The sequence below is a fragment of the Bicyclus anynana genome, chromosome 12 (genome assembly GCF_947172395.1).
Source record: "Bicyclus anynana chromosome 12, ilBicAnyn1.1, whole genome shotgun sequence".
Lineage (NCBI taxonomy): Eukaryota > Metazoa > Arthropoda > Insecta > Lepidoptera > Nymphalidae > Bicyclus > Bicyclus anynana.
The window spans coordinates 17,006,391-17,276,280 of record NC_069094.1 but is presented as its reverse complement, the minus strand read 5'-3'; the positions used below and the strand labels follow the sequence as shown (position 1 = coordinate 17,276,280).

General features: G+C 37.3%; 2 protein-coding genes across 3 annotated transcripts; one reads left to right on the top strand and one right to left on the bottom strand.

Annotated features, from left to right (window-relative positions):
- Positions 1-49,337: 49,337 nt before the first annotated feature.
- On the bottom strand, positions 49,338-264,030 carry LOC112047706 (terminal nucleotidyltransferase 5C). 2 transcript variants are annotated; one of them, XM_024084911.2, is made up of 4 exons: positions 263,833-264,030; positions 225,585-226,021; positions 59,401-60,347; positions 49,338-57,739 (listed from the first exon to the last, which is right to left on the bottom strand). In XM_024084911.2, exons 2-4 carry the CDS (start codon positions 225,936-225,938, stop codon positions 57,466-57,468), a joined length of 1,575 nt encoding a protein of 524 aa, XP_023940679.2. In that variant the 5' UTR covers positions 225,939-226,021; positions 263,833-264,030; the 3' UTR covers positions 49,338-57,465. The 2 variants fall into 2 exon arrangements, with proteins under 2 accessions (XP_023940679.2, XP_023940680.2); XM_024084912.2 differs by lacking the exons at positions 225,585-226,021; positions 263,833-264,030 and adding an exon at positions 102,515-102,862.
- Positions 67,979-72,972, top strand: LOC128198556 (uncharacterized). The gene is made up of 2 exons (XM_052884622.1): positions 67,979-68,641; positions 70,745-72,972. Exons 1-2 carry the CDS (start codon positions 67,979-67,981, stop codon positions 70,751-70,753), a joined length of 672 nt encoding a protein of 223 aa, XP_052740582.1. The 3' UTR covers positions 70,754-72,972.
- Positions 264,031-269,890: the final 5,860 nt, after the last annotated feature.

The window sequence follows — 269,890 nt, the reverse complement described above, 5'->3', positions numbered from 1 at the left end:
GACTTTTATGGTACTAAAATTTTTGAATACCCTCTAAAACCATAAAAAGATGAAAGTTCGTATGAAACTCTTTCATAGCGAGCATCCGCTAGTAATGAATATAGACGTAGACTTAACACTAAAGCTGCGAGCGACCTTACGATACCTTAATTTGTGGAAGCAGACAGTAGACAATGAAACGTTTCAAGACGATCGGATTTTTACATTTTACAAGAAAGCTATTAACGATAATGAAACATGCTAGGAATTAAATAAAAGAGGCGCGCTCAGAGCGGACAGCGCCGGAGTGCAGTCGGTACTCGTTATCTGTAGCTCGGAGCAAAGCCTCACTTGCGCGGAGATGAGCACGGAGCACTTCAAGTTTTTAAAACGAGCTCTTTTAAAGACACTTTTGAAAGTCTTAACCTATTTTCATAAACCGGCATTGTCTCCAAAACGCCGCTTTGACTGTGTGCTGACGATGGCTCCGTCCTTTGTTAAAGGTCACCCTGAATAACGACACTTACGTTATCAGACTATTCAATGTTGCCTTTGTTATTTGGAACTTTTTAATTCAAAGTAACCGGCTCCGTGGGCTCCATTTGTGGGGTAAAAGTAGACTATATATTAATAAGACTATATATAGACTATATAATCTATTTCTATTTCAAATTTCAGTGAAATCGCTTTAGTATTTGGGGCGACAAACTTTCGCCATTATAAGTCTGATCACCATTTTTTTGGTCACGCCATAACTTGAGACTGACTTAACTGATTACGAGTAGGTACATTAATGATTTCTTAGGAAACGAAAAATTAAGAAAATCGCACGGAACATTTTAGTAACTATTTTAGGGTCTTTTGTTATGTAATTACGGCTTAGCGGCTTATCTCGATATTCCCAAATGCTGAACGCGGGCGAAACCGCGGGACACAGCTATATAGAGTAAATTTCACAATATGCATTATTAAATCGATCTGCACGGTGAGAATTCATAGTAACAATCATGTTTAAGGATCTAATATCACAAAGATCACGAACTAAAGGATTTTTGATAGGTAATTTGCTTCCCTAAACGGTTGGCGTAGGCTTTGGTAATAGAAACGGTGCTTTGCTCTCAGTATAAAAGCATTAGGTACAAAGGTCGGAGGTGAATGCTCTAAGATAGCCTGCCGAAAGAGTCCTTCACTTGTAAAGGTTACGTGCTGCAATATCAAACAAGCTGATATTAACATTTTGATCAATGTGGTATACCAGTACATGTGAGTATGCATAAACATCACATCAGCGGAGTTACATCTCTGATCGCGCAAATAACACCAGCTAGATGTCACATACGCTTTCCAAGGACCTAAGCAGTTAATATATTTTGAATACTTTGCGAATTTCAAAACGCGGTATGATCTGTGTGCAGACTTAGGATTACATATTGAGCACATAATATTAATTTAAATATTGGATAATATGTCCTCCTCGCGTACCTGCGATAAAATATCTTGACGTACACAACGACCCTGATCCATTTGAGGTACGAATCCATAAAAAAGCACTTAGTATTTAGAAACGCTAAAGGAAAACTTGTACTCGTACCTATCCCTGAGCGGGAGTGTACAATGTAATTATTTCCGAATCCCCAGTGCGCCGTATCGAGAAGTAATTAATTGCGCGTCATTTGGCGTAGCACAGGCGTCTTCCGGTAGTTGGATCACGTCCACGACTCCTCGCTGCGCCTGCATAGACCCGCCTGTGTCACCTTAATGCGACTTTGAGGAGATACTAAGAAATAACAACTCTAACTAAACAGTGGTTCAGCTTTGTGACAGAACGCATACAGGGTACTACTACATGTACTACATGTACTCCCGCTTGCATTTGTCTGCCTCCAAACACCATTGCTGTGTTCAGGTCTGATTATAAGATGAGATTGACGGTGTAATCAATAAGGCACTACGACTATCTATGCCTCAAGTTGACGTAATCGCAGCATGTGCTAAAATTATTGCTTTGGTAAAAGCGATGGTTTTCCATAAGTGTCAGGTGGCCTGCTTGTTTCACCCACTATTACTAAAACACTTATGCGCTATGAACAAAGAATAATTGATATATTTTGATTTCCGTAATAAAGTATCGAATCTAAGAGGTAACCCCACTTACAACAGACAATAATCCCAATTGCAATTTGAATGAATGTAAATCGGTTGAATTTGATTCGTTTCGGACTCCACATGTATGGAATAGAATAATGTTAAGATTAGGTATTCGAATGACACAGATTGTAAGGACACGATCCTATGAGCAACAGTAGGTTTGCATAACATTACAATATAGCGGCAAAACAGGTAAAACGAGATCAAGAAATCTTTATACTGTAGTCACCGGTGATGCAAGACGACCATTAGGATATCTCTAAAGCATAGCACACAATTTACCAACCCTTGTTAACGATATAATGACTATGCATTCAATTGAATCGACTGAAATATATATTATGAACTTTAAGCTATATGTTAGAAATAATGAAGATTCTCTGGGAGGTAATTGGATGCCTCTTCGCACGACAAACAAAAACGGTTATAATTTTTTTTTTAAATAGAACATTTATGAGTTGTATGTATTATATGGAAGTATGAAATCCAAAAACGGAATAATCCTTATCAATAACAGGCAACAATTTCGATCTGTTTAAATAACAAATATTAAAACAATTTTCTTATCGGTCAATTAGACTACACAGTTACAACGAAACACAATAAATCCTTTAATACCACAAGCGCATATTAAGGACAAATAAACAAGTTAAGATAGAGCTGGCTTAGTTGTTACAATGGATACTAAGCAAATATACGAGTAGTTACACAGCCTTGATGGATTTAGTAATAGTGATGTCATCTCACTTGTAGACATGTCGAAAATAAACATAATAATTTTATTTACATAATGTTTTGGACTGTAAAAAGCTTGAGTCTGTTCGAGTCAGTATTCAGGCAGAAAAAAAAACCGAGCTACATCGAAAAACAAATCTTAATGAATAAGAAGATGTCTATTGTTTTGAAACGAGCTCTAAAAAGGAAGAGCTTTTAAAACGACAACAAAGTTTATTGTGTGTGTATAACGAATTCTAAGAAATTACCAAACAGATTTGCATTTTAATGGGCACCCGTTTTAATTAAAAATAAAATAATCAAAAACCGACATCCAACGCCACGGCAAAGTATAAAAATATTTTTTTGTCGGGCGGATATACAAAATATTAAGAAAACGATGCGATGCCACAAAAACGTATACATAGAGTCCGAAACTTCTTTTTTGAAATTCGGTTAGTAAATTAGTCGTTATAAATAACGTAATAAAGGCCTCTTGATGAACTTTGTAAATACATCGCCATAAAGAAAGTTTTCTCAAAGTCATTAAACAAGGACACAACTATGGCATGCAGATTTATTGGCATCAAATTATCAAAGGGTAAGATAGAATCGGATAAATGTGGCATCATTCGGTCACGAATATTTATGCCATTTATTGATAATCGTCTCTAAAGCTTTTATCGTTTAATATAATCCTATTGAATGTAAATAACAGAACCATGTTTATTTCAGCCATAGATTTATATTTCAGCAGTATTGTCGTGTTTCGATGAGAAAAGTATGGTTGCTGGTGGAAAGAACGCCATACGTCTGTAGCTTAACACTATGGCACCCAGCGAAACTCCAGCTAGGTGATGTTTTGCTGTTGGCGGTGGTTGCAAGGGTTCTGATTGTTCGGTCAACTATTACATCAAAAAAGTAGTATGCAATGATGGAATTACATTACACATACGTCATCTTTAGATCTAAATATTGTTTTATAAGAATCATGATAATTTTAAATTTGTTAGGGGATTACATCCAAACCGGCATGGAGGAGAGCAATGATTTTGAAACTTGTATTTGAACAATCTCTGTAATCTAATTTCGCATATCCGTAACATTATGAAACCCTATATAGGTTTAACCTAGGTTTGTTGAGTAGTCGATTAAACATTTCAAAGTCGTGACTGTGTTATTTATTTCAGTAATAAAAGTAATTAGTTCCACCTCTACTCGTATGTGTATACAAGTCATACTAGTCTTTAATGCTACAATGCTAATGCCTAATCCATTTCAAGGTTTCTGTGTGCTGTTATAGGTATCGATTGTAATGGCTTTTACTCGTATGTTAACAATTCCGAGAAAATGAAATACAGCATTTATGCGAAAAGAATTTTTCTCAATTGCTACACAACAATAAAGTTCGAAGATCTGTTTATAATATAGATATTAACTCACAATAAAGAATAAAGTCAAAGTTAAAGTTTTGTTGCTTTTCAAGAAAACATCTTAAGATGCTCTGATAGTATCGGCGTGAAACGAGTGTTGAGTAGTTGATCTCTGTACCGTGTTTGCAATAATTTTTCAGAATTTCGCGGAAAATAGCTAAATCGGATAATTGAGGACCCGAACCTTGAAACCTGCTGATACCTTCCAAAACCACCACGGCTCAAACACAATAATTGTCTACCGCACTTACTTTTGGTTTGGTTATTTTTTTTTGCATAAGCACTAATAAATAATCTATACCATTTTCTAGTAAATTAGTAAATTTTGATATACATATTTATTCATTGCGCATCATAAATGTTCGGTAGGTAAGTATTTATCCGTCGAGATGAAAATACTATGTAACCGGATCTAGGTCACAAAGTATCCATTTTTACATGGCGTGTGGAAGTGTTCAATCAATTACACAATTTGCGTCACCAGTAAGCCGTATTAATTTGATATGCGTGAGGGACTGATCGTCCGTCCACTTGTGGTGCTTCAGTCTACTGGCCGAAGCCAAGAGGATTTGCAACTATCCTATTTCCAGCTATTTCTTTTGTTGCTAACTTATCGGATGAGTGTTAGTCAAGGCTAAGTCTGTGTACAGCGGAATGTGCACCGTACCTTTGTATTGACGTTCTATGTTAATGAAAATGTGAGTACTTAAGCGATGGATTGTTTGAGAGTATAATCGATGTCGCGTGACAGTTTTTTATCAGCTTCTCTAGGTCTTACAATGTTTTATACATATTCATGTGCTTCATGAAATCCGCAGTAAATCGATTTATAGCATGAACCTTTAACAGATTAATTATACTTCTCAATACTAGCTCAAACACTTCGTTCGTGTTAATTTAATATTATGTAGGTAGGTACCTAAACTTTGTTTTATTTGAAATTAAGTCAAACAAATAATTTTGTTAGATAACAATACATGCAAAATAAATTTAATAAATTATTATTCAGTTTTGTTATTTACATTTCTATATCTGACACATTTTTGTTCGACCTATTGACCTTTTATCAATGCATGCTGTGAGGCGGAACTTGGATATCGAATTGTTTTATATACGAGGTATACATAATCTACTCGTATACAACCTTGTTCGCAATAACGAAACTTGAATTTGGATTTTCATGTAGATATCATTTTTAAACGGAAAACTTATTCGGTAGCACAAATCGTACGGTCGTAATATTGACCTTAAAAGGAAGCAACAGCAGGCCCGGCAGAATAGAAAAAACAGTTGCTCAAAACCAGGAGATTAATTCATTAGAAAATACCGGTAACCGAGCCTTACCAATAACACAAACTCTAGTATTTATAAAAAAAAAATTAACCGACTTCAAAATAAAAATAAGCTAAAAAGCAAAAAATAACATCGTAGGTGTTACCTTGTGATCACTTTGAAGGCGGTGCCAACACAGTGATGCATTAACTCAAGTCGTTTAAATCATAAAGTTGTAGGATTTTCTGACGGTTCTTTCCTGTGGTTCTTTCAGAAAAGGCTGTAATTCGTCACTGGCTCTTGCAAACAAAAAAAGAATTTTTAAATTGGTAAAAAAGTAAATGACGAAGTTATGAGGTAACAAACATTGAAAAAGAAAACATACGCGTCGAATTGAGAATCTCCTCCTTATTTTGAAGTCGGTTAAAGACGACATCACTGTTTTCCTAACTCTTTATACTAAAATATCTTAATTTGAATACGTATATTCTTACCAAATGTAACGAATTAGCTCCAAGAGACACGAGCGCGTGTCCCGTGTCCCGGTCAGATTTGGGTCACAGGATGTCGGTGCCAACAATCCTTATGGAACGTTTTAGCGCAATTGTCTCAGCGGGCGACAGTGAGGCTGGCTGTGCTTATGCGAAACGAACGTCTGGGACGTCAGGAATTAGGATACGATTATAAACATCATTATAGACTTAGCCTAGTTTTGCGAATACAAATAGACCCTATTCTTTAATTGTGGTAATCCAATTGGAATTAACTTCTATAAATTCGTAAAATGTAGCGATTTTTAATATTATTCTATAATAAATTCGCTCTCTATACAGGCGGCGAGTTTTATTATCATCACACCAGGTGGATTATTTACTTGGTTTGTCAATTATAGGTATAAAAGAGATGAGGTTCAAGAGCCACCTCTTTACGCATGACAGTAGTGCACATGCAGGTAACATCCAAAATATTTATTCACTAATACGATAATATGATCCAGTCTACCGAATATTCTTTTTTAGAGTGAATATGTGAAGTAGAGAACTATAAATCATTATCATTAGCCGGTGCACCTGAATGCGCCCGCGGGCGGCCCCAATGCAATGATCACACAACGACACAAAGGGCAGCCGCTCACGCCTCGCTGCTCGGCCAACGCTTATGCTTATAGTGGTGTAACCGTATACCTGCTGCTTTAGTGCAGCGATAGCTTCAGCCCAGTGGTTCGCTTGTGCAGCTCTAGATCGAGAGTTCTTGGATTCGAGCCCAATGTCGGGCTGTTAAAAATTAGGCTTATGTTTCATCTGAGAAACTCTCAGTACTGCCTAGCTCGAAATTGCGAAATTGGTGGTAAATTGGGTTCCTGGTTATTATTATTAATGACATATTATAGCGATCGTTATAGAGTAAGACCATATCCCCACAGGTCCGACAAACCGCATTGGAGCAGCGTAGCAACTTCGCTTTCCATTACTGCTAAAACCAAACAAAAAGTACATATTCTAAGCCTATACCAGAATAATGCAGTGTGTCACTATGCTAGTATAGGCTTAGAAAATCTACTTTTTTGTAAAAATGTTTATTTTTATTTTTTATAAAAAAAATTATAACAAAGCATGAGATGTGAATATCATAGATTTTTTATTAATGCAGCTTTTGTGTCACTAATCTTGCAAAAACGGAAAAGGTTCATACAAACTTTCATACAATTTAATACTCCCATTTTAAACTGTAAACCCATACAACCATTTTGATTTGTAACTACGCATTACAATAATTTCAACATTTTATAATTAACTCATTTTATAATGAAATATAAGTAGGTATGCGTAATACAATAATTAATATTTATTAACAATTTTAAATTATTATATTAATATGAAAATCACTAACACTTCAACTTATCTGTTGGTACATTTGAACGGTACAATTACCACAACACTTTATACAACTTAATATCATAAAAGTAAATTAACATCTTGAAAATAATATTATACAGGGAAAAAGAACTGACAATAATAATAATGCATGAAAAAAGAGTTATATCCGAACAATACGTTTGCCTCGGTACACAGTTGACTGCAATAGATTGGCACATAAATTGATCATTAAGAACATTAAATAATTATGTATTTTCCATGCTCACGGAGCACGAGCAAAACATCCACGTGCAGAGTAGACTTTAGAAATTAAGAAAAGTTTAAGCTTGCAACTTTTACATCAGGAGGTTTTGAATATTTTTCCCTTTATCTTAGATTGCATCGTCATTTGCCATCAGGTGAGATCGTAGTCAAGAGCTAACAAAGGTACCCGACGTCCTTTATTTGTCGACCTACGACGACACGTGAGCTGATTTGCACGTAGGCGTTTAATTTACTAATTTGTAATCCCACGCACCGACTGCTCGTACGTATTTATTGATTGTCTTACATAGTACGAGATCCGGCATAAAAAATCTGGTATTTAATTGGGATAACAAATAAATGATAGAAAATATTCACATTGACACATTGCACATAGGTGGCCTATGCGCTGTGTCAATGTCAGTATTAATAATCTCCTTCTTTCATTGGTTCCTTTAAAAAAAACGAACACTAATTAATAGAATATACATAAAAGAATTGAAAAAGTAAAGGTTGCTTTCACACTGCATCGAATCGGGGATAAAATCCAGGACCTTCGTCTTGTAAATCCACCGCGCATACCATTGCGCGACAGAGACCATCAAAAATCAGCGTTATAGAAAAAAGCTGCAGCGCTTACAAAGTGGTGCCGTGTGATGTGTCTCTCAAGCTTAAGTTTTAAGCCTCATGTGCGAGTAGCATCACACAACCATAACAACCGGCAACCAGCACCTGATGATGACGATCCATGGCTTAGGAACATCATGGTAGTACGTCCCTGGACATGCTCTGTCACAAAAGTACAAGTGTGCGGTCGAGAGACCCTGCCAGGTAGAAGGGAGTTCATTTTCAACTCTGCGTAATGCGTGATAACGCATTTTCTCTACGTGACAATTTCGGTTAGTTCGCTTTATTGTGAGCTGCGTAAATGAATTACCCAAATTAAAAAATAAAAAAGCTTCACTAAATAGTGCCAAAAGGGGATTACATCGATCTTCTAACTAGTGTCAACATAAACAATTTGACTATTTTTGGCTCGCGGTATCTTTTCAATGCTGTTTAGTCAGTTCATTTGCATGGGCATGTACTCGTAGATAGCCGAGCCATGACACAACTCGACCACCAGACGTGTCTCTGCGTGACTCAGCGGCCGAGCAATTAGCCTAATTATACGAGTATTTATCTGAAACAGTAATAGTTAACGGTTTCGGAAGCGGTTACTTACCAATCTTCGTCAGATGATATTGTTTATACAACAATAACAAATCATGTGAGCACTATACTGTTCGTCTGTATTTCATCTATATCTATGTATAGTATAGTGTTAGACAGACAAATAGAATCATATCGTCTAATTCACACATCGATACCGAACAGAACTTTAGACCGAATTTGTCGTTGGTTTGGGATCCCTGTAGCTTGAATTTTGATTTTGCATTTACATTTATCATTATTATTTTAAGCATCTGTTGTATTAATATATCGGCAATTAGTTATAAATTATATTGCGAAATGGTGATAACCAAAAACCCTAGCTGAATATGTTGTTGAATGTATTTGTTCAAAATTGTCGTATTATTCCCGCTGAATAAATCAAAATTTTATTTAAATAAAAACTACTTCAATATTCATATTGAAATAAATATAAACCAAAAAATGTTGATAACCTCTGCGTCTCCTAAAAATCACCGAATGTCAACGATATCGTAAATTGTAACAATGATAACAATTTGCGATCATTACATTTACATTTTTTGATCCCGTCTATTGACGACGCGCTGGTGAAGATCTTCACAACGAGAGTTTTCAGTCTTGGGTTCAGACCATTTTAGTAATTTATATCAATACATTCCATTTAATAAAGTTCGCCGCGTTTGACTGTCTATCGGTTCGCGGAAGCCAGCAATTTTATTCAACCTTTTTTTAACGACTTCCAAAAAGAAGGAGATAAGTAGGTTAATACAAAATGTTTGGTTTCTTCAAACCAAACGAAAATATAAACAAACTGCATACAAATAAAGTAAAGAACGAAATGTAAGTCTGAGCAAACCTTCAGTAAAGTGCACAAAATACCTGTGCGCCCAGAACCGGTTGTCAAGTTGCCGGGAAAGTTGTCAACAAACCTGTAACAAGTTAAAATGTACCGAAGATTCAATCAGAAGGGATTCGAGACGTTTATACATATAAAATCGAAAACTCGCAGGTCGGCAACAGCTGCAGGGCCGTTCTGCTAGCCGAATAGGTATACGACCATGGGGTACGGCCCACATCTGGGGAAGTCCTGTGTAACAAAACTGTTATGGTTCTGTATGACATGACTGGCATGGAAATCATCATTTATCGTTTATGTACACCTATACATTCGCCACTCGCGTATGCTCGCTCGCTATACGCGCTCGTTTAAATCAGATATATCTAAACTTGAACTTAATTTCTTTGGCAGTAATGTCAATAGTAGGGCCTAAACAGTAACATGTATGACTATAAAATAAACTGTTTATGTATATTGACATTGGTAATACAGTATACAGTTTAAATGTTATAAAGAGCAAAGAACCCGGTTTCATGATTTACTCAGTGTAATTTACTTTTATGAAATTGTACACAGTTGTAAAACTAAATAACATTGATGTGTACACCTTTTTTATCGGTCACGTAAAAACAACTGAAGAAGAATTTTTTTTGGAGTTTCTGCTGCAGGAAAATACACAATTTGATGGCCACCGTAGCGCAGTAGTATGCGCAGTGGAATTACAAGACAGAGGTCCTGGGTTCGATCCCCGGATGGACCGATTGAGTTTTTCTTAATTGGTCCGGGTCTGGCTGGTGGGAGGCTTCGGTCGTGGCTACCACACTATCGACAAAGACGTACTGCCAAGCGATTTAGCGTTCCGGTATGATGTCGTGTAAAAAATAAAAAAAAAACACAAGGTCAGACCAGTTTTAGTCCTGTCAATCTACATTTTATTTAATAGTCCATTGAAAAGTTACATTTTGAGGGGCGTTTTTTAGAGGACGCAATTATATTTTTTTCATGTGTAGTTGAAGTTTGACATACGAGTTTGTCGGCGCTTGTACACACACACACTTACGAGTAGGTATACCACACTATCATCTATTTAGTTTACCTATTCTAGGTAGACAGACAGACCAACGTGGCGAAACTAGAAGGGTAGGTAGATACTTTGTTGACTACGAAACCCAAAAAAAGAATGAACATTTTCTATTGCACCTGTGCAAAGTTAGGGTGGGTCGCTAATTCGCTATCACTCGACGAAGCAGATAAGTCCTCGCTCCCATCGGTAGCACAGAAAACATAATATGTGCAACTGTAGTCAGTAATGTGTGTGTGTGTGTGTGTGTGTGTGTGTGTGTGTGTGTGTGTGTGTGTGTGTGTGTGTGTGTGTGTGTGTGTGTGTGTGTGTGTGTGTGTGTGTGTGTGTGTGTGTGTGTGTGTGTGTACGGCAAACAAGCTATTAAACTCATTGTTAACGAATAAATATTTATATAGCTTATTTACAAACTGAACAGCTCTTTATTTTTCAATGTAGATTCAATCAATACATATAAATACAATGAAAGAATATATGTGCGATTTCAAAATACCTACTATATTTTCTCAATCATAAGTCATAACATATTCGATAAGTATTCTTCTTCTACCCAATACATGCCATCGCACTTCTTATACTGATATATTCCAGTTCGCTGGAACGGTTTCGCTTCCTTATTTATTAAGCGCACGACAAAGGAATCACAATCGCCCCAGGGATGGACATTTATCATTTCGCTCCGCGTTAAATATTCCCCCCCCTTCCCCGTGTCGGGCGATTCGACTGTTTGAACCGGAGCTGATGAAACTTTAGGCCATTATCTTAGGGCTATCTATTCACAAGTTCTCTTTTCGGCAACTTTTTTAGCAGTTACGGTAAAATATAAGCAAGGTGTATTCGATTGAAAGAGATGCAGGCAGGGCCGGCCCGTCCATACGGCGAACGGAGCAGTCGCTCCAGGCGTCAAATCCTACAGGGCGCCGAAATGATAATCCTACTTAACCATAGACGGTACTGCGCCTGATTTTCAATTGGTCACCCCAGAGTATGGTCGAGATCTTCGCGTTCCATTCTTACTTTACACTCATAATTTGGTATAGGTATCTACATATTATTAGGAACAAACAGGAGAGGAACCATAATTGGATCTCGCTCCATTTTAAAATTTACTTCGGGCCGGCGCTGGATAAGTATGTATAAGTATAGATAATTTTTAATTAAAATCAAATTCCGCTAAGCATGTCAAACAACAGAAAAATATATATGATTTTAAAGAAAAAGAAAACACCGAGCGAGCGTTATAAGAAGTGCAAAAGAGAGTTTATGTACTAACGACAATATATGTTACACGTTCTAGCAGTGATGTAATTGGGAAGTTTTTGAAGTGAAGTTCCATTTCATAAAAAATTACTAAAACAATATTTACCAAAACACCATATATCTCGCAATATCGTAAAGTTGTAAAACAAATTTCGCACTTCACACGCTCGCTGCAATCGGTAGAAATAACGTAAGCAAATATTTGGACAGTCAAGCTACTGAATTGAAGTGATCTGTGTCTTGCATAAATTATGTATTTACTTGCAAATATATATTACATGTTTATTTTTAAATTGAAATATATTATGTATATTTTATCAAAAAGAAGAGCTGGCTCATTTTTTGCGCAAAGGATCAACCTGGCTGTCCAACGCGGAAATGCAGCCAGTATTCTTGCCACCTTTCCACGTGGGCATGATTTGTATAGTTATTAGGATAAGTTAGCTTAAGTTCCCTATTGTATTCTTTCTCAATAAAAAAAAAACCAAAACAAAATTTTATCAAATTAAATTACAATTAATTTTATTCCATTAATTAATATTATTAAAATGACTCAATGAAAATATTTTAAATTTAATTAAAATATTTATAGGTACAATTTATTTAATTGTAAGAATATTGTATTTAAAAATCAAAGCAACATCATTTCAATTGAATTTATGAATAGTTACTTTTGTACAGCAGATTAGCAGTGATGAGCCGGAGTCAGCGACAAACAATGACAACATATCGTGTCCATTGCGAGCACAATAACACATTAACTGAGTGAAGTTGTAACTTCACAACTGCTCCTAATGTGTAGGAACAAATCTAGATTCACATGGAGATGTCTCTTAAATAAAAGTGAGACAATGACGATGCTATCAGAGCAATTTCCGTCACAAAACAAATAATAAACGTTTACTTGACGCTAATGTGTCTCATACCATCGTGTTTGTATATTCATACAACACTAGCAAAGCCCCCTGGCTCCACACCGACACAAAATACTAACATGTAAAGAAAATTACTCTATACAAGCTCTGTTGTTCTTTGCCGAGTATTAGCAGATGTCAAAGCTGTCACTTAATAAAATAAAAGAGTTATTTTTGCTTTACAGACAAACGTAGGTAATTACGAATATGTATACATTATTTACCTATACAGGGTTATCAGTAGTGAATCATGTAAGCAAAACATTATTGGAGAATCAGCCACGAACCGATTAAGCCAGTTTTAAAAGCTCCACCATTTTTGGAAGACCGCCATACTGGATTAAGCATGACATCACATAGCTTAGTGTACACTGTATATTGTATAGAACTCAATACATAAATGAAGAGCAAGCTGAAGTAAATGGTGCAGTAAATAGGCGACGTACTGTGTATCGTCATGGCGAACCATTGCCTCAAGTACGTACTGTATGTACACATTTCAACACTAATTAAGGAAACGAATGCGGTATTGCAGCCATTTTAAAACATAAACTGGTATATGTTTACCAGTAAATGCAAATAAAATATGAAATTCGTTTATACCTATGAGCAATTTTTTTTATAAACAAATTGGACACAGGTAGATAGATACGGTCTCTTAATGTATTTTTAATCATAATATACCTACCTACCTCAAGTGTAGAACTGGATTGAAAATAATCTGTTTTATTAGGTATTGTTAAAAGACATATATTAGATTTAATTTTTAATGTGAGATGGTGTTAACAACAATACGGACTAAGTTTCTTTTGGGCTCTTTCCAGACTTAAGCGCGTCTGAAACGCTCTAAACGTAAACTATGCTGAAAATTATAGACAATTAGATACATATTATACTTCAAGTACTAATTTTATTTATACTAATTAGTTTCAAGTTAATATAAAAAATGTATTTGAATGCTGAAGTTACTAGTATGAAATCGTCGAAGCAAGCAGCGTACGATAACCTCATACCTACTCGTGGATAACCTACGAGTATTAGACCACTCAAAATGTATCACAGGAACCATAATATTTTTCGTTTGATTAACCTACGGTGAAGCTTTAATTTCAAAATAGTGACACCAAAACTGATAAACGGATTAACATCTTTATTTCACAGAGAATCTCTTACTTAGCAAACTACTTAGCAAAAGTTCAGTATTTAGTAGAAATAGAACTTTTTGCGACAATAGAAGAAGAACCATGCGTGATTCTGCCGACAAGTAACGTCACTACGTGCCGGTGTAACTGCACACTACAGGCACAATATGAGCATCAGGTTAACAGATTTAGCGCAGCTTAGTTATTTTGCTACCTCATTATTATCAACCCATTTATAGCTTACTGCTGAGCTCGAGTCTCCTCTCATAATGGAAGGAGTTAGGCCAAATAGTCCACCACGCTGGCCCAATAGAGAATTGAGAAAATTCTCAGGTATGCAGATTTCCTCACAATGTTTATTTATCATTCTCTCTCGTTACACTCTGTAACCTGAAAATCGTCAGATGTTGACTCTACAGTTAAATTGTTCCTATTGCCGCTTTGATTCTTCATTATCCGTGAATATTTAGCAAATTTAGCTAACACAAAAAAAATTAATTGTTAACAAAGAAAAAAGGGGAATGTCCACCAGCCCATACAACTTTGGCCCAAGAAACCCAGTTACGCCCCCCCATAAAAGTATATGGAGATGATAATATGATGTATAAATAAGGATTTGGTTAAATAATTTTTTTAATAAAAGTTTGCTAGACATAAAAAAAAAATATTTTATTTTATCACTCTCACTGCTCAAAAAGTACACCGGAGATGAAGTAACATTAATGTACATGAATAGATTTATTGTTTTATGTAACCAACAAGCTTAACAAATAAATCAATAAATGAAACAACCAACCAACCAGGCAGTGGCGTGCATATGGTTGTCGATCAGGGTATGCACTAGTAATAAAATTAAGCAAAGTGGAAAAATCTGTATTTACTAATGAAGACAACTCTTAGGATATGCAGTACTTTAGTGCACACCACTACTTGGAGGCCATTGGATCAGCTTCTACTAGAAGAAATTATTGCAATGATGTTAACAATTGTAAATTATAATATTGTATTACTTTTCTAAAAAAGAGTGACTGTTGAGTTTCTTGCTGACTCTTCTCAGCAGAAGTTGTCTTCCTATCTGGTGATGAGGTTTGTCTGTCTGTCTGGAGATGGACAAATAGTCAACCTTATTATTTCAAAAGTGCTTGTTTGCAAAACCAAGGCTTAGTTTACAAGCACTGTAAATAAATGAATTTACAAATGTATTACAGCGAGGAAAACAACATTGATTTGGAGTGTTTGTCGCTATTACATAATTATTTTCTGTTCTTCAGTTGAGCAAGATGCTGCTTTATCAGTCGTTTTCCAGCAATTTTGACAAACTTGGGATGACTCTGGATAACTGAAATAGTAATAAAATATGAAAATCCAGCAAATAATTTAATCAGAGTTTTAAAATTGGTTTACTTAGTGGATTTAATAATGTTATGTTATTCCACAATTTATTCGTCGTCATCATCAACCCATATTCGGCTCACTACTGAGCTCGAGTCTCCTCTCAGAATGATAGGGGTTAGACCAATAGTCCACCACACTGGCCCAATGCAGATTGGCAGACTTCACACACGCAGAGAATTAAGATAATTCTCTAGTATGCACAATTTATTACTGTTTTAAAATTGGTTTAGGGTGTGAAAATGTAGCAAACTGACATACAAACTCACAGTTCACATTTAATATTAATCAGGAAAGTAGGATAAATATACTATAATACTTCTATGCACTAAATATTGCTTGAACAAACCATCAACAATGCAAGAAAACCTATGTGCTGTCCTACATCTGACTAGATGTTATACCTTCTACGCCAGTAATTACACAGTAAATGTACTTTTTAATACAGCAATATTGGTTAGTCATAAAAATACAGTGAGCGACACTTCAACACTTATATGGGAAACTACACTCTGTTGTGACTTGACACAATAACATGACAAAAATTATTAAAGTTATACATATTATTTCTTATGAATAATAATCGTTTTTCACATTAAAAATGGATCAAACATTATTTATGCTGCCTGCACCTGCTGTGTACTTGTTTACGAGCATGTTTCAAACATAATGTATTCGTATTTTCGTGACATTTTATTGACAATTGATGCCAACTATAATAATTTTAATATTGATATTAACATTGCAGCGTAAATGTCCTCTTGTATTTACATTTGAGAGCTGAAATAAACTTGTATTTTTTCCGGTTCAGGGTCAACATTATTCGAATTTCGAATTTAACTTCGTGCAAGTTTTATTTATATTATAGCTGTGGTTTGAAAAATTATAATTCGGTTCAAAAAATACTGAAGGTAAACAGAAAACAGACAAAATCAGTAAATTAATTCAATGACATTAACTAATTATTAAAATGAGAATGACATTGACAATTATTGACATCAACAGATTATCTGTCCAAAAGTCAAATCGATGTTGCCATACGAAACACGAAAAATCGAATAACTTCGTATCGATTTCTAATTGAAAAATTTTATTACTAGAATAACACGTCATTGTTTTCAACATCTTTTACACGACGCAATGGTTTTTATTGGTTTTCAATAATAAATAAAGTGATTCAAGAAGAAGGTTTATACAAGTAGTTTGTCATGATATTGCGTTTTCACCCGGACAAAATTGCGGACGCCTGCAATTTTATGTCAATGTATTATGTAAACATAATATATTATCTACAATATGTATACTATTTATACATACATAGAAATATATAGAATTTGATTTAGTTAGATCGGATGAAAGGAAAAAGTTATCGGAAGAAAGGGATTGAATATCAACTATTAAGACCACTTTGACCACTTATTTATATCAGCTTAGTATAGCTGTAGCTTGCGCGTTGGCCGATCGTGAAAAACCGCATTGCACGCGCCGAAGTTACGGGCTTGCGCTACTACTCATATTATATATTATACTAGCTGACGCCGCGCGGTTTACCCGCGTGGTTCCCGTTCCCGTAGGAATGCGGAGATAATATATAGCTTATAGCCTTCCTCGATAAATGGGTTATCTAACACTGAAAGAATTTTTCAAATCGGACCAGTAGTGCCTGAGATTAGCGCGTTCAATCAAAAACAAAGAAACAAACTCCAGCTTTATAATATTAGTATAGATAGTATTTAAATGGCGCAGTTGGTAATGTTTCTACGCAGTGATCCTAGGTTCTTAATGTTATGCTCGATTATTATTATTATCCATTTAAATATCAATTAAACTAAAAAAATCAGTTGAGTTCTTAGTGGTTGGTTATTGCGAAAAATATAATAGGTACTTTGATATCAAGAAACGTTTTATAATGTCGACTATGCAATGGTTTTTAAAGAGTGAGGCAGATATTATAATCAAAAACATCTAATACAACATCTATCATCATATAAACATCTATTACAATTATTACAACTTTAGCTTTTCCAGGTGATTTTGTTGTAGAAAAAGATCGATTATTATTATTCGGTTAAAATATTGATTAAACCAAATAAATCACTTAGCTGGCAACACTGTTCATGTTCGTGTCTTCAAAAATGTCATACAACAACTATAATATTGTCAAATATCGTTGTGAAACTTATTTTTTGGGGAAAGTTATAGCAAACCGCTATGGATAAAGTAATTTATTCATTATTAAACAAAAATTATCAAGTATTTTTTAGTTTTATGTAAAGTGGGGGGCGGGGACGAAAGGTCTGGGCCGGGAATGGACATTCCCCTTTAAAAACAATCGCGTTGGCCAGGCGTCAATCAGGTAGTCCCCTTCCGGGAAATGCCGCCGCGTCCCCCGCTATCCCCGCAACCCCCGCGCCACTCGTGACCCAGCGCCACGTGCTACCTGCTCAGGTAGTGCGCCCGCCGCTGGGCAGCCAATCCGCGGCCCGCGACCCACGTGTCTCGGCCTCGGGTCGCCCGGCAACACCGATTCCGGCTCCGTCCGTAGGGCCTAGCGCGCCTAACGCGCTCCCCGGGCCCTCAGCCCACCCAAAGGGCACTTTGCAGGGTGGCAAAGTGCCCTTTGGGTGGAATCTATGACTCGCACTCCGACCAACACGGTCCATAGGCCTTCCGCCATGGACATTTGCGATATCCCAGAGTCGCAGGGCTCACCGGCTCCAGTTGACGATGGCTTCACCGTCGTCGTAAGTAATCGAAAACGGCGAAAGGCTACTAAAACCGACGCTCAGCCCACTACCACTAGCAAGGTCACTGTGACCGAGAGCCAAGCTCGGTCACAAACCTTATCCGATTCAGACTCCGAAAGTGAGGACTCTCCTATGGAGGAACCTCGCAAGGAGAAGATCCCCCCAATGTTTATTAGGGACAAGGACGCATGGGCAAACAAAATTGTCCCCATGCTAATAAAAAACAATATCCCTATTCCAAACGCCCAGCTTACCACCTTAGGTATTCGTGCGGAATGCGAGTCATCCGGTGACCATAGGCGTCTGACAGCTTTATTGAGGTCAAACTCAATAGGCTATCACACTTACGCTCTGAGCGATGAGCGAGTCCTCCGCGTAGTAGTCCGCGGTCTCCCCAAGGAGCTTGATACTGAGCTCATCAAAGCCGACCTGCTTAAACAGGATCTCCCCGTCCAGGAGGTACACCGAATGTACCGATCACGCTCAAAAGAGCCGCTAGACCTCTGTCTAGTGATCCTCGAGCTCTCTCCTGAGGGCAAGAGGATATACAACTTGAAAGCGATATGCCACCTCTCTGGCCTCTCCTTTGAGAAGCCCAACAACCGTGGCCGCATAGGTCAATGTCATAGATGCCAGACCTATGGACACTCTCAAAGGAATTGTTTTGCCCGTCCCAGGTGCGTTAAGTGCCTGGGAGATCACGGCACGATAGATTGTCCCCGCAAGGAACGGATCGCCGAAGTGCCCCCAAGCTGCGTGCTGTGCGGCGAAGCCGGCCATCCCGCGAACTATCGCGGATGCCGGAAGGCCCCACAGCCAGGCAAGCGAAGGGGCAGGGCAGCGGGCCGCAAACCGGCGGCACCCAAAAAGCCCGCTCACAGGTTTGTTCCAGCGCCGGTGCCTACCACCAACGCTTGGAACAAGCCATTGTACGGAGCGCCTAACGCTCCTAGTGCGGCACCGGCTTCTCCGGTCGCCAAACAGCCCCCGAGGGCCGCTCCTGCGGCCCAACCCCCTCTCTCGGCCCCTCAAGCCTCGTCCAAACCTTCATACGCGACTCACTCCTTCTCGGATGTATTCCGTATGGAAGAATACGATCTCTTCATTGAGAAATATAAAGTAGACCCCCTAAGGGCAATAGGCGAGCACAGTATCATGCTCCGCGCGATCGAAAACTATAAAAATTTTCTAAATGGCTCACAACGGTAGATTAAAACCACATTCCCTGACTGTCGGCTTCTTCAATGCAGACGGGCTCACCGATAAATTACTCGAGGTCCGCGAATGGATAAGCGACCACAAACCGGACATCTTTCTGGTGCAAGAGACCTTCTTGAAACCTAGCCTTCGCGATCCCAAAATAGGGAATTACCTAATGATTAGAAACGACCGGACCACCCAAAGGAAGGGAGGTACAGCTATATATCACAGAAGGGCTCTTCACTGCACTCCTCTTGATCCTCCCGAGCTTACTAACATGGAAGTCTCAGTATGTCAGGTCAGTATGACCGGCCATCCGCCGATCACACTGGTTTCAGTTTACCAACCCTGCGGTAAACGTCTCTTAGAGAGTGACATTCAGACACTCCTCTCCTTAAGTGACTCCGTCATTTTGGCCGGTGACTTTAACGCTAAACATACAAGTTGGCTCAACGCTTATAATAACACTAGCGGCAACACTCTAAGAAGACTGACTGACCGCGACGATGCTAATTTCATTTTGCTCACCCCCGACAAACCAACACGTTACCCGAGACTGACGGACACACGAAACCAAACTCCGAGCGTACTGGATCTGGCACTCGTAAAGAACATCACTCTTGAAGTGAGTCCTTTGGAGGTGTTCTCGGATCTGGCCTCGGACTCGGACCACAGACCAGTTATACTCCAGCTTGGCCCCCCGCCCTCCACGACCCCCCCGACCAAAACTATAATTAATTACGGGAGACTGTCTGAGCGTCTCAAGTCCTTGGCTTCACAGCACCTAGATCAAATTCCTGACGAGATAGAAACGTTAGGCGAAGCGCTCGCAGCTTCTTCGAACCTAAATGGCCATATTCGCGAAGCAATAAAAGATTGCACCAAGGAGGTCCCTGCCTTCAGCAAGGCCCCCTTGTCGTCGGACCTACGGGCCCTACTAACGGATAGAAACGCCCAGCAAAGACGCTACGAATCTGAACCGACCCGACAAAACGCGAGTCTACTTTGGACTCTCGGAAGACGGTGCAAGCGTCGCTTGCGCTGGCGTTATGACAGACAATGGGACGACCGACTGAGAGAGCTCGAGCCATCGCACGTAGCCTTCTACGACGTGGCAAGATATCTCAAAGCCGACCGCCTCGCAGCCACCCCACCTCTCAAACGCCCTGGCCTCCCAAACGCGATCGAGGACATCGATAAGGCCGAATGCCTAGCCGACAGTCTGGAAGCCCAGTGCACTCCAAGCACTACGGCATTTGTAAAATCACACGCGAAAAAAGTGAAGTCCGAACTCACTTCTATCTTATCTCGCCCCCCGGACGGAGTCGAAATTACCCCTACGTCATGCGAGGAAGTCTCCGCGGTTATCAAGGGCTTGCGCAAAAAGAAGGCTCCGGGGCCTGATACGATTAGCAACAAAGCTCTAAAGCTTCTCCCGGTCCAGATAATCAACCTCCTGGTGAACATCTTCAATGTTCTCCTAGCTCACTGCGCCTTCCCAGACGCATGGAAAGAAGCCACGGTCATTGGCATCCACAAGCCGGGTAAACCCCGCGACCTCCCGACTAGCTACCGCCCAATTAGTCTTCTCAACACCATTGGCAAGGTGTATGAGATAATCATTTTGAATCGTCTCAAAGCCATTTGCGATGAAAAGCAACTTCTCATCAAACAACAGTTTGGATTTCGATGTAAACACTCATGTGTTCATCAAGTGCACCGCCTCACGGAGCACATTCTAACCGGTTTTAATACATTTCATAACCCCATCGCCACCGGGGCGCTCTTCTTTGACGTAGCTAAAGCGTTTGACCGCGTCTGGCACGAAGGCTTGATATTCAAACTAAACCGTTTCGGCGTACCAAACAAAATGGTACGCTTGCTACACAGCTTTCTGTCCAACCGCACCTTCAGGTACCGTATAGACGGCACTCTCTCTTCACCCAGACAGATTCGCGCAGGAGTCCCTCAGGGCTCCGTGCTCTCCCCGCTTTTATACTCGCTCTTCACAAGCGACATTCCCACCGACCACCCGGGCGTACACGTCGCCCAGTTTGCGGACGACACCGCACTGTACGCGACGGCAGTAAACCGGGTCCACATTAGAGCCCGCCTCCAGAAGGCGGTAAACATTATAGGTAAATGGTTCCGCCTTTGGCGTATAGAAGTCAACCCAGAGAAAAGCGCAGCCGTGCTTTTCACCGGCAAAGCGGTCTCCCGTCTCAAGTCCGGACTCAAAGAAGTCTCCCTTTACGGAGCACCCATCCCCTGGCAACGTACTGCCAAGTACCTAGGCGTTACCTTCGATAACCGCATGAGCTTCTCCATGCACGTTAACAAAGCGAGAAAAAAGGCCGCATACGTAATGCACCGCCTTTACGCTATGATAAATAAGAAAAGTAAATTGTCCCTCCGCTCAAAGCTAACGCTTTATAAAACTACGATCCGTCCGATCTTAACCTACGCTAGTGTAGTCTTTGCCCACCGTCCAAAAGCGACCCTTAGGCCGCTTCAAACCCTACAGAATCGTTTTCTGCGTCAAATCACGGGCGCGCCGTGGTTTTTACGCAATAATGACCTCCATAGAGATCTAGAATTACCGACAATAGCTAAGTACATGAAACAGCTCTCTCAAAACTATTTTGACAGAGCTGCCATCCATCCCAACCAACTAGTGGTTGAGGCCTGCAATTACACTCCCAACCTAAACGCTAACTGCAAGCAGAGGCGTCCCAAGAACGTCCTTTACGATCCAGACGATGACATAACAACCGACAATGCTTCCCAGGTAACACAATCACAAGCTACACAGCGTCTTCGCCGGCGAAGACGAGGTCCCTGATATCTAACGTCACCCGGACGTGGGTTTTCTAACTCACGATCTTGGGGGCGTCCGGACTGATTCACTCAGGTCACGGTTACCTCCTCCAGAATGGCCTTCTAAGCCGAGGTCCGAGTCTCATAGGAGACGCCCTTAGAGAGCCGTTCCGTCCTCTATCTTTCTTTCAGCCTTCGGGTCACATCAGGCGATGCTTCTGCGCTCGCCCAACCCCCCCGGTGACGCCGTAGTGGTTCCGCAGGGAGCTATCGGCACCTACTCAGACAGAAAAAAAAAAAAAAAAAAAAAAATGGCCAGGCGTTTGCTAGTAAAATAATATTTAGACATTTGTCAGTAACAGTGCACACACTGCTCATTGTCTCATCGTCAGAACATACATCATACTCATTGTTTCATTTTTCGCAATGAACGGTCTCTGTTTACACGCTTTGATTATCTCTATTGTATATCGACCTTACGTCATTTCACAACGTCAACCGATTGGTCAACACACGGCTGAAACACCGTGACCGACCGCCAGCCCACAGTCGGGCAGCCGTCGGACCCGGTCATTGCCATTAACATCCGATACTGATCGTTATCACCCTAAGTCCACCTGTCAGCAGAGAGGTGGGTTGAAGCTCTAAATTATTTCTTCTAAAAGGAGAGAAGCCTAGTCCTACAGTGGACACTAAAAATTGGCTGATGATTAACTAGATACTTCAAATCTTGCTTGGAGTAAATTCTAGTTTTCTGTTGTGTATGTATATTTCTATCAACCAGTATTTTTTGTACGAAACAACGTATACATATATTTATTTATTTATTTATTTGGTAAGTACTCCGCTCCTACGGCACGTCCTTAGGGTTTAGAAAAACCAAACATTTAAAAAAATGTGTAGTACGTAATGGTCCGGCTGCTTGTAATGCCTGCAGCACGTGGCGTGGGGTCGATATTAGTCGCGGGGCCGTTTGGGCATCCGCTGTACGCCGGTTGCATTCTGATTGAATTCCACACCTAGCGATCTTAATATGATTGCGTCGCAATATATGTATTGTCAGTATAACTGACGCCGACGCCGAGTGCTCTTCCTGACAAGTCGTATCGTCCACGGTTCGATTACGTGTCGTGTACGTGTAGTCAAACCATGAACCACTATCCTTTTTCAGCAATTTTTCGTTTTTGCGATCAATCTAACATTGATTTTTAACGAAATGACAAACACAAATTTTTCGATGATTCGATAGATAATCGTTAAAATGTAAAAATCAGTGCTCATGTTTGAAGTAATCAATTTGAAACCAATAAACCCATTTCAATTTTTTTTCACCAATGGAAAACTACATTATCAGCGAGTAATATAGGCTACATTTAATCTCCGTATTGCCACAGGCACGGGAACCACTCGTGTCTTAAAAATAAATCAACAAAACAGAAGATTATATTACCATGTACCAGATAACCGTGACTTAATATTGAAGGTCACAAAAACTAAAACAGTTTAGCCTCAAATCGTGTGAACAATAGCTTCCAAGTGAACCGTGACACGAGCCAGAACAACTGGACCCATTCCGTGACGCACCGCGACTGACATCATTTTAATAACATTTTGAATTACATCATTTTAATGACGAAAATTTAATATCTCCGCGGTCAACAGCGTCGGTTACATTCGAGTGGTCGTAGATTCGGTCCCCACTCGGCCGCATGTGGTGCTCACAGCACACTGCTAGTTGCTAGTCCGCGTCGTTTGAGGGGATACTGGTTCTGCTTGGCTAGAAGCAGAACTAATTTCCCCTCAAACTAATTGGCTAATATTCTCGCCAATTTTGTCATTGATGTCAATGTCATTAAACATCATTATAATGACATCGTTTCAATAACATATTTCTAAGAACTTCCTTTTCACGACACTTAGTATAAAACACTACTTAGTATAAAACAAAGGCGCTTCCTCTGTTCTAAAAAAAAAATCCTAGATCCCAGCTGGAAATCGAATCTTCAACCTAAGAAACGGAAAAACACGGCATGCAGACACATCGTACAAGGCGCGGGCGCGTGGGTGGTAAGCTTTATGTGCCTGCTATTTCACCGACAACTATATTTTTCAGAAAGACCACCACCATATTATAATGCTGTCTTAATTGGATTTCCAATTTGGTGAACTTTAATTTTTTAAAATTTCTAGATCAACACAGGTCTAGTGCAAAGCTTTGTTGTGGTCACTGACCCTATTGAAACAGTGGTTACTGGCCCCTTGAAACGATTGGGGTTATGGGTTCAGTACACTATGACCCCATCAGGTCATCGCGCTCCCATCACGAACTGCACCGTCACTCACCATCGGATGAGATCGCATTGACCCCGCTCTTACATACGCTTAAACGAATGAATAAAAGATATAAATCTGCTTATTTATTTTGAACAATTGTATATTTTCTAATGTTATTACTTTGTGAATGTTACCGCAATAATCATTCAGAACGAAGACAAAGAAAATGTATTCAAACATATTTACCATCAAATTTGAAATCCAGTGTGAAAGAGTGTGTTCTCTTAGAAAACAAAACAATAACCTCAAATCACTCACACAATAATCAAAACACACACACAAAACAATATTAATTTTAGCGCGTTCGATCGACACGACCTCTCTCAGCCGCGATTGGATATATACTAAACTACTATGAACATTTACTAACTGATCTGATGATGATCAGTATTCCAAGTGTGTTTAAAGATGTTCAAGGGATATTGTGTTTTGTTTGTTCAGACGTAACGCCTATAATCCTCTGTAAGGTTTTTCTACAAATCCAGTTATCCGAGGCCTGTATGCAGGGTTTGCCCACGCCTCTCTATCTATCTATACGCAATACGCAGTGAGAGATGCAACCTTCCATTCCTACGCAACTGTAATTCGTATTTACTTAAAAGCGAAGACTATTCTTAGAAAGTTTGTAAATAAATTAAACTCTATGTGACTTTGTAGAGAGTTACACAGACGCGTTCAACAAACTCCCAGAGTTTCTGAATCATTTTTTTTTGTACACCGCTTTCTCGGGAACTGTTGAAGATAACTTGTAAAAACTGTAAGTTTGTCAGCTTTTGCTCCTACCCTACTTGTTGTCCCTCGTTACCAAGGACGGTAGTGTTTGGACCATGGGTGTGGTCGATTTGGGAGGTAGCAGGTTTCAAGGGACCACACTTTTAATTATTCGAATGTAAAATGTAATTTGTTCATGTTTCTATGATATCATGAAAGATCATGTCTCTCGTCCCCATGTCTGTACCAGACACATAGATAGCTGCATGGCAACCCTTCGCTTAATGAAAAGGGTTGTCACAGAGCTAAGTTATGATTTCTCATATTATTATAACATTATCGTTGAAGCAATTTTTTTGCCTTGCTTTGTGTGTGGTCGAAAAGTGTTCGAGTGAACGATAGGAGGAAATATCACTGCATTCGAGAGAATATAAATTAATAAAAATATTAAATGAAAAGTCGACACCAATATTTCCGAGTATAAAATTATAATGACTGACGCGGCGCGTATTTTATATTTGGATAATGGACGAAAAATTATATATGGAAATAAAGAAAAATGTAAAAGCATGTATCGACGCGCGACCTTTGTGCCCGGTGAAGCGAATGTGGCACTGTGCACTAATGAATACGCACTTCGTTACTCGTGCCGATAATAGGCTCTCTGCGCACTGCAGGCGATCCGAAAAAAAACTGTTTGTTTTTATACAAAGTAATATTCAAATAATTCCGACTATTCATGAAACACACGCCTTTATCTATCCTTGCATTTTAAAATACGTAATCGTAGTGGTAACTGTCGATATCGACGAGATATTGCAACTGGCACTCCGTATTTCACTAGTAAGCTGCTTCATGATATTTATCAAATGAATAAGTTTGGCTAGGTCATAATATAAGAATGCGATATAAGGGACACAATTCAGGATCTATTTACAAAATAAATATTTTTTACTCCGAAAATATTCATTTTAGAACACGTGTTACTCAGTCATTTTCAATTAATTTTCCTTAAAGAAGATAATCCTAGAGGTATGGGAAATACTCCGAAACATCCTGTATAGACAGACTAAAGTCGTCTAAAGGTTCAACATAGGCTCAGCTGAAAACGCTGGGTTTTTCTTTAACCTTTTCATTCTTGACATTTTGAATTTTATCTACAGTCTCAGTAAAGCATGAGTTCTCATAATAAATGCAAATGCGATTCGAGGTAAATAAAGCTCCTTCCTTATTATACATTTATATAAAATAAATGTATTTCCGCATGAGCTTTGTCACAATCTTCACTACGAGTATCTTATAATGTATTGCATTTCTAGAACCATCTATTCTTTCGCAGATGCATATACCGGACGTTCTGCGGTTTACCCACGTAGGTAGTTCCCGTGCCCTTGGGAATACGCGAATAAAGTACCCCATATTATTGATGAATGATATGGGGTACTTTATTCTATAAACCATATGAATGATACAAACTGACTTTCGCATTTATAATGATGTGTTGGTATGAGTGTGGATATACTACATTGATGTACTGGTATAAAAGCACACAGTCACGGAGCAAGGAGTAGGCACGTCAAACGGCTATTGTCTCACAGATAAGGGCCAACACGAGGAAATGCGTTATCGAACTTCACTATGGACACAAGGTAAATAATACACCAGTGACTCAAGTGATGTGTTCGCACCCCAGACTTGTGTTATGCTAGACGCCGATTGTGTCAATACCATTCATGTACCTATTATGTGACAGGTACATACAATACATGCAGTGCAACCGGACACCGCCGAGTCTACAGTTTACGCTGTTGTCAAGTTTATACTGAAAACATTATCATAATTGTATTGTATCTATTACATATCATAACCTTATCAAAAAGGCGTAGACGTATCAATTTTATCATTTAGTATCCATCCATCCACGAAGGACAAATGTGATACAAAGGAGCACACCCCATATTTTCAAATTCAACCGTAATATATTTTGGCTAAGTAAACAAAGATGACGTCACGTTTTCATTTATAATAATAATAATAATTTATTTATTCATCAGAAAGCAGGTTTACAAAGATTACTTAAATATAATAAGACCCTGATACTTTCTACCATAATAATTTGGTGTATGAAAAATTTAAATAGACTATGTATAATCCTAATTTAAAAGCAAACAAATAAAAAAGAAAACATATGTAATAGCTTATACAATTTAACATTTTAAGATTCAAATGATTATGACAAATCTAACTCAAAACTACTGTGACAGATAAAATAAAATAATAGTCATAATATATACTGTCAAAATTATTAAACCATGTTAAATTTAGTGCAAAGTCAAGTAATTATTACCAGTTCAATGTTAAAATGTCAATTAAAATTATGTCAAACACACATGTCAATTAAAATTATGTCAAAATATTTATCATACGTCAAAAAAAAAAGAATATCATTAAAATTTGTAATTTAAATACTCATTTAAGTTATAGAAACATTTATCCATAAGCATTTTAGAAACCTTACTCTTAAAACTATTTACATTGTCAATCTTCTGGTAGTCAATCAAATCTGGTAGTTTGTTATATATTGAAATTGCACTACAATGTACACTCTTAGCAAACATGCCAAGCCTTTTTGGCGGCATTATTAGCTTATCTTTTCTTCTTCGCCTGACATCACTTAACTCATTGTAACTTTTAAAATTCAAAATATAAAAAAAAATTCACGTAGATAAAATAGGACGCAATCTACTTAAATAATTGTGCATCTACCACGTAAGCAAAATGCTCGAATATTTTGGGCGCACTTCCGCTGCGGTTTCTAGTTTTACATAAGTCCGTGGTTTACACCGTTTAAGTATCCATTTACGGGTAGAAGGTGCGGTTAAACAACGCAATAGATAACCGAAGCAAATTAGCTAAAGTAGAACGAATTAGGGAATTTTCACCTTCAACGATGTAACGTGACTCAAATTGTTGCCTCTTCAAAGCTAGCACACTGTATCTTTGTAATCTGACTCCCACAGGCTCTCACACTACGAGTACACCTCCAGGCACAAGAGTGCGGCAACCCGCGGAACTGTTGGCAACGCAATCAAACAGCAATCAGAGTTTGAATGGAAATCTAAGTGAGAGCATCCCCCATAAATGCATCCGCAATGAATGGAGTTGTGGGGCTAAATATAGCCCGGGGCTGCTGGGGGTGAATGGAGCCGGGAACTGGGTCAGTGTGCCGCCCGTGACGTCACGGTGACGTCAGCGACGCATTCCGGGCTACTGGGGCATAGTGAGTCCTTATCCGAGTGCTATTTATAGATTTCATTCAGGTGCCGTGGCGTGGCAACGATGCCAACCTGCCAAATATATGGTCACCAAAGTAAAAGGAGGTAATTTTAATTTAGTTCAGTGATAGTCGCGAAAACTCATAAAACAACCGCGTTTGCGTGAAAGAGTAATGGAGTAAAGGAGTTTGGGTGACATACATATAATTTCGCCATACTTAGGCTAGGTAAAGCTACCTACTTATGGATTTTTCATAAATAGATTAGGAATCTTAGCTTAGAATAACGAATTTCACGTTTCAAACCATCGACATTTATGTCGTTAGATGGGCCCCTCCATACGCACAATTTTATGTCATTACCTAAAGACGTGCACGCACATCTTATCTTTGTACGTAGCAAGTGCATGCTGTGAGTGGACGTGGACTTAAAAAAAATCAGTTTTTTTTATTTTAATCCCTTAATTATGCCTTCGTGTTCATTTTGGAAGTGTAAAAACACAAGCCACAACACGAATAAAGAGAAATGTGTTACGAGTGATGACGTACTCAATGTGCGAAACCAATGACAATTCCGCGACGCGTTGAGGCCCATCTAACGATATACGATCGATGTTTCAAACCCATTGTTACTCAGGTTACATGTTCAGCTAAGATATTGATGAGAACCTGGATTCGCATTTTTTTGTCGTATGTTTTATCTAAGTATACAGGCTGTCCCGTAATTAATAGATAAAACGCAAATGGAAGATACACCACCTAATTATCTAAAACTCATTTGAATAGATTTCTAAAAATCCCTAGGGTGACCAAGTTATAGTTTTTTTTAGGATTATTCAAAATTTTCTATCTTGAATCAGTTTTTTTAAATGCTGTAGCTGCTGTAGTTAAGATTTTGAAGATCTGTTTTTTTGTTAAATATTACGGATTAAATTATCAATGTAGATAATTAGGTGGTGTATCTATAATTAGCGTTTTAGCTATTAATTACGGGACAGCCTGTATACATAGATAAAACATACGAAAAAAATGTATACTTATAATAAAACTGTAACAGGTCAAATTCTGTACATTAAATATATTTTGAAAATTTTTGTTGGAGGGTTACAATCGATACTTAAGCCAAAAATATTTTTTTTTCGATCTTATGTCAGTCTGTCAGTCAGTCCGTATTTTATATTGACCGAGCATCATCATCATCAACCCATATATGGCTCACTGCTGATACTCCATATGGCAATGCTGATTGACCTGTTACAGTTTGTTACAGTTCTCTGGATCTATGGGATCAATTTTGAATATTTTTTACTAATAGATAGCCATGTTAATTGTGAATGTCATAGGCTATGTTTATAATTCCTGTATTCCCAAGGACACACGAGCTATACCGATGGAGCTGAGGGCACTTGCTGGTACTTTATAAAGTTGTTTCAACAACACTACCAAGTAAACTTTTCTGTTTAGTAATTGGTGGTACATCTTTACTCGGAGGCCCGTGACTAGATACCTAACTCCCACCAGCCAGACCTGGACCAATTAAGTAAACCTTAATCAGCTCAGCCGGGGATATAACCCAAGACCTCCATCAAGTAAATCCACTGCTCATACCACTACACCACTGAGGCCGTCAAAACCTTGGAATTTTGTATACACATTGTCAGGAGTAAAGAAAAGCATGTTCTATGTTTGTATTGAAAAGCATGTGTTATGTAGGATGAAAGTATGTGTCTCCTGTCCACCCTTCTCCTAGAAGAGTGGACAGGAGACCCATACTTTCATCCTTTCAGAAAAAATACTGTTTCTGATAGATTAAAATAAGTGTACAAGACTGCCACAGACAAGCTCCAGTAGATTATTTAAAACAAAACAACATCACAATACTAAACGCTCCCTGGTTCAATAAAACAGCAGATATGCATGAATATCTTGAAACAACAGTCAAGGAAGAAATAATTAAAAACACCATAAAACACAAAGCAGACAGTTAGATGACACAAACAGTCTTGCCAAATTTCTAATAACGCCTGGCAACACCAAAAGGCTAAAGCAATCCACTGTGTAAGAGTTTTGTGGTGGACCTATGTATGACCATAACATGAAGAGCCGTTTAATGTACTTGCGACCTACAATCTAAAACACCTTTTTCTATCAAAAAATCTGTTTATAGTCGAGCGACTGTTCACTGATTGATTAAAACTAAACAAAAAAAAAAGATTTCTTAAAACATTCAAGTCAAATAAGTTTGTTGGCCGTCATATATTTATATTATCATAGTTACAGTTAAACTAGTGCAAGATATGAGAAAGGTTATTTTTGATGTAATCATAGAGGTTTTAGTTGAGTGCATACAGTGAGTGTGAGTCGGCCTGTGGGCTGTGGTGGTAACTTACAACTTACAGTTCAGCAGTCACTATACATATTGTTCACATTACTAGAAGTAATAAAACTTTACCTGAGTGGTAATTACAGACACATTAGCGGTTTTAGCAGTAACGGTACATTAATGCAAAATTATAGCTAATATGATTAGGTACATAATTATAATTAGCTAATTTTATGGAATTTTGATGCCACTGGAAACCAAATTCAGGACTACTTGCCTGCGTGGCTGGCTATACCGCTATACCATAAACCCATAATTTTCCCGGTTTCAAGTTTTCTGGCAGAAATCAACAGCACAACTGTCAAATTTCTTTTTTAAAGCAAAACCGGTTTAACTTAAAAACAGCATCAATAACTTCCGAAGTGTCTCCAGTCGATAGGTATCCTAATATCAGCTTGACATTGGCCTTCCTTCCAACACAATCAATACAGAACGTAACATACAACTTAACAAAAACATAACATATACTCACGGCAAAGAGAAGAATGGAGAAGGAAAACAGGAGCTTACACTAGCACTGAGGTAATTTTGGTTATTTTGATGCACTTTTTTCTGTTTATAGTAATTGAAAAACAGTTAAAAACACAAAGTACGAACGATCACTCGCTGGCGAGTTGCGGGCTGCGGCCGCCTCGCTGAGACGTTCATTTGACAATGACATTGATAGTTGACATTTGACACTGACAGCAATGGAAAGACTGTCAAAACTAAAATGTCTGAATGACTTCACGGTTACATTTTAAGAACAGATTATGAAATAGTAAAGAGAAATATATTTTTATTTTACAATAATGTTTATGCCTGTTTATACAAAATATATTTATTGAAGATAACGTGAACATTCTGAACTATAAAATACACCATGTAGACAGCGCCATCTAGTTGTGACAAGGATAATCCAGATGAAGGTTACGTAAGTTGTAAACTTTAAGGAATTCTGTGACTTCTGACATAGTTTACTATGTAACCGTAAGATGGTGCTAAATATTAAAAAATAAATTGAAATGGTGTTCATAAATTCAACATAATATTAATGTAATAAATTTCCATAAATTATGTTTTCAATATGACCAATATTCCCATTCTCCTCCAACTAGTCGGAAAAGACTGTGATATGAGTGGCTACGACAATAGTCCAGCGGGCGGGATCGAACCACAGATCACTATGGATCGAACCACAACCACTCGGTGAGGAGAGCCCTTTTACCATTATTGACGATTAGAGTTTAGATAAATCGGAACTTTTGGTTGATAATTCGATATTTCAAAATAATATTTATATAAAATAACCAGGAGTGGAGATTTCTCAATGAGATTCCTTCATTGAATTTTTATTCTACTGCAAGTTATAAAAAATATACCTAGGTATATTGATAATTAAACTTGCCGTCAGTTCGTTGATGACACTCCCATTATATGCGGGCGACGGCGGGAAAGACTGCGCGGGTTTGAAATCGTGCGTGGATGTGAGGTGCATCAGTCGTGGGATTTTCATTCATGGCTACACGCCTCCCGGCCCGCGCGGACCATCGGCAGTGACACGAACGAAGTTGCCAAGCTATAAGCTCCAAGTTGCTGACCTTTATAGATTTATGTTAATGATCATGTTATCAATCAAAAATAAAAACCAAAATGTTATTTTATTGTAACGGGTTTCATGGTGACATTAGTGAAAACATACACGTCGAATCTGTTACAGAAGGCGTCGTACTGGTCGTACGCCATCTTGGCGCCGAGGAACGAGACGGCGAACAGGCTCACGAGCAGCAGCGCGCACAGCGCGGGGCAGAGCGCCGCCCCCCGCCGGCGCCCGCGCCGCGAGCGCGCCGAGCCGTGCTCGGAGTCCGACTCGGTGAGCGACGACTTCTTGCTCATTGCTTACTGGACATACACATATTTATATTGTAGGTACACATGCATAAAGTGATGTTAATAGTGTGATCTGTGGCTGTAAGTCTTGCAAAAATATTGTGACTTGTTAACATCATTTTTCGACTTAGGAATCCGATTGTGAAGTTTCAAAAACTAACTTTTGTAAGAGTCAAGTGTTTCCCTCCTCTGCCAGCTTATCGATAGATGTATCACAATTGGAGTAGGTATAGACGTACACATACATGCATACATAACACAGGTTATCACTGCAAAGTGGAGAAAAAAATAAAACAAAACTTTCCGGGGAATCAGTCACCTTTTGAAGTCGGATAAATTTGAAACCGTTGTATTGTAGCCGCAGAACCCTGTGCGAGATCCGAGTCCGACACACACTTGGCTGGGTTTTATTCTAACGCTTAGGCACCTACCGAAGATTCTCAAGTGTAATTCAGTCATAATTACCTGTCAGTACTATTATTTAATTTGCCGAAGGTAATACTGACCTCATACCTAACAAAATCAAGAGTTCGCTCTCCACTGCGGCCAAACTAGTTCTTCAAAGTGTATTTAAAGCTAAATAAAAAGTAATAAAATATCCTGTTTTGTATTATTAATTATCAATTGATAAGTTGACGCTAAAATGACACACGAATTGACACAAAAAACATGTAAAAAGTAGGAAAGTAGGTATAAATTCATGGAGTCTTAATAGATATCTAATAATAATCAATAAATTATTATCATTGTACCCCTAAAATGCCTAATATTTTGTACATTTTATCAGGTTTTATCTTTATAAGAATTTCCAAAACTTCTGAAATTTAGTCATTTCCATGTATTCTTTCTACATCTATTAAGTACTTATATAAAATTTCCATGGCTTGATCGATTCTTATGAATTTTTTTATGAATATTCAGTACGTCTGAGAATCAGCAATTATCTATTTTGAAACCCCTAAGTAAAAAGGGGTGTCCAGGGTCCACCCCAAAAATTATAATGAAAAGGCAAAACAGTATTGGGTGGGATAGCTTCGGTAGTTAGGGGTAGGGCATGTTAAGTTTAGGGTGGGAGTAGAATAGGATAGGGGTAGGAAATGAGATAAAGCGAAGCTAGTTTATTATACAAAGCACCTCAACTATTTGGGAACGCACCGAATGCACTTTCAGCTGGCAGATTTTAAGTCACAACATAAAATACCAATGATGTGCTTACATTTAATATTTGTCTATTGTCTATGTGAAATTCAGTGCTAAGCTACACAAACTTTTAATATTGCCTAAGTTTAATTATAGAAATGAGAATAATAATTCTTAGTTATAATAGTGTTTGCCAGCGTTACGCTAGGTCTGTTTGTTACCGTCTTGTATTTGATGACTGTGGTCGATCCAGGGCTGACGAAGCTATCAGGCAGAATATACTCGCACGATATGGATACAATTGATGGTATTTTAGTAAGTATACCTATCTACTTGAACTAGCTGACGCTTTATAACGGTTTGATAAAACGAATGTCATTAAACAAAGTCCTATCACTGAAGCTTTTAAGAAGAGCACTAAGGAGCAGCAGACAACTTGTTCTTGTCCCTGCTTCTCCCGACTACCGCAGAACAGCGAGACGCCGTAACAGTGCCATCCCTACGTAGCAGGGGCGTAGCTACCGCCGTATCAATGATACGGGGCAACGCCGTAGGTACACTGTAACGTCGTTGATACGGGGCCCCAGGACTGCTGGTGCCTCTTACGTGCGAAAGCAAAAATTAGTAAAATGTAATCAACAATATCACTTAACCTAGTACTTTCCGTTAGTGGTGATCACTTGACAAAATTGCAAAAAAAGCTATTTTTTCCCCGAGTTAAGCGTGCGGCCAAAAATTGTAAACATCCTAGACAGGTCATATTTATTTTGTTTCATTTGTGGGAAATTACCCTTCATGGGCCCCTCAATTAATACTGATACAGGGCCCTTTTAAGGCACGCTACGCCACGGCTACGTGACAACATTTCTTATACGAGCTGCTAAAGTGTGAAATGACGCCGTCCGGTGTTTATGTTTTCTGCCAGCTCCAATATTCTAGGAAACAGTAAACAGTTACATAGCGCAAGTGCGTCCCATTGTAGACCTCGTCATTACTTTCCATCAGGCACGACTGTTGTTGGCAAGCCTATTATGAATTATCATAAAAATAAACATAGAAAGTCTTTTCCTAAATAGAAGACTCGTAATGATTTTGAAGGTTCGTTTATGCATGTATAAATTGTCCGCCATTGGCTGTGTTCTCGCCTGATGGTAAGTGACGACACAGTCGCAAACGTTACAGCAATAACTTGAGCTATTCGTTAAAAACCCGAACATCATCACTTTACATCAGAAGATATCGCAGTCAAGACCCAAATCTTTAAAAGTAAATTAACGGGTCTGCAGCGTTCGCTAAATTAAATCTGTCACTTATAAATTAAATTCCTTATTTTACAGCCACCTGAGCAATACATGGACATAAAAGACTTCATGATTTCAAGAAACTCAAGTGATACGTAATTATTTTAAGTGTTAATCCGTTTTAATTAGAGTTTTACAATATCGTATGTAACACAATATGCCCTTGTTATTAATTAACAAAATAAAAACGAAATAAGAGCACTCAGTTTTATTGCGGATGTATTTTACTGCCCGGCGGGTGAAATAATATGAATGCTTGAGAATTACTTGTTTAGTCACTTTCGTGAACGAAGGCCGTCGCGACAATGTGTGTAGGTTTGTTTGTTTCATCCAAGCCTACTCGTAGCTGTGCCTCACATGGCCCTATGGATAAAATGTATTGTTAGCAGATCATAATTTAACCAAATCGGTTTAGTCGTTGATCTAAAAGTATAGAAAAAATATCCATAAAATAGTCGTATAGTTTTCTGAAATTTTACAATTTTCTGCACAATCTTCTCAATTATTCAATTTGTTATATCCTTATTTATAGTATATAAAACATAAAATAGACCAGTTAACTAGATTTCAAGGTTTAGCGTGATCAAAGGAAATAGGAATTGGTTTTTATATTAAAAGATTTGTTAATATTAATATATGCAGTGGAAAGGCTCCAGTCTCAGGTTTGGGCGAGCGTAGAAGTTATGTCAGAGCAGAGCCCGCGATACAAGGTTGTATCGTATGCAGAACGTCTGTCGAAGGGCTTCTGTTGTGAGAATGGGACATAAGACAAAAGGTTGGAACCGATGGGACAGTGCGCTCAGAGAATACGTGCAAGATGCATTTACTAACGATTTCATAATTAAAATCATAAATAGACGTGAGCAGGTATAATAAAACCAAAGAGTAAATTACTAAATCAAACCTACATTTGACTTTGACTGTGACATGCTTGTATGGTGCAGAGTTTTATTTACTCTTTGAATTTCTCTACACCATCTCTACACAAGAGTACCTATTAATCATTGGTGTGACATTAGGGTTTACTAACATATGCTATTAGTAATCTGTGACATTATAATAGGTGACTTTATCGTGACTTCAACAGAATAACTATTAATTTTTTTAGTATTTTTTCTTAGTTATTACTATTATTTGTTAAAATTTTTGTAAAGTTTTTTGAACCTTTAGCAATGTCTAAGATGGGTGTATGCGTATGTACATACTCACTGATTTTGATAGCTCTGTTTGTGACTCTGTGCTATTTGATCAGCACCATTGACCCTCCGGTGAGGCCGGAAGAGAAATATGATGATGCAGTAAGTAGAGTCCATCTCTTGCCTTCTAATCTTGATTCGATTCTACCCGCCGACGTACGTTTTTCGTATTAATATCTATACTAATATTATAAGCTGAAGAGTTTGTTTGTTTGTTTGTTTGTTTGTTTGATTAAACGCACCAATCTCAGGAACTACTGGTCCGATTTAAAAAATTGTTTCAGTGTTAGATAGCCCATTTATCGTGGAAGGCTATAGGCTGTATTATATTTTCAAAAAATTAGGGATCCTTCCTGAAAGTACAATAATGTGCACAAAAGTTTTGTTTTGAGGCTTAACCTACCTCAGATTGACGAAGGCCTGGTAAATTGAATGGCGTGATTTTACCTTGTCCCGTGAAATGTTTTTGGTTTTTCACTAAATATTTGCTCCGTTCGTCAACTATTACTTTTACCTATTTGATTTTCAAAATCGTTTGTGTATTTGACTTGTATATTGGTATTGGTATTTTATATGAGCCGCTTTTAGTTAATCTTAGTATCGAATAGGAGACCACTAGAAGTCTGACATTTGGATTATTTTCAGGATTATTTAAATACAAACGACTTGCTCACATCAAACGATCGTACAGGTTATGGTCTTGAGAAAATCTATGATGAAATGGATGTAAACCAATCACTATCTAGAAAAATGATAAATGATCTTTTAAAATCCGTACGTAACGTGACCGACATTTTGGAATACCTAAATGAATCACAAAGTAATTGTACTAGAGAACACATAACTATCGTTGAATTGGCAACTACCCCAACAAAAATCGTGAAGGACATTCGGAGATCGATCAAGGAAAACAATCAATATGATCACGTAAATGAACAACCTAAATCCCTACTTTTAAATATAAAAGGACTTGAAGGAAAACCTAGAATTGAAATCAAATTTGTTACAGAAAATCTATATCTTTATAACTCTAGTGCTAAAAGTAACGCAACATTACATTCATCGTTAAACACTGAGAACTTGGAACTGGACAGCGATACAAACATTCGAGAAGCATCTATTGTTATGGCGGAAAATAGGACATTTATTCTAAATGTTATGCCAAATTCAATTGATATTGGTAAAAGTACAACTAAACAATTTGCAGAAAATTACAAAGTAAAAGCATCTGACGCCAAAAACCATAAAATGAATACTACAAATACACATAATGAAACCCATCAAATGTTTATCACAGAATCAATTAGTCTACCTACAGAAAACAGAAGAAAAAATCTAAACCAAACTTCAACCATCAATATGTATATGGTTTGGTTAATTAATAACAATATTAGTACAATGGTAAACAATTCAAATGAATACATTACAACGACTACATTGACCTCTGAAGTATATGAGGATGTCACTAATATGAGCTGTAATATTATCGGTGAGCAAGATCAGCTATTCTTGAAAGATACAGAAAACAATATAAGTAATCAAAAACAAACCATCACTGAAAGTACTGTAGAGCAATCTACATCGACTGCTAAATTTGTAGACACAATGCTTGCAACTGACACGGTAGATACAACAGTTTTGGAAACACGCGCGACTGAAAATGGAGAAACTATGATACATGCAGACAGTACTGTTGCAGCCACAAACCTGTTGGGCTTTTTGTTACCGGACGCTTCGGTGTGATTCCTAATTAGATTGGGAACTTTATAACAATAAATCGACACATTATTTCTTTTAAAATTTTTATTTACTTATTATTTTATTATTAATTTTTATTTTATGAAAAATCAACTATAATTATCTAGATATTCTTCTTAATAAGCTATCATTAATACTCATTCCCGTAGGTCTGAGACCAAGTCCTTGCATCTCCATTGCTTCTTTCATCAATCCTGTCAGTAAGAACCTCTTGACCTGACTGATGACTTTATCTGATCATGTTCAGAAACGTTAACGACAATCCTGCGATATCCGATGTATTTAAAACTAAATTAAGTAATAGAAAACTTAGAAAATCTTAAAAAGGAACAATTATGAAAACAACTTTAGCGACTATCGGTATGTATCAGGCATTATCGTAATTTTTGGTGATAAGGTTTAATTCGACGAAATTCCAAACACGAGTTTGGAATGCAGTCACATCGGCAAAGGGCCACACACCTAATTCACCAGTAGGTACGTATGTTACAGTTTTTTTCTAGCGCTAATGTTTTATGAATGAAGCAGAAATAATTACGCTTGGCACTTAGATTAATAGCATGTACAAATGGAGTGGGCAAGAAAATTCAGACCATAAATAATTCATGTTCCTTCAAACAAATTAACCTAAGCGGTGTGGCTGTAACTTTAAAAATTATTTTAATTTACTATGTATGAATAAAAAAAATATTATTGCATGTTTTCCACCAACTATTGTATATGAATAGTTGGTGGAAAACATGCAATACAATGCAATAGTCAACTATCCTGCCGATTGTGATTATAGATTTGTGAATTTTGAAGGTTGCTCCGATAGCTATGACGATCATCATCGAAGCATTCTTCAGCTCAGATCACCGCTAAGCTGTTTGGCAGCAGAAACAGGCAGTACTCAGTAGGTATTTTCTCAGTCTCACACATGAGAAGAATCTCACCTGGTGGTGTGCAACAACATACAAACCTTGTTGGTCCAGTGGTTAGCTTACTGGATCATAAGGTCCTGGATTTGAGTCCTGAGTTGAACAAGACAATTTCAGTAGCAGTTGGAAAGCTGTTGGTGATCATGGATCATGTTCCTCGGTAACTCTAAACCTTAACCTGAAGTCATTGTTCTAATACGAGAGCATGTGCCCGTCTACTCTCGTGGTAGTCAGTGGCGGGCGAAGGTTCGGCCGCGGCTCCCACGTGCGAGGCGGCCTGCCTTGGACGGCCTTGCCGTTACTTTTGCTTGTTGCACTACGCTCGCTCGCTTCGGGTGCAACTACTATATACGTACTTTACATACATTCATCATCATCATTAATCATGTTTTGAATGGTCCTCTGCAGAGCAAGGCCTCACTGTTTTAAGGAGAAAGGATTTGGAGCTTAATTCCATCATGCTGCTCAAGTGCGGGTTGGCTTAGTGTGATAAAATTTTACTTTTTATCGATCACTATGTCCTCGGTAATGTCAGAGACCTTGACACGTTGGCTGAGGCGTGGGGCTGTGACACTGTGTGTCTTAGAATTCCTGGGATAAAAGAAAGAACTAATAATTTCATTTCTCCCAGGACTCGAACCCAGGAGGACTACATGATACGCAGGCATACAAGCTACCCTGGACTACACGCCAACCAACGATGCACTTTACATGAAATTAAAATAGGCCTTTTATAGGATAGCGGCAAGCGCTTCTTTGTGGTAGGTTTGTCCGACAGAAAGTCCTCTGCGCACGCTTTACCAAACCGGTGCATTCTCAGGGGACGTTTGAATTCCTCGGTTTTTATGTCTATAAATAATAGGTGATTAGTATAATATCGAAATAATTTAACAGTTACTATAAATATAAGATTCTATTTAAAATAACCGATTTGTGTTGCCGTTTCAAAGACCAATTCTTTTTTTTGTGATTAGGTCGTAGATATTAACAGTTCAGTTTTTAATTACGTTAAGTAATTTATGATTTGTCGCACTGCAATTAGTGGAACGGACTGTATCGACTGGCAACCAGCAACCAGCACCGTTTCGCGTTTCGCGACCCCGTTTCGTACTTTTTAATCTCACGGCGTTATTGGTTAAATATCAAAAGTGCATCCCATAGATATTTAAATATGGAAAAATGAAGCATACTACATTGTAACCGTTGTCACAGCGTAGATCACACGTAGGGATAGTATGCGCCAATCTTCGAATCCGATCTGACATAGCAAAGCGCCGAACTCATGAATAAAATCATCATCATATCAACCGGTGAACATCCACTGCAAGACATAAGCCTTTTTGGGACTGCCAAACATCACGATCCTGATCTGATACATCCACCTTAGGAATTCAACTTCGCAACGCATTGTGCTTGTTGGTGACTTTAGTTCTTCTGCGGATCTCCTCATTTCTGATTTGATCAAGACACTCCGTGCATAGCTCGTTCCATCACCGAACTCAGCATGGTATGTATGGTATTATGTGGTACAGCTGGGGTATGTTTTCCTTTACTATGCAACCATACGCCTCGTATGAAGGGCGTCCAAAGAGGCGAAGTTCAGAGCGGACTCGAAGTTTGATGCATCTCGAACATTCAAGAGGTGTACGAGCATACGAGGATTTAAACTGAATAAATAGGTAGAAGAAAGGTTCAGTATTTCATAGCCCGAGCCAGAACTCGAAGCCGTGGCCCGAAGCCAGTGGCGCGGCGGTCCAGTGGATACATGAGCGTATCTCGTGTGCTACAATGTATGCGTTGCGCAGTCATCTGTAGCACAAAAAGGTGAAGGCCGCCCACCTGCGGCTGCGGCTACATTTAGTGCACAAAATATTAGAAAGTCTGTGCCGCCCGGCGGTTTATCGCTCTAGGCTAGACTCTACATTCATATATAACCGACTTCGAAATAAACAATAATGAGGTCCTTCACGTCTCAGCCACACAAAGCCCCTCGCGCTGCCGCGATGTTGCCCTGTCTGTATGTCTGTGTGGCTGTCTACACGCTGTTCTACTCGCGCAAATAATCGCGACACTTGTCCTTTGATTAGTGACAGGTGGGCAGGACGAGCGACGTGGTCACACGAGCGACGTCTCCGCCTACTGGCGGCCAGGGTAACCTGCGCAGACGCTACTTCTCGCCCATCTCTTCTTCTCAACTCCGAACTGCTAATAAGTTGTTTCTATGTTTGACATAGACATGATCCAAAGCCAGTACTTCATAGATCCACATTCACACTTACACGTATAGTATTTTATTTTCCATAAACATATCAGGAGCCCAAACAAACAAAAAAGGTTTTTACAGACACTTGTTGAGGAAATAAACTAATATACTTATTGATGCGTTTATCAAAAAAATGTAAATCTCATAAGCCTCAGAATAAAAGCATTTAGGTAATCAATTCTAATCAAAGTGACGTTACAAATGCAAATCTTTATAGGCATGGGTTTTCCCCAATAACGAATAACGATAAAGATAAAACAAAATATACGTACCCAGTACCCACGTAAAAATATCGTTATCCGAAAATCTGATAATTTGAAATTTAAAGGGATTATAAAATATTTCTAATGTAATGCAGCTATATGCATTGGTATCAGAAGATCTTCTAATTTCTAAAAAGTTTTAAATATTACGGAATGTGGCAGAATTCGAGCGGATATTTTTTATTCTTTCACAAGTTTGCCCGTGACTGCGCTCTCACTTGATGCTAAGTGATGCATCATCACTCACATTAGTCCAAGATTGAAGTTGGTTCTTCATCAGCCTGTATCCGTCCACAGCTGGACGTGGGCCTTTCCGAGAGCGCGCCACACACGATCCTCCGCCTTCCTCATCCAGCTACTTCCCACTACCTTCTTAATGCCACGAAGCAAGCTTACTTGGATATTATTAACAAGGTTTTATTACCTGAATACTCCCGTGATTATCCGATGTAGCTTCGGATCGCTCTGAAATTTTGAGCTCCTTCTTCGAAGACATTCTCAGTAATACGTCTGAGATGCTTCCAGAGTTGGAAACATAGTGGTGTACACCCGTTATGTCTCGAAGCACGTTAAGCCGGGAACGACCCCAGTCATTGTCATTAACATCTAATAGTCATCGTTATATGCTGAGACAATAAATACTTTAATAGGTAGACTACAACATAGAGGCCGCAGACCGGCAGGCACGCTCTGCAGAGCTGTTGTCCCAGGAGTGCAGTCGGGTTTTAGCTTTACCTTAATTTTAAGTTAATTTAGTTTTAATTATTTTTGTACTAGTCTTAAGCTGAATAAATGATTATTACTTTTCTCTTCCTTTTTTGTAAATTTTAACAATGTTAATATATAAATAAAATACAAAAACATTTGAGTTTGAGTTGATTGAGTGGGACATTTGAGTGCCCAAGCAACCGGCGGTCAGGGCTCCAGTGTGAGTGTGAGGAACCTCCTCACAATACGCGTCGTCTCAAAAATCACTGCCTTCTGTGTCCAACACATAAGCGAAAGCTTCATAAGGTGTCGGTTGAAGCTTTTGCTATTAGACCATTGACTGAAAAATAACCATCGGAACAATAATAGTTGACTCAACACTCCACATGGCGGAAATCTCGTAAGCAAGGTCCAGGTATTTTGATACTATTCCCTTTTGAGCTTATTATTAATTATTATAGATGATTATTATTATTATACGTATCAAACATTATCACCTTACCTACCACCAATTCGTTCTGGAGCAGCAGGTGGTCTCGGCTCCATATGCCCTTACTTATGAGGATTTGAAATAAAACGTAAAAACAGGCTGATAATAATTTAATGACGAGTGATGTGGAGCTTTACGTTGAGAATGAGAATATCGGTCTTATATCTCTTAAGATTAACCTGAATCAATAAATATGCACGATTTAGATACTTAAATATTATTGTATTGAATTATTGTATGTTGATATACTAAAACGACTTTCGAATTATGTTTTAATTTACGACAGAGATCGTTATTAAATTAATGTGATTACATAGTACATAGCCACATAAATATTATATAAGTACCCTTCGGATCTGCATGTCTTTTTGAAAGCGAAATAATCAAAACTACAAGATAGGTTTACTCGTATCGCTACGTACAACAGCACCAAAGATGCAGTTTAAAAAATAATAATTAGACAATAATTTTTTGTTTGGTTTTAGTATCTTATAATAAGATCACCTGATGCGAATGATGAAACACATAAACTCCGAAGTAATTAAAACTTTAGTTTGAAAGTGAAGAAATCCGCGGCAAAGGTCGAGCTGTTCAGATGTATCCAATGTGGCAAGAGTAATGCAATTATTATTATTTTTTACTAACTCTCGCCTTCGCCTTCGTCCGTGAAGTTAAGGCCATCTCGAGATGGTCGAATTGTATGTTGATGCTAAACGTGATCATCGACAACCTTCGTAACCGATGAGAGATCAATGGAGGTTCTCATTTTGACGCGTATGTCTCTAGCTTAACCGTCCTGTTTAGTGCTGTATACGTATACATTAAAAAATATAGTTTGGCTCAGCTGATCCACCTTCAACACGATCGGAAGCACATGAAGCTACGATGTAATCTGTGGTTTCCGAAGCTGGTGTCATAGTTATAATTTTTATTTATATTACTATTATGATAATATGATTATGTACTATGATGTTGTTTGTAAGCCCTCAATAAAATAAAATGTCATTTTTCGCTTTTTAACTATGTAAATGTTATTGATGTACGTACTTTGTCTATTCGTAATCAAAACAAAAAGGGCATTATGCTGCTGTATCGAGATGAGGAGATTTTAGATTTCAAATTGGCCCGTTGGTCTATTGTCGTACCCACTCCTAACACAGTGTTTCCCGACTAATTGGAGAGAAATGGGAATATTGGTCATATTTAAAAAAAGATATGGCAAATATTCTTATTTAACAAAAAAAAGGAAAGGCGTTACAAAGAACCAAATATACATAGACTGATGAACACTTGTGTTGAGCTTCCTCGCAGTCGAGTACTAATACAACCATCACCATCAACATTAACAGCCGATGGCACTCCACTGTTGAACAATAGACCTCTCTTAACAACTCCTAAACTACAGGGTATTCAGCCGCCTGCATCCAGCACCTACCAGCAACCCGCTTGACATCTGCGGTCAACCATTAATGTATATATATCCATCGTTGGAATTGAGCGCGCTTCTAAATCATTCATTCAATACAGAAGTGAGTGAAGTCATGCAATCCCAAGCACGGGCGGCGGGAGGGTTCAAGTTTCAGTCAATGCACTTTTATTTTGTTCGCGCTACACGCTTCGCTTACGCATCTTGCACGTGCTCCTATCGACAATGACCCTTATTTCCTACGACATAGAGTTCCGTTTATGTTCGTAAACAAGGTTATATCAGCAGCGAGTGTAATTTTATTATTGTAAGTAATCTATCGATTGTTTTCAGTCAAAAGGTCGATTAAAGCGTGCTCCAGCATTTATGTGTTTATTTGCGTGTCGGGTTTATCGGAAGCAACTGCAGAACGCATACACTTCACTTCTTACTTTCTATTTAAGTACTTGACACTGTTTTATAAAATACTTTTTTTTCATAAATATTTTAATCCGTATGGGAGGTATAAGGATTACATTTTGCTACATATAGTATACTTGTACATGCGTATGCTTTTTTACACATTTTAAAATAAATTAAAAGTTCATTTGTTAAATATTTTCCTTTAGATCAATATTTTTATAGAGGCAAGGTATTTTCAAGACAAAAAACTCCCAAGTCCATGAATAATAATTGTCACCCGCAGGACGTCTGTCAGGGTTGCCAGCGCAAAAATAAAATGAAACGGGTAGCGAGAGCTACTGGAAATATCGGTTTCCAACAAGTTTTTAACTAGTAAAGTTGAGGGCTGACGCAAAATATAAACATACTTATTTAGTAGTGTAAACACGACATTTTGTAAGAACCTTTCAACTTTTATTACTTTTCATTGGTGGTCGATACACCGGAGCCGCGGGCAGAGTCGTGGGCGGGCGCTGACAAGTTTTTCAATTTTCCATCGAGATAGTTTCGGCTTCACAGCATCAGTGTGAGTATCTCATCCATCTCATCATCATTAATCAAATCAAATCAATTTCAAAAATTCATTTATTTCAAGTAGGCTCAATTTACAAGCACTTTTGACACGTCAGTTGACTATTTGTAAAGATTCTACCACCGGTTCGGAAGGCAGGTTCTGCTGAGAAGATACCGGCAAGAAACTCAACAGTTGCTCTTTTGAAATGAAAAAGTCATACAGTATAATTTACAATTGATAACAATTACAATTTCTTATAGTTTTACTTCCTGTGTGAAGGTGGAAGCTGATCCAATGGCCTCCAAGCACCTTTATCGTTAAGGAACTCATCAATAGTGTAGTAACCTCGACTAAGTAAATGTTTTTTAACACATTGCTTAAAGTTGTGCATTGGCAGGTCCATCACTGGTGGTGCTGGTGGTGCTGGCATCAAATGCGAAAGTATGTCGGTTATCTTTTCACAGGTAAACCGTAGAATCGATATAAATGGATTGCATCTTGGGACAAAACACAGGCAACTTTTAAAGCAAATGTAATAAAAATAGACGGTTTTACACCGATTTTCTGACCGAAGAAGTCGCGGGCATTCGCTAGTTTTTATATAAAGCTGTCCAACATTTCTGTATTGATGTAACCACTTGTTGGATTATTATTATTGGTGTCCGCACTCACCGAACCTCATCATCATCAGCCACTATGCGTCCACTGCTGGACATCTCTTTTAAGCTGTGCCAGTCCTCTCTAGTTTGGCTTTTTGGATCCAATCGATGCCAGCCACCTTCGGGAGGTGTTCGCTCCAACTAGTGGGGGGGCGCGCCCCGTTGGTACTCCGTTTACCGAGACACGGTCTCCTGTCAAGGACCTTACAACTACAACGACCATCGGTTGTCCGATAGACATGACCAGCCCGATGCCACTTCAATGGACTAGCCCTCAGAGCTATCTCGGTTACTTTAGTTCTTTGGCGAATCATATCCGGATTATATTCCTCAAAGAGATTCCCAGCATAGCTCTGCTGACTAAGCTACCAAACAGCGCTGAGCGACTTGTGGACCAGCCGCGCCGAACATTGGACACCATAAAGCGGACGCCTCTGCGGACTGCACAGAAAATATCGTTCGAAGTGCAAAAATCAAAAGTTAAACTTACTTACTTTTAGAAAAAGACAACTAGATTAAGAATTATATCTACCCGAGAACCGTATACCTGGTACTGGGGTATAAATATTCCGATTTAGCCCCAATTCCATTTTGAGTTCAGGTTCAATGTTCGTTGTCAAAATATGCTCCGTTTGTCCCCATTCGGGGTCCATTCTTATTTATGACGTTTTTGACTTGCAAAATGTGATGGAATATTTTTGAACTGTTCTCAGTTGTTTGTATAACAAACATAATAATGCCAACAGTATTTTAGTTTTGTTGATGACTAGCGAACGCTCACGACTTCGTTCATATGTGTGTTTCGTCAGACTTCACAAGCTGATAGGCGAAAAGTGTGACGAGCAGCAATAAACTTACTTACAGAAGGTTACTCCTTGGTCTAGTGGTTAGCTGAGACTTCCAATCATCACACACAGGGTCACAGAATACATATATCCCAGAGCTTGGAAATTGGTGATGAAATGCCTCTCACCCACGAGAGCATGTCAAGCCATCGGCGCCAGTCTCAGTCATCACCATCAACGACTGATCATGATCGGTAACACTAAGAGCACCGAGCACAACATGGCACATGGTTCTAAGCTCCTTACTCTCTTTCCCATTAGGAGAGAGGCCTGATTTTGTAAAATAAGCTGATAAAGTTGATGTCGAGGATGCGAAGCACGCCAGCGCGTACGAGTTAGTCTCCGTGACAAAGATTTTCTTATATAATCCGTGTGTACCTATATGTGTGCGGGCGCAAGGATTACAATATTGTATCGAGAGCGACCGTTAGGCGGAATGTATAAGAGTGCGACTGTCGCAGTCGCGCGTCGCGCGTCGCAGCAGCTGACGTCACTGACATTTCCAGAAACGCAATATGACTTAAATGTCAAATCAGTACCCGCCCATTGCTTTAGGGCTAATTTAGGGTATAGGCCTAAAATAGCTATTTATACAATTTATCGATCGACAGTGTATAGGATTATTTAAATTAGCAACCAAGTGCATTAGTGAACCAAGTGAATTATGTAAATTACCAATACATTGAACATAAAAACACCCTTTTTAAAAGTCGGTTAATAAAAGTGTGTAAACAAGAAAAAACTACCATTGGGCCAGCGTGGTGGACTATTGGCCTAACCCCCTCTAATTCTAAGAGGAGACTCGTGCTCAGCAGTAAGCCGAATATGGATTGTGAATGAAGAGAAAAAATCAAAAGAAAAGATCAAAGTGAAGTCGTTATCTGGGTTCATCGGATGGCTGACCACTGAGAATACATTGAACTAGCAGAAGCTCGTGGTTTCTCCCACCTAGTTCACATTCATCACAATTCATACCTCGATCATTCTTTGTCCGTGTGTAAGAAAGATTGTTTGTCCGCCTGCACCACCATAAAGTAAGAATGACAAATAGATAATTATTGTGATACTTGTTTTTATCTTTTCAGTTCATTACGGTTGAGCAGTCAGGTTTTTGTATTTTTATAATAATATATCTGACGCAGTTGGGTAAAAATGCAAATCTTTACTCTTTATAATATTAGTGTAGAAAACAAAACTACCCAGTTGCACTAACTGAGACTCGAACCCTGGTCCTCGTAATGTTATTGCATATCGAGATAGCTTGACACTTCAGTATCAAGAGAGCAGTGTCAGACAAAGTAACGAAGCAAACGTAGGTGACCTGTAAAGTAAACAGCGTCTATTTTTCTAGTTTTCGCTAGATTCGTCTAGATAGATAGATGCTTTTCTTGATATCTATACTAATATTATAAAGCTGAAGAGTTTGTTTGTTTGTTTGTTTGTTTGTTTGTTTGTTTGTTTGAACGAGCTAATCTCAGGAACTAATGGTCTGATTTGAAAAATTCTTTCAGTGTTAGATAGCCCATTTATCAAGGAAGACTATAGGCTATATTAGTATTCTTATGGGAACGGGACCCACGCGGGTGAAACCGCGCGGCGTCAGCTAGTAAAGTTATATTCCAGACGATGTATTGGTCTATTGCACAACTTGGTCCAAGTCCGTTCTAGAGTTTGAATGACTGAACTAGCTAATAGATAAAAATAAATTGTTTAAACTAAGCCGACTCCATTCCATACATTAGGTAGATATTTAATTATTTATATTGGTAATATAAAAAATATAACGTTCTAAAGGCCGCACGTACTGGCATGATATATTGGCAGTAGGTGTAACTTCACTGCTCTATAAAGATAAGGTCACGAAGTTAATAGCCTTGCTCTAATGGTCGTCTTAATATAAGTATTTAATTAAACTTGTTGCTATTCGGAGCCGTCAATCAAAAGGTCGTTGTCTTGTCACGTATTCATCATAATTATTGCAAGCTCAGAAGTAGCAGAGTATTTTGTGGCACAGCTCGTCCGGGGAAGCACTACCGCCAAGCAGCATTGTAATGTTCAGTTCTGAGTCTGAAGGAATGGTTGCTGATTCAGTTATAAGCACACACGGCTAAAAGCCCACGCCTCAGATTGATAAATTTAGTTCGGGGAAGCACTGCTACCAAGCTTACTTATGCTGCCAAGCAGCATTGCTGTGTTCAAGTACAAGAGCATGGTAGCCGCTGTCATTACAACAATATGATCTGGCCTGCCTCTATACTTACTCGTAGCGTCGGGTGGAGCGACTGTTCGGTAGATCAATTATAAAAAAACTTTAATTTAATTTGCCCTGTTAGCATTTTATTATGTGGATCAAGTTTCGGTGGCTTCAAGTTTGAAGTTCAAAAAATTCAAGTTGACGTAAACTTGAATTTTCTATACCTACTAATACTCGTAACAGTCTTCATAATGTTTTTTTTTACTTACTTTTTTAGAGGTACTTTCTTACATAATATACAATAGAGTTGATCTGATGATAGTCTCCCTAGACTTTATCATCAGATCAACAAGTAGTAGATGAAGTGATTATAGGGAAATGAAATGATACACAAAAGTTCACTGTTTATCACTTTTTTATAATTTATTTTCACAACATTTTTATTTAGTTTTCTGTAAAATTTACAATAGCTTAAAACTCTTCACAAATATAATAGTAATAATAATATTATAGTAATCAACTGCGTTGCCGAAGTTAGTCGTTACATAGAACAGGCAACTTTGAAGAGACAGAAAAAATAACTATAAATGTAAATAGTACAAGTTGGAAGCGATAAACGTCTACTGGTGGACAAATTGTTAGTTATGAGAGATTGACACTGATGTCAAGACTACATTGCCTGGTGAAAAGAATGACAAAAACATACCTACTTAGTCTCAACTCTCAAGAATCATGAATAAATAATTATACATAAATATATCACAACTGAGTTACAACATAGCTAGTACTGAAGCCATACAACAGTTACTTATGTGGATGATTATACCAGGTCTAGCATTTTAAATCTTATCTTCGGTTCTTTGCTATGTGATAGATTTATTAGCGAATATATTTTATGTATTGCACGCACGCCTCGCTTATCTTTTGTCATTTCGTTCAACAGGTGTTATAGTTTCATCAACGTAGGTGTCACATGTTTGATGATGAATTATTTTGTCTTTAAATGTTTATCGATTCCCCCGTGTATCCTGTAAATATATTTGATAAAAACTATTTAATAAGCTTATGTATACAACTTAAGGCATTATGTACTAGCGTCCCCTTAACTAGAGAGTCGATTTGTCGCGAAATCGCATTTAACATATGAGCGAGGCTCGCGACATACGTTGTTTTTGGTACTTTTGTATGGACAGCAACAAAAACTATACAGGTAGCAAGAAACACAAATTCTTAGTGATATGACATTAGTCGCCGAAAGCAAACATTACAAATATTTTGACAAAGAAGTTAACTTTGTTGATTTTAAATCTAAGTGTCGTATAACAGAAAAAGCTAATAGCTACATATTTTTTAATTATTGTAGCACAGATATTTTTGTTCCTGACCATACAATATTTATAATAGGCCCAATATCAAGTAGTGAAAAGTCAAATGAATTTAATTGCACAATACACTTGCAATAATGACGATTGTGACAGTGGATGCCAATAGTTGGAAATGAAACAATTTGTATTGCCTTTACTCAATTCCACTACAATCGAATGGCTATCACAATCGTCTGCAATTTGGAAAGTGATTGCACGGACTATGTTTGAAGTTGGCATAAATGATATACATGCGAATAAAGTTAACGATTTCCTAGTGTATCGCAAGAATATATTATTATGAGACTATGAAGCAATTAATAACTTCGATGTAGCTACGCGCCAACAATATAATAGTCTAAAATTTAAATCATACGCTTTCATTTTTTATTAAACAGAATATGTATTGTCGTGAAATACGTGAGCACACTTATTTTTTTCAATACTATTCTACTGCAGTTTAAACATTAAAACGATAGGTGTCAACACATGACTGCGAGTACAATCTTTGACAACGTCGACATGCACATGACTCACAACATTACTCTGTGCATCTATTTTAACTTTCAAATGCTATTATTTTAAACGTTAAAGTGTCCATGTAATCGTCTATCAATTACGGATTACTATGCGCTTACAACTTTAAACTGTATACCATTTGTATACCAAATAACCTATGCAGAAATAACATAAAATAACATCAATATTAAAGCAAGTTAAATTAATAATCAAAATTTTTAAAGATATTAGGCCTAATATAAATGATATACGTACCAACAGTTACAGTGATTACAACAACAAGTTCGATATTCATACAGTCGATGTGAACAAAGCGACCGAAACAAAAGCAATTAAACACAGTTTGTTCTTCCACCGCACAACAAAACCAATAAATAAAATCGTGCCGGTGCGGAGTGCGCTGTGTTTGCATTAACGTCATTTGTTACGTGTGCTTGACGCAAGCTATCTAATTGGAAAACAATGCCAAAAAGTAAATGGGATCTGTTTACATATTGAATTAGGCTTAACTCACACAGGCGTCCTGTAACGATATGAGTTGTGAATTATACACGCCATGTATCGTGCTTTGTGTTGAACTCCTTACATTAGTTATTATGTGTTCAATACAAGCAGCGGTATTTGATATAGTTGAGTTGGATGGTATGTTAAATGGAAATTTTAGGTTCATACACTTATTAGCACAATCCACTGGGCTTGAATTTAAAAATCTTGGTCTTCTGACCAGGAAAACACAATTCACGGAAAGCATTTTATAGATTACCGATCATTTATAAAACATGCTAAAAATATTGCCGCTACAATTCCGCCCCTAGTGGGGAAGTGTTAATGACAGAATTGTATTAGTATCGGTATACATATTTATTAAAACTATTTTTAAAAGTGGGGTTCCTCAGGGTAGATCGTTCAGTACCTTGTTATTTATTAAGTGTATTAGTGAGTATGTTCTAAGTGTAAAGTTTGTGTGCATCAAATTGCATTTCGACAATTTTGTTGTATAAAGTCGTAACTACGACCGAAATGTAAAGTACAGACAGCGAGAGAGGTAAGCCTTATTCATAGATAAACTTATCTGCCGACAGTTGTTTTCGGGTGTAACACAGAATTTAAAACCGCCTGCATACATTTAAAATTTTGATCAGTATTTGGCCAAGAACAGCTGCGAGCGGTGACTTGTAAAAAAGATAACGATTGAAATACTTTGCAACAAATACTTGCATTAATATCAAACTGTTGGTTTTAATCACAACATTTTTAGAAACAACGGTTCAAACAAAATCAGGCGCTTGCGTTAGGTACTTTTTTGTCGTAAAATATTTTTTATTTATCTAAATTTTATTTGGCGTGTTCACAACACTTTTTACATGCTTTATAAAACATGCATCTATAGCAATAATAAAATATATTTTATTTTCGATTACATAACGAATTAAGGCCTTATGCATTTTTAAAAGTTTATCAATTAGTTACTGAGGCTGAGTACACAAGCGCCAACAGACAACAGATACATAATATTATAGAGATAATTAAAAATACGATTAATGTTAGGCTAGCTGAAAACTAATGGTAACTACAGAAAAATTAAAACCCTAACCTATATTGCAATGTCTCTCGGTAAAAAAAAAACACATAATTATGCACATAAACACATACAGTGTATACTTTAGACCGTCATTGGAAGCTACAAGTCACAAAAACTGGTACTAGGAAGAGCTCGGTAGACGGTAATCACACAAGCACTTACGAGCCGAGCGGTTGTGTTCACGATCGGCGCTACTAAATTAGATAATAATATATTGAAGTGGATTACTCCATATACAATCGGTACTCCTAATTAATTTTACAATAATTAATTTACATTTATAAAATAAGATCTTTTTTTTAATTTATAAGTATAAAAAAATAACAGCTCCTCAGTTGTTCTGTCAACGGTATGTAACTCTGACTCAAACTATATAAAAGTTTTCACTACAACTATTATCGAGGTAATCATAATTTACAATTTCGTTTCGATTGTATGATTTGAAACATTGGTATAAGCTGTTTGCACACTACCGCATGCACCGACTTATTCGATGGCGTCAGGAAAATGTAAATAACGTCATCGGTACACGGCTCCACTCAAATTCTCAAAATTAAATTAATTTATTATTTTTTCTAATTTATGAAATCAAATTAAATTATTTGATTTAACTGTATTTACACCAGTTTATTTGTCTGGTTGTTTTTAGTGTGTCGATGACGTCATTCGCATTTTCATTTTCAAATTAAACCGCAGTACCGAGACTTTAGTTACACTCTCCTCGTACGATAGTGTTATCAATGTAAGCAGAGTATGATAGCAAAAATATACATTCACTTCATATTGGAAGCATTATATTGGAGGTAGTCGAAGAGCTAGCGACGATAACTGATCTACTATTCATAATCACAGATTACTTTTGTTGGCTTAATTTCACAAGCAGTACAATATGGTGTTACTAACCTTTAATTATTAAAAAAGAGCTATATAAATAGTTTTAGGGTAAGTAAGTATTCGTTATGATTTTAATATAATATGATGTTGCTATCAATCTTCTAAAACAGTGTACAAATAGTTCACTCACCCTTGGACTGTGCAATAAATTGTGAAGCTCAGAGAAATGTTCTAACAATAATTATATAGAGCCGTATAATTTCACACATTTCTTGTAAAATTAAGCCTATAAATACACATAGACAATAATAAAACGATTTTTTTCATTTTGACCAAAAGATCACACAATTTAGGCTCCTGTCTCGATGCAATATTTTATAGTAGGTTAAGGGCAAAGTCACACTATCGATGATCACCAAAATATAGTTTATCATAATTATACGAATGTATTTGATGTGACCTTACCCTATTACTTATTTCACTCAAAAATGGAATATGTATAAAGTATCTACTAACTTCATATTGTAGTTGTATTCATAATTATGTACGTTATTTATTTTCTAAGTACTGCGTAACGGAAGTAGACGGAAGGAAAAGTTTTTGTCTTTCGGTGATGTTTTTACGATGGCTTCACTGAACCTACATAAAAACTCTAGTAAAAAGTCTTCGGCAAACAAATTAAAACTTTGTAATATTTTTAAGCTAAACTCAACTCCAGTTCAAAAATTAATAAATAGAAACTTTATTTATTTTGTATTTTAAAATAGTTCATTTTGGAAATACGAGTATAAATATCTAATAGTCGTTTGTACATTAATGTAGAGCGGACGAGTAGAGACGAGGCGATAGAGGAGAGTATTTCATTAATGACAATAGCGTAACAATCCTTTGTTGGAGACCAGATTCAAAAGCTATCACAGTTTAAAAAAGCAACGTACAAAAAATATATATTGCAGAATGGTTATATGGCTTTAGTAATGCACATTATATTGGTTTAGATACAAAATAGACAGTTTAAGTGCTATTATTATATCTATTTGAAATAATTAAAGTTAGATGTTTTTTGTTTCATTAAATAATCTATAAAAACGAAAAACCATCAAACGGTTTCTGTTTATTAACGTTGCAACCAAAATATCTGAAGGCTAATAAAAATGAGATCTTTCAATTTAGGTTCAACGAGTGAGCAAATCTGAAAATTCGTTCAATAAAATCGTTAATTGTTCCGAATAACTATGAGTTCTGTACACGTTTACTCACTGGCGCACGCGTCATACGTTTGTATGACTTTACAGTTCCTACTGCAAGCTCCTGCACTATATGTCATACAATCATATTTCGCAGACGTCAATAATAAACAAGTGAAAAAACACTAAAAGAGATTAGAGTTTTAACCATTGTTCACTGTTTCTGCTTCTCGAGCAGCGAGTAACCGCTAACAATACACTTAGTTGACTTAAAGAGTAGATGCTACCACAAACGATCTACAAGCTGGATTGTACTTGATTACTCCTGATAAAGACAGCTTAACAAGAAAAGAACTATACTTCACAACATGCTATGCTTGTTTATAATATTAACATTAATACGCACGGGCGAATATAAAGGGTCAGTTTTTAAACAAAGAAATCCATTGCAAGCCAAACGTTGTTTTAGAAAATTGTACACATGAAAAATTATTAGTAAAATTTCCCGGCATTCAGGTATATATTAATATTGATTTTTATGCAAAAGAAACGCCAGGTAATTATTTTTTTTCGATAGACTCAAAAATCTTATTTATTTTAGATTTAAGGTAGCTGTTTAGAGAACTTTGTTTAAAAGACACACCCTATATAACACATGCATGTGCTGGCCGGACACTTTCATTCATAAATCTATATAATAGTTAAAATACAACAATGTGATATATTATCTCTATTGAATGTAACTATGTTATACTGTTATGTAATATGTATATAAACGTCGACAACATTGAATTACCACTACAATAATAAAATCACATTTTTTATACAATATACTGTCGTATTTAAGAATTAAAAAAACGCTTCTAAGTACTCAGTTACTAAGACTCCGCTAACTTGTAAATGTTCTTAAAATATTAGTTAGGGTCTATGCACACATATCAAGGTCAGGGCTTTCGTCGCAATCTGGCAGGGCTGAGAGATTAAATATGTTTACATTTGCATACCACTATATACAAGTACATGTACATGTACATTGTACAAGTTATGTTGAGACTCTTAGATATAACCACTACAAAAGTGTTTGAGTTATTAGTGTTTCTATTTATTAATTACCTAACGTTATCTAAAATGTTTTCAAGTTTGAAAGTTGATGATGTGATAATTAATTAAAAAAAAATACATAAGTAAAACTGTTGGACTTGCGCCTTTCAGGACATGTTCAGGACATCGTAAGCACCCTAATATTGTGAATTGTTTTTCATGTAGTTCACATGCAAAGTCTCTCCAACCCTGACGGATTACTGGACTGACCCTGTCATGTTTAGTTAGACCTTTATATATGGTGTTATTTTAGCACTAAGATTGCTCTTTAATATTGTACACATCTCCGTTACATGTTTTTTTTTTATATTTTTATAGTTTATTTAAAATAATCTTACTTTGTTACTTTCGTCAAGCCGTACACAATACTAGAGCAATCATGAATGAGAGTGACGTGACATCCACAAAAGTCACAAAATATGACGTCATAAAGTGTCACCGAGAAACGGCGTGACAAAGTGAAGTTTGTGAATGGCTGTCAGCGTAGATACGAATTCCAGATTTAATAAATACATGTAGTAAAATAGTTATCTCATCACCCCCTTTGAGGTTTGGAACCATACCGTCTGACCTTACCCAGAGCAGCTCTGAGCGCTCGATCTAGTTTATTCGTTCATAGTCCGAGATCCAGCGGCAGGAATCTCACACCCATCCATAAATTCATTAACGTATAATATGCAATAACAGTAGATCTAAATATTTAATTATATGCATCGTATTTATTGATGCCTTCAGTGATATTTTTGATTTCAAGTATTGGGCCGTCGAACTAAACGTTCTTTATACAAATAATTAATAAATAAATATTAAAATTTTAATAAAAGGATATACCTAAATGGGTATTTAATTTCATCTCCCGCATTTCGGCCTATTTCGATCACGTAGTATTTGTTTAAAAAAATATAGTACAGACTTTTTTAACTTTTGAAGGCCATCGCCTGGTCCGGATTGGTTATTTCTCATTTGTTATATATGACATTTTAGAGTTTTGTATAGGGCTACTTTTAAAACACTGAAAGTAGCCGCGACCGTCGCAGTCTTCTTATTTTGCGTTGTATCTGCGACAAAAGACAGTACGTACACAGGTATCATTTCAGGGAACGAATTATGAATTCACGTCCACAGATCTATCGCACGATGTCATATTTCCACGTTGCGTATTATGATCGAGACCTCTTTTCAAGTCGCAGCGAGTTTAGTTTATATGCGCTGTTACAACCAGACTGCAGCCCCGTGAGACAGACGTCGTCAGCCGTACGAGTAATGCTCACTCGACTGCGGTCCGGACTAGAGAGACATGCCACTACATTAACCGGAACAATCATTAATCTCTACATACGAAGCTTAAAAATAACTAACTAGTCTTTTTAAAGGCAGACCATCGACTCGGGCGTACCTGCTAGCGTCGTGTGCCGTCGCGTGATACAAATAATTTTCGTACTGCTAACATATTGTCGCGACAACACGAGAGGAGTACGACTAGAAATTACCTCACGCCTCCGCGCCGGCCGCCGGCACCCGCGCGACGCGCCCGCCGCGCTGCGACGAGACTGTCGCGGTCTGCCGCTATTGGTCCGCGTAGTGCCAAAGATTCAGACAACGGTGCTGACTCTATTGTAAGCAAATCATTAAAACAATCGGTTTAGTAATCAATGCCATCAAACTGATACGACAGTATGAGCTCATGATTTGTGTACATCGGAATGTAAGGTCCGGCACGGCGGGGCGTTCTCCGGGCGCTGCGGCTCCGGCGCGACGAGAGCGGCCGACGAATTGACGAGAATTGATCAAGGTAGAGTGAGCAACATCCAATTGACGCCGAGCCTCCCGGGCGATCCTCACAGTATATACAGCACGCGTGTACATGGCGTGGAACATCATATACATATATATTATATACATTTGGCACTAGATTCATCGCGGTCGGAGCGCGGGGTGTCACGCCGGGCACAGCGCGGGCCGGCAGCAGTCGCAGCTGGCGGCGCACGCGGCGCACGCGGCACAGGCGGCGCAGGCGGCGCACGCGGCGCACGCGCACACGCACACGTAGTAGCCGGGCAGCGGCAGGCCGGGCACGGGCAGCAGCAGCGGCGCGCGCGCGCACAGCTCGCGGCACGCCAGCGCCTCGATGAGCGCCAGCGTCTGCCGCCGCTCGTGCCCCATGAGGCACACCGTGGACTCGCGCACCACGCCGTGCAGCAGCGTGAGGTACCTGCGGGCGAGGACGCAGGCTGTCAGTGACACGACCAATGCTCCGCGTGTGTACGCGCTGGCTGGTGAATGGGTCTGTGAACGGTGAATCTGTTTCTACACGAGAGGTAGCTACTAACCGCAATTTTTTCATTTTTCTCTTTCATGTAAAATTTTCTTTTTAATAGAAGTTGTAATTCAATCATTTGGTCTAAAGCACAGGTATATAGACATTGTCAAGTCAACTTTTGTTTAAAAGGGTATACTTCTGAGATGGTCCCATAGTCATCATGGATCTGATGATGGGGTCCTAGAGAAATCGAGCGAAACTTTCAAAAGTCGTAAGGGCAACTTAAGCGTTGTATACTTTTTCCATTAACCACTTTAATGCACTACGACCTAATGAAGGTCTGGAGTCGATCAGACGACGGAATCGAAACACAGGCTCTCTTTAACAGTTTACAACAGTTACCCTGTGTTTGGACTTGATTTATTTGTGTTAGAGGTCTGATGATGAGGATGAAGGACAGTAAATGAAACTCCTCAACGGTTTACAGTAGCTACCTTGAGATTCGACTTGATTAATTTGTATTTATGAAAACTTTCCACCGAGATGGGCAATGACTGTCATTAGGGGTCTGACGATGAAGACGAATGACAGGTAATTCAACTCCTGAGCGATTTATAGTAGTTATCAAGTGTATTGATGATCCTATTCTTTCCACCTACAAGGGTTATGACTATCACAGGTCTGATGATGAAGACGAAGGACAGATGATGGAACTCCTCAACTTTTTACATTAGCTACATTCTGATTGGGCTTGATTAATTTGTATTGATCAGAACTTTCCACCTAGATGGGTTATGGCCATCATTAGGGGTCTGATGATCAAGGCAAGGGACAGTTAATGGAACTCCTTAACGGTTTACAGTAGCTACCTAGTGGCTAGGCTTGAATTTATTTGTATCAATGAGTACATTCCACCTAGATGTGTGACTATTATTAGATGTCTGGTGATGAAGATGAAGGACAGTTAAGGGAACTCCTCAACGGTTTACAGTACCCACCTTCTGTTAGGCTTATTTTATATGGTTCAATATGCCAAAATGTGTAGTTTGATAAAAATAATACCTAATTGAGATTAAAGTTGTACATGAACAACAACTACCTACTTGTACTAGTCATGCTGGTGCATCAATCTAAGACGGAATTCAAGTTGCGTACACAAGTGAGATCTAGTAATGATTCTTCGTCGTGTGGCCTACTTATTAATTTACGTTTTTGATGTCGGTGATTTTTTATCATTAAATTTTCTAATGTTGTATGTGTATTTGAAATTGTACGTAGCGTGTGTAAGTAATAAGAGGTCAGAGAATACTAATTATTAATAGATAGATAAAATTAATTATGGGAGAACAAAGGTTGAAAGTAGATAACATTAGAGATTATGTCGTTTGATGAATGAACACTCGTATGTGATAACTATTGCATTTATCTGAACTCGTACTGTCATCGCACTCCTAGCCTAGGCCTTGCTCGCATGTCGCAAGTGGTGAATCTGCGAGTTTAACTTCGCTGTCACTTCTAGATTATATTGTGATGGTTAGCGGTGAGTCAAAGGATACTCAGAGATTGTATCCAGAAATGATTAATGTTAATTAGGAGTTGGAAAATTAGTTTACCTGTGCTTTAGCGTCTCCTCCTCCCGGCCCACGAAGTGATTCCGCAAGTACGCCTCGAGCTTGATGCGCTGCTGGCCCAGCTCCGGGAAGTCTATGAAGAACCTGGAGCACATGTAGCGCTCGAGGATCTTGATCTTGTCGGGGCGCGCGGCGCGGTAGCCCTTGGCCAGCAGCGCGCAGTACTTGAGCAGGCCGCCGCCGCGGATCTCCTCCGGCTGGCGCGTGGCGATCAGCTTCTCGGCGAGGTGCAGCAGCGCCTCGCCGAAGTCGCCGAACACCGACTCGCCCACCACGGTCGGGTAGAAGTTCTCGCCGATCGGCAGCTGCGCGCACTCGTGGAACGCCAGCAGCGAGTCCAGCGCGATCTGGAACGAGTCCACGGAGAACTCGAACTGGCGGCGCATCGTGTCCACGAACTTGAGCTCCACGGACTTGTGGCCCCGGGAGTTGCCGAGCGAGATCAGCGACCAGCGGTCGCCGTCCGAGTTGACGCGCACCATCTTGGACACGTACGCCTCCTTGAGCCCCGCGGGCGGCACGCGGCGGCGCGGCGCGGCGGCCGGCATGAGCGCGGCCAGGTGCGCCAGCACGGCGGCCTTGACGCGGTCGCAGTGGCGGGCCGTGGGCAGCTCCGCGGTGAAGATGAGGTCGATGTCGGAGTAGGGCTGCGGCTGCGCGCTCAGCACGTGGCTGGCGGCGCCGCCGTTGAGGCGCACGTCGCGCACGGCCACGCCCGCGCCGCCGTCGGCCGGCGCGGCCGCCAGCCGCGCGCGCACGCCGGCCACCAGCTCGCGCAGCCGCACGCGCAGCGTGGGGAAGTTGCCGCGCCCGTGGATGGCCACCACCTCGTCCATGACGTCGTTGAGGCGCCGCACCTGCTCGTAGCTCAGCACGGCGTGGTGCTCGCCGCCGCCGCAGCTGTCCGCCGACGAGTAGCTCGACTCGCTCTGGAACAATTCAAACTACATTCAATCTTCATCCACGATTTATATCGGAGGGAAAACATAAAATTGGATTTGAAAAACATCTATCCAGTCTACGAGAAGCCTTGCAGAGCGAGGCGTTAGAGCCTAGACGATTGCCCTACTCACCAACATCGGTTCACCACCGAGTATATAGTACTATAATATATAGCTCTGCATGAAAGAGCGCAGACAAGGTCTAGGGTATACCTGTTTACTTCAGCTTTATCATGTGCTATTTAAGGCTAATCTAGAGGTCAACTAAAGGTCAATGTATAGATAGGTTTACTAGCGCAGTTCACTATATTGGGTGTTTTTTATTTAACATGAGATATGTCATTTGCTTGGATCGTGTTCGCAAGCTATAAAATAATAAAAGGTTAATTTAGTAAAAAAAGAAAATAAAAACGTGATATTTATATTCTAAAAACGTGATACACAGATAAGGATTTGTTTAATATCCTTGTCATACAAACATGTTACTATCTTATCACAAACATTTTAATACAAGTTTTTTGTTTTGAGTTGAACGCATAAACATTATCACTAACCGCCCACCAACCTGCATTGAAGCGGCGTGGTGAACCTCCATATCACCACTTCTATAAGGAGGCCTGTTCATGTGGTGGGCCGTCAAAGTCGGCTGGATTCGAACCCTGGACCTCGTGATCCAAACCACAATTGGACCAACGAGACAGCTAAGTTTTAACTCAAAAACTACTCGAGCCATTTTAAAAACTCTTTCACCATTACAAAGCTACATCTTCACCAAGTAACATAGGCTACATTTAATGCCCGCATTAACACGTAAGCGACAAGTGCGAGAGCGAAACCGCGGTGGGTCCGCCATAATTTATATGGTTAGAATAAGAATGGAAATATTAGATGTTATACGAGCAGTTGTAGGAAAACTGCACCAAATCTGGAATAACTGGTCCCAGCCCATGAGGCTTGACACATGACGCATGACGCATGACGCACGTGTCAGCATGACGGACATGTTGTAGCGTTACATTGTAGCGGAGCATGTTCTAAACGATATGTAAAGTAAAAAAGTCGATTACCATTTATTTATACTTGTATATTAATACACAATTACAATACATATTTACATAAAATATTCTTGTATCCGTGACTTTATGTGAATAATTTTTCTACCATTTTATATTATTAAAAAAAAACAATACCATACTTAATAAAATAATAAAACCGCAAGACAATCGTTTATAAATAGCATTGAATAGAATTTGCAGGTCAGCATCAAATTCCAGTTTTGTTTTTGTTTTGTGTAAAATTTTCAATAGTCACAAAAGTGAAATACTATATTTTATAGTCTGGTAGCTTTATTAGTTTCATCCTATTAGAGCATATTTAAGACTATTTCACTACTTACAAAGAAAACTTTTAAAATCAAACTGATGTTGATGTTGGTGGGATGTTCCCATGATTAGCGTTTTTAAACAAACTCTTTCGCTTTATAAAAATAGTATAAACACTTGTTGTTACAGGATTATATATAGATTTTTTGGTATGGTCGGTAAATACATTTTTAAATTGTTTGAATGCTCAGTTGTCTAAACTCAAGCGTAACAATACATAGTTATTGTAAACGTAGGGACCAGGAATGCAAAGCCGGCACCTTACACATTCCACACCAGCTCTAACAGGATATAAACTTTATAATGCACTTGCACATAAGGATACTATTTATATTTAATTATTTTACATTTACTGCACCTGAGATCCGGTTGTTTTCAAAAGCTTTTTATGTGATAGAAATACAAAATGCATTTACGACTCAAAATATATGTTCCTGTTCTTAATGAATACAATTTTCAATTTAATTTAATTTAATTTTGATTGTTTTTGATGACAAAATTAGAATGTACTACTGATGTCAGCAACTTCGTTCGCGTGAATTTCAGTTTTTAACAAATCTCGCGCGAACCTTTATTTTTAACATCGGCGTTAATCCAGGATTTAATCCATACAAACTTTCGCGTTTATAATAAAAATAGAATTTATTCAGTCGATTTGGTGTTCCTGCAAGATAAAACGAGTTAGTTTTGTCTGCAAATTTAATCGAGAGCAGCGGTGTAAGACTTGCAACAAGCTAATACTGGACGGGCTGAGCACTGAGCAGTATAGATGGCGCACTGCGTCCGTGACTTTAATGAATGTTTGTAAGTCATTGAGGCGCGGGTGCTTGAAATAAATGATCATTATTATTGAAGTCAAGGTCGGCACTTCGGCAGATAAGGTTGAGGTGGGATTAAGCGAGCTTTTATTTTAAGTTTGCAAATTTACTTATCACATTTACTTTTTGATAATATATAAAAATAAAATTAAATGTTAGATGAATATTAGTTCTTAATTATGAAAAGAATTTCGTAATTTTTTACGTTTTGTGGAACTGAGAATTTTCTCAATTCTCTACGTGTTGGAAGTCTGCCAATCCTCATTGGGCCAGCGAGATGGACTAAGGCCTAAGCTCTCTCATTATGAGATCGTGCTCAATAGTGAGCCGAATATGGGTTGTTAATGATGAAACACAATTTTACAAAAAAAGAAAAACTCAATTCATTGTATTTTTCTCTCTCACTTATTTATTTACATTTCTTTTATAATTACGAGTATGTCATGTAAACTACATTCTGTAAAGGACATAGTTATTTATAAAACACTATTGTTATAATTGTAATATTTACTTAAACTGTCACGTTACAGTACTACAGTACCTAACAGTTGGTCTCCGCACAGCCCGACGGCTGCTACAGACATTATACACTGAAGGCCTGTGATAGCCACACATCCCTCATTGTATGAAGTCTGGCAGTTTGCCAGCGCATCTCCTACCAGTTATGTACGGTAGTCAATTATGGAGTGTTTTGGTAAATAGCTTCGGTTTCAAAGGACCCAAGTAGGTTCAACCATACAATACATTTTTTAAAATATTTTTTGCGGGATATCATGAAGAATCATAATATTGTCTCTAGTTGGCAGAACCTTGGCTTCTTGACAACCCTTCCCCAGAGACCCTTGAAGTTTGATTTTACGGGGTTATTACGGGGTTTTTCGAAGGGTTGCCGCGATGACAAGTGTCTGAGGAATAGGGTTACTTAAACGATGCCGAAAAATTTAAAAATAGGCTATGTCGGGTCGGCTGAGGGACCTTGCAAACCCTACAAGCCGCAATGCAAACTCCAACATTGGCTACGGAATTGCCTTCGGCTTTTATTATGCTAGGTATGTCTGGCTACTACAAGTCCCTCGTCCGTTATATTATGATGTAATTGCTGTTGGTAGTTAGATTATCCAATAAAAAACAGATTATTATTGCTCGAAACAAGGCCACCAAAGTTGAAAAACAAGCTCAGATTCGGGTGGGCTGTATAAATAGATAAATTCCAAAGTGGTGCATTATGATGTCGACCTTCAGGCTTCACAGTGAGTGACGTTAATCTATCGTCAAGTTTGACACTATTGGCATCTGTAAATTCATTTCTACAAGATTTTGCATCAGTTAATTTGTTGGTAAGTCATATTATCTCGGTATCGGTTACACCAGCTTTTGACATCTGAAAGTGCTGGTGTATCTACTCTGCAGGTATACGTTGTTGTTGTATGTGTTCTGATATATTTTCTTTCATGCTAAAGCACTAAAACCGCGATTATATTATAGGAGTGTATTATATTATATAGAATGAGCGTTAGCTTTAGTGTTTTACGTGTTCAGTCAGGTGAACAATACGATTCTTATCTACCCGAAATTTCGGACATTTCGGTGGAGTACGACCACAATCACTGTGAAACTTGCGTGTAATCTTTAAAATGCAAGGAATATTTTTAGACATTTATTAATAGACATTTTTTCTGAATTATATTCTGCGCAGAATGTGATACCGGTTATAATTTTATTTACATTATTAGCAGATTTCACAGTTCAGTGGTCCAAATATGTTTTAAGCTTCCAATTATTATTATTAAACAAGTGGCCCAGCTACAATCGTTTCGTAAGCCGACAATGTCACGACCAAGACCAAGGTGCGACCTTGTCGATTTTAAAACACGCCACTTTATTTCCTCGCCCGCTGTACGTCGCGCCGGTGCGTAACAGTTCGCACCTGCTTATGTAATACACTTTATGCTAATTGCTCTCATTTCTATTTGCCTTGACGAATATTTATGACTAGTCCACTCGACCAGACTCCGCACGGCTGACCTTACAAGCGTGAGCGGGGTAGGTGTACTGCTTTTTAAACGGCTACAAAACCTTGTTCATCGCCACCTTGTTAGCAAGTGAGAATTAAGATCGCAGACAAAGGATAAGTTGTTGCTAGCGGAGGACCATTGAAATCGGGTGATTTTTATTGAGAAAGTTATAATGAGGACGATAATTTCGTCTAGTGGACCTAATAGCTGTCACTGACTTCGGTATTTTTTCAAATTTTGACAAGTGCAACCAATCATTAAAATCGAGTGATAGTTGAAATTTCATTAAAATAGTTTGAGCAGGCAATAATAGTCGTTGTTGTAGATAGTACACAGCCCCTGCGCTAGTGTCAGTTAAGGCCCCACTCCCATCGAGGACACTCCAATCTTATGGAACTAAATTAATATTCTCACCACCAGATAAGGAGTTTCATCCAAAACAGTAAAAGCATTTACATAAAGCTAAAACTTGCCGTAAGTTATAGTTGAGTTAATCACTGATTAATTAATCCATACACAGCTGTTTAACTGCGTTCGACACACGTTCAAAGATCATGTTTGGTTCAAGGCACGCAGGCATGTGAGCACGGCTTCGATAATGCATTTCTTTCCTTATAGAAGATGGCGAAGGAATCTAATTACTTCATCGTTGTGCAGATTAACGTTGCTTTTGGATTGTTTGAATTTACGAGGAATTAAACTCAACTGACAATAGCAGTGATCAAATTAGTAAAAAAAAAGAATATATTACTTCTATGTAATAATATTTCTTAAACGACATTGAAGTTCCATTTTTAATCAATTTTTTTTATCATAATCAAAGCGTGTCGAATGTAGCAATCTCCAAAGTGAAACACCTGTGCTAAAACTGGGTACGCCGAGTCCGAATAAATGTTTTAAGCTCTTTTGGACCAGTTTGTTCCCGCGGTGCATTTGCTGGTGAGTGGTCTCTACTTCATCTACCTTCGCGACTGTTCTGTGATGTGTATCCACACCTGAGCACGCGACTAATCCTGAATATAAGTGCCTATGTTATGCTACATGAATTATTTCAAAATTTCTCCATCTTGACGTAATTTGGCATTGAGATAATCGACCTACTAATCGTTCATTCAATTGGAAATATTTATATTTCAAATAATTCTCGATTACAGGGCAACAGGTTAAAGGATTAAGTGAAATAACGATACAACATACGTTTATTGACGTCTAATTCAATAGAAACGATTCCAGAACAGTGACAAAGAGCATAGATGGTTTGTAACGTCGTGGATTTTAATTTTGGGTGGTCAAATTTGGAATCTCTAGGTTTGTTTCGAAAGGCAGCGACATCGATGAATGTCGTAGAGATTACGAGGTTCGCTGCTAGATGGCGCTTATATTAAAGTGCTCAGACAAATAAATATGGACAAGTAGTTGGAGCTTTATAATCTGTATATAGACTTAATATATGGTTAGAGGTATTCCACAAGTAACGAAAGGTATGGAATCCGAAACCGACTTTAAAAACAAATGTCACATATTATCTGTGCAATTTGTTGATTGTACTCTGTAAGAAAGATGAATCGGTAACTTTATAGCTTTGCTATTGGTGAGGTTTTTTATGAAGAAAGTCCCGTTATCTTCTCGTTATATACTCGGGCACGTTCGAGTTTTTTCTTTTGGCTGGCTGAAATTTGGAGACATGTAGTTGACTTTCCAAAACATTAAATTTACTTAGAGGCAGTGATGTAAGATACTTGGTAAGACTCGAATTTATATTTGGTTAGCATTCGTGATTATCGAATTTTGTTGTGCTAAAGAGACAAATTCTTGCAGTTCCGGTCAACCATAAAAATTTCCCGTGAGATGTTAAGATGGCTACCTACTGGGAACTAGGGCGGGATATCCTTTTAAGGTACTCGGTTGAAATTGTTTTTTTCTTTGTCCGGCGTAGGTCAAACTTTAGTGACATGTGCTAACCTCCGTATTTTGTTACAGGATGGGAATGTAATATATTCTGAACTTAACCTAACCTATATACGTGACCTAATGTAATCACACTTCTTCTTAATACAACCACGTTATTATGTAGAAACGTAGATTGGTTGTAGACATTTGAAACGCCGGTTCTGAAACCTTTGGTCATTCTTGGAACATTTTTATGGAACCTGAGTTGACTATTACATTTAATCATTTGCACGCGTCGAGTAGCATGCTGTTAGCGGCGTAAATCTTGGAGGTTCGCTGGCCGCCAGACAAAATGACGGACGGATGAATGCAACAGCAAGGTCAGCGACCGCGTGGTGTCAGCTTCCATCATAAACGTCAGGTCGTACCTATTCTTTCTTTTGTTAAATGGAGTCATGCTAAAACTTCTATTTTTATATATTGTTTTTTTAAAAGGATGCGTTACATTAATTGTTGGTGGTGATTCGGATATACCGTTCAGATTACAATAAGATTTAGAGATAACTAGACCTCTTTCGTGAGTGTTTAAAATGCAACGTGTTTGTTGTCCCTTTAGTATAAACGTGTGTAATTGCTAAGCGAACTTAAATGGAATCATCCTTGTGGATTTGGCTGGTAGCGATGTGAATTCATAACTTCTAGTGCGTTGTTCGACGGACCCACTTTAAATACCTAGCCGTGGCAGTGGTTTGGTCAACAAAAATCCAAACGCTATATCGACACCATCTAATCCCCAAGGATTGGTATAATAAAACAAATATTTGAGATAACCACTGTTTATTTACAAAGTATGTACAAAGTAACTTAACATTTAGGAAACCTGGTTTTTTTTATGTAATTTAACCCATTAATATTTTGTCCTTTTAGGGTTTCTCAAGGGTTTAGCATTACTTTTATATTGTAAAAAAAAGGTTCATCTAAAAATATAGAAGCCAAATACCGGTGATTACTGTAAAAGTGTTTTTTTTGTTTACTTAACCCCGCATCCTCCTACGGGTATAGATCCGAAAGCCAGAATCTCGGTGGTAACATTTGAGATTCTGGTCTACAAGCTGTATGTTTGGCTGGTGACGCACTAGAAATTTCATCCAAATCGTTTCACAAAAACCGGCACAAACTATAAGGCTTGCAGTGGCGCCTGGGGATTTTTTTATTAATCCTAAAGGATCTGTACAACGTGGGAGAGAAAAGGGAATAATAGAATCATCCGAACACCACTCTAACAATATTTTTTTTTGTTTTCTGTTCCAATTTCTATTACTATAAGATTTTGTTTCAGCATAAGCTTAATATAAAATAACCCATGATCATTTTTTTTGTGATGGTGTATTTGGCATAGTTAGTTATGTTTATAGAGAAATTTAATTACTGAATTTTTAGTTATTATTGTTATTTTAAGTAACTCAATATTAATTTAATGTTTTAAAAAATAGTTGTACCATCACCAATAAATAATGTCAGGTCATAAGGAAATACAGTTTCACTCTTTGAGGAAGGATGAGCTGGTATACGAGGTCTCGATCAGATCCGAGACTCCGGGTAGTACTGTAGATGAGCTTAGGAGGCAGATGCGAGGCCTCATGATTGAGTGCCCCTCGACTGCCATATTAGAAACAAATATAGACAGCAACACCGAATTAGTAATAATTAATGATAAGTTAAATGAACTAGCCACAATTATTGAAGGATGGGGAAAATCAGGTGATAGGGGATCTATAGCAAGGGCAGAGGCCCTAGCCTATCACCTGTTTCATAGAGTAAACAGATTGAAGGTCGACGAATCAGCTAAGGTTTCAGCCAAGGTCGGGGAGGCCAGACTGAGATTAGGAAAATTTATTGCAATCATTGAAGCGCCTGGAAAAAATGTTTCAGAACAATTGTCTACATCTTCTAAGCCGTCACCTTCAGCGGAGGCTTCGGAAATAGAGTGCTCCGGGGACAAAAACCTGGCGAAGTGGAACCTAAAATTTAATGGCTCCACCGATCCGCGCTCCTTCGTCGAACGAGTGGAGGAGCTTCAGCTTTGCTACGGTGTCTCTGAGGCTAAACTCTTCAGGTCGGCGGTTCAGCTGTTTGAAGATCAGGCACTACTCTGGTACAGAGGTATCAGAGATCAGGTACGCTCTTGGTCTGACCTTAAAAATCTTTTATTAGAGGAATTTGACCCCGTCGATTATGACTATAGGTTGCGAGGAGAGATAAGATCTAGGACGCAGGGGGCTGAAGAGCCCGTGCATATATATTTTTCTATAATGGCTTGCTTGTTTGCTCGGCTGAGGACTTCGATGTCCGAGGTCGAAAAATTAGAAATTCTATTACACAATGTACGCCCAAAGTTTTCGCAGCAGCTCGCGTTGACAACCATTTCATCCATATCGCAGCTGAAAGATGCATGCAGGAAACTCGAAGCGGCCAGTCAAAGGGCCACACAATTTGCTGAGCCCGGCCGTTCGAATTCTATTTTAACTCCTGAATTTACTTATAAAAATAAAAATAAAAATGTGGCATATTTGGACAACGAACAAAATTTTCATTCAAATCAGGTTCATAATGACCAGGGTCGTTATAAACAACATAGCAAGTTGCATCAAAATCGGTTTTATAACAGCCAGGGTAAATATGAACATGGTAACCCTCACAACAAAGGACGGGTTAATGATAATGACCAAACCAGGGCAGGGCCGTCACACACTGGTAACAAATATAGAAACCAGCGGTTAGTGAGGCATAACGTACACTGTTACGGTTGTAAAACCCCTGGGTACACGAAGTTTACGTGTCCAAAATGTAACAAAGCGGCTACTAGTCCAAAAAACTAGTCTGCTCGAACGATGCCAGCATAAATAAAAAATTTAAAAAATTAAAAAGTTTCGGCACTTTGGCATCTGTTCGATTTCAACCAAAAAAGAATGATATTAGGCCTTATCTTAAATTTAAAGTAGTCAACCTTAAAATTTGTGGTCTACTTGATTCAGGAGCATGCATCTCAATACTAGGTAACAACTCTCACGAAAACTTCATCAAAATTGGTTTCAAGCTAGAAAAATTTAGTAATATCTCCTGCACCGTGGCAAATGGTGTTAAGCTGGAAAGTATAGGTTACATGTACCTACCAATAACATGTCATGACACTACCTGTGCCATTAAATTTTTTGTTATACCTACAATAATATCGGATATAATATTAGGTATAGATTTTTGGAGGGCATTCAATATCGCCCCAGAGATACTAGACTGCATTGACTATAAGTATCAACCAGCGAGCTTCTGCGAGACTTTGAGTACGAATAGGGTAAACACTATTCAGTCTTTGGAAAATCTGTCAACCGAGCAGAAAGAACTAGCAAATGCCATTATAGGGAAATTCCATGACATCTCTTTTGAATTAAAAGGTCTTGGTAGGACGTCCTTAATAGAGCACGACATCGACACAGGTGATGCTCTACCCATTAGGGTAAAACAATATCCGCTATCGCCGGAAAAGAAGGTGGCGTTGCAGGAAGAGTTAAAAAAGATGTTGGCATTAGACGTCGTTACTCCCAGTGAAAGTCCGTGGAACAACCCAGTTATTTTAGTCAAAAAGGCAAATGGTGATTGGAGGTTCTGCTTGGACTGCAGGAAGCTAAACGCAGTGACAAAGAAGGACTCGTATGCTATACCATACATTCCTCAAATACTTGATAGTTTGAAGGAGGCCAAATTCCTGTCGACTATAGATCTGTCATCTTCATTTTGGCAGATACCTCTATCAGAACGTTCACAGGAAAAAGTGAGTTTCCAAATTGAAGGGGCAGGATTATTTAAATTCAAAGTTGTGGCCTTTGGACTTTGTAATGCTCCGGCGCGGCAACAAAGATTAATGGATAAATTAATAAATCAAAACTTTTGTAGTGACGTAGACAATGGTTATGTTTTTTGTTATATAGATGACATTGTGATATGTTCATCGGATTTCTCTACTCACTTGTTGTTGCTAAATAGAGTCCTGGATAAATTAAAGTCAGCTAACTTGACAGTGTCTTTTGACAAATGCAAATTCTTTAGGGAGTCAATCAAGTATTTAGGTTATGTAGTTGATGAGTTTGGGTTACATACGGATCCTGATAAGATCTCTTCAATTTTAAATTTTCCGACCCCAACCACAGCCCGGGAAGTAAAAGTATTTTTAGGAACTTGCTCTTGGTACAGGCGATTTATTCGTAACTTTTCAACAATTGCAGCACCGCTGAACAAGCTGACCAGCAAAGGGAGGAACGCGCCGAGGTTCCAGTGGAACGAGGCAGCTGACAAGGCCTTCTCGTTGCTAAAAAATGCATTGGTGTCAGCTCCAGTATTAGCAGTTCCTGATTTTAGTAAGCCTTTTACTGTCCATTGTGATGCTTCGTCGTACGGTTTGGGGGGAATGTTGTCACAGATGATCGAGGGTCACGATCATCCGATAGCTTATGTTAGTAGATCTTTAAATAAGAATGAAAGGAACTACAGTGCTACGGAACGGGAGGCCCTAGCAGTCATATTTGCAGTCGAAAAGTTCCAAGCGTACTTAGGAAGTAGGAAGTTCACGATAGTTACAGACCATTCGTCTTTAAAGTGGTTTTTGAATTTGGAAAATCCTTCTGGTAGGTTAGCTCGATGGGGTTGCCGACTGTCTCAATTCGATTTTGAGATAGAACATAGAAAAGGCACAGACAATGTAGTTCCTGATGCTCTATCGCGACTCATGAAAGTTGAGGCAATCCATGCAACGTCTGATACACCTACCTCAGGTATGAAAGATGAATGGTATGAGAGGATAAAAAATAATTGTGTTTCTAAACCTACACACTTTCCAAATTATATGGTTAAAGATAATATTTTATTTCGCTTAAGTAAAAGCAAGTATGATCTAATAAGCGAGTTTGATTGGAAAGAGGTCATTCCAAAAGGTTTGAGAAACAAAATTATAAGTGAGAACCATTGTGAACCAACAGCTGCACACCTAGGTGTTTTTAAAACACATAGACGCTTATGTTTAAGATATTTCTGGCCGGGTATGTACAAAGACATAGAAAATTTCGTAAAATCATGTGACGTATGTAAAGCATATAAACATTCTACACAAGCAGTCCCTGGTTTGATGGGGAAACCAAAGGTATGTTCACGTCCCTTCCAAGTAGTGAGTTTGGACTTAGCGGGTCCACTTCCACGAAGTAGGTCTGGATACACATACCTGCTAGTAATAACGTGCGTTTTCTCTAAATACACTCTACTATTTCCGTTACGCCGCGCAACATCAGCGTTGGTGGCTAAAAACTTCGAAGACGGGTTGGTCCTGGTACATGGAGCGCCGGAGACGGTAATCCTGGACAACGGAACACAAATGACCGGTTCCGAGTTCAGGAATGTCATAAAGCGCTACAACGTGCCAAGGCTTCACTATACTCCTCGTTACACTCCGCAAGTAAACCTGGTAGAACGCTACAACAAAACAATTATGACCGCTGTAGCGTCGTATGTAGAAGAGGATCATCGAACCTGGGACCTAAATCTAAGAAAGATCCAGTTCGCAATAAATAGCGCGATAAATGAATCGACTGGGTTTTCACCGTTTTTCTTAGTACACGCCCGTGAGCCAGTGATAAACGGAGATTTCTACTTAGATACGCAGAGTGAGTACAAGGTAGCTATGCCACGTGATGAATATGCTGGGAAGTTTGGATGCATGGAGGAGATTTATGATAGTGTTCGCAAGAAACTTCTAGAGGCACACGCTAGGAACGCACAATATTATAACCGTAGGCGAAGAAATGCTAGATTCGCAGTAGGGGATTGGGTATGGAAAACCACATATACACAAAGTGACGCGCAAAAATTCAAAATGGCAAAGCTTGCTCCTAAATACGAAAAGTGTAAAATAGTCAAAGTATTGTCACCACTAGTATACGAACTAGAGAGGAAAGACGGTACAAAAATAGGCTCTTGGCATATTAAAGACCTAAAACGGTAGACTAACTCATATATTCGTCCATAAAGTGTATAAATACTAAGTTAGGTACTTAAACACACAAGAAGAATGGTAAAGTACACTTATAAATACAAATAGGTTACTACAGTTTGATAGAGTGATGAATGAAAGGTCAGTATAAATGATGAGGTAGGTGTGTATTAGAAATGGATGGATCAAGTTGGATTGGGTTAGTCGGAAATTCCTGAAAGGTGATTAGAGAAATATTATTATCACGCTATGAACAAAATATAGTTCGTGAGATATTTACTGTGCTGTGTTTAACACAGAGACGCTTTGTTCCCAGAGATCTGTTAGCAATCGTTGTGCTAGGAATTATTCCCAGACTCTGGGCATTTATTATGGAGTCATATGAACTCATTTCACATGGAGACTCAGTCCCATGTTGGTATATGGTATAGTGATAACATGTATTACAGTTTGAAATAGGCTGTGTTAGATCAAGCTGCATGAAGCAACAAGATCGTTTATGATATTTTCATAAGTTATTCTCCAGTAGTGTTGTTTAGTTTTAGAATTTCTTATAGAGTTAGGTGGGCGTAGTTTAAAGAAGATAGTGAATAATTTAGGTGATTGAACCTAACATTATAATAGGTAGCCGGAAATTATTGTTATTAGTTGCCGACGAGCAAAAATAGATAGAGTTATTATGTTTGCTATTATTTTATGAGAGTATAAATTCAAGATGTAAAAGAGAACCAGGCATTTTTGTTACAGCAAAGGGAAACCGGAACAAGTATCTACATCAACGTTAGTTATAGTTTAATTTTAGGTATCATCGGTATTTAGGTATATATATATTTTTTTTTCTTTTACTTATATTTCTTTATGTAGTTTAGATGAGTGTTTTATTCCATTATCAGTGTTAGCATAGAGTGTTTTTTTTTTTTTATAACGTCGTTACAGATGATTGCTTCTTAGAGCGCTGAGGGCAGCGAAAGTTTTTTGGTAGCAAAAAACTTCTACTATTTTGGGGGGTATTGTAACGTCGTGGATTTTAATTTTGGGTGGTCAAATTTGGAATCTCTAGGTTTGTTTCGAAAGGCAGCGACATCGATGAATGTCGTAGAGATTACGAGGTTCGCTGCTAGATGGCGCTTATATTAAAGTGCTCAGACAAATAAATATGGACAAGTAGTTGGAGCTTTATAATCTGTATATAGACTTAATATATGGTTAGAGGTATTCCACAAGTAACGAAAGGTATGGAATCCGAAACCGACTTTAAAAACAAATGTCACATATTATCTGTGCAATTTGTTGATTGTACTCTGTAAGAAAGATGAATCGGTAACTTTATAGCTTTGCTATTGGTGAGGTTTTTTATGAAGAAAGTCCCGTTATCTTCTCGTTATATACTCGGGCACGTTCGAGTTTTTTCTTTTGGCTGGCTGAAATTTGGAGACATGTAGTTGACTTTCCAAAACATTAAATTTACTTAGAGGCAGTGATGTAAGATACTTGGTAAGACTCGAATTTATATTTGGTTAGCATTCGTGATTATCGAATTTTGTTGTGCTAAAGAGACAAATTCTTGCAGTTCCGGTCAACCATAAAAATTTCCCGTGAGATGTTAAGATGGCTACCTACTGGGAACTAGGGCGGGATATCCTTTTAAGGTACTCGGTTGAAATTGTTTTTTTCTTTGTCCGGCGTAGGTCAAACTTTAGTGACATGTGCTAACCTCCGTATTTTGTTACAGGATGGGAATGTAATATATTCTGAACTTAACCTAACCTATATACGTGACCTAATGTAATCACACTTCTTCTTAATACAACCACGTTATTATGTAGAAACGTAGATTGGTTGTAGACATTTGAAACGCCGGTTCTGAAACCTTTGGTCATTCTTGGAACATTTTTATGGAACCTGAGTTGACTATTACATTTAATCATTTGCACGCGTCGAGTAGCATGCTGTTAGCGGCGTAAATCTTGGAGGTTCGCTGGCCGCCAGACAAAATGACGGACGGATGAATGCAACAGCAAGGTCAGCGACCGCGTGGTGTCAGCTTCCATCATAAACGTCAGGTCGTACCTATTCTTTCTTTTGTTAAATGGAGTCATGCTAAAACTTCTATTTTTATATATTGTTTTTTTAAAAGGATGCGTTACATTAATTGTTGGTGGTGATTCGGATATACCGTTCAGATTACAATAAGATTTAGAGATAACTAGACCTCTTTCGTGAGTGTTTAAAATGCAACGTGTTTGTTGTCCCTTTAGTATAAACGTGTGTAATTGCTAAGCGAACTTAAATGGAATCATCCTTGTGGATTTGGCTGGTAGCGATGTGAATTCATAACTTCTAGTGCGTTGTTCGACGGACCCACTTTAAATACCTAGCCGTGGCAGTGGTTTGGTCAACAAAAATCCAAACGCTATATCGACACCATCTAATCCCCAAGGATTGGTATAATAAAACAAATATTTGAGATAACCACTGTTTATTTACAAAGTATGTACAAAGTAACTTAACATTTAGGAAACCTGGTTTTTTTTATGTAATTTAACCCATTAATATTTTGTCCTTTTAGGGTTTCTCAAGGGTTTAGCATTACTTTTATATTGTAAAAAAAAGGTTCATCTAAAAATATAGAAGCCAAATACCGGTGATTACTGTAAAAGTGTTTTTTTTGTTTACTTAACCCCGCATCCTCCTACGGGTATAGATCCGAAAGCCAGAATCTCGGTGGTAACATTTGAGATTCTGGTCTACAAGCTGTATGTTTGGCTGGTGACGCACTAGAAATTTCATCCAAATCGTTTCACAAAAACCGGCACAAACTATAAGGCTTGCAGTGGCGCCTGGGGATTTTTTTATTAATCCTAAAGGATCTGTACAACGTGGGAGAGAAAAGGGAATAATAGAATCATCCGAACACCACTCTAACAATATTTTTTTTTGTTTTCTGTTCCAATTTCTATTACTATAAGATTTTGTTTCAGCATAAGCTTAATATAAAATAACCCATGATCATTTTTTTTGTGATGGTGTATTTGGCATAGTTAGTTATGTTTATAGAGAAATTTAATTACTGAATTTTTAGTTATTATTGTTATTTTAAGTAACTCAATATTAATTTAATGTTTTAAAAAATAGTTGTACCATCACCAATAAATAATGTCAGGTCATAAGGAAATACAGTTTCACTCTTTGAGGAAGGATGAGCTGGTATACGAGGTCTCGATCAGATCCGAGACTCCGGGTAGTACTGTAGATGAGCTTAGGAGGCAGATGCGAGGCCTCATGATTGAGTGCCCCTCGACTGCCATATTAGAAACAAATATAGACAGCAACACCGAATTAGTAATAATTAATGATAAGTTAAATGAACTAGCCACAATTATTGAAGGATGGGGAAAATCAGGTGATAGGGGATCTATAGCAAGGGCAGAGGCCCTAGCCTATCACCTGTTTCATAGAGTAAACAGATTGAAGGTCGACGAATCAGCTAAGGTTTCAGCCAAGGTCGGGGAGGCCAGACTGAGATTAGGAAAATTTATTGCAATCATTGAAGCGCCTGGAAAAAATGTTTCAGAACAATTGTCTACATCTTCTAAGCCGTCACCTTCAGCGGAGGCTTCGGAAATAGAGTGCTCCGGGGACAAAAACCTGGCGAAGTGGAACCTAAAATTTAATGGCTCCACCGATCCGCGCTCCTTCGTCGAACGAGTGGAGGAGCTTCAGCTTTGCTACGGTGTCTCTGAGGCTAAACTCTTCAGGTCGGCGGTTCAGCTGTTTGAAGATCAGGCACTACTCTGGTACAGAGGTATCAGAGATCAGGTACGCTCTTGGTCTGACCTTAAAAATCTTTTATTAGAGGAATTTGACCCCGTCGATTATGACTATAGGTTGCGAGGAGAGATAAGATCTAGGACGCAGGGGGCTGAAGAGCCCGTGCATATATATTTTTCTATAATGGCTTGCTTGTTTGCTCGGCTGAGGACTTCGATGTCCGAGGTCGAAAAATTAGAAATTCTATTACACAATGTACGCCCAAAGTTTTCGCAGCAGCTCGCGTTGACAACCATTTCATCCATATCGCAGCTGAAAGATGCATGCAGGAAACTCGAAGCGGCCAGTCAAAGGGCCACACAATTTGCTGAGCCCGGCCGTTCGAATTCTATTTTAACTCCTGAATTTACTTATAAAAATAAAAATAAAAATGTGGCATATTTGGACAACGAACAAAATTTTCATTCAAATCAGGTTCATAATGACCAGGGTCGTTATAAACAACATAGCAAGTTGCATCAAAATCGGTTTTATAACAGCCAGGGTAAATATGAACATGGTAACCCTCACAACAAAGGACGGGTTAATGATAATGACCAAACCAGGGCAGGGCCGTCACACACTGGTAACAAATATAGAAACCAGCGGTTAGTGAGGCATAACGTACACTGTTACGGTTGTAAAACCCCTGGGTACACGAAGTTTACGTGTCCAAAATGTAACAAAGCGGCTACTAGTCCAAAAAACTAGTCTGCTCGAACGATGCCAGCATAAATAAAAAATTTAAAAAATTAAAAAGTTTCGGCACTTTGGCATCTGTTCGATTTCAACCAAAAAAGAATGATATTAGGCCTTATCTTAAATTTAAAGTAGTCAACCTTAAAATTTGTGGTCTACTTGATTCAGGAGCATGCATCTCAATACTAGGTAACAACTCTCACGAAAACTTCATCAAAATTGGTTTCAAGCTAGAAAAATTTAGTAATATCTCCTGCACCGTGGCAAATGGTGTTAAGCTGGAAAGTATAGGTTACATGTACCTACCAATAACATGTCATGACACTACCTGTGCCATTAAATTTTTTGTTATACCTACAATAATATCGGATATAATATTAGGTATAGATTTTTGGAGGGCATTCAATATCGCCCCAGAGATACTAGACTGCATTGACTATAAGTATCAACCAGCGAGCTTCTGCGAGACTTTGAGTACGAATAGGGTAAACACTATTCAGTCTTTGGAAAATCTGTCAACCGAGCAGAAAGAACTAGCAAATGCCATTATAGGGAAATTCCATGACATCTCTTTTGAATTAAAAGGTCTTGGTAGGACGTCCTTAATAGAGCACGACATCGACACAGGTGATGCTCTACCCATTAGGGTAAAACAATATCCGCTATCGCCGGAAAAGAAGGTGGCGTTGCAGGAAGAGTTAAAAAAGATGTTGGCATTAGACGTCGTTACTCCCAGTGAAAGTCCGTGGAACAACCCAGTTATTTTAGTCAAAAAGGCAAATGGTGATTGGAGGTTCTGCTTGGACTGCAGGAAGCTAAACGCAGTGACAAAGAAGGACTCGTATGCTATACCATACATTCCTCAAATACTTGATAGTTTGAAGGAGGCCAAATTCCTGTCGACTATAGATCTGTCATCTTCATTTTGGCAGATACCTCTATCAGAACGTTCACAGGAAAAAGTGAGTTTCCAAATTGAAGGGGCAGGATTATTTAAATTCAAAGTTGTGGCCTTTGGACTTTGTAATGCTCCGGCGCGGCAACAAAGATTAATGGATAAATTAATAAATCAAAACTTTTGTAGTGACGTAGACAATGGTTATGTTTTTTGTTATATAGATGACATTGTGATATGTTCATCGGATTTCTCTACTCACTTGTTGTTGCTAAATAGAGTCCTGGATAAATTAAAGTCAGCTAACTTGACAGTGTCTTTTGACAAATGCAAATTCTTTAGGGAGTCAATCAAGTATTTAGGTTATGTAGTTGATGAGTTTGGGTTACATACGGATCCTGATAAGATCTCTTCAATTTTAAATTTTCCGACCCCAACCACAGCCCGGGAAGTAAAAGTATTTTTAGGAACTTGCTCTTGGTACAGGCGATTTATTCGTAACTTTTCAACAATTGCAGCACCGCTGAACAAGCTGACCAGCAAAGGGAGGAACGCGCCGAGGTTCCAGTGGAACGAGGCAGCTGACAAGGCCTTCTCGTTGCTAAAAAATGCATTGGTGTCAGCTCCAGTATTAGCAGTTCCTGATTTTAGTAAGCCTTTTACTGTCCATTGTGATGCTTCGTCGTACGGTTTGGGGGGAATGTTGTCACAGATGATCGAGGGTCACGATCATCCGATAGCTTATGTTAGTAGATCTTTAAATAAGAATGAAAGGAACTACAGTGCTACGGAACGGGAGGCCCTAGCAGTCATATTTGCAGTCGAAAAGTTCCAAGCGTACTTAGGAAGTAGGAAGTTCACGATAGTTACAGACCATTCGTCTTTAAAGTGGTTTTTGAATTTGGAAAATCCTTCTGGTAGGTTAGCTCGATGGGGTTGCCGACTGTCTCAATTCGATTTTGAGATAGAACATAGAAAAGGCACAGACAATGTAGTTCCTGATGCTCTATCGCGACTCATGAAAGTTGAGGCAATCCATGCAACGTCTGATACACCTACCTCAGGTATGAAAGATGAATGGTATGAGAGGATAAAAAATAATTGTGTTTCTAAACCTACACACTTTCCAAATTATATGGTTAAAGATAATATTTTATTTCGCTTAAGTAAAAGCAAGTATGATCTAATAAGCGAGTTTGATTGGAAAGAGGTCATTCCAAAAGGTTTGAGAAACAAAATTATAAGTGAGAACCATTGTGAACCAACAGCTGCACACCTAGGTGTTTTTAAAACACATAGACGCTTATGTTTAAGATATTTCTGGCCGGGTATGTACAAAGACATAGAAAATTTCGTAAAATCATGTGACGTATGTAAAGCATATAAACATTCTACACAAGCAGTCCCTGGTTTGATGGGGAAACCAAAGGTATGTTCACGTCCCTTCCAAGTAGTGAGTTTGGACTTAGCGGGTCCACTTCCACGAAGTAGGTCTGGATACACATACCTGCTAGTAATAACGTGCGTTTTCTCTAAATACACTCTACTATTTCCGTTACGCCGCGCAACATCAGCGTTGGTGGCTAAAAACTTCGAAGACGGGTTGGTCCTGGTACATGGAGCGCCGGAGACGGTAATCCTGGACAACGGAACACAAATGACCGGTTCCGAGTTCAGGAATGTCATAAAGCGCTACAACGTGCCAAGGCTTCACTATACTCCTCGTTACACTCCGCAAGTAAACCTGGTAGAACGCTACAACAAAACAATTATGACCGCTGTAGCGTCGTATGTAGAAGAGGATCATCGAACCTGGGACCTAAATCTAAGAAAGATCCAGTTCGCAATAAATAGCGCGATAAATGAATCGACTGGGTTTTCACCGTTTTTCTTAGTACACGCCCGTGAGCCAGTGATAAACGGAGATTTCTACTTAGATACGCAGAGTGAGTACAAGGTAGCTATGCCACGTGATGAATATGCTGGGAAGTTTGGATGCATGGAGGAGATTTATGATAGTGTTCGCAAGAAACTTCTAGAGGCACACGCTAGGAACGCACAATATTATAACCGTAGGCGAAGAAATGCTAGATTCGCAGTAGGGGATTGGGTATGGAAAACCACATATACACAAAGTGACGCGCAAAAATTCAAAATGGCAAAGCTTGCTCCTAAATACGAAAAGTGTAAAATAGTCAAAGTATTGTCACCACTAGTATACGAACTAGAGAGGAAAGACGGTACAAAAATAGGCTCTTGGCATATTAAAGACCTAAAACGGTAGACTAACTCATATATTCGTCCATAAAGTGTATAAATACTAAGTTAGGTACTTAAACACACAAGAAGAATGGTAAAGTACACTTATAAATACAAATAGGTTACTACAGTTTGATAGAGTGATGAATGAAAGGTCAGTATAAATGATGAGGTAGGTGTGTATTAGAAATGGATGGATCAAGTTGGATTGGGTTAGTCGGAAATTCCTGAAAGGTGATTAGAGAAATATTATTATCACGCTATGAACAAAATATAGTTCGTGAGATATTTACTGTGCTGTGTTTAACACAGAGACGCTTTGTTCCCAGAGATCTGTTAGCAATCGTTGTGCTAGGAATTATTCCCAGACTCTGGGCATTTATTATGGAGTCATATGAACTCATTTCACATGGAGACTCAGTCCCATGTTGGTATATGGTATAGTGATAACATGTATTACAGTTTGAAATAGGCTGTGTTAGATCAAGCTGCATGAAGCAACAAGATCGTTTATGATATTTTCATAAGTTATTCTCCAGTAGTGTTGTTTAGTTTTAGAATTTCTTATAGAGTTAGGTGGGCGTAGTTTAAAGAAGATAGTGAATAATTTAGGTGATTGAACCTAACATTATAATAGGTAGCCGGAAATTATTGTTATTAGTTGCCGACGAGCAAAAATAGATAGAGTTATTATGTTTGCTATTATTTTATGAGAGTATAAATTCAAGATGTAAAAGAGAACCAGGCATTTTTGTTACAGCAAAGGGAAACCGGAACAAGTATCTACATCAACGTTAGTTATAGTTTAATTTTAGGTATCATCGGTATTTAGGTATATATATATTTTTTTTTCTTTTACTTATATTTCTTTATGTAGTTTAGATGAGTGTTTTATTCCATTATCAGTGTTAGCATAGAGTGTTTTTTTTTTTTTATAACGTCGTTACAGATGATTGCTTCTTAGAGCGCTGAGGGCAGCGAAAGTTTTTTGGTAGCAAAAAACTTCTACTATTTTGGGGGGTATTGTAACGTCGTGGATTTTAATTTTGGGTGGTCAAATTTGGAATCTCTAGGTTTGTTTCGAAAGGCAGCGACATCGATGAATGTCGTAGAGATTACGAGGTTCGCTGCTAGATGGCGCTTATATTAAAGTGCTCAGACAAATAAATATGGACAAGTAGTTGGAGCTTTATAATCTGTATATAGACTTAATATATGGTTAGAGGTATTCCACAAGTAACGAAAGGTATGGAATCCGAAACCGACTTTAAAAACAAATGTCACATATTATCTGTGCAATTTGTTGATTGTACTCTGTAAGAAAGATGAATCGGTAACTTTATAGCTTTGCTATTGGTGAGGTTTTTTATGAAGAAAGTCCCGTTATCTTCTCGTTATATACTCGGGCACGTTCGAGTTTTTTCTTTTGGCTGGCTGAAATTTGGAGACATGTAGTTGACTTTCCAAAACATTAAATTTACTTAGAGGCAGTGATGTAAGATACTTGGTAAGACTCGAATTTATATTTGGTTAGCATTCGTGATTATCGAATTTTGTTGTGCTAAAGAGACAAATTCTTGCAGTTCCGGTCAACCATAAAAATTTCCCGTGAGATGTTAAGATGGCTACCTACTGGGAACTAGGGCGGGATATCCTTTTAAGGTACTCGGTTGAAATTGTTTTTTTCTTTGTCCGGCGTAGGTCAAACTTTAGTGACATGTGCTAACCTCCGTATTTTGTTACAGGATGGGAATGTAATATATTCTGAACTTAACCTAACCTATATACGTGACCTAATGTAATCACACTTCTTCTTAATACAACCACGTTATTATGTAGAAACGTAGATTGGTTGTAGACATTTGAAACGCCGGTTCTGAAACCTTTGGTCATTCTTGGAACATTTTTATGGAACCTGAGTTGACTATTACATTTAATCATTTGCACGCGTCGAGTAGCATGCTGTTAGCGGCGTAAATCTTGGAGGTTCGCTGGCCGCCAGACAAAATGACGGACGGATGAATGCAACAGCAAGGTCAGCGACCGCGTGGTGTCAGCTTCCATCATAAACGTCAGGTCGTACCTATTCTTTCTTTTGTTAAATGGAGTCATGCTAAAACTTCTATTTTTATATATTGTTTTTTTAAAAGGATGCGTTACATTAATTGTTGGTGGTGATTCGGATATACCGTTCAGATTACAATAAGATTTAGAGATAACTAGACCTCTTTCGTGAGTGTTTAAAATGCAACGTGTTTGTTGTCCCTTTAGTATAAACGTGTGTAATTGCTAAGCGAACTTAAATGGAATCATCCTTGTGGATTTGGCTGGTAGCGATGTGAATTCATAACTTCTAGTGCGTTGTTCGACGGACCCACTTTAAATACCTAGCCGTGGCAGTGGTTTGGTCAACAAAAATCCAAACGCTATATCGACACCATCTAATCCCCAAGGATTGGTATAATAAAACAAATATTTGAGATAACCACTGTTTATTTACAAAGTATGTACAAAGTAACTTAACATTTAGGAAACCTGGTTTTTTTTATGTAATTTAACCCATTAATATTTTGTCCTTTTAGGGTTTCTCAAGGGTTTAGCATTACTTTTATATTGTAAAAAAAAGGTTCATCTAAAAATATAGAAGCCAAATACCGGTGATTACTGTAAAAGTGTTTTTTTTGTTTACTTAACCCCGCATCCTCCTACGGGTATAGATCCGAAAGCCAGAATCTCGGTGGTAACATTTGAGATTCTGGTCTACAAGCTGTATGTTTGGCTGGTGACGCACTAGAAATTTCATCCAAATCGTTTCACAAAAACCGGCACAAACTATAAGGCTTGCAGGTTACCTGCGTAAGAGCGCGCGACATATCTGGCCCTTTTATAGTCATCAAAAGAAAACAGACCTTTTACGAGCGATGCGAAGTGTACCGAAGACTACAATTTCCTACTTTATACCTTTTTACGTAGTTACGTCTAACATCCCAAAGCCAGTTCTTCTAAAGTTGAATAATTACAGGTGTATTTAATACAATATTTCCTTTGAATTAAACAAACAATAACAAAAATTCAAATGTTGAGGTATTAAACTAATAATAATGACTCAGAGACGGCACTTGACATATGTATTTTTCATGAATACTAACAACTTTAATTAAAGTATCTATATGTATAAGCAATCTATAAATAGCAGACCATGTGCCACAAATACCAGAGGGCAGGGCACTTGAATTAGCGATTTCAAAATTTCAACTTTAATTATACTAAGCCAAATAAAGATAAAAGCATTATTTATATTGAAGTATTAAATTGAACATTAACTTTCTCTTATAAAACCATAAAATTAGATGATAACAAACAAATGAATGCGATTATTCGTTCGAGCACACGTCGGGTTTTAGTAATTGTAGTGTTAAACAATTACAATTGATAAAAAATAATAGCATTTTAATTGGGTTAAAGTGCTTACAGTAATTGACGTAAGTACGAACCTACTTACGTAAGTATTTTAATTTTACTTTCGTACGCTACTTGTAAAGTTTCAGCGTCAGCCGACGTCGACGTCACTGACATGTGATAGCGATCGCTAAACGTTATCAAACGTTATCGCACTAAACCCACCAACCTGCTGACAGCAGCGAGGTGGGTTTTGACTCCAAATACTCTCATCTAAAAGGAAAGAGACTTGTCCCTGCAGTGTTTTTTTAGGTAAAAGTATGTTCAAGTATAGAAATATATGTATATTTACGTAAAGATATGGTTCCTTTCATATTATTTCATGGATAAATTGACCTTATTATCAGACGGCTCTGTGACAGTCTATTCCAACATAAGCCAGAGTTTTTTAATGTCTAGACTGTACCTAGATCCAAGATTCAGTATGTATGTCTATACTATATAATTAGTTTCGCTTTGACATTCACATACTATTATGACGTAAACGCCGCGAGCATCTGTTTAAGCCACTTTTAAGCCTATATGACGTATCTGTGGACGCTATATATAAGAATGTAACAAATATGTGGGCGGAAATCTCACAAGTGTCAACATCTTATGATTGAGTATGAAGACTTTGCTTCTCATGTGAATATAATATTGCACGGCATTCATTCATAGCTATATTTATTGAATAATAACATGGGTTCCCCGCTCGTTGGATTGGATTTGGAGATAGATTTTACGAAAAAGGGAATATTGGTCTTCATTACAAAAAAATTATATAAGAAAATTTATCATTTAATACAATACCAAACGCTAAATCGATAATGAACTTCGCGTTTGTCGTGCGAAGTGTACCGCTACCGTGCGAAGTGTACCGCTACCGTGCGAAGTGTACGGCTACCGTGCGAAGTGTACGGCTGTCCGCTAGCGTGCGACTACGGGACGCGGATACAATGTGATTTATTTCACAACAATGCCAACTTGCAAACGCCATCCGCTGCTAGGCAGTGCGAGAGCCCGCGGACGATTCTCGGTGAGTTCATTCATTATTAGTTTTTTATTAACAGTATTTGGTTATGGGTTCTATTACAGGGCATTCATGACTGCGTTAGGATATTGTCAAATCGCAAGAGGAATAATATAGTATTAATAAAATTTATTAAATTTTTTTATTGTTGTATACTCGTATAGCAGCATTCCAAACGGAAGAAACTTGACAAAGCGAAAACGGTTGGTAAATTAAGCGTTTTTAAAATTTATTAAATTTTTTTAAATATATTATTTAAATAAAAATTATTTAAAAAGTCATAGCGCGCCTGATACTAATTTGATTTCATTTGATTGGCTAGTGCTATACAAAGATAATATAGTGCTATACATTAATATATTTTATGTTTACACAACCGTGCAAGCGTGTACAGCCCGAAAGGTGTGTGAACTTTGATACTACTCCTAACAAGTTAGCCCGCTTCCATCTTAGATTGCATCATCATCACTTACCATCAGGTGAGATTGTAGTCAAGGGCTAACTTGTAAAGAATAATAAAAAAGCGAAGAGTATTTTTGGTTTTATTCATTCACCTCTCTAGTATTGTCACCGGATCTACACCTAGCACAGGAGGAAGGCAAAGCTTGCCTTCATGTTGTAAGTCTACATTAAAAGCGAGATTTCATGGTTCACGCACTTATAGACACAGATTGACCATCGGATTGACTATCGGCTCTTTGCCTATCTGCCTGTGTTGTAAAAGTTATTCACTGAAAGATAATTTTTATGGTTTTCGCACTACGTACAATTTGACCACTGGCTCTTTGCTTAGAACAGGTAGAGGGCAAAGACCCGGCGCTGTCGTAAGCGACTCATTGAAAGCGAGTTTTCATGGGTTGTGCGCTACAGGTCGCGTGGCCATTTATTGCGAGCAGTTCCAGCTGAAAAGTCGCTCATTTAGAAGAATTCTATTATTCATTACACTTTTTGTTATTTCCCTACTGTCAGTCGTTACTCAATAATTAATTTTATCTGCTTCAATGGTTATTATTCCAACACGGAAAGAGCAATTTCTATTTGTTGAAACTTGTGAGAACTACAGCAGTTTTATAAAATATTCCAAAACTTTCTTTAAATGTTTTATTTATAAAAATGAATGCTGTAACAGTTCAAGTTTTTAGGAAATACCAATTAAGAACCATTAAACTAAAGAAATAATTTATCGCGGGAGAGCCCTTTTCTCTGAAGGTCACTGCGTATATTTGTACCACTTCGACCTTTAGATAAGGTGGGTATTTTTCCCCATTATCTCTTGACTAAATATTAAATTAATTTCGTCTTATATTTTTTCTTTACATAAATAAAATAATAGTTTAAGAAGTAAAATGAAACGATCAAGGCTGGTTGCACTACAAATGAGGCCTAGTTCGGACTGCTTTAGTATTTTAGTCGAGTACGAACGATTTTTGGCCGGTAAGTCCGAAAATTGTTCGTACTCGACCAAAATACTATAATAGTTCGGCTTATGACCGACAACTGACTGGTCGAGTGGTCTGTCTACGCGGCTTCGTATCATTAAGTCCCTGGTTGTGAAATATTGATATTTTGCTTGTCGTAAGAAATTCTCAAGCAATTTGTTAAAATTTTGGTGTCCACAATCCTGCTCCACAGATAGGGTTGCCAACTTTTCTTAAGAAAAATATAGTATTCTTCAGATTTAGCCATAAAAAATATACTTAGTACGTACGCTAAATGAAAATATAGTATTTTACGAAATAAGCGAACAAACACGTTTATTTTTATGAAAACTAAATTTATTTACGGTAATTGATTTTTTTTGAAAATTTTCAAGAATTTTTGTTTTAAAAATTAAAAAAAAAAAATACCCTGAAGTGGGCTATTCAAACTTGCAGATGATGACGGCAACACAAACTACGATTGACAGTTGATACAACAGTGAAGGTGGTAATAGCGTATTAACGCGTAGAGATATTCAGTGGAATGTTATCGACTGTCGACCTGTTCATGTCGCTGCTATCAATGTTGACAATGTTCCAGAATAGCTGCTATCAGCGAAGTGACAAACCTCTGATATAATTGCTGATAACTGATTGTTATTATTAATGATTCTTGATAATATAAAATAATTCATCATTGATGAAAACAAAATTTATATTCATAACGGAACTTTTATCAAATTAGGTGTAATTATTAATAGGTGATGACTTTATTGCAGTTTTTGAAAAAAACTAAGTAGGTACACGAAATCTTGTGTAAGAGATATAGAGAGATAAAAGAGAGCGAGAAAGTAAATAAATTGTTGTGCATGACTTAGTTGAAAGAAAAAAGGAAATAATGGTGATAATACAGCAAACAAATTAACAAAAATAAATATTATTTTCAAATACACATTATAATATTTCTATATTTATTTTGTAACTTAGCAACAAGTTTTAATATAGTACGAGCAAGTACGTGGGTGTTCGGGTGGCTACGTGAGATTGATGAAGTTTTGGAGATTAGCTCACCATCGGCATCGAGTCAGTAGTGGTGCAAACATACGGATACTCACATGGTACAAACATACGACATGCCATAAGTAGTAGGGAGTGTTTCCCATATATTTACTGTTGTCAAGAGGCGGCAATCTGGATAAAATTGTCGGTGAATTTACGGGCGCGACCTTGTTGGTGCAGTGATACAGTGGTACAGTGATTAGCTTGTATAGCTTCCGATCATGAGGTCCTACGTTCGGAATACATATTCCTTAAAACTTGACAGCTGAATTTATAAACTATACAAATAATGTAATGTTTATAAGTTTATAGGGGTAATCTAAATCTTTGAATCTACAGTAGTACCGATTTTGAAAAGCCACATTTTTGTGATTGACTTACGCACTGGGACCTTCGCGAGTTATATCGCGTTGCATCTGCGAGTGGTCTATAAAGGAACTACTACTAAAAGATGTACTTTCGCATTATGCACGTCTGTGGTACAGACGACATGATCAATAAGTATTACATTAGCACGCAGTCAACACTTGGTATCGTACGTAGAGTGCGCTCTCAGGCAGTACAGTGTACATACACCCGCACAATGACGGCAGTGCACAGGTGCACAGGTGGCACAATGTCGACTCGGTCACGACTCGCGTGTCGGTGAAACACTCTTTGTGTGTGATCGTGTGTGTGGCGGTGTCGGAAATGTCGACGATTCCGTGGACACAATGCAAGTTCAATGATCACCAAAGTTTTGCTGTTGTGAACGCACATTGCTTTAGTTTTGAGTTGTCTAATTTCACTTGTCAAGATGCATCATGCAAAATTTCGAAGTCTGTTGGGAAGTTGGTGGCGTTCTTCTTCTCAGTGAGCGCTAGGTAGGTAGGTAGGCGATAGGTCGGCAATCTCGGTCATTACCACCTGATAGTGATCTTTACAGACTCGTAACACTATCACCATAAGCCCGGACACTCACCCGCATCGGAACAGCTCGGTGGGTCAATCAAATAGGCTGATAACTATGAAGATGAATCATCACCTCTGCGACGAACGTATCGACCCTATGGTGCCAAGTGGAACAAACTTGTAGTAGCAAACCCCGCGTTGAAAAATTATTCCAAGATAGAAACACTATCGTGTGATAATTTCACGCTGAGTGCGTCCGAATATCACTTGATGTCTGTACGTGGTTCATCTTTGTTCATTTCGAGACGACATTCCGACTCACTGTAGTCGGTGTAGTCCACGACGCAATAAGAGCCCCTACACAATGAGTTAGCGTAGGTACAGAGTTTTTTAGAGCCCTTTATGGCGGAACTGTTCCGGGATATTACTGCTATCTCCAAGTGTATTTGTACTGCGAAGCAGCATCGTTGTTTTGATCGGAAGACCCGAGGATTTCGGTAATTACAAGCACATGAGGCTTAACACATATATCTAAGGTTAATGTGCGCAAGAAGGATAGCAGGGCATGTGATATAATAGGTATTTGCGTGGCTGCAATGTATTACACAGTGGCGTGCACAAAATCTTAACTAGGGTAACTGTTTAAATTGTATAAAATATAAAATTCCTTCTCCAACTATTTTTATTAAAATAAAACGTTGGCTTTCGTGAATTTATAATTATACTGCTCATTTTATGAAAGCTTGTCAATGAGGTCGCATCAGCGTTATAGGGGATAGATGGGGGATTTGCTTCAGAACAGAAACTGATAAATCGAGAGTAAGTAGAAGTAGAGAAACTGAGGGGACGGAACGACTCCCTGAAGATGTTTCCTGTAAGCCGTGTCCAAAGTAAGCATACAGAGTAGCTTGTGTTATGGGTACTAAGATAGTTGATATTATAATATTCATATACATTTATATACTACATATACTTATATAATGTATAAATACACACAGACATTGGAAAACACCCATGCTCATCACACAAATATTTTCCAGTTGTGGGAATCGAACCCACGACCGTGGATGCAGAAAGCAGGGCCACTACCCACTGCGACACGCGGCCTTTATATAATGATAAACTTAAGATTTAGTCACGTTTGCTGTTTATCATTTTGCATAATCTGAGATCGATAGTCGGCAAGATGGCGACATTTAGCCAAACTCTCTGACCTTGGAGTGGGTGTCGCGTGATCACGCTTCGTTACAGATAAGAAATACAACATTACGTAACGTTCTTATATCACTCGGATATCCGGTGTATTACTATTCGGTCAGTTTCACGCCAAATTTGGTGGATTTATATCCCCATTCCTCAGGGTAGGCAAAGCGACCACGCGCGGTATCACCAGTGTGGGTTCCATTCCCGTAGGAATGCGGGGATAACATATAGCCTTGCTCAATAAATGAGCTATCTAACACTGAATTAAAAATCAAATCGGACCGGTAGTTCCTGAGATTACCGCGTCTAAGCAAACAAACAAACTTTTCAGCTTTATAATATTATTAGTATAGATGAAGTGCACTCAACTACCCACAGTAAACATATTAGGATAGCTCCGGGATCTCTTAAGCCCTATACACACCAGCAGACACAGATCATCTAGCGGGATTTTCCTTTAGACCGTTTATATACGGTATCAATGGGACGGTCCATAGACCATCTAAGCCTGACACCTGCGAAGGATAAGTTAAAGAAACTGTATATGCCCTAAGCGCGCTATCATCAGAGTAGGGTCACTTAACAGCAGGTGATATTGCAGTTAATTTGTTAATGAATAAAAATCTGCCTACTTAGCGCTGTTGACGGTTTCGAAGTCATCACGCCGCTGACTATTAGTATTCAAAGCTGAGGCGTGGCTGGCGCCGTCTGCTGTGCACCGAAAAGGTCGCGGTTTCATATTTGCGATCCAATCTCTATCTATCATAGCGCACCTAGCGATAAAAAATATCTGGGATTACTATAAAATATCATAAAGGCTTAGTCATTTGACATTTTCATGAAGAAAAAAAAAATATTATCGACTGGACATGCTGCTTAAATCTCTTATCATTTTGTCTGCCACCTAAAGACGAAGAAAAAAGAAAATGCAATATTTTTACATTAAGATAATGGAGTAGGTAAACCTAAATTAGCAAACGTCCTCGACTTTATCCGCCTTTCGAGCCATAATCCGGTTCGTTCTTAGCAGACGTCTAGTAACTATAATCTACCTCCCTGCCAAATTTAATCTTTATACGTCATATGGTTTTCGATATTTCGTGATTTTATACATGTGATAAATTTACCTCTTTTCATTATAACACCCATATTTTGGATAAATCTGGGCTTATATTAACTTAACTTTCGCCGTAAAAAAGAGGAATGTTTTATGTTTGTTCGTCTAAGTAATTCAAGATAAAATAAAATACGGCAGTTTTATTTTATTATAGACATATTTTATTTTATCTTATTATGTTGAAGGTATAATAAAAGAATGAAACTGTTCAAGTTTAACAAAATTAGAACATGCAATCGGAATGTCTTCTAAATCCATAATCTACGAGTTACGTTTCTTTACACGCAATTCGCAACCCACATGTAGGCTAGATACTTTCGATTTCGTGAGGCCGCCAGCGCTCATTAGCATGGCCTCGGCGTACGTGCGCCGCGCCGCACGGAGCACGCGCACGGGCACGGGCACGGGCACGGGCACGGGGCGGAACTGCCGCGCAGGTTCCGTCGCTACAACATTTTCACTTTCTTTTCTATTATTTGAGCGCAATTTGAATCGACGCGTATGAAGAGCGCTTAAATTATTATGACTAAAAATCTTTCGCAAAATATCGATAAATATCAAACGTTGCTACGAAGCCTGGCGAGTGGAATAATGATTCCCCTGGATATCCCGTATAAAATACACAAAGATTACATTTTTATAGTTGGATAAAGATTTGGACACTTGAAAGCCACCACTGTCCAAACTTCATAAATTAGTTACTGTACTTATCTATCTGTGCTAGAAGTATGGTTTAATAACGTTCAGCCTTAATAAAATGAGGTGTGTTTAGCGACTGCAGGCTCCCGCGCTACATGGCCAGTGGACACAGAGAAACATCGCATTATCATTTCAATGCAGTGATTTATATAACGAACTGCTTTGACATCTGGTCAAATGCCCCCGTGAGTGTCAGCAACCTATGAACTTTTTTAATTATGACGAGTTCACATTACACCAGCGACACATCCGTTCAACAAGTCGACACTCGTCAACATAAATATATTTTCTCTTTTATTGGTAAGTTTTAATATTGACTAAAATAAAATACCACTAGTTAATGGCCGTTTGATAACCCTGATATAGAAACCCTATCGCGAGTAATTGAACTTGAGACGAACTGAATCTAGAAACTAAAAATCTATATGTACTTACAGGATGTACTTGTGCTCTTACTGGCATACAACCACTGCCTATGACTTTCTATCTTCTAGTTTTCTTCTCGCATGGTCTGACTCGGAATACGAACTCTAGATTTATAAAATCGTAGCCATACACTCTGACAACGGGAACAACGAAGCTCAACGTTCAATTCAATGGAATTCAATTAAAACAAGAACCTAATGGAATTGTGTGAACGGGGCATTTCTGCGGTCATTTGACCATAGATATGACAGATAATTTTTTTCACAGCAGATAACAATAAAATGATGTTATCATTCAGTCAAACCATTCAATTCTATTTTCGCATGTTACATCACATCATTTCCATATTAGATTAGATTCGAAAGACGTTTATGGAAAACCAGATCGAGTGTTTTTATAGCAAGTACATTAGCATAACTACTAGTTTAGTAAGCAAATGACGATAAGATATTATTATCAAAATCTATACTAATCTATACTTACTACTTACTAATATTATAAAGAGGTAAAGTTTGTAAGTTTGTAAGTTTGTCACATTTTTTAAATGGGGTAATCTTCGGAACTACTGGTCCGATTTTAAAAATTCTTTCACCAGTAGAATGCTACATTATCGGGGAGTGCTATAGGCTATATTTTATATTGGTATCATATATATTAGCCAAGTTATCACAGCTTTTGTCATACAGGTCGGACTGAAAATCCTCTTAAACAGACTTATTCGCATGCGCTGCCTTAACTATTGTGTAAAATTGAAATTAATGTATGGAGACTTTATGTATCTTTAAAAGTTCTACAAAAAAGTCCGCGACACCATATATCTATCTTCTATATATTAGCAGATATAGTACCTTTTGTGTTTTAAAAATTATTAATTTTATATACTTAGGTTTACGTCATTATTTATACAACTAAACTTTAATCCTTATTAAAATAAATTATTTATTAATCACAAGGATATTATGGAGATAAGATTTGCCCTTTACAGTATGTTAATTACTTAAATAGTTTCGGAGATAATACAAAATTTCTAAAAGACGCAGAAATTCCGCTTTAAGACGCCCGGCGCTTTGATTTACGTAGTTCCCGTTCCCGTGTGAATATGGAGATCGAACATAGTTTATGACACTTGCAAATAACGTAGCTTTCTATTGGTACAACAATTTTCCAAATCGGTCCAGTAGATCCAGAGATTACCTCCTACAACCACACGAACTTTACCTCTTTATATTATTAGCATAGAAGTCTCTATTTCTCTTGGTCATACCACTCTCGAAGGACTGGACCGATTTTGCTAAGGGTAGGAGTAAGATAGAGAAGTTACAGGGTAGGGTAGGGTACGGGTAGGGAAGCGTAGGGGTAGTGTAGGGGTAGGGTAGGTTTAGGGCCGGGTTTAGGGTAGTGGTAGGGTAGGGGTAGGATAGGCGTGAGATAGGGGTACAGGTGGGATAGGGGTTGGAAAGGGATAGGGTACGGGGAGGGTAGGGGTAGGATGGGGGTAGGGTGTAGGGGTAGGGTAGGGGTAGGGTGGGGGTAGGGGTAGGGTAGGGTAGGGGTAGGATAGATGTAGGGGTTTGGTAGGGTAGGGTTGGGGTAGTAGTAGGGTAGGGGTAGGGTAGGGTAGGGGTAGTAGTAAAGTTGACATCGAAATTTACGCGGACGAAGTCGCGGGCGTCCGCTAGTATATTATAAAGTACTTAGTAAGAAACTAGGGAAAAGAAGCTATAGCGAAAAATATAATCTTAAGTACCTAGTGCAATACCGACTTAGGAAAAAGCTGTACTGTAAATCCTGCCAAAAGTATTCTACGGCGGTTTGATGGTGGTGTAATTTACTTAAAACAAAAAAAATATTCAATAGATCCTAAGTACCAATTATCATACCACTCTCCTCATCAGTCGGGTATCTGTGAAATTGTTGAAATGTAAACAAACAGTCAGCCGTTCATATTATACATATTATTACGGTACTAGATCTACGCTCCACGATCTTATTGTTTTGTCTGACACCGCAGCCCCAGATTGGCGAGAGTGGTGTGATGACAGGTGAAGAGTGAGAAAGTCGAGTTTCTTGGTTGGTTGGAATATGTCGTAAAGTATAATATTTCCCACCAACCTTAATATACCAACCTTAAATATTTTTATTAATAGTGATTTAGGTTTTTGTATACTAAGATGGCGCAGAACGTTTATTATACTAGTATTTTATTATTTTTATAATGTTACATGTTCAGAATATATGATAATAAAATGAACTGCTTGTTTCGGTAGTGGGTCGACATTTGATAGAAACAGTGAAATTATTAATGTATTAAAAACTGGATTACTATATTTAGAAGCGTTTGCTAGTCTGCTGTCTGGACACCACAAGGTCAATTTGGCTTTTTATTAAATTATTTGTTTGGTTTTGTTCGACTCGGCTCGTCTTTCAAATAATCACTTGTAGAGAAAGATATATTAATTTTGAATTTTCGAAAGAAATTTCAATCTATGGATTTATATTATTTTTTATTTAATTCGTTCGTTATTCGTTATTCGAGTTTGAGTCACCTCAGGATGAGAGGGGTAGGGCTGGCTCAATGCAGATTGGCAAACTTCATGCACGCAGAGAACTAAGAAAATTCTCTAGTATGCAGGTTTTCTCACGAGGTTTTCTTTCACCATTTAATTACAATAATTTATTTAATTACTATTTGATAAACCTACAAAGGTAAATCAGAAAATCATAACTATAAGTTCTATTTGGGACGTGAATCCCAGACCGTCTCCGCCGTCGGCTAACCCACGAAGTAGAATAAATTAATCGGCCAATGAAAACTGTCGCAACGAAATGCCCTTAGAGGCGTCAGAGCGAGGCCTCAAGGGCTGTGTAGAGGAAAACGGAGGGACGCGCGCCGCATACTAACCGCGTCCTACGGCTCGCCTCGACCGTACGTGCGGCGCTGCTGGCACGGCGCCGCCATTCGATCTCTCACCGACGTCTCAAGTTCGAAACGTGGCTCCGATTGCCACACCTTTGTTATCTACGATCTATTCGCCCTATATTAGAAGGCACACGAAGCTTAAAAAGTTATCCTTCAGGCCTATGACGCGCACCGCTTCATCATCGTTTTCTCTGTCGTTTCATCGCAGCCAAAGAGCAATATCACATTTATATATCTTCACTCTGACAATATATTCCGCCGCATGATGCCGTGGTATCATCATACGCCTACAGGTTTATGGGAATTGTGAAATGTGTGGGAATGAGCCACCAGTTCGTCCTTTGAATATTATCGACCGCGAATTCTTTGATTTCATGTTAATGTATTAAAATTCCAATTCTAAATGCTGTTCATATTAATTTGTTCAAATTGTAGATACTATTTTCAAATACCTAGAAATACAGTCATTAACTGGGAAGCAATTAAATTTGGATTGTTTAATTAATATGTATATTTGGCCAAGGCAGTATTTTAACACCGGAAATTGAAGTTTTACAACTCAATTTTGTAATGAGGTAGCATTTAACATATCTACCACTTATTTAGTACATACAATACATACTGTGTGGGTATACCACATCGCCAGCTTTTGCGTTTTACATGTTCTGTGGGTATAACTACCAGCCTTTTCTTGATGAGTATTGTTTACCAACAAACAAATTAAAAATATTATATAATTATTATTAATATAATAATAATTATAATTAACTTGTTCTTAAATTAACAAAAATATAATAAGCTTAGAACAATTCGATACGGTAAATATGATAAATAAATATTCTATATAACATTATATAAACAAACCAAACATAATTTAAAATAAATAAGTTATGAAATGACATGAGTTTTCTACCTAAATTTCTAATTTCTTTGTTGGTAAACAGTACTCATCAAGAAAGGCTGTAGTATAGTTCGTACTTATATCAAATCAGGAGATCACGCTAAGTCGTCGCGTTGGCACGAAACTAGACAAAATATAGCAGCAGTGTGGGTCTCGGACCGAGGGTAGACCTCGAGGAAAGTCTCCTAGCCTGGGTCAGGAACCTCTGCTTCGTCACTGACCTACTCCTTTCAGGATAAGGTATATTGCCCTATGAGTTAACTCATTGGCAAGACAACGAGGCCTTAATTCAATCCAATTGGGAGTATTCATTATTTATGTACTCAAAAAACTATTACTCGTAATTTATTAATCGTATTCAAACTACACAATGATCAACTAAGTATCGTACAATGTACCCAGATGTTTAGTCAGGTGAACAAATTAAAACAATGAATTGTACAAACGTTTAAGTACAATAATATTATTATTAAAACAGAAAAAATAGAAAATGAAAGAATTTCCAAAAATAAATAATAATTACTATAAACGAATGATGTCATTTCATTGAACAGACATACTTACTCTGGAATGCATAGATATATGCTAGAATGCAATGACATTATAAAATATATCATTGCTAGAATGTATTGATTTCAATAGCGCGATAATTTCGGAATGGAATTGAAATGAAATGAAATTCGAGAGGTCCTAGGTTTCAAAAGATTGTAGCAATAGTTTGTATTTTTATTATTGTACGTAATAATTAAAGGATCAAGTCTGATAGTAAGTGGTGGTAAGTATCTAAGTAATACTATCAGATATCAATGTAAATGATTAATGTAAAATGAGGTCCTTATTTATAAAAACCTAGCCCCAGGGTACTGATTTTATTTATTTATTTATTATTTGGTAGTCGATGTTAACAGTAACCGTGTAAACAGTCGACATTGAGCGTTGGCACACGAGCACGACCCACATACCGGGAGCATCCTGTATAGCGCTGTAGAAAATGCTGCGTTTGTGTATCAAGGATGCCTCCGTCACGAGCACGACTCAGCGCGAGAGATTTCAATACTTTTCAACACTACGCTCTGAGCGTTTAGAACTATCCAATAAAAAAATATTTTGTTTTGTAAATTAACTAATAGAAAATTTCTGTTAATTTTCCCAGTCAAATTAATCTTTAAGGATTGTTTATGTATGCAACAGTATTAAAGTTTGTATGTAATTCATCCAGATATCTGATCAAAATTCAGATATACTGTGTTTGGAGACAATAATAAGGAAAGTAGGCATGCAAAGTTATAATCTCTTATCAATAGAAAGTTAAGCGCCTAATTGTTTAAAAAATTAAAATTTTCAAATAAATAAAATAAACAAATTATTTCCATTTGAGATTTCTAAACAATCACGGTTGTATCTAACGCAAAAATTCTTTCGAACGACCTCAACGATTGTAAAGGTCATGTTTGTTGCTATTTTTTGTGATGGTTCCTTTGTTTGGAGCGATCGTATTACATCCGAAACTGTTATTTATTGCGCGCTTTACTGACGAGGTCTTTTGTTTAAATTTATTTATGAGTCGTTATGATCTATTCTCAATTGTATTCAAATTCAAATTTATTTTTCAAGTCAAGAAAGACAATATACATACATACTTAGAAAGCTGGCAAGAATCATTGCAAAACAACGTTAAACATCCAAATATTGACTTGTATTTTCTGGCCCTTGACTAAAAAGTAGAATTCGGGACTAGCTATTCCGCGCTTCGCTGCGCCGTCAGGGGCGAGAGTCTCGCAGTAGAAAACATATTAATTTATGTAGTTATGTTTATGAATTAATTATAGCGAACGAATACAGAGAATCCTTTGTGGAAACGCGCATGAGACGCGTGCTGTCTGGCGAAACGTTGCGTGCGCGACATTCGCTCAGGAATTCACACTGCGCCAGTGGCTCTTACTGCTGCCCGTCTGCAAATAGCAATGTTATTCCACTCCATTCAAATAACTTTTCATTGTGTTTTTAAAAAAATAGTTGACGGGCAAAGCTGAAAGCACACCCGATGTTTGAGTGGAAAAAGATCTCCTCAAATAGTGCAAACATTTGCAGTACAAGCAAAAACACGTCCTACAAAGAGCTTGAATATTCTACCTGTAGAGAGGAAAACAGAAAACAGCAATACATACTGCTTTACGGCCTAATTATGGTTGATGATAATATAAACCCTGACGAGCTGTCACAAAAAGTTTTTACATCTTGATTGCTATAAGTATTAACATAATATCGAATGGACATAAGTAGACCAGTAGCAAGTTTACAGCCAACACTCTTTGCAATAGATTTAAATTTTCATTGGAAGAGTTTTCTGCTTGTTTCGTCGAATATATTTATTAAATCATTAAAAAAAATTGCTTATATTTGAATATCGTCGTCAACCCTACCTCATTCCAAAATACAGGATGTTCCAATTGATGTTCGATATACCATCAGAATCAGAAATGTCACGACCAACTGATACGTTTATTCGATCACAACGATCCGTTACATATTATATGACTTTAATAAATTCATTGTTATTCAATTTTGGTTGTTATAAGGCACAAGAAGGAAAATAAATGTTATTTAATTGTACTATGGTCTCGAAATTAAAGAGACCAATTGTAATTTCGAAAAAGAGGCGAACCGCCGAACCAACTTGCTCGGACTGCATTCGGGAAACTTCGCGACATCTTATTGACCGAAATTCCTCAGTTCCTGAAGACTAAAAGTCTTCGAATAGTGCGCGTTGCCAGTGATGACCTATGGTCCGAGACTTGGTCTAACTAACTATGGGCCTCATAAGAAGGCTCAGAGTCACACAGCGGGCAATGGAACGAGCTATGTTAGGAGTACTTCTGCGTGATCGAATCAGAAATGAGGAGATCCGCAGAAGAGCCAAAGTCACCGATATAGTTCAACGAGTCGCAAAGCTGAAGTGGTAATGGGCGGGGCACCTAGTTCGAAGAGCCGATGCCGAAAAATCCATTGATTATAATAATTTCATTATGATTGTTATTTGGAATGCATAAATAATAATAGTGTCCCATTTTCAGACACTATCCATCCCCTCATCCCCTAGTACCCTCATTCCATTCCAACATGATTTCTCTATTTCCCAAAGGAAATATTATGTGGTCTGGAGCCTGGCAACCAGGTACCGAGACCCATCCTGTTCCAAACTATATACATAATATTTGCTCTCTACTTACCTATAAAGGTCTGCCAATTACGTATATATTATGGTATGTTGTGTATTCTTTGTTTGTACCGAGGATTTAAAAAAAAGCAGTAATGAATTCTTACTTAGATAACAGTTATGTACGTAATTGCATCAAGACGGACATAAATGTGTACTACGGCGCAGTAGCACGCTCTTCCTGTTGTAGCTCACACAGAGTGCACGTCGTGACAAGTGACCACATTAACATGGCGTCGACATTCAATCAAAAAGCAAGTCACTATCCTTGCTAAAATCATATATGTGTAAAATATTCGCGTCCGTATTAATTTATTGGCACATAAACTTTATATTGCACAAGATTACAATGTAAATAAAAAACTCATAAAAGAGACTTGAATAAGATGACTATATTTTTAACATAGTGTAAAACAACCGTTTCCAATGTACCATTCTTTTAAGCTACGCAACTTTTCAAGAAAGTTTGTTTACTTTGCATTTCATCAATTCCACAACGGCTGTCTAAAAATTGACGACAATGTTATTAAGAAACAAACAATAAATTACATTACATTAGATTAGGCAGTTTGTAGAGTCTGTCTTGGAACGATATCTCGATGTACGTCGCGTTGATCTACTATTAAATCATTAAATTCTGAAATCCACAACTACGAAGTACAGCCAGTGAATCACGCTTAAACTATAATTACGCGATCTCATGCAGGCTGATCATCGCAGTAAGTAGTTCTAGAATGTAATCTACGTCTTTGTTATCGTTATATTATAACATATTGCATCTTATACATTGTCGGTTATCAATCATTTTATTTTCATTGTTTTTTCATATATTCTATAATTAAATAAAAATATATACGTCGATTAACCTTTAACGGATGTAGAATATAGTACTAATTTTATTGAATAGTCTTCAATAATCAAATTGAAGTTCTCATAGTGTCTTTAATTTGGATGAAGTACCTACTTAGGTGAGGACAACGAAGATGATATATTCGTATTATCTAATAGTAGATCTACAACACAAAACCAGATAAGTATTGCCCATACTTTCTTATAAGTGTACAACAAATATTTGTCGAAAGTAAACGCTAAAACAAATAGTAACGATTTAAACGCAAACAAAAAATACTATGGAAAGCGATACCTAACCATAACCGTTTTATCATCATGCAATGATTTGTATTTTATATTTCACATTTCTACGTACAATATAGTAATCCCAATGTTTGTCTGCAATCAAAAAATCCTTATCAATGCATATCTTTAGAAAGTTAACAGATATAATCAAACTTGTAAGCCATTAAGTAATTAGATAAATATGGATATTGCGCAGTTATGAAAAATTGTATGCGCAAAAATAGCGCCTGCTACTACCTAAACAGAATCATCTAGAATAAAGTTAATTGATAAAAAAATCAAGTTCAGGTAGTTTCTAATCTTGAAGAAGAAACTTGAAACTAAAAAAATCATTCTTGAAGTTCCGAAGCTTAAAAAAATTATAACAAGCGAAAAGAAGGCTTACCAAGTTAAAATATTAACTCAAACGAGAAGAATACAAGACGAGAATAAAATTAACAGTAAAAGTATTAGCTATTAAATTAATAAGTAAAACTTCATTGACGAAGAGTAAACGAAAGTCAGTAATTACAAATTAACTACTAATAAGAATATCAAAATTTAAAATGAAATGTTCCAATACCAAAGAAATCGATGCTTACACAAGAATAACGAGTACTTTCTAGAGATACAATAGTATAATTAAAGTACAACGTCATTTGATTAAAAGAACAATAAATCTCAAGATGAACTAGTTGTAGGGCACAATTGCGCAATAAAAAAGCAAAGATTTCACCGAGTATTGGTTTCCAAGTGAACTAAATTCCAGCAGGCCGCCGCCCGCCACCCGGTGACGCGAAGGTTGCGCGGGTTCTCACGTACCTATTGGTCTCGGTATAGCAATGCTGTCACAAACAACTGATAAGGTGACCACTTCCGTCGATCAATACTGTTGAAATTTCACTGTTCGATTTATAAATGCTATGAAATTTGTCGTCCAGAAATAGGGTCGACTTGTGCCTAATGTTTACCAAAAATGCTTTCCAATTTATTTATGCAAGTAATTTTATTTAATTATCTATTTATATCTACCTACCTTTCACTGTGACAACTATTCAAACTTTTTTTTCAACTGCAAATAGTTTATAAATGGGTCAGTTAATTAATAAAGTAATTTTCAAAACGTTGTTTTAATTGTATAGCACCTCATAATTACTTTATCTTGATAAACTAATGTTAAAATACTTATTTATACAATAAAGAAACGATCAAAATTAAACTCGTAAATAGCAAAACTCTTTAACACCAAGCACCTTTAATTCTGGGTCAAAATAATTATAGAGAGATAGATCATAATTTTATGAAGTACCAAATTGGTACTGGGGAGTGACATGGAGAAAAAACCATTTTATTAATTTTACGTTTTTTAATAGTCTGCAATCTGTGATTTTTGTTACTCACTATAGCCAAATCATCTATCGCTAACTTTTCCTTAAGCGTTTTTAAATTCATCAGTATACTTAGTAGCTTCTATGTCAAATAACAGTTAAATAGCGTCGTTGTATTTGGTTTCATAAACAGATATCGTGGCAACAACGCACAATGTTGTTACAATATTGTGAAGGAAATGGATTTTTTATTCACCTTTTCCGTGTGCAACTTGAAAAGTAATGAAGAACTGTGGAACAACAATATTCATTTAATTGACACAGGTACGAATTCCTTTAAACGCATTGTTGTTAGTTGTAACATACAAACAGTATAATCTAAAAGTAAGTAAGTAGTAAAATGAAAGCATTGTTATCCTTGTCCCACTATGATATGTTGGAAAGGAATGCCTCTTAATAATTGTATTAAAACAAAATTGTTTGAAACTGTCAATATTGAAATTGATGACAGTTAACATATGTTTAATGTAGATAATATTTCTTAAAAACCTAATTTGAATAGAAAAAATAAAAGCTCCGATGATTATATTTTAATAGGTAAGATAAATGAAAAATAAAGCTTTCAAATAAATTTCAAAAATTGTGATAGATTTGAAAATACTTAAATTATTTAATTTTCAGATAACCATAATTTTAAATTCTAAAATATTTCGTTTTTAATATATCTAAATCTATAAATCTATCGAAATATTGACTTAAGTCAATAAACTTAAACTTACTTGAGTTATAAAACTTTGATATATCTAGCCGTCATTTATAAATCTAAATAGATTAAAGTAAACAGAGCTTTTGTTACAAATAAGTAATTTAGAAATAAATGTGTTTATGTTATCTGCGACATTAATAGTAGGTGAGTACGCAAGTAGGTAGCTAGGTACTACTTGGCGAGTGACGTAACAGTTGCTAACGAAAAGTTTCATCAAACAAGTTATAAATATTCAACGTCTTATGACTTAATAAAAAATAGAAATCGAATCGATTCCGAAACCGCGGCTCCACATCGCGAACGTCTGCAATTTACATTCAAAGTAACATTCGAAAACGAATAATTTTCTTAATTACAGGGCTTGGAATCATTAGAAACAGACTGTACAAACTGCCCCAAAATTCGAAATAGCAACTCTTGATAGACAAAAAACTAAACTGACTCGTCAAATTAGATATCCTGTAATGATCAGAGTAGATTTGAAATTTGTGTTTTTAAATTTAAATTGGTAGCATTTTATTTATTTTAGTCCTACCCTCATTTTGATCAAAGTAGTTATAAATAAAACTAGTCTGTTGTTTCAGTTGCAAAAAAAAAATAGAAAATTAGGGAAAGATGTAATTGAATTGGAAGAAGAAGAATAGGCGGATAGAAACTGAAAGCAGTAGTAAAAGCGCATATTTTCAATTTACGCGACGTCCCGTGGCCGAGTCACCGGTCTACCCACGCACGCTAAATAAAGCGGGAATTGTTCGAGACACCGGCGCTGGATCCAAGCCATTCCTGACATCACATGATTGCGACGTCGACATTACTCTTACCTTCATGTCGTCGAGCATATCGCACGCTGAGATGAGGGACGCGGTGTCAGGAGTCACTTTTATAACGCCCATCGTGACCAGCAAGTGACACAACGGGTAGATAGAAGTTCGGACTTCAAAAGTTAACACGGTTTTAGTACGTGATTTTTTTCTTTAAATTTCCGAACTATTTTCGAGTGTTCCAACTGTGATTTTTATATTAAAAACTTAGTTATTTGTAGTCGAGTAACGCGTGGTTTGTTTTAGGAACACAACGCGCGAGACGTACTCACGCAGTGACCGAGCCGCGCGGACTGAAGCTACGCGAGCGACTTGAATGCGACTGCGAGTGAAAGGGTCGTGACGTCACAGCAGCGATAACGCGCGCGGTGCCCCCGCCCCCCGGCCCGCAACTTGTTGCTACATTTACTATCTCGCTCGCTTTTACTTACACTCCCGTTGCCAAAATTATCCCTCTCGCTCACAACTTGACAATTCGCCATGAATCTACGTCTAGTACGCTGCAGCTGCAGTTATCGTTTTAACACTTGATAGTAATACTTATACACAGGTACTTCACGCACAATGTTAAAATTATTATAAAAAATGAGTGCAATTGAAGGTTGATTGAAAAACTAAAGACGCAAAAAGGCTGGCCCATTCTATTTCGTTTGCGAAGGTTGCGCTACGCCGGAGTGAGGACGTCGTCGCTTCGGTCTACATACGTAGCCCATGACGTCACACATTGCTACGACAGGATACGCGATTTTGAAAATAGTACCTATTTCATTTCTAGTCGTTTTTTGTAAACTTTTTGTTAACTTAAAGTTATTTGCATATTTATCGTCCTATCATTAATTATTTTTCAAAAAGGTAAGCAACGTGATAAGTTTCAAAATTTTTTCATCTTTGTAAATTAACAAATTCAAGTAACAATTTAAAAATAGTTATCGTTTAATTTTAAACTTTTGTTGAAGTTGTCTTCAGAGGAAGTACAAATATTTTTGCACAAAATATTAAACGTTTTACTAAATAAATATATATATTTTTGGCTGTTAGTTCATCGATACTTTCTGTTAAAAAAAACAAATTTCTTTAAATTTTTTTTATAGAAAATAACATCAATTTACCCATTGTCTGAATATATTAAAGTAAGAAACTTTCAGCTAAATTGGTTCAGTACAATTTTTGTACAGTTTTTTTACAGATTAGTTGAATACCTTTTCCTAGCTATCTTAGAATCATGCTTTTCAGAGAAAGTCGTGTGTCATTGTTGTAGTTTGGAAAAATAAGATGATTGGTAAAGTTAGGAGCGTTAGAAATATTCTTTACTAACACTAGCTTTGTACTTGTCTATTCGAGTTGAAAAAGTTGCAAAAACTCTTTCGTTAAAGAAGAATAAAAAGATGGCGAAATTTTTGGCAAAGAGTAGGTAGTTACTAACAGACATTGCAGTTCTTTTAAGACATTGCGGAAGTAAACAGTCCAATACGTAATAATGTGCACAGTTCCTGAATTCAATTACCTGTCATTTTATTTTAACCGACTTCAAAAGTCAAAGTCGTTTATTTAACCCCGACTTCTTACATCACCTGTAGGCCTCGTCTCTCTCTCTCTCTCTCTCGTCTCGTGTAGATATTTCTGTCGTTACTAGGTTTGACGTTTTCAGTGGACGTGGACGTGGTGGAGACAAACTCCATTGTCTCTCGATGCTGAGGACCAGTAGTGAAAAAGAGTAGAGGAGGAACTCCTATCTGGGGGTCCACTGTGAGCAGTAGAAGTACTACATTTTGTTGTTCTTCAATAACAGCCCGAAGTTGAAAAATTGGTATCGTGACACTCCCGTACCTCGGAGATCTGGATCGTTATCATCAATATCTGACATTGACCGTTACAGCGTCAAACATGGTCACCATATGTTTTCCAGTCCGCATTGGAGCTGTCTCTTATCTGGATCTTAACTCGAAATCCCTAGTGAGGGAGGGAAATCTCGCCCCCTAATGGGACTTTTAGATGATAAAGTAAGCGTAGTGTCGCAGGTATATAATAGTAATTCAGTAAAATAAACCTACAGCAAAAGGTTAAGGACATCGGCCCTCAATTAAGGACTGGCTGACATTTTGTGAAGTGCCTATCGCCTGCAGCAGCGCTGCAGTAGTCGATAGCGAAGTGACGAGTCATACTTGAGTCAATCAAGTTGGGCCGGGAACAACAATACTGATATATTGCTGTTGACGATTCGGATTCAATTATTAACAAATTATGAATGTCAGTGAGGCGTTTTTTGAGGGCTCCGAATAAATACAATTTAGTAAAAAAAAACCGGCCAAGTGTGAGTCGGACTCGAGTACGAAGGAATACCATCATGTAGATGTAAAAATGACGTTTGTCGTATAAGAGCCCCGTAAACAATTATTTTATTCTGTTTTTTAGTATTTTTGGTTTCAGCGACAACAGAAACACATCACCGGTGACAATTCCGACTGTCAGTACTTCGGTTCATGAGATACAGCCTGGTGACAGACAGACGGACGGAGTCTTAGGAATAGGATCCGTTTGCCCTTTGGGTTCGGAACTGTAAAAAGAGTAAATGTACAAACATATATACTACTAATAAAGTATTGTCAGTTCTGTAAGACTTTAATAAAAGTTACCACAGCCATGGGACATAAAAGCATTTCCTTAGCGTAGGAGGCTCTAAAGAAAGACCACTAATTAATTTACTGCCTCCGGACCATTGCCTCGGCTTTAGAAAACTATTTGCCACGTCGCAATCACCCGCTACTGTTACCGCCGCGTTTAATACAGCTCACTTAAAATAAAAACAAAGGATAGACAAATAAATGACATAGAACTACTAACTACTATTTATCAAGTTAGTGTTCGTAGAGTTTTTGTGACAGAGCCCGTCCAGGGAAGCACTACCACTACGCTTGTTTCTACAGCCAATCAACATTGCTGTAAGAGAATGGCTGTCGGTTTCATTTGGGGAGACATGAGACTGAGTAGCGTCACGTCATGCTTTGCGAAGTGTTGCTGTGTTATTTATGTTGTTCTTCTGTTGTTTTACTCTTCACGGACCGAGGCACGTTTGGAACCCTCGTAACTTTAATTTCAAGATTACGACTTTAATTATCATGACATCATGTCGCTTCTGTTACTTCCAATTCTTTGATTAATAATAATAATAACTGTTAGTTAGGGACCGATACAGTCTAGTGCAAATCAACGATTTTAATGGCCCAAACCTTGGCCGAACGACGAAAACGAAAGCAGTAACGGATTAAAAAGTGTGTCACTGTTGAGTCAAGGCGAACTCTGTTTACAGCGGCGGCGGGCGCGTGACGTCACCCGCGAAGCCTTCGCGCGCTTCGGTTTCTTTGGTTCGCCTTGTTGTTTTGTTGTAAACATACAATGGTCGTGGTGCAACCTCAGCGAATCGTTTGGCCAATCAGTTTCATATTTTATTAAATTGATAAGCAATTATATTTGTTGCGAGATGAAGAAATGAATTGTTGAAAACTTATGCATATAATAAGATTGCATTTTCTTTTTTTTTGTTATATTTTTTCAAGGATTTTATATACAAACGGTCGCCCGCGGTTCTCGTTGCCGCGGAAATACGGGGATAAAATATAGTCTCGCGAATAACGTGACTTTCTATTGGTGAACGAGAGTAAGTTTTAAATCGTTTTAAATCGCCTAGTATATCTAGAGATTATCTCCTACAACCTCATAAACTCATAAACATAATAAAGAGTAGTACTTACTTTAAAATATTACCTAGCGTATAAAATGTAATACCTATTATTAAATAATGGTATACCTATTATTAAATATATATTTCATTTATATATTTTTTTAAAACTTAAGAAGTTTTTAGTTTACAGAAACAATATAATTATTATTTGAATGCTAAAAATACAACAAACTTAAAATATACACTTTCCTGACCCGTAATAAGGAATATGTCGCCTCGAGCCGTATCCGCGAGTATAGTGCACACACGGTTTAGCAAGCGTACAGTGGAAAAACTTAAATATTGATAATACTTTTATCTTGTCTTCAACAATGACGGAGTGCATACAGATAGCATAGACTAGACTAGTCTAGTAAATAACTGTATAACCTAAAATTAACGGTTATTTGCACGTTTTACAGTAACTCTACTAGATTATTATACGTTAATTATTATTTCATCCTCATCATTATCAACTCACATTCGGCTCATACACGAGTCTCTTCTCAGAATGAGAAGAGTTAGGCTAATAGTCCACCACGCTGGCTCAATGCGGATTGGCAGACTTCACACACGTAGAGAATCATGAAAATTCTTAGGTATGCTTCGCAGGTTTCCTCACGATGTTTTTCTTCACCGTTTGAGATATTTAATTTCTTAAAATGCACACAATTGAAAAGTTATGTGCATTTAAAATTATTATTTAATATTGCTACATTTTTTGCTAGATTGTATTTAACTGGAAAACACTACATAGCTTATTGAAGTAGTTATAAAAGTTACAAAAAAATCAAATTAAATTCGTGTATATTTTTTCCCTGGAAAGTAGAACTTGTTAGCAACTGATTGCCTTAAATTTGGCGAGGCGAAAGCTATGGCCTTTCGCGAACCCTTAATATAGACGGATTTTCATGTCTTAATATAGACGGAGTTTGATGACCTTTCTGGTGCATATAACATGCATCAGTACATAAGATACTGTTTATAAATTGTCACCAATTCGTGAGTGGTTGCCAATTTTTTTGTGGTAAACAAACGGATTTCAATATCACATGCGGCTGTTTTAATTTAAATAATTTAACATCGCGATTCTGCTGTGCTGACCTTCCTGTAGTTTACACAGACAAACTCGTTTGTCCTGTCCTTACTACTATATCCAAAGCCTAAAAAATATAATATATAGTTCCTGAGAATAACTACACTATTATTCTTCATGTTTCTATTATATTATATTTCAGAACTGCACTCTACGTCAACTGCGACAAACCAAGCGAACGGGCGGCCCTGCCAAGGACGATCTACATCCGTGAGCGATGAACACAATCAATATAGTCCTTAATATAATTAACTTTAAAGGCTTTATTTCAACAACAACACCTGCGTATTAAACATTCATTTCATGGTAATTTGATCCTTAATTATTAAAAATAGAAGTGATAATTCCGTGCAGTGATAGCGCTTAATACTGGTTTTGGTCCATAAACAACTTCATAGGTGCAGGGCTGGCAAACTGATTTTCTTTTTAATGTAGCAAAAAGTTTTTGTTAGTTTTCCTAGTTAGCTTGACATTAGTTTGGAGGATATGGATGTCCGTGATGTTCAACCTCATACTGCATCCGCATGGCAGTGCATAATAGCGTAGTGATGTATGTAAACCCCGTATGAGTACGTACGAAAATTTATCATTTTCTATATTGACAATTAAAACATAGAACTTAGCGAATTTCAGCAATCTCAAGACTTAACATCCCAATGCTATCTGCTTTATCTGTAATTGACCTTGAATTTGAACTGGTATGGAATTTGAGAATACTTTCATAATCGTTTAATCATCCCGAGAAAAAAAAAATCATCTACATTATACGACCATTATGACGGCATTGTAGAAGATAGGAGTTCCTTCCTCTTTCGTTAGTTCGGATCGGTTGGTTGGACATCTGCTGCGGGGGCATTTCCCTTCTGCACATTTTATATTCATCCTTCGCACATTTCTGTATACCTTGTTTATTACTATGGAACAAAGAACAAATAAAATAAAAATCCACAATGCGACAGCCCTGCCTCGTCTAGTACTTTATTAGTGTTTTCTCCTTGACGTGCACTCTGGGAGCACCTAGCGCTGTAGGCGGATGTGATCCAGCCGATAATGATCTATTATTCCATGTCAGAACCGGTCATCTTCACAACACTACTGGTCCCGGAGTGGGCACATTTCTAAACCAGACTATCTTAGTATTCCAATCGATTAACCTTGACGTGTTCATATTGTAGAAAATTCAAAATTCAATTTTAAGGCTTCATTTACAAGCAATTTGAAACGTCGTTTGACTATTTTGTAGATAGAGATTCTACCACCCTTCGGTATGCAGGTTTTGCTAAGAGCGGGTAAAAACTCAACAGTTAATAAAAAAAATCATCATTATTTGCAATATTTATTATAATTAGTAAAATATATATATATGTTACTCTATAGACTCCTCCTCCTCCTAAGGATTTTTAATTTTTTAAAAAATATAATATAGCCTGTATCACTCAGGGATAGTGTAGCTTACCAACAGTGAAAGAATTTTTCAAATGGGTTTTGTTAGTTCGGAGCCTATTCAATACATACAAACAAACAATCAAATCTTTCCTCTTTATAATATTAGTATAGATACATTGATGAAGCAAAAGACGTGACGTCACGTAGACATGGTAAGCTACCAGATAAACATCTCATTCAGTTGTAGCACCAAGGCTTTGGTCCTCTGTTTTCACTCTACAGGCCAATGTCTTTAGAATGAACGTAACAAATGAGGTTTCATTCGTTGTCTACGGTTCGTTAGTCTGTGTAACGTTACCATTGTCTCCTTCGAACAGGATGTCGGGCAGGAGCTGCCCTTGCACGAGAATTATCTCAAACTTGATGTGATTGACATCGTTTGTTAACGGACTGTGCATTTCGTGAAAAGTACATCCGTAGTGTACAGATAACATCTCGGCTTTTGTTTTAAAATACTTAGATCTGTGCGTGAGTAAACATTGGAGATCTAGTTTGAAGGTCAAAGTGCTTTATAATATACCTACCTTGAGATTTTGAATATTACTAATTTAAGTGAGTGAGTTTTTGTGAGAGAATTCTTTTTATTTAATTCGTAATGTTCTTAACACATAATTTGAGAAAAAATTCCTGCAGTCACCAAATTATAGAATTAACGCAATTAATCTCATTGTACCTACATGAAAATTATAAGGTAACTAGTAAGTTAAATATAGCCGCGCGGTTCCACCCGCGTGGTTCCCGTAGGAATACGGGGATAATATATATGCCTATAGCCTTCCTCAGTAAATGGGCTATCTAACACTGAACCAGTAGTTCCTGAGATTAGCGTGTTAAATTAAACAAACAAACTCTTCAGCTTTATAAATATAAGTATACATGACTAAATTATGGCAAATATTCTTTCGCAAAAAATAAACTTACTTGTGTTAAAAGTTTTAGTGACATAGCTAGTCCGGGAAAGTCCTACGAATAGGCTTATTTCTGCCGACAATCAGTATTGCAGCAACATTTAGGATATTTATTATCCCGAAAAATCCTTCATTCCTGCGCGATTTGTGACTGCGTACGAAGTCGCGGGCGCGCGCTAGCAACTACGAGTATATAAAAGTCTCCTTCATGTTTGCATAACAAATGCAACATTGTATTCATTAGGTGCCCCGCATTGTTATCAGCAATCAGTCTCTAGGTCTGCGATAATGCGAGGTGCGGCGAGGTCTCCATGAGGATACACTTTAAATAACTTTCAACAGGGTAACTCAATAGGGTTATTTAAATCATACCATTATAAAAAAAGAAAAAAGAAGAATCAATATTGCTTTTCCTGGAAAAGTATCATTATTTACTTGAAATGGACGACTACTACGTTAATATCCTAGTACAAGGAGTATTCTTTGAATAACGTAGGTTGGGTATAAGTTGGGATCTATGGAGTTTGGACCGTAATGACTTTGTGAGGATTCAGAATTTCAAGATTGCTGGACATAAACGTTTTATTCCGATCGGAATAGATGGGAGGCAATCAATAGCTCTACAGAAAAGGAGCCGGACTCTATCTATCTTTATCGTGGTGGGTTAGCCAAAATCGCGCTTTCCGATGCGGCATCACCCTTCCATCATCACTGGATCCCAACGTCAATCATCAAAAAATACAAAATGATTTCCCGGCGGCCTTGAGCCGTGCCGTGTACGCCGCCAGCCGATGTTATCAGTGTGTGGCGTTATCAGCGCGTTATCGAACCACTTGCATATCTGTCGCACGTTTGGGAGTCACGGCCGCGGTGGGCGTTGGTTCTTTTACTTAAAACATCATTATATTGTTGCTTATCTTAACGCTCTCTCGGGGCACTGACGAAAGGTTAAGGACTTTTTGTATTTAGCGGGCAGTACTTGATCTCTCAACACAAGTTGATAATAAGTAGGCATTATGGAGGATGAGGAAAGTATAATTTCACAGCTGTACATTATAAAGGCTATAACACACTGGGGCGGCAAACCGCGTGTGCTTTCAGATCAATAGATCCTGTATTCGAATCGTGGGTCTTGTTAAAATTTCAGAAAAAAATCTCAGTCCTGAGTTCGGAAAATGGTCGTATTACACCGCCGTTCTTCGAAGATTACGCTGAGCTGGCGCTGCCGGTCATTATCATTTATCTCCTTAAGCCCGCCAACCAACATTGCAGCAGCGCGGTGGGTCTAAGCCACCCCTCTCCTCTAACGAAGAATGTCTGGTCCTGTACTACGTCGTTAAAGTAGGCTGATATTGTTTTCGCTGTAGACTCCTGTACTAACCGCAACGTGAATAAATGGTAATAAAATTTGACTAGAAATAAATTAAAAAAACTAAATATGAATAAAATTAATGAAATAAACTAAATCATGCGAAATATTTTTGTTTACATTATGTTACAAACATGTAATGAATTGACACATGCAATGCGTTTTCATCTTCGGTTACCTACCACCCTACCCTACCCTAACCTACCATTTACCAAGTGCCGACTGCCTCCAGTAGGCAACCGAGGTACTGTGGTACGAGTGTGTTCAGATGAAGTAGGCACGAGGTTTTGTTTCTCTTGTACAAGGAGCAAGGTCACGCGCGAGCGTTGCGTCTATTGTAATAATAAACTTTGTACACCTTTCCTTGTATGAAACTTGATTTGAGTGAATGTTACAAAATTTCAATTTTATGCAGATAATTAATATATCGTTTAACATTTATTTTTTTATAACAGCGGATTTATTATGACCTGTTTTTTATTATTACATAAAATACTTTACCTACTGCATGCCTTTATTACCGTGCACACTTTGTATGATATGAGTTACTCGTATGCATTTAGGGTTCTTTAATCACAGATTAAAATCCTGTTGGAAACAGTTTTTTAGCTCATGGTGGCAATCGGTAAGTAAAGATGCATCTTACAGTAAAATGTTCGTATGATAATGACTGTGCTTACCTTAATATGTCATATCTAAGTATTATTTTCACGTTTTCTTAAATGAAATTTATAGATTTAGGCGGCTGAAACCCTTGAAATTTAAGAAATTTTCTCAAAATCATATACATATGTCTGTAGCAGGTGCCGCCCATCGGTTAATGTTATATGGAACATTATAAAAAACATGGAAAATGAATACAATAAGGAACTTAAGCTAACTTATTCTAATAACTATACAAATCATGCCCACGTGGAATGGTGGCAAGAATACTGGCTGCATTTCCGCGCTGGACAGCCAGGCTGATCCTTTGCGCAAAAAATGAGCCAGCCCTTCTGTCACCAGTCGAGGCAACAAGCCGCGGTGAAATAGTACGGAAAAAATTTTTGGCACTGGAAAATTATAAAATCGACACGGTTTCGATCATTGTCAAATATAGAAAATTAAAAATTTGTATTTTTTTTTGGGTAATCCGGTAATTAATCTGTGTTACAACAATAAAATACTAATTTAATAAAAACTCATATTATTATGTTGAACTTCGTCACACGTTAGATATTAGAGTAGGCCGAAGAACAGCCAGACTGGCGTACGTATTATTATAATACAAAAAAAAGCTCTGGATGTCGCCTAAAAACGTAATTTAAAAAAAATAATCAGTCCCGTGTTTCAAGTTAAAAAAACCTAAACTGGTTACTAGCAATATAATTGGACACCCAGCTATATGGACCTTGGTTGTCAGCAGTCAGCACTGCACCCAGCCTGTATCGCGTTACAAGGCCTGCCAACTAGGCCAAACCCGAAACACGACCAAACCAACTATCGGGTTACGTGAAAAATAAAACGAGCTCCGACAAGGATTCAACTTTATGAGGTCGCGAGGAAACTTCCACTTTCAAACAGATAAAGCGTCCTACACACGTCGCGTGCGAGCGTTCGTGACAAGCGTTTGCATAAACGCTCGTTTTGTATATCGAAGCACACGACGGAGAATCAATTTAAGTTAATGTACACGACCACCTTGCTAGTTATGTGGTCAATCTGCTGACTTGAAGATCATGAGGTCCCGGATATTAAACATCTTATTAGTCGCAATTTTATTACCTAATGCCCGTTAATTCGGTTTGGATAAAGGAATAAAGCTAATATTCATTCTCCTAAGCCTAAGGAGGGAGGAGTCCCTGGGATGGGCTATTTAAATCCCAACTATTATAATGCCAGTGTGAGTTTGTCTGTTTGATAAGCTTTCTCGCCTAAACCACAGAATACATATGTACAAGACTAAACCACTAAATTAAAAAAAAGTATTGTGTATCATCGAGTAACATCGGCTATATTGTATCTTCGTATTTCCACGGAAACTTGAATTACGCGGGTGAAACCGAGGAGTGCAGGTAATAAATAATAAAAGTATTACCTTTGGTGACAAATAATTTATAAATTTGAAGCTACATTTATTTGTCACCAAACTAATATAATATAGTATACTCTGGCCCTGAAGGCTTATTTAAAAAAATGGCTGATAATAGTGCCTAAGGATATAGGAAGAAGCCTTAGTGACGTCATTCGAGTTGCCTGAAGTTTATCTGCAGTTAACGCTAATTTTCAGATTGTAACGCAGCGCTCGCGTCGCGCGTCATTGTGGAGTTGCTACAGTTCCTCCATCCAAGCTCTCGAACGTGACTGAGAAACACACTTCATACGGAAAATTATTGTTTTTTAAGAATCTTTATTTTATAACTACGTATTAGTCGATGAACGTCAGTGTTCATATATATTTAAAAGCAATGTCTCATGACAACAAGCGACTATAATTCAATAAATGTAGTAGGAAACTTTTGCCGCCTCTGTGGCGCAATTGCTGTGGTTCTCAACAGAGAAGGTCCTGAGTTCAACTCCTTTATTTTGGATATTGTAACTATAAAATTACTTAAACATTTAGCATACGTACGTAGTATACGTATTAGGTGTACATGCGAAGTTGAAATAGGTCGCTAGTTACAAATTTAAATTTTACTAGTAGAGATGAAATAATATCAATATTAAGTTTTCCTTAACCATCTCGTTTCCATTCGGAGAAGTCGAGTTATTATTTGTAAATGATCTCGCGGTGAACGAGAAAATTGTATACAATTCTCGGAAAAACTTGTAATACAAGGTAAAGGAAAGAAAATTTTATTCTATAAAAAGGTATGCAATACTTTTTGAAAAGATATCATGATACCTTTGGATTTATCTTTCACTATTCTCTCGAATATCATCAGCACTTTATTTGAGACTAGCTGACGCGGCGCAGTTTCACCCGCGTGGTTTCTGTTCCCGTAGGAATACGGAGATAATGTATAGCCTATAGCCTTCCTCGTCATATGGGTCATCTAACACTGAAAGATCAAACTCATCAGCTTTATAATATAAGTATAAACTCGTATGCTAGTATAAGTGCAATATGTCCACGCCTTCGAGATGGAGTCGTCGGTCCCGGTTATTATCATTTATCAGGGACGTCTGACATGACAGTTACTAAACGCTTTTTATGTCAAACCTCAAAATTGTCAATAACCAAGCTATAGGTGGCGTGACCAGTGTCCAGTGTAGTGTCACCGACGCACACTTGTCTATATATAGAGCGTCGAGGAACACACAATTTTATTTATACAGCATCACCCTCTACAGTTCGTGCGCTGTAGCATGGTGCCAGTGACAGTTCGTTTCCCTCTTGAAAATTTTTGTAATAGTGCGTATTATTAACGTCATACATGCAACTGTCACCATTTGGCACCATGCTACAGTGCACATAGGATAGATGTTATCGAAAGTAAGTCGTCACGCAGTTTAAAGTATTGTAACTGTCGACTGCATTCAATGTAATGGTTACAGAGATTACGCGTTTTAAATTTTGGAGCCGTGTGGAGACTTACATGGCGACCAGTTAACGTTTACACGTATTTTTATTCCCCAAAACCCACCAAGCCGCCTTGGCGCAGCGTGGTGGGTCCAAACTTTCGAATTTCAAGTTGAACAGAGTCGGTTTTGCATCAGGACCGCACGGCAACGCACACAAACAAAAACTCCCTAATTAACGTGAAGTGTGTTAATGGTATGCGTAGTTATAATGCATAAACACTGTAATTTGCATCTAAATCAATACTGGAGCAAAATAAGCCAACAAAATGATGGTGGCAGACTGACTCGATAGCCGTAAAATCATCAACGTTGTTTTTTTTTTCAAAGAATATTGGTTTATTTAGGTACGTAATTTTCTTTGCATTAGAACACACTAAATAATAAATAATAATATTCTAAGATTATCAACAGAGTATTTTAGCGTCAAAGACTAATGACTAATATTCATATTTTTCTTTCCCTCCAAATAATCGAAAAGCATGTGCACTAGTGCGCAAGACACTAGTCAAGCGAGCACGGATGGAACCGTCTCTACTTCGGTAGGTTTAATCGAGGCATTATGATGAGCTGAGTCAGTTCATGGCTGCGCCTGTCTCTTGCAGATCTTGCAGCGATGGCGTGCGCTGTTCGCGGCAATGTGCGATCATCTTAGCGATAGCCCCAAGTCTTTTGTTTGCAACGCCAGTAGTTAAGTCTGGTAGGAAATTGGGCAAATTTGAATAAACTTGTTGAAGTCGACAGGAAATGATTGCTTCAATGTAACAACAATTAGGATTGTTCCAACGCCGACGTCCCGTGGCCTGTTGTTTGTACAGTACAGTATTGCTAATAAGTACTCCTGTTTCCTTGTGGTGTATGTCAGTGGAATACACTTACTTTAGCGATTCTTGTATATGTATAAATACCTATATACTCGTATAAAAGTTAAAGGGAATCACTGATCAAGAAATATCGACGTTCAAGGATGAGATTTGGCAAGGATGTTGTTTATAGTTTTGCGAGAGGGCTGGATAAAGGAGGTCTAAAGGCGGACGAAGTATTTAAACCTCCTTTAGACGTCAACTGCTCGTAGAATAACTACTGCACTAATTAAATGAAAAGCTATGAGTGCTCGCTGTCACTAGTTCTGTGGTGCCGAATGCGACCCGGCCAGCCAGTTGCACGGGCTATTCGTGAGCGCACAGCAACCCGACAGTTGACCACGTCACTACCAGCCGTGGTCAAAGTCGTGGCCGCAAATCTGGCCGCATTTTGTGAACACGGCCAACGACTAGTCGTGGTCGGCCACACACAAATACAACATACGTCAAAAAATGTAATATCCAATGCACTCGACAGGTACGATATAAGTCGTTGCACTCAATGCACTTCGAAATGTTTTACAATAATAAACATCATAATAATTTGTCAGCAAAAGAACGAGGTTATCTAAACGCACGGCAGGGTACCAGCCAAGTTCAGAACACAATTTACAATATTCACATTTCTATTTTAGAACAATTATTAAAATTAAAATCAATTATTTATCAATGAAATTATTAAACGTAATAGAGATTTTCAAGCGGTTTGTTATTTGAGCTAACTTTGTTTTGTTGAAATCCGAAACACCAGACGAAGTAGCGGGCGTCCACTAGTTGTCACGAAATAATACGGCAATATTATAGTCGCGGAATAAACTTTCTAATTAATATAATTTGAATTTCGGCCTTGTGCTGTCACGAGTGACGGCTACACCGGCTGAGACAGCCGACACGACACTACCTATGATATACCTGTAATTATATTAATCTGTAGAGGCATATTTATATCTATTTAAACATAATAACAAAGGCTCAATGACGTATTTCAATAAGGCTAATACTCATTAACGACAATAACAAAAACAACAAGGTTGAGGTGTATATTACGTACCTAGTACCTGATACCTTTAAGAGATGGCGGTAAAAGTGTAATAACATGTCATACAATATTTTGCATTTTAGGAGTTTAAAAAAAAGGTTGTCCGGGCATCGAGATATTAAATCATAAAAAGCATTATCAGTTAAACAACATACTAATATAACGTTAATAGCATCAAAGGTTTATCTCGTCGCACTTACTTATGTGTATGTTTGTACTAGTCTACGAGTACATTGTGTAGGTATGTGTGTTGGATAAATTTCTACCAATTATTATCGTCTATCAAGTTACATTTTTAACTGCTATCTCACCTAAGTTGGAGCACGCTAAAAAAATAAAATCGTAAAGCGTATTTTACGCTTTACGATTCTAAAGCGTAAGAGTTTGTATGTTTGTTGTACGGATGTATTTTTATTATAAATCTTTATATTGAAATATAAAGATTTATAATAAATTTATAATATATTATAAATCTTTATAATGAAACTTATATAAAAACCTTAAAGATTCCACGGGTAGGGCAGTAGGGTCTCAACGCGGACGAAGCCGCGTGCGTTTGCTAGTAGCAGTAGTAGCAAAGATATGTTACTACAGATGTGTATTTGTTTGGATGACTTCAGATCAGCTGTTGTGTTTGTATGGCAACCGAAGCGTTATCGGCCATTTTGCAACAATGAAACAATAAATGTTTACAATACGTTAAAATATGTTTAATATTATTTATTATAATCAGTTCATCGGTCTTTTTACGACGTCAAGTCTTATTGTTATAGTAATAATAAATAACGGGCCGAGCAGATGACCTACCTAAATGTAACAATGAGAACCGTCGCCTACACAGAGAAACACTTCGCGAGGCATTCAAGTCTTATTCCCATCGACTTGAGGCATAAGTATTGAGCCTGATGTGCCTGTCACACACAGCACACACAGCACAGGCCACAGCAATGCTGCGCACACATGCGGTACTGCTTCATCGACGAGCACAAACGCACTACTTGCTATCAAATCTTTATGACTAAACATTTGAAAATCAAAGTCAAGGAGACATAGTTTACAAGCTCTTTTGAAACTTCAGGTTGTATTTTATATATATTATATCAGATAATGGCGATAATTAAATGATGAGCTAAAAATTATTTAAAAGTTACGAGGGTGCTTGTTACTTCAAGTATATCTACTTTAAGTAAAAGAAATGCTTCAATTAATATAAATACCTACAATTTTCTTTCTGTATACAAATAAATAAATTTTAATTGAAAATTAAAGTCGCGATTTTAGTATTTCTGTAAAAAACTATTTATGTCAGAACAACGTTTGTCGAGTCAACTAGCTATTTGAATAAGGACATAAGTTGCCAATTAATCACGGGCATATCTTCAAGCTGGCGTAGCTTTCGTGTGTAACCCGGCGGCGGCAAGGGCACTGCCATGGGAAGGCCGGGTCTGCGCATGGCGGCCTTGGGATCTGTCTCAGGTTTCCCAAACCGACTGATATCCTACTGCATGGCTTTTTATGTATTTGTATACTGATCTTTTACCAAACTTATATTGTTGTACTATTTTTATATCATACAAAAATAATGCTTTTTTAACTTGAAAACCACGGATATAACAAGTAAAACAATAGCTAAAGTATCAAATTTAGTTCTAAAACCGCTCAGCTTAAGTTTTTCATGTTATGTGTTGTAAATCATTGCTTATAATGGACATTAAGTTTGTTATCATAAGTTTGACATACGTTTTTTAATTCTTGCAGAGTAAGATAGAACCATGTATTACGTTCATGTTTGGTGACAGAATTACGCTTAATGTTATTTCGCCGTACAAGCTCAGTCAAAGATGCATATAATTAATAAAACCGTAATTCGACCATAGAGTTATAATTCTTAGCTACAATTTCCTGATCGGCAAAAAAATATATAATGGTCACAATTTCTCTCTGAACCATCGATACCTATAGTTAGAGCATAAACTGAGGACCTTTCGGTTTAAAAATACAAAGGTCTAGCTATCACATGCCTTGACGAGGCGTTGCCGAGAGATAACTATTTGAAGTTGGCAGCGATTACTCTACATTGTCCGCGATAGCAACAGGACAATGTTGCTGCTGTTTTTAAAACAAAGATGCCTTTATAATTAACATTAAACTTATAATGTCAAAGATAATTACACCCACTGCTCGCAAAGTTAAGCGAAGGCCAAGTTAACTTGCGTATGCGCATATCTCATCAAAACATAAAATTTTCTCATTATTATCAACTCGTATTCGGCACGAGTATGAACGAGTATAGGTAATAACTAGAATATACTTAATAAAAATTCGGAGATACTATGATGTTTTAAATGCTTGGATTCGAACCCGGAGGCTCTCGTTTATTACTGAACAGTACAGTGTACAGACAAGTAATAGTACCTATCTACGAGTAGAAATAATACGAAAGGGCAGTTGACAAAGTTAAATGACGTATTAATATCACAGATTACATCGGATGAAAACAACAGAAAAGGTTAAACTTTATTTATAAAATAATTCTTTTTCAATTTCAGAAAATGTCACAACCAGAACCAAGTTATTGTAGATCAAGCTTTTTGTCAATACTTCAATCTATACTAATATTATAAAGCTGAAGAGTTTGTTTGTTTATTTTTTAACTACTGGTCCAATTTGAAAAATTCTTTCAGTGTTAGATAGCCCATTTATCGAGAAAGGCTGTAGGCTTTATTATTATCCCCGTATTCCTACGGGAACGGAAACCACGCGGGTGAAAGCTCAGCTAGTTAATAATAAAATTAAATTGAAGAGTGTGTCTGTGACTTCAAAATAACTGTGTTATAATTAAACGATACTAAAACACAAACAAGCTTTTTAACATTTTTGCCAATATGTCTGTCTGTCTATTAGATCGTGCTAATCTCTGGATCGGCTGAACCGGTTTTACTGGGACTTTTACTAGAAGGTAGAAGAGGATATTGAGCAATATGCATAGACTTTTGATCCCGCAACAATAAATAGTTGTCGCGGTGTTTGTGAAAACGGAATTTCATAGAGCGAAGTGGCGCGCGTCCGCTAGTTAATGATAATTTCATTGAACGCGGCAAATATTAAAATGTCAGAAAAAGTAAAGTTCAATTAATTGATTCGAGTCGAAAATAATAGTTTTGCAAAGTACTTTTTGTTCTGTATTTTATTATCTGTCTCGGTGATACAGTTTTCGGCTAAATATAATGCGGTCCAGAGTTCGATCTCGGATTTGTGTTAGAAAATATTAAAAAATACATTTTACGTTAGTGTTGGAGTTTTGAGAGTCCAAACACCGTTCCAGTTACCTACCGCACTAACTAACAGTAGGAGTAAGACAGACAAACTTTTAGCTCTTATGACATTACAAAGGTCTAACCGTTACAGGCTCTCATCCTATTCTTGCAGAAGTACTTACATTATTCCGTAAATGTTTAAAAGAAACGCTTATGAACATATTCATCGTTCTCTAAATTTTCCTACAGGTAGGTAGATAGGTACTACCTACATTTTTACTAACTCTTGATAAAATATCATTACCGTTATAATGATTTGTGACGACAATCTTATTCATTAGAATAAGTAGGTATAATCAAAAAAAATCTAGTACCAAATTAAAAGTTTAAAAAAATCGTGGGTATTTTAGAATAAAGCTTACCAAAAACTTAACCATCATGTTATGAAATGTACCTGTAACAGATATTAATCTTTATTAGTTAACTTAAAAAAAAAATTAAAATTTATTTTATCCCAGAAAAAATAAAACGCTAAAGTATTGTTCGCTTGTAGAATCGACAAGTTAACCAGTATGACTCTTATATTGGGGTTTGCCGAGACAAAAAGTATCGCATGTCTGGAATATGTTTAGCTGGTGGGAGGCTTCGGCCGTGGCTAGTTACCACCCTGCCGACAAAGACGAACCAAGCAATTTAGCGTTCCGGTACGATGTCGTGTAGAAACCGAAAGGAGTGTGGATTTCATTCTACTCCTAACAAGTTAGCCCGCTTCCATCTTAGATTGCATCATCACTTACTACCAAGAGGAATATGTCTGTAAACAGAAGAGAGTGTGTGGTGTCCACATAGGTGGGAAAAGATCAAGATGATGATTATGATGAGCATACAAATATAAAGTACAGTGGCTTGGCTAATATAAAGTAATTTAATCAAGTCGCAGAAGCCCCCCAAGTTCCCCGAACTAAGCTAAAAATATCTTTGCCAAATAAATAATTTGTACGCCTTCGCCTATTTTCGTCAGTTGTTGTAATTAAATAAGGATCTTTTGTATTTTCCGTATCATATTTTTAATATAATTTTTCACCTTGAACAGTCTTATTGTATTAGGCCCTTTTATTTTATTATTTTGAAACGTCTTTTTATCCTAATTAATCGACGTCGGGGTCCCAAGGTTGTAGTGCCCATCACACCAGAAAGTTTGTTTCTGTTCTGTTTCATCACTCACTTTCACTGTTCGTATACTCCTTCTTCTACCTATAGATTTTAAAAATCTTATTTAAAAAATATCTTCATCCTTCATCAGTTCATCATTACTTAAACATCAATAAACTATTTCTTTCGTAGTTGATGTCCTTCGGGCTCGTGCGAAGTGTTTCGGCTCTCCGTACTCATTCGCACTGCGAAGTTATGGCATGCCCTTCCAGGTTGTTTTACCTGCCACCTACAACGAGGTATTCAAGTCAAGAGATATTCTTTTTTCTATTATATTCTTTACAAGTTAGTTAGTAACTTGTTAGGAGGATCCACACCCCGTTCGGTTTCTACACGACATCATACCGGAACGCTAAATCACTTGGCGGTACGACTTTGTCAGTAGGGTGGTAACTAGCCACGGCCCGGCCGAAGCCTCCCACCAGCCAGACCTGGACCAATTATGAAAATCTCAATCGACCCAGCCGGGTACCCAGGACCTCCGTCTTGTAAATCCACCGTGCATATCACTGCGCAACAGATAGGCACCTTCAATGCAAGCAAGTTCTCCCGTACGCGGCGTCTTTGCTTACCATCGGGCAAATTTACAGCCAAACACATGTCAGTGTAAAAAAACATGAATATAACCGCGAGATACAACTAGTATAGTACAAAACAGTTAAACACGCAGCACCAACGACTACAGCTCGTAACCACGCTCTGAACCTTGGACAATTGCCAGTCAACGGGAACGGAACGAACACTGAACGATCGATTTGATCGCGAACTACCGGGTGTTGACTTTACACTGATCGTATTAAGATAACATAGTCTGAGAGACCACCGTACAAATAACCGAACGTTGCATGGAAAATATAACTTGCACGTTTTATTTTATCGAATAATCAAAAAAAAATTGACGCCCCCCCTACAATCTTTATTAGGAGAGACGATATGGAGCTTACACCCACCAAGCTACTCCGATACGGCTTGGCAAGCTTTTAAGGTGACAATGATAACGGCCACTGTCAGATGTTAATTATTCGTAATGACCGGGATGATGACTCAATGTGCTCTCAAAGGTACGAGGGGTGAACCAACAATTTCCTATCTACGGGCTAAGAATTTTTTACTGAAAATTTCTTACCAGAAAGAAAAGCTTGGTGTTTTATAGTCTGACCCAGGACTCGAACCTAGGACTTCGTGATCGAAGCCACATAGACTAACCACTGGACCAATGAAGCAGTTATTAAACAATTTGACCATAATAATTAATTTAAACGTGCCAGTATCTAGGTTAAAGACTCCAACACTTAGTACGAGACATCAGAAACCCATGCATTATTTGCATTGCAGCTGATGCATGGTCATTTTGTCGGTTGACTCTTATACTACGCAGTTAGTTTACCTTCCAGTATTTAAATACTCATAGAGTCACGACAATGTTTACTAAAGTACCGATAAGTTCTCTATCGTTTCGGCGAATATTTTATTAATCAATTACAATTTAGATAACGGAAGTATTGAGTCGACGAATACAATACGAATATATTTAATCAATAGGAACGCTTGTACCTGTCGCTACATTTTAACGCATTGTCATGACATTTGTTTAAACAAATGGGTCGATACAATGGATTTAATAATTTCAACCTTGTATAAGTGCTTCAGATTATACAAAGTAGTAGGCGATTGAACTTCGCTGGCCATTCCTTTTTAAATTTATTTTATTATTATTTTTATATAGATGGCCCGCCAATCCGCATCGGAACAGCGCGGTGGGTCTAATTTCCATATCCCCTCACCTAACAGGAGGGGGAGATGTCTAGTGAGCCTTTAAAAAGGCTGATAATAATGATTACATAGACTACTACCCATAGTTATGCCGAAATCTATAAACTAGATACTTTCAAAACACTCCGAAATCCGAGACTTGGTCGCTATAGGCCTATAGGTCTCGCAAGAAGGTTCAGAGTCAATCAGCGGGCGATGGAGCGAGCTATGTTTGGAAATCCGTAAAAGAATCAAATTCACCGTCGCGCAATGAGTCGCTAATCTAAAAAGACAATGGGCGGGGCACATAGTTAGGAGCCGATGGACGTTGGGGTTCAAATGATGCTAGAATGACGACCCCGCACCAGAATGCGCATTGTTGGTCGACCCCCGACCCTTCAAAAAGGCTTGTGTTCATCGGTGGACCTCCATCGACTGTTATAATGATGTCGATATAGACCATTGACCATATGTATCAGATAAAATATAAATTGTCATTCCGTAAGCACATGGGTGAAGTTAATCTTACTTGACTTTGTCCATACATTTTATGCTAATAATAGCGTTGACAATTACAACAAAAAGAATAACACGACGAGGCGCAATATTGAAGTTCCGAAATCGTAACTGTTTATTTTTAGAACTGACTTCGTTTTAGAACGGAGCTGAGTGTGTTTTTATTGACGACCCCCTAATTACTCAGGGGGAGAACTTATACCTGGAAGGGGTGGTAGGGTGATTGACCTTTACCTGTAATAGTCGGCTTAATTTATTGGCTGGCCATGCCTTTTTAAATATTGTTTTATGCTAACGAATTCATTTATCACCGTTATTTTACACCATTTTATTAGATTTTAGTACCTAATAGTAGTGTTTTTGCGTCATAACTCATCTGGAGAAGTATTACTGCCATATTTTTTTTCTGCCAAGCACTATTGCTGTGTTCCGGTTTCAAAGGCATGGTTGTCTTTGTATAATATCTACTCCTCAGGTAGATGGGCACGAAGCTGCACTGGTAGGACGAGTAGAATGCTATGGAGCCGGTCGGAAATGTTAACGCACATTCTATCACAGTAAACACCCAGTCTATCCCGTAAAATTTAATTTAAATATAGCCCGCATACTCGGATTGCAACAGCGTAGTGGGTCAAATCTCCATTTGAGCTTTTATAATAGGGTGATAATGATGAAACAATAGTCAACATATAAGAGTTCAATATAAAGATACAAAACCTTCCATTTTTAAAGTGGGTCATATAAGGCACTCAGTTTATGCATACAATATCACGACGTCACTCAAAGTTGAATCGATAAGCGATACAAAATACAAGGGGTATGCAAAATGCGCGCCGGAAGGTCAAAGTGCGCACTTGCAGCGACCCCCGACCTTCACCTAGACCCCGCCGCGCCCCCTGTTTGTGTACCCCACTCTGCACCCCATCTAAATACCAAAGTTCAGCCACCCACGTAAACGCTTATAGACTTATATTTTGGGGACTTATGTTTTGGCGTGACGTCAACGATACATTAACATTATGTATGTATGTAGATATATAAAAAAATGGTCAAGTTTATGTACGTACATCACGTCAATTTCATTTCATTTCATTTCATTTCATACTCGTACTACCCAAGGTAGAGATATGGGCTAGCAAACTTACAACCTTCATCTAAAAGGCTCCCATTCTAATATCTAAATTGATAGAGTATACATAATTAATCAAATAAATAATAGGTTATGGTGTAGGTCTCAAGAAAAAGATATTAAATAATTTTTAAGATTTTCACTTCGTTTCATTTCGCAGATTTCACTACGGATTACCCATAGATACCTGCAGATTAAGCTTTTCCTATACTTACAGACAATTAAGCGTGCTCTGATAGGAATAATTACACCGTATTGCATGTGGCATGATAATAACTTTATATTTATGCTACATTTATGCGCGGTTTGTTTTTTTATTAATTACACCTTAACATACATGGCTGACGTAGCTAAATGTTGTTTGATGGAAAAATCCATTAACTTTTAATTTTTCAGCAGTTCATAATTTTATAAAGTCCAAATTACAATTTTTTCTAGCATTCCTATAGACAATATAGAAAATGGTTATTGCCTGGACACTGAACGAATAAATTTTAAAAATAATAGCAGTCACACTTTTTCCAGTTTTAGTTAGCATTTTTTATTAATTGTAAGAAAACAATAATATTTATACTTTTAGACACCGATAGATACTTTTAGATTTTTAATTGTACCTAATACCGTTACGAGAGACAAACACATTAACAAAACATAATTATTTCCATAAGCCAATTGAATCAGATAACCTTTGACATGTAATTACCCAAAAACAATTCGTATTACTTAGGCACTAGTAGTATCCATACCTATAATCATTAATTGGTTGCTACAATTCAATATTTGCATACTAACGAGTAATTTATGAAAAGTAGGTCGTCTTTATTTTGATAATAAAGTTGTTTGGATTTTCTAAAGTGTTCTGTAAAACATAAACAATAAAAATAATTGAAGGCAATATATTTTGCTGGTAGGTACATTATTAGCAGTTAGGTGATTTCTAAGCATATTATTTACTGTGACCCGAGCCTACCAGACCAGACCTAAGATAATTTAGAAAACAAAATCGTAAGTTTACCTAAGCCTAAGAAACCAGGCTCTTTATAAACCAAACATTATCAACTGAACTGAACGAAAACATTGTATATACGTCGTAGCATGTACATTACAATATATACATAATAATTACAAAACAAAATCCTTCACTACGTCTGTCCGTTCGCGATAAGCTACTGAACGGATTGTAATGCTTTTTACGAATAGATAGAGTAATTTTCAAATATATTCAGAAATTTTAGAAATATGCGTCAGTAAAAGGCAAGCAGCCTGGTAGGTTCCATGCAAAACGCTGCCTAATACCCTTGAGATGAAATATAACAAAACAGTGCATGTAGTAGGTATTCCTCTTTTACAGACTTCCATCCGAATATTCCTGGTGGGATAATCCTTTTTTACAGAATGGGGTGAAGTCGCATGCGTCTGCTAGCTTTATATTCCATTAGATAAATAAATAGTCTCGAGAGAGGCAAAACTAAAACAATCCAATACCTACGGGTCTCAGATGTACACTGTACACCCCCAAACATTTATTTCGCTTCGCCTGTCCCGAGAATAGATCGAGTTTTGCGGCGTAGTTAACCGTCTATTTCACTGATTAAACACCATAATTACTGTTTATTTACGTTCATCATTATCTGCCTATAGCAGCGCACTACAGGACCAGGGCCCCCTCTTTATAGGAGAGGGGAAGTGGTGTTCTTCCAATGCGGGTTTGTGTGCTTGAAGGGATGTTTGATTGCTTGTTTGTTGATTTAGTTTGCCAGAAAAGGTGGAAGGTACAAGAGTAGCAGGTCATCACTTGCACGTCTGACCAAGTGAAACCGCTCCCCATGGCTCGCACCTCCTTGTTAGAAGGAATATGTAAAATTAGTGTTTCATAGCCCAATATAGAACTTCCTTGTCGACTACGTAACGCTAAAAACGAAATTTGATCCACCATCGCTAACAACCAATCATGATACAAAGCCCAAGGGCTGAAAATAACGTCACTCAAATAGATATTTCGAAGAGCGGCGAACGCGAATCTCCGCAGAAATTGCAGGCTGAAGAGACACATTTCAAAATTACCGTGCATAAAGCAAACAAGAGTAAAAACCGGTATGTTCCGAGCGCCAGATGATCGTACCACACTCTGCATACACAGCGACCGACGCGACTGACACCGTTGATATAGAAACAAGTTATATTTAACCAACCTAAGACGAGAGGGTTATGTTTTCAATGTATGCATCTTTAGCGTGCTCTACAATTAAATCGTTTAACAAATTACAGCATATAAGATGCCACTAGAGACATTTTAGGCATATACGATCATTATGATTAAAATCTGATGGTGATCAATAAAAAGTAAGACATTATCACCTTAAGCTCACCAATAAGCATTAGAGCAGCGTGGTCGGTCTAAGCTCCATATTCCCTCACTTATTAGGAGGGAGACCTGACCCTATAGCGGGATGTTCAAAATGGGCTGATAATGATGATGATATACAGGATACATGAGACTGTCCAGATGTCAGATGTTCTATTATACTTGTGTGTACACAAACATTTTCCAGTTGTGGGTATCGTACCCACGGTTTTGAATGCAAAGGGCAGATTTTATCCCCTGAACCAACCGGGCGTCAATATTTGTTTCAAATATCAAATTAAAAAATTCATTTATCTCCAAAAAAATTACTTTACAAGAACTTTTGAAAGGAAGTTCGGAAGGCAGGCCATGCTGAGAGATGCCGGCAGTAAACTCAATTGCTCTTTTAAAATTAAAAAAATAATTTAACTTTTTATGCGAAGAAGTGCGTCTTACAAACTTTGTCATTAAAAACATTATCAAATTGTATAAAAATACACTTGGTGTAATAAATGTGTTTTCAGGTATAACACGTTTATAATGCATTGGCAAATCTGTCTGAATCTTATTATATAAGAGTTAATTCAACCTTTTGTACTTTTCAGAGAAGATAAGCGGATGTAACTAACTTATGCCCGTTTCTACGAGTAAGACGAGGGTTGAAATTTCGTTTAAGATTTATCTCAGGTTTCATATATCGACGTGCGTCACCCATTCACCCGCTGAAGCCAGGGGAGTCCCCCTCTCACTCCACTCTCTCCCGCCCGCCCCTCCCCCCGCCTACGCTACCATTGACTCCTACACAAAATTTCATTCACGATCTGGAGCTCTCGCTTACATTTAATGTTTCGTTTTTTATACCCTTTTGTTGGTACGGAATACGGTATTATTCCTACAGGTATATTACAACAAGAGCTTTTCTTATGTTTACGATTTATGAGCTTCTTATGATATCTAGGGTATTTTTAAATCTTCAATACCGTCCTTAGAAAAACCGTTATTTTTTCACTTCAGTTCAAATCATACTTGTTATGCATGATTTGTAATTATTAGGAGCGTCATTCATCATCATCATCATAACCTGGGGTGTGATTTTTTTATTTATTTGTTTATTTACTTACAATATACATTTTATAGAGGCACACAAATAGATTATAATTAGCTCATATTGACTTATACGTACATCTATGACAAGTGCACACAACATTCACTAAAAAGAATTGTTAAATTCATGTGATTCCGCTATTCTAAGGTCGTTAATGTTATATTCGCCTATCACAAGTTTTATTACAATTTGAACTTTATTTCTATGGGATGCCAATAATAAAATGTCACTAATAATGTACCCAGTTGCCATGGAAACGAGCGATGTCATATCGCTGTAACTTCACAGAATGCAGGGGCTGGTCTGACGTCCCTGCTTATAGGAGAGGGGATAAAAACTATTAGACCCACCACGCTGCTTCGATGAGATTGGACGGGCTTAGGATGAGAAAGTTAAATTCTTTAACGAATACTATCAGATATTATCTATACTAATATTATAAAGAGGAAAGATTTGATTGTTTGTTTGCATTGAATAGGCTCCGAAACTACTTGATTTGAAAAATTCTTGGGAAGATACACTATCCCCGCGTGCTATAGGCTATATGTTATCCCCGTACTCTTACGGGAGCGGGAATTACGCGGAAACCGCGTGGTGTCCGCTAGTTGACAATAACCAGGACCGACAGCTTAACGTGATCTTCGAGGATTGGGATATAACACCAGCACTTCCAAACCTCAGGCTGACAATTGTTACTGAAAAATTGTCCTAAGAAAGAAAAGCTGAATTTTTACCGACCCAGTACCCGAAGTCACACAGGCTAGCCACTGGACCAATGAGGTCATTTGGATAATTTTGCTTAAATGTCGCTGTCACTTAATTAAAAATAAAATCAAGTAAAAAAATCAAACTTAAACAAAAATGCAAAGCCTGAAAATTCACATTTTTTCGCGTAAAGACATCACATTTTTACCTCATCATTCATCATTATTATCAACCCATATTCGGCTCACTGCTGACACCAGTCTCCTCTTAGAATGAGAGGGGTTAGACCATTGTAATGTTTGCCTATTTCTAAGAAATTAGTAACTTGCACAGAAAGCATGAGTAAAGTCATGTTTCAGAAATATGTAGATAAAAATATAATCTCGTTATCTCTTGGCACATGTTCCTTGATCTTGGGTCGATAGGAAACCTATTGTACATGTTAAAAAACTAGTTGAATGTGATTGGGCCCTCAGATGGGTCGTATTCCAATTAAATCCAAAGTTTAGGAACAATGTCTATGCATTAGTAATTAGTCCGATCCGATCTGAATTAGAGAGGTGGGTACAGACGGGGACATCAACAGTGCTAATTGCACCACAGCGGTGTCTTGGGTCACAGTGTGTGTGAAAACATACAGGCGACAATCACGTGTTAAATTGCAGCGGTACCGTATCGTCATCAATCCATATTCGGCTCACTGCTGAGCTCGAGTCTCCTCTCAGAATGAGAGGGGTTAGGCCAATAGTCCACCACGCTGGCCCAATGCGGATTGGCATTGGCATTGGCTTTGCCGGTAACTAGTCACTGCTGACGCATTCGACCACACAAACCTGAGCCAGTTTAGAGAACTACCACCTGGGAATCAAATCCAACACTCTCAACTTATTGAAGCAAATGTATCGCCAGTAAAATATCTTCGTATGTAGCTGGAATATGTAAATGTCTTACACCGCCCGACGGCATCCCGTGCCGTGTCCCGGCTGAAGATCGTTAAAGGTTTAATCCGTTAATTGAAACCGACCCACTTTCCCCCCTTGTTGCCAAAAATAAGTTTATCTTCCTAGTGTCGCATCACTATGTACTCATAATAACACTCATTTAAAAAATTATGACCTAGCTGAAAAAATAACATATCCAATGGCCCGCCTCGTTAGTCCAGTCGTTAGCATATGCGGTTTCGGATCACGGTCCTGGCCTCACGTCCTGGCTCAAGCTATGGTGGTGTTACATCGTGAACACGTTGTGCTGTCGGTCTCAGTCATTATCATTGACATCAGATAGTAATCGATAAGGACTCGTACATCATCACTCCAGCCGTCATCCCACATCATACAGCGTGGTAGGAGGATAAGGAGAGAGACCTTGTTGGTATGTCACTGACTGACATTAACACCCACGTAGTGATTTTGGAAAATGTCAACTTTAAGGGGTCGTACCCAGCAGTAAAAAAACTTTGCATTAAAGTCAGAAAGGTAATCAGACCTTCCGTTTGGTATAAAATCATTCATCATTCATCGAACATTTTCCGTCGCCTCACAAAAATGTGAATAACCAAGAAACCTGATTTATACTCAGTAGCTGTAATTCAAGTTTTCATCTTTTTACCTTGAAAGAATTTAATACAATAATCCCCTCCCATTTTCCATATTAAAGATTAAGATTCTAAAAATAATTTCAGTGCAAACTTGAAAAATTACAGAATTGAGATTTTATATATAAAAGAGATGTATTCACGTTAACAGGGATTGCAAACATTTTTCTATTCCAAACAAATATTAATATAAAATGGCGTACCGCTGTACCTCCGCCGAGATAAAGTTATTACGCAGTTAATTTACCCATAATCCGTTCTGAAAGCCATTATTGCGGGCAGCCTCAATCTATCTACGAACAAAGCGATGCAAACAAATGAATGGAGCTGGAATGGCTACATCTGCGCTCGATATTGGATTGTTTATTGTTTTAGACATCTTGCTACGAGAGGCTATTTTTAAAATGGAATGAAAAGCAATTTCTTGTTTACCAATAATATGATTGTGTGTCAAATCGAATTTGTGGTTATATTAAAGTTCTCAACAAATTTGTGGTAATAATACAGTCGAGTCTCAAGGGCTTAACTTCAGAACGAGCAATAATAAGCTGGAATCTTGCATTAACTTTTATTTTCGCATTGTAAAAGTTGTCTCATATTTCTCATTAAATATTTTGTGAGTTTATGAGTTCTTGATGTTTCATGTTCTATTTCAAAAACTATTAAGCGACTAGCGTACGCCTGCGACTTCGTTTGCCTTTAGACATCTTTAATCCGGCCCTGTCTCAATATTCATTCTTAGCGTCTACTAACTACATAGAACTATATCCGTTTCAACTTTTATCTTTGTGGTTTTCGATATTCCGTGATGAGTGACCTTTCGCTTTTATCTTTATAAATTGCAAAAATGTTTACAACGTATGGAGAATGTATGCTGTACAATGAATATAGAATTATAGAAACCGTACGTATCTGAATACGCAAAATGTCGCAAAAAATCATGTCTTTTGAAAAAAAAATTAAAAGGTTTCATACGTTTTTCTAGCTTACTTATTATCTTTCATTTCGTGGGTAATTAGCTTAATGAGTGAGCTCAAAGAGCCACCCAGCGACACATCACACAGCTCGTTTGGTGAAGTGCTATCTATATCTTTCACCATGCTCATTTCACCCGCCAAACAGTGGCGTCTCTGTGTGCCATGCATTCGAATACAGATTCCCTTTTATGCTAGTAAAACATTTAGTTCGGGATCCGTTGAACATTTTTTGCAACTGATTACTATCAAGTAAATTAGCTTCATCTCGATGAGTGCGATCATTTACAAAAATTCTTGATTCTGGTAGTTACCAGGAAATAAAAAATTCTGAGCGTGATAGTAGTTGGGAGAAGAGTAGTTTATCAAAACTAGTTCATATATCATTGGTAAATAAAAAGAAAGAAGATCGAAAGAACGAAACTTCAAGATTGTGTAAATTAATGATTGAGACTGAATGTTAATCTATCTATCTACGGGTTTCCGGTGTACGTGGGTGTAGCACCACCAACACCCAACTTCGGCTTAGAACATTTAAGAAAGAAAAGCTGAATGTTACACAGCCTGACTTAGTACTCGAACCCAGTACCTCGCATACTCAGACAAAGTCGCAGGTGTCCGCTAGTTATAAATAAAGGTTTCGAATAGTATTTTATCGTGAAACAAATACGAGTGAGTTCGCAACCTACATTTACTAAGTATACAAGTACATATAATACATATACATACATTGATGTACATGATTATTTTAATAGGTACCAAAACATAATTTCATTTTTAAATAAAATTAAAACTACGTACCTACCTACCTTAAACTATTATAATAACCACATGAAAAATAAAAAATAAAATATACTAAATTTAAATTGTATCTAAAGACTTAGAAATCGTAGAGATCGTCGTAGAATTCGTCGGAATCCATGTTCATCGGTTAGGTACCCGGAAGGCTGACAGTATTGCCACCTTGTATGGTGATTATGATTCTCTGGCCTAAATAAAGGCCAGTCATCTCAGGGGAGGCGTCGATTATCATATACCTACATTTAAATGAAGGACATATTAACATTACCCGTCAAACAAAATAGTATCAAAATATACAGTAATTTACCGTATTTCGGCCGGAATGACGCACCGAGCTACGTCAGAGGGGGGTTGTGACGTCACCGCCCGAGGGTGGCTACGGCGCTACGGCGTAGAACGCGAATGCGTAGGCAAAACGTTCCATTACAGAGGGTAATGGATTCTGCTTCCTAGGGAATATGATTTACATTCGCTTGACATTTAGTTTCACGGTTGGTTAGGTCAGTTCTCAGAGGATGGTTTATAATCAAAATACATGCATAAGGTAACAGAATAGGTAAAAGTATTTTTTGTAATCTATTTGGGTAAGAAGCGATTTACTTCGCCGTAGTGCTTTCTTATTGTAAATACGAAACACATTAGCTATTTAGTAACGATAGATATTTATGGCGCACTGAATCAGATTACATTTTTGTAACGAAGTTCTATTACATAAAAAGAAGGTATTAAATTATGGAGTTTGAAACGTAGTGGATTTAGAAGGCTTTAAGGGTTTAAATTCAGTATTTAAAATTTAGTCCAAGTATAAAACGTAATTTTTTGATATTTCTATGGGATATCATGAGAAATCATGACTTCAGTCGCCAGACCCTTTGCTTGGCGGCGACCCTTCGCTAGAGACCCTTAAGGTTCTAAAAAACCTCCCTCTAAAAAACTCAAGTGCGGTTTTACTGATGTAGCAATGCTACAGTACTTAGTTAACTATTATCGGGAGGAGATAATAGTTAAAAAAATTATTTCCAAAATTTGACCGAAGCGAACAAATATAGCAAGTTGTATCATCATTATCCGCCTTTTAACGGCCCATTATAGGCTCAGGTCTCTCTCCGTATAAGAGACGGGATATGGAGCTTAGCCTCACCACGCCGGCCCAATGCATGTTGGCGGGCTTATAAATAAGGCAGGGCAGGGTGATAAATAATATTTTGATTCTTTGACAATCAGATGTGAATGATAATGACCGGGACCGACGACTGGACGTGTTCTCCGAGGCACGTGGTTGTATCGCCACCAATATCCCAATTCCGAGCCAAAATTTGAACTTAGCACCCCGTGATTCGAATCCCTAGAGTGTTAAACGAAAGCTCTCAAAAAGCCTCATCGAGCGAGTAGCAAAAAAGTCAATTAAAGCGGAGTGACAGTTTTCGCGAGTGCAAATTTTCGGATATTTCACGTAAAGAAGTGTCGGGATGCTAACGAGGGGCGTGACAGGCCGTTTTATTATCTCTGCGCGGGTGTCACGGCAAAAACCTTCGACGGGACAACGTTGTTCTATCACTGTACTGTTTGAGTATCATTTGTCATGCCCGATTTTCTTTTATGGCCGATTATAGTCGATTTAAGCAGTAATTCGAAAAAGCTTTGCTTGGAATATTTTTACATCATCGAAACAGATTTGTGAGTCTGTTAATTAAAGGGTTTCCATGATTCAATTGTCGGATTCAAATCTTGGGTGTTTTTCAGTATCTGGGCGTACTTAACATTATATAAGCGCAGCGACGCAGTGTCGGTAGACCCCTCTAGATGAACCGATGATACCGAGAGACTAATAGGGATGGATGCTTGTGGCTCAACACCGTTCTTTTTGGAAGTCTTTATAAAAGGTATATGTCCAAATAGTAAATATTTTTTTCTTTTCAACTCATACCAGAAACAACAAACAACAACAAGTTTTACTAGATTTACTAAAGTGATCTTTACTATTTAAAATATAAGATTTTTTATACTTATTTAATTTTATCTTACGAAAATAAGCATGCAGTGAGTATTTGCTTTAATAAGATTGTACTGAATCTTGTTTGTATTTTTGAGATTGTAACTACGTAAACTGTAACAGTCACTAGTGGACAACATGAATATATAAATTAATAAATAAAAAGATATTTTAAACTCAAAAAGTTTCAAGTTAAAAGGCCAGCTAGCTAGTGAGCATTGAGCAGTGAAAATGTTTACAGACCACAAAAGTAAACGTTGTGTCTTAGTGACTTTAGTCAAAGAATTAAGCTTGGAAATAAGGAAAGCTCACTGTTTACTCTGCTTACGTTGTACCGTTTAGTGATGTGCCGTAGTTTGTCGATAGTTTAGGTAACTAAATAATAAACCGAGACTTGGTCGCAAACTTTGCGCCTCATAAGAAGGCTCAGAGTCACTCAGCGGGCGATGGAGCGAGCTATGCTTGGAGTTTCTCTGCGTGATCGAATCAGAAATCGGGAGAACCGCAGACGAAACAAAGTTACTAAATTAACTCGCTAGTCGCGAAGCTGAAGTGGCAATAGGCAGGTTACATTGTTCGAAGAGCCGATGGACGTTGGAGTCCAAAGGTGCTGGAATGGCGACCGCGCACCGGAAAGCGCAACCCCCCACCAGGTGGCCCGAGGATATCAAGCGGGTTGGGAAACAAATTCTCGCCCGCTGGTTTATTGTCATTCCCTCCTAATACAGTTAATTGGAGGGACACGGGAATATTGGTCAAATTAAAAGATTATGACAAATATTATTGATAAAAGGAGGTTCACTTTTAATCATATTAATTTTTACTACCGTGTCTAATAGCTTAGTGCAATAAATACAAGTGTGATGATCTGAAAATTATTTAAGATCATCAAACTATGAGCAGGAGATGCACCTACTCGTACATAATAACAAAATTGTGTTAACATGCTGTTGAAAACCAAAATCCTAAATCAAAATATGTTACTCTTTTCAACCAGTCGCAGTATTAATAGTTGAGCCCCGTGTCCCAGTCATTGTATTTAAACATACGAACACTAAACTAATCGACGATTACTGCTACTGGTTTTTGATGGATGAAACAAATTAATAACATGTGTTATGTTTTTGCGGAAAATCACCCCATGTATTTAACAGAAACGTGATTTCATTCATTGAATTGATGGGAAGTGACCTAAATTAACATACAATAATGATTTCAATATTCAAATCGATATATCCCAACACACACATCCCACCCCTACGCGCGAGGGTGTGGGGCGCTATTTCGGGCGCGCCCGCCGGCGGGTCCATTCAGCCCCGATGTCCCGTCTGTTCCCGCGACAGCCTCTAAATGTTTACTGGCTTCGAACAAAACCTATTTAAGTTGACTTTTTTCCTTAGGACTTTACTTCCTCAGGATTTTTTCTAGTTTTATTACCTACAGTTTTATTATCTTTTCTATTTAACTGTTAAATTTGAACCACTCTAAACATAGGACGTTGTACACTTGTACAATTCTGTTGACAATAAATTAAATTGCATGACTAAATAGCTACGAACATAATTATATGAAGTAACTAGCAGATGCCCACGATTTCGTCCGCGTTCTATTTATATTTTCGCATGTTTTATCTATACTTATAATAAATCTGTAGAGAGGTCAATTCTGTACATGAAATATATTTCCAAAATAACTATCAGGGGGTGATTAGTGATCGATACTGATGCCAAAAATGCAATCAGTAAATTTTTTGTCTGTCTGTCTGTCTGTCTGTATGTTCTTTATAGAAACAAAAACTACTGGACGGATTTTAACGAAACTTGGTACAATTATTCTACATACTCCTGGGCAGGTTATAGTATACTTTTCATTACGCTACGATCAATAGGAGCAGAGCAGTGAACAGAAATGTAGAGAAAACGGGAGAAGTTTCTCAATTTTTTAAGTTTCCGTCGCGTGTACAGCCTTAATGGTTAAAGCTACATAGAAATCATGTATGACGGAAATGTTTTCCTTAAAATTATCTATAAAAACACAACAGCATATATATGTCTATCTTTTATGGTTGACTCACAATAGCACGTGTAACTCCCGATAGCTTAGCAGTTCTGAGCTTTCTAATTAAATTTGTCTACTCTTATGTTTATAAAACTCATCACTCATCCCTAACAAAAAAAGTTAACATTATTACCTATTCAATAAAAAAAGAATCATAAAAATCGGTAAAGAAACACCAAAGTTATACAGGAAATACGCTAAACCATGGCGCGTGAATACTAATTCATGCTATATGGATTATTTTTGTGTAACGGTTGCCGCGCTCGACGCGACTTGCGGGGGGGGGGATTAAATAAAGAAGTGCAGCCTTAATGAGTAGGGTAGGGGTAGGGTAGGGTAGGGGTAGTGTAGGGTAGGGGTAGGTCAGGGTAGGGGTAGGTTAGGGGTAGGGTAGGGTAGTGTAGGGTAGGGGTAGGGTAGGGGTAGGGTAGGGTAGGGGTAGGGTAGTGGTAGGGGTAGGGCAGGGGTAGGGTAGGGTAGGGGTAGGGTAGTGGTAGGGTAGGGGTAGTTGAAAGTTTACAACGACTTTCACGCGGACGAAGTCGCGGGCGTCCGCTAGTTTACAATAAATACAAAATCACCACGGTCGGAGGCACTATCACAAACCCCCGGAAATAATATGATCGATACTGAAGCTTTTTTGTTACCGGGCATCACGTATGGCTTTAGGGTAGAGGTAGGGTAGGGGTAGGATAAGGATAGTGGTAGGGTAGGGGTAGGGTAGGGATAGGGTAGGGTATTTCTAGAATTTATTATAGATATATTTCATTTACAATTAACATTATCATCTTTGAGAGATGTGATAGCCCAGTGGATATGACCTCTGCCTTCGATTAGGAGGACCCAGGTTCGAATCCGTTCCGGGACCTCCAACTTTTCACTTATGTACATTTTAGGAAAATATATATCACGTGTCTTAAACGGTGAAGGATAACATCGTGGGTAAAACTGCATACCTGAGAATTTTCTTAAATCTTTACGTGTGTGAAGTTTGCTAATCCGCATTGGGCCAGCGTGGTGGACTAAGGCATAACCCCTCTCATTGTGAGAGGAGAGGAGACTCGTCCTCAACAGTGAGCCGAATATAGTTGTTAATGATGGTGATGATGATGATTATCATCTTAAATGCGAGGAGATGTGGATCTGAAGCCCTCGTAGCTGCAATGCTAAATGCTCTCTAAAATATGATGTAACACCACTAACTCTGGGCTGCTATTCAGAATATCATTCAAGAAATAAAAGCTCAACATACCATAGCCCGACCCAAGATTCGAACCCAGGAGCTCATAATCCGATGCCTCATAGCTTCCACTCGACCAAGGCACTTTCAAATGTACACAACCATTTTCCAGTTTAGGAGTTACGAGCTTAATGTTAAAGTTTTTCATAATAGTTCTCCGCTCCATTCAGCCAGACCGCATATTTAATAACGGCAGCGTCCCACGCACAGACAGAAATAGAACCCCCCTGCCGTTCTGGGGGGGTTCAGGCGGGTTCAGGGGGGCTGCAGTTTTGTACAGCGGAGGGGTTGGGGTACATTGTGTGCTCATAAGCTTACGTTTTAGTTAGTGCTTGACTACGGGATGAGGGAAGTCAGTGACTTGGTATCTGTTAATGAATATGAAAGTAGAAAAACTGCTCAATTTTTTATTTTAATGTCTTTCATCGATATTTTGCGTTAACTTGATAGTTCCTCGGGAATACAATCTAAGCGACGGAAACCGCGGCACAGCATACGAGTATAAATGCGGATGAGAATTAATTAACCGACTTCCTAAAAGGAGGAGGTTCTACGTTCGGCTGTATGTATGTTTTTTTTTTTTTACATGGAATGAATAAGTAGGTATGAAAATGTTCGTTTTGAATCAGCACGGCTATTCTCTAACGATGTTTTGTATAACTCGCAAGTGCGAGTTTAGAATTTACCGCTATCTTTCTCATTCTATAGTATCGTGTTAAACAGAGAGAGATAGAGGGGAATTCGAAACTCGCACTTACAAGTTATAAAAATATCGTTACAGAATAGCCTAGCCATCACAATAAAAGTCTAAGAGCTGACTTTTATTGTTAGGGCGTCACTTGACAATAAATACTTAAACATTTCAATGTTAATAAAGGGTTACGATAATATTCACGCTAAATTTTGAAAGCAATTAGATTGTAATCTACATATGGATGCCGGCGTACCTGCGCCGTGCACGCAGAGGTGACATTTTATAACTAAGGTGCGCCGTTCCGAATTCAGAAAGATCACATATGCGTAGGCACTGTAAAAGCCCCGCCACACCAAACACATAATATAGCCGCGTTTTCAAACAGCTAATATGAAAGACATAAGACATACGAGTATATGAATTATTTTGACCAGGCACATTTACGTAAACACTGTGCTTGACGATTGAAGCCAAACAAATTCATGTCGATGTACTTACATAAATAAAGAAACCTCAAATAGCGTTAAAGCTTGATTTTACAAGTCGCAATTATTCATTGTAGAGCTAACATTACTGGAGGATATTCCACTTTCAGAGATAGAGAGTGGGTGTAAGTACTTGTAGAGTGATGGTTGTCATGTCTGGGTGGTGTTGCCGCTTGGTATTTTGCGCAGAATAGCAAACCAATTTATTAATTCTTTTTAAAATTTATGTGAATGTAAATTAAGTATTATTTAACGCATATATGTTTATTTGCGCACCAATCTTGCGAATTGCGCCACGAGCTTGAGACTTCTAATCACTAAGTAGTTAAGTACCAACATTTTTAAAAGACAAGGCCACGAATTATAAATACACTGTGTATTTTATCACAACAAGGCGTAGCTTTTTTACCGCGCGGGTTTTCATGCGGGTGTGTTGAGGCCTTTACAGTGCAACTGCATTTCGGTGCCTATCATTATAGGCTATTATAACATACGCCTTGAAAGGAGCTTAGCATAGCCGTCTCGTTAACATTCACTAGGCAACTTGTGTTTACTAAATAGATATAGATATCCAGTTAATCGATCTGGATGGAGTTTTTTGCTTATTATATCCAAAACAATTGACTTTATTAAGGCTTCTAAAAATCAAGATAATAATAATTGGTCCCTTGTTTTTTAAAGACATGTGGTATTTGATAAATCGGTATTGATTACTATGAAATTTTTATTTCCAGTTTAGCTACCAGAATTAAGAATTTTCGTATACAAAAAAAAATATCTTCTCATCGAGATAAAGCTACTCACTAAAAATTAACTTGATACTAATCATATATACAAAATGTTCTACGGATGCCTGACTAGAGCACTTTCAATTTTGATAAAGAAATATTACCAACGCGCGGTAATCTTTTTTTACCAGAGTTCCGTCCGCGAAGGTTAATTAAGCTAATTAGCCAAATTACCGCCAATCAATACGTCGTCAAACAAAACATAAGAACCACCACACTGTTTACTATAGCGTGCGCCATAGATATAGAAAAATTCAGATCGTGCCGCCAAATGCGTAATGATAATGTTTGTCTATTTATAGTTATTCTTCAGATATATTTATTTTATGAATATTTATAAATTTGAATGAAGCGATGCTCAACCTAATTTCAGGAATATTTTTATATAATTTTCATATTAATATAATTATTATACTGATAAATTGGGATCTTAAGGGAGATTTATATTTATTTATTCTTTTAGCTTCCTATTAGAACGTTTTGGTTACTCAAGGTATAAGATACTCGAATATTTTACGTACAAACACAATATTCCTGTTGAAGTTCTAAGAAACTATTTCAGTCATACATTAGAGTAAAATCAAATAACATAAAAGCAGTTTCGTAGGAGAACAGAATATGATTAATTATAAGAACTTAGTAGTCTAATTAAACGTTTTATTCCACTGAACCAGTAATCAAAAATGAAATATTAACATTGCCCTGTTATTGACATAAAAGTAAAGTCACGTTACAGACAGGGTACTCGTACTAATTCCCCGGAGCACAAAAAGTCATGACCCTCAAATCGCCTTAAAACCTTCTGTTGAAACAAAACCAGCCTTTATTATTATATTTAGCCCCTGTCTGTACCTTTCTACGTCTATGTCTCAACTACCCTTGACATTCATTGATGTCCATACAACCTTGCCAGTATCAAAACAATATAACATCCACAACGAAAACAACCTAAATTGCACCATATTTCATACCTTTAAGGTAAAAAGTCTTTTGTCAGTATGTTGCTAACAGATCCGGGTGGAAACAAAGGCTTTAGTGACATTTGCTAAGTTGTCCAGTCGAGTACAATACGCACCATGAGTGAAGGCTTTATATGGCGCTCTTTTATGTACTATCGAGTGAGCACTGATAGCCAAATACAATTTCAATACTATACACACTTTGTCGATAGGAAAATCAGAATGTTATCGTTGTTATGAATAGACAATTTTTTCAAGTTATAGTTTTGGAACCCTTCAAAGTTTAAACTTACAGTAACTATCATTTAGGTGCCTCGAAAGTTAAATATTATCAAGCTAAGCTCGCCAGCTCTAATTTGAGCTTGATGGAAGGTCTATGTTCCTATAAATAAGGCCTAATCAATGGTCATGTACCAGGCCATTAAAATAGTAGGTAATTATGATAATGACGAATAATGCTTGTGGTAACACACCGAGCAATACACAACAATCGCCTTTTAAACCCATCAATTATTAGAAAAATTAATCCAACCCATCAAGTCATCAAGACATTTTGATCGGAATTGCGATCATTAACATGTAATAAACGCAATTATAAAACAATAAAAGATTTGTAAAAACATGATAGGCACAATTGCTCTTCTTTCTTATAGAGATTCTATAATATTCTGAGAGCAAATTAATTACGTACTGGGACATTGAAAATGAACGCTGAAGGTTTTAGAACCGAGAAGTCACAGTAGATTTGTGTTTTTAGAGAGATTTTAATATTATATTGCATTTGTGTAACTTTTAGTAATAATTTATAGTACCTACTGTTTATTTAATTCAAGTAAAATCACTTGTGGAATTTAAAAATTGACTTTTCAGGGCAACGTATTGTAAGATTGTTTTTCTTGCATGTCCTGCGAAATGTTGTTCTGTTTAAAGCAACGTTTTTCAATTGTATTATAATAAAAAATCTGATAAAATTGCATAAATAAACATAACCCTGCGTATGTACATTGTACACATAGCACGAATTAATATGAGGTGTGCCTCAAGGATTGATAGGTTTTGAGCAATTGTAAATTGATTTCAACATGTAAAATAATTTGCCCATCGCGTAATACTGCTCATGGCAACAGAAGTGTTCACAACTTTGTATGCAATACGAGTGTATATGTTGCAACCGCATTCCGCGCTTGTATGTTACATTTTGTTTGCATAAAAGTATGATATGTATTGTGTATACTTTTGATGACACGCGTGCTTTAGAACTGCTGTTTTTTTCTCAATTCATTATTATTTACGAGTACATACAAGTGTTTTTTTTATTTATTTGACTTGTACATCACTGCTGTCACGTTTGGTGATGCAATGATAAGGTCGTTGGAGCGCGCTCGTCTATGAGATGCCTGTAACCACTCTTGTCTTGAAAGTGCACAATTCATACATGTCAGGAAACAGTAGCGCTGGAAGGGCATTTCACATCTTAACTTTTCTTGTTAGAAAGGTCGATTTTCGATTGTAATTCATTTTGACAACAATGCTGTCATGGTTCAAGAGTTTCGATGTTTTGTGTGGAGGAATTAGATTACAAATTTGCTGAACACACTCTTTACAATATATTTGGTAAAAAACGATAGACAATTAAACAACAATAGATAATTTGGTTAATAACGATCATAACTGATTTTAACCAATTTTTCCAAATTTAAACCAAAATTTCAAATATAAGATCTAGTCCGCGCTAAACGCATAAATGTCTAATTCTTATGAGAGAATGGACGGTGGGACCAAAACAGTGAGTCAAGTGAGATCAATCCTGAATTCCTGACCCAGCCGTTAGCGTGTGCAAGTCTCGTGTATACCTATACTCGTAATTAAGGAATCTCGTAAGGTGGTCTCGGGCTTTGATGGAGTACGTTTTCTCTACAACATACCCTACGTAATGGTCAACGTACTGAACACTAAAACTTAGTTTCTTCAAACTTTTAATTGCACAATTGAAAGTGAAACTTCTTTAAAAATACTTACGGGCTTAGAATTTAACTGAAATTCAAAACATAGTTACAGAATAAAAGAAAACAATTGAAAACAAAGAAGAAAATACCAGAAAGATATCCCAGCGTCCTATCCACAGACTTTAACCCAATTTGAAAAAAGCTTTCTTACTCGATCACCGGTAAGCTCTGCGAAGCTTTTTAGCTAATTGTGGTTGCCCCGTTTCCCGGGACGAGCGAGTAAATTCGATTTTACATTCTCCGCCATTTTGTCTCCGGCTTATTGTTTTAATCCTGGGACAATAGAGCTAGTACAAAATATACGAAATAAATTTAGAATGAGTGACCGAAGTGCCTACAGGTGACTGCTAATAAATTGTAATATGCCCCCGACCGAATTGTTTTTTTTTTCTTTTTTCGGTGCCCTATCTCGTGGTGAGATTAACCATGTACGCAGGAGATATTATAGTGCACAAGTGTGTGCGCAAGCACAGATACACTCTCTTTGAGACCGACACGAACGATGTGAGGTGAAAGATCAGGCACGGGAGTGTACCAACATCGCCGACTTAGTAAGATTTTTAAGAAAAGTCCCAATAACGTTTTTTTTTTTGGCCTAGCCCGGGATTCGAAACCTGGGCCTCATTGTCCGTAGATAAACCAGTTAACCACGGGATTAATAAGGCAGTTACTAATAAATAAATATATCGTATCCAGTATGGTCTGATAAACTTTGAACTTTTCTAAAATGAAAACGGTCGGGTTACTACCTACACGCTTCTAGTCCAGTGAGGCTGCTAAGGCTCCACTGAGGCATAAATTAGGTAACGAAAACTAATTACTGCACGCTCGAGTATCATACATTTAAAATTCTCAGCAACTAATTGCTGGTTCGTATGATATATCAATGTCAAACCAATTTACAAGTGAACCAGATACAAAAAGCAAGTAAAAACGTAGGTATACCAATTTTGGTGAGTTGAAAAAACGGACCCTTTCCATTTAGCTAAGGCCGTCAGCTGGGTGTGTGCCTTATCAGTCGTTAGATATTTTATCAGTCGCTACGCCAGTTGCCGCGTGACGCAAGGTACAGGCGGAGATTCGCAAACTTAGATACTAAGTGTATTAGTAGGTTTATGATCTCGGGAAAGAGTTAAACAGTTCGATTCAAATATTGTATTCAGATAACGTTTTACTTTTGAAGTTTATTTAGATATTCAAATATAACACATATTTGCCCAGAAAACGCGATGTAAAATATAAAAAAAATATTCTTCAAGAAAGTTTTTTTGTAATAATTTGATTGCTGTAAGTTTCTTATTTACATGGTAGGTACAATGAATTGTATCTCTAAGGACTCCTGTGAAATTCAGGCTGATCGAGTTCGTGGGTTGAGCTAACGTAGTCCTGACCCTGATGCCACCGTAACTGCATTCGATTCGATTTGTTACGATTCTCAATTCGGGTCTATTGATGATTCTATATTTTGTAATTGTGATATGTATCTCGGTGATTGAAATAACCACATTAGATAATTGCAAACGAAAACGAAATTTACCACTCGGTCTAGCCGTTCAAGTATTGAATAGTAGATACACTGAAATATATATTTTTTTTTAATGTAAAGTTTATAATCACTTTTATCTTTCTCTTTTTGTAGTACTGAGTTTGACAGGGAGAGGTAGAGGTGAATTCAAGACTAACACCATCGAGATAAAAAAATCATCGTTAAAGATTTGCCCTAAAGATAAGATCACATGTTAAATTAACAATCAAAAACATGAACGTGTGACGCACGCGACTGTCGTGTCGCATCCGAAACGAGCACGACAGTCGCAAGTCAGTTGTGTGTATATATCTACACTTATTTACATTGTCTGCTAATAGTCTATCTTGTTATCAGTTATCCACTTTAATGCTCTTATAAAAAATAATAGTTCCAATCACGTTTTATCATTAAATGCAGATTTTATTAATAAAGGAAATGATTGTTTTTATCATCATTCGCCGCTAACTCTTGTGACTCACGATAACATAGTTGTAGTAATATAATGTAAAGCAATGCACCGTTTAAACCATTTGTGTGAAACATTTTAATAACCATTATTATTAATAATCAATAACATAGCGTAAAAGGGATAAAGTATGTGGAAATATGAAAACGCAGATATATATAGGATCATAAAATATTATGAATATTTTTTAGGATTCCGTAATCAACAAAGAACCCTTATAATCTAAATCATGTCTGTGGTTTAGGTATTAGTACTAGAAAGCTGTAATTTAGCATGAGTATGTAAGAACACATACACATTTTAATAATACTAATGTATTCTATATGAAATTAATGCATATTATATTCGTAAAACATGTTTTTGTTACATGAAAGGGATTAGAAAACAGTTTAAAATATATAATAAATTTAAAGTCTGTTAAGTACTTACATACGATATAAAACAAACTCAGGCTACTAGAGTTTGGCTAATGAAAGTAGACACTGAAATCGCCTGCCAAAAAAATAATTTAAACAAATTAAAAAAACATGCGTTTTCATAATTTGTTTTAATTATTTTTTGGTTGTTTACACATTACTACGTATACTATAAGGATTAAACTCAGTTATTTCAATATTAACACTATAATTTTAAGAATTTACTCTGATTGTTCTCAAATTTGGCGAGAGTTCAGTCTCTACTTTCATTGCCAAACTCTACATCGCAACAATGACAATATTTATTGTGACAGTGACAATCTTATTGTATTAACTTGTGAAAATAGAAAACATACAACTAAACGACGAAACACAATCTAGATATCAAAACCAAGTATTCGATGTAAAAGAATAAATAAAATATAATTTGAAGAAGTCCATCATTACAGAAGAAGCACAATTTCCGATCCGACAAATGACGTATTGAGTCGACTAAAGCAGTTACTGCTCGCGGAAAGAATTTAAAGGTAATGAGACTTTTATTGAAAGGTACTCGTAGATAGCTAGAAGTTTGCTTTTTCTGTGTAACATTCTTATTACCAGCCGCTAGGTATCAATCGAATGAATCAATTATACAAGTGCTTTTGAAACGTCAAGTCTGTCATAGAAAGGGACTCTTTCATCGATAAAGTAGAACAAAAAACGATGAAGCAGTTTTGTATAAATTGTAAAGGGGAATGCCCACCGCCACATACAACGTCGGCCCAGGGAACCCAGGTATACCCCCGTATAGAAGTATAAGGAGATGATAATATGATGTATAAATAAGGATCTGGGTGAATGGGCTTAATAATAGTATGTTTCTTGAAGTAAAATACATTTTTATCACTGTTCTAAGGCAAAATGTTCGCCTGTGTACCAAAGCGGCGAAGTAACATTTGTAGGGGTAGGATAGGGGTAGAGTAGGGGTAGGGTAGAGGTAGGAGTAGGAGTAGGGTAGTATATGGTAGGGATAGAAAAGAAGTGCACATAAGTTAAAGCGAAGCTTGACCGGGTCCCTCAGTTATCCATATTTGTTTCCATTTCAATATACATTTCATCAAAAACAGACCAGAACAGACACACAGCACACATGTGAAGTAAATTTGTTTTCTGTAATATTCGTTTATAATATGTATTCAGTAAAATGCTGTTAGGTACGACTAATTTGACATTTTAAAAAAACTTTAATTCTATTAATTTTTTACGTATATTATTAAAATGCTATGAAAATCGTAACTCATTCATTCTAAACTCTTACATCGGCGATGGCTATCACTAAGTTTTGTATACTGGTTTTAGCATAATATTTTTTGTTGAATACGAATATTTAATGTACATAATGAGGCCTTTCATTTTCTTTTTCTGTTGCCAGGGAAATTCGAAAATGCTGTAGTACAAAAGTTTCTACTTCAAATGTTAAGTGCTTTGTTATTATACGTATTATTCCTTAAGTAGGTACTATCGAAGCAATGAGTGCACTTCTAATAAGTATTGCTTTCGTACAATAAAATTCGTCGTAAAATCACTAAGTACCTCTACAACTGCTAAACATTATTCACCGCGTCTGTCTATCATATTATAAAAGAATTAAAAAAAATTGAAAAATCCCTCGATAGTCAAGAATTTAGCTGTTGCATCATAATATAAAAAAAACAGCCGATCATGAAATTTTAGTTTTTTTTTTAAATCACAAACCGCAAGAAAACCGCATTATAATCGGTACATTCATTTAGAAGCCACGGTTCCACATCCAACAAACAGTTATACAAAGAGACATATAGAACCCCTCTTTTCCACTTTGGGGGCTATAAACTATTGCCAGGCTATTCTGTACCGATGCTTTGTTTAGGTAACTCGCAAGTGCGAATTTCGAATTCACCAACTCTATCTTTCTCATTCTATTGTATCGTTTTAGACAGAGAAAGAGAGAAAGAGGTGAATTAGAAACTCGCATTTGTGAGTTACACAAAACGTCGTTACAGGATAGCCCTGCTGAACGGATTTTTATATAGGTGTGTATAGCTTGGCAACTTCGTTCAACACTCCCGTTGCACCTCACTTCGACGCACGCACGATTTCACACCCGCTTCAGTCTATCCCCCCGTCGCCCGCATATCATGTGAGTGTCGAACGAACTTGGCAGACTATAGCACCGTAGCCAAGCCACGTGCTCACTGAGGCACGAGCAACTGGCTACTGTACTGATCCCTTACCGATTCTGTTGGATTACGGTCCCATCGTCGGACTGTAAGAATGAGTAAACTGAAATACGCGCAACATTTTTGCACTCTTTTATTGAAGATCTTATAAAATCTAGTTTCCATCCTGATTAGACTTAATGTGAAAAACAAATTTCAGTTCGTCTGTTTAAAAAAAACAGATATTATTATAGGTGTCGAATCCGCGACCTCTTGGTGTTGGCCCTGAGTATAGTGGTATAGTGGCTTTGTATGAGTATAGATTACTTATCAAAATGGGGCGATTAATTATTAATTAATGCAATATCTTATCTAACACTTGTTCTTGACGATATAGGTGAGATAATTTCAATATTATCTTCGATTTTACTTTCTTTTTAACAATTGGAGCCGAAATATGTTGCCCGGAAAATTTTCACAGTTGGTTATATTTTTAAAATGGATGCTTTCCGAGGCACAGGAGCGTAACACCACCAACTTCCTAACTCCAGTTTCGACTCAATAGTCACACAGCTCGACCCGGGACTCGAACTCCGGACTTTGTGATCAGAAGCCACATAGGCTAACCACTGGGCCGACGTGGCATAAAAAAGTAGTGGACAGTATTTATAGCACGTTAGATAAAAATCTGTATCAGTACCATATCGAGTCCTACATCCCACGTAGTGTCAAAAAGTTGCATAATGCAGTAGAGCGGTCGGCCTTGCCACGCCCCGGCGAGATATGCACTGGAAGGGCTCCCACACACGCTCCGGCGCGGTAAGGGCTCACACACATCACTAACACATTAACCCCCGACATAAAAAGGGGTTGGAAGTTTGATCGTATGTGTGTCTACGATACTGTAGCACTTAAAACGGGTGGACCGATATGCATGCAGTTCATTTTATTTGAAAGCTTTTTAACAGACTCAAAAATGATTACAAAAATAAGAAAACTAATGTCGAACAAATGTTATGATTCACAACATTTGTCAGGACAACTTAATTAACAAATCAAACTATAACCAAAATAAGACCCTAGAATGGCAGAGAATGACCTTGAGTGAAGTCACGCACTTGTGAACGATGTGTGTATGGTTAAAGGCGCCTTTGACAGATATCTAACACTCCCCTTTTCAACTCAAGTCACTCTCCCCGCCTATCCCAAGTAACCCATTAAAAATTACACAACAAGAGATGTGGACGGCTCGAACGCCACGAGCACACTGAAGCCGTCCGTACCGCAAGTCGTTGCAACGTGGCGATAACAAGCTAGTATTTTTGCAATGGTTCTCGCAAAATGTTTTATCAAAATAGTTTCAGCCGTTTATAAGATATGGAGTGAAAGTGGGGAAGAACTATCGAATATCTTTTTTCAAATATACCAGAATGAAGTATCAAAAAAAAGTTACATGAAATGTATCAAATTGTTAAAAATTTAGGTGTATTAATTACTAATGAATTTATTATATTTAGTTCTTAATTTTTTTATTTAGAACTTGTAACATGACAATTTCTGATATTATGTGTGAAAACTTATAGAACATTCTCCATTTTAGAGACGAATAGCACACTAGAGACGGACAGAAGACAGAAGACGTACAGATGTCTCCTGTTCTAAAGTCCAGCAACCTCTTAGCTTGTAAGGAATTGTCGACATTGCCAACTGTTCGTTTTTTATTCCCATCTAGGAATTGGTCTAGATGTGTCCAGAGGTGGTTGGCAGTCACAGGGCACCTTCAGGGTATTTCAGAGTATAAGGATGTGTTCTTTGTCACTTTACATACTCGTAAGAAAAGTTAACTCTTACTATTTAACTTACTTTTCGTTAACGTGTACTTTGGAAGGGGTTTCCCCTATTCACTTAACCGCCGCTATCAATTCACGCAACACAGCAATTTAGCGATATTACCTATGTAAGCGATAACACTGCGCTCGCACACATGTGCTGCATACGTGCAAATTATATTATTATTATGTGTGTCAAGGCGGCAAACATACGGCGAATTAAATTTAATGTGGCCTACACATTTTTATTTCATTAACAGCATACCTATTATTATTATTATTTCTTTATGCTACATAGTTTCCGTTTGCGGCTTTCAGATCCAAATTATTTTTATTCGCCAAAGGATGTTATTCTCGCTTCTATGTATAATGAATATTATAACTATGTGTTATGTGGAAATATTAACTTCATGATATATATGTAGCTATTATAAAAATCTGTCAATTTACTATTGCATTAATAAGTAACAAATAGGTACTGTATGTATGTACTAACATTCTTACTTTAACGCTTTAAGATCAATTCAAATTCGGAGTATAATATTCGACTACATGGCTTTCACTGGGTCTTTAGAAAATGAAAAACTTATAGTGCCGATTTTATGAAGACTAAAACTTTGTCGTAAAATACAATGAAATGGCCATTAGAGATTGAACTTTGATGACTTTAGAAGGCAGCAGGTTTTAAGAGTCCAGAGCCTTATGTGTGTACGTATAAATAACAAAGGCTTACCACAAACTTGGCTTGGGACAAACAAGGCAGCCAAATAGCAAGCAAATTTTGGTCTTTATTATCAATCTATTAAAATAAACGTCAAATAAATTGACAAAATGTCATATACGTACTGTATGTAACTGACATTTCACCAGCCCAGCAGTAAGCATCGGATGACATAAATAATAATTGTTCGATACATAAAATCTCGATTTCATATATGTCAACTAGTATAAGTCAAAGATAGTGAATTAGCCTGCAGGTAACTTATAGTTCATTGTTAGTAATTAAGAGAAAGTAATTTAAATATAATAACAATACCTAATGCAAAATAATTCTGTCGCTTAATTGTATATTACTTGCAAAACTGCACTTATATGCAAAGTTTTAGATAAAATCTTCGTCTGCATTGCAGTATACTAAATACAGTACATCTGCAGTACAGTACAGGACACGGTATACGAGTAGCTAATCACGAATAAACTAGAAACGTCGGCCGTTTGTCAGTCTGTTCAAATTATTTTGTCCACCTCGACGGCATTTGCTTGATTTATCTCCTAGTGCGGGTATTTAGTAAATGTTCCGTGCGTATGACAGGACATTTCTGGTTACTAAATGTACTCGTATTTGGTTTATTTTTGGAGTCGTATTCGTCATCAACCCATATTCGGCTCACTGCTGAGCTCGAGTCTCCGCTCAGAATGAGAGGGGTTAGGCCAGTAGTCCACCACGCTGGCCCTATGCGGATTGGCAGACTTCACACACGCAGAGAATGAAGATAATTCTCTGGTATGCAGGTTTCCTCACGATGTTTTCCTTCACCGATTGAGACACGGGATATTTAATTTCTTAAAATGCACACAACTGAAAAGTTGGAGATGCATGCCCCGGACCGGATTCGAACCCACACCCTCCGGAATCAGAGGCAGAGGTCATATCCACTGGGCTATCACTGCTCAAAAACATTAACAGTCAATTGATGAGCAAAGTCTAAAAATTTCATACTTTTCCTTTTAAGTTTTCACCAGATTAATTAATTAATTGTTGACAAGTAATTAATATATACTTCGCGACTTAGTCCGCGTGAAAATCAATGTACCTAAACTTTCAAGCCCTATTTCACCACTTTAGGGGTTGAATTTAAAAAAATTTCCAACCACATTAAATTTTATATATTTTTTATGATTTTTTTTTATATGTAAGTAGCACTAAAAAAGCCTCTAAGAATTCGTAAAGTTACAGAGATGTGACATGATTTGCTTCCATCGAAACATCGTTATAATAGAATTCCTTGATTCTCTCTATCCAGATGCATAATTTGGACGCAAATGATTGTAGCTGCAATATATATTTTCAGATTATATACGTCAATTTAAAGATGCGGCCGCTCCCTTAGCACGTGAAATCGTAACATGTCCATACGGCGGCGTAGAGTTACATCGCTAGTACTGATTGACGCCTCCTGCGGGACTTGCTAATTGGTTGCTATCGCATTGCGTATTTATTTCGCAAAGTGGAATATTTTCGGACTGCACTCGTGTATGTGCGTAATTTGGCAATACTGGGGCTTGGAGTGGTGGGCTCCGGGAAGTACTACCGTCATGATCACGTCTGTCGCCAAGCGTTGCAATTCCGGTCTAAAAGGTTTGCTGGTAAAATTAATGACAATTATTAAAGTATTTTTAGAAATACTTGTGGTCGCTAGTAAGAAGACGCCACAAAATTTTAGTTTCTGAAAGTTTAGATTAGTTTACATTTCTCATGTAATCACGTAGTAAATGCCAAAAAATACGTTTAATAGACATACATGGACAGCTGCAGATTTGAACCCTCGATACCTGCTACGTCCCAAAGTCGCCTTCTGTCAAACGCCACAGTCGCCTTCTTTATCATCATAAGTATGCAAACTTGCAGATTTTTGTATACTGATATACAAGCCTGAAGAGTTTGTTTGTTTGGTTGAACGCGCTAATCTCATGAACTACTGTAAAGATAGAATGACGAAGGTCGAGCCCAGGCTTGTTATGGATCTGCCGACGTGTGAGAGGATTTGATTGAGTTAGTAGCAGACGCAATGCTAACAGGTCAGCTTTGTGCGTGTAATTATACAGCTTTGTACCGGTAATTACTGCTACTGCCAATAACTGCATTTGCGTTGTGCGTGATTACAAATACTGTATTAACATGAGATCGGTTTGGTGTTAAGGCTCATAAATTGTTATCCTTAGGAAGTCTCATGTTCGATTATACTAATAAAGTAATCAATCAATCCATCAATATTTTTCTTGCCAGAATATGGTAAATATACAACATAATACATAGGTCTTAAAGTAATTATTCTGATCCACGTATCCTGCCACAGTCGTGTAAAATTAAATTATTATTAGGTATCGGTATCATCGATAGCCTATTTTTTTTCACGTTTTAAATTAGTTTCACTTGTAACTATGTATGTAAGAAAATCTTGGAATCTTAATTTGACCCACTTCCCGGTTTCCGATTAGGATGACATTTTGCACACGCTCTGAGTTCTAATGACAATACATGACTAACTAAGAAACGTCATTATAAAACTAATATGACGGCCACCCCAAGATGGCGGACTGGCTGTTTGAAATCAACCCCTATGGTATGGATATCAAATGAAAGGTTTGCTGTCGGAATACGAAATTTTTACGTGATTTAAATCCAATATTTGTACTTTTTAGTGCGTGTTAAAAGTGTTTCTAAGTTATTTAAACTATTTAAACTATTTAAACTATTTAAACTATTTAAAGTATTTTGTACAGTAACGCTCCGTCCTTATCGACTTAACGCTGCTTCAATGCGGTTTGGACGGTTTGGAGTAATGTTTGAATCTGCAACGAGCTATTCCAATGCACAATTCGCCCTATTTTTTATATCTGGACAAATCAAAACATATTAATCTACGTATCTGCATAATTACACATAATAGGTAACGCATAAATACGCACAATCGATTTTTTTCCGAGAAACATTGGCAATAGTGCGTAGCCGGAAGGACCGCACTATCATGGCACGCCGCCGGTTGTTGTGGCAAATTGTAAATCACACTAATTACACCCACAATTAGGTACTAATTGAATATCCTTTTGTAACGACTGAAACAAACCGGATGTTATTGATTTGTACGGGCCTTTGATTGATCAATTCAACTCGTATATTTGGCGATGTTACTTCATATTTCATAGATTCCTCGATAATTCAACCATTCATTATTTTGTTTAAGAAAGTGAATTTTGTACATTTATTTGATATTTAATTGCACGCGGACTTAAACTTAAAATGAAACTTTCTTTTTACGAACTAACAGATATCAATAAAACAGCCTAAATCCTTATACGCTTAAACTACCCGCAAATACCACATTGTTTACCTGTGTGTAGTGCTTCAATAAATAAACAAATAACAAAATCTCGGGGCTGTAATATGTTTACCTATATTACGTATATCCTACTTCCAATTTTATTACAGGTACGTCAAAATGTAGGCATAATTTCAGTTTTAAAGAAATATTACTTTCGATTTATTGTACCTACGAATATATATATTACGAAATATTCATCATTGTCTTTAGGAGAATGTTTGTTGGTATAACATTCCAAGTGTTACATTTTCAGTAAAGTTTCACTCCGACAAATTGGTTTTTCGAAAATATCTTAAAGTGTGACAATAGATAGCCTCATTTCACTGAGAGGCTGCGACGCCCCGATAAGGAAGCCACAGGCGGCCTGCTGGAAACTCGTTTCATAATCCATTGAACAATACGATCAGCTCGTTAATAATCGTGTGATAGCTAACGTTCAATGTATGGCATTTATTTTTAGAATACGTGTAGGAGTTTATTAGATTTTAGCTGTATAGAATATCACAATTTATGGTTTGTGCTAAATAGAGTTCGCACTGTGTGATATTGTAAATGGTGATAAGATAACATAAATAATTTTGTCGACCCCTCTGGTGCAGTTGGTTCGTTTTTCAACAAAGATCTGGGTTTGATTCCCTGTTTAGGTCAATTGAGAATTCTATACAGAAAATGGTTAGTCATCTCCGTACACAGACGTACATCCTAGTGATAGGTAATTGAGTTTTATAAAAGTGGCATTCAGTTGTACCGTTTCATAACTTATTCCAATTTATCTTAATTTCAGACAAACAATAAAACTTCCGAGTTTTGATTTTACATAATTGAAATGATATGATCTAAGATTTCATGATTTTATGATAACTCGTAACTTTTATTTAAAATTTTTGACTTTTTTAATCGTTATCATAACATATGCCTTGACGTCTTAAAAGTGCTAGTGCCTACTTGAAATAAATTTATTTTGATGACTTTTTGACTTTGATAAAAAGACCGACAGTATGGTGTGAAGTGGGGGGTTCTATCCCCTCTTCCCCCCCCCCCCCGTGCCAGCCGGCGCCCCTGCAGAATGTTAATTACGTCGCCTTCAAACATTTTCATTTGCATGCCTTTCGTGTTTCGCGAACCCATACAAAATAGGCTTCTCCTAATCTTGATTACTTTGCACAACCGTTTGTATGGGAAATAAATTTTTTTCATTTTTCTATACCTGTATGTTCTTTACAGTTATGTATATTATATATACACTAACGTTGTTCTATCATATATATTTATTTCATACAAAAATACTAATACATTGCGGTTAAAAATAGGGTTGGGGGTAGGTCATACATAAAAAAACATTTAATCAGTCGAGCCGTTTTGAAAGATTGCGAAGAATGTTAGTTACCTAATATAACAAAATCATTAACAACCGCATTATTCGTATTACGTAAAGTACATTGTTTACAAAAATCACAATATCAACCAGGCAATATCATCTACCTACTCTATGATATCCACGAAGGGTTGTCAGCAGTAGAGTATACTTAATCTTAATCAGTTATCAATAAATAAATAGTGAATACGCAAACACGTGATTTAAGAATTACTAACAATAGGTAATCTTTGTGTACGAGTATGTCCAGTAACATACGTCAAATTAGTGAATTGGCCTGTTGCACCGCCTACTCTCTTGCTGTGCTCTACGAATTTTATATAATAAGCACATGCCTATAGACGTTCTTACAAAGAATCGACATGGCGATACGGTGCAGGTTTTGTGCTGCCTGGCTGCAATGGGCTTTGACCTTTAATGTTAATTATACGATTAATTGGAGGTATCTGATGTCAAGCGAGATACGAATGGCGTGGGAAGTCGCCTTTGAGAAATTGTCACGAGAAACTAATCGTCCTCTCATAGGAAGGATGTAAACAGCATACACTTGAGTAATTCATAAAACGAGAGTCTACAATAGTCAGACATGCCCCATTTTATGAAGGTTGACACTTTGTCCGTCCGTGCTCCTACCATTGGTGGCGGCCAATTATGGCGTTTGGACCGTGGTTTGTTTGGAAGGTTACGGGTTTCAATAGTGAAGATCCTCAATTGTATATAGTTTATGATTTGTCCACTTTTCGAAGTATGTTTAACTTTAGATAATATATTATGAACTATGGTTTAGCTTTAGACAGTAAGGTGTACTGTCAAGTATTGACAGAAGACAGTTGACAAACAGTGCATTAAGTGTGTGTGTAAACGAACCTATTTAGTCTATACACACTCATCAATGGAGTCTAATAAACATAACACATTCAAAGCTCAACGGAGTTCCTGAAATAGATTAACTACCAACTAACAACTGTGCCAACAAACCACTAATAGCTCCAGTGTACAATTGTACATAGCAACTCATACGTATTTTATAATCATAGATTGATAAATTAATAATTCTCTCTGCAAAATATTTTCCCGACGCGACGGCAAAATTACCTCAAGAGTTGGGTAACAGACGCGAGACGCAACGTAAACCAAATACGCAATTAATTCCAATTTCCATACCCACCCGCCGATGATTTGCATACCTTTCCCTGCAGACCGAGAGCCAGTCACTGCTACACCTGCGGCGTTTTATACAAGCTGGAGGTTGGTCACTCCGAGCTTAGTTTAGTGGCTTTGGAGTTAACAAATATTCAAGCCTTAAAACAATTATGTACATATACTCGTAATATACTCGTAATATATATTGTGTACCACTATCTATGTCTACCATGTATACATATAGCGTAATATTTTTAATATATTCTTCAGGAAAATAATATTTACAGGAAACCATGTCGCTGCAAGAAAATTAGCTTCGTGACAACTTTTTGCTCTTCCTTTTCTAGTGAATTCACATTCAATTTCAAACACCAAACATCAGCGAGCAGACGTCCTTCTTTCTACTTCTCTTTTTATTGCGATTTTGCCCTTCGCTAAAAGTTTTCACGGTGTTTGGCGAAGGGTTACTTTTAAGTTAAGCGTCTAACGGCTGAGTGCTGAATAAAAACCCCTTTTATATAATGACGAACTGGCTCTTAGCCTATTACATTCTACATTGCGAAGCTATCTCGGGATCTAACAACCAATCGACACCTACCGAACACCTATTTAGAAAGGCAACAGGAATTTAAATACCTATTAGCAAATAAATAATACTTGGAAATGCTGAAGGAATTGTATTGTTGTCAATAATTATTAAGTATATTATTACGTACTAAGAAAATCAATAGAAATAAATAATTCTTGGAAATATAGATAGACAAACATAATTTCTCATAATTTAAATCACAAGTTTGTTTTTAACCTCTGATGTAAAGTAAGGGGGTATTAAGTAAGTTTGACGAGTCTGTCCATTATATTTGTGTATCTGTGTGTTTGTCTGTGACATCGTAACTTCTAAACAAACGAAGCGTCGATTTCTAACAATGTTTGTTTAGGTATTAAATATGGCATTAACCCTTCCCCGGAAAACTTAGCGCATTATTTTCCACTTCTACTAATTGTTCACCTTCCCCAGATGCTACTCTTTCGGTGTTTTAAAGAATATAAAGACTATATTTCGCTTTATGCGAGCTCGTACCATTACCGTAGTAGCGTCACACTGCAAGACACCGGCTATAGGCTTTTATTCCTATGTAATTCACATCCCTAGAAGTCGGAAAGAGTAAAGCGTTTTGCTTCTACATTTATTATATTACAAGTTGACGCCGCCCGGTTTCAACCGCGTGATTTCCGTTCCCGTAAAAATATGGGGATCATATATAGTCTATAGCCTTTCTCGATAAATGGGCTATCTAACACTGAAAGAATTTTTCAAATTGGACCAGTAGTTCCTGAGATTAGCGCGTTCAATCAAAAAAAGCAAACAAACAAACTCTTCAGCTGTGTAATATTAGTATAGATACGTATTAGCTAGGTTAGGGAACTATCTTCTAGTGTTAGTTATCTAATTATTACAATCTAGACATTTTTTAGACAAGAGCTCCATTTCAGGCTCTATCTACTCTTCCCATCAGATGACCAAACGATAGCCTATTGAAAAAAAAATCTATTAAATGTAAATCGTACTTTCAACATTCAAAGCCACAAAATACCCTGATCTTGTAATGTATGATTGAAAAAAACTAGTGTAAGCTCGTCGTGTAGCTCAGAACAAAACGCCGAGCTCGTGATCAATCCGACCCGCGCCTTGCGCAAGTGCTGACGATCCTTGAGCTGACGTTCGAAAGTGCGCCCAATGCTACACTTCGTACTGAAGTGTAGACATCTTATAACAATAGAAATGGCATGCACATGTCTATTTGTCACCAAGAAGAGCTTATAGTGGCAGAGCTCGTCCGATAGTAGTACGCTGGAAATAGGTACTACACAATATAATTTTTTTTTATTCTTTTACAAGTCAGCCCTTGACTAAAATCTCACCTGATGGTAAGTGATGATGCAGTCTAAGATAGAAGCGGGCTAACTTGTTAGGAGGAGGATGAAAATCCACACCCCTTTTCGGTTTCTACACGACATCGACCCGGAACGCTAAATCGCTTGGCGGTACGTCTTTGTCGGTAGGGTGGTAACTAGCCACGGCCGAAGCCTTCCACCAGCCAAATCCTTTTTTTATCCATGCTGCCCCCAAGTAGCATAGGGGTATTCCGTTCTGTTCCGTTTAATATTTTTCTTTTATTTCAGCCTCCAGACCTAGCCTGGGCGGACCATTTCCTTTGTACGTATTTCATTCGAGAATAATTGTAGTGAGCCGAAATATATGTTTCACATTACGTAGTGTTTCAGCGCTGAGATAGCATCATACACTAACCTTCACGCCAAACGGCAGTAGTACCTATTACCTACTGTTTCGCAACTGTAACAGCACACTTCGTCAAAGGACCAATCAGGCATAGGCCTTAAAAAAGTACATGGTGACACCAACACGAAACGCGAGTCGGAGTATGAACTTGCTCATAATCGGTATCTATGAGATGTTTACAAATTATATGTCTTGAATCCATAAGCTCATCTGAATACACTGAAAAATATAACGTTAAAGTTACGAGCGCAACGGTGCACCTGCGTTAAAACGTACTGAACCATAAAAAACTCAACTACCAAAATAGTTAGTCACTTATTAAATCATCACAGTTACCGAATTGAACGCGATACAAAAAGAAACACAAGAGTTCAAGGTCTCACTCCACCGTTAGCTATTTTCTAATTGAGTAACAACGCTTCGAAGACGGACTCGACGAATAGATAAAGAGACGAATTGATGAAAGAAAAATGGTGACACCTGTTTTGTCTGTGCAACCCATTGTGGCCGTCACGGCTGTAGAATGTGTCAAAACTGTGTCCAATCGCTCCAGGAAACGGAGCACCCTGTGGATGTGAGGCCAGTGCAGTGGCGTTCGCGTAGCGAATTACCTTTGCCATTCGTAAATACTAAAACTAGTTTCAGTACAACTTATATGTGACTTATATTTTTTATTTTATTCGTTTTTAAATCAAGATTTAATTTTATTTTTCAAAAATGAATTAACAAATGAAAAATTTACTATCATTAACTTCTCTATAAACATGATTCCATGTTCATTGGTGCATTATCGTTTATGGTAGAAAATAGTCTAAAGTGGATCATCGCAAACTTCTAGTGAAAGGACAGCTTTTAGTGGATCATCGCATACTTGGTGGAATATCAGTGGAAGAACAGCTTAAAATGCAACAAAGTATAGCGAGTGATGAAATGTGATCACCAAATGCAAGCGAGGCCGCCGCTCGCGTCCGGTGTGCCGATGTACCTTTACGTCTTTTGCGTACTTGCATTACATTCCGTTCACGTGAATCACGAGTAATTAATTATTTCACGTTACGTATATTCACTTAATGATTATTAAAAGTATAATTATAATTATCCGCGAAAACCCGAGGAATCCAAGCAGATGCACAACAACGAGGAGAAGAGACAAATACTGTCTAAACAAGTTTAACACCGGAAGGCACAGCATCTTCCGGAGATGTAGGATTTGCATCTGAACGTTGTTCATCTCTTGAGGATGCTTCGGTTTGGGGATACGCGTAAATATTAAAAATAAGGAAACTCGCAAACATGAAAATAAAGGCTGTATACAGTTGATTAAAGTTATTATTTTAGTAATAGTAGTCCTGTACGCCTAGCGTGCGACCAAATACACATCCCGTGAAGAGAAATTGACAAAATATAGACCAATGGCGGCGGAGTATTCCTTGTGCCATCTCTTTCGTCCCAAAGCAATGAAAAAGATAGCGTTAATTTCGATTGCGCCCTATGAATCAAACTTGACGAAGGATTATGTACCTACTTGATTGTTATTCTTCATTACTGTTTAGAATTACGTGTTTCAGTATCATAACGATCTTTTAATCGAGTCGCTATCATAAATACTTCAAGTTAAGGTCAATTCACATCAAACGCGCCACATTGAGTCGCAGAGCATGTACAAACACCGGCTTTAATTAACCTAACCACCAGCAGATATCCACATTGTAGCTGATAAGGAAAAAGGAAGCTGGGAAATACAGATTCTTCCGTTTGAAAAACGAGGAATCAAAACGAATAGTACGCGTTCTAGTGATATTGACCATGAAATGGATTGGATTCGAATTTGTTGTACAAGTGGAGTTACTGAGACATATTTATAAAATTACTTTTCCGCAAGCAAAATATATTAGAGCGTGATTGATTATGTTGTGACGCTATAGGATTCTCATATCACGTTTGATGTGAATGCCACTTTAAAGTTTTGTACATAGAAAGGCACTGATACGTGTGTCATTTCAAAGCGGTCCCTACGTCGTCAGAGTATTACGGCGATGTTTAAAAAAATACTGTAACGGATCGAACACAGGGTCTCTCGCATTTGAATCTTTAACAGGCTATGCAAAATACACCGAGGCGCGATTAAACGCGGCGCTACACGTCGTGGCGCGATTCGCAAGGCGCGTTTAGTGGGAGAGCTACTTTATGTGGCGAGGCAGTAATGCGTGTGTCAAATCAAGGCAGTCCCTTCGTCCCAGCGCGTTACACGTGGCGCTATAATTTCCCAGGCCGCCGCCGCCGCCGCCGCCGAACAATCTGCCGCTCGCGAGCACGCGGCCGGCCTTCGCGTGACTTTTTCATTTCACGCCGTAACATTTCCTTGTACTTGTTAACTCGCATTTGCATGTATTCTTTCAAGTGTCCGCAAAACTTAGTTACGACTAAGATTGATTACTTTATTGTCATTGCGTTCCAACCGACCGAGCGACTTATTTAACAGGGTACAATACTCGTATAATTTACTCGTAGGTTTTGTGAGCGTACGATGTTCTAAACAACAAGAAAATCCCAATCTAATGTATATTATGTCTCCAATGCAGTTATGTTATGGCGGCTTGACATTATGTCAGTGCTATGCAAGAGGGTGTTAGTTCAGGAAAAGTCCTACAACTTAAAACATGATCGACTTACTAACTTAAAGCTGTTACACTATAAATCAAGACAACGTTAAACTCTTTTACGATCACTTTTAGAAGTTAATGGCATTGATCAGGAACGATGTAATAACGTACTCCACGAGGCACGGGAGTGTAACATCACCAACTTTCCTTTCGAGCTGATAATTTTTACTAAAAATTTCTTTGAACAAAGCTCAATATTTCATAGCTCTACCAGGGACTCGAACCCAGGACCTCGTGATCCAAAGTCACATAGTCACAACTGGATCAATGAGGCAATTAGCTGCAGTGGCGTGCACAAGGTTTTTAACTAGGGTATGACTGTAAGTAAAAATTGGAAGATTCCACGTCCAACTAAACCTAACCTAGCCTTTATAATTTTATTTTGGGGTCCAACATAGGGCTGTTTTGAGTTATTAGGGTATGCAGTGCATCTTAGCATCTATGAAATGCACGCCACTGATTAGCTGTACAGATAACACATACAAATAACACGTGGCATTGCAAAAATACACATGACATTTTTACAACGATTTAGAGATGTCAATATGTAATTTACGATTCCAAATTAAATTGAATTCGTTAAGCGTTTCAATTTAAACAAATCTCCGCTGACGAGCGTAACTGCATTGGCATTTTGTAAACACGTAACCGACTTTGTAAACAGATTAGTTAAATTATTACGTAACCACCAAAGGTCAGCCTCGCTACATTTATATGCATGGGTAAAAGTTTGCTCAGCATTGACCTCCCTTACAAGAGAGAAATCAATTGACTTGAAAGGTCTTGGGTTCCCATCCAGGTTTACATGTTCAAGACATATCTTCAATAGGAATTCTGTCCCTATGTATGCTTAAATCTTTAAAACTACGCAACGAATTTTGATGCGGTTTTTTTAATAGATAGAGTGATTGAAGAGGAAGGTTTATATGTATAATAGCATCGTTCCCGCGGGAAAGCTGATATCCACGCGGACGAAGTCGCGGGCTCCGCTCCGCTAGTTGTAAATAAATCATTTTTCTTTTCCTAAACAAATTTAAAATGAATTGTTACTTCTCTTGATCAGGCAATAACTTGAGAACGATTTACCTAATTTCAGAAATTTTACGGCTACTTTTAACAAACTGTTCCGTTATGCCTCCACTAATTCAAACTTCGCGCCATCGATAACAAACGTTGCACAGGATTTAAGGCAATGACAACGCAGCTTACGTACACTGCTGTCATGCACATCGTATTCATAACCAATTGGAGCTACTGTTTTACAAGTGGTTCATCTCAAAATGACAGCTGTTGTCACCAAACCGGCAGTTCGTTGAAATCGTTAAAAAATCCAACGCGTCGCGCGAAGCTAAACAAGAAACAAATCTTCAACAAAGAAAAATTCCCTGTACGTGGAGTCAACGAGAGCAGTAGCAGTCCAAGGTACGTCGTGCATTGTTTTGTTATTGTCTGGTCTTGTGTAACACGTTATCGACAAACACCCAACGCGGAGTTTGAAATCCCAGTGTAGCCGGGCCACCAAAGTGCGGGTTGCTACATTTTATGGTGCCGAAACCCGGGATCTCCACTATCGAGTCCAGTGTATGGTATTTTCTGCTTATAGTATCGTTGGAACTTACATCTTTTGTTCTCTCTTTGTTCCATTCATTTTCTCTTTATGTCGATGGTACCTACATATATTAACGCATATCGAACAGGGAATCAACTGACTTAAAGCTAAAACATAGAATAGTTACAAGAACAAAAGAATAATCGATCTTTTCTATATTTTGTTTCATAAGCGGCTTGTAATTATTCGATGCAAATAGTTACCAATCATTTATCAAAAAAGTTTCGGGTAGGTCGAACGAATTGAACCGCTTGCCTACCGTTTGACGTTACATGCCACAGTAAAAGCGACCTTCAGTTATTAGTCATAACGGTGACTTTTGCTTAACAGTGGTGAGTACGGTTCACCACAAAGTTTGTACACGAGTCGTACAGTTACATATAAATTGAAGCATACTTGTGATACATTCTGCCTTAAAATAATGTCTCTTCTAAGAAAATATTCAGCTCGGAAGGGAAGCGGTTTTGGGAAATCGCGTTCTAAATCTGTGGATATAGGATATACGTCCCAGGACTTACCGTCTTTACGCAGACAACGAACGATCGCTTATAAGCGGATGTGTAAAGCATTGGAAGTTGGCATTTTAGCTACTGATGATATTTCTCAAAGAGAGATTTTTTATTCGTACCACCAGGATATAAAAAAAATTTCGTCTGATTTCGAAAGCGCACATTTTACAATTTTAGAAATTCTGGACGATTCAAACAGCGATGATAGCGAACTCCAAGAACGTTTTGATGAAATTTATTATAAAGTTATATCGATATATCGTAGCTTAACCAATAGCGAATCATCTGCTTCTCATTCGCAGTGTAGTGGATTCTCAAACGTTCGCTTACCAAAAATACAACTTCCTAACTTTGCTGGTGATGTTAAACGTTTTCGTGAATATTTAGATATCTTCAACGCATTGATTCACAACTCCACATCTCTAAACGTTATTGAGAAGTTTCATTACTTAGTCTCCTCACTTAGCGGCGATGCTCTGACAGTAGTAAAAACCTTTCCTTTAACAAGTGATTATTACCGCGATGCGTACGATGCTCTTGTCTCACGATATAAATCCAAACGCGAATTAGTCTTTACTTGTTGGAAGGATATTTTAAATATACACTTTAATTTTAAGAATTCTAAAGAACTTCGAAAGTCGCTTGACCTGTTTGACGAGAATTTGTGCATTTTAAAATCTGTAAACTTGCCGGTAGACCAATGGGATTTTGTGTTAGTCTATCACATTTTATCTAAATTAGATTCGAATGTACGACTCGACTTCGAGGAAAAGTATTCAAAAACTGAATTACCTACGTATGCGCAATTACAAGATTTTTTGCACTCTAGATGTGAAGCGCTGTTACGTGATACACATTTTTCGGAACAACCTAAACAAAACAAGACGGTAGACAAGGTTTCTTTTGCATCGGTTCCATCTAAACACGTAACTACCTCCCACACGCTGATAGCAGCAATGGAAAAGCAACCAGTGACTAGCGTTACTGTATCACCCGCGACTACCTGCTCTTTTTGCAACGGTCCTCATACTATTTCATCGTGTCAAGAATTTTCAAAAAAATCTATCGACGAACGTGTGAAAATTGCTACCGATAGGAACTGGTGCTTTAACTGCTTAAAAAAGTCCCATCAACTTAAAAATTGCAACAGCATCTTCTCATGCCGTACTTGTAAGCGCAAACACCACTCTTTACTACACAAAGACGTTCATGTTGAGTCCAGTTTATCGGTGTCATATTTAGATTCAAAATCACAAACCGACACAACTGTATTATTACCAACGGCCATCGTACAAGTTCAAGACTCTTCAGGAAAAAGACATTCTTTTCGAGCGTTGTTCGATACTGGTAGCCAGAGCAATTTTATAACACAATCGGCATTAAAACGTTTAAATTTAAAATACACTCAAACCACTGCGTCGGTAATCGGGCTTGGAAAGGAAACGGCATCCATTCTAGGAGACGTCACGTGTAACATCGGTTCTACTATCAATAAATCTGAATTTGTGATAGACTTACACGTTTTGTCAAGTATATGTGGAGAGCATCCTAGCGCAAAATTGAATACATCTGGATGGGCACACGTCAACTCATTATCCTTGGCCGATCCTGGCTTTCACAATCCAGGAGCTATTGATTTATTACTAGGCGCGGACATATTTGCGGAAAGTTTGTTAACTCAATGCATTAAGGGAGGTTCAAATGAACCTATCGCTATAAATTCTATTTTCGGTTGGCTTCTTTTAGGAAAAACGCATCTGGCACCTGTTTCAATAAGGCAATCGTCAGAAACAACCTTAACTCCGCAACCGGCAAGCAATTCCAAAACTAAAATGAATTCAAAAACTTCTACTTTTAGAAGGTTAAATTAAACAGCGTCCAAATCGAATTCATATCATATCATAGTTCTAAGTAATTGTTATATCATTAGTTTTAGCTTTAAGTATTCGCATATCGTTATTCTATGTTACCATCGTATCCATTATCCATTTTCCTTTTTTTTTTTTTTTTTTTTAATTAGAAAATATCATGGTTATTTTGGTGGGGAGTATGTTCCGTTATGCCTCCACTAATTCAAACTTCGCGCCATCGATAACAAACGTTGCACAGGATTTAAGGCAATGACAACGCAGCTTACGTACACTGCTGTCATGCACATCGTATTCATAACCAATTGGAGCTACTGTTTTACAAGTGGTTCATCTCAAAATGACAGCTGTTGTCACCAAACCGGCAGTTCGTTGAAATCGTTAAAAAATCCAACGCGTCGCGCGAAGCTAAACAAGAAACAAATCTTCAACAAAGAAAAATTCCCTGTACGTGGAGTCAACGAGAGCAGTAGCAGTCCAAGGTACGTCGTGCATTGTTTTGTTATTGTCTGGTCTTGTGTAACACGTTATCGACAAACACCCAACGCGGAGTTTGAAATCCCAGTGTAGCCGGGCCACCAAAGTGCGGGTTGCTACACAAACATATACCTACATATAATGTAGGTATATGTTTGTTTGTCACTGCTTTACGATCAGATCAGTTGAATCGTAAATAAGATACTAGCAAGCGGAGAGCCGGCGAAGGAAAAACATCGTGAGGAACCTGCATACCTGAGAATTTTCATAATTCTCTACGTATGTGAAGTCTGCCAATCCGCATTTAGCCAGCGTAGTGGACCAAGGCCTAACCCTCTCATTCTGAGAGGAGACTCGTGCTCAACAGTGAGCCGAATATGGGTCGTCGATGAACCGCACCAGGATATCGGCATACTGCTCGTTCTCGTAGGATTACGAGGTTAAATGTAGCCTTAGGACACTCGCAAATAAATGACTGTCTGGGTAAAAGAGTTTTCATCATATTACCTTACAAACTCACAAATTTTACCTCTTTATAATATTAGTGTAGTTAAGATTTAGTCTGATTCATCAGGCACGACTCGACGGCTGGCGCAGCTGCAGGATTTGCTTAAATTATTAGCGCCATAAATACTCGATCTTATCTAAGAGCTATGTACGCATGCTTTTGACTTTGAGCCCCGAAACTTCTGACTTCGTGATACATTAGTCCCTTTATTTCAAACTGATAAGTTAGGTATTTTACAATGCCATTTCTAAAATAATGGCATTGTAAACAAAACTATAGACTGACAGACATAATATTAGTAAAGGTCCCGCCGCCATGTACCCTCGCGAAAGGGACGAAAGGGAGGGATACCTATAGGTACTACTAAAGAAAGACAATTTCAATTTAGACTTTATGTGATGATGATATTAAATTAAGTATCACAAGCCAAGTCAAAATTGCTTATTAAGCAATTTTGACTTGGCTTGTGATACTAAATTGAAATTGTCTTTCTTTAGTAGTACCTGAATTTACCCAGTTTTATGCATATTTTAGCAGGGTTCAAGGGTCCAGATCCAGACCGTCAACCCTTCAAAACGTACAAAGTGTTTTTTTTTTTATATTTTCTTCGGCATAAAATGAGAATTCATTTCCCTAGTCGCTAATTACTGAGTTTCGTGGCAACCATTCTAAATATTCCGTTAAATTTTATGGCATTTTTTGCTTTAAACTTTAGGATTTGGTATCTTGATACCTGCTACCTTCCAAAGCCAACCTCCATAAAATAAGTTGTTTAACATGAGATATACTCGTATAGCCCATAGATTGCTCAACCCATTGTTCCACATAGATCCACCCGTGTTGCCAAGCAATAACTTCCCCATAAATCTCCCGTGTAAGCGCACCGTTACATCTAACTGCACAACATTGCGCTAAGCAGCTCGTCCAAATCATAATAAAAACGCCAATATACTCTAAATCATTCTGTATTATGACTCATTAAATTAATACCTTCCGTATAATCAAACAAATTACATGACAGCCTCTGCAATAATTATAATAAACTCGTCCCAACCTGTCAGACGAATTTAGATCCTATTCTCAAGAAATAGAGCCTCAAATCGGATTGTGTAAAATGAGCCATTTGTCTACATACGTTTTACGATGCATTTGACATTTTCAAATGCCAACGTAGCCAGTTATAGTAAATTTTGCGTACCTGAAACAAACAAAGTAGGTATTATTAAATCTAGATATAACTAGGTAATTGAGTTACGAGGCCCAGTGGCCTAAAGTGCGTTGAACTCTAACAATGTACTCATATTTTGCTAGCTTTTGTATTCGATAACTTGTTTACAGTTTACGTGGATCAAATCACACATTTATTTAAATTAGTCTTCTTTGCGACGCTTGGCGACTTGGGTTACTAATTTCACTTAACTTTTAACTACCTTTCTCACCTGATAAAAGATGGTAGCCTAGTATTTGTGTATTCATAAACAACTGATGGAATCTTTTGTAGTTAGGAGCTCAGTATTCGAGGCACGTTTACCCGGATAGTAATAAAATAACATGCGGGCTCGCCGGGACGCTCGGGCCGCGGCCGATGTATAAGGATACAAGTACCTACTGTCACTACTCAAACTTTGTGTGGAACAACACAATAGGTAATGGGATTTATAAAATAATATATGCCATATCTTTTAAATATAACAAATTTTCCCGTTCCACAGAGTTAAGTTGACCTTACAATTAATGTTTTCTGTGCAACTAGAGGCCAGCGGACGGGGATCGAACCACGACCTTTCGGCGATAAGTCCGGCCGCTTTACCGTTGAGCTATTGAGGCTTCTGAATGAAAAAATATTAAGCTATTTCTTTTTTACTTCAGAAAGTAGGAGGTTCTCAAGTTGCTCTCTCTTCAACTAAACTTAATATTGGTGCTAGGGAAATGATAATAGAAAGGGTGGGGATCGAATCCGAGACCTCCGGAACAGATCTTTGAAGAGTTCGTATTCACCTTCATTTTTCAATTTATATATTTTTTACATTGGGAACCTCATGGTCTTATTTAAGCTGCTTACAAAAATTGTTTTTGTTTTTCATTTCCGATACCTTACAATGTATAACGCATTTATTGAGGAAATTGAGAATCCATAAACAGATAATAAATGCAAACAAATATGGAATCGAATAATATTTTAAAAAATAATACAAATAATATTTTATTTGCTCTGATATTGTTTGTGTTTGTCCGTGTTCCCAAATACCCAAATAACAACCCCCACCTTTCGATGTCGGTAAAAACTGTAATTTGAATGGCTATGTTGTTAATTTAAATTGGAATATCTATTTCACCGAGCGATGTATACAGAAGCGTGGGTGCGGGTCATTGACCGCTCGCGCGGGTGATCATTTGGCACCCCGGAGCGAAATAGGGTTGTATTTATATAATAATGTCGATGTCGATTTATATATAACAATCACGGGATACGGGATGAGCATGAAATATGCATTTGAACAATTAAAACCTTTGGTTGTAGTTGTAAAGAGAGAGTTGAGTTGCTAAAGTTGGATCACTTTTTGCGGTGATTTTATAAGCACGTGACATATCTATTATAAAAAAATCATCATTGCATAGATCCATATATCACTCTAAATAAAAAATAACAATGCGTTTCTGCTGAGCTGACGTTTTTTAAGCTTAAACACTCAAATGTGATTGTTCTATCATTTTACAACTACAAAACAAAAAACCTTGTAATAAAACAGCTTTATTAAAACGGTTTTTTACCAATTATTTTGGCCAACATCGATACCGATAGAGCCGGATGGATGGACCGCACTATAGCGATGAAAATTATTGGGAAGCAGTCCAGTAGGGCACTAAATAATTAGGAGGAGACAGGGTGGCATTGGACGATAATAACGAGTAAATAGAAATATAGAAATATTCCACCCGCGTAGTTCCCGTTCCCGTAACAATACGGATAGCCTATAACATTCACAAATAACTTGGCAAAGTGGTAAAAGAATTTTCAAAATCTTAATTTTTTTTATTTAAGTAATATAAAATATTTTAGAACTTAAACTATCGTTAGTATTGAATGTAAGGTAGGTACTTGTACCGAATCGTAAGTCTATGATCGTGAGTGTTATTCATATTAATTGATAATGAAACACGGCTAACACTCACGTGATATAACAGACGAAGACGATTCAAAAGTGATCTTCTGATCTGGTCCTACTCGAAATAAATTTAATTTATGCAAAATATTAGAAGGTAAGCTTCGGCTGTGGCATGTTATCACTGCCGCAGATTTGATTTTGATTTACTAATTGAACCCCGAACTCTTTGATCAGAAGGTGCACAGGCTAACAACAGAACCATCGAGCCAGTACTGGCGTTCCGCAGTCGAGTAAAAAAAGTAGGCAAGTAACTGAGCACCTTGTACGGTCAATTTGACAGTAGTTGTGACGTCAACCAGCAATTATGTGTAATGTGGTAATGGTTGTTTACCGCCGTACTGCGCCATGAACATCGACAGGACGCAAATGGAGATGTAATTATAGGTTCCACTGGTTTTCATTTGCTCACATGAGGAAAGAGAAAGATTAGGTACTTTTTCATATCAAACAAATTAAAAAAAAAACTAAACTCATACTATTACGTATGGGAAAGCACGTTAAGTCGTCGATCCCGATTCTTATCGTTAAAATCATACTGATCGTTGCAGGCTTAACATTGTTACCTTAAGCCCGCCAACCCGCACTGGAACAGTGTGGTGAGTCGAAGTTCTGTATCCTCTGTTATACGGAAGCCTGGCGCTGTAGTGAGCCATTCAAATAGCCTTATACAATGATGCTCTTTCAGAAAAGCTTTTTTTTTAAATGTTTAAAAGAATATAATATAATAGTACAAATATAAGTACGAGTAGGTGTTATTTACTTTTTAAATAGAATAAAGATACCACAAATGAAGAGAAATGTGTTTCGCCGAGGCAAAAGTGCGTTAGGTTGTTCGTATGACAAACAATACATTGTCCACAAATTGTTATGTATTACTATATGACATTTATACACCAGTTACCTATTTTATGGAGGTTGATTTACTGAAATTGGAAAAAGAAACCCAAAGTAAGTACAGAAATCATTCAATCAAATATTTCGATGGTCTAATCTAAGAATTTAGAAAGTATAAAATCCTGAAAAAAATTGACCCCAGAAATCTAACCCAGACACTTTTGTAAACCACAGTATTATCAACTCCACCAGAGATATTAAACCCAACTTGAAGTGAATTTGTTTGTTTGTTTGATACGCTTTCACTGCCTCTGAAATTAGATTAAAAATGGAATAATACATTGTCAGCGAGTAACTATATTTTATCCCTCCATACCCTACCCTAGATTACGCAGTTGAAACTGCGGTGTTGTCACTAAAAGTTATATGTATAATTATAAGTATCAATGACCCGCCACCTGTCGCCGCACGCGCGCGCTATCGGTAACTATAAAGGTGCAGTAAAAAGTAACTCCGCGGCAACGAACTAATAATTGCGGCTGAGCCGTAAAATGTATCCAAATACCGCGGCGTTTCATTCAGATAAGTAAACCGAGTAGCTTGTTGGTGATAAACTGGTGACAGACTTCCATTTATTATTTTACTCTATGTCCCCCGACTAAACAATAAATTAAACACACTACAAATATTGTCTCTATGTTTTATTTTTACGCAAAATCTGCTGGACGAATTTTGATGATACGCACAGAAATATTCTGGAGCAGTTCAGAACTACAGACGCTTCATTCATAGCAAAAGAAAGAAAGAAAGAAAGATTTTATTTGGCAAAACACAAAAAAGGAAATCATGACACATAAATACAAATAGAAAAATATTAAATATTACTACCAAATTTTTGTGAGTGCCCCAGCTATCTGAACTAGTTAGAAACTGTATCTCAGAAAGCTGGAACTTCCCTACTATATATACAATCCAATCCTATAAATATTATCATAAAATTATGCCCTTGTACGTTAGTATTTGTGTGTGTGCAATTGTGTGTGTGTGTGTAATTATGTGTGTGTGATTATGTGTGTGTGTGTTTGTGTGTGTGTGTGTATGTGTGTTTGCGGGTGTGTGTATGTGATTTATGATTTTACATTTACATAACTATACACTACAATGATGATGCTAGCAGTCAGCCTCTTGATATATCTATAGTCCTATATATTATGTAGACGGTTTGATAAAGCGATTCAGATTATCTTAGAATTTGGAGTAATTCTTCTGTTTGCTCATAAGAGCGGGTCTGCAACCATTTTGTTAAACAAGTTTTACACTGTTTGATGGTAAGAGGATAGATGTTAATGGTTCTGTTTAACTTGTTATAAATTCTGGAACTAGAAATATAGAAATGCCTCCGAGCAACTTGTGTTCTGTGTTTGGTAGCGTGACATACTATGTCAGATCTTCTTTTGTTTAGATTATTATGAAAAGCTAGTGTTGAGTGTTTTCGTAAAACAGTCTGAAGAATATAAAGTTGACGAACTGTAAGCACATTACAATCCTTGTATAACTCTTGAGTAGAATATCTGTAGGGCTTGTGAGTCATGACTTTTAAGATGGCCCTTTGGGATCTCTCGATACGCAACATAGATGTCTTAGAGCTACACCCCAAACAGTGATACAGTAACCAAGGATGGATTGCGCAAGAGCATAGTAAACGGTTAAAAGTGTAGATTTGTCAGCAGATGTTCTCAGCTTACGGAAAATATGGATCAGTTTTCTAGCTTTTGCAGTAATGTTACAAATGTGTAAGTTCCAAGATAAAGTACTATCAATCTGTACACCTAGGTATTTTATGTCATGAACATATTCGACAGCTGGGCAGGAACAAGAACTGGGATTTTCAATTGGATTCTTACAGCTATGAATTTTGATATTTAAATTTTGAGATTGAGGTAGTGTACGAGAAGAAGTATGGAACGCTAGAAATTTAGTTTTCCCAGTATTTAAACTTAAGACATTTGTCGACAGCCAATTAGACACCTGTCGTAGGGCCTTTTCTGTGTTCGTCAAGGCATCCTCCCAGGTATCACCCGTTAACAATAGGACTGTGTCGTCAGCATATGACACAATTTTACCTTTCGAAATGGGTAAAAGACATAGATTGTTCATGTAGATAAGAAACAAAATATTTTGAAATACAATGGTCTACGAGACTGTCTATAATGGTGGCCTATCCTATAGGTTTAGACTGCCTCATTGGTCCCGTGGTTAGCTGGCCGAGTCAGCCAATAAAAAAAATACGTCATTAGGATTTTTCTTACAAGATAAATCTTATTAACAACCTGGAGTTGGGAAGTCGACGGTGTTGGGACACCCCTGTGCCTCGGAGAGCACGTAAAGCTGTCGGTCCTGCGCCTGATCTTTCACCGGTCGTGTCGGTCTGCCGTCCCATCGGACTGTGAGAGTGAAGGAATAGAGAGTGCACCTGTGCTTATACACACACTTATGCACTATAATATCTCCTGCGTACATTAATCTCAAAATGAGATTGGCAGCCGTGGACGATAAAAAAAAGAATTCAGTCGGGAGAATATTATTATTTTGCCATCCTATCCTACTTATGATAGGACCACAGTCTAATTGAGTAAAATTGAGGAGGTCTAGCTATAGCTAATTCTAAAAATTGTAGTTGAAAAGATTATTCTGGACAGTCGCCTAAAGAGATGTATCTATTGGGCTGCAGCTGGGAGCAGTCGATAAATGATTATGAAACGAGCAGCACAGCCTCGAGTATCGCATTCAGAGCCCGCGGCGCGTGGCGCAACAGAGAATGTGTGAAGACAATCACTTTACTCGCATTGTGCCAATTGGGTTTACTGTTTATGTTTCATTAACACGCCCGGCGAAGGTTGGCTTGACGGATCCGCATGGAGAGATGTTGCTCGTGCCACGCGAAAAGAGCACCGGAAGCATTGGGCAGCTGATAATACTCAGACTAAAGCGTGATGGTGACCTCTCTACCTACGACCGACCTATGGTCGGTAAGTTTTTACTTATAACTATTATTTTATAATCATGTAAAACAGTACAATTTTACTGAACATTTAAATTGTACTGTTTTCGTTTTAATTGTAATTGTAATAGTTTTCGTTGAAATAATGAATTTCATTTGATTGTGATTTATTCACTAAGTACCTGACTACGTGAAAATTAAATTTTCTCGTGATCCTTTGTTAATTTTTTAAAATAAATATTTCGAAGGGACACATTATCAAGAACATATTATACCTATGTCACACATTCATAATCTATCCATACAAAACCATACTTTCTGAGAATACTATGTCATAAGCTAGCTTTTACTGATTCAGATGATGAAATTAGTCATGCTCCGCTATCCTAAAATGAATAAAACATACCTTCGTTTAATGATTATTCTATTACCGTGGCTAAATGAATATTTATTAACTATGTAACATAAATATTTATTAACGCGGTATGTTTTCGTATTAGTAACAGAGACTTTCAGCGGTCATTTTAAATAACACTATGTATACCTGTCAATAATGATGAAGATATCATTTTCTAGGTAATTCGTTAATATTGATGACAATCTACCATTATAAGATTCTTTATACAGCTCGATATATTATTAGCGATATATTCATAAGTGACTTTGTTTATAAGCGAAGACACTTCATCAGGTGAGCCACGATCTTACGATCCATCAAATAAACTATAAAACACGATAAACTATATGTCGTAAAAATGGTAGAGCCATTAATAAAAATATGGACAGAACCGCTGACCTAACCTTGGTCATCGGCTCTGCCAATTACAATAGGTATGCTATGCTTAACCTCACTAATCGCTTACACAATAAACTACTCTTAATTTTACTATTGTACCCTGGTAGTTGTGGTAGAGGAAGTACATCGAGCAAGTCCCTGGACTTGTGACCAAGGTTGTGGTTTAAAGGCGCCTTTTAATACTAGTAAACACTCACCAACCCTGCCCGACATGATCTCCATGCCCACAGTAAACAATTTAAGATCAATAATTACTTCATCACGAAACATTATCGAACAAAATCACTAACGCGACAAGCAGCATGACGCCTCAAGCTGCTCAACAAAGAATTGAACCAATTAATAGCCCAAGTCACTAATCACTTTCCTTTCTTAATAATACTACTTAACACTTCACTATTTCACTATACTTAACAAGTAGAAGACGATTATTCCATCTTAAAAACGCGATTAGAACTGAATTACTAAATCAGCAGACTACGGAGACAGACGGAGGCAGGATGCCTCACAAGAGTGAATACACAGTGACGGTACACGCGTACGCGCCATTTGGGACGCGATGCCATTGGATGAGAGTTACGTGATCTCCTATTGGTCGATCGCCGCCACGTTCGTTATGGTGGTAACGTTTTACAATCTTAATTACTTCAAGAGTAAATAATCAAAACCTAATTACATGAAAACTTGATTCTAAATTTATTAAATTAATTAACGTAGATTTTGCTGACCATTACGACAGCAAAATCTCAACACAGAACCTAAAGAGTTTCTTTTCTACTGCTGTCAACTGTCATCATTACTTGAGAGACCAATTATTAATCAAATCAAAACGGAACAGTATTTTGACTGCAAAATGATCAGACCACTAGATAACAAGTTGATTCGAAATAACCACAGAGCAAAGATGACAACTATTAGGTCTGAGGCCATAGAGCCTTCAGTGAGCCAAGCTTCCCCGGCGACATATATGAATTTTCATGTGGTTTTCACCAATTTTTTTTTTTTTTTTTTTTTTTTTTTTTTTATGCAATATAGGCCAGCGCTTGACTACAATTAAGCCTGATGGTAAGCATTAATGCGGTCTAAGTTGGAGCGCGCTTACCTAGAAGATGCCTATTCACTCTAGCTTTGAATACCAATACATATTTTGTACGTATACAATAATTGTTGGAGGTGTCGAAAAAGTCAGACGCCCGATGGCATGCAACTCTAAGAATCTATATTTTTTTAACTTAAAAACCATAATTGTTTTATCTTCTAAAAAATGGTCAGCTAAGTACTTAGGTACTATGTTTACATCGATCATTTACATCAATTTTCTCGCGGGCGTTCACTAGTTATAAAATAATTTTCATTCAATCAACTACAAGTAAAGTGTGCAATGTTGCCTCAAACAGTTTCGCAAATAACGCAACTTCACAAGTTATATCGAAGTATCTAGTTCTATCATACGCTGGCCCTACCCGCCGAGTGCTCAATAATTATGCTGATATATAATTTAGTGCTCGATATAAATTGCCGTTTAACTTATGTATAGCTGCTACGTACGGGCTGCTACCTGGCAGATGTGGGTCGGTAAACATTTGCATTTGCAAACGTGGCTCGCCTTTCTTTCGCCAATAATTACTCGTATTTTAGACTATTACTTTTTTTTGTTAAATGGATTGGATGGATTGTCGATGGATGTTGGGGTTCCGAGGTTCTGGAAGGGTCGATCTAGCAACGGTATGTGTAGTTTTGGTCGACTAGGGGGACCGAAGATATCAAGCGGATTGCAGGGAGCCGCTGGATGCAAACGTAAGTCAAAAGTGTGTTGTTTGGAAGTTCTCAAGAGTGGCCTGTGTTTAACAGTGGAATTTCGTCGGCTGATAATGATCATTATAATGATAAATTGACAAGTTAATCCTTGACTGAAATTATCATCTAATGTTAAGCAACGATGCTGTCAGATAGTAGAAAGAGGTATACGTTAATTGTACCTACTTCTCTGGCGGATTCTACGCGGCATCACGCGGAAGATGCTTGGCGTCTATTTACACCTGAGCAAATTTAAAATATATAAAATCCAAAATCTACCACGAGATATACTAAGTCATCATTATCATCATCACACATAATGGCCCACTGCAGAGCCAAGATTTCCCTTTGTATAGCAGCTTTGTTAATCCAGCGATTAGCCAGGGGCTTCGGTTTATGAGGTCGTAAGTTCGAATCCTAGGTCGGTAGGAAGTAGACTCACCACGGTGCTCCAATGGGAGGCGGGGTTAGAGTGATATGTTTCTGTAGATAACTATCAGATTTCAATCATCAGTGTTGCCCGTCTGAGAATTCTTTATGCCTTAGGAGGAAGATTTGGGCTGAGACCAAAGAATTACAATGTTTGACTCTGCAACCATCACTAACCTGAAACAAGATTCGAAACGAACCAAATCAACTAATCAGTTTCTGGTAAAGCAATGAAGGGGTAACAATGTGATTCCCTCGGACTCACTTTTATCTAGACACCGAAAGGCCGAAACCGAAGCTTGGCTTTCAGCAAAGTCATAAGTAACGCTATTAGCTGTAAGACACCGTGACACGGGTGTTATTAGGCGAGATTTATTCAGCCGTCAGCGCGGCGCGTAAATCCTGTTTCATAAATCAAATAGAAAGTTACATAATGTTAGTTTGCTGTTTCGTCGGAGTTTGTGATAAGGCGGGGAACGTTCGGGCCAACGCACACCGATAAAACGTTGGTATTGAGTCGTTGTATTGCTGGCCACTTATTTATCTATATTTAATGGATTTTAAGCCCACCAACCTGCTCCAATGAAGATTAGGATGATAATGTTTTGACTTTGTCACGATGACCAACTTGCCGATTCCAGATGGAGGGTTTTACTGACTAATTCTTGAAAAAAGAAGCAAACGTTCCATATTAGGATACCAGATCTAGGACTCGAACTCATAACCTTGTTCCAATAATAATGATTAGAACCGATGTTTGCTCGGAGGCAATGGAAGGCATGGCACAGTGGTAGTGGTAGGTCCTACAAATCTTCTGTTCAAATGGAAGACGGCCAGCATTATTATATTGCACCAGACAGTATACAAAGGCGAAATATAGTGAGTGCCTTGAGGTATTTACTAGGTACTTGTCTGACCTTTGTCTGCTGCTCTGTCTGTTTGTCCAGGTTAATCTTTGGAATGGCTGGAAGATAGAAGATGTTACTCAGCAACATAATCGTATAGGCTACTTTTATCCCGGAAAAATCCATGTCCTAACATAATTTTAATTTTTAAAATTCCTACAGGGTCTACAAGTAAAGATATCTTGAAATCAGTGCAAGTAATCGCTCGCAAAACGAGACAGAACTCATGAGAGATACCAAAGTATATCGATGTCATCCGTAGCGAAGTCCCCGAGCAATCACAATTTACTCTGTAAAGTAAGGCAGTAGTTAAATCCATAACTAATAGCCGCCTGTAAACACGCCCCAGTTTTGTGGTAGTTTGCGCTATTTACCCACCCACACGTAAAATCAGGAGTTAAGAAGTTTGTCAAGCAGGTGTTATTGAGGTGCAATTTGGTCGATTTGGAGGAATATTTTAAGGTTTTAGACATGGGTTTTTATAAAAGCGGAAATTATGAAAATGATCCTTGTATGTCCGTCTACCGCATTGTAGCTTGCAAAAGTTTAAATTGATTATAATGCGTTTTTTGTGTTGGACTAACAGTGGAATTCTTAGACGCTGTAGAGGCCTCAGGGGATCATTCAGCCGCTGAGTGTCGAATTTAACCTCTATTTGTTTGAGAATTTGACACTTAGCGGGTGAATGATCCCCTGGGGGTGCTCCTACAACGTCTATGAATTCCACTGTTAAAAGATCTTAAACAAATTGTTGCGACCAATGTAACGAAGAAGTTTCGACAAGACAATCCATAGATATCGGCGTTTGTCTGTTGAACTATGATACACAGGTCCATACTATATGTTAGTGGTACAGTATTGGTCAGTGTTGTTAGTCTTTCTGTTTACTGCTACACTGATTGTGTTACTGTGTAAGCCGTATTAAAGATGGGTTAAAAAATCCAATATGTAAAAACTAGATTCTGTCTAAACGTCATTACGCCTACATTTCGTAGAAGTGAACATAAAACGTCTGTAGGAACGATTATTATCAATTAACTGGAAATGCGGACCTAATGGATTTATTAATGCGTCTTTTATTATGACCCCCTCCCTCTTGCCTCTCACCCCCTCTCGTCCCTTCCGTCAGCGACTATCCTCTTCCTGTCAACTACATTCGGGTAATGAAGCTAGTAAGCTTATTATTGTTATTGGGATTCTATTTAGTTTAACATGATAGTCCTGTCATTAGCTAACTTTACGATAGAAATATGGGGGGTAAAAATATCCTTTACCCAATCAATTATAATCTAATTAAAAAATAGTAAATTAATTTTGGATTTTGGAATCATTTGAGGTCTGGCTGAATCTGGTCCGTTGTCGATGTACTAAAATCACGATTCATTTTAATCGATTTTTTCCTTTTAAGATTAGGGATGATATTTGCGACTCTAACATCGAAATATCGGTTTGTATGATTGGTTTTAAACACCCCGACGAATGCTATGCGGATTTCAAATGCCCTTGGTGAGAAGAACACCCGCCCTACAACTAACTCAGCTAGGTTTTCTAAAATACATACAAGAATTTCGCATAATAGTACTTTTAGACATTAAGCCTTTGTAAAGGTTTCATGCTAGATATATACGAGCGCCCTTGAATGTAAATGCAAATATGAATAGCGTGTAATTACACGGCGAATAAATCACCAAACGAGACAGTGTCGCTATAATACGGCTATATTAACATCTGAGAGGACTATTACCAAATATGACACCAGCCGACTACAGGGCTGCCAACTGACGAAGGTACCTCCAATGTACTTGTCACATAATAACTTTACAACGTATTAGTTCTATATATATTTATGTAAGTATGTATAGCCCCACCCACATACTCAAAATCTTACAATCTTTTTTCAGTTCTTGGAATCGATCCTACTGCCCCCTCAGAAGGTAATTCTACCCAATGCGCCGCACGAATATAGAGGCACTAGAGGCTTTTAATATATTTGCCTCTGTTGACGATCTTAAAGCAGTGCATTGTACGTGTTACTATGGTGGGTTATCTGTTCGGTCTTTCAATTATTGCTATAAAAGCACTCTAAACATTACGCAAGTACTTGCTAAAACCAAGAATTACGAAGATTACAAATCAATGATCAAAATTTCGTAGATCAATATCACATCCAGTAATTGCAAAAATTGCAATTATCAATCATTGCATAACCTAAAATACTGTGCTAAAACTATTTGGAAAGGAGTATCGAATACTATGTATTTTGTAACTTTTTTAAACCGACAAGAACACTCGATGTACCTACATATATAAGTTTTTAGCCAATGTTTCTTGATTTTGAGCTAGGCGAAAAAAAATTCACGATTCGTCAACGATTAAATTGTATTACTAGTGGATATTTCGCGGTGTCATCCGCACAGTTTCTCGTAGATAAAACATAACCTATGGTGCTCGCGGTTAATGTATTCCTATCGGTGAAAGAATTTAAAAATCGGTGAAGTAGTTGAAACCTAAAAGCGTAACAAACAAGCAAACTTACGTTAGCATTTATCATATAAGTAAGTAGTATCGTATGGATTAAGCTCTTATTTCTGGCGCCAAAGCAGCGGTCCTTAGTCTATTCATAACTAAAGGACAACGTTGTCGGTGAAATTACAGACACACGAGACATGCATTATGTGTGCTCGCAGGGGGCGTGCAAAGGGAGGGTACAGGAAAATTACATTTTAAGCGGAGACTCGTACTTGTATAATATATAAACACTTTGATTTTCAGAATATAGTCATTAGTCTTTAATCTTCAGTATTTTCAACGCGCCACGGCAGGGCTCTACGAGCTCCTCTAATATGTATAGCTTAGCAACTAACAACTGTTGCCAGGGGGGCGTGTAGCGATGACTGAAAAACTCACGACTGATGCACCTAACTTTCCCGCAAGCACGATTTCACAGCCACGCAGTCTTTCCCTCCGTCGCCCGCATATCATGGGAGTGTCATCAACTAACTTGCCAGACATAGCTTAGACTCAGCACTCTACTCTTGCTGTTGGCAAGGGTACGGTGAAGTTGTAATTCTGTAACGACCACTAACGACGGGACGTACACTTAGCTTGTTGCTCTTCAAATGACGCAGGTGGAAATATAGCAATTTCCCAACTCCTGGCTTACGATTACTATACAGAAGAGTAAGAATAATTGGCAGATACATAATTTCGACTACGCTACGTGTAAAAAATTCCTAGTTGGCTTTGGATCACCCGGTCATAAATAGGTCGTAGCGTCGGGCTACGAAATACTGACTTTTCTTACTTTCTAAATCAGAACGGAGTAGGAAAGACGGTTTTGTTACATCCTCGTACCTCGGAGGGCAGAGAGATGCAGAGGTTGAGCAGTCGGTGCTGGTCATTATCATTTACGATAATAGTCGTTGAATATTCAAGATAGCACCCTAAGCTCGCCAACCCACACTACTGCAGTGTGATGGTGATATCCCCTTTCGTATTATATTGGTAGCCCTGGCCCTGTGGGTGATAGGCTGATAATGATGAGGATGATGAACAGAAGCAGTGTATCACTGGTCACTGTAGCACTGTAGCACTGGTCATTTTATCACTGGTCACTGTAGCACTGAAGTGCTGGTCAAGGAATTGTATTGTATTAGGGGCGCAGTCGGTCGCAGCCCTAGAGCGCGCTAATCGCGGCGGGCTGTAATCAGACGCGCGCCGCCGAGGCGCCGTCGGCGTCGCCTGTTGCGTCTCATCTAGGGTTGCCAACTGTACTATATTATATAGTACTGATAGCCTTAATAGCTCGACGGTAAGAGCGGTCGGACATATCACCGAGGGGTGGTGGTTCGATCCCCGCCCCGTTGGTCTATTGGCGTACCCACTCTTAACACAGTCTTTCCCGACTAATTGGAGGGAAATGGGAATATTGGTTATATTAAGAAAAAAAATATGGCAAATATTCTTTTTAAAAAATAAAAATAAATAAAATAAATTGTGGTATATTTCGGATATGATTACTACATACTGTTGCAGAAATATACATGTAGTAGGTACGCAAAAACAATATATGTTCAACACTAAAATATTTTAGTATTTTAACATACCTAATATGTACTCGTATTTCTTCAGCATTAATTGATACAAACAAATTTTGGAACAATTAATTTTTGACGGATAAAATAGCGCTAGGGTATTTTAACTTGCCTCAATAAACTTTAAACGGACGAATCAATAAAAGAAATAGCTTTTGGATGTCAACAATTTAAAAAAATAAATACTATAGGTAACATAAATTAAACATAAATAACAAGTTTCAGACAAGGTCTTGAAATTATCTGGAAAAATGCTAAAAAATACATTTTATTTATAAAAATAAACGTTTATTTTTAGCTTATTCCGCACAATACTACAGTTTCTTTAAGTATTATAGGTAATATTTTTTTCTGGACAAATGTTGGCAGCCCTAGGCTCACCCCTGACGGCACCTACTTGCCCGCTAGCCTACTCACCTATACACACTGTTTTATTGAAGTTGTGTATCAAACGCCAGAAAAAAATCTCATGATACTCGTAGTTATAAGTGTAATCGATTTTTTGAAACTGAATAGTTGTGTTCAAAAGCGCTTTAGCGCCTTATTTAATCTGTTCTATGACTAGGCACTTGTCTGAATACTGTGATTCTGTTTTTAATTGAACCAATATTCCTCTACAATCAGTCAGTGGATACAGCAATAGTCTGTAGAGGTCGGCCTGTTCACCTTGGGGGCTTGACTACGTATTTAGTTTGGAAGTTTATATAATATAGCATAGTCACCGATGATACCTTTGAGTTCAATGAACACAATAACCCAGATTTGACCCATACCGATCAGACGACTTTTAGTATGTTGGGTCAAATCTTGGAGACCTACATCACTTTCTGATGTTCTTTCAATTAGACTCAGAGGACGTATCTATGGCGACCATTCATTATTGTGGTATTAGGAACGGATGGATGAATGGATGGAATCAAAAGTTGGCTACTGAAACTTCCAAACTCAATGTCTAATAAACCTTATAAGCTCTACGGAGACTTTGGTAAAGATTTCCTTACCGGGGCAATTACTAAATAAACTAAACTAAACGAGCATAAAAACTTGTAATGATATGTCGTATTGTCGACACAATAGTTCTGAATTACATGTATGACGTCACCGGTGTCGAGTGGTCGCGTGACGTCACTCGCTGATATAAACATCAATTCCACTTGATTGTCGCCCACGCGTGGCACAATTGTATGGAATTAAGTAAAAATAATAGACACAGCTGAACGAGAGCGACCCCCCACCTGACCCCCTAGCCTCCTACCCCTCGCTTCGACCCCCCGCTCTAATTGTGTGCTCGATCCGAGATAAATAGCCTCCGTGCTGTGCGCGTCTGTCCGGACATATTTGTATAGTGAAGCAATTTGTGATTATAACCTTTTATTAGATATATATTTTACTCGGTATTCGGTATGTAGTGTAGTTTCCTCAACTCAAGTACCTAGTTCTAATTTGATGTTAATAAATACAACTTAATATTATGACTGCAAAAAGCTTTAATGACTCAACGCTGCCTAAAAGGGACCCTTCACCGAGCGGTGGTCCGCTGGATTGTTACCGTACCCACTCTCAATAGTTGAGAGATGAGTTGGAGTCAATACTTAATAGTCTTTCTAAATAGTTGGAGGGGAATAGTCATATTTAAAAATATATGCAAAAATTCTTTAAAAAAACGTGAGTTTCATTGTTAGTACATTCACGCATAAGCCACCAAACCGATTATAAAAATTCTCACCAATCAAAAGCTACAATATCAACGAGTAAAATGTCGTATACCCACTACGGAACTACGCGGGTGACACTGGATGGGCTCAGCAGTATTATCTTAATTATTTTTTTGGAAAATTTAAAAAGAAATTGCATTTGAAATTTGAATTATCATTACTCACCTGCTTACTGTGTCCAGTGTGCTATGATTATTATTTTAATAAATATCATTTTAACAAGTCGGTTCAAAATAAAACAAAATATAAAAATTATTATTGCGCTCAAAATTTTGTATTTAAACATGTTTCTCGTCAATTATTATGCAAAGCGAGTTTTTTCTCCATTTTTCAAAACTGAAAACAGACGTCGTTTACATATTAATTAGCTTTCTGTTTTACGGTAATTATTTAGGGCGAGCGGGCACTAAACTCAAGTAGGTACAGAAAGTACGGGCATTAGTTCATATCTGTGATTTAGTTAAACAAACATTTGATTTATTATGTTACTAGCAGAGAGCCGCATATTTGTGCGTGTTCTGTGTTGTGTAAACCTCGCAGGAACCATTGTTTTTCCATAATAAAAGTAACATTATATTCTGATCTAAGGTCCAATTTATCTCTTTGCCAAAAACTATTCAAATCTATTAAGCGTTGTCTTGAAACATAACAGACAGACTTTTACATTTGTAATATCATTTTCAACCCATATTGGCTTACTGTTGAGCACGAGTTTCCTTTCAGAATGAGAGGGGTTAGACTAACAGTCCACAACGCTGGCTTAATGCCAGTTAGGGAATTAAGAAAATTCTCAGGTATGCCGGTTTTCTCACGATAGTTTTTCCTTCGCCGTTTGAGACACGTGATATTTATTTTCTTAAAATGTACATAAATGAAAAGGTGAGCCGGAAGGAATGATAACCATTAGATGACAGGTACACACGGCGAATGTGTTGCGGAGGGCAGCGATATCGCTATCACCCTACCGGCAAAGACGTACCGCCAAGCGATTTAGCGTTCCGGTACGATGCCGTGTATAAACCGAAAGGGGTGTGGATTTTCATCCTCCTCCTAACAAGTTAGCCCGCTTCCATCTTAGACTGCATCATCACTTACCATCAGGTGAGATTGTAGTCAAGGGCTAACTTGTAAAGAATAAAAAAAAAAATCGCCGCATTTCATGATTCCTTGCTAGCTCACCTACTATGTTGACCGAAACTCATAAGGGTCACGTAGAAGAATACAATATTCGATCTAACGTTGCATATTTAAAACTATGGGTAGGTTACGATATGATTTTTGTTTGGAATGGCTTCTCTAGTATGTAGTACATATAACTTTATGGTAAATACTGAAAATTTGCGATCATTATTATTATTCAAGCAAGACGTAGTCACCTTGACTAGTCGATATACTCGCAAGACGTGCGCAATATGAAGCAAATATTTAGTCAACTGTATTCAAATTGAAAATTAATAAAAAAAATTACACTAAAATTTTTCAAAATTCAAAAATTCAAAATTCAAAATTCATTTATTTCAAGTAGGCTCAGTTTACAAGCACTTTTGACACGTCAGTTGACTATTTGTAAAGATTCTACCACCGGTTCGGAAGGCAGGTTCTGCTGAGAAGATACCGGCAAGAAACTCAACAGTTGCTCTTTTGAAAAAAGTCATACAGTATTACAATTTACATTTGATAACAATTAAATTACAATTTCTTATAGTTTTATTTCCTGTGTGAAGGTGGAAGCTGATCCAATGGCCTCCAAGCACCTTTGTCGTTAAGGAACTCATCAATAGTGTAGTAACCTCGACTAAGTAAATGTTTTTTAACACATTGCTTAAAGTTGTGCATTGGCAAGTCCATCACAGTCTTGGGGATCTTGTTATAGAAGAGTACACCCAAACCCACAAAAGATTTTTTAACTCTTTGGAGACGATATGCAGAAATAACTAACTTATGCCCGTGTCTAGTAAGACGTGGGTTTAGATCTCCTTTTCGTTTGTACAAATTAATATTTTGTCTTACATAAACTATACTGTTATATATATACTGACAGGCTACTGTTAAAATGCCTATTTCTTTAAACTTTTGACGAAGGGACTCGCGTGATTTTAGTTGATATATTGCTCGAATTGCTCTTTTTTGAAGTACAAATATAGAATGTATATCAGCAGCCTTGCCCCACAACAAAATACCGTAAGACATTACGCTGTGAAAGTACGCAAAATAAACAAGTCTAGCTGTATCAACATCAGTAAACTGTCTTATTTTTCTCACTGCAAAAGCAGCTGAGCTGAGTTTACCTGACAGTTTTTCTATATGAGCACCCCACTGAAGTTTAGAATCCAAGGTCACTCCCAGGAAAACTGTGGAATTCTCTATTTCTAGTGTTTCACCATTGATCATTATAGACTTATCTAATTTTATAACATTTGGTAATGAAAACTCAATACATTTAGTTTTCTTTGCATTTAAAAGTAAGTTGTTAACAGTGAACCAATGCGACACATGCGATATGGCACGGTTTACATCGTCGGAATTATCTTTACTTCTGTCACTCTTAAAAATTAGGGATGTGTCGTCAGCAAACAGTACTATCTCACAGATGCCGCTAACATGGTGTGGTAAATCGTTTATGTACACTAGGAATAGAAAAGGACCCAGAATTGAACCCTGTGGGACGCCCATTGTGTTAGAAAAACCGCGAGACTTTGAATCATTTATGCATACCTTTTGTGTTCTATCACTAAGATAAGAGGCGATGAGATCAAGTGCAACACTTTTTATGCCATAGTGGCTTAACTTAAGTAAAAGAATGTTATGGTCAACACAATCGAATGCTTTGGACAAATCACAAAATACACCAATAGCATTCTTAGCATTTTCCCATGCATCATATATATGTTTTAAAAGTTTAGCACCTGCATCAGTTGTACTGCGACCTTTAGTAAAACCATACTGTTCAGGGTGAAATAAATTATTTAAATTAAAATGACTTAAAAGTTGATTTAAAATGATTTTTTCAAAAACCTTACTAAGTGTTGGCAGTATTGTAATTGGTCTATAATTATTAACATCAGTTTTGTCACCTGATTTAAAAAGTGGTAACAGTTTGCCATGTTTCATTAGGTTCGGAAAGATACCCAAATCCACGCATTCATTAAAAATAATAGCTAAGTGGGGAGCAATTACATCAATTATATTAGATATTACTTTCACTGACATGCCCCACAGATCTCCGGTTCTTTTTAATTTTAACAAATTGAAAGATTTTTTAATGTCTGATACAGTTATGTGGTGAAATTCAAAAAGAACGTTGCACTCTTTAACATTGCCTCTTAATAGTCTCTGGGCTTCCGTAGCAGACGAATCTAGTGAATCAGTTAACAAGATAGGAACATTCTGGAAAAAATCTTCAAAGGCATTAACAACCTCGATATCAGTGTTTACCTTTTTGTCATTGACAATTAATTCAAAACTGATATCCCGCGGTTTGATTTTTCCTGATTCTCTATTAATTATATTCCAGGTGGTTTGTATCTTGTTCTCAGACTCAATTATTTTCTGTTTGATGTGTAACGATTTCGCAAGAATACAAACACGTTTGAAAATTTTTGAGTAACTTTTGACATAATCTAAATAAGTTCGCGTTTGAGTATATTGTTTTTGCTCGTACAACTCGTACAGTTTGTCTCTACTTTTGTAAATGCCTACAGTAGCCCATTCGCTAAACTTTAATTTTTGGCTAGCATTAATGCGTTTAAAGTTAAAAATTTTACTAAACTCTCTGTCTATTGTCTTGAAAAGTGTACCAAAGAGCATGTCTGGATGATTATTTTCAAATGCAAGACTTGGAATTTTAGAAATAATTGTGTTTTTGAATCGCTTTAATTTACTTTCAGTTATTGGCCTACACTTTACCCATTGATTGCTATTGGTTTTATTATTTAAGATAGTAATTATTTGACCACTATGATCAGAGCTTAATTTATTTATTATCTTCTTTCTCTCAAGCACACAATTATAAAATATATTATCCAGACAGGTACCTGAAGTTGCGGTTATCCTAGTAGGTTCGTTAAAAGCATGCATCAAATCAAAACATTTAAATAAGTTAAGAAATCTAACAGATTTTGAGTTTTCTGTTAGAATATCAACATTAAAATCGCCGCAAATCAGTATTTGTTTGGAAGATGTGCACAATCGCCTCATTACATCTTCCATTACCTCTTCAAATTGATCAAAGTCAGCAGGAGGGGGTCTGTACACGCATACTATAATAATTTGTTCCAACTCCACACAAGAAAGTTCAACAATGCATTCCACAGAAAGACGAACTATATCTTTTCTATCCTTACATTTTAAGTTATTATGTAAGAAAATTAAGGAGCCACCATGACCAGCCCTTCTGAAGAACACACTTGACAATGAATAATTATTAATATTAAGAACTGACAGCTGTGAGTTAGTGAGCCAATGCTCCGTAATACATAATATGTGTATATTGAATTTTTCTACAAATAGTTCAACTTCTAACTCCTTGCCGTTGATGCTCTGTATGTTTTGGTGTACAAGGTTAATGTTACAGTGCATCTCCGTTGTCGTATCTTCTAGTTTAAAAAATTTTCAATTGTAACAGTACCAGGATTGGTACTGCGGTCAGGTATAGAAATATTTGTACTATTAGTACAGGTTGTAAAAATGTCAAAAGACTGCGTTACAATACTTGTAACTGGATCGGTTAAATTACAATTAACAATTGAGACAGTACTATCATTCGTACTCTGGTCAATAGAAACATAACTACTATTATTACATGTCATATTAATGTCAATAGACTGTGTTACAACACTTGTAACTGACTCGTTTAAGTTGTAAGCCAACAGAGAGGCAACATGCTGCTTACATTTTTTTGGCAGATATAAATTATCTTTAGTCAACGAATAAGATGAGATAAACTTATTCATGTCAAAATAAAAAAATGCATCGCTGTGATGGTATGTCAAGTTGTATAACATAAGATTCAAGTTATGGATATGCTTATTTTCTTTAGCAATTGACTTAAGGTATGGAAATGCACATAATGTAAATTTACATTTGGTTCTATTATGTAATACTAGTGTGTAATAAACACTTTGTGGGGACGATACACTACATGCCATTCCAGCACCTTGGGACCCCAACGTCCAGCGGTTCTTTGAACTATGCGCCCCACCCATTGCCACTTCAGCTTCGCGACTTGCTGAGCTATGTCAGTGACGGTATTTAGCGGATCTCCTCATTTCTGATTCGGACAAGTAGAGAAAGTTCAATTGTAGCTCGCTCCATCGCCCGCTCCATTGCCTGCGAGCTCTACGAGACTCTACGAAACCACGTAGAGTACATTTGAAAATATCTATTCAAAAAATTAAGACCGCAATAAGGACCCGCAGCGTGTAGGTACAATCTTTTGCACAGAAAAAGCACAAGTAACGTATACTAATGGGAAAAATCACAATTTGATATTTACCGAAAAGTTTAGGAAATGCTTTTCTGCTTCTATGAAAAGCACCCCACAGTTCCACAGTTATTGAATATAATTATAATTACTACTATACATAATTATATTATGTATATTTTATCAGTTTTCTTAAGTTTTTGGCAAGTCAATGTACCCCCAACAACTCAATATTTGACTACAATCTCATCTGATGGTAAGTGATGATGCAATCTAAGATGGAAGCGGGCTAACTTATTAGGAGGATGAAAATCCACACTCCTTTCGGTTTCTAAACGGCATTGTACCGGTACGCTAAATCGCTTGGCGGTACGTCTTTGCCGACAGGGTGGTAACCTCTTCGCCATCGGGAAAGCGCAAGATGAGAGCTGCTACTTCTGTGATGAGGAGGATACGCCGAGGCACGCACTGTTTGAATGCCCAGGTACCACAGAAGTAAGAGCAGCCGCTGAAGGTACTAATGAGGGGGTAAACGCAAGTAACCTCATCTCACGTATGCTGTCAAGTGAGGAGCAGTGGCAGAAGTACGCCCATATGCTTCGAACCACAATGAAAAGAAGGGAGGAAAAAGAGACAGAACAAAAGAGAGAGAGTGAAAGAAAACAACAGGAAGGTCAGCACGAAGAAATGCATAGCGGTTCCGTGCTGACCATGGAGTCCAGGGAAGGTTATTTTTAGTCCGTGCAAGTCGGACATACCCTGCCGACTGTCGGCAGAAGTCCGGAGGGATTTTTTTCCTCCCTGAAAAAAAAAAAAAAAAAAGGGTGGTAACTAGCCACGGCCAAAGCCTCCCACCAGCCAGACCTGGACCAATTAAGAAAATCTCAATCGAACCCAGGACCTCCGATTTGTAAATCCACCGCGCATACCACTGCACCACGGATGCCGTCAAATTTGAAAATAAATTGAAGACATCACGTAAGAGCAATAAATTATAATAAGTCAGTGATTAATAGACTTTCTTTGTCAAGATGTTTGTGTGAAGCCGCTCTGAGGGTGCATTGTAGTTCCCCACCACGTATTGTATGACGAGTATAAAATTTTTGTGACTTTTTGGTAAAAGAAATACCGAAGAATCGGTCAAAAGCTCAAAATATTCTGTGAAGGAAAGAACTTGTCCGATGACGAAGGTATCACTGAAAATAGATCTCTGAAGGTCTGCACTTCTAATCATAAATAATCATAAGCTACTTTTTATTGCCTAAAAAAGTTAAAAACTTCTGCACTGGTTTAGTAGTTGTAGAGATTAGCGTTGTCAAACACTACGTCTACTCGGTTACAATGACCAAAATTCCCCTCCAATTAGTCGAATGAGACTCGAACCCAAGAATTCTTAGCGTAAAATCCGGATCCATGGTGCTATTGAAGCGCTGAGTAAATAGAGCAGAAAAAATAAGTATTCACAATTATTATTGTCGGTACGGCCTTTAGTTTATTGGAAAACATTTGAACCGTGACATTTTATTCAACGACAATGATAAATAGAGTATTGTGGGATTATTGACACATTCATCCCGGCGGGCGGGCGGGACGTCGTGCGTAATGGAACGCAGGGCGGCGTGGGCGGGCGGCCGCCGCACGTTCGGTAACGTCTTTATTAAACCACCTTGAAACAATTACCTAACTTAACTGTCTCGTTGGCCCGAGCCTTATTATTAGCCGGTGGATCCGAATCCTGAGGTAACTCAGTGCTACGGATATTACGTTAAATCATCGAACCATCTATTTGGAACCCTCTTACCGTTAATTTTAAGTTTTCGACTAGTTATTATCACCATTATCTCATAATATTATTACCTGGCGTTTCGAAAGTGCTTGTAATAAGGCTTAATTGCCTTGTTAGATTGAAATAAATGAATATTGAGTTATTGTTTCCGGTCATTATCATTATCACCCTAAACCCGCTAACGTGCATTGGAGCAGTGGTGGGTAAACCCACTTGGATATAGGGTATGAGATGGTAGACCAAGGGTTTTTGCATATAAAATATTTTGATTGATTGATTGATGAACTGATGTTGATGCCCTTCAATTGTACACATTGTCTGATTTGAAAAATTCTTTAAATGTTAGATAGCCCATTTATCGAAGAAGGCTTTATATTATCCCCGTATTCCTACGGAAGCCATGCGGGTGAAGCCGCGCGAAGTTAGCTAGTAAACTTATAAAATAACAGCAGGCGGCGTCGACACAATCGCACGCAGTAAGTGTAGCAGTAATCACTCACGGCCGTTCTCCTTGACATTATGGTTATTGATAAGGATAGTAATAAATGGTACATTGTTACCTTGCCACAACTTATTGATTACAGCTAATTCTCTACAGACAGCACTGAATGAGTAAACAGTAATTAATATTTAGTCAATACACCATTACTTGCTACTTTTGTGTGAAAAATTCACATAGCTTTGCAATGTATAGTGAAATGAGAGGCTCTACGTTTTTTAAACTTATAATTAATACTATTTCAGTCAAACCGTTTGAACTAGACTAATCATTTTAGTATATTTCCTATTTGAACTCTAATTTTAAACTTATAACGTCAAGTTAAGAATGCAATTTTCTAAGAGTATTTATAGGAGTAAATAATATTCCTCCGTATCCTTCAATAAAATCTCGGAGCGTGAAGTGATGAAAATACCTAGCTGGTAGCAATTTGTCAATCCGCGACATGCTTTGAATAACAAGATATTACCTACTTGTGTGTTGGTTATTTTTAAACATTCATAACCAGGTATCGTTTTATATTTTTAATATTATTTCGTTATTAGACTTTAACTTACGTATCGTTAGGTACGGTACAAAAAGTTAAAGTAGTAGTAAGTAGTAGTATATTTGTTTTTACATAGGTAAATTGAAATAAAATCTTTTTAACGAGAAAATTGAACCGACTTCAAAATCACAAAAACAAACTAAAAAGCGAACAATAACATCGTATGTGATAACTTCTGATGACTTTGAAGGCAGTGCCAAGCCAGTGACGTATTAATTAAAGCCGTTTCTGAAAGAACCACGGTTAAATACTAAAAGTATATGATTTAATTGGCTTTAGTTAATGCACTGGCACCGCCTTCAAAGTGAAGAAGGAAGGTAGTCGGTTAATTTTTTTTGTTAAATATAATTTATTTTTCTGTTTTTATTTGATAATACTTACAATCTTACACGGATAACGTTCTATCATGGCGCTTCCTTTAAATTAAGTACCAATTAACTGCCTCATCGGTTCAGTGGTTAGGCTAAGTGATTCGGAATCACGAGGTCCTGCGTTCGACTCCTGGGTTGGGCTGTGAAATTGAGCTGTTCATTCTATCTTTCATACATTCATTTTTATTCTAAGAATAAAAGCTCAATTTCAATCGGAGTTGGAAAGTCGGGGTACACAGGGAAACACGTTAAGAGATCCCCGTCACTATAGCTAACGTCAAATATTATCATCAACTCATTATGGAGCACAGTGGGGGACGGGGGGATAACCTTCAAATACCCTCTCCTACAAGGACACTTGTAGTATGGCATTTAAAGAAGCAGATAATTAATTAACAATTTAAATAGGTAGATGATACTGTTATATTCAATTGATAATTACATCATATTTCAAACTTACTTTAGTTTCATGTGCCAGTCTGATGGACGCCAGTCTGAATTGTTTGAACTCCATAAGAAATACTTCATAACTGTTCTTACCTGGAAATAACGAAAAAATTAATTTTAATGTGTAAATAGAGGTAATGAATTTCCCCCCGGTTTACACTGCGTAATTAAAGGAAAAATATAGCCTACATTACTAACTGATAGTGTAGCTTTCCACTGGTGAGAGTGCCCATCAGTTAAATAGTTGACATGAAAGACTAACAAACAAAAAGTCACATTCCGATTTATAATAGTTACGATAGTTTTTAAGAGTCAATAAGTACAGAATGGACAAAATATTGGGCAACTTTTGTTGTGGTCACAGCACCGTCTCACATCGGAGTGTGGTTAACCAAATACATAGAGGGTAATCGATATTAGAGCTGGCGGATTATTGTTCGTGTTTACAAATTTGTGTTTCACATAATCACCAATCAAGTACGAGTACTTCAATACTATGTACCTTTGATTATAATGGTATGGACATAGAGGGGTCAATGCGATCTTATAAACAAAGACCAAATATTCGTTATTCAAAGGCAAATCAGCCGATGCCTTAAATCCTACCTGACTATGTCACTGGAACCGTGCTAACTTGAAAGATAATACGGTAATTAGTCGCTGCCGATACTAGCAGACCAGTCCTTAACCAAAATGTAAAATATTACATCTTTATCGACCTCTTTGTCGCTAGTGGTAGTTGTGGTTCTCAACAGCGAGGTCCTGGGTTCGATTCAACTGCATTTTAGGAAATTAAATATCAAACGGGAAAGGAAAAACATCGGACAAAGGACAAACATACAAAAAAATTAAGGAATCGAACCTACGATCTAAGAATAAAGACATTCGAAAGAGCAGCACAACGTAAATAATAAAAAAAATTATAATTGAAAAACTTCAGGCAAAGTTTAGTAAAGATTAATTATGACCTTATTTAATTAATTACAATGTGATTCTAAGAAAGCGCCTTGAAGATATTTAAAATTCTTAATTAAATCGCTCAGTAACCTATTTGATCAGTGACCCAATTAACTGGAACAAGCGCTGGGTGACCTGCACTAGACTCAAGTCCTGAATCCGCGTTGTTTAAACATCTACCCACAGTGGCTTTTGACATAGACAAAGACTAACTACTCCAGAGGTTTTGCAACCTGGAAAGTGACTTAGATACAGAAGTTATCCTCTTTCTTCACACACGATATCGACAATTCTTTATGACGTGGATTCCTACAGTCAAGGTGTAAGGTCTCACTCAGCAACTAAACGTGAATCCCTAAGTCCCTTAAAGCGGAGGTTCAAGTCTCGCAAGACAACAACTTTCAACAACCTCCAAAAACCTACAGACGGTGTGCTCTACCGATGACGCTCAATTGACAGTTTGCTTTGTAATGAACGTAGACAAAACAAGAAACAGACGAATAGACAAGAATTCGATATTCGGTGTCATGGCGCGTGCCACCTGTTTAATTTCCCATAAATTACAATAAATATGACAATTGAATTACTAATATTTGACATGTTTTAATTTTAAAAATGTGATATTGAAATCTAAGTAGTGTCTGTGACACAAAATGATAGCCTCAATTAGTTCCCAATTATTAAGTAACCAGTTACATTAAAATATATTGGGGAAGAAATGGTTTTGTCTTGTCTAAGTTAGTGTTGTCTTAGAAAATCACGTCGAATATCTAATAATATTCAATAAGATGTTTACCTTTAATTTTCTTTTAAGTAAAAACCACACACTAATCAGTTGCCTATTTCTTTCCCTGTTAATGGTTATTAGTTTATTATTATTGCGTGTTTTAATTGCTGATCTACAGAACGGCAAATTTAGTATAAAATGAGTTTCAGGCGCTCTAGTTATATGTATTTTAATTTGTTGCTATATAAAAAGGAATAATGCCACAATTTCAAATGACATCTATTTTCGTGGAGGTGGAAGTCTGAGCTATTTTAAACCAAAGGAGGTTCTGTATTAGTCTAATAACTCGTCTACATATTCAAGTGTGTTTTTTATGAACGTGATATTTTTCTCTAAAACTGCTCATAAGATTTTGATGAGGTTTTCATTATTTAAACGCTTGTTTATCGGGTATATTTAAGTAATAATCTTTTTAAATAAAATTTGTGTAAAAATTAATGCCTAAAGGTAATTTAACAGAATATCTTGATCTCTCTTGCAGAATTATCCAAGATACTATAAATTACAGATTTGGTGAATTCATCCCGTCAGATTGTCGGCATGCCGAGATAATAGCAGTAGCTGTATTATAGCAGTTCGCTTCATATGTGATTATGTAGGACTAAGTGGGGCCCACATTTGGTCAGGGAATATCGATGATTAGACGAGGTTGCGCAATCCGCACCTCTTAGCTAAATGGGCCTCCGCCATTGAGGTATGGTCTTTACCCGAAGTGGACTGTTTCGTACACTTCGCTAAGTAAATAATACAATTTACTGGGTATTATTAAGTGAGTATTGTTATATTTTTGTAAGTATACTATGATAGGCTTTCGCTTGGCAATGAAAATCAATTGCTTTCGTAGGTTTTGTAAGTCTAACTTTTCGTGTCTTATGCCAACAAGAACTACCGTAATATATACTAACTTTATTTGCGTTGATCATAATCATTGTAATAAACATAACAAATCAAGGTCTAATATATACTTATATTATAAAGAGCTAAACTTTGTGGTATTGTAGGGGGTAATTTCTGGATCTACTGAACCGATTTTGAAAACGAGCCACGTTATTTGTGAGTGTCATAAGCTACGGAAATTAATCGGATGCAACCGCGGCTTAAATATTAAATTAATGTCTTGCACCGAAAATTCACCAAAATAATAATTATACAAAAATTTTCATAAGTTTTTCCGAAAAACAAATCACGGAAAAAAATAAATGCCATGTAAAGAATAGTCTAATGTGATCTCATAAAAGGTCTCCACATAACAGTCGCCATAAAACAAAACTCTATGCCTACATCATGACCTTCCGTATAGCAACACCTGCTTGTATTCTATTGGGTGCACAGTAACCTGACCCCAGCGACAGCGTCCAGCACCCGAGAGAGGGTGCGAAGTCACCCAACGCGCCGCTGAGCGCGGACAATGCGTGCCGGAGAGTGGCGCCTCGACGCGCCTTCATGCAAACTAGTTGTATTGACATCATGCTCCATAGTACAAAGTCTGACCTATTTGTGCATGTTGGTACATATACAGAAAAGTTTTAGATTCGATTCCCAGCAAATTCAAATAAATTTATTGCAACGTAGGTTCTCAGGACTCAGGTCAGTGTCGAATTATGTATTTTCTAAATTAGTTCAGATCTGGTTTTAAAGACGTACCGCGTAATGATTTAGTGCGACATAGTAACAAAAACGCCAGACATGACCATGAATCGGAGTCTACAATCAAATCTTTTAAATACATCATAAAAATGGATTGAGATTTAAACCATAATATCCTTCAAAGTAAAGTGAGGTTTATATCCTAATCCATGTTTACAAATTAGGCCATAGGTGAGATAGCTGTCAAAATGTAAATTGACGTAGAATTAAAAAAATATATACAGTATACTAGCGCGACGCCCGCGACTTCGTCCGCGTGGAATTTGGTTTTTCACAAATCCCTCGGGAACCATGGATTTTTCCATGGATTTTTTCGGGATAAGTAGCCTATGTGCTAATCCAGAGTAAAATCTATTTCCATTCATTCAAATTTTAGGCAAATCTCTTCGGTAATAGCGGCGTTAAAATGTAACAAACATCCAAACATACATACATTCATACAAACTTTCGCCTTTATTAGAAGGATCATCAGACGAATATTATAATCACAAGTGGAGGAAAACAAAACAAGAGGAAAGGCAAAGAAGAGATGAGTATGTATAAGGATATGTGTGTCACAGGAGTACCTACACTGTTAGTTGGCAAATGATAGAAGCGAATTGAAAAAATTAACGTATTTCGCGGTATAGGATCAAGGTGAGTATTCTTTAACGATGTTTTCATAACTTCAAAGTTTGAGATAAGAATTCGTTTCTATTCGTCTCTGCCTATAGTATAGTTTAGAGAGAGAGTGTCGAGTTGGAAAATCATCGTTACAGAATAGCGTAACATAAGATCCGAGAAAAAGTGAAATAGAAGCAAAAGAGTGCAGTTTTTATGAAAAAGCGCAAATAAATTCATATTTATAGCCCTGAGGCGCCCTCTCGCGTTGCCGGGGAGGAATTTATTGCGGCGTCTCCCACGATATGATATACTGTTTCATTTAAAAGTATTCAATCAGATGCAATATTGCGCTCGCGCCCACCATGATATATTGATAGTGGTATTACATATCGGGAAATTAAAGTCTTTAATCTTTAAGTTGTTAGCAGACGGCGTTGGCTTACAGTTTTATGAAATAACTTGTGTTTTTTTATTATTTGGAGGTATTTTGTTAGAGGTATAATGTAAAATGGTGTTATTAGCGTTTCGTTGAAATAGCTTTGTTATTAAATGCAAAAACGAAAATTAGTTAATCGATTGACCCTCCAGGCCATCCATTCCTGTTCTATAAATCTTTGCTATAAATTATGTGTTAATCCCGAGTATTATCCATCTTCGTTTTTAATTTCAGCCAAGTCGGTTCGATAGTTGCGGCGTTAAAGAGTAACAAACATCCAAACATACATCCATATAATCTGTCGCGTTTAAAATATTAATAGGATCTTACAGGACGCAACCAATGAGCTCGCGATCCGAAGTGTCCCAGGCTAACCATAGCATCAAATAGATCGGCACAGTCGCGGGCATAAACTAGTTGATAATAAAAAGGTGTCATCTAAAAGTTGTTTCAATAGTTTGCAAGCAAGTAATATCCTCTTAAGATATGCGCTAGAGGAAAGTAAAATTGCTTTTATCTTAAAAGCTCTCACAACGCAGCATCACTTGACGCCGAGAGTGCTGTAGCTATTCTTTTGCGACACCTTTATGCAGTTTTATCATCCGTATTCTAAGAGAAACCTCATACCCCTATATCTTGCAAACCGTTGTTTTACTCGTATAACTAAATGATCTCGATTGGAGCTTGTCATATTTTTATAGTTTATTTAATGACAAGTTAGCCCTTGATTGCGCTCTCACCTGATGGTAAGTGACGATGAAGTCTACGATCGTAGAGGGGTTGCTTATATGAGGTGCTAGTTTATTCTACCCCTTAACTCTGGCAGCTTTTATACGGCATCGTACCTGTGCGTGAAGTCGCTTGGTGGTTCTTGTGGTTCTTTTTCAATAGGAGGTATTAGCTAATTCAGAAGTTTAACTGAATTTAGAAAGTTAAATTTATTTTTACTTTTTTTGTTATCTTATTCTTTAATACAAAATACGGTAGAACAGTAGAGATTTTAGGTTATATACACAATATTAATTAAATGCACTATATTCAGATCCATTTATATTCACGTGAAATAACATGAAAACAACATTTAGGTAGGTATATAAGTTTGTAAATAGAAAACTAAGCGAACAATAGCAATGTGCTACAAACATTACATAACGGCATTACGGATTGTAACGTACGTCACGCACCGCGGCCTCGTCCAAGGCTGCCTCTAAACTTATTAGCGAGCCCCCCTCGACCCACCCCACGACCCCCGGAGCTCCCTGAACCCCGCGACGCATTAGACTACGACGCTGGCCGTCTTGCACTGAATATTATTTTTTAATCCGTCCTATTACAGTAATATCTGAAAACTTGGTCTAGTGGCTGAATAATTTAAGACAACATGGTCAATGATCGAATCAGAAATGAGGAGATCCGCAGTCGATCAAAGTCACTGACATAGCTCACCGAGTCGCAAAGGTGCTGGAATGGCGACCCCGCACCGGAAAGCGCAGTGTTGGTCGACCCCCTACTAGGTGGACCGAGGATATCAAGCGGGTTGCAGGGAGCCGCTGGATGCTGGCGGCTCGAGACCGATGTGCTTGGAGGTCCATGCAAGAGACTTATGTCCAGCAGTGGATGTCTATCGGTTGATAATTTGCATCCACACGTAGTTGAAGTTCCTTAACTCATTCGAAGCGTTTCGTTTCTCACCTGCACTGCCAAGTTATGGAATGCCCTTCCAGTTTCCGTTTTCCCTAACACCTACCACATGATATATTGTCGCATGAACACAAAGTCTTCAAAGTTCTAATCAAAGTAAGTTTAGGTAATCCCAAGAAAAAACATTTTCCTGAAGTAGAATAATTAACTTTTAGAACATAGATTATTATTATTAAATGGCGAGACTTATTATAGGTTATTCGTAGGTCACACTTTCGCTTACAATGTGAAGTTAGCCATAGTCTGGCAAGTTCATTGATGACACTCCCATGATATGTGGGCGACGGGGGGAATGACTGCGCGGGTGTGAAATCGTGCGTGCGTGGAAGTGGGGTGCAGGGATTTTCATTTCATTTTCAGGGTGTGAGGGATTTTCATTCATCGCTACACGCCCCCCGGCCCGCGCGATGCGCAGATTGTGGTTGCGCAGATGACGGTTCTGTGCCGGATGCGCAGACGTTTGCGCAACACATTCCGCGCAGACGGCCTCGGCGCACGAGCGAGAGGGAGCCTGATCTATATAGCTAACACTCATCTATGTACATTTTGGAGATTACTTTTTATTATTTTCCATATACTATGCTAACGCTGGGCTGCATGCACTCCCTGCCTCCCGCACTGAAGTACAGAATCCATAATTGGCTGAAACTGAAATGCGCTTGCCTAGAATATTTTTTACTACCCTTCGTATTTGAAAAAATAACTTGTCATTTGGGAGCCTCATGTCAGCCACTAACGATCAAGTAAGCTCACAAAATTTAGAAACTAAAAAGCGAAAAATAACATCGTATGTGCTACTTTCTGATCACTTTGAAGCCGGTGCCAATTAAAGCCGTTTCTTAAAGAACCAGGGGAAAGAACCGTCTGAAAATCCTAAAACATGATTTAAACGGATTGAGTTAATGCATCATGTTATATTAATGTTATTGCTTCGTCTTGCCGCATAAGTACGTAATCTGATAGAAGTACCAGTAGTTAGTAGATGCATTTGTAACTGAACAATAACACGCAGTGACAATAAATCCTAATAACATGCAAATATTCATAGACAAAAAGTTTCTTCCTGACTTAGACAATGTGATCAATAACAACAAAGCCGTATGATGGCCATCGTAGGAGTAGTGCAGCCTGCGGCTTGCATCACGCTGTCGACACGGCATGCCGCGCGCAGCCTTGGCGCTATCTGCAGGCTCATCTGATACATATGAGAACTCAGTGTTATTAGAGAGTATACGACGGTATTTGACCTACGTAATCCTACTAATATAATAAACGCGAAAGTTACTATGGATGTTTGTTACTCTTTAACGCCACAACTACTGAACCGATTTAAAAATAGACTACAATACAAAAAAACAAACTTAAAACATTTTCACAACGAAATAAATTTTCCGTTCTTATTTGACTTTATAATATAACTTACTTATATATTTAACTTAATGAATAAAACTTATAAAAATCCATTAATAAATACGATAAAAACATTATCATATAGTACTGTATTAGCCAATGATATTTTATACTAGAGATGGGGAATTAGCGCATCAAAACTGTGGCGGACAAATGTGGAAAATTGACTTCATTTCATTTAGTCACCTATTAAACAAGGAACGTTATTTACACAAACTATACCTAAATATCGTTTACAATGTCGAGTTATGTGTTCAGGAAGTGTAAAAATTATATATACATTAATATATAATGGAATTAAAGACAAATTGTGAGCTCAATATAGCTAAATTCGGATCATTTTTTGCGGTGATGTTGTATGGACGTAACCAATCCATAGTATAAAATTATCATTGGAATAAGCAATTTTTTCTAGGGATACGTTACATTTTATTGGCGTGCCCAATTTTTTTATTTAGAGTAGACATTCATCATCATTTGGTGGCACTCCTCTAGCGGAATTTGATTGGCAGTACGCAAAAAGCTTTCCTGTCTTCTACAACGCTTTTCAGTTGCAATTAGTCGAGTCTTGTACAGTCTCTATTGTCGTCCAACCATTTTCTCAATTGATGACTGGCTGCTCGTCGGTCTACAAATACAAATTGTACAAAATGGAAAATTCCTTCGCAAATACAGGTCAGTAATAATCAAGGTAGGCAGAGCAGTGTGCAACTGTGAAGTGCACGTTGAGTTGCACGTCGATCCGAGACAAATACTAAATAGCCTAAGCAGCTGTGTATCAGGGAGGACAATTAAATTATGCTTCTATAACAGCTTAAGACCTATGGTAGGAACTTGAACTGATTTTACAATAAAATAAAAAAAAAATGAATTGTGTTATGTTGTGTGTGCATGTGTTGTGTTGAATTCGGTTACACAGTGACACTTAAAGTGACGAGTAGGTACTCTGTGAGAGCTCACAGTAGTGCACACCGGCAGATACACGCGCGACGTCGCAGGTGAGATTATCTAATGAATTCCTGACCGTTTGCGTACCACGGAGTACTTCCCGAACTGCAAGTCAACAGGGTCATCTACTCGCAGCTAGGGATTCCACACTTCCGTATTTTTGTGGATAATCAGTTTGAAGGCGGTGTTGTGTTCATTTAAGCCGTTTCTGAAAGAACTACATAAAAAAAAACTGTCTGAAAAACCCTTATTCTTTATGATATAAGATATTGTTACATGCTTGAATTAAAATATAATAACATATAAATTTATTCATCATCGGGCTAGCACCGCCTTCAAACTGATCATCAGTTAGAATACAATATATAGAACTTAGTATTATGTTATTTTTCGCTTTTTAGTTTAGTCAGTATGTTTTATGTTTTTAAAGTCAGTTGAATTTTTTTTATAATCTATAATATTTGAAGCCATTTTAAGCTATTGTAGGAAATAGTAATCTGAGACGGATATGACGTCGCACGATCTCGTGTTAGCCCGTGTCGACGCTAGGTGGCGCGACTTGTTTCCATAAAGAGTACGGATTTAGACAGGGGTAGCGATCGGTTGGCGGGAACGACTTGTGATATAAGACGCTCGTCGTACGGTCGGCTTCAGTATACTCGTGGCGTTCGAGGCGTCCACATTTCTTGTTGTGTAATTCTTTATGGGTTAGTTTGGATAGGCGGGGAGACTTGAGTGGAAAAGGGGAGTGTTAGTAACTCTCAAGGACGTCTTTAACCCTACACACAACGTTTACAACTGAATGACTCCACTCAAGGTCATTATCTGCCATTCTAGGGTTTTATTTTGGTTACAGTTCGATTTGTTAATTAAGTTGTCCTGACAAATAATGTGAATCGTAACCTTTGTTCGACATTGATTTTCTTATTTTTGTAATCTTCTTTTGAAGCCTCACTTCTAAAACTATACTATATCACCGTATTCCCACGGGAACTACTATATAGTAATTGATAAATAAATATCCTTGTCCTGGTATTGTGATTTAGCACGTGGTAACGCTACAAAAGGTAATTATTTGCATGGTTGCAGGTAAATAACTTGAAGTTGTAAAGTTCACGACACCAGTTATTCGATAAGGTCGCGCGGTTTATTTGATCGGATTCGGTGTGATGCGATGCGGCTAAGGGGGCGGCCACACTGTTCGGCTCTATCTGTTTATTTAACAGTCTCAGCCCTGAATATCTACGAAACTGCATAGGTACAAATGTTTTGTAGTTTCCAGACAAAAAATTGGATTGAGATAAAACTAATTATCGAGCATTGGTATAACCCCTTACTGTTTATGGTAATGTTTTATGTAATCCTCTGAGTATATTAATTATTATTAATAATGACTCTACCACCAATCGGACAGAACATTTTGAAAAAGTTCAGCATGCAAAAAATAAAAATACCAAACCACGCAAGTAAAAGGACAAAACATCATTAAAAGCTTAATGTTCTCTAAATTATCGTAATGAACATACGCCCAAGTAGTGTACACCATATATGGAAGGAGGTTTATAGAATTAAAAAAAGTTATTTTTAAAAAAAGGTACATTTTTGCTATAATATTGTGCGTTTGTTTAAATAGTAACATTTATACAAACGCTGGTAAATGCGGGCTAAGAATGTTATTAAAAATATCAAATTACTACGAGTAAATAATAAGAATTTGATGAATTAATAGTCCAGACTATTCGCCCAGTTTTTCAAGGAACCTCCTGATTCATTTACATAGAGATATTCCGAGCTCTCTTTATTACTCGCCGGGCAAATATTAAACTTTCTAACATTAATTTTTAGAGTAACAAAGTAGCTAGGACAAGAGATAAAAGTAGATAGCTAAGTTTTATAAAGTGTTGGAACCCAAGAAGAAATGGTACGAATTAATAATATTCTGGAATTTCTATACGAGATGATGATCCAGGAGAAGGGAAACCTGAAGATGAAACTGACTTAGGTACACACGCGTCTGTCTGTGTGTGTACACCATAACCACTACAACTAAAAAATATTATTTCAAAAACAAAAAACCCGACTGCTTATGCGTAATGAACTGAAAAGAGAAAAACAAGTATCACAATATCTACATACAGTTCTGACTAAATTCTTTGTTTCCGCACGCGGTGACAAACATTTATATTTCATTCTTTGCCCGTAAGAAAGTATTATATTTTATCCCCGCCTGCTAAAGAAATAGACATACATACACACATACATACATACATACGCTCGAAAAACATTACCCTCCTTCTGACGCAGTCGGGTAATAAAATCAAATCGTCATCCAAAAGTAGAATATGTCTACTAAATAAGTACAAATTATAGTTAGAAAGAAACAATTCATTCAAATATGCTTTCCTTTTTGCCTCAATAGACCATTTTAAAAATACTATATCGGAAACTATTGGCAGATGGCGCCACGATCGATAAGCAACAGGTTGGGGACAGCACAAGTCTCACCACTATCATCTTATTCCCAATACATAAGCTTCAATTTCCTGTGAAGCGTTCATTTTATTTTTTTACAGCAAATTCGGAATTTATTGTGTAGAAAATAAAGTCCATTTTCACTATACCACTGAAGTGTAGAACAAACAATATTGTTTTCTTATTATATTTTATTTTCCGTGACATTCATCTAATTGTTCGTTCAATAAATAAAGGATTTATTTACGTCTAACATCTTCAAATGAGCAGTGCGGATAGGTAGCATGTAGTATTTGGTGCCTGTTTCAATTCAACGGTAAATAACGTAGGTTTTTCAAAATTTTCAATTTTCGTTCTTGATACATACGTTGTTACCTACAAGCTTTTTCGTAGCTTTTTATTAAAAAATCAGGGTTTTACTACTGCGCGTAGGTAACTTCCAGGCCGCATTCCTATTCAAAAGAATGATACAATAGTTCAAGAGATAAACGCGTTAAAACAAACAAACTCTTCCGCTTTATAATATTATGTAGATAAAGGTGTACGTTGATGTGTCAGTCAGTCATTATCCTTTTATTTACGAGTAGGTATTTACGATATTTAGTTATGATTAGCGCTTCACGAGTGAGCCATTACACTGTAAATAGTTTCTTTGAAACACTTTTTGTGTGTTCTTTTTGTTCCCAATTTTGTGGAAGTCATTGAAGACGTGCTCTCGACGTTTATATTTACTTTAACACTTTGAAGGACGTCATCGTCATCATGTCCAGATGATTTAGAATGTACTAGTAGAACCGGGGGTACGGGGTTCTGTATCTCCGAATATAAAAACAGAACCCTTTTTAATTATAAGATGTGACCGTCAGTCCGTCAATGACCGGAAACGCATTGGCTGCGCCTCTGGTTTTGCAAAAGTTTATGGTGCTGGCAAATGTACCTATCACTGAACAGGTGGTTAGTTAGCCATTGAGTAGCAGATTTCCTTTAATTTATTAAGCTGCAATACCTTATAGTCTACTTTATATATCACAAATTGACCATCACATGCTGTCACCGAAAAACAAAAAGAATGTTATGTCAACTTTTACAAAATGGCGTGGCGGGTCATTACCGTGCGCGCGAGCATGGCGGGCCCAAGGCCGCGCTATTGTCACTGCGGAGGTCGGCAGTGACACTGCGCCTGCCATTACTCACTGCCCATGCAGTGTCGAACTCATCAAAACATCAATTTGTGTTCGGCAATTATGCATCATTTGGATACTTAAAGTACACATAAATAAATTCGTAGGTAATTATATTAGGGCAATGCCTACCTAACATAGCTCGTTCCATCGCCCGCTGTGTGACTCTGAGCCTTCTTATCAGGCCCATAGTTAGCGACCAAGTCTCGGAACCATAGGTCATCACGTATCTCTGCGTGATCGAATCAGAAATGAGGAGATCCGCAGAAGAACCAAAGTCACAGACATAGCTCAACGAGTTGCGAAGCTGAAGTGGCAATGAGCGGGGCACATAGTTCGAAGAGCCGATGGACGTTGGTGTCCCAAAGTGCTGGAATGGCGACCCCGCACTAGTAAGCGCAGTGTTGGCCGACCCCCCACCAGGTGGACTGACGACATCAAGCGAGTCGCAGGGATTCGCTGGATGCAGATGGCTCAGTATCGTGATGTTTGGAAGTCCCTACAAAAGGCCTATGTCCTGCAGTGGACGTCCATCGGCTGATATGATGATGATGAATGCCTACCTAATAAGTTTTGGGCCTTTGAGCCTTCTAATAGTGCCCATAGTTAGCGACCAAGTCTCGGATCAGAATTTCATCACTGGAAACACGCATTGTTCGAAAACTTTCGTCTTCAAGCACTGAGGAATTTCCGACACTGAGCACTGAGGATTTTTTTTATGGATCCTAGACTTGGTCGCTAACTAAGGGCCTTATTAGAAGTCTCAAAGTCACTCAGCGGGCGATGGAGCGAGCTATGCTCGGAGTTTCTCTGCGTGATCGAATCAGAAATGATGAGATCCGCAGACGAACCAAAGTCACTGACATAGCTCAGCGAATCGCGAAGTTGAAGTGGCAATGGCTAATATAATTAGTTATATGTACATATATCTATTTTTCGCAGCCAATGCATTAATTAGGTGATGTAGCTTCTACTTCAACTTATTTGATCTACAATTTGTGTGACATTACCCTAACTTGTGTAGTGTTCATACTTCGAAATAGTTGAAGTGAAGACGTGAGTTTCGAGGTACGAGAATTAGAATTATCAATAGTCGACTTACCGTAATCGTTTTGTACGCTAGCTTTAGCACTTTATATTCTGTTGAAGGAAAATGTGACATTTCTCATAACAATGTTTGTTTGGAAAATGTTTAGAAGGGAATGTTAACTCATCGTCGGGTGTACTGTGGTTGTGGTGGTAACATCTCTCGAAGTTTCGAGTATTCTACTCATCGAATTTGTTACTTAAAACTTGTTGAAGTTCAATTGTACCTACGGATACGAGGAAAATGTGACAAATTCGTAAATCACTCGGCGATTGCTACAGATCGACGTAGTGGCGGCGACCTTGTGGCCGGCGTCACATCCGGTGGGCAATCATCGCCGGCCACTGAACAATGGCGGGTACGTATAGAAATTAAGATTGTCGACCAATTACCGGTTAACAAGAATCGCGGTAAAAAGTGTGCGCGGAAAATTTTTAACGGTTCACTACACATATACATTTCCATTTTTTTTATTCTCTCGTTGACAGATCTAATTTGATAGTTGTAGTGTTGTGATCAATTATGGAATAATATCGATCGCATATATTTATTTATTATAATATTTGATTTGATCTGCCACTCGCATCAAGACGCTCTGTTTAAATTACCTGCCGTTATAAGTAATAGGGTAGTTGACTCATATCAAATTTAATATAAACCAAATTAATTTCGTGTAGTACATGGAATAAGGGTCCGAAATATATCGATATCAATTAATAAGTTAAGGATTTCTTACTTAATTTAAATATCACGTATTTTTTTAAATTTTCCAAACTTCAAAAACGCCGTCGTCCATTTTGTGACGTCTCTAACACTTGATGTACTAAAGGTCGAGCTAATTGTTTACTAATATTTTGGTCAAACGCTCCATTTGTATGGGACTTATTATAGTGACGTCAGGAAACAATTGAAATATAGACTGTCATGGCCGACAGGCGTTTTGGCTCGTATTGTCAAAAATATATTTAAAAACTAAAATTTTCATGTAATTACGTCTCAAAAAAATATGAAAAAGTTATTTCAGTCTAGTATAACGTTATTGAACTTTTTAAGACCATTTAAAAAATATATATCAACTAGCCTATGGGTACATCGAATTTACTCTTTACTTTTTGCGAAAACACGACATTGTTGCTGCATCGAAAGAAAATCAACATCTCCTGCAGATATTTTTACTGTACTTCAGCTTTGGACATTAATAGCGAATAGCTAAAAAGACCCAATTGATTCAACGATTGATTACTCCTTAATTATTTATTCTTATTGCTATTGTATTGATAGCAAATTACTATTACAGAAATAGTTCTGTAATAGTTTTTTTATTGGCTAACGTCCAGAATATTTAGATGATGGCAAGCGGATACAACAAAGTCTCGTGACATTATAGAAACACTTTTGGGTTCCAAATCTATTCGTTAATCCAATTTTAAACTGTATTGTTTCACCAGAGAGTTCAAAATTGTATGCTCGATAAAATCAAGACGATAAACTTACATTAAACTCTAACTCGTTGTGATAGAGTTCAATATAACTTGCAAAGGTTATATTAAGCTGATAAGAATACTCATGACCTACGACATGGCGTTTTGAAGTGTGACGTACTGTACTGTACTGTACTGTAGTACTTTTGTAGACATTTATAAAGTACAATCACAACTAGATAAATCTATGATTGAGTTCTGAGCACAATTGCTCCTCAATAACTTTAAAACTGTTTTATAGCCTACTTGTTTACTATTTAGCAGGCTTTAACACGTAATTAAGTACCAAGTAATTTAGAAAAAAAACGAAAATCAGAAAAAGAAACAGAATCAGAAAAAAAAAAAAATTAAAAAAACCGGCAAAATTATCTTGGGAACCCCTTTAAATATTATTGTAATTTTAAAGTTTATTTTTTATTAATATGTTATTTTTAGAGTGAATAATTTGAGTCAATACTTTATAAATAAGAATCTATCTGTTGCCGTTATCAATATCAAGCAAAACGATCAAAAAATGCACGTTTGTATTGTGGGAAAATAAATATTTCCCCTTAAATAATCTATATTTATTTTATTTTCTTCAGTTTTTCAGCATATAAATATGTACTTATATAATGTATAAATACACCCAGGCAAATACTCCCACTCATCAAACAAGTATTTTCCATAGTTGGGAATCTTATCCAGGACCGTGGATGCAGAAAGCAGGGTCACTACCTACTGCGCCACGTGGCCATCTAACTATCACGGTTTATGAGATACAGCCTTGTGACTGTGACAGACGGACGTACGGTCCCATTTTATCTCTAAAAATCACTGATCAAGGGATAAAAATATATAAACTTTTAAACACGAAGTTGTAAGTAATCTATTGAATACTGCAATTGCATCAGAAGGAATTTCCTGTGATTTGTGTCATAGTTTATGAGTAAGACGAACACTTTGTTATTCAGCCATTTTTTCCAAAGAATCACCCGAACAATAAAATTACCGTAAGTACCTACTTTTTACTCAGGTAATAATCATTGTACATAGCTGTAGGTCATAAACTTGTAACATTTTGAAATAGCAAATAAATATGTTGTTATTGGCTACAACAACGAAATAAAAGCAATAGAAAATATCTTTTACCCTCGATTTCTCCCGTGAATATCGGCTCATGCCTACTCATACTTCATCGAATGTGAAATTCATTTTGCCTGTGATTTTATTTACTTGGTAAATAAAATCGCAGGCAAAATGACATTACACACTGTACACTATGTTGTAATATTTTCTTTCCTATATTTTATTTTTTTAGCTGTAGCATTCATGTACTTAGGTATACTTATATATTAGTTGATCTTTACAATTCTGATATAGACATTCTTAATGTTGTATACTACCAAAGGAAAATTATCATGGCTTTTCTACATTGCTACAACGCGCTAAGATCGAATAGTATGTCAGCCACGATACGAATTTCGCTAAGTCTTTCTGTGATTGCCACAATGCATCGTGCGCGTTTTATTAGAGCCATAACACGAATTTCGCCACGTTTGTTCACTGTGACCACAACGCGTTGTGAGCTATTTTTCCGCTCATTGAGTGTTTTCGACCTCTGAGCGTAACATATATACCATCTTTCCTTACAGCATGCTGCATGATTGTAACCAAACGCAAGTTACATGATTGTATGACGTTCTCCATTGCTTGTATCAGTAATGCCTTCAATAAAACTTGACAACACACTCGCTCAACTCAATGCTAAAGTGAACTTCACATCCTGATTGTGTTTATCGAATAATCGATATTGAATCTGGAATCATGCACGATAGTACAACACTAATGTTTATTAATATTGAAGGTGCATCCCAATATTGTAAATGCGAATGAGAAAATGAGGTTGTTTGTCACATTTTCACAGCCACTGAAACCATTTTAAGAATTCCTTCACCAACCGGCAATGGAAAGCTACATCAGAGAGTAAATAAGGCTTTATCGATTAATTGTAACGGCAACGGGAAATACGCGGGCGAAACCGCGTTGCACCTGCTACGCTGAGAATTAGGATAGACGTAAATAGCAAACATTTGACTAACTACGTCTGATAGTGATCGTTACTGAGTCAAATAATACAACCCTAAGCCCATCAATCCATATTCGAGCAGCGAGATCGCTGAGATTGCGATTGCTGAGATTTAAGCTCCAGATTCTTCTCTTTGAGAGAGGCTTTGCTGTTGCGTAGTACAAATAGGCTGTTTATAATGATTGCGATAGATGCTCGTACCGGTAAATTGGGCCAAATGTAACGAAGCTTTTTAACCGATGTTCATAAAAAGTTGAGTCGAAGTTATGTAACGCACTCACTGGTAGGTGATCAAAACTATATTATTGTGCAAGTAATTGCAACTTTTGTTACGTTTCCAAACCGACGGTCGGCTTCGTCAAAATCAAATCTATGCTGATTGCGAGCGCGTTGCGCAACAACACCCAGATTGCTTTTGAGCGGATCCGTTAATTAGTTTTGTAAGGCAATCATAAAACCATTTAATTTATTATCTGGCAATGCTGCCTGTGTACCGTTAAAGGGCTGTGGAGATACTGCGATATTTACAACCCAATGTGTGCATACTGGGTTGTATATCTTTCATATAGCTTTAAGTAATTACTAGCTTAATTATTTAATTTATGCTATAACATTAAAATTTAACAATCAAACATTAATTATCACGTTGATATTTTCTGATTTTAACACCTGTGAGGATACATTGTCCGTGTTTCATGTGATTTTTTTTTTGTAAATTTGACATATGTATGATACGTATAATATTATATTTTGTCCTTCGTACACCTCTCCTTTTTAATCGCGTTTTTGTATAAAATACAGTTATATATGGTAGAGCAACGTTTGTAGTAGTCGTCAGTAAAGACAACTTCAGTTAAAATAGACTCTATAATATTAATATATCTATGTTATCTGTGGTTGTCTTTTATTCGGGCTTTAGAGAAATGCAATAGTAGGTTATTATTAATCCCTAAAATATCCACGATTTCTGCGGGATTTTTGAAAAACAGAATTACACGCGAACGGAGTGGCAGGCGTCCGCTGGTACTTACATAAATAATTGGAAATCACTAAATGGTCAAAGCATAGTGGGCGAATAACAAATTTGTATATACCAAACTTCTCAACATTGAGAATTTTAACTGTAAACTTCATAGAAGAAAAGCTCACTATCTCAAGCTTTCAAGGACCTCAGCATCCGAAGCCTTAAAGGCTAACTAATAAACCAACGAGGCAGGTAAAATAATAATTTTAAAATTAATCCTGAAAGTCAACCTTACACTGCACAATGACGAGTTGCAGCATTAATATCTATAGAGTTTTATCTATAGAGGTTGTTGTAACACTTGAAGCAACATCACAAGTGGTCTAGCAAGGTAACACAGTAGTCAGTAAGTGTTAGAACAAATAAAATGCGTGACCTATGACTGTGACAGTCACAGCACAAAATGTGTTCGCAGAGTAGCGATTGGCACTCGACCTCCGCTGCGCAATTCACAAGAAATGTGAACAAATACACTTTAATCGTTTAGAAAATTCCAACTGCGAGTATGTAATCCCACTAATGCGAGTATTAAATAAAATAAAATAAATTATCTAAACTAATATCATATAGAGTTATGTTTTGATTTATTGTTTGTTTCTTTGATACAATTTAAGTTAAAACTACTTTGGACCGATTTTAAAACTTCTTCCACCACTAGAAAGCTTTATCTTCATTTCATAATTTATAGGAAAGGTAGCTAAGCGGGTGAAACCGCAGGGCGTCTACTAGTTTTCATATATAAATGCCGGGCCGGATTAAAGAGGTCTATGGGCGGATTAAGTCGCGGGCGTCCGCTAGACATTTATAAACGAAGGAATTTTAGCTATGGATTTCTTACTCTTTGATATAAAAATTACTGAATGTATTTGGCTAAAATTTAGATTGGATTCGAAGTAATTCACTGTGAACACACAGACTACTTTATTATTTCCATAGTATATAAATGTTTATAGTCTATGCGGCTTTGGATCATGAGATTCTAAGTTCCTGGCTCGAGCTACGAAATATTGAATTTTCCTTTATACGTTACGGTCTTATGTACAAGGTCTTAGTAAGTTGGTGGTGTTAAAATCTTGAGGACAGTTTATCTTGAACCTTCTAACCCGAAATGGTGGGTCTAGGCATCTAACGATATCAATCCATATCACAATATTATAAATACTGTCTGTTCTGTTACCTTTTCATGGCTAAACCGATTTAAATTAATTTTGGTTTGGTGATAATTAGGACCTTAGAGCAGAATAACAATACATAGGCTATTTTTCATCCCGAAAATATCCACGATTTCTGCGGGATTTTAGAAATACAGAAGTACACGCGAACGGAGTGGCAGCCGTCCGCTAGTACTTACATAAATAATTGGAAATCTCTAAATGGTCAAAGCACAGTGGGCGAATAACAAATTTGTATGAACTCTAATTAAATTGAAGTGGCTTGCAAGTCACTCAATAGCTTCGTGTGTCAACAAACGTTCAATACCTAAAGATTTATGGTTTCGACACCGAACACCATGCTCTCTATAATAGTGTTGCAACGTGCTCGGACTGAGTGTTAGCGGTTTCATAGGCGGAGCGGATTATAACACAATTAGGCGTTGCAACTCAATTTCAAAGGCTAATATTTTTTAAAGTGATAATTGACGCACCAGATGGCATTTCATAGATACAATCACTGAATACCGATTACTTTTTATGAACCTGTAGCAAGAATTTTCTATTTTTAACCGACTTCAAAAAAAAGTAGGAGGTTCTCAATTCGGCGCATATGTTTTTTTTTAATGTTTGTTATCTCATAACTTCGTCATTTCGTAATCAATTTTAAAAATTCTTTTTTTGTTTGAAAGAGTATACTTTCAGACTGGTCCCATTTATTTTTTATGAAAATCCATTCAGAAATTTTGTGTTAAAATGAAAAAACTGAAATAAATGAATTAAGTTGCCCATACTGTGGCGCTTTCGCGCACAACATCGTCGTTTATTTTCAGGTTTTCTTGGAAAGGGATGTTTTTAACACTGTTATTTCATTATTAAAACGTTGTTATTGTTAATTATAAGTAAAACTTTGTCAAATCTAAAGTTAGGTTAGGTTAGAACATAATAACTCGGTACCTAATTAATTACATACATAAAATATTGATATATGTACTCGTATACTGGATTCAACTCATCGTTGCATTGCATAAACAATGTGTATCCATCATACAAACAAGATATTTATAATTGTATGATTGTAAAACGTTTATTTTTAATTGTACTGCTATTTTTAACTAAAGCTCGCTTGAATGGAACGGGAAAAATATAATCATTCTAAATTATTATAAAACGCAAACAAGAAACGTTAAGGCGAATACTAATGTAATAAAACGACAGAGGTGTTTGGTTTGTTTACTTAAACTTAGCGCGTTTAAATATCTGGAATTATCGAACAGATTCTATAAAATCACCAAAAATATTAAAAATTTGGCAAATTATATCGCTAAGGTTAATGGATAAAGGTTACGTGTAAGTCAAAAAAATATGCAAACTTGTAATGCAATGCAATGCAAATATCGGTAAAATATAAAATGAAATATGTTTTAAATTTTGACCGATTTCCGCCCCGACAATGTCACGGGTATCTGATAGTTTATTTATATCTTTGTAACAAATTATCTTCATACTATACGGAAAGATAATCTAAAATTTAATTAAAATGTGCTGTTGAAATAAAGTTGAAAATCTTTATTTTAACAGTAGCCATGTAAAAATTAGTTTGTAAATAAAAAACATCACTATGAAAAAAACTAATATACAAGAGATGTGGGCAATATTCTATGAAGTCTGTTAAAAAAATATTCTTTCAAGGTAGTATTCGCCTTAACATCTCATTTAAGCGCAAAGACCGCTTTAATAGGAAAAATTGCATCGCAATCAACCTCCCCCCTTAGCACTGCCGGGAGGAGAGGGGGGGGTAATTTATTAAACACTTCACAAAGGAACCAGCTGAAAATTATTGTGCAATTTTTTACACTTTACTTTACTTGAAGTTTGTCCTTACCACTACGACTCTCTGACGCAAGTCGTCCTTTGGTTAGTAATTTTTTTAGAAAATAATTGAATTTTTTAGAAAGTAAATGGAAGCTGGTGGTCTTCCTAGTTAGGTGAAAATGACTATTGTGAAGTGGAAACCATCCCTAATAGAAGTGCAAAACTCCGGGTGGAGAACTTTAACAGATAGTTTTTTAGAAGAAAGAAAGGCACGATATTTTCATAGCTCGGCTCAGGACTCCAACTCAGAACTCCGTAATACGAAATCACAAAAGCTAAGATCCAGACCTCAACGTGGCAGTAACAAATTATCTTGAGGAATAATTTAACTACGCACGAACTTTTTGATTTTCGTCGGCCCATTAGTCAAAGATTAGAATTAGAAACGACCCATCTATTTACTAGGTATAAAGTGTCCTACTAATATTCGTCGTTATCAACCCATATTCGGCTCACTACTGAGCTCGAGTCTTCTCTCAGAATGAGTTAGACCAATAGTCCACCACGCTAGCCCAATGCGGATTGGCAGACTTCACACACTCAGAAAATTCAGAAAATTCTCTGATATGCGGGTTTTCTCACGATGTTTTCCTTCACTGTTTGAGACACGTGATATTTAATTTCTTAAAATGCACACAACTGTAAAGTTAGAGGTTCATGCCCCGGAATTCCGGATTCGAACCCACACCCTCCGGAATTGGAGGCAGGGGTCATATCCACTGGGCTATCACGGTTCTCACTCTACTAGTATTATAAACGCGAAAGTTTGTATGGATGTTTGTTACTCTATAACGCCGCAACTACTGAGCGGATTTGGCTGAAATTTGAAATGGAAATGGATTTTACTCCAGAGTAAAATCCATTTCCATAGACTACTTTTCTTTTCGAAAAAATCCATGATTCCCGTGGGATTTGAAAAAACTGAATTCCAGGCGGACGAAGTCGCGCGCGTCCGCTAGTTAAGTATATAACTATGTTAGAAATACAATTGCAATATTTAGGAACATCCATTAAACAGATAGGTGAAGGTCGCTTCTAATTCGGATCGTTCACTTTGCTAATCGTGAACCCAAGCCCGCTAGCACTCCGCGCAGCCAGCGCGACATCACGATCAGCCGAATGTAATGCAAAAATCGTGATTGGCACCAACCGAATGAATGCACTCGCCCGCTTTATGGCCGATCATTATTTTAATAAGCGGCACAACCTGCGACGACTTGTGACGAAACCGTAATACGATTGACTACGATAATTTGGAAATACACAAGACACTATGGTTTGTTACACCAAGGACAACATTTGACTTGATAGAGAATACTAACTACCTAACGTGTATTCATGGACAATCTTTAGGGTGGTCAATTTTTTTTTAATTTATAAACAAAAGATTTGATTGATTGTTTGTTTGCATTGAATATAATTTGAAACTACTGAACTAAATTAAAAAATTCTTTCACCATCTGAATCCTACATCATCCCTGATGAACATTTTATCCCCGTGTTAGCTTTTTACCCCACTAGAGGATAATGACAATGGATCTCGACAATGTAAAGTTTTAACAAGAAACATTTAGTTACGAGCGAGTTTATTACGAGTTTATCGAGTCGATGAATCAAAGCAACACAAAATAAAGTGTGCAGTTTATTCGTAATGAGTCGATTTAGCTAAAAACGCATTTGTGAGGCGCGCATAATGCTGTTCTCGTGTTTGTGCTAATGGTCACCATCAATACACTGTAAAGCACATTACTAAGGAGAAATTCATTTTTTTTAAGATTTTAGTGACCTGAGGCTGTGGTCAAGTTGAATTCTTTTTCTAGAAATGCTTCGTAAGTAGCGTTGTAGTCCAATTCTTTTTCTACAAACGCTACGAAAACTAATATTCACGTAATCAACCTGTCAATTGGATAATGTCAATCCCATACATCCCATTATGAACTTTACCTCCGATTCCGAAAGGTATGGGTTCGAATCCGGTCCGGGGCATGCACCTCCAACTTTTCAGTTGTGTGCATTTTAAGAAATTAAATATAACGTGTCTTTGTGACACGTTATATTTAATTTCTTTCGGTGAAGGAAAAACATCGTGAGGAAACCTGCATACCTGAGAATTTTCTTAATTCTCTGCGTGTGTGAAGTCTGGCAATCCGCATTGGGCCAGCGCGCAGCGTGGTCGACTATTGGCCTAACCGCTCTCAGCAACTCGTAAGGATTTTGAGACATTAATGAATTCATTAATTGTTGCATTGGAACTATAAAAAACATATGTAGTTGAAAAAAACAATTATATAAACAATAATTCTACGAGTTGAGTCCCTTGGCAGAACCAAATGTAATTTACACTATAAAAAAACGTTTTAAAAAAGTAACTTAAGACTCCTCGGAAAACTAAGTTTTGATGTAAAAGTAACCGACTACGCCCCTCGGTTTCCCGATTTCCTGAAAATACCGAAAAGTATACAGCTACTTAACTTTCTATTGGTACAAGAATTTTCTAAAGCAGTTCAGCAAATCCTGACATTACCCCTTACAACCTCACAAACACACAACTTCACCTCTTTGTAATCTATATTTCTATACTCTATACTAATATATATCGCTGAAGAGTTTGTTTGTTTGATTTTCAATCAAACAAACAAACTCTTCAGCGATAATCTCAGCACTAATCTCAGGAATTACTGGTCCGATTTGAAAAATTATTCCAGTGTTGGATAGCCTATTTATCGAGGAAGGCTGGCTATATATTATCCCCATTTTCCTACAGGAACGTGAACCACGTGGGTAAAACCCCGCGGCGTCAGCTATTATTAATATAAAATAACTTATACATTAACTAAAGACTTAAAATAATTAGAGTGGTCGATCTATCAGGCAGGGTTATACAGGCGTAAGGTGAGGTATACACCAGTCCAGCTATATTGCTATGTAACCAACTTAAGCGGGCGACTACAAAGAACTTACAGTATGATAAGGCGTCGAATATTAAAATAAAAGTGTAGTCTAAAAAACATTTTTTTTAAAAAGATCGAAAACGGACGCCCCGCAGTTTCACCATCGTATAGTTCCCGTACCTTTGGGAATACGGGGATAAAATGGATGCAAAGCTGCGGGCAGTTTTTAAAAATCTTCGCCCTTACACACTGTGTATACACCGCTTAACAAAGGTCGTCGAACCTGTCGAGTTCTGCACAGCGAACGCAAAACAGGTCCTAGATAGTGAATACAACACTACACAGGTAAACGGGAACTATGGCTCACTACGGTTTTCCCTCTTGTCAGTTTGTACGCATGACAATGACCTTCGGAAGTGTGACGACCTTTTAGTGCAGTAACGATCCGTACGTGGTTTTGATTCCCGACTCGGCCATTTCTGATATCGAACTAATTTTTCTCAGCAAATCCTGTCTTCAGTACCGGTAGAATCTCTACAAACAGACAAACCCGAAGTTTCAAACGTTACAAGATAGAGAGCCGTGATAGACCTGTGAATGTGACCTCTGTCCGATTCCGTAGAGTGTAGATTCGAATCTGGTCCGGGGCATGCAGCTCCAACTTTTCAGTTATGTGCACTTTAAGAAATTTAATGTCACGTATCCCAAACGGTGAAGGAAAAACATCGTGAGGAAACCGCATTGGGTCGGCGTGGTAGACTATTGGCCTAACCCCTCTCATTCTAAAAGAAGACTCGTATATTCGAGTACAACCTATGAGAGGTTGTACTCGAATATAGGTTGTAATGATGATGATACTAATATTTTAAAGCTGAAGAGTCTGTTTGTTAGAACGCGCTTATCTCAGGAACTACTGGTCCGTTTTGAAAATTTATTTCAGTGTTAGATAGCCCATTTATCGAGGAAGGCTGTAGGCTATTATCCCCGTATTCCTACGTGAACGGGAACCACGCGGGTGAAATCGCGCAACGTTTTAAATAAAAGTAAATCTCTTTTTATAAATATTATAACCGAGTTCCAAAATGACAAATTATCATAGTAATAATAGAGGTCTTTGTCACAGAGCACGTCATGGGAAGCTATCACCGTTCTTGTACAGTTCCAGCCCTTTAACCACGGAGCTTATTACAACATTTATGGAATTAAACGTTAGATTAAGCGAATCGTCCAGCTCCAGCACGCCTCGTGTCGGCTATATCTGATGACGGCGCATGATTAGCAATATAATAATTAAGTAGTCATCAATTTTTGCAACAAACTGTCCACCGGTGCAGGAAATGCTAACAAACAAGTCATAGACAGTGTCGTAATGTCATAATTAGATCAGCGCACACGTGTGACCCCGACGTGCGACAAGCGTCGTGCGTCGTGCGACGTGCGACGTCGTATGTGTCGTGTCTAGTATGCATCGCGTCCACAGAACATAATGTGGTCTAAGATCCGGCATAAGGAATATATATACCCTCATCTGTTATATATTCCATTTTATCAAAGCTAAGAGTTTTTAGCCTATGCAGAATAACACCTACTGGATTAATAACGTAAAATATCTTTGTAGGCATCAACATAATGGGCTATCTTCTAATGTTATTGAGTAAAAAGCCACCTTACATTACTGAACTAAAGAAAACAGCAAAATATAGCGAGTTTGTAGGTTGACCTCCATGTTTATTACGAAGATAGTCCATCATGTAGAAATTAAGATAGAAAACGATCACGGTGGTGATGAGAACCGTTTGTGACTCTGTGAAACACCACGCAGTCAGCCGAGCGAAATATTCCATGCATTATAAAGTCGCATGATTGAAAGTTGATTAGACACGACGGGGAACCCCCGTTTCCCCAACTGCTGTAAAAGCCAGGTAGAATAAAAAATATACAGAAAAACGAATATTGAAACATTACCTGTAAACATTGACTCTTAATCAAGATAGATTATAATGTTGTAACAGATATCCATTTTCTAACGTTTTGTGCTAGCGATACTTTAAGATCTCAGAGGAACTACTAAACTGCTTACACACGGCACAGCAAAAGTTTTGTTTTAGAACGAGATTCTAATGACCTCCGCACATTGACGACTGGCAAATGAGAGCATTCTTCTATCAGCCAGCGTGTACTGACAATAATACTCCGATGATACGCGGATATGCCGCAGCATCCACCTAAAAGTCAGTGATCGTTGGAATTAGATTGTTATATTTTGTTCTATTTTTAAAACGAATCTCAGTCGTATCTTTGAAACAATATTCCCCTGTAAGATACATAAAGCTAAGCAGCAAGCCTACACCCCTAAGCCAACATTTACCTACCTACCCTTCCCCTCCAAACCGATGGTGAAACGAAGAGGAATTGAATCTAGAGTTTACCCCTTAACCTTGGGCAATGATTGGATATTCAATTTTGAAGTCCTGTATCATCCCGTCGGTAAGTGTGCGTCGGACTTAAGCCGGTCAGAGTTACGTCTTTGCCGTTACATTAGTGACTAGTCACAGCCGACACTTCACCAGACTTTCACACTTCACAAAACAATTTTCGGATTGATAACAAAGATAACAAATCAGAGATCCGCACACCGACGTCGACGGCGGAGAGTGGGCGGTCGGTATTTGTGTCAAAAAAGGTCGAAAAAGCCGAGTGTCGCACTTAAAACAACTAGAATCGAGATAGCGGAGTGTTGAACAAACATCGATAATGTCCTTGAGCGTATCCGCCTACGCAGGTATCGATTTTTCACGCACATAATAGCCGGCACAGTACGGCTTCACGGGCACATTACAGTTCTACCTTACAATCACTGAGATGCTAATTTCGAAATAGTGCTAGCTTTGCTACTGGCTTGGCCCGACTTCGATATAAACCCATATTCCGATAGAGTCTCGTCTCAGAATGAAAGGGGTAAGGACAATTTAGTCCACCACGCTGGCCTAATGCGGATTGGCAGACGTCACACATGCAGAGAATTAAGAATATTCTCTGGTATGCAGGTTTCCTCACGATGTTTTCCTTCACCGTTTGAGACACGTGATATTAAATTTCTCAAAATGCACACAACTGAAAAGTTGGAGGTGTATGCACCGGACCGAATTTGAATCCACACTTTTCGGAATCGGAGGCAGAGGTCATATTCACTAGGCTTTCACGGCTTATTGGCCCAACTGGCTGTGGGTATTTTTTTCTTTCCATGAAAGTTTCAGCAACAGCCAACAGGATATAGATTTGGGAAATTGGTGGTATTCAGTCCTCACCAGTTCAGAAAGCAGAATATTATTAAGCAAAAAATTGATCCCTGAAAATTATCTAGGAGTATATTGAATCATTCATATTTACTTACAACATATTAACAACTTATGTCTAATGACAGAAGTTGATGTGTTATTTAGAGCATAGTGAGCGTGTACTTGGCATGCATGGCGAGGTTTAGGCGATAATTTTCAGGTATAATCAGATACACTATCTATTCTGTTTCTGTCAAAAATATAGACTTGAATATAGAACCTCCTTTTTTAAAAGTCCATTAAAAAGAGGACTGTATCGCCTCTTTCAGTTTGACGGCCTCCGTGACGCAGTGGTATGCGCGGTTGCGCGTATGGATTTACAAGACGGAGGTCCTGCCTTCGATCCCCATCTGGGTCGATTGGTTTTCTTAATTGGTTCAGGTTTGGCTGACGGGATGCTTCAGCCTTTGCTTGTTACCACGCTACCGGCGTACCGCTAAGCATCATGTAGAAAAGGCGTATGGATTTTTCGTTCTTCTCCTCACAAGTTTGCCCGCTTCCATCTTAGATCGCATCATCACTTACCATTAGGTGAAATTGTAGTCAAGGGCTACTTGTAAAGAGAAAAAAGAAATGTCATCCAGTCAAGTGCTAACTTTTCATACAATAATAAGAACTGCGTCAGAAACCAGGCTGTCTTCTTTTGTCTATTCCAATTAGTTCCATTAACCAGGCGTTTTTAAAACGTCAAGTCTGTCTAGAACACTGGAAAGTATATTGTTCAAAAATGTCCGCAAAATATTCAGCAGTTTTTTTACAGTAACAAGGAATACGAATACCCAGTGTTTATTAATTATTATGAATAAAAAATAAACGTGCATTTTATTTTTGAACTCAATAATTGTGATTGTTTTGTTAAAAAGAAGTACAGCATTTCTTTATCCTTTCTTCCACTACGCAAAAAATATGAAATACCTTTAAAGGTGTATCGTTAACGGAGTATTTCTTAAGCCATGTACTTACCTGACCAAATCCAGTGACTCGTTTTTATCTCATACCGTTTGCGAGTAACAGACAACCAAACATACAAACTTTCACATTTATAAACCGACTAGCTGTTCCGCGCGGTTTCACCCGCGTGGTTCCCATGGGAATATGGGGATAATATATAGCCTATATCCTTCCTTGATAAATGGTCTATCAAACACTGTAAGAATTTTTCAAATCGGACCAGTAGTTCCTGAGATTAGCGCGCTCAATCAAACAAACAAACAAACTCTTCAGCTTTATAATATTAGTATAGTTACATATTCGTACTCATACAGTAGCAGTTTCCGCCTCAAGATGATCTTAATGACCATTATTAGTGGCCGTTGCGAAACTGGAAACAATTTTAAAACGATATCGACTGCGCGTTACGTCATAGGTCTGTGACGTGGGCACGATAACATCTGAAAACTATTACTCGTGACGTCTCCAATTAGCACTAAAATAATTTTACAATCATCATCACGTCAGCAGATTGACGTCTATGGATGGAGTTAGGTTTTCTATAGAGAGTTCCAAATATCACGGACCTTAGGCGGCTGTGGCGACGTCAGCATTATCCTCTATGGAGGCTGGTGGAAATAAAAAACTGCGCAAAAATCTCTCTATCTTCTAGTAGACTATAACAAAATAACAATAACTTAAACTTATAACCTTTTAAGTTTGCAAGACTAAATAAAAATGTCTATTTTTTGGCGTTTAGGTACTACAAGTAGTTTGTCAAGTTTTATTCGTGAAAATTTATTTTCCGTACGTGTTTCGTGGATTTACCTATGTATTTTTATAATTAAATGTATATTTTACTTTGAATTATATTCTAAGGCGAATCCTTTATCCTCAAAAAATGTATACATTGAGTTACTTATTTTATTTCTGTGATGATTCTGATATAATGCGAGCCGACGCCGCGCGTGTCAGCTAGCTATCGTGAAGCGATGACGAGGCAGGTCCTCAACTATTGGTATGCAACAAAAATTGCCACAGAGGAAAAAGGTCGAGTAACATTTTGTTACAAAAATACAATCTCTAAGTGATGCATCGAGACGCATTACGTAAGCGCGCTCACCATTCCGATCTCGTAAGTCGACATAGTGTAAGAGCTGGTGGGACACTATCAGTTCAAACTTTAGAAGTAGAGCCTTCGTAACAGAGCTCGTCGACGTACTACCAACATACTCATTTCGGCCACTAAGCATTGTTAAATTATGAAGGGCGTGGTTGCCGGTGTAATTACAGGACATCACTTCACCTACGCCTAAGATTGATGGATAAAGCCAACACTTTAGGGCGTAGTCCTTGTACGAGGTGTTGCACTAACTACTATACTCGAGTACAATAGTGTTTTTTTTTTATTTTTTACAAGTTAACCCTTGACTAAAATCTCACCTCATGGTAAGTGATGATGCAGTCTAAGATGGAAACGGGCTAACTTGTTAAGAGGAGGATGAAAATCTACACTCTTTTCGGTTTCTACACGACATCATATCGGAACGCTAATATAACGGATTGGGCAGATATACATGAACCAACCGAGTCGTGCAACCGAAGTTGCTTGACTAAGTTCGGTAAATGTCAGTTTCATCCGAACATACTCCAGACGATGAGCTAAAGAGTCGCCATTTCAATCACCATCATATAAATATCACATGGCCAATCTATACTAATATTATAAAGCTGAAGAGTTTGTTTGGTTGACACGCTAATCTTAGGAACTGCTGATCCGATTTGAAAAATTCTTTCAGTGTTAGATAGCCCATTTATCAGGGAAGTTATTATCCACTCGGGTGAAACCGCGCGGCGTCAGCTAGTGGTATACTCGTATAAACGCTTCTAATATCAAAACACAACAAGCACTACATATATTATCAAATAAATCCTTAAAGTTTGCCGTTAGCTCTCGGAAGAATAGTCGTAACAGTCATTGCTTAATAACAAAGTGAATTTAATATGCTAATTTAGTAATGTTACATTACATTACTCTCGTACTTCTAACACATCGGATTATGTCTTTTTCGTTTCATTCGTTTTTATTAGGTACTACACAACACACGATATAAAACAAAGCTTTTCTGAATCTGACTTTGACCGTAATAAATTACGAGTATAAGCAACACTGGAAACGAAATTTTCGTATATTCAGATAGACGCAAAGATTGCAAAAATCTGATTTTTGGAGATGGAGATATTTATTTATTTTCTTAAAGAAATAAGGAAAGCGAACAAATAATTAATAAAAAGTATTAAATAGTAATTAAGTAATAGGTATTTAATGACTTATTGTTATCATATTTATTATGATATTCGCTATCGACCTTGCGATCATGTACCTACAGACATCGCTCTAGCGAAGACGCAGCCCACACTGAAGCGCGCTTGCCTTTTCACTGTTGACTTACTCGTACATTAAACATACGTTATATGTGGTGTTTATTTCTCATACATATAAAAACACTCGTAAACACAGTTACCTAATAACAGAGTGGCTTAAATATGCTAATTTAGTATTACTACGTTTAGGTAGGTACCTACTTTCCTCTCAAACATGGAATTATACCTTTTTATTTGATCATTCGTTTTTATTTCACCTACTTTATTTATTCTCTCGCACAGATAAAAAAGGTTCATTAACTAAAAAGGTTTCATACCCGCTTTAGGTTTCGTATTCTTGATTTAAACGAAAGTTTTAATTATCTAAGTTTTATTGAGTCGAATTTCCCTTCCTGTTGCGCGGCTTCTTATGTTGGACAGATCGTGGTAGTTTTGATTCATTATTAATTAATTCACCTTTAATTTGCGAGTATCCACCATATAAATATTATAAAACAAGGTATGTCTTTCTACGCTATCAACTAAATATGTAAATTGTAAGTAATCATAATACGGTCTTGATAATAATTATTGGAATGATTCTTATGACAGATTTATGTATTATTTAGGATTTTGGCGTACCAATTAATACTATTACTTATTGCAATTGTAGAAAAAAGTTATGCCAACATTCTAACATGTTTTCCAATGGAAATTGTAACGAAAAATTCGCAAAGTTTCGTCGATTAACTGTGAGTCTTTCAAAGCATAATCCAAATCTGTTTCATGATAATCGTAAAAATACCAGGATCCTTGTTATGGTCCTTGTGCCAATATATAAGTAAAAAAAATAAGATAAAAGAAGTAGATATTTTCGAAACATAATATATGAAGTCCATTTTATGAAAAAAATATTAAAGGTTCTGTCAATAAAAAAGGTCAATACAAATAACATACTTGTTTGGCTCTATTGAAAAGTAATATTGCCAACTAGCCTAGGTCATTTGGTCATTTGGGGATACTGCCTTCGACATAAAGGCTTGTACAGGAAAATTTCAAGGAAGTGAGCGAGGAAAGGCACTATATTAGACGAACTTTAGAGAATCGTATAGATTTTTTACTTTTTAAATTATTTCACGCATTACGTCTTTGACGCTATTAACTAGCCGCGGCCGAAACATACTACCAGTCGCCTGAGCCATTTAGAAAACATAATAGTAGATTGTTATACAAGGGGCTAAAAAGACCCATTATATACGAGGTATTTTTAGGGCCCGAGACGTACGGCGAGGGCCGCCTAAATAGAAACCGAGTTTATAATGGGTTTAGCCCCACGTGTTACACTATGCTTTTCACTACGATTGCGAGAAAATAAAATAGTTTAGTATAGTCTATTTTCAAATAAAACCTTCTCCGTTTTATCGTAGGCTAGTGCTTGGCTAGTACTCGTAACAAACAAGAATTAAAAAAAACAAAATTACTTTAGCCCCTAGAGGCTAAAATGCTTGTTTAGCCCCGCTGTAGAGTGGTAATAAGACAGTGTTTTTGAGCAAGAGTAGTGAAAAATCCTAAATCGACCAACGCTTACGTTGAATTCTTGATATTTTATTTTGTTAAAACAAATAGTATATTTGTAAGTAGTTAACGAACAAGCTAAGTCAACTTTTAGATGACGAAGACAAATAAGTTAGCTAAGGTCTATAGCCTCTGTTGGAGCTTCTCGACCTTGACCTGGTCAAGAGTATGGTGGCTAGACAAATCTGTTTTGTACTTTGCTCAAGTGGTTAAAGTATGTAGACTTTGAATCATGAAGTCCTAGATTCGAGGCCCAGGCCGGGAAGCAGCCAGAAGTTAGGAAGTGTATCGAGTTACACCCCATGCATAACAAGCAATAAACCTTATTTATTATTAGTAACACCATACAAGGGTTACAGAGTGAAATATAACCATTCTAAAGTAGCGGTGATTAAAGCTTCAACACTTCTTTCCTATAATTAGAGTGTATCCCTGCGGTGGGCTACATATAAAATTAGGCTATAAATTACTATAATAATATGATAATGAGCTGATAATGATTTTTAACCGATTTTTCGATTATTAAGCCGTTTCTGAAAGCACCACAGCAATTTTGTAATTTAAAGGGCTAGGATTAATACATCACTGTCTTGGCACCGCCTTCAAACTAAACAAAAGGTAGCATATACGATTTTATTTTTTGCTTTTCAGTTTAGTGGGTATATTAATTTTTGTGTTGAAAGTCGGTTGAAATTGTTTTATTGAATTTTTTTTAATGTTTTTTTTTCATTTTGATAAAATGAATCTATATTTTAATAATAAAGTCTCATTGCGAATTATCTATGATATTTATAAAACGGGCTTACGAGTAATTCCATACAGTTTAGATATTTGTCAAGGCATTTACTCGTTAAGCCGGAGTCCTCTGGGTTATACGAATAATATTTAAGTTAGATTTATGTTATTTGAATAGGGTATTAATGGACGCTATTTTAACACTACCCCTTATGTATATTAAGCTTGTATAAATATTCAAGGGTGGAATCTTCAATGTAAAGGAATTTTGTAGAATATTTTATTACTAGCCGACGACCCGCGGTTTCACCCGCGTAATTCCTGTTCCCGTAAGAATACCAGGATAAAATATAGCTAATGACACTCGTAAAAAACGTGGCTTTCCAGTGGTAAAAGAATTTTCAAAATTAGTTCAGATCCAGAGATTACCTCTTTACAATATTAGTATACACTAAAGGACGCTCGCGACTTCGTCCACCCTTAGACCTCTTTAATCCAGCCCTTACAGTAGTATCGCTGTAACAATGGAGTAACTTTTCTTGTTTTCCCAACATTTCCCTTCTTTACTCTGCTCCTATTGATGGTAGCGCGATGAAAAGTATACTACAACCTGCCCAGGAGTATGAAGAAAGTCTAGAAATAGTCAGTTGTTATAGCGTTTAACGCAAAAAAGAACTTTATCACCCTCACCAACCCGCATTTGAAAAGCGTAGTGGGTCGAAGCTCCATATCCCATATATAAGAAGGGAAGCTTGGGCTGTTACAATATTGTTATGATGATGAAGAACCCAATACACACTTGACAGTTAAACGTAACGCTGTAGTCGGGAATATAAAGTTAACTTGAAAGTTATTAGAGCGAGTGACGCAAGCGGTTAACGTTACAACACGCTTATGTACGCCGTGTGTCGGTGTGTGTGTCTGTGTGTTCGTGTGTCAGCCTTTCTCTCACCAGCCGTTGTATCGATGTGAGGCTTGTACGATCTGGATTGGTAACACTTTTGTTTATCGTTTTACCTATAAGCTCTATTTAAGATAAATCTTTTACTTCATCAACCCATATTCGGCTCACTGCTGAGCTTGAGTTTCCTCTAATCTGGAAATATTAAATTATTTAGCAGATGACGCCGAGAGCGTGTGAATGAGAGGCATTAGGCCAATAGTCCACCACGCTGGCCCAATGCGGATTGGCCGACTTCACACACGCAGAGAGTTTTCTTAATTCTCTGGTATGCAGGTTTCCTCACGATGTTTTCCTTCACCGTTTGAAACACTTGATATTTAATTTCATAAAATGCACACAACAGAAACGTTGGCGGTGCATGCCCCGGATCGGATTCGAACCTACGCCCTCCGGAATCGGAGGCAGAGGTCATATCCACTGGGCTATCACGGCTCACTACTACTTACCTAAATTCTACTCTGCTTCTGATTTCTCCATTTACACTTTAACCGTTCCTAACTCCATACACGTCGTTCATGTAATTGTCGTAAATACGTAGTTGCTTCTGCTGTTTGTGCGATTAGATCTTATATACTACGCAATTGGTTTTAGTACAGTTTTCATCAATAGAAAACTTTTTATTTTTATAATATGTAGTTAATATAGATTTGCCATAATATTTTTACATAATAATAGTTGATCGACAGTATTAAAGATGAAGAAAAAACAAGAAGGTTGACATTTCTATTATATCAATGTACTTTTCAGTAAAAATAATTAAAAAAATAGGTATATAAGTGATGGAAAAAAATAGATAACAGTGATTCAAAGAAAAAGGTTTATACGTGTAGTATAATGAAAAATGTTGTTCGGAGTTTCCACAATGAACCACCATCATCATTATAAACCGATGGACGTCTACTGCTGGAAATAGGAAGTTCCAAACGACACGATTTTGAGTCGCCCGTATGCTACGAGCAATCTGTTGAATATCTTCGAGTTATATATTATTAGTATTACAGTCAACGATACATTGTAAATAAAAAAAACAATGACAAAAACGATTACCTTAACAACAGCGTCCCTGGCCATCCTGTCCAGGTCCACGTGGTAGAAGTTGAGCTGCGGCACGGGCCGGCGCCGGGGCCGCACGTCGTAGTACGCCACCACGTCGTTGATGGACACCACCGGGCAGTCGTCCACCGTGCTGCCCCCGCTGCTCACCCCGTCCACCCCGCTGTCCGAGTCCCCTTCGCCCCCGAACCCCTCCTTAGAATCGCGCCTGTCCCCGAAACTGTTCTCCGAACCCTCCTGATAGCCCGACTCGTTCATGTCGTCCGTCACGATCTCCGGTATCTTCGTCATGTCGTAACCGTACTCGTCGTCCATGTTCATGTCGGCCGTGTCGGCCACGTCGGCCATAGCGGACGATGTCGCGGACGCAAAGTGTTCTCTGACACAAATCGCCACTACATGATCTGTCGCACGCTAACACCGCTGAAGACCTGCGGACAAACACAAATAATATGTTATTAGCTCATTGCAGACATACATATCAGTAAAACGAGTATTAAGGAATTTTACTTAATCCTTATACTACGATGTGCAATCTTAAATGCAGAATGCTCTTGGTATGACCATATTTAATAGGTAACAAGCCAAAATTAAGCCAGAAATCTGAGAACTTTTTTATTTTCTTTTATTTTGAGATCTTGTCTCCGAGTTTTGGAACTGGAAACCTTTCGCATTCAATTAAACAACAAGAAGTAGTGGTTGTCAATACGAGTAGTAAAACATTGCGTTTACGTTCAAGACCTTTTAACTTTCAATTAATAAACCATAAAATTATTATTATTCAAGTTTTATGACGATCGCATTGCTCAATAAATACCTACTTAGTACAAATGCAACAGTTGTAATAATATGATATTGCAAATGGATCTGATTTGTAATCGATTTTAAAGAGCAGTCAATATTTGCGTCGCTGCATGTCGTTGAGTAAGTCGACCAAGTGACGGATGGGAGACGTCTAGTGATGCAAATTATCAGATATGTACGCTTGTTGGGGCATTTGTACAAATTGATTTATATCTTCTCTTATATATTAATACTAGCTGACGCCGCGTGGTTTTATCCGCGTAGTTCCTGTTCCTGTAGGAATACGGGGATAATATATAGCCTATAGCCTTCCTCGATAAATTGGCTATCTAACACAGAAAGATTTTTTCAAATCGGACCTGTTCCTGAGATAAGCTGTGTGTGGTGCTGCACCCTCGTACCCTTGCTAAGCTTGCCATTAGGGCAATGACCCCGACCGATAGTGATTATGATAGATTACTTATTACCCCGCCTGCCAACATTATTATTTCTTATACAAAGAAAAACAAACCGTTTCTCAAATTTTTGTATATGTTTATTTTGTTTAAAGATCACTCGAAACTAGTTCTTGTAGCTAAAGAGTAAGAGAGTTCGCCAACTGCGAATATACAAACACAACTATACAGTCAGAAACACTAAAAGCGTGTGTTGTGTATTCTGTAACCTGACTCGAGTTCCCGACCGCGAGTAGGTACTAGGTATATAGGTATATAGGCCACAGTATTTCGAATCTCGTATGACTTTCCCTCTCTTCCACCGCCAAACATATTGACCTCGTCTGCGTCTAGTTCTAGTCGCGGGATCGGTTACCTCTACAAGTTTTTAAGGTTCCGTGGTTCAGAACAAATAAAGAAAAACCTCCAATAATTCAGAGAAAGTTAAACATCCAATATAAATCTCGGTATACTCGTAAACAATGGTCAGTATTTAACTCTAAATTTTATTATTAAACCTATTATGAACCTACACTAACTACAATTACTATCACGGTACTTCTACCATGGTGGTAGAAGTAGAAGTCAGTAATAGTAGAAGTGCGATTCAGATAATAGTTAATAATTGAAAATAACTTATCATCATCATCAGATGTTAAAGAGGTTTTGTTATGTTGTGTGAGACGGCTGTGCCGGTCTCCAAAATCACAGCCCGGTTTTATACCTTTGCGAACTTGGTTTCCAGACTGGAATAAACAAACACTGATGCCCTGTGGTTAAAAAACACACACACAAACAGAACTTTCAAAGGTCACATTTAATTCCAATGATACTACTGAAACACTGTAAATTATTAGGTATGTACCTTCAGCTTATTTTCAATATTCACTTCTTCTTTTTGTCGCTTCAACATTATTGTCATCTTTAGTGGAAAATCTGTGTTTAGAAATGAGATTTTTATAGAATACAACAACGTTTTGGATCTTTATAATATTTTTAATAAACCTTAATATATTAAAAATCTTTCCTACAGAACCATAATTTTTTAGGCGTCACTCGCGCTTGTTAACGATTTTTCACTAATAAACAAATGTTTCATATAAATTGGTGGTATGTCAAGCCGGCGACCGGTTCCAGTCGCGCAGGTGTAAGCGAGGCGCGAGGCTGCATCTGTCTACTGCGCGGTACTGTAATACGAACGTCGAGGTAATCTGCCAGAGATGCGGAGTTCATTCGTCGGTTTTTTCTGATTGTGTGTTTGCTTCCCTTAATAGAAGCGCAGTGTAAGTCGACCCCTATTAGGTGGACCGACGATCAAGCGGGATGCAGAGACCTGCTTGATGCTGGTGGCTCGAGACTGTGTGTAAGTCCAGAAAAGAGGCCTATGTCCAACACTGGACGTTCATCGGCTTATAATTATGTGGGATGTGGATGGTTGAGGGATGAATAGATTGCGACCTCGTCACCAGGGGTATTGGACAAGCACTGGCGCAAGTTTGAAGTGCCATAGTAGAACCCGAGGAGTAGAATACGTGGGGGGAGTGATATTCTCTGAGGGTGTGACCTAAGGGCTGTGGGTAAACAACGTTTGTTCTAACGTCAATGGAATTCATTAGAAAAGTCAATGTATGATTACTTATTGGACACACAACAGACGTCGCTAAAAGCTAACGTTTTGTGAACATTGTTGAACATGTAAATGAATCACGGCAAAAACTGTGAACTGTGCAATTTATAAATTGCATGTAATCTTGTTTCTTGAAATTATAAACCTTCATTTATTTGTTTTCTACATATAGCAATAAGTAATTACCCAAAATTCAATATAGCGGCTATCAGTACGAGTTTTGTTAATGTTTCGTATATGTCAACAATTACTTTGTTTTTTAACCATTTCGATGTCATAACACATGAGACCGTGCATCTTAGGGGTTATATATCAGTGAGCTTCGGCTGGGTATGGCTTCGCAGGCAGTCTATGGTACACAAATAGAACACGGGCCCATCGGCGCACGCACTGGCCCGTGCCGGCTCGTTGTAAGAGTTCCGTAAGCAAATAAACCTTAGCAGCTCTCTCGATACCATCAACACACGAGAATATATTATCTACATTTATACGAGTATGTCAGAGTCAAAACAGACCGTAAAGCCTGAATCGACTTAAATGTATTTGGAAGCAGTTGTCAATACTAATGGCGACATTAATAACATTACCTATAAGGTTTGTAAGTTAAGAGCCCATAATATTCAGACTCGAGTTTATTTAAAGCTTAATTTTGTCAGTTCATGCTCCTATCCATATGTTAATCCGGTAGTCAACTATAGAGTGTAGACCACGGTAGCATTGCGTATAGCAGACTTTAGAGAACTAGAACCTCAATCCTTCAAGAACTAAATTTACGAGGAATTTTGGTAAAAATGATAAATAGAACCTTGAAGCAGAACGTAGGCTACATAATGTCGCGAAAATGGTAATGAAATAAAGGTTAAAGAGAACAACGGTTACACCGATGCTATTAATGTGTTGGGATAAAATAAAAACCATTTTCTCGGTCGCCACACGCCTCGTCATCGTGGCAACTGTTCAAAAATCATTAACGGTGTTTTTCAAGGCTTCAAAATGACTGAGGTCTGGACACGACGGGCTCTTTGACCATTAGATCATATTGCGATATTGTCTTAACTCGTAATGCTGTGGATAGAAGCAGTTTTCTTTGATCTCTCACGTTTGACCTGCCCCGCCCCCGCCCCCCGGTTACTTCACGTGATAGGAAATTACCTGTAATAATCGATAACGACTTCGAGATGCAATCACTATACATCTAACTTCGTAGAACATATTAACTATAGTCATTTTCAGAATATTTTAATGCTCGCTATAGAGGCCTTCTTATATGGAGAATAGTTATATTTTCTTCGTATGTGAAGGCTGCCAATTTGCATTGGGCCAGCGTAGTGGACTATTAGCCTAACCCCTCTCAATCTGAGAGGAGACTTGTGCTCAACAGTGAGCCTCATATTATTAATATTACCAAAGAGACACTGAATATTAATACTAACATTGTAAATGCAAAATTAAGTCTGTCTGTATGTTACTTTTACAGCTAAACCGCTAAACAAAAGCAGAGACAAATATCTCAGCATTCCATGGATTCGCACCGTGCGGGTGCCACGCCGATGACAGAAAAACTTTGAGCAGAGGCTACTTATTATTCCGGAAAAATCCGATCCCTGTGGGTTTTGTGGAAAACAGATACCTATTTACACGAACGAAATGGAGTCGCGGGAGTCCGCTAATTAATATTTATTAATTGTTAAGAATTAACTTTGACGCCTGCTTTTTTAATTAAAGTGTGAAATGTCCCTCCGCCCACCGGCGTGTGGTCAGCCCCTCAGTGTCCACGTCACAGGCCGGCGCCTGGCTGCGACAACTTGTCGCCTGTGCCCTATTTTTATGATAATTTTCGCCTCTAACCGCTTTTCTGATCCGATATTTTGCTCTATATTCTGAAAAGCTTTAGCAATTTGACACGTTATTGTGAAAAAGCTGAACCCTTTTTCTTTTCGAGACAATAAATAAATGTTAAACAGAAAATACTTGTTCTCTTGGTAACCGAATGAGATTACATTTACTAATATCTAATATAGTTACGCAGAACTTTGAAATGATGGAAGTATTTTGCTTTTTCATGTAAAAACTACGCATCGGGTTTCATGAAAACTTATAGAATACTTATAATTTTTGTCTCTGTCTGTCTGTTCGAAACCGATTTTAACAGGACTTTAACTGAAAGATAGAGGAGGTTATTCAGCAACATATACGCCTTTAATCCAAGAAAATCCATGGTTCACACAGACTTAGTTGCTAGGACATATTCTTGTCACAGGAATGTCTCCAACCAGTTGTCACTATGAATTTCCTTCCCAACAAAAGTTTTTGAAAGTTCGCTGTCTATTATTTCCGCTTTCATCTATTTGCGTCCCTGTCGCGCACCCCACAGAGCATCCCTCATCCCTTTCTCTCGTATAGCAACAAGTCGCCCCATTCTGCTGACCCACATTCCATGTCAAGGGCATACTGTACGGCGAGCAACAAGTACAGGGTTATCGGACTACAGGAATTTTCTTCAGCGTCTGGAAAATATTTTTACTAGTTTCCGTGTGTAATGTATTATGTCCTCTCAATTGATTTCCTCAAATTTCTATTATGGTGATAGAAATTTAATCTCACGTCAATCTTATCATTCTTAGTCTCTACTGACAAAAGGTCGTTTCTGATTCCGATCTGCTGCTATGCTGAGAATGGATGAAAAACAAAGGGATATATGCTAGAATCTGAGCAAGTTGAAGGACATTATCTCTGACTCTCTACAGGACTGAGAAGTGAGCTGGAAGTGAGAGTACCTATGTTGCAAAAGAACTGCGTGCTTTCTGAAGTATTGAGTTATCATAGACCCTTTACCAACTTGAATGAACGTTCTTTAACATTAATAATAGCAAATCAAGTTATCTTCTATCATTTATAAATAAACCCGTATTTATAAAAAATAAACATCATTCATTCTAATCAAGGTCTTCTTAAATCATACAGTAAATATTTTCTTCAGGACACTTATTCAATTAAATTGGGTAACCCTGAACTGCTATCTCCGAGAAAAATTGTGTCCCTTTCATATACCAATACAATGAATGAGATGGAAATAACGACTTAACATGCCCATTAATAGAGAGTAATGAACCATTATATAAAGTTTTATAGCAGAGTAGGCAGTAAACTCGAACAGCCTGTTGATTATAAGAAACAATTTGGTACGTTGTCTTGAATAAATATTTATCTAACTTCAAAATGTTTTCAACAAACCTGAGGAAGATTTTGTATAAAATCAAAATACGTACCTAGACATTACTTTCCAGAGGTTTTGATATAGAATTCCGCGAGACCTTGTCTATTGTATGACGATCTCTGTGATAGTAAAGATTAGCTCACACCAAAAGTGACGTTGATGCTAGGATTCGACGGCTTTTCGCGGGTAAAAGCAAAATAAACTAAGATTTTGTAAAAAATAATACTAATTATTATAATTTAGATACATTTCACGCTTCAAGGTATAACAATTAAAGTGTAAACTTATTTATTACTTTTCCACTGCACTATATTACGATTTGATACACAAAACGTGGTTGTTTCGTAAATATTAGCACGCTCGTACACAATCAATCGAAATCAGACTTTATTCCGATGAATTAAAGTTCATTACTCAACTCAATGTAAAGAGCAATATTTTGGCGTTTCGCCACATTTCACTACGCGTGAGCAGACTAAAGTCTTCTCAGATCTTCAGATACTCGGCGCATGCACTATGAAGTCAACAAAACGTCATAGTGTAAGAGATAACAGCAAGAAAATAAAAAAAACAGCAAAATTATGAAGTATTATTGCAATGATTAGTATGTATCTGTGTTAAAAATACGTTACGTTATTTTATAAGATACACTGAAGATAAGTGATATGCAAAACCAAATAACTCATAGCTTTCATTAATTATATAAGGACTTTTCACAAACCAATTGATAGTTCTATAGATTATCCCGTTTAAGCAGATAATTACAAAACAACAAAAACGAAGTTTTTAAAAATAAATTTTTAAGTTAAAATCTTAACAAACTAGCATTGCAATTTGAATAAATGCTCGTAAAAAGTTTTTTTTTTCAATTAAAGATGATTGCCAGATTGTTCAAACACCTAAAGCTTTTTATCCCACGTCTCTCAGCCTATTTTTGGTTGCAGTTGTTCAGACGCACCGCGTGGTTTATAATGCAGCTCGTACTCGGACAGCGGACGGCAGATAATGTTAGTTGATATTCACTGAGAGCGCGGAGTTATTGCGAGCGTATGGCTTGAACCGCTTATGTAATGCTGTTATAAGATGGCATCGCTTAGCACTAGAACTTTTTAAGTTTACCATTGTTGGTATATCAATTAATAAATAAATAAATGTAATATACGGTAACTGCCTCGTCGGATCAGTGAATCCAGGTCTTGACTCTCTTGAGTTTGGAACATAGCTTTAATATAAGGTTTTTTACTAACGTTTTACTTTTTTGATAAAAAAATCAACCAGCTGATGTCTACGACTCAGTTTGATTAAGTAGCAAATAGATACCCATGAATCCAAAAAAACCTTCCACCACAAAACCAATTATTAAATTACGAGTACTAGTAATAGCCGCATACGCCTTCGTCCACGTTGAATACCCATCGTAGTTTAATAAACAAAGCACCCCTAACCAACCATACCTATTTATACTGCTTACTGCCGTATTAAAGTTGCTAGCCATTTCTGCAATAATCGAATTTGTAGCCAATTTAATTCTCTGCATCAAAATAATCAAGACATCAACCTTTTTAAATTCTAAAACGATCTGCTTCCGTCGTAACGTTGTCAACTCCCTGCGCAGGGAAGTTGAAGATAATGTGTTTACTATTAAACCTACTTTACTTTACTATTCGTTTGCTCTTTGTTCAGTTTTTGTTTTTTTTGTATTTTTAGTTTATATTGTTTTATAGTCTGTTTATACAGGAAGAAATTTTTTTTAGTGCGGATATTTTTATATTTTGTACATAAACAAAATTTAATGATCACGTATTTTTTCTTTTTTTTTTTAACTCAAAAATAACAAAATTATCGTTAGCTAAAGTTATTTACTTTTGAACAGAATTTTAGGGTCACCCTATTGTGCGTTTATTTTATTTTCGTTTGATACCTAAAGGACGTCACCAGATCACTTTTAAGCTGAATATATCTTGTTTAGTAATAATATGTACATTATTTTGTTATTTTAGAGACATAAATTAAAAAAAAAAATTACATAAAATGTATCGAACTGTTTGTAGATTTATATTCTATTAATGATACAGAACCACGAAAAAAAATATCCGCACTAAAGACCGAATCACCCTGTATTCTAAGTATTTCAGTTTCTACTGTATAAACCAGTTATTGATATTTATGTGTTAAATCTGTATTTCTAGTATATATCATATTTATATAATAATTTACCTGACTGTTTCGAAAGAGCTTGTAAACTAAGCTTATTGGAAATAAATGAATTTTGATTTGATTTGATTTATTATGTTAATTATTTTGTGTGCTTAAATGTTGTTGGTCTGTCAAAATAAATAAATAAAACATTTCTCGTATATACATTTAGTAAACTACACTAATATGATAAAGATAATATATTTGTATTTATCGATTTGACAAATTCTATCCCCAATAGAAAGCTACAGGATCAACGAACAACATTGCCTATAATTTTTATCCCCGTATTCTTACTGCAAGTGAAACCGCAAGATTCTGCTAGTTATCAAATAATTAGCTACGATTGTAAAAAACTTTCATGAAGACTTTAATCAGACTTTAACTTTGCAGTAAAGTCGCGTACACACAGTGCCAAATCTCTTGTTCTCGCGCCAGTAGGCACAGGCGGTGTGCAAGTGTGCAAGTGTGCAAGTAGGGAGACAATGGCGAGATTATCCCGGTCCCAGCGCGCGTGCGGCGCAGCCGGCCGTAAGCCGCGAGCTTCTGGCAGATTACCATACGTAAGCTGCTGCTCCGTATTACGTACAAAGGAGTTTATTAATTCGATGCGATTTAACGAATTATATTGTGACTGTGTTTAACTTCATAACTCTGTCTTAGGGCTGTCAAAAATCTGTTTGTTTCTTCTACTAGAAAGATAAAAGAGGATAATAATAAGATAAGCCTAATATTTCCATAACCCTATCAAGGAACTGGTATTTGGAAAACCATTACAAGAGGCCTCTAAATTCGACGTCATCGGAGAAATATGACCTAGAACTCGAATCCAATCCTTCTTGAATAGGTTAAAGACTGGACAAGGTAGATAAGCAACTATACAGGAACGACTTACCTGACATCTCAACATATGTACAGTGTACTCGAGTCATCATCATCAGCCGCAATTCTAAAGGTCTACTACAGGACTAAGCTTCCGTCCTTAATGTGAGTGTTATAGGCAAGAAAGTAGTTAGTGCTGCACTCCTGTGCATCAAAGAGCACGTTCAGCTCAACGCTTAGTTGGTCCCCTACATTACCATTAACAACTGCTAGTTAGTTACCACCTATTTCCACCGGTGACACTATTAGTTTTCACTATTTAATTGTATGTTATTAGTAATGTAATTTTATTTAGGTCCAACTAATTGTTTATGTTCAGTTCTTCCCTTTATTCCCTATTTCCCGTATTAGAATCTGACAGTAAACCTGACCAGCGTTGTGGGTACTACTCACTACAACCATCCCGCATTTTAATACATTAATTCCTTTATCCAAAGGTTGTCTCGCAGATATTGCTATAAGCAATAAGATCGCCTTTGCACATACTTGTTTACTAGGTTTTCTTCTATTTTCTTTGTTATTGTTTCTTTTGTGCAAAAAAGTATGTACTCGAATACACAAATGGTCCATTTCATTGACACAACATATTTTCTAGTATTAACATTAAATAGTAAGATATAAATGTATCGGTTTTAAGCTATGTAGTTATGTGTTGTGCTGAGAAATAAATTATTTATATTCTATTATATTCTAAGCTAAGATCAAGATACCTTCTCCTATGAATCGCATCTCGCATGTCTCTGTAATGGGTCATTCAAATAGTCTGACAATGACACGAAGAACAGCTGACAGCTCATGAAAGCTCCGGTCGGCAAAGTTCCCCAAAGTCCCCGTGACCTTGACCTCCCCCCCACACCCACCTGTTGCACTGGCACACTGCCAGCTCCACCATTCATTCACCTCACGCAAACTACGAAAGCATTTGTACTATATAGTCACACTACCGATAAGAGAATTTTTATATGAAACTTGCGGACCCGACTTATGTGCACTTCTTCCCTATTTTCACCCTACACCTACCCCTCCCCTAACTGTTTGTCTTTCCGGAACATCTCCACTGACACTTGAACTTTATTGTTCTCGAGATTTGCGCTTAGCAACACATTCAGCGATAAGACTTTAGCGGCCGCGCGGAACCCTACTCTAAACATTAAAAAATATATGTTATCAACAGTGATTAAGTTACACGAGTTAATACTTTTATTACAAAATTCACTCTTCTTTATGTTTCTTATTGAGAAAATTCTCTAACACCAATAGTTTTGGAGTAATTTCCATTTATGTAGACCCACAATAGTTTATGTGCGGTTATGACATTTTTCTAGACGTCATGACGAGTACAATCAGTAGTACCAGTATTGAACATCGTTTCCAAGATGTCGACTAGACTATTACAATTGTAAGTAGTCGGTACGTACTTCTGTTCCACAGAAAGTGCCGTCTCTTTACGTTACTCAATATTGTAGTTTCCACAGAGCCGTCGGAGCTCGCTAACAGTTTGTGCAAACAAAGCCTTATTTGATATTCCAGTAATGCTACCAGTGTTTGGGGTTTCCTTGCGTGCAGATTATCTCAGTTCAAGTTCTCGCTTAGCTAATTGGGATTAATCCCCAACATTGAAAAATACCTACTATTGTTACTCTAACATACTTATATTTTTATTTTTATTCTACTTCGTAACTGATGGTAAGTTGAAATCATCTAGGTTTATAAATAAAAACGATTTGCCAATGTGTTGCTAAGCGAACGCGGAAACGACTCGACCAATTGGGTATTTTTACATTATCCTTAAGGCTCACAGGAAAGTTCATATTGAGAAAAGAGAAACGAGAAAATTTGCAAGGAAAATAGTGAAAACTTTTCCTAACCCATAGGTCCAGTGCAGTATAGCCTCATTTGCCTGAAACTAATTGTAGTGTGAAAAAAGGCAACATTTTATTTAAAGGGTCCCGTGTTGCATAACTACAATGACCGTTCTAAGAGTCGCTACTTGCAATTCCATTATTTCAAAACGTATCATATCAAAACATGGCTAAAACTACTGCTAATATTTTGGATGCAGAAATAAATATGGCGGTAGTACTTCCCCAAACAAGCTCTGCCACAAAAAACTGTAGAGAAGGACACATACTCCACAGCGCATGTCCACTGCTCATTCCGTCACGGTTCGATGACATACGCCATTTAACAAACAACACGCAGTCACGGACGAAAGTGTGATATTCGGATACATGTATCGAATTGTGTATTGGTAAAATATAGTTTCATTTTAAAATTATATTTTCACAATGTCATCGAACAAAACAATATAATATAAATATTTCACGCGATCATTCAAACGATTGATTAAATTTAAGTGTTATAGGGTAGACTTAAATAAAGAAACTGACGAAGTAATGTTAAAATTATATCCCTCATAACGAAGTGAATGGCTAAGTTGGTACATTAAACCAGTTAATATTTTCGTTAAGTAAAGCGATGTCTTTTGATTTGATAGCTTAAAAAAACTAGCCCGGTGTATTTATTTGATCTGATTTAGGGGTTGTTTGAATTTGTTTGAAATAATATTAGAATTATAAAGTAAACGCAACCAATTAGTTGTATAGGTTTTATGTGTTATATTTTATTTTACTTTAAGATGTAATATAGAGACAAGATAATATCTGAATATATAAAAGCGAAAGATAACAGTAGAAGTCCGATAAAGAACGGATTTTACGATAGGATTGGATTAAAGAAGTTTAAGGGCGGACGAAGTCGCGGGCATTCGCCAGAAGGATATAAAACAATATCGACAGGAGAGGCCAACACATGTCACTCTTAAGTGATATTACTGACTTGTTGACCCAGTGGTCTTCAACCAGTCGGTAATAACGATAACCGATGTTGTGTCAACAAACAAGTAAGATCGTAAACGTTATTGTGACAGGGAGTTGGCGCGGGCTGAGCTCGCTCTCTGAGCGTAATTGGCCAATTTGAGCGTTAGCTGGCTATTCCGCGTAATTACACGGTGTGCGATACTCCACGATGAGTAGAGATATATGTTTCAGCGCTGTAAACATTGTTCGTCACATTTAACTAAAGTAACGAATACTGACATAGTATTTCAAACAGACATTTTATGAAACACTTTTATAATTCAAGTTCGGAAAGCAGATTCTGATGAAAAGAACCAAAACTTAACTTAGCAACACTCTTTTAAAAGAAATATAAATAATGAGACTAAGAACGTATGATGGTCAACAAGACCAGACCCTCCCAAATTATTAAAAGCTGAAAGTCTTGCCACTGTATACATGATACAAGTAGCATCTATGGAGTTTGGTTGCCTCATTGGTCCGGTGGTTAGCTGGTTCAGCTACGGACAATGAACCCAGGGTTCGAATCCTGGGTCAGGTCAAGAAAAAACAACGTTATTGCGATTTTTCTTACAAAAAAATCTTAATAGCAACCTGGAGTTGGGAAGTTGACGGTGTTGGTACACCCACGTGCCTCAGAAAGCACGTAAAGCCTTTAATCTTTCACCGATCGTGTTCCATCCGACTATAAGAGTATAGAGTGCACCTGTGCTTGCCCACAATCTCGTGCACTGTAATATCTCCTGCGTACATGAGATTTATAGCCACGTACGAAAAAAGAAAAGAACATTTCGGTCGGGAGCATATTAAGGAAATCGTGATGTGAGACATTCAATTGTTCAATTATCAAGAGTAATTATACCCTAGTCGTCAGATACTCATGACAATTTTAATTGCTTAAAATAATTGCAAGCAAAGAACGGAGAAATAAATAGTTTCCAATAATAGTAGCCTCATCTCAGTGTTTTGTGTAATTTATGATTATGTGATATTATTTTAAACCTGCCTAGGTTTAAAATAATTGCGGAGTATTTACAATCATTTATGGCAGATATCTTAATACATTCTCATTGGGAGGAAAACACTCATACAGCTGTTTATTGCATGCACTCTAATCTATAGAACGCTAGTCATAATGAGCTGATGTGACCGTCGTTCTGGCAAAATACCTACTTTGTTATATTAACGACACGCGAAGAATAGCTACAGTCAATCTATTCCGGGAAGTACGTTTGGCTTTGTGAGTGATAAGATGACAGACTAACTGCGTTTGTGTTTAATAGAAGAAGCGTTATAATTTCAAACACGGTCAATTTTACACACCAACGTGCTTGTCAAACTCCTGTCTGTTCCTTGTACATCTGTTATACCACACGCAAACGGGTTTCCCGGGTAGCTAATTCACTGAAAGTAAATAGGTATTTGAAAGTAAGTAAGTCGCGAAGCAGAAAAAGCAATGGGAAGGATACAGTTTAAAGATCCGATGGGCGTTGGGGTCACAATGTGCGCTGGCATGGCGACCACACTCTGGAAAGTCCAGTGTTGGTACATCCCCCACTGGGTGGACTAAGGACTTCAAGGTTTCCTCGTTTAAACATCTAGTTTTATGGAAAAGAATTATATACAATTGCACTTTTATTAAACCTCTAAATACATAATAATGTATGATATTAAATTCTAATCGTACGAATGAGTACATTTAATTGTCATTTTGTACAAATATGACATAGCTGCCATAAAACGGAAAATTTACACATATCTAGTTAATCATACCTAGGCAAAATCATAGTTTTAAATTTAATGTATTTGAGTTTGAATAATAATTGAAAACTCACTAAATTAACGTCAAGGATATTTTATCGAATTTAGATGGCGTCATGTTTTTCACAGAAATTATAATTTTCATTGTTTTAATTGATATTATACTGAAATAGAAAATAAGCTGAAGCTGAGGTCAATTTCGTTTATTTTGTAAATTTTCGATTGAATTATGGAAAAAACTTATAGGTATACGGTATTTCAAAAAATAAACGTTTTGTTAATATACATATATGAAATAAAAGGTAGTGTTACGTAAAATCGTACGAATATGCGACGTGACGTGCGTGACGAATGGACACGTGTACTTGGCGCTATCACTGCAATCGACTAAACCAATTCGCAGTTCGCACTTTACACTGATAGGTATAATGTCGGCACTTTGTAATATTCGCTTTGTTTTATTATTCAACAAATTGCGACATCAATCATAACACATTTGCGATCATCATTATCAGACTATTTAATGGTTCACAAAAGGACCAAGCCTCCTTTTTCTAACTAAGTGAAATGATTAATTGGAAAGGGTAGAAGAAAAGCCTTCTTAAAAAAACTCATGCCTAAAGGATAATTTACATTTTACCTAGTCCTCTAGCTAGTTAAAGCAATGCTAAAAATACGAGCTAGAACCGTGATCATTAGCAACGACCTTGAACTTCAACCCACCACTCTGATCCATCTCAGGTTGGTGAGCTAAGATATTAGTAATAATGACCGCGATGGAAGGCTGACATGCTCTCCGCAGGTACACTACCAAGTATTCAATACTAAGAAGTTTTATGGAAAGAAGACTGGTATTAAATACTTTATTATTTAATAGCCTTACCCCGACTCGAATCCAGGATCATTATCTTAAACTGTAGAGACTAACCACGGCACCAAGGAGGCAGCTATCAACAAACAATCATATTTACGCCACATTATGAAACATTGTCTAAATACCAACCGGTGGTATTTTAAGTTCGAAAGCTAGAACATCAATTACTTAATTTGTCGAGGTTTCTTGTTTAATCGTACTAAACATAGTCGGAAATTTATTCTACCAAGGCTTCCAAGACTGGTTCTTAACTTTGTAAAAATACAAAAAAAGCTTTGACCTTTCATTTGGGTCCTCAATAACCGAATCATTGGTTCAATTCCCAGCCAAGTTGAGGATCAGTAAGACATGCTCCCACTGCAGGTGCAGACAACTACCTACAAATCCACCATACTGCATCAAAGCAGGTTGGCCTTATGACTGTACCGATCACTAGTTAATGATATCGTCATCAACCCATATTCGGCTCACTGCTGAGCTCAAGTCTCCTCTCAGAATGAGAGGGGTTAGGCCGTAATAGTCCACCACGCTGGCCCAATGCGGATCGGCAGACTTCACACACGCAGAGAATTATACAATTCTCTGGTATGCAGGTTTCCTCACGATGTTTTCCTTCACCGATTGAGATACGTGATATTTAATTTCTTAAAATGCGCACAACTGAAAAGTTGGAGGTGCATGCCTCGGACCGGATTCGAACCCACACCCTCCGGTATCGTAGGCAGAGGTCATATCCACTGGGCTATCACAGCTCAATAATTATTATTACCGGAATCGACCGATTCACGTGTTCTAGGCACAGGGTGTATACCACTAATAACCTAACCCCCGGGTGATATGAAGATTTTCTCGAGATAAATAAACATGCATAGATGATGATGAAAAACTGTTGTCAACCAAACATCAATATGTTAGTTAGGGAGCGAACAAAAACACTGATTAAAATGCTATTTTAATAGCTTAATATCTGGAAACAATTTATTACGGCGTGCAAATTGGAATAATAATCGCGTTTTTGTAATTATTACTGTTAGTTTGTATGTAGTTATAATACATAGACAACAAGGCCTCGCCCGAGAGGAGAGAATATACATATTGTAATGGAAAAATAACTTGACCACTGGGTCTAGTATTCAAGTTTGATTATGTCAAGTGTACAAATATTCACACTAATCAAAGTAACAATGTTTTAATTCTATAGTGTACGTCTCAATCTCTCTCTGTCTAACACGATACTATGGACATGTGACACAAAAACATTTTTTCTCTTTACATTATTTACTTACAGCAGACTTGGTTCCCATTCCGATGGGAATACATGGATAAAATATAGCATATAGCACTCGGAAATAGTGTAGCTTCCCAACAGTTACAGAATTTTTAAAATCGGTTAAGTAGTTTCGGAGCCTATTCGATGTAAACAAATAAGCAATCAAATTTTTCCTCTCTATAATTTGAGTATTTAAAGAATTACTTGAAAGCGCATACGCTTGTAAAATTATTCTTAGTTACAGGCGTAGTGAATTATAAAATTCTAGATCACGGCAGTCATTTCATTGTTATTCGGATATTCGAATAGTTAATTTAAACAGACTCACATCAGCTCTAACATTGCAACTCGAAGGCAAACTCCCCATGAGCAAACACTTCTCAGTTACTAAAAACTCACAAAGTACAAAGTACAAAAATACACTATTGAAAAACCAAGAAAAAGATGAGGTGTATACGACGACGTTCTAGAATACGACAACTTGATTAAGCAGATGCAGTATAGTAAAACATGGGGCTGACGATTAACTATGTCTACTCTTCCGCGAGTTGCTCGATAGTATGTTATAATGTATGTATTGAAATATTTCAATTATCACTAAGCACCGCCAAACAGCCTTGGCATTTTTAGTGTACCTAGGTATTAAGTATTTATAATTCCCACTTTTCTTGTGGTAAATGTTTCAATGAGATATGCAAACTATGTTTCATGCTAAGTAAACTTGTATTGAGGTAGGTGCATTTTTAAGTTTTACGACTTTTACGTTACGTATTACGACTTTATTATGTCTTTACAATTCCACTAATATTTTACTAATATTATAAATGCGAAAGTTTAAGTTGAATATGTGTATTATTGAAACCCTACGCAACTACTTGGCCGACCGATTTGGCTGAAATTTTCAATAGACGATAATGATGATTTTAAAATTAAAAAAAAAACTTACAGTTACTAGAAGCTTCAAAATCGTTCTCTAAAATATTTAGATAACCGTTAAATTTTTACCGAATAAGCTATCAAATTAAAATGACAAAAATGTATATTGGCAACACAACGAGCAAAAACCGTAACTGCCGTTCCCATATACCTATACGCCCTTAGAAACAAAATGTAACTGTCCCAAGGCAGACTGGTTCACTAGCTACGCACTAAAACTTATTACCTAATTAAAATATGCTCTAACACAATATAGATAAAGTCTTAAATCGTATATCTAGCTAAAAGAGTATTTGTATTTCGTATTGCACTAATAGCTGGGCCACGGCAACCGGAAACGTGATCGGCGATACGTATAGCGTCGCGTCTATTCTTGCCAGATCAAAGTGTATTTATTGTCATAATATATAAATGATTGACGAGACATGGATTTTAGATCTCAAATGCTTGTAATTACCATTTACCGGCACCCGTTTCTAAATCGAAACCAAGAGATACTTTTCAGCACCACAGATAAAAATCGTATTCGTAATACTTCCCATCGTAAAAATGCCCAAACAATCTTTTAAACATAATACGTAATTTAAAATAATGAAAACTGGCCTATTGGAACTGATTAAGCACTTATCGTATGTAAATGAATAATCGTATTTTATTTTTTTTCCTTTCTTCTACATTTAAAACTACTGATGTTAAAAACTTTTTCAATTTCAATTATTATTTTTTAATTAATATTTATTAATTTTTTTAATGATTACATAACTTTTACATTATTTTAACAACAATAACAATTTCTTTATTCTATACTAAATATATTATAAACTACTATTACTACTTAAAAGAGGAAGGAAGAGAAGGAAGATGTACTTTTAGATATGCAGTGCTGTTTCGACGCTACATGAGTAATGTTCCGTTTGTGATTACCGACTCCCGTATAGACCTTCGTAAAATTTCTGTGCCACGTACCGTAATGTTTCTGTATTTCTATTCATACATTTCGCACCGTTGGAATTGTCGCTACAACGAGGTATTCGTGGCCCGCGCGTATGTGTATCAACGATTGCAATCGAAAACGGTTTCTTTGCGGTTTTTTGGTCGCATTTGGTAGCGGCTTTCCTTATCTATACGCTGTTAATTTATCGGTACAATTTTACCATAATATTATGCGACTCGATATCGCAGGCTACGTACCTACATACATACATATATATGTATGTCACAGCCAATTTAGATAAAGGGATTAATGGGCCAGAATTAATCAAATACTCTAGCTGTTATATTAAATTTCTTTTTCAAGGTAACACAAACTGAATTGGCTGATGCCTTTAAATAACGTAAACTCATCCAAATCAGATTTGATTTGAATCACAAGATCCTGAGTTCGAGTCTTGGATTAGGCTATTAAATTGATGAGTTTTCTTTCTTTTATGAAATTCCGGGGCTGATAATTATGTGATGTTACACCCCCATACGTCGAAGATCACTATAGGCTTACGCGGGTACTGCTATTCTATAACTATGTCTTGTTTAAGTGCGAGTTTGGAATTCACCTTTATCTTTCTCTTGCTATATGTGTTAGACAGTTAAAGGTAAATTCGACTCGCACTTAGTTATAAGCACATCGATCGATCGAGCCTAATGGATTGTTAAAATAGCTGCTAATGATGAATTTGGTTTGCATCCGACAGTTTCCTCGATAGCCACGATGGTTAGCTCCAGTGGTGTGCACTTCATAGATGCACAATTGCAATGATGCACAAATGTGCATAGATGCACAAATGCAAAACCCTGAGGATTTATTACGCACCTGTATTGGAGGAATTTTCCATTTTATACAATTAGTGCCCTGTGCATAGTGCATACCCTGGTTAAAAACCTTGTGCACGCCACTGGTTAGCCCGTAATCCAGCCGCGCAAGCACCGCATCAGTATGCGCGGCGCGGCGTCGGAGGCTGCGACGCATCCCAACGCGATCCCGCGAGCGCTGACGTAATCCAATTTATAAAGATTTGTTTACTGTATTTTTAGGATCAACCTGCCATATACTGACGGATGACTTTTTAATATTTTCAAGTAAGACACGATTTAGGAAAGACAACCGTTAGAGAACATTAGCGGAGTAAACGAATACATAAAACGAGCATTTTCAGGAAGTCCTCAGAAAGCTTAATCTTTTATGTTATTTAAAATCAGAAACATTTTGGAGCTGTTTCTGGGCTCTATTGATTCCACTAATGTAGATAAGTTAATACGCGATCTAAAATGGTAGAAAAATGACGTCCTTAATTCATCTCGTATTTGGATGTTGTGAAATAAGAAATCATAATTTCAATTTCATGAAAACAAGTGTCGAATCCAAAAACAACTCGAACTCGAACTGCAGCTGTAGGTGGCGGAACAAGCAGGTCTAAATGGAAAACCAGAAGCCAAAACCAAACCAGAAGTATCTACAACTACAACAGAGCAGTACTTTAACCTTGGAATGGTTAAAGCAAAAAAATGAAGTTAATTTTTATGAAACATTACAATAAAGAACCGGTGAGTTCGTGAGAGAGTGCATATGCACACACTTGTACACTATCTCTAAATGGCATCAAATAAAAAAAATATAGTATAATTATCATAGGCCTTTTTATATGGAACTTAGACCCACCACGCTGCTCCAATGCTGGCTGGTGGGTAAAATAGATAGTGATCGAAATTAGTTCGAGAGGACTTTGTTATATCATACAGCTATATACAAAGGAGCCGCGATCTGCTTCACTTTCACCGCGCGGTGACGCAAGCGGACGATCGCTGTGCTCATTCAAACCTCAAACTTTGTTTATGTTGTGCACACAACACAACAGTATTTTACTATAGACAGATACGTACTCACACACACATACACACATACACAACCACACATATACTATTACTACGTTTTTGGAGTTTACTCCATAAGATTCGATTTTTCATATCCCAGTATGAAAAAAGGGCAGTAAAATTCAATGAACGACTGACAGCGTTACATTTTTTGTGCGAAACCTATTCTGCGCACCTTTCACCGTGCACTGCCGCCAACAGTGTGCACATGCGCACCCGCACGCATGTGGCGCACGCCGCGGCCTGCTACTCCTCGGTTGCGCACCTTTTACTTTTCAGGCATCAATATTGAGACGTACATAATGTTTGCTGCGGGGCAACATATAAATATTCAGACAGTCGATCTGAAAGAGTAAATTCCATTCGTGCATCGGAGCTGACACACACTTTTTTTCTTCTGTGACGAATTGGCAGGGCGTTCATGATCTAATTATACAAGGCTGGCATCACGAACCCCCTGCTCGAAAGGAAAAACTACAAAGTGACCATTTTTCTGAGGCTTTATCCAATAAATTAACAAGCCAAACAAGTAATTAGATGGTATAGGTACGCCACTGAAAGGGTCTTCGACTTCCATAGACTTGAGTGAATTCCACTTGATTAAACCACTAGATCTCTCTCTAGTTTCCCTTTCTGCTCCTTTTCTATTACCTCGTCTTTATTTTTCATTCGCAAAATTATTGATTAGTGTACCTAAAGATAGGCTATCTACATCTGCGTAGGTTTAGCGATGAAGCCTTAACAGCTTATGCCCTCAGAGATAATCCCGTTGGTTATCTTTGTATGTCGAAGCCTGTTTTGATAATAAATTAGGACAGATTGTCGCAAAAGCCTTATAACTTAGCGCGGCATCACATTCGCACAATATAGGTACCTGTACGGTGTATATGAAGGAAAGAAGAAAATTGAATTATTTGTAAATTAATTGTTATAGACAATCTTACACTAAAGACATAAGTATCTGTCTGTAAACTAGAAAAAACGAAGTTACAACTGTACAACTCAGCATAATAATATGTCTTGCATTTTATACAGACAAGACCCATGTGACACACAGCTAAACAAAATTACACTAAATACAAAGAAAATTTATTAACATTAAGAAATAAATAAAAAAAGTAAATAATTGAGAAAATAAAAACAAACCACGTCTTCCTAACCTGCTCGTATTTTGTATAGCGATTAATATACATAGGTATCCTACATCATTTTCCTAGTTGTAGGTTTTTTTTTAATTTGACCATGATATTGACCATTTTGAAATCGTCTTGAATTTGATATCCAAATTTAAAAAAAAAATTACATCGAGAAACAGAATCTTTAGTCCGTATTCGATTATAATAATTACTTCGGGTGCCTACTCCTATAACTAACAAGAAATAAAAAAATGATAATTCTAATGAAGAAAATACAAACGCAAATCTGTTCCATTTTCCGAAAAAACACCAACAAAAAGGTTCTCATATAATTCGTTCTAAGAAACTTTTTCTATTAAAACAATTTTAATAGCCGAAGTAATATAATGTTTCCTGCATACCTATCGCCATTTTTTTCTTTTTATTGGCCGGGAAACTAGAAAAACGCCAACGCGGCCTTGGCATTCCGGCCATATTGGCTTTATCACAGAGCATTACAACTGGCCCGTACGCCATACCTAATACCTATCGAACTTAGACGACATTGTTTGCTCTTTCAATTGCTACAATGTAGCCTGCCTCGATACTGGCTAACTTATGTTTGGCTGGTATTCATAAAGTCCCAGGTTTGCTTGCTCCAAGCCATGTAGTATTCTGTGTCCAAATAGATTTTAATTTGGTCAATGATTACAAATATGGTGGTTTTAAATAATATCTAAATATCTATTTTGAGATCGTGGAAAAATATTAAATCGAGTTTGTAGGGATTGAAGTCGCATCTCAGAATATAGGCCCATTTAGTATGTTCATAGTTTACAATGTAGGGTTACGATTTTACAATATTTCTGTGACCCGCAATTTCACTGGCGTAAAATGTTTTTGTACGTAACCTGATGCTCCTATGTATAGCCCTATAGCTTTCCTTAACTAATGGGCTATCTATCATTGGAATATTTTTTTAATTCGGACCAGTAGAGAGATTTGCGTGTTCAATCACGCAAATAAATATTTAGCTTTACAATATTAGTTACAAGTTAATATAGTTTACAACATAGATTAACAAAGCTTCAGCATTATTTACCTAATATTTAACAGCACACTACAGGCCAGGCATCTCTCATTATAAGAGACGGGATATGGAGCTTAGACCCACCACACTGCTCCAATGTGGGTTGGCGGATACAGTGTCATAATGTTTTATAATGTATTATCAGCCGACTTCAAAAAAAAGCCGAAAGTTCTCAATACGACACTTATTTTTTTTGGTAGGTACCTCATAACTTCAGCATTTATTAACCAATTTTAATTATTTTTTGTTTGTACTTCCAGAATCTGAATTCTATTGATCGGTTTGAAGGCGGTGAAGATAATATAGTTGTTTATTTAGATATATTAATGAATTCTAGAGTAATTCCACAGCAAACCAACCATATGAGTACTGTTTTCAATCCATAACTAGGAGACCTATATATAATCAAAATTTTAGGACAAATCCTGCAATATTTTTTTGTTTTATTTCTATTTCAATATTTTCTCTACATATATGTGTTATTTATTTAACTACATTATATGTATAATGCGAACTACATAATATTATGGCAACCCAGAAAAATTAACTATATTTTATCGAGTATAATTTTTCCACGTAATTATCGTAGCCGGTATTCGAAGATGTAGCCCATATGTGGCTCACTAACCTCCCCTATTGTCCAGCGAATACATTAAAATCGTTTCCACTGTTCCAGAGCCCTTAGCTGACAGACAGACAGACAGACATACATGCAAAAGTTTAAAAAAGCTTGCTTGTGTTATAATATCGTAAGTACTTGGTTTAGAACTCAGATTGAGTAAATTAATAACTATAATTTACTCGAGAAAACACAGTTATTTTAAAATCACTGACCATTTTAAGTTTATTTTTAAGTATTCTCTAAAACATGATGGCCACCTACTCGTAACAGTGTGTTTCGCTAAAGAGAATCAGTTGGGTTAGGTCAGCAAAACTAATACATAATAGATGAAGGCGCTACAATGTATCAAGTTACGTGTTCTATTAGTACAAAGTAATTATTGCGGACAACCAGCAGTTTGGTTTTCGCAATTTCTTTATTAACTACATTACCTCTAGTAATGGTCTCGTCTATATTAATTTATTGTTGTTCCAGACATACATCGAGAAACTTTGAAGGTACGAAATTATAGTTCTCTTGTACATAATATAATCTAATTAATGATACTGGCGGATTCCGTCAAGTTTCGCTTTTACTAAAACCACTTAAGGTTTTAGTAGGTACTACCATACCCCTAATATGTCCCTATACTACCTCTACTCTACCCCTACCGTACCCCTACCCTGCAAACAATATTTTAGGTAATTTATACACCTTGGGTTACACTATTGGAGTTTTAAGAAAGATCCCTATGGTTTTTTTGAAAATATAATATAGCTTAGAGCACTCTGGGATAGTGTAGCTTCCCATCAGTAAAAGAATTCTTCAAATCGATTTAGTATTTGCGGAGACTATTCAATGCATATAAAAAAACAATCAAACATCTGAATTAGTAATGCCCTTCACCCAATATTAACTATTATTAATGATAGTTTGGCGGAGATTTTTAGGCAACCTATTCGTAATTATGATCATAACGCACTAGATCACATTTCATGCAATAAACAGACAGGGGTATTTAATTCTGAAAGGTTTGGTTTTTATTTATACTTATACAGGATGTCCCGTTAATATTACGACATATTTTACAGGGAGATAGCTGACACATACCCCCTTCGGTTTATGCACGACATCGTACAGGAACGCTAAATCGCGTGGCGGTACGTCTTTGTCAGTGGGGTGGTAACTAGCCACGGCCGAAGCCTCCCACCAGCCAGACATGGTTCATGTCTGGCTGGTGGGAGGCTTCGGAAGCCGATTAAAAAATCCTCAACCGGCCCCTCCGGGGATCGAACCCCGGACCTCCGTCTTGAAAATCCACTGCGCATACCGCTGCGCCACGGAGGCCGTCGTCCATACGATACGGATCAGTGGACGCATTTGTATGGCTTTCTATACACAGAATACTAAAGTCCGTTGGATGCGATGCGTCCGATACGTACGATGGGGATGTGTGGACGCCTACCATTAAAGTGCATTTGGCGCGTACAACATGGATTTCAATGTCATAACGAATCAGCGCGCAGTAGGCAGACATAAGCTCGTTTACAGCATATAATAGGATTTGAAACAACTAAACGACGTCACTGTTATATCGCGTAGGTGTAGCTACACAATACTCTCGTGTATGATGTGTGTATTTAATGTTTACACAGCGAAATAAGTGTTTTTACAACCATGAAGCATTGCTGATTCAGTCAAAGGCTGTGAAACTGCAGTACCTAGCTAGGTGTCTACGAGTCATCTCAACAAGAGAAAAAGAGCTATGTTAGAAGTATCTCTGCGTGATCGAATCAGAAATGAGGAGATCCGCAGAAGAACCAAAGTCAACGACATAGCTCAACGAGTTGCGAAGCTGAAGTGGCAATCAATGGGCGGGCACATAGTTCGAAGAACCGATCGATGTTGGGGTCCCAAAAGTGCTGGACTTGCGACCCCGCACTAGAAACCGCAGTGTTGGCCGACACCCCCACCAGGTGGACTGACGTAATCAAGCGAGACGCAGGGATTCGCTGGATGCAGGCGGCTCAGTATCGTGATGTTTGGAAGTGCCTACAAAAGGCCTATGTCCTGCAGTAGACGTCCATCGGCTGGTATGATGATGATCTTAGATTAATAATTTTACATGATGATATTATTGCATTGTCTTTTTAAACCAACAAAACAGAGTTAAGGTTAACAATTCCACGTGTATATTTTTTATGTGAACATAATATGTAACTTTTTACTGATTTAAATTTATTTTTTAATTTTAAAGGGCCCATATTGGAAAAAGAAATTCAACCGTAACCGATAATTACTTACTTTAGTATACTTAAAAAGTTTCTATCTTATGGGTGGGAAACTAGGGTTACTACCACAACAATATTTTTATTAATAAGAGCTCATGTAGCAAAAGCAAATATTTTCTTTTGCTTATCATTTAATTTTCACATGAATAATTTTTCTATTTTTTATAATTAGAAATGAATCGATTATTATCGATTAGTCCCGGCAGCTGGTGGTTGGTTATCGCCAGCGTTCACTGTGTCGCGCTTTATTGTGATGCTTACGTCAACTTTAGTTGGGTCATCGGAGGGCCTAGTGAGTTTGATACTATTACTATCGCGTTAACGTAAACACGAATTTCTAAGGAATTGAAACAGCGACATCTAGTGGCACTACTACACAACTTTTTCAATTACAAAAAAATCACGTTTACATCAACGCGATAGTCACAGTATGAAAATATTGAAAACTATCACTAGGCACACTGGTCCTTCCACGTAGATATTTATTTAAAAAAATCGTAAAAAATATCTATTTATAGCTATCTATATCTATAGACTGTATTTCTACGTCAAATCAACGATAAGCGCTATTTATACAATTCGCGATTCAGAAACGGCTTATTACATACATACATTTCCGAACATCGCAATACAACAAGGATTTAGGTGTAACCGGTAACACACAACCCCGCGCGCACCTCCCAACTACCCCAACTCGTCTTACGCCGTCACGCGTCTTGACTTTTGTATGACGTAGCGATTATATACACTTTAGGGTCGTTCGTTATCAACCCATATTCGGCTCACTGCTGAGTTCGAGTCTCTTCTCAATGGCAGACTTGACACACGCAGAGAATTAAGAAAATTCTCTGGTATGCAGGTTTCCTCACCGTTTGAGATACGTGATATTTAATTTCTTAAAATACAAACAAATGAAAAGTTAGAGGTGCATGCCCCGGACCGGATTCGAACCCACACCCTCCAGAATCATAGGCAGAGGTCATATCCACTGGGCTATTACAGATGTTTAGGGTCACCCGCACCTTATTTCGGAGACGTCAAAAGATTGCATCCAACTATAGATGGATAATTTGTAAAATCAGCAACTTCCACCTAACCTAACCACAGGAAACATATGTACAAGTCCTAAGTTCCTAACCACTAAAATAACAAGATAGTATAAACACAGCAAACTAAGTTTCGTTTAATGCAATTTTGCATATATAAGCTCGTAATCATTAACAAATCCGAATATGAGAGACATTGTCCGACAAAACAGTAGGTACCTACATACCACCAAGCTATTCACAACAAAGCGATGTTCACACGACACTGTATAATCGCTGCGTCTCAAACGCTAGTGTGTAGAGGCTCTTATTCTCATCGCCGCCCCTGAAATTAGCAAGCTCGTACTAAATGCACAGATTATCCGCGAAATAGTAAACCCACTTTGCACGGAAGCATAGAGAAATACGGAATGTTTGTGTAACGGTCTAAGGTTGTCACTCAAAATTCTGAGTTATTATTACAGCACTAGCGGACGCCCTCAACTTCGTCCGTCTTTAGACCTCTTTTATCCGGCCTTATCGAAAAATGAGTTCTTAGTGGACACATAAGTACTAACTATAAACTACCTCCCTAACAAATTAGTTCGTTCATTTTTGTGCATTGTGCATAAAACATGAAAAATAATAATAATGTGATTTAAGAAATTTTAAAATTCAACCTCAAAACGGGGTTTAGGTTTTTCATTCTATTCTATTCGACTTTCCATGTAAACTTTCAACCCCTATTTCGCCCCTTTTCTTTTTATTTAAGGAATAAAAAAAGCTCTGACTAAGGAATAAAAAGACCTTATGCTCTGCTCCAAGGTTCCATTAATTATCATAATACCAAAATTAATTTTGATCGGTTCAGCCGTTTTGCCGTGAAAAGGTAACAGACAGACAGACATACTTACTTTGCATTTATAATATTAGTATGGATAATCGTATTGACAACATTAGTTATATATCTAAACTATAATAACTAAAATCACCCCTTTAAACGTACATTGCTAGGCTATGTTACCTACGTGGTTGGTTGAAGCTCCATACCCCCCGGTGGGCCATCAAATACTCTGATAAATTCATTATGATGATTATGAAGAAAATTTGTCATTAAAAAATCTAGGACATTTCCGGCTTCAATAAAACTGCTGTTAACCCTAATACCAAATTAATTAAATAATCTAATCAGTTGCATTTTTGTTTCCGATTTATTTAATACAGAGTAAAAATAGCACAAGGTCATGCGATTGCATGATTGTCATATCATATTCTACGAAAAACTCAAAATATTGACACAGATTAAACAGATAGAGCGTACGGAACACGACGGTGTCGTAGCCGCTTCAAATGCATAATTGAAAATTTTAATAAAAAAAATACAACCGACTTCAAAACCAAAAAACGTACCCAGTAAACTAAAAAGCGAAAAATAACATCATAATATGTTCTACCTGCTGATCAGTATGAAGGCGGTGCTTAGCCGGTGATGTATTAATTCAAGCCATTTAGATTTTGCAAACAGTGTTGTTTCATTTGGTCCTGTCAGAAATGGCTTAAATCAAGACAACACCGGCTAAGCACCGCCTTCATACTGATCAGCAGGTAGAACATATTATGATGTTATTTTTCGCTTTTTAGTTTACTGGGTACGTTTTTTGGTTTTGAAGTCGGTTGTATTTTTTTTATTAAAATTTTTATTATTTTTCCATTTTTAGTGTAAAATTTCATCTCAAACGAACACATCAGACCCCTAATGACAGTCACAACCCATCTTGGTACAAAATTCTCAGCAATACAAATTAATCAAGCCCAAGCACAAGGTAGCTACCGTACACCGTTAAGGGGTTCCCTTAATTGACCTTGGTCTTCATCATCAGACCCCTAATGACAGTCACAACCCATCTTGGTACAAAGTTCTCAGCAATACGAATTAATCAAGGCCAAACACAAGGTAGATACTGTAGACTGTTAAGGAGTTCCCTTAATTGTCCTTGGTCTTCATCACCAAACCCCTAAATGACAGTCACAACCTATCTATGTGGAAAGTTCTCATTAATACAAATTAATCAAGCCCAAACACAAGGTAACTGCTGTAAATCGCCGAGGAGTTCCCTCGTCTGTTTTATGGCTCCATCATCAGATCGATTTTAAACCTTCATGAAATTGTAGTGCTTAAAAGTACTAAATGGAAAAGTTTACGAACACACTAGACACCCATATAATTTTCGAAAGTTCCCCTCAATTTCTTCAGGATTCCATCATCAGATCTTGACATGATGCCAATGGGACCAAATGGGGACTATACCGTTTCAAACAAAAAAAGAATTTTTGAAATCGGTCCAGGCGTCTTTGAGTAATCGGTGTACATACATAAAAAAAAAAAAAAAAAAAAAAAAAAAAAAAAAAAAAAAAAAAAAATACCGACCGAATTGAGAACCTCCTCCTTTTTGAAGTCGGTTAAAAACGAATACATTCTCGAGTCAGTACGATACGAAGCGTCGTATCAGTAACTTTCAATGTTATACAAGAAAAATGATGTCTTATGTTTTAAATATTTAAAAAGAAAAAGGACGGAGTATTTTTTTATTGGTAATTGTTAATTATTATATTAATTTACGTAATTATTGTTAGTGTTAATTTTTGAAATACAAATTATGGAAAAAGTTTGTATGTGCGGATGTCAAGGAGACGAGTGACTTTTATTTTTTATGGTTTTCACCGGCTTCACCATGCTGTTAAAAAAACACCGCAAAGACTTATTCTGGATTTATTCTTTATTCTGTGCCTATACAAATACATACAAATCACTTCCAAATACACCAAGTCACCGACTGAACTATTCGCTAAATCTGTGCGCTTCGACCGAGTGGTCAACTCGGTCGAAACTTAAGCGCACAGATTGCTAACTTATTAACATTTTATGACTATGCATTTTATCATATTTATCAGCCAACGGCCCCTCCGGCTATGGTGTTTTGACCCACCACGCTGCTCTAATGCCCCAAGGGCTTATAATGTTTGGCTTTTTAAAGATCATTATAAGATTTTAATGATAAACAATGACCGTCTGAACCACAAACGTTCAAAGTCAGTATTTCATAGCCCGCGCCAGCACAGAACTCCACACCAGGAACTTGGGACCCAAAACCATATAGACTATCTGCTGGACTGTTTCATTAACACCTAATGGTAATTAACAATCAGCCTGAGCCCACCAACCTACAATGGGAAAGCGTGATGGGTCTACACTCTATATCCGCTCGACTATGGGAGGCCTGGCCCTATATTGGGCCGTTAATCATCATCATTATCAACCCATATTCGGCTCACTGCTGAGCTCGAATCTCCTCTCAGAATAAGAGGGGTTAGGCCAATAGTCCACCACGCTGGTCCAATGCGGATTGGAAGACTTCACATGCGCAGAGAATTATGAAAATTCTCTGGTATGCAGGTTTCCTCACGATGCTTTTCCTTCACCATTTGAGACACGTGATATTTAATTTCTTAAAATGCACACAACTGAAAAGTTGGAGGTGCATGCCCCGGACCGGATTCGAACCCACACTCTCCGGAATCAGAGGCAGAGGTCATATTCACGGGGCTATCTCGGCATGGGGGGGTGGTCGTTAATACAATGGGGGGGGGGGGGTCATGGGAGGGGTGATAATTATGATTGCAAATTGCAACCAATTGCTGTCCGTCCCACTCGTTACACGGGTAATTGACATTATGATCAATACCATTTAGAAAAATAAATTCAAGCTAAAAATCGAACCCCGGACCTGTTGGCAATAGGGCTAGACATTAACCGAGCGAGAGAGGTCGGCGAATAAAAAAAAATCATATCAAGTTACTTGTATTTTGATTGAACAACGACCTTGCCGCTCGTGGAGATCGGATGTCAATTTTACCTTTCCGATTTCTCGTGTTTCATAAATATAATAATAACAATAGAGATCCTTTTATACTAATACTAGATGAAAACCCCGCTTCGTGACTCCATAATACACACATACATAGGTATATTTCTGTAGTTATCAGTTCTCAAGGAATATTAAAGACAAAGCAAGGCATAGATTTTTAAAGCACTTTAGTTGTGTTTAATAAATATAGTAAATCAAAACTGCAAAGTTTTAACAGAAATAATTTTAATATTAAATCAACATTAAAAATAAACTAACTTTAAGGTTTATTTTCTGTCAACCTCTCTGTTTTCAGCATTCAGTAAGTATCTGTACGTACGAAAGTGTTACTTTTGAAGATAAAAAAATATAATTTTGAAAATATGTCAAAAATAATATTAATAAGAATCCAAGTAAAACAATTACAATTTATCAATGAATTCTCACTTGAGAAGTTGACGAAGATACTTAGGTACTCCTACTCTATCCCAACCCCCACTCTCTATCCCTACCATACCTCTACGATAATTCAACCCTACGCCTAACATACCACTACCCTAAACTTGCCATACTTTTACCATACATTTACTCTTTCCCTATCATACATCTACCCTACCCCTACCTCTACTCTAACCTTCTCCTACTCTACACTTACCTAGCCCCTACACTACCCCTACGATACTTATACCACTACTATACCCCTACCCTACCCTCACTATACCACTACCCTACCCCTACCATACCACTATAATACGCCTACCCTACCCTACTCAACTGCTACCTTACTCCTATCATACATCTACCCTACCTACACTCTACTACTATCGTAAACCTATCTTACCCTACCATACCACTACCCTACCCAATCCCAACCCCTACTCTACCCATACGGTACTTCTACCCAACCCTCACTATACCACTATTACTTATTAGACTATCGACCAACGAACGTCGAATTTTAACTGTATGGTCATTTTAACTTGGCCAAGCCGTTCGAGCGTTTATTGTCCAATGCGTGAAATATATTTAAACTTTTTTTGATTCTCTCAATGCTTACAAAAAGACGTTTCGTTTTACAGAGTCAAATGAATGGTGCCACGTTTTGAGTCATGGGTGTTAAAATATATTTATGCTAGTATGAAACGGAACGTTTATATAATACCTCAGACCAATTCCATAAAGACCCGTATCGCTAGACGTTAATAAAAGATGAAGTTTCATTTCATTTTTAAGTATTTCTAAATTAATTATATCAAATCACACTAATATTATATAGGCAAAAGTTTGTGTGTAAGTGTGTATGTTTGTTCCTCTTTTACGCTGCGGCTACTGAAGCGATTTGGCTGAAATTTGGAAAGGAAATAGATTTTACTTTGGATTAACATATATTCCCGCGGAATTTGCGAAAAACTGAATTTTACGCGACGAAGTCGCGGCCGTCCGCTAGTTTGTAATAAAAACAATTTCTAAAAAAATCGATTCTTAAGCCGGAACCGCAAAACATCGATCAAGTAATCGAATATTCTGTGTAACGAATCTAAAAAATCTAAAAATTATGTATTGCGAATCAAATTTATAGTCTAAAGACACAATATATTTATTGGTGTTAAATAATTTCCATGTGTGAGTTTACCACTTTTCCCTCAAAAATTTACAGAAAATTTTATTGGTGAATATGGGTGCCATATAGGTCTATATTTAATTGGTCTGAGTTAAATACTCAGGATGTCATCCGCTGTCAGTCAAATATTATGGAAACTGCAATTTGTGTGTCAGCACTATTAGAATTAGCTCAACAGTAAGCCAAATATGGGTAGTTAATGAGGATGATGATGATGATTTTTTGGCAACTTTATATTAACTTTCTAGGTAAAATTGTAATAAATAGGTAAATGTAAATATGTATTATAAAATGTGTGTATAGATTCAACAGTGTCCCCCCCATCTGATGCAACTCTCGGTCGCGTCGGATCACTCGTTTCTTCCAGTTGTTTCTTCGTGCGAGTAGCTGCAGATAGATAGTTGTATCCATTAGAAAGTGTAGTCCACAACACACGCGCCACAAACGTACTGCTCGTGAGATGAGTTCTAACCCTTACACGTCTTTAAGTTAAAGCTATTGCTGACTCAACGACCTTGAACGATAATACGCCTATTATTATATGAGATGGTAGTAATAAAAGCAACATCCCCAGAGAGCTGTCAATTTTCATTCTTGAAAATGTATTATTTAGGGGTCAAAGGTGCCTCGTGCCTCGAGAAACGCTTTGAAAACAAATAACTTGATGGAAAATTTTTCTTCGACTTTTTCAGGGATCGAGATCCTTAAGACTGCGTGGTTGTATGCCCATTGTGCCCACGCCTCCCACGTCATGTCTGATTTGCACTTTGCTGCATCGGAGACACGTGGAAGATGTTATGAGGTAAGTAAATTGGTTATAGACTAAAAGCCAGTAGGTGCCAGATCTTTGTAATGTTATAAAAACTGAAAGTTTGTTAGTTTATGCAACTATGAAGTTTGGACCGTAGTGACTTTTGGAAGTAGCAAATTTTAAGGACCCTCAGCCTTTCAAATATAAAGTATAACTTCTTTTTATTTTTCTTGACATAATCTAAAAAAGCAGCAGATCCAGGACCTCCGTCTCACCGCGCCACGGAGGCCGTCAAAAATATCTGGGAAATGATTTTTCATGATATCCTCAAAAATATAAAAAATACTAATTTTTTTTATTAAATTATGCTGATTGGACAATTGAGGCGATACATGGACATGTAACCTATACCTTGCAAAGCCGCCAGGGTCCAGACTCCATTGTTTTTCTTTCTTTCTTTGAAAAAAAAAAAAACTTAAATTAAATTGTTGCGTACCTATGAGAACATGAGCTGATAACTTTTTAGGTTTTTAAAATAACAAAGATCTGAGCATCACAGGCTTTTAGTCTATTACGTTGGTGATAAAGAAACTAATGCTAAATATGAAGTTAAAATAATGATATAGTATTAAGATTTTCAATCTCATATCTATCTACTAATAATGTAATTATACTGAATGCAGAAATAAATGTTTCTTACATAAGGTCCGTTTCAATTTAAATGGCAGGTATATAAATAAATAAGCAATTGCTTTCGTGATCGTCATTGGCCATTTTTAATGCGTCATCACTTAATACCCGGTTACTGCCACGGTAGTTAAACGCAACTTATCATAGATTAAAATATTCTAAAGGATTCATAACCCTAGTTAAGCCTGCTATAGAGAGTAAAAGTAAAGAAAACCGCAATGAAAAAGTCTGGCGAAACCTCGTTCATGTTATAAATTAGGGTGACGCTGTAGTAGCAACAAGGTTATGTGCCAAAAATATTGAATTTAATTTAAACATTAATTAATCCAAATCAATCCAATCTCAGCCCTTTACCTACGCTACCATTACCATTCTAGTGGGTTAGTAAACTCTAACAGAGTTTATTTACTAAAAAAAATTAGAATTGTTACTTTATAGAGAATTTTTTTTTTAACTTGTAAGACATTTCTCACTTGAAGCTTATCGAACCCACGACATTAAAAATGCACCTGAATAATACATCCTTATCGATTTCCTGCGTGACTTATCTTTAAAGGTTCTTAAAAAGTAGTAAAACCATGCCTCATAACACACAAGAGGGCGTCTAGGTCTCATGCAGTAGTAGTAACTATAAAACACCACTAACTATAGATAAGAGTTACGAAGTTGATTCAGCAATTTTACTTATGGATGGTGAACTAACTATCTTCACTATAAACCACGTTATACTTTCTTTACCAAGTGAATTATAAAATATTATGACGAAAAACAGTACAAATACAAAAAAAATCATACTGATCAAAAAAGTCATTTGTTAATACATTTAAAAAAATAATTCATACACTACTACTAGCCCTCCCCCGTTTTACTCGCGTAGTTTCCGTGAGAATACGGTGATAAAATATAGAGTTTATGTCTATGACACCTACAAATAACGTGGCTTTCTAGAGGTAGAAAGAAATTTCAAAGTCGGTTCTGTAGATCCAAAGATAGCCCCTTACAATACCACAAACTTTAGCTCTTTATAATATTAGTATATACATATTATGAAATAACGGCAAGAAGCAAACAAACACGTAATCATTATGAGTTTTGGAGGCTGGAGTTTTACATTTTCACAACACAAGTGGAATTAAAAATTACTATGGTTAATGAGAAGTAATAAATAAACTGACGAGTCTCTTGCCAGCCCATCAAACTTGTAGTAGTCTTCTTAACGGGTACTAAATTCATCATAATTAAACAAACATAATGTCTCAATAGTGCTTGTAAACTAACTTCTTGATTAACGATTTTTATTTGATTTAACATTTAATCTATTAGAGTCATATTGCTATAAACCGTAAAATTGTAGGTCGTAAATTGTCAATTCGCAAATAGATTTCGCACAGCATTCGATAAGTTACGGTTTACCATTAACGGTTATATTTCGAATCTTGAATCGATTCTCGTTTACTTAAAAATCTTGAAATAGAATACGATTCAAGAAATTCAAAACGTACGAGTGTGTAGTTATTACAAATTATGCCATAAATATAATTTACCCAATTGTGCCACTAATAATACATTTAGATATAACAAAAACAATAAAACAACACTAAACTCGATTAAACTTACAACCAAATAAGGAAAAAAGGCTGGCGCAGTTGTTTTATTAAATCCCACTACGGCTATAAATAATGATTATCTGAAAAGCAAAAACGTCGATGATATAACTCCGCAGCATCCTTTAAACCTGTATCGAGGGCCCGAGACTTGATGGACTACCAATAAAATTTAATAAATCCCACAATTTGTAATATTACGCTTATATTCGATCCTTATGTGAAAGGTCACAAGGTTCGGAATCGCATAATAAATGACGCGTTGCATCCTTACAAAATGCATTGAATTTCAAATTTGAACTATCTAAAAACAGGCTAATGACAAAATATTTATTTCCTTCAGCTCGGACGGAGTGCATTACCAAGTGACAAGTTATGTTGAAAGCATTTTGGTGAAAAATTTATATAAATTTATTTTTGTACCTTGTTTTCTTGCTTTTGCACATATTTCAATGAGCTGAAGATTTATTTTTTTCACTTTTTTGATGTGAGGTTTTGGGAACACCACTTTAATAATTTAAAAGGATACCATTTAAAGTAAAATTGATTTTATTGAAACAGTTTATTCAGACAGTTGAGTCGACAATAAATTATTTTTACGTTATTATGAGCGTTGGTGGTAATTAAAGTTTAAAAGTACTCGTAAATGTGAAAAAACGTGATACCGAAATATATTTCAAAGCATAACGTGAATGAATAATCATTAAGCCAATTTCATGATAATCAACTTATTACATTTCATTGAATTTCTTTTTTTTCCTTGGTCACAATGTGGAACCCGGTGCCGGCGTAATGGCTTTCAAATGCTAAACAATGTCTTTAATGACAATTACGTACCTGAAACACTATTACTGTGATTTTTTAACCGTCACAATAAAAAAATGATTCGATGCGCGATGATTTTATATGTATATAACTGTTTGTAAATGTAGACATGGAACTTATTGAACATTAATATATTAATGTTCTTATATGTTCAATTTACACATCAACGTAACGTACTTTTTTCAAAGTAATCGAGCGTTGATAGATTGTTTAACCTATAATTTCCAACAAACTTTAAGGCTTGAGAGTTCCGAGGACAAGAAGCAGGAAGGCCCAGAGGCCCTGGGACTAATCCCAGCCTGCTAAATTATTATTGTGCTCGCTATCATCACCTATTTTCCTTTAGTAGAAAGATAATGTTCATATTTAAAAGACGGCTTACATTTTTATCAAAAAATATATCAAAGAAAACGAGATAAATGTATACATAAATAAATCTGACGTGTACTCAGAACGCAGACGTAGACATAGAGAGTCCTAAAGCCTAAAATATTCATTAAATTGAGGCGACAAATTGAACAAAAGATGGATATTTGGGCAACAATAATTAAGCGAGACGTAGTTAACGAGAAAGTTCTCTCGAAATTATTTAACGTAGCAGCTAGACATCGGCACACAAAATAAATTGAACCCGTCGAAATACAGAACAAATCGTTTGAAATAAAATATTGGAGGCTTTTACAAACTGTAATCTAAACAACAACAAGACAACTCTAAAAGAAAATACCTACAAATTAGAAAAAAAGCTTCAAGACAAAAAGAATTATTGTGACTTTTATCAACCTTTGTGTTCATCTTTCAGTGAACAGTTAGAACAAAACACAGACGTATCAATTATAACGAAACAATTAAGAAATAATATTCTGAAAGTAAATTAATAATATATTTAAAAATATTTATCAATTACCAATTGCTACCAAGTCAAAAAAGTTGTTTTACAAAATAAATCTGAATTTTTTTTAAATTAAAGTAGGAATTCAGCACTGTGCATTATTTTACTTCTATACTATCATTGTTACATAAGGCATACGTTGGGGGAATACCAAGAAATCACATTGTTGTGACAAACAATTAAAATACAATAATTCATGTTATTTATTAGCCTTTAAGCCTGCTATAACCAATATAATATTTGTTTATGTTCACATAACATTAAAACCACAGGCATGTTTGTTGTGACAATATATTGCTTCATATATTAAGCGTATTTTAATAAAGATTTACAATTTAGTACTTAGTCTTGTAATAGCTCCAATAAAATGAAAATGAACTTTTGATTGAACTTTGCTCACTTTGTAATTCTGTGTATGTAAATATTTTTGCTTAATTCTAAATTTTGATAAACAGTTAAACAAATTTTATAATTCGAATGTAAAACGTTACATAAAATCTCGTAATTAATTTGAATGTTCATCAGATATTACACAATATTTTAACTCATCATTAGATAATCAACATAATGCAAATAATGAAAGTCAAACATTTAATATACCAAGGCTAAAGCAGCGAATTTTTGTTGGTTTTTATTTTATTCATTTTAATTAAGTATTAAGATGCAATTATTATCAATTTGAAGTTGAAGGAAGAAGAAGAAGAAAGTTAACATCTGAACAAAATATAGTCTAATAAACTACGACTATAATTTTAAAAGTCTCAGATTCTTTTAAATTTACCCTTTTGTTATAAAATCATCTCTGATTTTAAATTAATAAGAAATTCGAAAATGGCATGACCAATATGTACCATAAAAATTAAGAACAATAAGATTCAATAATCAAAATATTTATTGCTATGAAAAGCATAATATCGATAACGGTATCTAATGATTGTAATAAATTTAATTTAGATTTAAGAGTCGATAATGACTAAAATAGGGTAGGTAGCTAAAACAAATAAATACCGAATTATTGTCAATATTGGTATTGAGCTAGACTAGACGGCATTGCAAATTCTCTCGCTAACATATTTAAAATAAATGATGTCACGTCCAGCTAATTTATGTGTCGATAAGGTTTCAATAGTAATTGATCGCTGAGAGTTAATATGCTAAACTTTGCTAAAGAATGGCCGGCGAGAGTGAGTTCCAAGGAATTGCAACATGCCACAGTCTCACGTATCTTATTTTTCCGTTTTCTTTTCTTCGCGTTAGAAATTCTTTTAAAAGCTTGAATTTCTACACTATAGTTAGATTTTTATTTTCAATTACTAAATGGGTCATCAATTGTTTAAGTTGTAGATATACTTATCTAGAACATAATATAGAAAACATGAAATTTTATTTGAATGCATATTATTTGGCGTATTTTGCAGGACACATATTGTATTAACAACATGACGTGTCCCGCAAAATACGCCAAATAGCAAAAAACTTATTTAGTTCACTAGTAATTTCAAATTCAGCAATGTATTCGTAACTTTCCAATTATCAGCATTTCCTAATAGCAACACAATGAAACACAATTGACGAAAACAGCTTACTAATTGTATAATTTAGTACCAATTGCTGAAGAGGATTTGCAAATTGTAATTCGTAATTTTAGGGTTAAATTTTAGGGATGACTAAATTGTTTTATAGCTTTTATCTATACTCTATAGCATTATTGTCTTGTATTTAAATCCGAAATGTACAGTAATAAAATTAAGCAGATGGCCTAATTAGGGCAGGTTCTAAACAACTGTAAAACTCTGTTGTCCTGTCTACCCTCATTTTTTAAATGTTCGTAGGTAATCCTACTTTCAAACGTGCTGTTTTTTTACGCATTCGAGAAGAAGGCTTATAGCTACTGTATTATTGGAGCGGAGGCAGTGAAACTGAATCAACAAGTGTGCCGACGGCATCGCATGGACGTCGGCGTCGGTAGCACCGGGCTATCGGTCGACAGACAAAGCAACCAGTGGAATTCTAAGTCGGAGGCAACGATCGTGAAAACTGGGCCGGACATGTGAGCCGCGGCCGTGACCACATTACAATCACTTTTCAATTAATAAAGAACTGGGCACCTGCAGAATGCAACTGTAACTCGGCGCAGCGTTCGTCTAATCTCTGGATCTCGAAATTCTCGAATCTCACTCGGCAGCACTTCGCGTGACGGTTCCGTTTGTTTACGTGTTCGGGTGGCTGTAAACACTGGCACAGGTGCACAGGTGCGCGGGCCGGATGCGTTGCGAAGGACGTTCGTTCCGCGCGGCGGTCGGCGCGGTACTGGCTGCGACTCTTGGAGCTAGTTCCAACTTCCACTGTTCTAGTCTCTCCTCGCGCTGGCGCCGCAAGTGTCGGCCGTAGGCGAGTGGACAATTGCAATTCGCAACTTGCCTACGTAATGTAACTTAACTCCACAATATTTTATAGTTTCGTAACCGTATTACTAGATTACCGTGCGCCGTCGGTCTAATCGATGTCACGATTCGGGTGTGGTATACGTATTATTCCTCGGGATATACGTTCGACTGTTTTTGTGATCCGAAGTTGGTTATACGTGCATCGAGGGTGCCAATTAGCGACTTGGCGATTCTTGGCTTAACTGTAAGACAGTACTACATATTTGACACACTGTCGCAACTAGTCCAAAGTAAGGGCAACTTTGTAATGACATGAACTAAATTATATATCCTATATCGCAGTTACCTTGACCAAAAGATCCAAAAGGCTCGTATAGTACATCCATGCCTTACCATAGTAGTGATAATACCGCTGCTACCATTTTTTTTCAATTTAGCGTTCCGGTATGATGGCACGACGAAACCTTTAGAGATATGGGTATCATCTTAAACTGCATCATCACTTGACGTCAGGTGAGGTCGTTGTAAAGATGTAATTTGTCATTGAATTAAAAAAAAACAGCATAAAGTATGTCCTTATCAACGCATAAAGTTCTGCTGTCACTGCCCATCAGATGCAATCGTACAATAAAATGAACTAAATGTAGATGTCCATTGTCGATAAAACGCATAAAACTATTCTTGTAATAACATAAAAGACGTGTCCAAGTATATCCGTATAATCCCTATTCTGATATTTAAACCGATTCTCCAAATCTTCTTACAGAGAGCCTACTCTATTCTAGTGTATTGTGCTGGAATTGATAGAATTTATAGTCGCTATTGAATTTATTTATAGATTCGTACTTTTCCTACGGATTTTCTCAAGGTGTTATATTTCGATTTGCAAGTTTTTAATTTCATATTTTTAAACCACTGCTTAACTTAACTGGAGATGCAGGATGTGGACTTTAACTATTCCTCTTGTTGAATTTACATTTACAAATCTTTTTCTTGTTGAATTTACACATTTAAGCCATAAGATTAACTTTTAATTGCCTCGTTGGACCAGTGATTACAGGCTATGTGACTTACCATGGCAAAGTTTGAGTCCTGTGTCGTGCTATGAAATATTAATTTTCTAAAAAACTTCAGTAAAAATTCCCAACCCGGAGCTGGGAGGGGAGGGATGTTACACGTGCTACTGAGGCACAGTATATCCGTGCCTCGGAGAGCACGTTAAGCCTTCGGTTCTGGTCAGTATTCTATGATGATGTAACTTAAAAATTAGAGGGTTAAAGGTTGGTTAAAGTTATATATGTATATCTGGCGCAAGTAGGAAAAAGACGTACCTTTATATTCATATAATAAATATTTTACTTTTTTATAGAAGAGTGTAAAAAATACAAGCATTTTCTAGAAGTATAGTCAGGTTAGGGTCAGGTTATCAGGTACGAGTAGTTATGTGAAATAGAGGAATATTCTGGCGTTGGTCACACGTGGCGTGCACAGGTGCTAACATATTGTACACAGTGCCTATTCCTATAAAGTTTCGTCATGAGTCATCTATGATTTTTTTTTAAATTCTTTACAAGTTAGCCCTTGACTACATCTCACCTGATGGTAAGTCTAAGATGAAAGAAGGCTAACTTGTTAGGAGGAGGATGATGATGAAAATCCACACCCCTTTCAGTTTTTACACGACATCGTACGGGAACACTAAATCGCTTGGCGGTACGTCTTTGCCGGTAGGGTGGTAACTAGCCACGGCCGTAGCCTCCCACCAGCCAGACCTGGACCAATTAAGAAAATCTCAATCGCACGCTACTTGTCACGGTTTAGAATGGTTACAGTCAAAGGTAACTTATATTTAACAACTACACGGTATCTCATTTCATTTCACGTCGTAAATCGAAGCCGTCAACGAAAAGGAGATAGATATTTCTCTTGATCTATGCAGTTTCCTTTTATATCTTTTATTTGCAAACGGAGAAGATTTCCTGGTATGTGCGATTCTTCTTGGAAGCGAGCAAATTGCAATTTATTGTCATTATTAGCATCGACTTATTGGTGACGTTTCAATGGAACTTGTAATTGCCTACTCGAGTAGAGTGTGTATATTCAATTTGATTTTATCTTCAAGTGGATTGATTGATGGAATTTTTATAATTATAATGTTGAGTGTATTCTGTGGAATCGTTGCGAAATTTTATAGAAAGTAAATAGAAAATTTTGACGGCCTCCGTGGCGCGGTGGTATGCGCATTGTATTTACACGACCGATGTCCCGGGTTCAATCCTCGGCTGGGATGATAGAGGTTTTCTTAATTAGGCCAAGTCTGGCTGGCGGGAGGCTTCAGTGTGGCGCTAGCTACCACCTTACCGGCAAAGACGTACCGCCAAGAGATTTAGCATTCCGGTACGATATCGTGTAGAAACCGAAAAGAATGTGGATTTACATCCTACTCCTAACAAGTTAGTCCGATTATTTCTTAGATTGACATCATCACTTACCATTAGGCGAGAGTCAGACATACCTCAAATTATAAAGCTAACAGTTTGTCAGCACGTACTTCTGTATCATAAGTAAGAACCTACGGTTGACAATTGTGGAGACTGGACCTCGGTAGATTTAGAAGGTGACACGTTATATGGGTCCAAATTGTCCAAGTATAAAACGTTATTTTGTACGGAATATCATTAGTTATCATCACCCTATTTCAATAACCCATTACAGCACCAACCCTCCCTCGGCATAGGAGAGGGACACGGAGCCAACACCCGCTCCACTATTCCAATGCGAGTTGGTGGGCTTGGTGATAATGATATTATCAGATGTCAATGATAGTAGCCGCGACCGATAATAACGGTGCTCTTCCAGGCATGGTGGTAACACCATCAACTTTTCAATCAATCAATCAATCAATTTATTTATTTGCAGATACATGCATTCAACTCCAAGCAACTACTGAGAATTTCTCAAAAGCAAGAAAAGCTGAAACAATCAAAGCTAGAACGACAGATTAGATAACCACTTGGCCAACAAAGAAATTTCTAGATCATTCTCTTTCTAGACCTTCCATCGCTTTACGGTTATGGTGCCGGACTTAGAAAAACAAAGAGCTTAACAAAACTTCATTTACTCGTATTTTGTAGTGGCAATTCGAAGAGATGATAAACATTGGGATCTCTGGATCAAGTTCTGGGATGGCGACCCTTCACTGCGCAGTGTTATTCGACCCCCCACTAGCTGGACCGACGACATCAACCGAGCTACAAGAAGCTGAGCTGGAAACTGGCAGCTCGAGACTGTGGTGTTTGGAAGTCTATACAAGAAGCCTATGGGCAATAGCATGAATACGTTTAATAGCAAAATGAAGATGTTTAAGTATCTATTTTTTGGATATATTATTAAATAAATTATGTCGAAATCAATTTTCAATTAGGAGGATATTATGCTAGGATATTCACCCTATTGAAATCTAGAGGCAAAAGTTACTTTAAGCAGTTATCAGCTAAAACTATCATATCCTCATTCGCAGTTGAGCTAAGTTTCAGCGAGCAAACAAAGGGTAGGTATAAGACGGGGCACAATTTGGGGCAAATCTACTAAGTACAACAGTGCCTCATGAATATTCAGTGAGACGATAATTAAAAAGTAGTCCCATATTTTCAGATGCTGCCTAAAGGTTCTGAGTAATAAGGTTCTATTGTATAGAAACAGGCGTTATTTGGTACTGCCTGTTTACTGGTAAGTGATTTTGGGAGATTAATGACGACCTAATCGGTGTAGCAGGTAATGCTCTAGTTTTCAATAAAGATCTCCTGGGTTCGATTTCAATTCGGATCAATTATAGGGTTATATATTTTGTAAATTGGCTAAAGTGTGGTCTGGTGGTAGACACTAGCCGTGGCTACTATCCCGTACACTATCCGAAACGACGAAACGCCAAGCGATTATTTAGCGTCATTCACTAAACAAAGGGTTGAGTAGGGGATATGTAAATAAAATTTCCGTACGAATGAAGTCGCGGTAAACGTTACTACCGTCTCACGTCTGGATTATGGAGCGCGATTTAGGGCGTCTATGTTGCGTCATGAATATTCAGCTTCGTGACAATTACCAACGCGTCCTATAACTACTCGTATACATAATATACCAGTACCTATTTGCTTGTTGTCTGTTTGTATGAATTTGATGACGCGAGCCATGACGCTAATCAAATTCAAAATTCATTTCAAAATACATTTCTTATCTGTTTGTATTGTGACCGGTTCGGAAGACAGGCCCGGCTAACCTCAAAAGATCTTTTTCTCTCCATACAGGTGCAATCGTTCCTTCATTACTAAATATCGTGGTCCTGGTAAGATCCCAACCTCCTGCGGGTCCAAGCATTCCACCGGCTTCTGTTGGTGGCCATCGCTGCTATCCTCCTTCAGCTGGTCAGCCCATCGTATTGGTGAGCGGCCTCTCGGTGTTTTCCCGTCAGTAATGCCTGTTATTTTTAATTTATCTAAGCTGAAGCACAGCTGCACAGATTTCGTTGATTTGGGCAGTCCTTTAACGTCGACAAAGACGTTGTACATCTGCACTAAGATCTGAATATGACTATCAACTTCTGACACGAGCCCATTCTCTTTCAGATTTCGTCTCTCAATTATGGCATTCGTTTTTCTTTAATAAATCATAATTAGTTTACTGTGATTAAACTCGTATCTGACTCGTTTAAATGCTGTACCTATGTTTCCTATTGCAGTTTCAATTAAGTAGATAGACAAATAAAGCTCACGTATTTTAAAGTACGTGCCTACCTGGACACTGGTTCTTTACCATTTCTGAGAAAAATATGTTCATAATTTAAGGAATGCATATTAGACCGTGCCCTACGAACTTCAAGTTCAGTTAATGAAATTTTTACGGCGGCAATCTCTTCCTACTGGAGAATTCTCTATTGAATAAAATATTTTCCTTCACCGACTTAAAAAAAAATGGTTTCCACAACCTCAACCTGCACTCTGTATATTAAACTATTATAAAACTCGGCTAAAACAGTTTGGTTCACGCCGCGTTGCAAGAACCGGCTTATAATTAAGAGCCCCGGAGCTTATAATTAAGAATATGGGTTTGTAACTATTCTCGCACATTCCGACGTTGTGTACCGTGCATTTTAGCCGCGTTTAATAATACTTTAATATGACATCTATCTACGTACGATTTTTTGAAAACAACTTATTACATGAAATTCAATGATGATATTTTTGTTCTTTACTAAACGCATATTTTCAAGGTAGTATTTGTAATACCTATACCTAAAAAGTTATTGGCGACGAGTTTCTTTTTTAAATAGGTACCTAATCTAACGTTTGAAATGTTAAACAGTAAAAACCGTTGCCATTTCGTTTTATCGACAGCTAGCGAAAAGGAAGGAGATAACATTACGAGATAAAAATACAATTAGACATTTTTACCGTGCCGTTTTTCCAGGTTATTGGGCCAAGGCATCATACAAGGCATCAGGCCTCCACCATGAAATGAGCGTCACACAAACAAGCTCATGACAAAGAACCCTGAATATAGTCGAGGATCATTGAAGATATTGGGATTTATTTTTAAATAGCGGAGTCCGTGAGAAATTTAGTTTTCTTGTGTATTGTTTCGGGATAAAAAGAAGCCTAATGTTGACAATGTGCGCCTGTCCCAAGGTTGCTGCTTATCCCCAATAGTTTTAAATATAGTTATTAATATTCTAATAGATAAATTAATCAGCCACGAAAAGAAATGGGGCTATCGGTTTAAAATT

Coding starts and splice junctions, on each gene's coding strand:
- LOC128198556 (XM_052884622.1), top strand. CDS start 67,979: ATGTCAGGTCATAAGGAAATACAGTTTCACTCTTTGAGGAAGGATGAG.
- LOC112047706 (XM_024084911.2), bottom strand. CDS start 225,938: ATGGCCGACGTGGCCGACACGGCCGACATGAACATGGACGACGAGTAC. Junction 60,348..225,584: donor CCAGGGACGCTGTTGTTAAG/GTAATCGTTTTT, acceptor GAATTGTTCCAG/AGCGAGTCGAGCTACTCGTC. Junction 57,740..59,400: donor GAGGAGACGCTAAAGCACAG/GTAAACTAATTT, acceptor CCTCGCCCGCAG/GTACCTCACGCTGCTGCACG.